General features: G+C 44.6%; 1 protein-coding gene across 1 annotated transcript; it reads left to right on the forward strand.

Annotated features, from left to right (window-relative positions):
* Window positions 1-70,300: 70,300 nt before the first annotated feature.
* On the forward strand, window positions 70,301-199,279 carry LOC146798806 (uncharacterized). Its single transcript, XM_085626116.1, has 10 exons — window positions 70,301-70,494; window positions 74,049-74,169; window positions 150,341-150,451; window positions 155,082-155,198; window positions 157,702-157,815; window positions 159,233-159,295; window positions 159,426-159,536; window positions 159,787-159,906; window positions 162,249-162,495; window positions 197,503-199,279. Exons 1-10 carry the CDS (start codon window positions 70,471-70,473, stop codon window positions 197,675-197,677), a joined length of 1,203 nt encoding a protein of 400 aa, XP_085482242.1. The 5' UTR covers window positions 70,301-70,470; the 3' UTR covers window positions 197,678-199,279.
* Window positions 199,280-288,358: the final 89,079 nt, after the last annotated feature.

Genomic DNA, 288,358 nt, shown 5'->3' on the forward strand with positions numbered 1-288,358 from the left:
TAGGCGCGCCTTCGGCGTGCCAGCGGCGCGCCAGCACAGCGTCCGGCATATATGGGGAGGTGGGAGGGAGGAGCAGCGAGTGGGCAGGGGGTGGGCCACAGGGGGTGCAGCGGCAACATAGCTCTAGTAATGTCCAATCTCTGCCAATGGCTCTGAGAATGGGGAGCCAAGACACACCACGTCTGTCCCTTCAGAGAAAATGGACCTATACAGATTAATACAGTGATATGCACAACCTACCATTTAAAAGTGCTTAATGTTCTGCATATGTGATTGGAAATTCCTTTTGATTATATGTGATATATAGAGCAGGTGAATTTACCTGTTTATATCTGTTGAAATACCTAATACCAGCTGCAGCTGCACTTATCTCAACCCTCGAGTAAAATATCAAATGCGTCAACCAAATGTAGTCACACCTCCAGTTAAAGTGAAACCTCTTTTGACAATTAAAGCAATGAGTATAGGTAACACACTCTCAAGTATTTCAATTTCTTTGTTGGACTTTGCTACAGGGAATTAAGTAAACCTTCGCAGGAAATATTTTGTATCTGTTAACAAATTTGAAATTGTCTAAGGGACCTCCTGTATTACCCTTAGGTTGGTAATACCTATCATATACATGTGGATGGCTCCACATTAGGGGCCGATCATGATGCGAAATGAGCAGAAGAAACACATCTGCTGCCAATACAGATGGTTCAGCACCAAATATCAACAATACTTATCATTTTTAGTTCAAAATAGTTCAGCACAAAAAACGTTTTAACTATAATGTTTCAAGCATTATGTTTGTCTGCACACACGTTATATGAAATTCAGAAACTGCAGTGAATATAATTCGAAGCAAGTTCTTTATTCATATCTTCTTCTAAAGTCTCCTTAAAAACAGTAGCCAACGCGTTTCATCCTCAGCGACTGCTGTGTTTAGAGACAGCTGGAAATTGAGGCTTTCCAGGCAGCACTGTAATAGATGCTGTGGTCATGTTAAAATTGATTTTTCAGAGTGGCTGGGGTGCAGATAAAGGATCATAGGTATATCCACACCTGTCTCCTATGGCAGCCATGTTTCAGTCAAGCAATGCTCCTCTTTGAACATCAATCATTTACTATCCATATCCGATGATGTTCTGGTTGTGTCTATAGATCATTCTCATTGTGATATTACCCCAATGCATGTTTACATTTTGAATGTTGAGGAACTTCGATTTTCGATCACGATCGAATCGACCCGCCATTTTGTGGCCCGCCGCCATTTTGTGTTGCCATCACTCAGGCAGCACGGCGAACAAAGTCTATTCTGCTTTTTCTGTAGCCTGGTGTCGAAATACGCCCTCGGCCTCTATTTGCAAAGCTGGTGTTAGAACTAGCCGAGTACACTAATCCCTGTCTGGCTTTTCTAATCCGCGTCTCAACTATCTGTTGGCTCACACTATTCTTTCCTGACCTTATCTTATCGACTGGCCTTCACTGTCTCCTGCTAGCATTCTCTCGTTTCACAACTGTCCTCCAACACACACAAACGTATCTCGCCACCTGCAAGTTAGTTATGAATCTGTTAATGTATTAGCTTGAGGGAGGGGTGACAAACACAGTTGGAGGAGAGGTCTCTTCGAGTCATCTGACACTTCTGTTTTCAAACCTTTCTTATTGGTTCTGTCTTGTTTTCCAACTTTCCTTATTGGCTCTTTCTTGTATGCTCTGGGAGTGCATTTTATTAATGATTGTGTCATTGTATGGTATTTAACCCGGTGCGCCACAGAGTGAAGTGGCAGTCTCCTGAGAACCTACTTTGTGTACTTCTAGGATAACCGTACTAGCTGCAGCTAAATAAATCTGATCTTCTAACGCCGACAGAGTGTCCCGTGTCTCTGTGTAGCGAAGCAGGTGAACTCCGGAGACTTTGGGCGTACCCTGCGCCGCCAGGCCCAAAAGGTTCTCGTTCTTCAACTGGCGCCCAACGTGGGGCGGCTTCAGTGGTACCGGTTCTGCTCGAAGGTCGTGAGGAACCCCGCAAGAAAATTCCGGAGGGTTCGCGAGCCACACTAAGCGACCCCTGTATGTCGAAAGTGATCCGAAGGTCTTTTGCAGCGCGGTTACTCCTTACTGACGGCTACTGACGATCGCTGCCCTGACTGCCGCCCTGCTTTGGCCCTTCCTTTGATGATGTATGGTAAGGCGAGACGATAGACGGGCCTCTGTTGGTGGAAGAAGACGTCCTTAGTTAAGTATTTTCGTGGGTCGCGCCCACACGTTTTGGTTCTTTGATTGATTTCTTTGGGTTCTTAGATTTATCTTTTGCAAAAGATAAAGCCGAGGGTAAGTGCATTTGTGCTGCATAAACTGAGTTTTACTCCCTTGAAGTATGTGAACAGTCCGGAGACATCTCGAGATGCCTGGTCTGACTAAGTTTGGAAGAATTTGTTGTCTTGGTTGTAATAGGGATTCCCGACTTGAGGACTCTTGTCCGATTCCTTCGGTTGGAACTCCCACATATGAGCTCTATTCAAAACATGGTACAGGCCCCATTGCCTTTAATGAGACATAGACCCGATACACGAAGAAAGATGGTGTTCTCAAATGGCCAGAAAACGGTAGTTTTGATCCTAATGTGCTAGATAATTTGGAAGCAGTTTTATTCAAAAGAAAAGCCTGGCCGGCAATGTTTGACTCTTTCCGCCTTTGGCGTAAGGAAGCCAAACAGAAAGAAATTAAACAAGCAAAACGAGATAAGAAAGCACAGGGTATGACAATTATACAGGCTGCCCAACAGTTCAAAAATGATGAAATTGATAATACGACTGAAATTTCAGAAAGACAACATCGTATGGCGATAGATAAATGCTATCCGGTGTTGCCTGTTTCTCCTTCTGATAATAAGAAAGATATAGAAGAAGATCCCCTAATGTCCCATTTATTAAGGTTGCCTCCGCCCTATGCGCAAAGTGCCAATGTACCTCAGCCGTTACAGCCTGTTCAGCCACCAGTGGCATTTCCGCCTGTTCCGGCTCTTCCGCATTTGCCTCCTCCAGTATTACCGCCCTTGCCGGTTTTACCGTTAGTCTCAACTTCTTTGCCCTCATCTCCTGATCTTAGATCTCCTTTGCCTTCTGCTCCTCCTGCAGTTATCCATTCTTCTCCTGTCAGTTCCCCTAATACTCTGTCTCCAATTCTTATGTCTAATTCTCCGTCTGTGCGTAAGCGTCTCACAGACTCTGTCACTAGTATTCTATCTCCTTTCTTTGGAGCTTTAAATGTGTCTCCGGCTTTTGTTCGAAGACAATCTCGTAGTCAGTTCCCAGATTTTGAGGAACGAGAGAAGTTAGACTCTCTGGCACGAAAATGGATCAAGAAGGGTCCACAATACAGTGTGCTTGATATTATGCCTACCTTTTTGCAATGGAATGCGCCTACGCAAAGATATGTTTTCAATGTAATGTGCGACACTCTCATTAAAGAACGGGAAGATGTGAGTTCGAGTCCGATCTCACAAGATCTGTTAAATATTCAGACTGATTTTGAAAAAGGACTTATTGTGGGTTCTAAGGTTGAGGAAGCTGTAAGGACGCTTATCTCTTATAGATCCTTATTGTTTTCTCAGATTTTCCTTGATTCCGGTCCGTCGGTTAGACTGACGTCGAAAAATTATCCTATGAGAGAGGTTCCTCCAGTATGGAAAGAAGAGGTTGCGGGAGTAGGTGGTAATGCACCTATTCCTGCTCATTTCCAACGTATATGGGTACATGTCCCTTGGAAGAGATCTGAAGTTTTGGCCCTTAAGCAGACTCTACCAGATCCTCGTAAGAACCCTGCAGGTTACTACAAAGAGCTATCACAGACAGTTGATGCTTGCATTATGAACCTAGCAGATATTGACATGCTAATGGGAAATGTAGTCCCACAGACAATATGGGCTAAGATTCGTAGAGAGGATCACGCACAGGAACCAGGTGCTACTTGGGATGCTATAACTAATACAGATAGAGACCAAGTGGGTGACGCAAAGACTGATGCTCTGATCTCGGAACTCCCTGGTAGAATCATTACGTTAATGAAAACTATGATGCCTGCACTGAGAGTTAACTGGGATAAACTAGCAGCATGCAAACAAAAGAAAGATGAAAGTGTCTCTGACTTCTTTACTCGTTTCGAGGAGACATTTATCGACCACAGTGGTCAAGATATGGCTACAGAGGGTGGACAGCGATTATTCGTGGACAAATTTGTATTCAATATGCTTCCCGAGCTGTCACACAAATTAAAAGATTCAGAAAGTTCATGGGCTGTTTCTTCTTCTGCTCAGATATTGGCTACTGCGCAATATTATGAGAATAGGGACAAAGAAGAAAAAGAAAAGCAAGAGAAAAAGACGAAAGATTTAAAAACGAAGGTTCTCTTGCAACAAGCCTATCCACCACGTTATGTTCAGCCTCAAATTCAGCAGCCCCCGCAGTTTCAGAGGTTGTATCAAAAACCTGAGCCATACAATCCGCGACCTTTGTTAGGTCCTAATCAATGTGCCTATTGTAGAGAGAAAGGTCATTTTAAGAATAGTGGTCCAGTTTTATTGCAGCGCATTGGAGCGTTATCTGCTCCACGAGGTCGTGCTAGCCTCCAGTCAGCAAACAGAGGTAGAGGTCGGGGTGTGTTGACTCAAGAACAGCGTGCCCTTCCTTCTCCCAATTCTGTGAACCACTTTGATCAGCAAACTGTGAGGTCTGCACAATATTACAATGAAGACCATTATGTCGAAGGTCAGAATGAGAGTCTTCATGCTAACTAGGACAGCCATGGACAAAGTAAGGGAGTTGTGCTAATCCCAGTAGATCAAAATGGACCTTATGTTAACGTCACTACAATGGGTGTTTCAGAGCCATTTCTTCTGGATACTGGAGCAATGAGAAGTTCTATCATTCATTCTAAACCCCCTGGGGCACCTTTGTCTGGCTTAACGAATGTTTCCGTAGGATTTTCTGGCGCCCCTGTTCGCAATCCAGTTTCTTGCCCTTTGCCTATTTCAGTTGGTCCTTATGATTTGGAAGCTCCACTACTGTTAACGAATGGTTGCGGTGAGAATCTGTTGGGTCTAGACCTGTTGAAAAGAATGCATGCTACAATATATTGTTCTCCTTCTGGGGTACATCTTACTCTAGGACAGAAATTGGTCTCCCCAATGTATTTGTCCAAAGATCAGTTTCCACCTGAATTACTTTCTCTTCCAGCAGCACTTTGGGCCACGGGTCCGAACGATGTGGGTTGTCTTGAGATTCCGCCTTATGTTGTCACTCTCAAGCCCAATGTTGAATTACCACGCATCCCACAATATAGAATTTCTGCAGAAGGTGAGAAAGCGCTTTTGGGAATCATTCATGACTTGATTCGGAAGGGTGTGGTTGAAGAAACAAGAGGTAATACATGCAATAGTCCTATTCTTACTGTTCTTAAACGCACTGATCCTTCTCAGCCTCCTGTGTACCGTTTTGTAATTGATCTGCGAGAAGTAAACAAAATTGTGATTCCACAATTTCCTGTTGTTCCAGATATCACTGCTTTGTTGACCATGATACCTTCCACAGCGACTTGGTTTTCTGTTATCGATCTAAAGAATGCCTTCTTTAGTATTCCCATTGCAGAAGAGAGTAGGGACATTTTTGGTTTCTCTCTTGGAGGCCGAAGCTTCCGGTTTAAGCGCACACCTCAGGGCTATTGTGAAAGTCCCTCTATTTACAGCCAAGCTTTAAAATGTCATCTTGATACTTTTCACTTGCCGTCTGGTGCTGCTCTTATCCAGTATATGGATGACTTATTAGTCGCCACTGATTCAGAAGATATCTGCAAAGATGTCACTGTTGCATTGTTACGCCACTTGTTTAAACTGAATCACAATGTTTCACCTTCCAAACTACAATATGTTTGTCGAGAGGTTACCTACTTGGGTCATCTCCTATCAAAGGAGGGACGACGATTGACACCAGAACGAATTCAGGCGATTACGCGAATGTCTGTACCATCCACACAAAGGGAAGTACGTGCCTTTCTGGGTATTACTTCTTATTGTAAACAGTGGATCCCTAACTTCTCTCTAATTGCCAAACCTTTGTTGGCACTCACTTTAAAAGATACGCCTCAGCCCCTTCCTTGGACTGATGAGTGCCAAAAGAGTTTCACTGACTTACGTACCGCTCTGTGTTCTGCTCCTGTACTAGGCACTCCAGATTACACTAAGCCTTTTACGCTTTATGTGCATGAGAGAGAAGGTTGTGCATTGTCAGTTTTAGCGCAGCACTTTGGAGACAAACAGCGGCCATGTGCCTATTTTTCGGCTATGTTAGATCCCGTAGCTAAAGCATTGCCCAGTTGTCTCAAAGCGATAGCAGCAGCAGCAATTTCTATCCGACAGTCTGCTGGAGTGGTGTTGGATAACACTCTCATTGTCATGGTGCCACATGCAGTGGATACTTTGCTAAACAGAACGAAAACACAGCATCTTACGAGCGCTCATCTAACTGGATACGAGCTGACGCTGTTGGCTAGTCACATACACATCAAACGATGTAATACCCTAAACCCAGCTACTTTGTTGCCCCTTCCAAGTGAGGAAAGTGTTGAGGACCAACATGATTGTTTCTTCCGTACTGAGGAAGAGACAAAAGGAAGAATTGACCTGAGAGACACACCGCTAGAGAATCCGGATGGAACTCTATGGGTAGATGGTTCTTGTTTTAAAATGCCTAATGGAGATACAGTTTCAGCCTATGCTGTAACTACTTTACATACGATTGTGGAAACTGCACGTATTAGACACAATTCAGCGCAAGCAGCAGAATTGGTAGCATTAACAAGAGCTTGTGTATTATAGAAAGGGAAAAGAGTGAACGTATACACTGACAGCCAATACGCTTTTGGTGTAGCGTTCAATTTTGGGCGTCTCTGGAAGGAAAGGGGTTTTCTCACTTCACATGGCACCAAAATACAACATGGTCAGTTAGTGACTGATCTCCTCGAATCACTTGCCTTACCCACCCAAATAGCGATAGTGAAATGTAGTGCACACAAAAAGATTACGGATGATGTTGGTCGAGGAAATGCATTTGCAGACGAAATAGCAAAGAAGACAGCGAGAGATTCCACGAGTCGAATGTATGTGGCAGGTCTAGCGAATTGGGTCAGAGAGAGAGGAATGTGTGAGAATACAGTGGAAAGTGTAAAAGTGATTCAGAAAGAGGCTTCAGAGAGGGAGATAAGCAAGTGGAAAGAAAGTACGGGAATGTTAGATGAGATGGGTTGTTGGGTGGAATTATCTGAACATCAACGTTGGCTGTTACCAGATGCCTATGTTCTCCCAGTGGTTACTATGGCACATGGTCCAGCCCACTTAAGTGCAAAGGCATTTGTAAACTTCTGGCTCCAGTGTGGCAGAATGAGAGTATCCCAAAATGCGCAGACAATGTAGTGAATCACTGTATTGTTTGTTTAATGTACAACCCGGAAAAGGGAACCCCAACTCCAGCAGGTCACTTTGCTCCTCCGACATATCCATTTGAGGTGTTGCAAATCGATTACATTCATATGGAGCGGTGCAACAACCTCAAATATGTTCTGGTGGTAGTATGCGCCTTTTCGAGATGGATAGAAGCATACCCTCTAAAGGATAACACAGCCCTATCTACAGCTAAAATCCTTCTAAAAGAATTCTTCCCCAGGTTTGGTTTGCCGCGCATTGTCTAGAGTGACAATGGGAGCGAATTTGTTGGCCAAGTAATGCAAAAAGTTTGTGCAGGTCTTGGTATCAAGCAAAAGTTCCACGCGGCAAATCATCCACAGTCAGCGGGTTTAGTAGAATGTTACAACGGAACCTTGAAGTTAAAGTTAGCAAAGGTTCAAGCAAGTACAGGACTCAATTGGCCTGATGCTTTGCCGTTAGCTCTGCTATCCACCAGAACTGCAGTACACTCTCGTTTGGGAGTTAGCCCATACGAAGTGGTGTTTGGCCGTCCGGCTAACGTATGGGGAATCCCTCGCCCTAAGAAATACTCAGACTTGCCATATCCAATGTTGATTGACTATCTGCATGACCTTACGACCAAATTGCGTGTTCTTCATCAACAGGTTCAGAGTGCTCTGCCAGAGGCTTCCACAGACCCAGGTCACTCCATCCGACCAGGTGACTGGGTATGCGTAAAGAATTTTCAGAGGTCCATCAATTTGGAACCCAGATGGCGGGAGCCTCGAATGGTCCTTCTTACAACAAGGACAGCAGTTAAAGTCGAAGGAAAGAAAAATTGGATTCACGGTGTGCATTGTAAGAAAGCGCCTTTGCCTTTGCTACACGATCAATGGGTACGCAGAGGTGTTGGTGACTGTGAAAGTGAAAGAGTTCCACGATTCGTACCCTTCAGCGATGCACACCTGAGTGGGACACTGTCTGAGAAAGAGGACGACGACATTTTACAGGAAGCAATTCCATCACATCATCGCTTGGATACGACTGAACCACGAACATTGTTCCAAGATCAGAATGTTCCGGGGAAGGAACGATATAATTTAAGACCCAGACCAAAGAACATTTAAGACTCTTTTTCTCCCTTGTGTAGTATTCTGTCCTGGTTGCAGGGTCACGGTAGGAGTCTAAGTCACGACCTGATTAGTGGCAATAGGCCTGCAGGATCTTCAGTGTCATAGGACGGTGGTACATCGTGACTTGTGTGATTGAGGAAGATTGCCGTGAGCATCCATTAGTAAGATGGAAACTACACTAGGTAATAAAGAAAGAAAAGATGAAATGAAGAAAGCATCCTGTAAAATAATGTACAGTCGTTTCAGCATAACTCTATGTGTTATTATATCATTATGTATTGTTTTGGCGTTTATTAGTTGGATAATTTATGCTTTGCAGCCAAAAGATGCCTCCCCTTCTTCCTCTTTGCCTTCTTCTACTATCTCTCCACACCTCTTTCATACTCTTCCTTCACATGAACTCGTCAGAAGAACCGAGTATTATAACAATTCCTTTATCCAGCTATTACATCAGCACCAATTAGTGGTTAATACAACTGATTGTTGGGTGTGTGGTCTTATGCCACATACCACAGAGAAAGGAATGCCATATCTAGTTCTCCCTTTTTCTTATGAGGGTTCTGCTTGGGCTTACTTCGTCATCTTCTCCAATGCTTATCAAAGCAAATTCAGACGATCTGTTAGTTCACATATTAATTATCCGGATTTTAGTCATAGTTCTTTGATTAAAGGTATGGTAGTTATGGCTAAAATCATGGAAAATAGTAAAATCTCCATTGACAAAAGAAAAGCATACACTAATTGGAACGTCACCCAATATATGTCTAGTCTTAGTAGTAAGGTTGGAAAAGGAAAGTCCTCGCCGATTTGGACTATACCACATCAGGGTAACTTCTGCTTACAGATAAATGATCGCCCTTCTGACACTACACAAAGGAATAACTGCTCCTACACGTACGTTTATTCCTCTCAGAACTCGCCTCCTCTAGTGCCGTCTCAAGGCACCTATTTCATCTGCTATAATAGAGCTTATACTTGGTTACCAACGGGTTTCTCTGGTACTTGTTATATAGCCTTTCTTCTTCCCCCTACTTACACCGCTTCCGCAAATTATCACCGAACCCGATACGGCAGAGGGATTATTGATTCAAAGGACACAGCAGGACAAGAGGGAGGAGATTTCCTTAAAGGTTTTCTTCCCTTCTGGGGTCCAATGGCTAACAGCAGAAATATAAGGCAATTGATCCGTGTCGTAGAGACTACAATAGACATCACTGTAGGAGCCTTAAGTAACATCACGGCAGAACTACAGGCAGATCGTCTTATGACATTACAAAATCGAGTTGCCTTAGACTTTGTTCTTGCCGATCGTGGTGGAGTATGCAAATTGATCGGGTCAAGTTGCTGTATTTTCATACCTAATGACGCTCCGACAGTATACCAAGCTATCTCCAAGTTGCACATAATCTCTGAGTCTATTCATCAGGACGAAGGAGATTGGTCTTTAACGGAATGGTTTTGGGGACTACTGTCCAAATGGGGTTGGAAAGCATTGAAGTTCCTTGGTATAATCTTGACCATTATTTTCTCCTGTTGCCTCTGTATGCACTGTGGTCACGCTATCTGTGATCTTTGTGCTACTATGTGCATCCCAAAACCCAAACCACAAGTAACAGAAAACATAAGAATGATGTTACAGCAACAGCTCGATGACCTCATGGATATTGACGTGGACTCAGATTAACATGGGTCTATCTTGCCTGAGTTCTGGCAAAAGGAGGGTCTGAGGAACTTCGATTTTCGATCACGATCGAATCGACCCGCCATTTTGTGGCCCGCCGCCATTTTGTGTTGCCATCACTCAGGCAGCACGGCGAACAAAGTCTATTCTGCTTTTTCTGTAGCCTGGTGTCGAAATACGCCCTCGGCCTCTATTTGCAAAGCTGGTGTTAGAACTAGCCGAGTACACTAATCCCTGTCTGGCTTTTCTAATCCGCGTCTCAACTATCTGTTGGCTCACACTATTCTTTCCTGACCTTATCTTATCGACTGGCCTTCACTGTCTCCTGCTAGCATTCTCTCGTTTCACAACTGTCCTCCAACACACACAAACGTATCTCGCCACCTGCAAGTTAGTTATGAATCTGATAATGTATTAGCTTGAGGGAGGGGTGACAAACACAGTTGGAGGAGAGGTCTCTTTGAGTCATCTGACACTTCTGTATTCAAACCTTTCTTATTGGTTCTGTCTTGTTTTCCAACTTTCCTTATTGGCTCTTTCTTGTATGCTCTGGGAGTGCATTTTATTAATGATTGTGTCATTGTATGGTATTTAACCTGGTGCGGCACAGAGTGAAGTGGCAGTCTCCTGAGAACCTACTTTGTGTACTTCTAGGATAACTGTACTAGCTGCAGCTAAATAAATCTGATCTTCTAACGCCGACAGATTGTCCCGTGTCTCTGTGTAGCGAAGCAGGTGAACTCCGGAGACTTTGGGCGTACCCTGCGCCGCCAGGCCCAAAAGGTTCTGGTTCTTCAATGTGATGTATGGACTGTCAAATTGTGTACCAAAATGTGATGCCTAGCAATTTGTTTCACAGTTTTCACTAACACTGTATGTTTTTGTGTAGGAGATTAAAGAAAGCCGTCCTGCTGACAAACTGCAGTTGTGGTCCTCACCTACAGATGTGCAAAAACCACTTACTTATCTGTTGACAATGGGGGGCTTTGAGGAGAGTGGCACAGTCGTCGCAGGTGTTTGGCTGGGATTCCTGCGTAGAGTGCGTTGCCATAGTCCAACCTGCTGCTGACGAGGGCCTGTGGCACCGTTCTTCTTGTCTCGGTGGGGATCCACTTGTAGATCCTGTGGAGCATGCGGAGGGTGTTGTAGCAGGATAGGAGACGGCGGTGACCTGTTTTGACATGGAGAGGGAGGAGTAGAGGATGATTCCTAGGTTGCGTGCGTGGTTGGTAGGTGTCGGTGCTGTTCCCAGCGTGGTCGGCCACCAGGAGTCGTCCCAGGCTGAGGGGGTGGATCCGAGGATGAGGACCTCCGTCTTGTCTGAGTTCAGCTTCAGTCGGCTGCATCTCATCCATTCGGCGACGGCCTTCATTCTCTCGTGGAGGTTGGTTTTGGCGGTGTGTGGGTCCTTGGTGAGGGAGAGGATGAGCTGGGTGTCGTCGGCGTAGGAGATGATGTTGAGGTCGTGCTGGCGGGTGACGTGAGCGAGGGGGGCCATGTAGACGTTGAACAGCATCGGGCTGAGGGATGAACCCTGGGGTACGCCGCAGATGATGTTGGTAGCTTTGGAGCGGAAGGGGAGGAGGCGGACGCTCTGGGATCTGCCGGAGAGGAAGGATGTGGTCCAGTCCAGGGCTTTCTCTTGGATTCCAGCTTCTTGGAGGCGTGTCTTTAGTGTGCGGTGGCAGACCGTGTCGAAGGCAGCTGACAGGTCCAGGAGGATGAGGACTGACGTTTCGCCGTTGTCTAGTTGGATCCTGATGTCGTCTGTGGCGGCGATGAGGGCTGTCTCTGTGCTGTGGTTTTTTCGGAATCCGGACTGGGATGGGTCTAGGATGTCGTTGTCCTCTAGGTAGCGGGTCAGTTGCGTCTTGATGATTTTCTCGATGACCTTCTCCGGGAGTGGGAGCAGGGAGATGGGCCAGAAATTCTTGAGGTCCTTGAGGTTCGCCTTGGGCTTCTTGAGAAGGGCGTTGATTTCAGCGTGCTTCCAGCTTTCCGGGAATGTAGCTGTCTCGAAGGAGATGTTGATTACTTTCCGTATTTGGGGTGCGATGGCTGCATCTGCTTTGTTGAATATGTGGTGTGGGCAGGGGTCTGACGGTGATCCCGAGTGGATGGAGTTCATGGTCTTACGTGTTTCGTAGTTGTTAATGTTGGTCCAGCAGGTCAGGCGGTTGATGCGGGTGGTGTTCGTAGGGGGGAGGAGTCTGACGATGTCGGGGTGGTCGTGGTGGTGTTGAAGCTGTCGTGGATGTCAGCGATCTTGCGGTGGAAGAAGGTGGCGAGCGAGTCGCACAGTTCTTGTGAGGGCGGGATGTCGTTGGCGTTGGCGCTGGGGTTGGAGAGTTCCTTCACGATGCTGAAGAGCGTCGTGTTCGTTGTTGTCCAGGCGGGCTTTGAAGGAGGATCTTTTGGCTAGTCTGATGAGATGGTAATGTCTGCGGGTGGCGTCCTTGTGGGCTGCGTGGCAGTCCGGTGTTCGTTCGTGGAGCCATTTCTTCTCCATTTTTCGGCATGCCCGTTTGGAAGTTTGGAGTTCTTCAGTGAACCAGGTGGCTTTCTTGCTGGTGCGGCTGTTGGGGGGTTTCTTGAGTGGGGCGAGGGTGTTGGCGCTGTCGTTGATCCACTGTCTGAGGTTGCGGGCGGTGGTGTCCGGGTTGGTGGGGTCGGTGGGTGGGTTCTGGGCAAGGGTGGCGGCTAGCTGGTCTTCGGTGATTTTGTTCCAGCAGCGGCGGGGCAGCTGTTGGGTGTGGTGGTGCGTGGTGGGCTTCTTGTAGGTGAAATAGATGCAGCGGTGATCCGTCCAGTGGAGTTCGGTGTTGCAGTCGAAGGAGACGTGGGTGCCTGTGGAGAAGATGGGGTTAAGCGCGTGGCCGGTGGCGTGGGTGGGAGTGGTGACGAGTTGTCTGAGGCCGAGGTTGGCAAGGTTGTCGATCAGGGTGGCAGAGTTGGCGTCGTTGTTGTTCTCGAGGTGGAAGTTAAGGTCCCCGAGGAGGATGTAGTCCGTGGAGGTGAGTGCGTGGGTGCTGACGAGGTCGGCGATGGAGTCGCTGAACTGTGGTCGGGGTCCTGGAGGTCTGTAGACTAGTGTTCCTCTGAGGGTGGTGTTGGGGTCAGTGTGGATCCGGAAGTGCAGGTGTTCGGCGGTGTTGAGGGAGTCGTCTGAGTCGGTGGAGACCTTGAGGCTGGACTTGTGGACGATGGCTATTCCTCCTCCAGTTCCGTTGATGTGGTCTCTGCGGGCGATCTTGTAGCCTTCCGGGACGGTTATGGCGATGTCGGGGGCCGAGGAGTCATTCCATCAGGTCTCGGTCAGGAAGGCAACGTCTGGGGTGGAGGTGTCGAGCAGGTCCCAGAGCTCGACGGCGTGTTTATGTGCGGAGTGGGTGTTGAGGAGTATGCAGCGAAGGTGGTTGGGTCCAGTCTTTGGTGGTTTGGTGGCTCTGTCGCAGATGAAACTGCATGTGCGGCAGGAGAAAGGTCCGTGGGTGCGTTTCGGGGCGGCCTGGAAGCAGTTGTGGTCTTGGCTGGTGTTGAGTGTGTGGAGAGTGCTGGCGTCGTATCGGAGTCTGGCATTGTGGCATTTGCGGGGGCCAGGGGTTCTGGCGCTGGGCGCGGTCCCAGCGCAGACGGGCGCAGACGGGCTTGCCTTAGGCGCGCCTTCGGCGTGCCAGCGGCGCGGCCGCACAGCATCCGGCATATATGGGGAGGTGGGAGGGAGGAGCAGCGAGTGGGCAGGGGGCGGGGCCGCAGGGGGCACAGCGGCAACATAGCTCTAGTAATTTCCGATCTCTGCCTATGTCTCTGAGAATGGAGAGCCAAGACACACCACGTCTGTCCCTTCAGAGAAAATGGACCTATACAGATTAATACAGTGATATGCACAACCTACCATTTAAAAGTGCTTAATGTTCTGCATATGTGATTGGAAATTCCTTTTGATTATATGTGATATATAGAGCAGGTGAATTTACCTGTTTATATCCGTTGAAATACCTAATACCAGCTGCAGATGCATTTATCTCAACCCAAGAGTAAAATATCAAATGCGTCAACCTCTATCACAAATGTAGTCACACCTCCAGTTAAAGTGAAACCTCTTTTGACTATAGAAGCAATGAGTATAGGTAACACACTCTCAAGTATTTCAATTTCTTTGTTGGACTTTGCTACAGGGATTTAAGTAAACCTTCGCAGGAAATATTTTGTATCTGTTAACAAATTTGAAATTGTCTAAGGGACCTCCTGTATTACCCTTAGGTTGGTAATACCTATCATATACATGTGGATGGCTCCACATTAGGGGCCAATCATGATGTCGGAATTTCCTCGTCCGAACCCTTCTGACCAACTCGGTCGGTTCATATTCCGACCGACCGATTACGATGTTCTTGGTCAGAATGTAAACCGCGCTGTCATTCTGAATCGAATCGGACAGGCTCTCAGAGTATCCACGTCGGTCGGAACCACATTGTACATCCCTATGGACAGTGTTTCTGTCCTTGGGATTGCAATGTCGTTTTCCAACAGCCTTTCTGTTCTGGGCTTTCCGACATGAAAAAGCTGTCGGAAAGTGACTTAGGGGCCCCTAGCAGGGCCCCCTTCATCCTGAGGCCTCCGGGTGGGGGTCAAGAGGGGAACCTAAGGGGCCCTCTTGTAAAACCCTGCACTGTGTGGCAGGCACAATGGGGTGATCATGACAGGGTGCAGGGTTTTCCGCACACACCCCATTTCCCCATAGAATCCTGTGATATGGCCGGTTGTCAGGTGGAACACGAGCTCCCATAGGAAACAATGGACATCCGACCGAACACTGCTCAGTCGCATCGTAACTGGGCGGGCGGAACGGCAGACCAAGAGTCGGTCAGTCCCGATTCTGAGACAATGTCAGGCGGAGACTTACTGCCTGACATCGTAACTGGCCCATAAGTATGTGGGTGTATTTCTATACCACCGTAACATCTATAAAAATCCTGAGATTCCTTTGGGAGTCATGCCACCTGCTGAGTGCCCAAAAAATATTCTGACTTTTGACCTCATTGACCGTGTTAGGGAAAACAGTATATCATGGCTAGATTCGTTAGCCCATGAGAAAAGAAGGTTGTATGACATCTACTGTAACGATGAGAAAAGGAAACTCAAAGGGGTGTATATTTTCTTGCTCTCACTTGTAGAATAGCAGGTACATTTGAACAAGACATTTCAAGTAGCTGACAGAGGAAACTCAGGCAGTGATCATGAATGGTATAACAGTTGTTTATTATTAATGTCTAACAGGAATATTAAGCGCTAGTCATAACAGAAACATGAAATTTACATTTACCATCAAATTTTGTAAACTTTGAGTTAGAAATTGTGTGCAACTGACCGTTCATAACTGACACTTTATTTAAGTTTGAAAATAAATGTAAACTAGGTAAATTGTTTAAACCAAAGGCATGTGGGTTCATTCTGTGCATTGTTCTACAAACTAGGTGAAGCTCATTGTTCTTTTAGACATCATAATACCTTCAGAACAAATCCCTTGGTATGTTGTCCATCTGGGCATATATTTATGGAGTGCCACTCTCCTCAAGGCCCCCCATTGTCAACAGATAGGTAAGTGGTTTTTGCACATCTGTAGGCGAGGACCACAACTGCAGTTTGTCAGCAGGACGGCTTTCTTTAATCTCCTACACAAAAACATACAGTGTTAGTGAAAACTGTGAAACAAATTGCTAGTCATCACATTTTGGTAAGACAATTTGACAGTCGATACATCACATTCAAAATGTAAACATGCATTGGGGTAATATCACAATGAGAATGATCTATAGACACAACCAGAACATCATCGGATATGGATAGTCAATGATTGATGTTCAAAGAGGAGCATTGCTTGACTGAAACATGGCTGCCATAGGAGACAGGTGTGGATATACCTATGATCCTTTATCTGCACCCCAGCCTCTGAAAAATCAATTTTAACATGACCACAGCATCTATTACAGTGCTGCCTGGAAAGCCTCAATTTCCAGCTGTCTCTAAACACAGCAGTCCATGAGGATGAAACGCGTTGGCTACTGTTTTAAGGAGACTTTAGAAGAAGATATGAATAAAGAACTTGCTTCGAATTATATTCACTGCAGTCTCTGAATTTCATATAACATGTGTGCAGACAAACATAATGCTTGAAACATTATAGTTAAAAAGGTTTTTGTGCTGAACTATTTTGAACTAAAAATGATACGTATTGTTGATATTTGGTGCTGAACCATCTGTATTGGCAGCAGATGTGTTTCTTCTGCTCATTTCGCATTACAAAAATATCTCCCTCTGCCTGACTTCAAATGCCAAATCCATGTTCTCCTGTTCCAACCTCTCTTTCCCTTCACTACCACTTTCATCCCTGAAACTAAATTCCTTCCTTCCCCTCCCAGTTAATCCTGATTATGGAATTTAATATGAGGAGACCTCATGGGACCCACCAATTTACTATTTTTTATCATAGTCCAGCGTCCATTCTCTCCCACTCTGATCTGCACCCCCCAGAATGCTGCTCAATTGACTCTACTGATCATCTTACTTTCGCTTTACAACTTTACCACTTTATCTCCGTGTTCCCACAACCACCCCATTTCCTTGTTCACTCACCAGGATACAGCTGCCTACTCTCCTTCCAAATAGGTATCTTATACAGAGGGAGCTTGGGCTTCTGAGCTGCTGAATATTTAAAGACTAGAACCAAGTGTGTGTGAGTCACTCAGCAGCTCAGCACACTAGATGCCACTCAGGTCCTCTGACCACCAGCCAGCTCACCAGATATTGGGATACAGCCCCATTTGGTAGCCAGTGGAGCAGGAAGGGAGATGGAGCAAAAATGTGATGGATGAAAATGTTTAAACCAGTCTGAGCAACTGCTAATTACTCTAGGCTGATTCATTATCGTTGTTCTTTCAGATTGTATTTACCATTACAGACATATGCAAATTATTACACCCCAAAAGGAACATTCGAGCCCAAACCGCCAGGCTACATCCATTCCAAATGAAAACATAAGCAGCTTTAGACATTTTTTGGTCACTGGGGTGTAGCTTTTATCCCTATGGCACTGAGAGTTTAAGGACGGGCAGCCAGCTCAGAGATCCCTTCATGGCATACAAACACCATGAAGGACAACCTACTTAGAATCACAAATGTGACTGAGTTGATCTAAAGCCCTACTAATTGGCCTGGGAGCATTTCAAACATAATTTTGTGGCTTGTCTGTGCCACATCACACAGGAACCAACCATTTGCAAGTCAGTCTTGGCCCAACCCCAAAAGGGTCATTTTAGAGCAAACTGCTAAACCATGTGCCACCTGAATAGTAACATAAGCAAAGGCTGGCACGTTTTGGCCTTATTGGACCTCCACAGTGAAATGCAACTGCACCACTAAGGCACGGTAATCTCTGAATCCATGTCTGGACAGATCCCCACCACTTATGAGCCTACACTTGCCTGGTACCAGGAACTTGAGCCCTTTAATTAAATCACCCAAAGTATGAAATCTGGGAGTGATCATGGACTCAAACCTATCCCCAACCCTTCAAATGAACCATGTCGAAAGAAGTTCCTTCTAAGCCCTGCAAAATCATCTATGCATCTTCTCTCATATAGTCTTCTCCTCACAAACTGCAAAACTGCAGTGTGTCAATTCGGCTATCCAAGAGATCGCTTTGTCTTCCAAAAGTTCTAAGTTGCCCACAGGACAACCCATTCCAAAGAACTATTGGTCATACAAGCTTAAATGATACTCAGAGAACAGAAGAGAAACATCTATTCTACAGTAACACCCTGTCAGATCAATTCCCCTTACACGAAGAACACACAGTGGCAGCTCCTCTATATGGGCGTTGGGGCGTTGCCCCCCTCCTGTTTTGCCCCATCAGTCCCTAAATTAAAAGCAGATAAATATTTTGCTTATTTTTTTCCAGCCATGGGCTCTGGGTATTGATTTTATTTTTATGAGCCGAGGGACAGGTTGCTTAGTTACTGCACCATGATGAGTGGGTGGGGCTTAAAAATAATTGACATGTGATGCACTGCTGGCTCACTTGGTTAACACTTACACTTCAAAGTGCTGATGTCAGGTTGGCCGGCTGCCTTTCTGTGACCAGCCCGACATGTGCACTACAGGCAATTCACCACTCGTGCATAGTGAGCCGGTGGGGGGGGGGGGGGGGGCAGAACACACCTGCTGCCCCCTCGACTCAGAATAAACACTGGGTTTGCCTGCCTGACCCAATCCTGGTGCTGCTGTCAGCAAGGGAGCAGCATCTGGATTGACCAGGACACACGGCTAGGCCCCTAGCTGAGTGGTTCTGCACATGAGGGAGGGGGGAAGGTACGTTCAGGTCAATGGAACACATGACCAATCACAGCATGGCTTTATTATGAAGCTATGCTGTGACTGTCCATTCTGTCACTTTGTCTCTTTCCCCCGCTTCATATGGAGCCCCACTAACGGCTAAGGGAGTGGTGGAGATGGTGGTTCCAACCAAACTCATTCTGACCAGCGAATTCACCAAAATGCAGCACTCTGAGACGACACGACGTACCAGTACCACTGTTTATAAAGCATATAAGAGGTCAATGAGTAAGACTAAATTCCAGCAAATTAGAATTATGTTTGAGTAACTATGGCATGCTGTTGTCAGTGTCAACTATGAGGCTGGCATACTGCGTGTTGCTGTTAGACTAACAGCTAACGACAGGAGATTGCCCTTTCCAGTTAAGCTCAACTTGTAAACATTCTAAATAACTTATGATGAAAGAATAAATCATAGTCCTAGTTGTTCTTCCGTACCTGATAAAGGATAAATGCATTGGAGAGATTCGATTTAAGGCATACTTGGCTGTTTATGAAACAATTTAATAAAAATGTTTTTGGCATTTTACTATTCTGAAGATTAAGTCAAAATTTCAGAAAACAAGTAATGGTATGGATGGTCACTCGCCTTGGTGATGTGAAACACAATAGCAGCCTATTTACTGTACCTTTCTTTAGTTGAAGAGAGACAGACTTCTAAATAAAATGTTGTCTCATAATAAGTTTGTTGTTTCTGTCGAAGTCTGTAGATGTCTGACATGATATATAGGGTTCAGCTGAGGCCCTTGAGAGAATGTAAAGCCAATGTCATAGTCACACAGGCAAGCGAGGTGCAGTGCTGTATATGCATTAAAACAATCAGCTGTGACTGAAGCCAACAACAAGTTAATAAATAAAATATCATTGATATCCTCCAGGCCCTTACATCAGTCCGTCTGATCAGAAAGTGCATGGCATTGTGGCAAGGCAATGGCAACATATTTGTTTGTGGTGAATGTATGTTAATTTGGAATGGACATGGTAAGATGTAGTGGATTTGGACTGTGTTTGTGTGAAGCTTTTCTTACAACTGTGTTACTGTGTCTACAAGTGACAAAGTGGCGGCGCAGCCAGGCCGGCCCTGCAAACTGCTGTCTCATGTCATGTGGAGTCAGAATCCGAGGTTTACTTAACAATGTGTAGCGGGACATAACCCAGTAGTAATATATAACTATTGTAGTTTCTTGAGGGAATGTATATTAATTGAGGTACATGGATAGTGTGGTAACGCATATTTGTATTGTGTGACATTCCTGAAGCTTTTTCAATGCTCGTGTTTTAAAAAATGAACACTTCTTACTGTGTCACACGATTTACAAAATGGCGACACATCCGGGCCGGCACTGCATGCCTCCGTCTCATGAGTCAGAAGCAGAGTTTAAGAACGTGGTAGTGGTACATGAGTAACCCAGCAACATATAACTATTGTAGTTTGTGGGAATTTGTGATAATTACGGTAGATGGGTATTGTGGTAATGCGGATTTGGGTTGTGTGACATTCCTGAAGCTTATCTGACGATCATGTCAAGTCAACACTTCTAAACTACTGCGCCACAGGAGGAACAAAATGACTGTGCAGCCGGGCTGGCCCTGCAAATTGCCGTCTCATGAGTCGGAAGCAGAAGTTAACAACTTGGTAGTGGTCCATAACACTAACTTCACAGTGGTTGTGTCGATGATGATGTCGCGGAAATCGCATTTTATTTGTAGGGGTGCATTATATTCACACAAGTAGATCACACCCGCAAATAATCCTTTGTAGTACTGACATAAAGTGTTCGGATTTTGAATTTTATTAACTCGAAACGTGTTTAGGCTACTTAAAAGTAACATGGAGAAATAACGTAGAAAGTGAATGTAACTAGCAGAAAACATTAACGTGAAGAGCTTGTGTTGTGATAATGACAATTATTACTAAAATTGTTTATTAATCGTGTCATTTTACATGTAGGTAATGTATTAATTGAATGTGCCTTATTTTCCTATGCAAATTTGTAAAGTGCTTATGCTGGTTTTTTATGTTAGCCGAATCCTGTAAGCCTGAAATGCATTTCCCTGGAAACTCTCACTTTAGAATAAAAAGGCTGGATTTCATGTGTGCTGTGAAATTTGTTCTTTCTCATGGTTTGTGTTCAGGTGAAAGAAGAGTCCTTGTTAGCTAGAACAATGTCTTTGTGTTACTAGTCAATCAAGGAGAGAAGAAGTTACATCGTAAACTTGAGTCGATAAAGGAAGGCTGTTGTGCTTCACACAGAAGGCCTGGGAACCAAGGGCACAATGTTACAAAACAAGAATACCGGTATCCCATGGAAAACTACCTTTGAGATCTACACTTAGAGCAGATGGCGTGGCCCGCAAAGACTCTTGAGAAAGATACCTGTAATAATGCGATGTTGAGAGTAGGGAAAGTGCACACTTCTTCTCTGTCTTCAGAGAGAGAGCATCTTAGAGCAAGCTCTGGCTCGGTAGCTTTATGCTACATGGCCCATTATTGTGGAGAGACTTCTTAGAAAGGCTCCATATGCTGACACCTTTAACTTTCTTTTCTGAGGATGCTTAAGTAGAGATGTCAGTTAGTTTTAGAGTAGGGATAGATTAATGCTTTTTACTCACCAACCCTCGACGCAGGGAAATTTGGACTCATGCCTTCTGATCCTCCGCATGTTGTTTCTTGAGCTAATTGTGTTGTTTATGCTACATTGCCTCAACTGGATGGGCAGATTTTCGTTTATACTGATTTCAGTGTATTTCTCTACGCTCACCTTGAGATGCCTTTACATTCAGTTGTTTTTGGCATTGTAATAAATTAAACTAACCTTACGGAATTGTCTGTGGTTATTAGGTGCCTGAAGGATTTCTTTATGATTTGATTGGTAATAATAACAAGTGTACTCCCCCCTACGCTTTCATGCTGCTAAAAATAACCATCGGATTGTGACTCTAGAATAGGTCCAGAACCTTACAGGCCCAGCCCTTTCAATGATGAACTTCAGTATAGACTGTGCGTTGTAACAACTCTCTATTGTAGAGATTGTGGAATTAAAAATTTTGCGATGTGTGTGCTTAACCAGATTATATGTGTGATCTTCTGACCAATCACTGAATCTTCTTGACGACACAGTGTTCAAATCATGTACAACTATTAGCTACTCCATCAGCAGTAGCACTAGTCAATGAGGTGCCGTCTCACCAAGAGGTTTACTTAGCTCAGACATGTCGAAACAATTTTATTTTCAAATGCCAAGGAGAGAGGATGTTTCTGTCCTGCTTTTATTTATTCTGAGCTTACTAACAGCACATTGTTTGTGTTTCTTTTCTGCACATAGGCAGGTGTTCTGTGTTACTGTTCTTAAAATAAATATGAAATTGCTAAAAGGCACCAGTCTTAATGACAACCATCCAGTACCCCTACAATCCACCGCACCACTGTTGTGGTTTGTATTCTGTTTCACATATTTTACCTACTTATAAGGTTAAAAGTTATTTAATCTTTTTTAAGAAAAGGAAAAGTATGTTAAGTTTTCCATATGCTAATACACAGCTGTTGTGCATAAAAGACAAGGTGCCTGGTCTTTCCTTCAGCAAGGTTGTTTACAGCCCTGTGTTTATGTCCTGACAAATGGTTTCAGCCTGAATAAAACTGCTAAAAGCAGGCACTTTCACCCCTTTCAAATGCAAGCCAAGTAATAAATACAAACCATTTGTCAGGACATAAACATGGGGCCTGGCAACAGATGATATGATTTGTGGCCTCAGACTGTAGTCTGTTGTGGTGTAAACATGGGGGAAGGAAATCTCAGCCTTGCCTTTGATGCACATTAGCCTGCTCTTGTGACCAGGGAGTAAGCAGATCTGTGCTGGGCAGCTTGAGCTACAGCACACAGTGATAGAAGACATTGTCTTTATAACTTGTAAGTTATACAAGTAATATATAAGATGCTGAAGTGGCTGCTTATTTGCAAAGCAATTATAGTGCCTTGTAAAAATAGAATTGTACTTCTTGTAGGACAGGAATGAACTACAGAGATTGCATTGGGTGTAATCTGTTACTGAAAGATGTAAAGCCTCAGGGTTTAGAAACTGCTGTAGCATGTGACACAATCACTGCCTGTGCTACAACAATTACCATTCTATTTTTAGAAGGCGTTCTATAATTTGTTTGAGCACTGCTGAAGGAATGCTAAACCTGGTCTCTCTGGGCCCCAAGAGATGGCTGTGCTTGTGCTGTACAATGTAGCTGGCTGAGACAACACAGGGAGTATGTGAAGAACTATGCAGTGCAAATGCAAATTTCCTATTTAACTTAACAGTACATATGCATCTTTCATTCTGGGCCTTAGAGTGCTGATGGAAAGTGTAGCACTTACCTTCAGTGCACTGGGGATGGGAGCCCTCGAAAGGGCTTGTAAATCACCAGCCAGCCACACACCATATAAGTCGAGATGGGGCTGGCCTTTGGGGCAACACAGTCTGTAGAAATAATTTGCTATCCATTTTTCCCCAGAGCCCCGCCTCCTCGTCCGCAAGATGGGCCCTGAACTCATCGTATCTCACCCAAGCCCCCCACCTTCTCCCTGAATATCACTTGCACCTTGCGCGCCACATCAAGGTATTTAAACAAGGTCATGCACCTCTCAGGATACTCCTCGCAATAAACACTTGCATAAATAAGAAGCGCTGCAGTCCAGTTTTCTATGTTAACTGGAACCCTGGGCTTATGAGATAAATTGTATTCTTCTTCTTTCGAACTTTCCTTAGCCTGCACCTTACTATGTAACAAATTAAATAACTCTATGTAGTCCCCTTTCCAAATGCGCTCCTTGGTACTCAACATCAAATGTGCTCGGAGGGGCTTCATTATGCCAATGTAAGGCAACCTCTTCTGCTTTACCTCTTTATTCTCCTTCTTATTCTCTTTCTTATCTGCCTCCTCAACTGCTACTTCCACCCCAGACTCCTGCGCCTCACTAGTGTTCCCACACACACACTTCTGTTTACCCTTGTCCATTTCCATACCCGGGCCATGATCCTGACCATACCTACCTTTCGAAAGTTGAAGCCCCACCTGCACCCCAACATCCACGCACCCTCCACAGTGCCTGCCACACCAGACTGGCATCAAGGTCGGGCCTGCACCAAAGCCGCCCTGCCTGACGCTGAGGTCTTCTTGTGAACTGACACTGGAGGAGTGTGGCTCAATGGTTAGAGCGGCAGACCCTGAAGCAGAGTTCTGGCCAGGGACCAGGGTTTGATTGCCGCCTCGGCGGGGCTCGGGCTCAATTTCCTTGGACCTGTCTATTCTCGCCTCGGTGCCTATTCTAATCACGGGCCCCACGCTGCAACTCTGGGCAATAGCTTGCTTAGCCTCTACACCGGCCCCAACAGCGCTAAGGATGCCTGGCTTCACCCTGGGGGTGCCCAGGAGTGGACACTTCACAGGGAAAGCCAGGAGGGGTTCCACAGCGGTATGAGTATCAGCGCCAGGAAACCGCAAAAAGGCGACACCGCAAGGTGTCCGTCTGTTGACAGTGCGCTCTATAAGTACTTTGACATTTACATTTACATTTACACTGCTCTCACTGGTTGATCACCAGCCAACAGCAAAACACCAAGACTCCCCTGCCGATTAGTAGAACCCCGTGCCTGTTGACCATCCTGTGCCAACCCCCACAACTAGCCTCACCCCCGTCACTTTCAGCATCTCCCCTTCCTCCAATTCATCATCACCATAGTCCAACTCCCACAGTCTCCTCACACCTTCCAGCCACATCCGCACTGGTACCAGACACCTCACCATCTCCAATAACCCCATCACCAAATTGCACATCAAATAAGTCCTACGAAGGATCAAACTCCTACCAGCTTGGTGTAAAACCCAGTCCACGCAGATAAAGGGTCCAACGTTGTCCCAGAGCTGGCCGTACAGATGCACGCTCTGTCTTCGGATCAGGGTTGCCAGGCCGCACTAGACCCTCTTGGTTGACTGGATCTCGACACTTCTGATGACCCTGCCTCAAAGCTCTTGCTGGCACTACCAAGACCCTACATTACTTAACTCCCTCTCCCCTGTTCTGGGGTCACTCAGAACACCATACCCACCTCTCAGGACCTCCATCCTGAAAAGCCTCCGGCACCAACCAGGCCAAAGAATGCACCACCAACGCCTGAGAGGATGGGTAGCCACCACTGGCCCTACATACCTATGTTCCCGCTGCACATCTACACTACCTGTGGGCCCGGCGTGGGCTAAACAAGGGCCTCTGTCATGCTGCTCTATAGTCCTGGCATACCAAAGAAAGCAGGACTGTCAGAGCCCCCGGCACCCAAACAACTGCCTGTTGCTCCAATCTCCCCCAGTAAGGCAATATCTCCTAACCAATCCCTGATACTCTCAGCCTCCCTAGCACAGAGCACCCTCTCCCCAACCCCTCCCTCCCTGTACCAAGCATCAGGACCTGCCTATGCAGACTAGCATGCCCGCGCTCTCTGGCTGCACCTGCTCTGCACCAGAATAGTCTGCATCCAAAGAGAGTCCTGCGCCTGCACCAAACAGAGTCACCGCCATAACGGCTGCAGCCAGGGTCGGGTCTAGGATTTTTGGAGCTCTGGGCAGAAAGGGAATGTCCGAGGCCCCTCTAAATTGCATAGACTTGACACATTCAGGGCTGTTTGCATCTGAATAGATGCCCCTGCTCCTGAAGCTGCAGCCCCTCCCTCTCAGCCACCTACAAGCACATCTTAACAGCTCATCAAGGGCTCAAGGTGTTAGGGTTGCTTATCACCAGAGAGGGTTAATACTGCCAGGGAGCTAAACAGCCGGGCAATAGTACTCCCGCCGTGCCTCTGCATGGGTGGGGGCTGGAGGCCTAATTGAAGGACAAAACTGAGGAATATGTCTTCTTGCAACTGGGAATGGAGGCCTTTCTCCTCTCGGGTTTCCCTTGCTACGCCATAGCAGTGAGGCCAGGGGAGGGGGCCTCTGAAGGTGGCACACGTGCAAAGTGACACCTTTCATGCTGTGGCCTGACTCTGTCGCATTGGTGGTGGCCCCAAGTTGGAGGGCTGACTACGGGGTCATGGCCATCTGCCCACACTGCCCATGCCTAGCGCTGACCATGACAGAAGCCTAAATCAATTGAATAGTATTGCGGAGATTACTAAGGATGATAGTGCAATCCATTCAGAGTTTGGTTATTTCCTGTCCTGGAATATTGCAGGATTAAAATCCAAGTTGAAAGATCCAAACTGGGTATCGTTTATTAATTCCTATGATATCTGCTTATTCCAGGAGACCTGGATACTTGAGGCCCAGTTTTTATTGGGTTTTCTGAATTTTAATGTTCTGGCTGTCAAGTGTAGAAAGGGGCGCCCCTCCGGTGGTCTTACCATTTGGATTAGGCAGGACCTTGGTATTGCTATTAAGGAGCTTCCTACTTCGCACCCAGATATCCAGCTACCTAGCCTCAAGTTCAGAGATGGAAAATCCCTGGATGTTTATAATGTCTATGCCAGAAGTACTGGCGGAAAGAAGTCTGACACTCTAGTCCGCCTGGATGAACTTACGCTTCTTTATTCCCAGCACTCCCATGTAATTTTAGGTGGAGATTTTAATACAACATTTGAACCCCTTTGTGGTGTTGATTGGAGTATCTCAGAGGTAGAGGATGGCTTATGGGGTGTTCCAAGTTTAGATCTTGAACCTGTTACCCGTTGGTCAGAATTGGCAATCCAGATTAATGCCCTTTGTTTGAACAAGGGGCTTCGTGCTACAAATGGCAGGACCGAACAAGATAAATCAGGGTCCATGACCTTTAAGAGTGGTTGCCGTACTAGTAGGATTGATTATATTCTGCTATCTCTAGATCTATGGGATACCCTGAGGGGCATGGTGGTTATCGATAGACTGGAGAGTGATCACAATCCTCTCTCTCTATCTACCCTGTTTTGGGCGACCCCCATTGCCCATAGTGATTCTTCTCCACAGCACCATCAAGATGTAGTCATTGCTAACGATCTGCGCCACGTTAAGTGGGCTAAGGTTGTTCAAAGTCAAGAATGTCTAACTCGTATTTTTAATAGTTTAGAGCTTGCCACTAAGGATTTAGGGGCTGCATATAACCAGTGTCTTCTGCTATCACATTGTATACCTGGAATGTCGATTCATGATTCTTTTTTCTTAGAACTTAAAGATATTTTTGTAAGGCCCTGCAAATTAACTAAGCCCAAGTATGATCCTTCACCACGATGGTATTCTACCGAATGTAGAGATGCTTGCGTGAATCTGGGCACCGCACTGAAATCTGGTGATAGTCTTAAAGTTCGCTCTGCAAGATATGCTTATAAGCAAGCTATCTTTAAATCTAAGAGAGCGTGGGATCTTCAAAGATGGCAGGAACTTAGTGAAGCAGGTGCCCAAAAGGATATGAGACGTTTTTGGTCTGTTTTTAGATGGGGGACTGGGGGTAACCCTGATAAACCCCAAAACTGGGTCTCGCAAGATGCTTGGGTCAAGCATTTTGAATCTCTATATGCTGCTGAAGAAGACATGTGTCCCCCTTCTAATCACCAACTTACCTTTTATAAGGAAGACGCTTTTACCCTGGGCGATGTTGTTATTGCCCTTAAGTCGCTGGTTCCTGGAAGGGCCCCCGGGATGGATGGAGTCCCTGCTGATATTTTTTTGTGTAACAGCGAATCTTGGGGAAACTATATTTTAATTTTAGCCAACCTTATTGCCAGAGGCGCCCCGATTCCCACTTCCTGGAAAGGAGCTGAAATCATTCCAGTGTTCAAGAAAGGGGATAAGTCCCTCCCTGCGAACTATCGTCCAATCAGCCTGATTGACACCACACAAAAGATTTTAGGCAGGCTGATCCTGAACAAAGTGTTGGATTGGGCTTTAGATAATGCAATCCTCTCTCATCTACAAGCTGGTTTTAGAGCCAGAATAAGCACCATTGATCAGGTGCTGCATTTTGCTATGCTCTACTGGAAGGTGGTTTATCTGGGGGGTGGCAGCCTATATGCTGCCTTCATTGATCTTAGGGCAGCCTTTGATCTTGTCCCTCGGGCATCCCTATGGGCTGTCTTAGACGAGATGGGGATGCCAGCTGTTTTAGTTTCCCTAATCGCTAGACTCCATGTAGATAATTTTGCACAAATTAGATGGGGTGGTGTTGGCCAAGTGACCAGGCAGTTTCCTATTCAAAAGGGGGTCAGGCAGGGCTGCGTTCTTGCCCCAACTTTATTTTCTTTGTATATTAATGATGTGGCCAAATTGTTAACAAATGCGAATGTTGATGCCCCCTCATTGGCAGGTGCAAAAATCCCTATTTTAATGTTCGCCGATGATTGTCTTATTATTTCTAAAACCCCGAGTGGCTTACAGAGGTCCTTAGGTATATTCGAGGACTTCTGCTCAGCCCGCGGACTTGAAATCAATGTTTTAAAATCTAAATTTATGTCTTTTAACCAGTCCAAATCTTTTAAAAGCAAAATAATCATGAATAACATGCCATTGGACCAGGTTCAAGATTTTACTTACCTAGGTATTTGCATTCAACATGATTTGGGGTGGAAAAAGCAAGTAGATTTGGCATCCCTCAAACACTCTCAACTCTCTGGTGCATTAAGCAAAGAACACACCAAATCTTTGACCAAACCCATTGACCCTGCACTTCGGGTGTATGATGGCAAAGTGGTTGGTGCCGCACTTTATGGAGTCGAGCTGTGGGGATTTGACAATGTGCACAAATTATCTAACTCTGAAAATAGATTTTTACGAAATCTTACTAAACTACCACAGAGTACTCCCCTTTGCCCGCTGTTTTATGACCTTGGCATGAGACCAATAGCATTAATTGCCTTTATTCGCCCTATATTATACTGGCGACGCTTATGGGTTACCCCTGAACTTAGGCTCTTTGCTCTTGGCCTCATGGATATTATTAAATTGGACACCTTTCGTAAGATCAAGTGGCTCCGCAGGATTCAAGAGTCGCTTCAGGATCTGGGCTTAAAAATCTTGTGGGAGGATCCTCTAAACGCAAGCTTCCCGTCTAAGCAAGTACTGAAGGCTTTGTACTGGGAAATGGTAGCTACCCGTGTTTTCAGATCTACAGCTCCGCTCTCACTATCTGGCATTTTTCTTGATTTCAAGGATACCATCTCCTTGGCACCTTTCTGGGATGACATTACTAATCCTCTGGACAGGAAGCTCTATTTTCAATTCAGAGTTGGCAGTCTCCCAGTAAGAGAGTTTTCATCTAGATGGGCCGTGATTAATGTGCTCAACTGTCCTGGCTGCACTGCACCTATTGAATCTGTTAATCATTTCCTGTTTCAATGTCCTTCCTATGTAATTCCCCGCCGGACCTGGCTAAAACCAATGTGTCGACAGTTGGGTACTAGAAACGCCAAGGTGGCAGTACGTATTATGCGCTCAGCTGAAATCCCACTTGTTTACATTTCTGTTGCTAAGTTCCTTGGCAGGGCATGGGTGATCAGGAGTAAAATGTTGCCTGGGTAAATCCTCCTAGCCCTTGAAATCTCAATCTTTTAATAAATACCCCTATTTATTGTCTTAAACTTTTTATAAACATGTTTTGTGTACCCTGTATATATATAAATTTTGTATGCTTTTATGACAATCGTCAAATAAAGCTTTCTTGACTTGACTTGACAGAAGCCCCAGGTAAGATCTGGACAGGGAGGCCCACCTGCCAGATACACGCGTCCACTGTCACCGCAGAACGTGAACTGACGTGTCTTGCTTGCCCCGTCCTAGAACCCACCCTGACCTCTATCCTTTAACCGAGGTGCTGCAAACACCTCTCCTCACTGCAATCCCATGGCCCTTCCCGCCCGCCCCAATCATAATGGGGTCCATGGCTCGTGACGGCCCAGCTGCCCTGCCCCCAGGGCCCTACCCAGCCTTTTCCCCTCCCTTACTCACCTTGCGGGCAGGAAAGGGACAGGCCATAACGGCCACTGCCACTCCACCCGCAGACCGACACTTTGGTCGCTCTGCAATGGGATCCTCCGCATTCTCCAGGGCCCTCGCTGGCAAAAGATCGACACTACTGGCCTCCTTTAGCACCTGCGAGGCCTTCACTACATTTTCAGGCAAAGACATCACTACTACACCAAAAGCACAGAACCTATGAAGATGCCTACCTATACTTTAAAAACCTTATCCATTGGAACTCGTCCCCTACTCCAACACAACACTACACCAAGTGAAAAAAGAACTGGGAAATCACTAGGGAACTCACTAAAGTCAGTCCCTGCCAGCCAGCGTGTACCCAAATCTGAAATGGGACACTGTCCCTAACCGACACTGCCTAACATGTCCAGGGAAAACCCTACCCCCATGACCCAAACCAATCCCAGAGCCCCCCGTCCCGGGAACCGACCACCCGCCCAAAAATTCCAGGAGGGTAGGGCATTCTGACCCAGTCCCGCAAAACAACATTACCCATGGCAGTGGACTATGACGCTTAAGTATTATCAGGACAACCAAGCATATCAAATGAGGCTCTCCATTAGAACCCTGACCTGCATCTATCTGTCATATAGCACTCTCTGTCATATAGCACTCGACATCTTAGCAATGTGACAACAAATTTATGCAACAGTTCACTTTCCACTGCTAAAGTGCGTTCACAGTAAGAACAAGCTCTTACTGTTCCGCTGTTAAAAAAGCCCACAGCAGACCCTCAACCATTAATTTCAGTCCTATATCATTGCTTCAATTTGTGAAAAAAAACACGTAGATAAAGAAATAAACACCCACCTTATTCGCTGTACCGAATCCCAGCATTTACTGCAATCTGTTCAATAAAGTTCTCAATCCTATTTTAGTACTGAGACTGTATTTCTTGCAGTTATGGAAGATCTTTGTCCCATTCTGGATCAAGACAACAGAACAGCACGCAATAGATGTGGGTACGGAATTTAATACTGTTTCTCACAATAACCTTGTATCATGTGTGAACTCTCTTGCAATCAAAAAAACTGCACTGCTCTTGGTGCTTAATATAGAAACATATACGTGCTGGAGCCCAAGGTATTTCTCAGGTCACTGCCACTTGTACCACCCACTGCTCCTGTCAGTTGGTAAATGTGAAGTTTGAAAAGTTTTGAAACATTTGTAAAAGTTAGTGCAAGTATTGCGGCCCGACTTGGGTGACTAAATCCACCAGGGACGAGGTCTAAGGGGCTAGAAAGAATAATAGGGAGTTACCTGGCCACCAGAGCATTTTAAGAGCGAGTTCCAACCTGCCATTGACTTCTATAGAGTGATCCTGAAGCTCAAGGATGCACGCTTAGTGGTGCTCAATAATGCTCCTGTTCCTCCGCCCCCGCACCCCCCCTGGCCCGCCCACGAGACAGCCATGGAGACTCAGCCAAATCCTGGAAGAGCTCTCGTAGTCTATCAGGCAAGGAAGAAAATAAGGGGAACAGGCTTTTCTATTGCAGGGCCTACCCTGCCTTACATCCTCCTGGTAAGGTCAATCTCATCAGTTACAGGACTCATTTTAAACTGAGCTGCCTCTCCGGGTCTTTTGTTTTCTTTCTCATCATTTAGCTCGGGTAGTGAGGTACCCATCTCTTCTATCCCTAACTTTACGAGGGCAACCCCTAGCTTACCCACAGAGGTCACCCAACACTTGAACAACCCCACCATGACCAGCAGGGTAAGGGGGCCTAACTTGCTTTTGGTTATGGGGTCTGCCTCCAATGCCACGTGCAGTGCTGCCATCTAGGCCTGCATCCAGCAGAGGCTTCTGACAGCAGACAGAATCCAAAATCACACCATAAGCTCTCCACTGACAGATGGCTGAGATGCTTCGTGGGCAACTGTGGGATCTTGGTGCCCCCCTTGCTGCTTAGAGTGGGGAGGCTACCACATCCTTTGGCAGACACCCTTTCTTCCACTTTCTCTCCTGTCAAGGCAAGAGAGACACCCTGTTTCTTGACAGCTGACTATTCAGGACATCCTTGTGGTCAGGTGAACCCTTACCAGGGCCATCTTCTTTTTTCCCTTTCTTTTGGGACACCAGTGTCCTTACTGTAGGGACTGGTTCCCTGGGATCTTTGGGTTGGGGGCACCCTGGGCAACCGCCCTTCCTGGGATCAGACGAACCTCTTTGAGGTCATTGCCTAGTATACAATCTAAGAGGAGGTCAGGACTGACCACCACCATATGCCAGCTAAGGATTCCCTCACATTCTAGGGGCGCTATGGCTACAGGCATAAATTTGACATCCTCACGGACTACCCTCCTTGTCTCTCCTGACACATACATGTGTGGGGACACCAACTTGTCAATCACTATTGTGTTACCAGCACCTGTGTCTCTCAGGCTAGTGGCAGGAATCCCATTCACCTAAATGGAGTAGAAGTGCTGAATTCCACCTTTAGAGATCACCAACTTACCGTCTGGGCCAGTTAAATGCTACGAAGGTCTCATCATCTGAGGATTCCTACTCAAAGGCTACACTGGACAGCCCAGTGCTAGTTGCCATTTTGGGACAGGCTGGGTCATCTCTGTAGAGCTCTAAACACAAGAAAAAAGGGGGGAAAGGGAGCGTTTAGGAAAAAATAAACGGCTCCACTACCAATGCTCCCAAGAGTCACTATGTATTACAAGGGGTAACAGTTCCCAAAAGAGTAGAGTCCGCAGCCAAACTTTGGTTGCGAATCAAGGCCGAGAAGACGAGAAAGTGAGAAAAGAAATGTCTCTAAGTGATCAGGTTGAGATCAGATGAAGCTGGGGGAACCTCCTTTAAGAAATAGTGCCCTCACACACTCTTGCGAGTGTCATGCTTCATCATCTGGCGTTGCTCCTCTTGGGGGTGGCGCTGCAGTCCTCCAGGGGCCCCGCGAGAGGGCTCTTTATCGGAGATCTTTTTAGGAGACACCGCAGTTGTGCATGTGGTTGTGTGGGCCTTAAAAAGTGTGAAAGTGATTTAAAATTACCTAACTGGTACCTAGAGAACACACATTATTCAAGGGTCCAGGAGGTAAAGAGTGGTGTGTGCATACCACGCTGGATATTCTCGGCATTGATTCACAACCAAAATTTGGCTGCGGACTCTACTCTTTTGGGAACTGTTACCCCTTGTGATACATAATCACCTCTGTAGTGACCTGACGGTGGACAGTCAAAACAGGCCCTGCTCTACAAAATCTTTACAACACCAACTGACTTCTGGTCCTGATGCTGAGGGATGAATGCTTAAAGATGCTCAATGATGCTCCTGATGATGTCAACAAGGTTAAGTCCGGTCCAGTCCTCAGTCCACAGGTGAGTAGGGCCACTCCATCCATGGATCTCTGGGTCCCACAAAGTCCTCTATGCAGGGTTCCAGGTGCTACTGATGCAGATCTTGCGCTTTTGCAACTCAGAGGACAAATCCAGTCATAACCAACCATCATGGGTCCAGCAGACACAGGTGCACCTTTTGGCTATTTCTGAATTGTTTTTTGGGGGGCCAGCATCTGGTAGCGGCAAAACATCTGCGGTGGCAACAAGAGATGCAACTTGGGCTCTTTCAGCTTAAGTATCCCCAGGGCCCATCTGGGAGGGCATCCAACTGACCCTTGGAGTCTCTGCTTTGGACATGCAGAACAGGGTCCAAAAGTTGCTAGCAAAAAGTGCAGCAGGTGCAGTCGCTCCAACGTTGCAGGCTCTCTTTGTCTGCCTCCAATGGGTGCCTAGTGGTCTTCTCGTCCTTGTTCCAAATCAAGCAAGTAAAGACGTTTTTGTGACAGGCGTGTCCATTATATCCCACTAAAGCACCCCGAGGGGACTGAAGGAAAAGTCCCAAATAGGGTCACTCAGGTCACTCACAACCACCTCTCAGCCTTCCATACCAAATGAAGAGTCGGTCCGACAGTAGAGAATACAAACCAATACTTGTTTATTCAGATACACTCAGAGTGGAGCCCAGTCTGCCCAGTCGCTTAGGAGTGCTGCAGAGAGACTAACATCAGCAAGCATAACGATACATTATATACACTTCGAAACCAATGAAGGCACGCCCCAAATGGAATTTTCCAAGGCAGATGCAGCTGGACAGTAAATTACAAAGGAGTAAGTTTTGATTCTGAGGCCGGGCACACATTATCTAGTCAAGGCTATTCTGCTTGCACCCACCACTAGACAAGTAGGAGAAGGCCTCTATCTAAAGGGGAAGGTATATGTTAATAAGAACAGTGGATTCATCAGTGTAACATAACTCAGCTTTGGAGAAACATAACTTAGAAGAAGCCGTTTCTCAGGAAATAGCAAAGGATTAGTTCCGATCATGATTCAAAATGGCGCCCATACACAAAAAATGGTACAGCGAATGCTAACTTAGAGAAAACAATGTAGGAGCATATTTTTTATATTCTTACAGGACAACGCGGTCACAGGTGAATGGGCAGGTACATTCCTCCCATCAGGTGACACAGTTGCAGTAATGTGTAGAATCTGGCTATCCCATATTGCAACTTGCATGCCGCAATCAACATGGCTGAAGTTTTCCTTGAGTGTAAGGACCTTGGTAGCCCACTCCTGGGGGTGTGGCTACCAAGAGCTGAACACCCACGGAACACTGGTTCTGGAACTGGGTTTCCCTTACCTGGCCCTGGCTATACCTTGTCTAGGAGAAACAAAAGGATTCCTGCGTGAGAGTGTTGTTGTAGCAGCCCTTCAAAGGCAGCATCAGCCTTTGATGCTTGCATTTTCGTCTAATCCCCTTCGCAACCCATCCTGTGGGAGGGGGTCACACCTACAGTGCAGAAACAGCTCTTGTTCCTGTCCTGGGAGTCGTTCACACATCTCCCCAGGTGGGCAGAAACTGTCTGAGTCCCAGTCCCTCCTCAAGGTCACTGGACCAGCTAGGTTCAGGAATGGCTACTTTCGCAAAAGTGGCCTGCTATAAATTGAGTTGCATTTAATGTCCCTCTTTAATTTGATACCATACATGACCTAGTTAGGTAGCACCCGTCAGGATTTACACACATTGGAATGCCAACCAGCAATTACCTTATAGGGCTACTTAACTATCCTCAGCAAACACCAACACTTTAGGGTTTAGCTGTACAGACAAATCAAAAATATATATGTCTTCACAATATACAGCACCTGGTCTTAAGGCTTCATAGGCCTGACTTAGGGGAGACTTTTATATAAGGTTAAGGGATTTGTGCACTTTGACATTAATAGTAATGGCAAAGTTGTGTCTGCAGTGCATGCACAGCCTCTTCAGTCTGCAATGGCAGCTGAAAGTTGGGTTTTCACTTTGTCACACAATGAATGGCATATCAAATGCTACAACTGTGTGGACAGCCACCATTACATTCCCCGGTTACCAAGGTACCATATACTAAAGACTTATAAGTAAGCCAGCACATACCAATTGGGGTCATCTAATTAAACATACCATTTTGAAAAGGAAAGAACACTGTCACTAAGTTCTGGACAGCAGGCCTCAGTGCACTCTCAAAGTCAAAAACCAGCAGTTAATAGTTCAAAAAGTTGGGGGACATTTGCATAAAGTCCAGTTTTCCTTACAGTGAGCTACAGGGAAATTACAAGCGCCAGAGAACGTTCCTGCATCTGCCTAGCTGATCAGACAAAATTGGACCTGCCTATGTCCTGCTGCTGGCCTCTGCTAGAGTGAGTCATGATTTCAAGAGGTGCACCCCAGGTCCTGGACCCTTGGCTGGCACTAGAGTGTACTCCTACTTGTCCAGCTGTGAGTTCCCTCAAAATGAATGGAGCATGATCCCAGCTCCTGAATGGTTGCTTCATTGAAACCAACATAACCTGATCCAACTTAGCGCAAGACCTTGCATCGCAGCACCTTGCAACTCCTGATTGGCAGCCTCATCGGAACCAACGCAGCACATCGCAACTTGATGTAGCCGTAGCAAGACCTCACATCTCAGCATGAGTAGAACCAGGTACACTTGCCAGCAGCCAAACTCAGTCAATTACCCGTCCCGCACTCCATTACGGTCAGTCTCAACTTGCGACTTTGTTCCGGTCAGGTGGAACCAAATAACCACAATTGGCCTGTTTGTGCTTTTTGGTGCTACTTTTACTTAAGACAGGGAAATTGCATATCTCCATTTCAACTGATTGGATTTTTGTCGGTCTTGTATCATGTTCTTTATTAAAATTTACTCTATTTTTGTTAGATTGGTGTGGAATGTTTCTTGTGTTGCGTTTTCACTTTATTACTATTTGTGCACTTCACAAATACTTAACACACTGCTTCTAGGTTAAGCATGACTACTTTGGTGCCAAGCTACCAGAGAGTTAAGCACAGGTTAAATTAGTGACATTTTGTGGTGGATCCTGACAGGGATCGTGTTTATTATTTGAGTGGGGTCTCCATCCACATCAACTAATAACTCCATTTCTTACAGCAACAGTTTTTGCTAGGAGTATGTCATCATTATTGGAACCAAATGAATACATTCTCAAATAAATGTAAATATTGACACATAATGCTTTATAATTTGTACATACAACAGCAACTCCTAATTAACACAGGACCAGTTAGAGAATGCATGGTTACCATCCTTGCTAAGTGCCATAGCAAGATGTCCAAACGTCTAAGATTGCCCCCTTCTTTATGGATGAATCCTTCTTTTGGAAATATTTGAAACTCCCACTGTTATCTTCAAAATCAAACCCAGAAAGTGGAGTAGGGATTTCTAACAGGAAATTGAGATGTTAATATTGACCTGCCAAAATAGTGTGGCCACAAAATATTGACTACCACAATGTTATTAAGGTAAGTACATATCTACTATTCTTAACTCCACATACATGTACTACACAGATGTGGAGTTATGCAGAGTAATCTCTACGTACCTACACTAACCGTTGCAAGATAGTCATAGCTAATATTTAGTCAACTAGATTTTGACAGGTCCATATTCTTATCCTTGATAGTCTTATATGCAACCTTGGACAGTTTACTTCTAATGGTCTTCTAAAAGTCTAGACTAACCATCTAGTCATCTTTCATGAAGATAGACATGCATATTCTGACTCCCTTCATGTTAAAATGCATTTATGTTTGTGTATTATTCTGGGTGACCCTTGTCCTGTGTGTATGTCTTAGTGCGGTGTGGAGAACAGTAATTCACAGCATTCTACGTGCTCTGTTTACCTACTGAGGTACAGGATTGGCAGATACTGGTGTGAGCCACACTGACATCTAGGCTTCTTGTAGGGTGTATGGCATATACTTAACATCTAAATAAAGAAATATTACATTTGTAATTACCCAAGGCTTTGACTTTATTACTGCATGCAGCACCGCTTCATCTTGTGATGAGTAGCTCTAAAGTGGTAGAATGATGGTCAGAAGTGAAGTCTAGTTTGAGTGTGGCGAAGCAGTACATTGAGGCCATCGGTACTGATAGCCTTTCAACAAAGGAAAGGATGGTGAAGACCAGGAAAACCAGAAGGCAGATGAGAAGGACCATAAGGATCAAGACCAAGAGGAGCATCAGGGCAGGGCTGCTAGGATGATTAGGAGCACCAGGACAAGGAGGAGGATGATGTGGACCAGGATCTCCAGGAGGAGCGGACCACCACAAAGAGCAAGACAGACATTATTAGGGAGGAGGATCAAGCGGACCATGAGGAAGAGGAAGAGGCTAACCAGAAGGGCCAGGAACAGGAAGTGGAGTACATAGATGAGGACCACAAGGATGAAATGTAGGGTACAGGGAGGGGGGATGACCAGGAGTATGATGGCTGTTACAAGAACTACTCACATGGCAAGGACCAGGAGGAAAGGTTCAGAGAACACAAAAGAACTGGGGGGAAGAAGAGAACCATGAGGAGAGGAAGAGAAGGGTCACCAGGATGACCAGGAGGATGAGCACCTAGACAGAGAGGACTGGAAGAGGAAAATTACCAGGGGGAGGAAGGGTATAAGGAACTGCAGGACCAAGAGGAAATGGAGCCACCCTAAACATAAGGACCAATGGAGAAAAGAAGATCCATGGCATCAAATACCTGATGAGAGCTCTACCTTTTCCATCCAACTTAAAATTCTGTTGCCATAAAATACTCGACAGTGAAACACAAAATTCCAACCAACCCCCTTCTGTGCATTGAGACATGCTATCCATCCACTCTTGCTCTTTGATACTGTGGTCTTCTAGCTTGTATGTTTCCTAAGCGCAACCTGGTACTTCCTTGTTCTCTGGAAGTGACAAAAAGATAGCATTATATGGAGGTGGTCAAACTCTCTGTCCTGCTGCAAGCTATTTGGGTCTCTCATCTACAGAAATTACTGTGCATAATAAGATTTTAGCAATAATTTAACGAATAAGCCATATACTTGCCGGTAATGGCTGCTACAAATCTGTTACACTTCATCAGAAGCTTCTGCAAAAGCCTGCAAATTAAATGAAAACCTGACTCTGACATGGACATCATGTGCAGCTGAATATTAATCTGTCAAATTATCTTCATGCCAATGACTGTATGCTTCACTGCATGCGCTATTGCTGTGGCAGGCACCTTCCACATACAAGGACCTGGATCTGTACTGATACCCGACAACATGGTGGTCCTCAGATCTTGTTTGGGCCTAGCGAGCTACTGTCCTTGCTACATTCCTGAAGTTGACACTGTTGGTGCACCCTTAGGTGGTTTCACAAAGAAAGGACGTCCTTTCAACTGGAAGCAGGGTTATCAATCTGCTTTTGACATCATACAACAGAAAATAACAAAAGCGAAGGACCTAGCTTATAATGATGCCTCTTAGCACACTGAGGTAATTGTGGATGCCAGCCTGTAAGCCATAGAGCCATACTGGCACATGGAGAACTTGACCATGAGGCACCATACCATACCATAGCTTATGCCAGCTGGGGACTCAGCAAGCTGAAGCAGGCCCATTCTCCTGCTGAGTCAGTCTCACTTTTTTCTGGGTCTGTGAGCACTTTCATTTGTTTCTTTAGAAAGGCATTTACGGTTGTCACCAATCGCCAAGCTATTTTTTTGCAGTCTGGCAAACTGAATACAAGAGCAAAGTCCACAATAGAGAGCTGGTACCTATGTTTGCAAAACTACAAGTTTGCAACTGTCACAGGCCTGGAAAAGACAAAAAACAAGATTTCATGCCCTGATTTTGTTGACATATATCAAATCTAGATCGTTTACAACTGAGGAATACTTGAGTAATGGGATTATAAAATTTAAACACTGTCTCCACCGAAAAAAAATCTTCCTTGTAGGCATTTTCAAAAGGCGTCAACTGCAACTTGTAAACACTTAACAATAGAGAGAACTGGAACATGCACAGAAATTACTAATGGACGGCACGTTTTTAGGCACATTTAGTATGAACTGGCTAAAAGCTATCATGGACTCATTCTCAGAGGTGGGCATCTCATTTTACCTCATGCGCTAGAGAGCCAAGTAATCGAGCTAGCACATGTATGTATGTATTAATGTGTGTGGCATTTCTATAGCGCAAACCCAGCCAAAAGGCACCAGACCTCTGTGCAGAGTCAAAGACAAGCACACAGTCAACAAGTGACAAGTGAGGTAGCTCTTGTGTAAGCACTGTGATGTAGTGTTCTTTAAAGAATGAATATTCAACTCTTTCCTAAACTGAAACAGCATTGGGGAAGTCCTGATGGATACGGAGATGCTGTTTCAGATCCTGGGTTACACCTCAAAAATCAGGGTTGGCCTTATTCAGTGTTCATATACCTAGGCACTATTAAACATAACAATACACATAAAAATGGTATTTAAACTGCCTACACTAAGGGGCCGATTACGATGTCAGGCAGAAGACACCGTCTCGTAAAAGGGGACGACTGACCTCCGGTCTGTGATCCCTACCGCCTTATTAGGATGCGACCGAACACTGTTCATTGTATTCGGCATTTCCCTATGGGAGCATGGGTTATGGCTGTAAAGTGTACGTACAGTACATGCTTTCATAGGGAAATGGGTGGTGGTGTTAATCCCAGCACCCCGTGGCAGTCACCTCAAGGTGCAGGGATTAACGGGGGGCCTCAACCAGAGGCCATGCACATAGGGGCCCCAGCTAGAGGCCCCCAAACACTCTTTCTGAAAGGCCGGCATGGCAACCCTGCCGGAAACCGTGCATCGTAATCCCAAGGGCGGAAAGACCACCCTTTGGGATTACGAGCCGTCCAGTTTCAATTCCAACAGCCGGCCGGAATTGAAACCGACTGAAGGTAGAAGGCTTTCTGACCCCCATTTTAATATGCCCCTAAATGTAAAAAATGGTATGGGACTATATACCTGAAATCATAATGGTAATGCATTCAATATGTTGTCCATAATCACACTGTATATTCATTTTTATTACATTTAGGCCACATCTGATTTACAAAACCTTATTCTTAAAATCTAACCTAAGCATCTCATTCCTTTTGAAGTGCCCTGCCTTTCCTCCAGAAAGTAGTTCGTCACAGCAGGCACAACTCCAAATCTGATAACCCCACAACGCAGGCCAAGAAAGTGACTAGAGGTTCACATCTGGATGTCAGCAACAGTGATAAGCGGACCTACTCTTTATTATTCTCTTATCAATGCCGTCTCCTTTCTGAGATGTGTCCAGGCCCCTTTCCAGTCACCCCTCTCTAAATCAAAGAGCACTCTTTGAAGTATACTGAAGAGCCAGGTTTTTCTTCTTCCCCTGTGTGTGCGTCCCACTCAACTTAGAAAAATGCAGCAATCCACAAATCTGTCTGGGTGGATTTCTTTTCCTCCACATGCTAATGCAGGCAGCACTGGATCTCCCAAAATGGAAACCAGCGTTCCCTGTATTATACCATTCACAGGCACACATACACCCAGCACATGCATACTAGTCACACGCATTGCATAGCGCTACATACTAACCTGATGTAGCATAGGGATGAGGTAAGCACACAGCTGCAAAACTTAACATGAGTAACCCTGTAGGTCTCACTCCAGTGACACAGGTAAAAAAGGCTTGTTCACTTCTATTGATTACTACACGGTATGCTGCCAGCACCATGCGCATTATACCCAAGTCCTGGCAAAGGTAGTAGCCTTTCATCACTATAATGGCAGTGCTTTGGGAGCCCCTTCGTTACAAGAAGACCACAATCTGTGAGTCAGGCCTATGCCATGGTGCACATACGTGATCTGTGTTCAGCCATGATGAACAATCAGCACCAGGGATCCAGACATCGTTGTAGTTGTGGCCCTCTGGTTAGGGGTGCACGTCCATTACCATGTGAGAGGTTTTTTCCTCCCAACACCCCTTATAAAAACAGGACAAAATCTGACAGTTTCAGTGATGTTCAATAAGGTGGAGCAACCTAAGTAGAAACAACATATACCGCCCACAGTTAATCCACCTTCAGCCTTTCTTTCAACTCTCTATGCTTCCTCAGATTGCATCCTACCTCAACATTCTGAAACCCTACATGAAAATAACCTGATTAATGACTAGGGACAATACTCTCTTCTACCTTTAAATCAGAATGATGCTCACCTTACACTCCATTCTGTGCATGCCTTAGTGACTATAAGTTTACCCTACCCTTCCACATGCCTGCTGACATACTAGCTCAAATATTTTCAGTAAAATAACAAATCCTCTCCTTACAAAGCATAAGCTTACCTTTGGAATAACCATTTCTGCAGCATCAATACCTGTCTAATCTATCTACTTTCCCATGTGCATAACTCACGTTTCATTCTGTTTAACCTCTCCTTATCTCACAATATTTAACCTTTTAAGTGCAGGCGTTGGCCACCGCCCGATGCCTACACTCCCACCCTAGTGCATCTGTCGCCATTGGCTGATGCTGGAGAGGGCTTTAAAGGATCCTCTGGTGCTTGAACTAGAGGGTTTGTTTTTAACAGTTTAGAGGTTGGGCTGCTGGAGAAGAGATTCCTCAGCAGCCAGTCTTTTTTTGGTGAAATGACGATCAGCATGCATGACACGCCGACGTCATTCCACTGAAAATGAAATGAGCTGATCAGCTCATTGGTACGCTGGGAATAGCTCAGCCCCTGAGCACTAATTTGTATGGGGGAGGTACCATTGGAAAGGGGAGAATCTCCTCTGCTTTGGGAGGGCGATCCCAAAGGAGGGATCCAATCACTAGACATTAGGGATGATGATTGCGGGGGGGTGCCCTCATGGACCTACGCTCTCCCCCTTTCCCTGGGCCCCATAAGTCTTTCTGCCCCCCTGTGGGGAGCATGGGTGTTTTCACTACCAATCTTTCCTATGGGGGCAGAAAGCCCTCTAGACACCTGGGTCCCTATTACACATAGGGTGCACTTTCACTGTTTGCACCACGCGCACCTGTTTTAAGGTGTGCTGGGCGCCAACATGGAAAGTGCCCCCAATTACATTAAAGAAGCTGCTACCAGGGCAGCCGCAAAGTTGTGCTGCCCTGGGGGCAGCGCATTCGTGAAAAACTGAGCGGCTTTGAAGCAGCCACTCCGTGTTTCACTGTGCAGTTGGGAACCTGCCTGTATTTTTAAGAGGAGATAAACTCCCTTACAGGAGGATGCTGTAAGGGTCCGCACTTGCCTGCAAGGGGATGTCTGGGGGTTCCATAGGACTCCCTTTCCCCCCTCTAGAGGGCTGTCATCAGGGGGCGCAGTCTCAGCGCGCCTCCTGGAAGCTTCTTTGCCTCTGCTATAATATGGTGCAGAAGCATCTGTGACCCTTTCTGTAATACCAAAGTGCCCTGGGGTATGGATAGCAGGCGTATATGCCTATTGTGCCCCCAGGGCACTTTCTATAATACGGCCCCAGGGTTTTTGTTTTTAGTACAGTGCGTTTTTTGGGGAGAGCACCCCCAGGGCATGGACCTGTGCTTCCCTACCCGGGCCCCATTAGTCATTCTGCCTTTCGGGGGTTGGATGGCAGAATTCACCACCAATGTACCCCCCGACTCCGGGGAAGGGCAGAAAGCCCACTAGCCATCAGGGCTTACTTTTCAGTATTGCTTTTTTTTGGGGGGGGGGGGTGGGGGGAGTTAGCTTCCCCAATGGTATGGGCCTGTGCTCCCCAAGCCCCAGGTCCCATTAGTCTTTCTGCCCCCACACTCAGGGGTGAATAGCGGTGTTCGTCGCGAAGCTGCCCCCTGGGGGTCAAAAAATGGTGTGTGAGTCGATCACCTTGGGGTTGGACCTGTCCTCCAGGTCTAAATCCCCAACAGCATTTATGCCCACCTGAGGCGCAGAGCCTCGTGCCTATGGCAAGCAAGAGGAAATGTTGATTTTTTTTGGTTGTAGCTTTGTCTTTGAATAAATCTAAATATCCTCCTACTTTCCATGGTGATTTGTTTCACCATTCTGGATCATGCTCTGTCACCCAGGGAAACCAAATAAGCCCAGCCATTTAGCAAACAAGACACCCTGGGACATCTAGGATGGTGTGTATTGCATGGATCCCACAATGCCTTGTAAAACCCAAACTTTGCCTAAAATCATTAATTTTCCTCTGTGAAGTAAAGTTCCAGAATCTGAGGGGAATCACAAATTTCCTACTAGTGTTCCCCCACTTATAGCAATAAAAACGGTACCCCATGTGTGGCTGACCCAACTACCTTCATCACTAAAGGCCCCAAAATGAAACTTGGAGAAATCAGCAATAGGGATAGTGGCGGTGTTTGGGCCCGGGCTGAAAGGTCACTCAGAAAATACTATCAGACCCAGACATTCTGAAAACTAGACCCCCGGGGGAAGGCCAGTTTGGTGTGCCCTGTGTGGTGGAATTTTTTAGATCCCTGCAGCTTCTGGTAGTTTACAAAACAGAAATGTTTGATTTTTGAGGTTTGCAGGACATTATGGGTACGAAACAAATTAGAGTCATGCAAGGAACACCACCCGGGACTCCCCTACATGTCTAGTTTTCAGAAATGTCTAGGTTTAGTGGGTTCCAATGGGTGGCCGCCGAACCTGGGCCCAAATATCGCCACTACCACCACTGCCAAATCAGGTCATTTCTTTAATATGTAATGTTGATGTCTACACATTCCAATTTGGGTCCTTTCTTGTCTCAGACGCTAGGACCACCACACATGTGAGGTCCACTTTTATCATGAGACTTGGGTGAACGCTAGGTGGTAGAAAATATGTTGTTCAGCGCAGATTCCAGATCTTTATATCACAGAAATATGAGGAAAACATGTGTTTTTAACCAAAGTTTGAAGTTTGCAAGGTCGTCTGAGTAAAAAAACCCGGTAATAGCCATGCGAGTCTTCCACCCTGGACTCCTCGGTGGGGGTCTAGTTTTCATAATTTGGTAGGTTTCCCTAGATTTTGGCTGAGCTGGGCCCAAAATTCACAGCTTCCCAAATTTAAAAAGGAAAGGGTTGGTTTTCAGTGGAAAAAGTTCATGTGTACATTTTGCGGTTTGGGCCCTTCCCTGTTGCGGGCACTAGGCCCACCCATGCAAAGAGTACCATTTTTATCTGTAGACCTGGAGAAACTTTAAGTGGTAGGAAAATTGTGGCTCCCCTCAGATTCCACAGATTCCAGAACTTTCCATCACAGAAATGTGAGGATAATGTGTTTAGTCACAGTTTGAAGTTTAAAAGGGCTTTTGGGTAAAAGAAACCTGGTGAGAGCAATGCAAGTCATAGCACGCTGGACTTCCGCGGGTGTCTAATTTTTAGAAATATACAGGCTTGGCAGGTTTCCCTGGTTGCTGGCTGAACTAGGGCCCAAATTCCACAGCCACTGACACTGCAAAAAAGGGTCAGTTTTTTGTTGTAAAAATTGTATCTGTCCACGTTGCTTTTTATTTGATCTGTCCACGCTGTGTTTTGGGCCTTTTCCTGTCGGGGGGTTGAGGTCCCACCTGAGGGACCATTTTCATCAGAAGACTTAGGGAAACCTTGGGTGGTAGGCAATTTGAGGCTCCATGCAGACTGCAGAACTTGCCCTCACGAAAATAGGAGAAAAATGTATGTTTTTAGCTGCAGTTTGTGGTTTGCAAATGTTTTAGGGTAAAAAAAAACTTGTTGGAACTGCTCAAATCACACCACCCTGGACACCTCCAAGTATTTAGTTGTCAGAAATATCTTGGTATGGTAGGTTTTCCCGGGTGGTGGCTGAGATAGCACCCAAAATCTGCAGCTAACCAAGTTGTAAAAAAGCACGGATTCTGCTGGGTAAAATATGCCTCCATATCGAGTTTTGAGGTGTATTGTGTTGCAAGCGTTAGGCCCAGCCACAAAAATGAGATACCATTTTTCTTTGGAGACGTGTGGAAATGCACGATAGTAGAACATTTGCAATTACCTCAGCGATACCTGTCAGGGAGACAGCGGGTGGCAGCAGCACGCGCTCTTGGGGGTCAGGATTGGTTTTACGACACTCCCCAATCCTTTGTTATGCAATGCATAGAGGTGGCATTAACCCGCAATTATTTTGCCTATAAGGATGACATGTTCCTACAGACATCCGGGACTTCTATGGGTGCTACCTTTGCACCTAGTCTGGCCTGCATTTACGTGGGACAGTTTGAAGAGCATCATCTATACCATCCATCTAACCCCTTCCAGGGGCATATCAGCCTCTGGAAGCGGTATATTGATGATGTTTTGTGCATATGGACTGGTACTCGGAGCCATCTGTGTGAGTTCTTGGAATGGCTTAATAACTGTGATGAGTGCCTTAAGTTCACATGGAGTATGAGCACCGAGAAAGTGACGTACTTGGACCTGGATATTATTGTGAGTGGTAATAAGTTAACCTCGACTGTTCATCAGAAACCCACCAATAAAAATTCTCTCTTGCATTATCAATCATTTCACCCCAGAGCATTGAGGGACAATCTCCCGGTAGGACAGTTTCTGCGTTACCGCAGAAACTGTTCTTCGACTGACGATTTTTTGCAACAGTCTGAGGGTCTCACGGAGAAATTGGTGCAAAGGGCTTACCCGAGAAAAATTGTCAACAGAGCTCGCAAGAGGGCTCAGAACACCCCACGTGAAGCCTTGTTGGAAAGGAGTTCAAGGGAAACAGCTGAGTGTCTACCTATAGTGCTTACCTTTGACCCCCTTGCGACGAAGATTCGCCAGGCCATTAGGAAGCATTGGTCGCTGCTATCTACTAGCGAGTACAAAATGCCTACACCTCGTTTTGCTTTTAAGAGAGCTCAGAACCTTAAAGACAGACTTGTCCATACAAGGCCTCAATCACAAGCGACAAATACATCCATTCCCCCTGGGCACTACCCATGTGGTGGTTGTTCTGTCTGTGAACTTACTGAGAAGACAACCAGTGTACAGTTGCAGAATGGACGAACTTGGTATCTAAACAAGTTCAGTAATTGCAACTCATCTAATATCATTTACAGGCTAACTTGCCCATGTGGGCTTCACTACATCGGCCTCACCACAAGAAAAATTAAAGTGAGGATACAAGAGCATCTTAGCACCATTAAGAATGGCAAATTGACTACGAAGTTGGTTCAGCATTACAAAGATCATCAGCACAACTGCAAAGCCGTGAAATGGGTGGTGTTGGAAAAAGTGATGGGTAATGTGAATCAGATTGAGAATATACTTGCATTGAAAGAGGCTCGTTGGATTTACTCAGAAAAGGTTGATCAGATTGGCCTTAATGATCAAATCGAATGGAATAAGATCTCCAGACAATGAGAGCGTTTGAAAAACAGTATTTGATGCCCTGACGTTTTGGGCACATATATTAAATGAGTCTAGTGCTTCGTTCCTCATATTATTCTGATTAACATGTTTCTGTTTGGCATGACAAATTTTGAGTGATTGCCTTAATCATGTATGGAACAATTGTGCTGTGCGTCTGCTTTTTGTATTCTCTCACTTGTTTATGGATTATTTTAAAATATCAAATATCCACCTTTGAATAAAATTATGATTGCAGTCACCCAGTGCTAGTAATGACAAACGCTAAATATATGCCAGTATAGTTCAGATATCAGCGATTCTGGCACTTACTCAGTCAAGCCTGGCCACTACAAGATGGCCGCCGTGTAGGTCTTTGAGGAAAGCGCCACTGTAGCGACCCGGAAGAGTAGTACTGATCCGGAAGTGCTCGAGACGCGTTGCCGGCTTAAATCTCGGCCGCGTACCCCGCCTAGTTGATCCTGGAACGAGTTACGGCGCCACCTAAGGAACCTTACGGTGAGACCGGTCGAGTCCGGAACAGCATTTGTTTTGCCATTGGTAAACAGTAAGCAAGAAAAACGTTGAAAATCCGGGGTTGTAACTTTATCCATTTTGAAACAGGGTGATAGAGAAACACCACGAATGGCTAGTAGACAGTAACTATATATCTTGGAGAACTAGGTTGTTTTTTAAAAAAAACTGATGTACGCTGGGTGCCTATAGACCCTCTGAATCATATTAGCACTCGTGGACATTGCCTTTACCCAATTTGAATGTGATGGTGGGGTTGTGAGAGGATAGCACTGGAGACATTATCCCCTCTTTGCTGATTATGAGTGCTAAGAGTTAGCTTTTATTAGGATCAAGGTGTGGGGACTTCTCAATGTTTATCAGAATTGTTTGTTCCTCATATTTGTCTCAACAGATGAAGGTTTAAGCAACACATAAACAACGGATGTGCTTTTTACTAGGACAAGGAGAGCAACCTACAGTGCTCCTCCAAACACAAACAACGTGAGAGCTGGTATATGGGCCCTTGGCTCTCACTAGGTAATTCACATTGATACTCCATATACTGTCCTTTTTGTAAGGATATCTGTCTCTAAGTTTTTATGTGGGGTGTAATTGGTTCCTTCATGTATTCGTCAACCTTACATGTGTTTTTATGCTCTCTGCATATGTGCAGCTACTTTTGTTTTCAAATAGATTAAATCCAGGGAAGCGATTGCAGTTCCTTGACGCCCTGATGAATTTGCCGCAAAGATAAGTAGGCAATGAAACATGTTGGCCATTCATAAATGTGGTTACATAACATGACCGTGGTTTTAACCTTGGGATGACTCACAGAGCGGAATAAAATATTTGGAATTATACACGTGGGTCATACCTAATCTTATCTGCAAGACCACACGGGTCTTCCTCTCCTTTTCCTCCTTTTGTTGGTTTTGGGCTGCCTAAATAAACCTCCCCGGGTTTTTTCACACATTATTTTTTCACATCATTATTTTCATGAGAAAGACATCGATGATGAGAAACTCGTGAGCACACTAGCGAGAACCTGCCAGCAGCTCCTCTGGTGTTGCGCACGTGAGATGCTTTCTCATTCTCCACACTTTTTCTTGTTTATGTTCTGGGTGGAATAATTTTCACATGTTCGGTTGCTTTTCTCAATGTTTGTATTTGGTAAATATTAAGTGTTGTGGCACAAGGGATGTTACTGATAGTTCATGACAAGAACTACTGTCGAGGGTATAACAGATGTTTATATTACCCTTCTAATAATCCCATTTAATCGAAAGAAGTGCTTTGATATTACCAGGTCTTGTATTTTGTACTAGGGAGACAGCGGGGCCCGTGATCGGACCGGTAGCTCCTCCTCTTGCACTTCCAGGGGATTACTTCTACTCCTTGCGCCTCCCGCTTCGCGGGAGATGCGGCGTTTGGTGGCGGAAGGACTACAGGCAGCCGGGGTCAGGACTCTAAGCCCCAGGAGACAGCGGGGCCCGTGATCGGACCGGTAGCCCCTCCCCTTGCATCTCCAGGGGATTACTTCTACTTCTAGCGCCTCCCGCTTCGCGGGAGACGCGCCGTTTGGTGGTGGCAGGACTACAGGCAGCCGGGGACAGGACTCTAAGCCCCAGGAGACAGCGGGACCCGTGATCGGACCGGTAGCCCATCCCCTTGCACTTCCAGGGGATTACTTCTACTCCTTGCGCCTCCCGCTTCGCGGGAGACGTGGCGTTTGGTGGTAGCAGGACTACAGGCAGCTGGGGGCAGGACTCTATGCCCCAGGAGACAGCGGGGCCCGTGATCGGACCGGTAGCCCCTCCCCTTGCACTTCCAGGGGATTACTTCTACTCCTTGCGCCTCCCGCTTCACGGGAGACGCGGCGTTTGGTGGCGGCAGGACTACAGGCAGCCGGGGTCAGGACTCTAAGCCCCAGGAGACAGCGGGGCCCGTGATCGGACCGGTAGCCCCTCCCCTTGCATCTCCAGGGGATTACTTCTACTCCTTGCGCCTCCCGCTTCGCGGGAGATGCGGCGTTTGGTGGCGGCAGGACTACAGGCAGCCGGGGTCAGGACTCTAAGCCCCAGGAGACAGCGGGGCCCGTGATCGGACCGGTAGCCCCTCCCCTTGCATCTCCAAGGGATTACTTCTACTTCTTGCGCCTCCCGCTTCGCGGGAGACGCGGCGTTTGGTGGCGGCAGGACTACAGGCAGCCGGGGGCAGGACTCTAAGCCCCAGGAGACAACGGGACCCGTGATCGGACCGGTAGCCCCTCCCCTTGCACTTCCAGGGGATTACTTCTACTCCTTGCGCCTCCCGCTTCGCGGGAGACGCGGCGTTTGGTGGCGGCAGGACTACAGGCAGCCGGGGGCAGAACTCTAAACCCCAGGAGACAGCGGGGCTCGTGATCGGACCGGTAGCCCCTCCACTTGCACTTCCAGGGGATTACTTCTACTCCTTGTGCCTCCCGCTTCACGGGAGACGCGGCGTTTGGTGGCGGCAGGACTACAGGCAGCCGGGGGCAGGACTCTAAGCCCCAGGAGACAGCGGGGCCCGTGATTGGACCAGTAGCCCCTCCCCTTGCACTTCTAGGGGATTACTTCTACTCCTTGGGCCTCCCGCTTCGCGGGAGAAGCGGCATTTGGTGGCGGCAGGACTACAGGCAGCCGGGGGCAGGTATCTAAGCCCCAGGAGACAGCGGGGCCCGTGATCGGACCGGTAGCCCCTCCCCTTGCACTTCCAGGGGATTACTTCTACTCCTTGCGCCTCCCGCTTCGCGGGAGACGCGGCGTTTGGTGGCAGCAGGACTACAGGCAGCCGGGGGCAGGACTCTAAGCCCCAGGAGACAGCGGGGCCCGTGATCGGACCAGTAGCCCCTCCCCTTGCACTTCCAGGGGTATTTAACCAACTACCGAATCCCGCGTCGCGGGACGCACGCGGGCGGACGCCGGGCGAAGCCCGGGCCAAGGGCGGGCCCGATCAAGCACGTCACAGCCAGGAGGAGCCAGGCCAGGGCCCCCCCTTAACGTTTTGTCCGCCATTAGCAATTGAGGGGATTGAAAAGAGAACCGCAACAAAGAATCCCTGATTGTGCTTAAAGGTACTTTTGTTTTGCAAATTTTGAAGGACCTTGGATTTGCTATACTGCCTCTCTGGTTGTATTGTTATGGGTAAAAGGAAAGCTATGGAGGGGGCAGGGGGCGGGGCTCAGGAACGAATATAATGCAGGGCCCTAGGAAAGCTAAAAAAGTAAAGAAAAGTAGTAAGAAGATGTCCAAAATTGATGCGATGGACCGTATAGAAACTCTGGTCGAGGATTGTGAAAATATTCTGTTGGGGGATTCAGCTGTAGATCTGGAAATAAATATACCACAGAAGGACGAACAGTGTAAATCCTCTAAGGTCGCTTGTATACATATACCGGAGATGTTTCGCAAACTTCCTGGTCCAAGTAGTACACAGAATATTCTTCCTCTGGAAATCATTTCACCCCCCCAGATACCAGCCCAGTGTCTGGTACAGCATAGGCCAAGCCACTTGGAACCTACTGTTATAGTGTGCTCCAATAGGTTTGCGGTTTTGGCAAATGAATCAGTTCCCCTAGACAATTCGACAACTTATGGCCCAGTGGAAGTTCTTAATGGTGCCCGAATAGAGGGTGGACTGGACAGAAATAGCGGGACTTCGGCTTTGATATCGACCATTTACTCATTATCAGTAGAAGTGAGGGACCTAAAAGCTTTAGTAAAAGATTTAAAAGCCTCCCTGGAAATATTAGCATTGCACCACACTTCACAAAATCCAGCCCCCCTCCAGTCCCCAAATCTAAATTTAAATTTGTTACCAAAAAACTCCAAACAAATTGGTAGGACATGTCCCGCATCTAATCAACCAGTGTGTATTATTCCAAATCATTAGGTAGGGTCGCCTAGCGAGTCTGTGGCGATAACACAGTGTAGGAAGCCAACTGGCGCTTTACCGGCCTTAGCTCTCCCTAGACCCCAGGCAAATACATATGATAGATTAGCGCCAGGAGTTCCGTCTGCTAGACGCTTTCCCTGCTCTATATCTCCAAAACGGACAGTTCTTATGGTCAATGTCCCCAAGGTGGTGGGTCGCGGACATGAGGATTCGTTAATCAACAAGGTCACACATTGGATTAGACATGTTAGGGGCTGCTACTCATTGATAAGAGAGGATATTGTGAAGGCTATTAGACATTCTTATCCAGCCCAACGATTAGACACTATCGAGCTCACCCTGATATCCCCTCATTTAGTAGAGGGACTTTTGGCTTTAGAGTATAGGTCCTGCCCTCCTGCTACCTCGGATATTCAATTCAGATGTCCTCCATTGGCAGGTATTGCAATTATGAGGGATGAAGTTATTGAGCCTCCTAGAGGGTTGCATCTTGATAATGATTGACTGACAGGAATTCCCCAATCATCAATCTCTTACATATGCGACCCTGTACCACCGTTTATGCATGGTGTCTCTATCACCACCACTGCTCCACAGTGCATAAATAACCAGGTTCTTGATTTCGGGCCGGTAACAATAAGCCCCAGTACCACAATTTCCTCTTTAGAATCTAATCGCGTCCATACCCAACTATCTGGTGAAAAGGGGCCCCTAAAAATGGATAGTGCAGGCTTGAAGATCCTCTCTTGGAATATAGCCGGCCTCTCTAGGAAACTTTCTTTCCCAGATTGGAACAGGTTTATCGAAGGCTACAACATCTGTATATTCCAAGAGACGTGGAGCAAGATTGCACATCATAAAGTAGGATTTGTGTCTTATTATGTCGCAGCGGTACCGGCGCAAACAGGGAAGGAGCGTCCATCGGCGGGGTTATTGGTATGGATTAGCATAACCCTGGATTGGTCAATTAAACAGATCCAATGTATCTCTCCTGATCTTTTAAGATTGACCATCCGGGAGAACCAAGGAGGTAGAACTCTGGACATTTTTTATGTCTATGTCCGGGGAACAAAGGGAGGAGTAGAATCACCCATAATTGCATCCTTGGAAGCTGAGCTCTCTAACTGCCCCTATGACTCGCACATCCTAGTAGCGGGAGACTTCAATTGTACTTTTGAGCCTCTTGCTGCCGAGGATGTGCTAGACATTGAACAGGACGATGTAAAGCGAGGAATTCCTCTGTTGAGTATCCCGCCGATAAAAAGATGGACCGAGCTGGCTGTCCAATTGAATTCTTTAGCCGTAGAATATGGGCTAAGGGCAACAAATGGCAGGTCACTATCTGAAGCAAAAGGGGCCCATACCTATAACAGGGTAGGTTGCTCCTCGCGAATCGATTACATTCTATTAAATTATAAATTGTGGCAGCACCTAATAGATATGGTGATAACATCAACAGTCGATAGTGATCATAATCCATTATCTTTAAATCTAAAATCTTCATGGTTGCCTAATCCTGGTTATCTTGTTTTAGAATATCCAATGCCAACAAGGGAAGTAATTCCCTCTAATTGCAATAGGTGTCTGAAATGGCACAGAGTTCTTCTGGATAAAAAGAAATTATGTGGCATTAAAGAAACTGTGGCAGAGGCTCTAGATGAATTAAGAGGGGCCTCCACGGATCCTGATGATACTGAGAAAATTCCTAAAATTTATGAAAAAACAATCATCACTCTTCGGAATTTCTTTTGTTCAACTACTAGAGCAGGTTACCGTCCAATGTGCGGGAAGCCTAATAGTAATAATACATGGTATACGAAAATTTGTAGATGAAAAAAAACGGCCCTGGTTTTGGCAGTTAGAAGTAAATCGCTCCCCACGATCCAGCAAGCAAGAAGGGACTATAAGGAGGCAGTGTCTAGTGCCAAAAAAGAGTGGGAAGAGCAGTACTGGCAAGATTTAAAAACAGCCAGTCTGGAGAAGGACGCTAGCCGGTTTTGGAACTTCATTAGAATTAAGACACGGCCCGATAGTGAATCAATCACGTGTAACATCTCAAGTTGTACCTGGTACGACCACTTTCTGAAACTTTATTCTGTCTCTGAGGATCTCTCATTGAAAGACACATTAATAGATCCCAGAATAGGCACGGGGATTTAAACAGCTATCCCTTTTCTGAACTGGAAGTGGAAACCGCCATTCGGCGTATAGTTCCAGCTAAGGCAGCAGGCAGCAGGGCCAGATGGCATTCCCGGAGATCTTCTTCGGGCAGATCGCGTTAAATGGGCGAAATTTATTACCATTCTTATTAATGCCATTGACACCGGCTCTCCGATACCAGATTCCTGGAAAGGAGCAGAGGTGGTCCCTATTTATAAAAAGGGCACTAGGGATGACCCTGCTAACTATCGCCCAATAAGCCTAATTGATTATGTGCAAAAGGTCATTGGGAGGGTGGTGTTGGAGAGAATCCTGGAATGGGCAGATGAAAATAGGATCCTCTCCGACTACCAAGCAGGCTGTAGGGCAGGTACAGGGACAATTGAGCAGGTGTTCAGGTTAATTCTCCTTTACTGGAAGGTGGTCAAGATAGGCAAAGGCAGTCTTTATCTCGCATTTATAGACCTGAAGACTGCCTTTGACCTAGTCCCTCGAGGGCGCCTGTGGAAGGTCCTAGCTGACCAGGGGGTTCCCAAGTATATTTTAAATCTCCTGGTGCGTCTCCACGAAGGAAATTATGCCCAGGTCAGATGGGGCTCCAAGGGGCAGAAGACGGATAGAATACTGGTGAACAGGGGTGTCCGCCAGGGCTGTGTTTTAGCTCCCACCCTATTCTCTTTGTATGTGAATGGGGTGGTGGAGCATCTGCAGCAAATACCATCTGACGCACCAGCCCTGGCGGACGGAAAAATTCCTACCCTCCTGTTCGCCGATGACACCCTCCTTATCTCCAAGACCCCGAGGGGCATGCACGGTTTGTTGGACAGTTTCCAGTCATTTTGTACTAATAGAGGATTGATCATTAATTCTGAGAAAACCAAGTACTTGGTGCTGAATCCGCCTAAGAACCTTAGAATTCCACCTGTTTTAAATTCTGTCCCGCTAGAGAGGGTCACCATGTTCAACTACCTGGGTATCCGTATTTCTGACTCCATGCTCTGGAGTACCCACATACAAAAAATGCTTTTGAACCACAAAAGGGTAGCGGGGGCAATACTTAAAGAGTATCGCACTTCAACAAGTAGGCCTATAGCTCCCGCAATTGATATATATAAGGCTAGAGGAGTGAGTTCAGCCCTTTATGGTGCTGAACTCTGTGGTTTTTCTAACCTAGATCAAATTGTGAGGTCAGAAAACAAATTCTTAAAAGATCTCATGATGCTGTCCCCGAGGACCCCCACTAGGCCCCTACTGCAAGATCTAGGGTGTCATTCATTTAGAGATCTGGCTAGACTCCGCCCCCTTTTGCTGTGGGCCCGCTTGTGGCGGACCCCAGAATTAGCAAAGTATGCAGCAGGGTTAAGTGAAATAATGAACATGGATGGTTGGTATAAAATCAAATGGCTTAAGGACCTAAAAATATTGCTGTACGTTCTTGGCCTTAAAGAGGCGTGGATAAATAGAACTTCTCCACCAAAGGCAGAACTCAAGAAAGTTTATTGGTCCTGGGTCCGCAATAAGGGTTTTCTAGATTGCAAACTAGGTAGGCTATCTGAGGAGTTTATGCAGCATAAATATACCACCTATTATGAACCATACCTAGATGTCATACAAAACCTTATGACAGAGCTCTGTATTTTGAGTTCAGGGTTGGTTCACTCCTCACCCGTGAAATGACCGCTCGATGGAAGGCTCCCCACCAGACACTAGCCTCCTGCCCGAATTGCGAAGCAAACCTTGAGACAATAGCTCATGTCATGTTCGTGTGCCCAGCCTATAAAGTGCCAAGGGAACGATGGCTTAAACCGCTCTGCAGGGAGTTGGGTACTCGCAGCCACCTCGTGGCGTTGCGCATCCTAAGATCTGATGCACGAGCCCTATACGAGTGCGGCTTGGCCAAATTCTTGAGCTGGGCATGGAAGATTAGACTGAGAACTCTGAAAGCTAATCCTTAAGAATTGTTGCCGCTAAGAGCTATTTGCACCTTGTGAATGTATTTTTTATATATTTTTATCTTGTAAATATTATTTTTAGTGCTATTGCCAATTATCTCTTCATAAGGATCCTCTGATGAATTATGTTACTCAGTCACTTAGGGTATTTTTATTATTTGATAAAATGTTTTGTACCTTGTATAATGTAGTTTTTTAACCTGTGTTTCACGGCTTTTAAGATATGTTTTTATCGAAATAAAGCTAACATGACTGACTATTGTATTTCTCTGTATTTAATTGTTCCAAGAACGCCTGTGTACAAGAAAGAAGATATTTTGCTAAATGCTCCCTGAATCAGATGCTAGTATGGGTACCCATAGATTCAGAGAAGCAAAAATAACTACTGCTCCAAAACTCAGTATCTGATATACATTTCAAAAATACCTAGGCTTTCTTCATAAAACGTTTTACCATATGAATTGCTCTATACTTGATACACAATGAAAAACCATTTCAAGGTGAAGCTCAGTTGTTGGCTCTGTGTACCTCGGATTTATGGAGTACCTTCAAACCATATATAGCCCCATCACTAGAAGGTCTAGTGGACGGAACGGTATATTGGTTTTTTAAATCGCCCATTGTGACAAGAAATTACTGATTAAAATATTGTCATAAGTAGCTGTTTTTTCCCTACTCATTTTAAATATATATATATTTTTTATTTCAGCAGTTAGCTTATTTGGAAAAGGCTATAGGGATCTACACACATGGTTTCTTGCTGAAGTCAGAATGTTATCTACTATTCAGAAATGTATGGCTTTCTGGGATGATCCATAGGTTTCACCCCTGTTTCTATTCATGCCAAAATTTTAAAGCAGACAAGTGGGAGATTTTTTTTTAAACTAGTCGGGAGAATGTATTTCCCCACTGACATATTGGACCAGAGGCAATCGGCCTGAAGCGGGTCTATTGCTATGTATGGTGACAGACAATCAGCATTTCATTTTTGGCAATTCTAATAGCATAGTGCAAGCATAAACACAGTTCCAAAGTCTGGCAAACAAAAAGAGAGTTCTAAGCTCTTTTTATTTGTGCTATGTAGAACTGACTAAAATAAAATGCAGAGACCTGTCACATGCACTAATCTCCCCCTCCAACAATTCAATCAATCAATCAGGGGAATTGTAAACACCCTAGTCACTTATGAGGGTCTCAGGACGCTGAAGGGGTGGGGTGGGGTGGGGGGGAGGGGGGGGGGGTTCTGTAGATCTCTTTAGCCGAAGAGCCAGGTCTTGAGAGTCTTCCTGAAAGTGTTCACGAAGGGGCGCTTCTGATGTCTGCCAGTAGCTCGTTCCAGGTCTTGGGTGCAATGTGAGAGAAGGATCTTCCGCCTGCTCTGGCCCTGTGGATGCGTGGGGTTTCAGCCAGTGCGAGGTTGGAAGATCGGAGGTTTCTTTTGGGTACGTGGAAGTTGATTCTGTTGTTGAGGTATTTGTGTCCGTTGTTGTGCAGGCATTTGTAGGCGTGAGTGAGGACTTTGAAGGTGACTCTTTTCACCACGGGGAGCCAGTGGAATCTAGGTAGGTGTTGGCTGATGTGTTTGTGCCACGGCATGCCGAGGACAAGTCTGGTGGCGGTGTTCTATATTGTCTGGAGTTTGCGGCGTAGGGACTTGTTGATGCCGGCGTAAAGTGTGTTTCCTTAGTCCAGTCTGCTGGTGATGAGTGCATGGGTGACTGTGTTCCTTGACTCCGGGGGATCCATTTGAAGGTCTTACGAAGGATGCAGAGGGTGTTGAAGCAGCTGGAGGTGACGGCGTTGATCTGTCGGTTCATGGTGAGTGATGCGTCGAGTACGATGCCGAGGGTTTTGGCGTGGTCTGAGGAGGTAGGTGGGCTTCCAAGGGCGGTCGACCACCGGTTGTTGTCCCATGCAGAGGGGGTGGTTCCAAGGACAAGGACTTCTGTCTTCTTGGCGTTGAGCTGCAGGCAGCTGTTGGTCATCCAGACAGTGACGTCTTGCATTCCTTTCTTGAAGTTGAGTTTGGCGGTGGTGGGGTCTCTGGTGAGGGAGAGGATGAGCTGGGTTTCGTCTGCGTAAGCTACGATGTTGACACCGTGATGTCGAACAATGGTTTCGCGGGGGGGCCATGTAGATGTTGTAGAGGGTCGGGCTCAGTGATGACCCCTGTGGGACTCCACAGGTGATTTTCGTGGGATCGGAGAGGAAAGGTGGCAGTCTGCTTCTTTTTGGGCTTCTTTCGGTGAGGAATGATCAGATCCAGTCCAGGGCTGTTCCTTGTATACCGGTGTCGTTTCAGTCTGGCGATTAGTGTGTGGTGAGAGATGGTGTGGAAGGCCACTGACATGTCGGGTTGGATGAGGGCTGCGGAGCGGCCACGGTCCTGGAGGGTGTGGATGTCGTCCGTGGCGGCGAGTAGGGAGGTCTCGGTGCTGTGGTTGCTTCGGAATCCGGATTGGGACGGGTCGAGGACGGCGTTCTCTTTGATGAATCAAGTCAGTTCCCTGTTGACTGTTTTCTCTGTAACTTTGGCTGCGAAAGGGAGGAGAGAGATGGGCCGGTAGTTCTTGAGGTCGGTGGGGTCAGATGTGGGCTTCTTGAGCAGGGGCCTGACTTCTGCGTGCTTCCATTCATCGGGGAAGGTGCCTGTTCTGAAGGTGGTGTTCATGGTGCGATGACGGCCGTGGCTCTGTGGTAGATGTGAGGAGGGCAGGGGTCGGTGGGGGCCCCCGAGTGGATGCCTTTGATGGTCAAAGCGGTGTCTTCGGTCGTGATCGGTGTCCAGTTGGAGATGGTGGGCTGGCTGGTGTCTTTGGGGGGCAGGGGGCCGGCTGTGAGGTCTGGTGGATGGTCGATTAAGTTGTCGTAGAGGGTTTTGATCTTGAGGTGGAAGTAGGTTCTACTTGTTGTCGCAGAGGTCTTGGGACGGGGTGATGTCTGTGGCTTCGCTGCATGGGTTGGTGAATTCCTGAATGATGACACTGAAGAGGTCTTTGGAGTTGGTGTGTTTGGCGAGGATTTTGTTGTGGATGAAGGTCCTCTTGGTGCTTCTGATTTTGTTGTGGTATTCCGTCATGGCGTACTTGTAGGTGGAGTAGTTGTCGGTTGTCTTGGTGTTTCTCCACTTCGTCTCCAAGCGTCTGTAGGTGCATTTGGCTTCTTGGAGATCGGCGGTGAACCAGGCGGCTTTCCTGGGGCGTTGTTTGTCAGGGTTGCGTAGCGGTGCGAGCTCGTCTGCGCAGTTGGAGATCCAAGTGTGGAGTTCTCTAGCTGCGATGCTTGCGTCGGATGCCCAGGTGTGGTTGTCTCGGGTGAGGGTGGAGTTAAGTTCCTCATCGGTAACCTTGCTCCTGTTTCTTCGTGGTGGGCGTGGAGCTGGTTTGGGTGCCTTGGGTTTGTCAATATGCAGTGGTGGTCGGTCCATGGCGGTTGTGTTGTGTGGCTGAAGTGAACGCTGTTTCCAGCAGCGAAGATGGGGTCGAGGGTGTGTCCTGCTCTGTAGGTTGGTGTGGTGACGAGTTGTTTAAGACCGATGTTGGTGAGGTTGTCACGAAGGATGGTAGAGTTGGGGTCATTGGGGTTGTTGAGGTGGAAGTTCAGGTCTCCTATGAGTATGTAGTTCATTGATGCGATGGCGTGGGGTGTGATGAAGTTGGTGATGGTGGTGGCGAAGGGTGTCCGGGGGCCGGGGGGTCTGTAGACGAGGATTCCTCGAAGTGTCTGGTCTGGATCAAAAAGTGCAGGTGTTCGGCGGAGGGAAGGTTTCGCTGGAGGTGGTGAGGCGGAGGGTGCTCTTGTGGGAGATGGCGAGGCCCCCACCCGGGTGGTTGGGCGGTCTTTCCTCTGGATCTTGTATCCGTCTGCGATGGCAGTGTTGATGTCGGGGGTGGAAGAGGCGTTGGCCCAGGTCTCCGTGAAGAAGGCAATGTCGGGTGAGAGAGAGTCGAGTAGGTTCCAGATTTCCATGGCGTGTTTGTGTACGGAGCGCACGTTGAGGAGGATGCATCTTAGGGTGTCGCCGGTGCTGGCGTCTGTAGTTTTGGAGGCCGGGTGGTGCTAAGGGTCTTGCGGCAATGGAGGCAGGAGAACTGGCAGTGGGTCGTGTTAGGCGAGGCCTCTTGGCAGTCTCTGAGTCTTGCGGGGTTGAGTGCGAGGAGGGCGCCGGAGTCGTAGCGATGGAAGGTCGTAGATCCAGGGTTCCTGGCGCTGGTCACGGTCGAGTCGCGGACGGGCGCAGCGGCGCCATTAAGTAGGGGAGGGGGAAGGGACGGTCAGCTGGGAGGCGGAAACGTGCATGGGCTGGTGGTGGGGCCGCAGGGGCAGCGGCGGCTGGAAGAGGGAAGCGGGATAAGGGGCACAGAATAACAAGTTACAAAGAGGACACAACCAGAACCAGGCAGGCACCAAAAAAATAATTACCACGGGGCCCGATAAACACAAAAGCAGCTACATTTTTTGAATGGTATGGAGAAGGAAACATGAAACTGGACGAGAAAGGCTGTGATTGTTACATAAAATTTTAATATTTTTAAGCGGTATACCACGGGCATATGGCTTTTGGATTTTATGGAGGAGGTGCTAATACGTAATGATCGCAGACCGCTGTTAAAAACAATTAACTAAAAACACACAACAGCAAATGCTTTGGCTTGTATAGAGAAGAGAAAAGACACACAATTGATGGACGGAATGCAGAACAAATCCAAACATTCACCCCCAGTCAAGAGATCTGGGTTAAATCCATCATTCTTTTGCTCACCATGCCACCCCAGTTTAGACCTGGCCATATGCAAATCAGTCTTGACCGTGTGCCTCATGGGAACAGTCCAGCCCGAACTGCCAAGCCAGGTCCTCCCTGGACCGGAAACAAGCATCCTAGGACCGGTTTTGGGGGTTCACCCCTCTTCAGCCAGGATAGCTTGAGTCCAGTGGCACAGTGAGCCCAGGACCCACGTCTGGGCATACCTGGTGCACTTAGGGCGAGAAAGCAAAAGACAGACAATTGATGGACGGAATGCAGAACACAACAAAACATTCACCCCCAGGTCAAGAGATCTGGGTTAAATCCATCATGCTTTTGCTCACCATGCCACCCCAGTTTAGACCTGGCCATATGCAAATCAGTCTTGACCCTGTGCCTCATGGGAACAGTCCAGTCCGAACTGCCAAGCCAGGTCCTCCCTGGACCGGAAACAAGCAACCTAGGTCCGGTTTTGGGGTTTCACCCCTCTTCAGCCAGGATAGCTTGATTCCAGTGGCACAGTGAGCCCAGGACCCAAGTCTGGGCATACCTAGTGCACTGAGGGTGAGAAAGCAAAAGACACACAATTGATGGACGAAATGCAGAACAAATCAAAGCATTCACCCCCTGTCAAGAGATCTGGGTTAAATCCATCATTCTTTTGCTCACCATGCCACCCCAGTGTAGACCTGGCCATATGCAAATCAGTCTTGACCCTGTGCCTCATGGGAACAGTCCAGTCCGAACTGCCAAGCCAGGTCCTCCCTGGACTGGAAACAAGCATCCTAGGACCAGTTTCGGGGTTTCACCCCTCTTCAGCCAGGATAACTTGATTCCAGTGGCACAGTATAGAGAAGGGCACATATGGAACTGCACAGGGAAAGAAAACTATTATTTATAGAGTTAGTGGTTTAAGTAACAGGAGGAGAAAAACACGCAGGGACTACAAACAGAACAAGGATGAGAAGGAAAGGAATGGAATTTGATGCATGCTGGAGTGGGTGGAATAAAATGTTAATGACACAATCACAGACTAATAGATGAAGACTGTCTGAAAATACCTTTAATAAAGTCTAACGGTCTTGCTAACACAGACCTAAAAAAAGCCATTGGCATGGTATTGTGCGCTAGCCTCATCTTTGAGAAAGAAGGTAAGAAAGACGGAAATAAAGCAAGGAAAAAAGCAAAAAATGAAGGAAGGCAAACAAAAAAAAGTAAGAAGGAAGATGAAAAAGCTTTGGCAAAGCCTTTTAGATTTGGCAATGCTTTTTTTTGTTCTTTTATGGTGTATGCAAAACCTTATTGTTCAGAAGTAAGCCAGGCCATGGTAAAAAAAAAAATAATTGGTTAAAGTCAAAAATATTTTTAGGTTTCACAAATAAAAGTATTTCCATAAAGTAAACATTTTTGTTTTGAAATATTTTAACAACCATCTCTACCTCTGAGAAAGAAAGCATACCTTAGCACGTAAAAGCAATAATTAAAACATTTGATCACACAATTTGGTCACGCAGGGAAGGTGGTACTGAACCCTTGTTTTCCAGTATGACACTGCAATTCAGCCACCAGATGGTGATCTTGGTCTGACATCAACTGTAAATGCTTCTTTGTCCTGAAGTACGAGATTAGAGGGTAGGTGACAGGCAAAACAAAATTATCTTTTTGGCACTTTTACTTTGTGTGAGCCTTGCTCAAGGACATATTAAAGCTTTAAAATAGATGCAATTCTGTTACCGTTTTCCTGCAATGGAGTAGTCTATAAAATTACTTTGATTTGATTTTAGACCAGCACGATGCACATTTCTGTTTGTTGCTACTGACGGACCCTGGGCGGCAGGAAGACTTGGGTTGCTTCCTGCCTGTCAAATGATTGGATGACACAGACAGGGATATTGCAACTGCAGGCAGCCTTGCATGGAATAGGGGTTTACAGACAAATTTATTTTCTGAGTGTTTTGTCGTCCTCAAAATAATTGTTTTGACATTTTTGGATTTTGCTGTCTTTGCAACTTTGGTGACAAAATGCAAACTTTTTAACTTGAACCTCCTTCCACGTCCCTGGCAGCACAAAGGAACGCCTGTTGAACATGTGCCTTCGCTCTACAGCCGTTGCGGTTGCACCTCGGATATGTCTTTCCGCTCAGGATGGCCACCACGATTCTCTGGCAGCAGAAGTTCCCGAGGCAGTGCACAATGGCCATGGCGAGGGGGAACTGCTGTTGGGCTCCACTCCAGCTGCTGCAGACTAACCCTGGGCGTAGTTCGTGTAGTAGCGCTACGCGTAGCTACGCAAAGTGCACTTTGCACTACGCGAGATACGCGTATCACTACGCGAACTGCGTAGTGCGCTGTTCGCGATGATTGCACAGTGCCGGATGCTTGTCCCCACTGTGCAATCAATGAAAATGGCATCTTGCACAGTGCGAGCTGTCGTTTTCTGCTGCTCGAGTATATTTTTATTCGAGCTGCAGCTTTCTCAGCGCGGACTGGTAGTTTCTCATCGCGAGCGGTCGCGAGCATACGCAACCACTCGCAATGAGAAACTTGACCTTCCCGCATTGAGAATCTCACCGAGAGGTTTATTTTCCACGCTCGCGATCGGCAACTTGATGTTGCTGATCGCGAACGAGGAAAAAGTCTCGCCGGGATGCAATTTTGCTCGCTCGCCGTCGCCAACTCGACGTTGAGGACCGCGAGCGAGGAAAAAATGCCAACTATGCTACGTGCTTTTGCACTGCACTACGTGCAATTTGCGTAGCGCGGAGTAGCACAAACTACGCGAGCGTAGCGTAGTTGTCTGCCCAGGGTTACTGCAGATCTCAAAAGCAAACCCATGTGACATTGTAAATAGCTGTAAATCAAAGCACTCCAAGGAAACCAAAGCAGCTGTTGTAATCTTTAAACCGTCTTTCCAACAGCATTATAAAGAAAATTTAAAATCATACAGCATACGCAGTGGGGGGGCTTACAGACATAGGAGGAACTATTGCTGCATTAAAAATGCCAGCAGCTACGGGTGAAGCTGAACACAGGCAAACAGTAACAGGAGCAGGAAACCAAGAAAAAATAGTCCCCCAAAGAACAGTTAAAGAACGAAAGCGTGATTATACAGTACTTGGTCCCTGCTCCATGGGAGGAACAAAGAGAAAAAGGAGGGAAAAAGAGGCAGGCCTGGCAACTAGCAAGCAAGGATGTTTAAAGCACACTGAAACAAACAAATGAAAAGCAGGAGGATGGCTTTAAGCCCACAAGAGAAGTTTCAACAGGCCTAATGCTAGACCTAAAAAAACAAGCATTAAAAATGCAACAGATCTCGGCTTTGTAAAAGTTAAAGCAATTCTGTTTGTAATTAGGTAGCTTTTTAGCTTTGGTTTTATTAGTCAGTCAGTCAGAAAACTTTATTTCGGCAAAATTGCCATAAAAGTGCAGACATCACATTTAAAAAGAAACAACATATATAACCAATAGTCTTAAAACCTCTCATAAAACAATAATTTAAATCGTTGTAAGTACATAAAAAGTAAATGATGTTTAGCACAGAGATACAGTAAAAAGATACATGGCTTGCAAAAAATAGGGAAAAGACGTTACAATACTAGGTGTTTTCTTGTTACCCACATTGAGAAAAGGTATTTTGCAGTTACTGTGACGAATAGGGGTGAGGTATCAGATTTCATTACCCTATGTAGGTCTCTATAATTTCTTGCACCAAGATTTTTGGCTAGTTGAATGATCCATTTTTTGCGTGGGTTAGTGTAAGCCTTGCAAAAAAATAATACATGGGCCTCTGTTTCTTCATTCAAACTACACCCTGGGCAAGAACGAATTATAGAGCCTTCCCATTTATTCGTCCTGGAAAACAAAGGGAGGGATCCATGCCTAAATTGGATGTAAAGTTTCTTGGCAAGCAATGGTTGGATCAAATCCAATACGGGCTCGAAGCTGTAACTTAATTTCATTTCGAGGAATACAGAGGTCATGTTAGTGCTAGGCTCTAGGCGTAGCATTTGCATCATTTTGTATTCCTCTATCGCTTTTGCCAACTGTTTTTTTTTGTAGGACAACACAAGTCTCCTCTGGATTAAGCCAAAGATCCTCCCTACCAATTGCTCCTAAAAACTTTTTAATGTATGCAAGCCACGAAATGGTGCCAGCCCCAGGTAGTGTCATGATTGATTTTAATTCCTCCCTAAAGTTGGTGAGTTCTGGTGTGCTCCACAAACGGCGCCAATACATGACCGGGCGGGAAGCAACCAGGTCCGCTATTGGGTGGATTCCAAGATCCATTCTAAGGGGTTGAAGGGGAGTACTCTTGGGTAGTGCTAAAAGTTGTCTCATAAAATGCTTTTCTGACCTTACTAAGGACTGGACTGCGCTATGGCCCCAAAGTTCAGCGCCATAGGTCGCCACTCCTCTTGCCTGGACCTTATAAACCTCTACAAGCGGGCCGATTAACTTTATCGGGCTGTCCCGGTACATCTTCAGGATTCCCCCAGAGACTTGGACCAGTTTCAGATTAGCCTTTAGAATCTGGGCTCCCCAATCCATTTTGTTACTTAATGTAAGCCCCAAATAATCAAAGACCGATACTCGTTCCAACGGTAGATCGTCAAGCTTTGGGATCGGGCAGTTTGTGGTATCCGCATGCAGAACCATGTATTTGGTCTTGTTGACATTGATGACCAGATTCCTGTTTCTGCAAAAGGTTGCAAAACCCTCCAATACTCTTTCCATTCCCATTGCAGTCTTGGACAGGAGCATAGTATCATCTGCGAACATTAGTGCGGGTATTTTTCTACCTGCTAGCCTAGGTGCATCAATATCTGTTAGGGCTAGCAGTTCTTCCACGAGGCCGTTTAAAAAAAGAGAGAAGAGGGTCGGAGCAAGCACACAGCCCTGCCTCACTCCTCTTTCGACGGGGAAGGGGGATGTTAGTTCACCATTTTAGCCATACCTTACCCTGGCAAAATTGTCTTTGTGGAGGATTTCCATAAGATGGCATAGGTATGGAGGGACACCCATTCCCTTTAAAAGGTCCCAAAGCTGTCGTCGGTCGACCATATCAAAGGCGGATTTAGGTCAACAAAAGATAGGTAAAGACTACCTCCTTCCAATTTAATGGATTTCCAATAGATCATCTGAAATCTAAAGAGTTGATCTATAGTTGACATTTTAGCTCTGAAGCCCGCCTGGAGTGGAGTCAGAATGTTAGTCTCTTCCATCCATGCTTGGAGCCTCCCCAATATGACGCGTGCAAAAATCTTCTGTGCCACGTCTGTTAAACTGATCGGCCTATAGTTAGCCGGATCCAGGGGCGAACCCTTTTTATGTATCGGAATAATCTCAGCCCCAGCCCATGTATGAGGCGGTGGCATTCCTAAAAAAATAGCATTAAAAAGATTCAGTAAATAGGGAACCCATACAACCTGTTCACTCTTGTACAAGTCACCCGGAATCCTGTCGAGGCCGGGGGCCTTATTAGGGAGGACTTTTTTCAGGGCCAGTTCAACCTCTCCTAGAGAGGATAAGACGTTATCACCCATGATCGAAAAAGGGGCTTGCCTGGGTCGGGATTCATAATGATCTGAGCCAATTATGTTACTGGCATAGAGGGCTTGGAAATGTCGGCGCCATATATCCTCCCCTAAATTAGGTTGGACTGCAGCTTGGGGGGCTGAGGAGCCGGTTTTAACCAGGTTCCAAAAAGCCCTGGAGTCCCTTTTTCTTAATGTAATAGAGATTTCCTCCCATCTATTGAGCTCCCATTCCTTTTTTGCGTCAGTGGTCACTTTCTTATAGTGGCCCCTCGCCTCCTTAATCAAATCCTTGTTGGTTTTATTAGTGTTTTTCAAACTTTTATGTACATAACATGCATATGTATGCATATATGTATATGTATGCATGCATTTATATTTGTATGTATATAGATATGCAGATGTATATATGTTCATATATGCATGAATGTATGTATATATATACATACATATATATAAATGCATATATATACACATATATATATATGCATATGTGTGCGGGTAGAGAGAGGTAGAGAGGTAGCGGTAGAGAGGTGTAGAGGGGTAGAGGTAGAGAGAGAGGCAGAGAGAGAGGTAGAGAGAGAGGTGTAGAGAGGTAGAGAGTAGGGAGTGAGTAGTAGAGATTGAGTAGTAGAGAGAGTAGTAGAGTAGGAGAGAGTAGTAGAGTGAGTACTAGAGAGTGAGTAGTAGAGAGTGAGTAGCAGAGAGTAGTAGAGAGCGTAGTAGAGAGTGTAGCAAATAGTGTAGCAAAGAGTAGCAGAGAGAGAGTAGTAGAGAGTGAGTAGTAGAGAGTGAGTAGTGGAGAGTAGTAGAGAGTGGGTAGAGACTAACAGAGACTAGTAGAGAGTGAGTAGTAGCAAATAGTAGCGAGTGAGTAGTAGAGTAGCAGAGAGTAGTAGAGTGAGATGTCGAGAGTGCGTAGTAGAGAGTAGTAGAGAGTAGTAGAGAGTAGTAGAGAGAGAAGAGTAGAGAGAGAGAGAGTAGTAGAGAGAGAGAGTAGTAGAGAGTGAGTAGTAGAGGAGTAGGAGAGAGTAGTAGAGAGTAGTAGAGAGTGAATAGTAGAGAGTAGTAGGGAGTAGTAGAGAGTAAAAGAGAGTATAGAGAGTGAGTAGTAGAGAGTAGTAGAGAGAGGGTAGTAGAGAGAGAGTAGTAGAGAGTAGTATAAAGTAGTAGAGGGTAGTAGAGTAGTAGAGAGTAAGTAGTAGAGAGTAGTTGAGTGAGTAGTAGAGAGTAGTATAGGGTAGTAGAGGGTAGTAGAGAGTGAGCAGTAGAGGGTAGTAGAGCGTGAGTGGTAGTGAGTAGTATAGAGTAGTAGAAAGTAGTAGAGGGAAGTAGAGAATAGTAGAGAGTGAGTAGTAGAGAGTGAGTAGTAGTGAGTAGTAGAGTAGTAGAGAGTGAGTAGTAGTGAGTAGTAGAGCGTAGTAGTGAGTAGAGAGTAGTAGAGTAGTAGAGAGAGAGTAGTACAGAGTAGGAGAGAGCGAGTAGTAGAGAGTGAGTAGTAGAGAGAGAGAGAGTAGTAGAGAGTGAGTAGTAGAGGAGTAGGAGAGAGTAGTAGAGAGTAGTAGAGTGAATAGTAGAGAGTAGTAGGGAGTAGTAGAGAGTAATAGAGAGTATAGCGAGTGAGTAGTAGAGAGTAGTAGAGAGAGGGTAGTAGAGAGAGAGTAGTAGAGAGTAGTAGAGAGTGAGTAGTAGAGAGTAGTATAGAGTAGTAGAGGGTAGTAGAGAGTATTATAAAGCAGTAGAGGGTAGTAGAGAGTAGTAGAGAGTGAGTAGTAGAGAGCAGTAGAGAGTGAGTAGTAGTGAGGAGTAGAGAGTTGTAGAGAGTCTTGCTGCAGATATCCCTCTGAAGCCACATGTTGTGTGTGCATACGGTACACGCTAATTCACGGCTTGGTATCACCGCGCCCCCAGAACCCTGCCCCCCCCAGCCGCAGCTGGGCCCATCCTCAACACTCACTGATTCAGCAGGTCCTTCAAAACTGACCTCAAATTTCTCCTCCTTCAAAGACACTTCCAAATCTAATTCACGCCTCTCTATTCCCTCAAGGAAGTTCTTTCACTATAGGAAATTCTGTACTCCATGCCTATAGAAGTGCCTTCCTAGTGTGTTATTGTGTTTTGAGTGACTGCCACTTATTGCAGTATTACACCTCTACTTATATCTTGTATGCTCATGTAACATGCACGTGTCACTTTTTCCTCTTGTAAAATATTGTTTGCTACCTCTTCTTGTATCTTGTCTGCTTTTGTTACTTGCACAATTGTCACCTTGGCCTCATGTAACGTAACGTTTGCTTCTGTTACATGCCCACATGTAATTTTCTCCTCATGTAAGGTTACTGGTCCTATTGTGAAGCGCTCTGACACCTTCGGGCAAAGTCTGCGCTACATAAAAACGCATAGAATAAAAATTTAAAAAAATAAGGTATTTGTCTCCGCCGTGCTCATGGGAGGTCTCCAGCAGGAACCAAGATGGTCGGGAAAGAGAGGATCCCGGTCCTAAGGTCCGCCCGCATAACTATTGGAAAATCTGACTCCTCGCAGAGGCATTTCATAGCGAGGCCTAATACACACCACAGGAAGGAATAAGAGTGCCCCACAGGAAGGACTATGCGGTCACCCCCTGACGGAAACCAGCAGGGAAGGCCAGGAAGGTTCTCCCTGCCGCCCCCGTGATCGGGCCAGGTGAAGTCGGGGATTGTGAGGGACTCTCTTTTCGACTCCTCTACTACAGAAATAGTTGCGCCCTCTTTCCAAGCACAACTACAAGCCCGAAATACCCTCTACGCTTCGCTCGCGCACGACCCTCACAGGCACAAACAAGAATATATAAAAGTGGTGGCATCAGCTTCGGGATTCCGTCCAAGAATAGCGCCGATGCCCCTATATCGGAGCCAGAATACCCGGGTCTTTCTTCTATGTCTTACAGAATCCATCCAGCAGGCACTCGCATCTGGCTCCCAGATGTGCTGCGATCTGGTGACATGTTTGCCCATAACAAAAGGATGGCTCTTACCTCGAATCGGAGCGGCGGCACAAGCCAGGCACAGCAGCAGCAGGGCTCTTCTAGCAGGCAGCATGGTGAAGCTTGGCATCTACAGCAGACAAACCCGGACTTCTCCAATCAGGCGCCTCGATCACAAGTCTAGTCGAGGCTCGCGGAACACCGTGCGCGCACCCCTGGGACAAAGCTGTGCATACAAAAGATCCCTGCAGCGCACTTTCCGACCTGCCAGCCCAAAAAGTTGGTGGTGTTCTGAAAACAAACCTGAGCCTAAACCCTCCCCTTCTGCACAAAAGAGAGATCGAATGGGCAGGGAAGGCAACTAATGTGCAGAGCACCAGGGTTCTCATGCAGCCAAAGAGGGAGAACTTGTGCAGTCTCGCCGCCCACTCTGCTCCGCCCTGCCCCCCCCCCCAGATGGCTGCCGTCCATCTGCATAAGCCCTTGTAGTAACCAGAGTCACAAGACCCTGCTCTGAGCGGGTGTGGCTGTAGCAGATGTCTGTTGAGAGAGTGGTGTCTGTGTGTCTAACTTAGAAACACGCGCTCCTGTTTAACCGCTGAAAGTGCTCTGCGAGGCTCAGTCATTACACAGTAGGCCAGACCTCCAAGGAGTGCCAAACCCCACCCTATGGTCTGGAATGAGAACTGTAAAAAGCACGGGCAATATTTTTAATAATAATAGCCCTAGATCTGAAACTACTAGCCACTATCTATTGATTTCTGGATGTTGGAGTCTTCGTTCACTTCAACGGAATCCATTTGATGTATGCCCCCGAAAACATTAATTAATAAACGTCCAGGACTGAAGTACGTATCGCTAATGACATGAATGAAGTCAGCTATTAATCTTATCCACGTAGTAGCAGACGATCGACTGTCACTACATGTTATCATTAACACTACTTCTTTGTCCAGTCCCCGGTTTTCACATGTGACAACAACCTAATAAGGGTTGGCTTGGGATTAAAAATCGGCCCGGGCATGCTAAAAAAAAGTGGCCCACATTTGCATTTTGCTTTCCGCAAAACACTGCTTCGGCGAAATGTTATTAAAAAACAAGCGCTCGGCATGCCTTGTCCTCCCATGAAGGATTGCTGCCTTTGAAAGTTTGAAAGCCTCCCCTGCTAAAAGGTTTCTTATCTTTATGGGGCCATGTGTTTGGTCCCATAAAGATAAGAAACCTTTTACGCCAGCAGGAAGTCAGACGAGCCAGTCCAACTGGGACGGCTCTAAAAGAGAAAAGTGTACGTCACTGGAAGCTCTTTTCCAATGGTTGGCCACCGTTTAGCATAAACGGTGACGCCAGCCAATGGAAAAGAGGGGCGGGGCTTAAACCCCGCTAGTGAAAGCTACCCAAAACATAAAATATCGCCAGCGAGACTGCGCATGTCTGCGCAGCCTACACTAGCCGAGACCTAAAAAGGGCTCAGAACTGGGGTGGAATAGCCTTAGAAGTTAAGGGGTTGATCTCCTTCACACCATTTCTTTACCACTCTTCTCCACTTATAAACTCACTCTAATACTTACACCTAACTTATATTAGAGTAATAGGTCTCCACTTGAAAATGTAGAAATGTTTTCATTTTCCTTACAGCACAAGACTAACTCAATAGCCAACAAATCTACACCAATAATTAATAACCACTGGATGAACCACTAACGTTGGGCTAAGTAGTAGCTTGCTGCTCACATAAAACACTTCAACTCCTCATCAGGGGTATTTAGCGCTATAGGGATGCAATTGCAATAAAATAAAACAAAGACAGAAAACAAGGAGATGCTCTAGAGAACGCTTAAAGTAGAAACACAGGGGCCCAAAAAAATCTTTCGAGTTCGCATTTCAACTAAGAATTATTCAGGTGCGCATTCAGCAGGGTGATATCGTGCAATTGACACAAGCAGTGAGTTACATTTCTCTTGGTCGGAAATGTGCCTTAATTCTGTTCAGATGTAAGAAAAGAGTGCATATCCATAGTCCATCCATTGCTCATCTACATTCACTCACGGAACCTGCTTATGTACATAATTTATCAGCGATCTCCGGCTGCTAAATCGCTGCACCACCCCTCCTCCCGTGCGCTCCCAGAGAATACCAGCCTCCAAGCATGCGCAGTAGGTCGGTGTCTCCTGTTCTGGGCATGAGCAGTCGGAGATTGGGCTTGTGTAAACAGCGCCGCGCCGCGTTGGCTAGGAGGAAGCTTCTTGTCCGAGCGGCTGTCTAGAATCATATCAGTCCCACTGGGTATTTGGCTGACCCTTGACCCCTCGTCCTCAGACAGAGTACTACAAACGAACAACGTGGAGAAGTACATTCAGTGTAAAGGAACAGAAATGTCTGGAAATAATTCAGGAGTGGTAAGTCAAGGGTTGTGGCTTTGCTTAAAAAAATTCAAAATTTGGTGTTTGGCAGACAGTTTTTGGGTTGAAGTAATGCCCACTGATGTCACCTCACATTCGTGTCGCTTTCGCTCAAAGCAAGGAGAGATATGGTAATGCAGCTTGCACCTTGCTGGACACTAGTGCTGATCTATTCTATTACTAATCCTCATCTCATGCCTGTTATCCTCTTGACTCAAAAATGCAGGTGAAGCCAGGCATGTAAGAGGATGAGCTCAAGAAGATGAATGGGGAATGAAAACTTTTTTTGGGTGGGTGATGTAGAATTAAAAAGAGAGTGATCCTGCTAAAGTTTGTTTGTCAGATTGGTGAATAGAAGCAAAAGGAGGGTGACACCTGCCAAATGTGCTTGCGTTGACAGGTATGTTTTCTGGTGAGTTAATCCAATTGCTTCCTTGGCAGCAACCCAAGAATATACATGCCCTAAAATGCTTTAGGTGGTTAAAATGCAAGGTTAGATAAATGGAAAAATTGTGTCCTCCAACGTGAAGTAACAGGGACTAATAAGAACAGCTTGTTTTTTCTACTGTCTTTTTTTCCATTGTGTTTCCTACCACATTGCATGTTTATAACCCAATAGATGACCGTATTGCTATTGCCCAATTTCAAATAACTTATGGCCTGACTTAGAGTTTGGCGGATGTGTTCTTGCGTCACACAAGTAACGAATATCCTGTCTGCTGTATTATAAGTAGCTTATGTCCTATTGCACTTGTAATAAGACAGACAGGATATCCGTCATGTTTGTGACAGAGTAACCCATTATCCAAGCTGTACATCAGGTCCTTAGTTTATTGAACTGAGAAGCATGTAAGGGTAGGCTAGCCACCTTTCTCAAAAAATGACCAGCGATTTGTTTACATTTTGCTTACTGGAAAGGTGAAGAGCTTGTAGGTAAAAAAAATATTTGTATAGAATTCATGGCATATTTTTTTGTAGCATAGCAATTAGCCCTATGTTTGCTTTAAAATCATTTTGAAATTACCTCTCAAATACTATTTTTGTTCTAAATATTTGATCAGTTTCTTATGAATAAATTGCAGGAGTCAAAAAAAGGAAAACAATGAATGTATAACATGCAGATATAAATCTAAGGACCAAATACAATAAAAAAATATCAAGCCTATCTAGTGATTTCAATGGAAAATAATTAAATGAACAGGCGGAAAAATTAACCTAATGATAATAGAAGACCAGTAACAGATAACATAGCATGTGTACAGAAAGGCTTACTGTATTTATAATCACAGAGATCGAGAGTTCATATATTGGCCTAGGTAAACATAAGAGCCAAATAACAATAGCAAAACAAATTTGTCATTAGCAAGGTGGAGATAGAGAACCTAACAAGTAATTCAGAAAAACAAATTGCCAACAGAAAGAAGTGATTCTTTTCATGCATTTGCTGAGTTAGATTTCTAGTTGAAAAGGGGGAAATAATGTATGTTATTGCCTTTCCCATATTTTATTACAGGTATGGACTTAAAAATACAGACCAGACCAATAAAATACCGACCAGGTGGCAACCCTTTCTAAGGCAAAGTTAGTTTTTCTGGGATTAAAATATGTGATCTCTAGATTTCTTCAACAAACATCTATCTCACTGACCTGTCCTGGGCATATCTACTGGTTAGCCCAGCGGCATCAGACTAGTCCATTAAAGTAATGCTGAATACCTCCCCATTATGAGCATGTCCTGAATAATATCACCCAAGCATAGTTTAAACCGCCTGCTAAAATATTTTTTTTTAATAATATGTATTTAACAGATTTATGCAGTGTGCACACGTTCATGTCTCCATTCAATCGTATTTGTTTCAAACCACAATAATCTTACACAACGATGCTTGTGACTGGAATAGACACAAAGGAGCACAGCTAGAGTATTTGTAGTTTGTCAGTGAAGACACTCCGTGATTCCTCAATGTGTTTTCCAAAAATGTATGTAAATGTTAATTCCTTCTTTTCTGATGCACTGACACTACCGAGGCACTCCCCCATTCACAGAAGTCAGGCACTTCCGGGTTACATTAACGTATGCACTATATTTGCGACTGGTCTGTCGGTATGCATTGTAAGTGTCCTAGCCCATCCAAGAAGTCTAATGAATGCTGAATGCATTAAGCCAGCATGACAAGTTGTCTCATAAATAAATGTGTCTGTTAAGCTCCTGTTGAGTAATATGTATCCTAAACTGCTTCCAAAAGTATGTACCCTTCTTTCCTTTTGCGCATAGAAGTCCCGAAACATACCAATTAGAAATATTATAATGAGATTTATAATTGTATGGAAGAATAACGATACCTTCATCAAGACAAAACTGCAAAACAAGAGGCTCCCTACTGATATTAAGTGATAATGGCAAAGAAAGAGAGAGAAACTATGCCTTGTACCTCATATGAAAAAACCACTTGTGATGTTTTAGGGAATTTAAAGTCCTCTGCTCCAAGATTCTTGTTCCTTCCGATACAACCCTTTTGCGGGTTTCGAGTGGACTGTTCTGAGCTTCCATTTGTTATTGCTGTGAGACCAGGTTCGGCCTTCTGGTCCCATGGGTTCTGGCTATCTTGGACTCTGCATTTTGGAATGGTTTAGTTAGACCAAGCCGCAGATGGTCGCGACTACAATTTATGCTCGATGTTAGTGACTTTATAGTTCATAGATGACTAGTTTACACGAACAACCTTCATTTCTTCCATTCTTACCTGTCCTTGCTTTCTTTGATTAACTTGACAAGCAGTTAGGGGTTCTGATACTCGACTGGGTGGTTGGTGCTTGTTGCCCTTCAGCTGGCAGCTGTAGGTCGAGCTCCACTTCTTACAACCGAAGCTTCGGGCCAGAGAGGATTGGCCTGGATACCTGTTTCTGGATCTCAGTGCCTCTCTTGTTTTGCAGGTATTTGTTCCCAGCTTCCAGTAGGTTTCCCCTTCTAAAGCATGTATTAGGTTCGTGCAGCTCTCTCTTTTTATGCCTTCTGTTCCTGGTCGAGATGGCAGCAGGCTGGTACATTTGCCAGTCTAGCTCTTAAATCATCACAGTCCTGTATCCCGTGCTAGCAGTCCCTAGAAAAGTCGCCCTGCTACTATGCATATTACAGCTCGGCATTGTATTGGAAGAAGGGGCGAGAGCTTCTTTAATAACAGGAAGGAATGAGCTAAAACATTTTGTCGGTTTTTTTTTTGGCAAGGGTTTTAAGGCGAGAATGTTTAGGGCTTAGAACTTAAAAGGCAATGTACCTGCCTCTCCAGGGTGTGTGAACACACCCTTACAGAGTGAGTAAGTGATGATCAGCACCAATAACTAATTATGCCATTTTCCTTCGCCAACATGGCAAATGTCTCTGTGATCTTTTTCTTGCCATTTAGAAAATATATTTCTCTTGATAATGGGCTTGCCTTTTCTGAGCTTAGGGCATATTCATGCTTGGCAGCGGGAAACTAGATAGCACATTCACAGTATATGCTTGAATGATTTTTGAGACCTTGTGAGACCAGACTTTTTTCTTCCAACAGGTTAAATTCCGTGATGTTGCTGCCTGTTTTTCTGAAGAGGAGTGGAAGCTTTTACCCCACTGGCAGAAGAATTTTTACAGAAATGTGATGAAGGAAATTCACCAAACCTTGGTCTATTTGGGTAAATATGCACTGTTTACATTTTTAAAAGCGAGAAATTGTCTCTACTTTTAATGTATATTTTGGGTTTGTTCTCCAAAATCTGTTAAGTTAAATAGAAATACCTACTTTGGTACTAGGTAGGGTAGTAGGCTGTCGTGGTGGGGTGCATAGCAGCCAAACAGCCCGATATCTTGTGTGATACCTTTAACCAGCCCTGGCATTGAAAAAAAAAAAAAATATATATATATATTTTTTTAAATATTTTTTTTTCTCTCAACCTTCGTGCATAAATGCCCTGTGATTCACCACACGTTTCCAAGGGCGAACAAAAGAACGGCACCACAAATCCTTTGCGACAAGGTATTTTCATTTTTCAATTGAATAAGCCACCATTCGTCCTGGGGCCATAACCAGCAAAGTGCAGAGGTGCATACAAACAAAGATGACCTACGCGTTTCGGCTTGAGCCTTCTACTGGGTCATAGAGTGAAGTATAGAGTGTCCGTTTAAAGGGAAATCACTACCCTTTCCCCTACCACCAATTAAAAACTTCCATATGTTTTAAAGGGGACACAACCATAGAACGTCTCACGTATTTCATTTTGATTACAGAAATACAATAATTTCAAAATGAGTTGGCAGCACTGCAAATAAACCTATGATATTAATTTCGACCTCATAAAGTACACAAAGTATCAGGGACATAAAGATAAAGATATCAAGTTAAGACTTCCAAAGATTCATCTGGCATTTGGAATGTGCGAAATGGTGCAAAAGCATGCAAAATTGTGTACATCAGTGTTTCCCAAACTGGGGTCCGAGGACCCCCAGGGGTCCGTGGCACATTCTCAGGGGGTCCGCAGGCAGCAATTTTAAAAGCACTGCAAAGTTCATTGTAAAATTAACAGTTTTCCAGCAACTATAAAAGTGTCAAGAAAATGCCAGTGATTAATGTACCTGCTGGAGAGAGATGAGAGTTTTATCCAGTGGCAGCTTTGACTTATCTAATGTGACACAGAGGGTTAATATACTGTTCTGCTTGGGTTTTAGGATCAGATAGAACCCGCTCATCAGAGCCTCACTAACCCAGCCAGAACGTTACCCCCTCCCTAGAACCTATTTATAATCCTGCAACCACATATATCTATCACCTAAGGACAGGGGATTCCTACTATGTATACCAAGATCTCACAATCGGCGGCCTCGCGATCCCATACGGATCCAGACCTCTCTGCCCATACGACAGTATCACAAGTGGCGGCCTCGCGGTCCCATATGAACCCAGACCTCTCTGCCCATACGACAGTATCACAAGTGGCGGCCTCGCGGTCCCATACGAACCCAGACCTCTCTACCCAGGCGGCAGTCTCAGCACAATCGGCGGCCTCGCGATCCCATACGGATCCAGACCTCTCTGCCCATACGACAGTATTACAGGTGGCGGCCTCGCGGTCCCATACAAACCCAGACCTCTCTGCCCATACGACAGTATCACAAGTGGCGGCCTCGCGGTCCCATACGAACCCAGACCTCTCTGCCCATACGACAGTATCAGCACAATCGGCGGCCTCGCGATCCCCTACGAATGCAGACCTCTCTGCCCATACGATAGTCTCACAAGTGGCGGCCTCGCGGTCCCATACGAACCCAGACCTCTCTGCCCATACGACAGTATCAGCACAATCGGCGGCCTCGCGATCCCCTACGAATCCAGACCTCTCTGCCCATACGACAGTATCATAAGTGGCGGCCTCGCGGTCCCATACGAACCCAGACCTCTCTGCCCATACAACAGTATCAGCACAATCGGCGGCCTCGCGATCCCCTACGAATCCAGGCCTCTCTGCCCATACGACAGTATCACAAGTGGCGGCCTCGCGGTCCCATACGAACCCAGACCTCTCTGCCCATACGACAGTATCAGCACAATCGGCGGCCTCGCGATCCCCTACGAATCCAGACCTCTCTGCCCATACGACAGTATCACAAGTGGCGGCCTCGCGGTCCCATACGAACCCAGACCTCTCTGCCCATACGACAGTATCAGCACAATCGGCGGCCTCGCGATCCCCTACGAATCCAGACCTCTCTACCTAGACGGCAGTCTCATACGACAGTTCATCCTATGATCACCATAACATACAAAAAGGGAATCAGTCTCACTATTCATCAGATCACACAAGGATTGCCAGTTCGGGCATAGCCTGTTCTCAGGTTCGAGGGGCTCCTCTTTCCTCTATTCAGCTACCACTTACCTGATCAGGGTTAACATCTGTTCATGTAGCCACAGCTGACTAGAAGAATAGGCTACCCTCTTATACAAGAACACGCATCACATGTCGGTTCACTACAAACTGGATACTTTATTATTCATTACATACACAATCACATAACATTACGATATAACACATAACCTGCAAAGAAAAGTGAAAGATTAAGTTGTACACTCTAATAAGAAAGGGTCGACATCACCTTAGTAGTATGTAGCCTGCACTCAGTGGTCATCTAGGTTCCCTTCTCGTCTGTGCCTCGGCTCGCCTGGAATCACCCTTCTCCGAGTCACTGGGACCTCTTCCTTATCGGCTACTCTCTCCTCTCTGGCTATTCTGTTAGGAAAGCATCTGTCTCTCAGTTCTTCTCCGCCTTCAAGATGGCGTCTGTCTTCCCTGGAATAAGTAGTAGCTTTACTGCTAACGGCTAGATGCCGCCTACAGACTGAACATGTAACTGCCTCAGACTTTCACTAATATAGAGGTGCATTTCCTCATGGAAAATTCCGGCCCGTAACCTGCCGCCCACCAAATTCTTGTACCTCCCCGTACCAAGGACACGTTCCCAGCCGGCCGGCCTGATGTAGTGTCTTCGGCATGAAGAAAAATACAATCCTTCGATAAGGGCCGGCCTGAACCGGTTCTCTCCAAGCGAATAACACCTCATAACTAAAACATTACTCTTGGCCTAGAAGCATCCCAAGCTGCCGAAGCAGAAAGAAAGATGGAGTCTCTCCCGTTTGAGGCCTACCAGGCCTGAATTCAGCACAGCTCCATGAAATACCCTCACTACAGGACAGGTTATCCCTAATACTAACGAATCTATCCCCTAGGCTATGTGTGCAAGCCCTGATCTATGGGGAAGAGCACAGAATCATGTCGAAGTGCCTAGTAAATAGGCTCCATTCACTACTCTAACCCTTAGGCTTGAATGGTAAGAGACTGAAGTCACATTCAATCACTTGTTAACACAAGAAGGCCAGGAAAATCGAGCAGAACATTTCACCCTTGACTTCAGTCTATTATACATTCATTAAACAGAACTAACATCTGTGGAAGAATAATACGAAACAAAACTAACTGATCTATGTCTAGTACCAGGTGTGCAGAATTGAAGTAGTGAAGGAATACACTGAATAAAGCAACAGATAGAAATCAAAATGGCGATAGTAATCAGAATACCTCCTAATATTTGACGTAATAAATGTAAATCAGGTAACCAATTAAAGAGCCAGTCAAACCAGCCCTGGTCAATGTGTTTTCTAACTTCTTCTGTCAAGTCATGTAGCTTATTAATGTGAGCTCGAATGGATTGTGTATGATCAGACAAGTTAAAACAACAAAGACCCTCAAAATCAGAACAATCGTGTCCATGTTTAAGCAAAAGATAATCAATGGCCGCTCGATTTTGCAAGATAGCCCTTCGTTCACCCTGGGCGTCTAATAGCATGTCCAACAGGACTGTAGAAGTATTATTAATGGATTTCACCATCCAGCAGGCCATTTTCTCAATAGATTTGGCATTATAAACTGCCAAAGCAGGAACACCAATAATTGAAATAGCCAGGCTAAGGTATTCGGACTTAGAATATAAATGCAAAGATGAGTCACAATCCTCCTGTAACCTCACTGTATCTCGAATCACACGAGAGTTGGCATTCGGATGTGAGGAAAACATCAATAAACTCAATCTAGTAATGGCACAAGGGCCTCCAGAAATATTTGCGGGGACATATGGCCAGGAAGTATTACCACATGAGAAAAGCCATCCGGCAGGTAGTAACATCGTGCGATAATGACTGGGGGCAACTACCATACTCTTGCAAGTCATGTTATTCTGAACAGAAGTACATATTTTCGGTGTCCTTTGAAGGCACAAAGTTCGTTCATGAGCGGAGAATGAGGTGGCACCTTTCAATTTTAAACGCATACATTCCGAAATTGCACTAGGATTACACGTAAGGAAAAAACACAAATCACCTTGTGTGATATTATAGGTAACTATTTGGGACTGGATGGGGGGTATCGGGTCTGACAGTTCAGTACACAAGGGGCAATACTCATGGGTAGCGAAATCACCCAGAAGAACATTGGGGCGAGCAGTTGATATATTGAAAATATGAGTCAAAGTCTCCAACGAAGCAGGGACAGCAACCAAACAAGTTGCCAAAATGTCATTCACTGATCTCATCGGTGTCAAGCAGAAATGAGGGGCGTTAGTCACCCGTTTCGCTAGTGGAGTCCAAAAGTTCGACGACGAATCCCACGCAGCGAAGGAACGCGACACTCGGGTTCTCAACTCATCCCGGGTTGATGGGATCCCTCCTCTCTCGTCGTACCAGCCCAAAAACAGTCCAACGCCGACACATCCTGCAGCAACAGTCCAAAGAATGATCTGAAAGAGAATCAAATACAGGCATTATTCATTCTCGTAAGTAACATTTGTCAGCCGGGACTGCTTCCCAGCTATCTTTCCCTGGTCTCATAACTAAAATGGTATTATCTTGACCGGTTGCAATGACCTCTGCTTGTTCAGGGGGATTCTTAGGCGACTGCACCCAAACTCTGGCCCCAGGATTATCTGTGGAGCCAAAACCTTTCTGGTCTCGTACAGTTAGCAACGTTGGGGCAGTGCCTTTTGCCATCTCACCACTGAAGACAGGCATTATTAGCAATTGAGCCACTCGGTCAGTTTTATGTATCAGTAAGTCAACCTCACTGCTATTCAGCAGGAGCACCTTAATCTCTCCCTGATAATCACTTTCAATGATTCCTCCAAGCACCTGAATGCCTTTTACAGCCAGCCCCGATCTAGGGGCAATTAATCCGAAATTTCCAGGTGGTATCTGAACACCAACACCTGTTTCAATGATGACTCGATCTTTACTTTTTATAATGGAGTCATCCATGGCATGCAAGTCTAAACCTGCCGACCCTGGGGTCGCTCTGCATGGAGCCAAAGCTCCGGGAGTAATCTCCCAGTACATCACAGTCTCTCTGATCTCATTGGGTTTAGCATCAACATTCGGAGGAAACAAACGCATAAGTGGGGATTCAGCATTTAGAAAAGGACGGTTATTCAAAATCAATAGCGCTTGAGGCAAAAAATCTCGCCAATTCTTATACTTGTCATCTGTTAATTTGTGCAGTTGGTCTTTTAGCAGGCCATTCAACCTCTCCACAAGACCCGAGGCCTGTGGATAATATGGTATATGAAACACCCATTCAATATTGTTTTCCACACAGAATTCCTGTACCAATCTTCCACGAAAATGGGATGCATTATCAGATTGAATTTGGAATGGCACACCATAATACATCATAATCAATTCCAATGTTTTAATAGTATCCAATTGGGTAGCTTGCTTACAGGGAAGGGCCACCAACAGGCCACTGTATGTATCAACAATGGTGCAAACATATTGACAATTCCTACTCATAGGAAGTGGACCAATGTAATCAATCTGCCAAATTTGAGCGGGCAATTTCCCGCGATGTAAATGACCTTTAACAATTTGGGGCACTTTGCGCTGCCTGATATGCTGACAAATGGGACAATGTAGAATAACATTTTTAATTAAATCTAGGGGAATATAAATTCCTCGATCAGCAGCCCACCTGCTAGTGGCTTTCTCTCCAAAGTGTCCTGCTTTCTGGTGGGCCCATTTCGCCAATCCCGCAATATCAGAATCTTGCGTGTCCACCACTGCCTCAGCAATTTTAGATTTCTCATCTGCAATGTTATGAAAGAATTTGTCAAGAGAGTCTATCGGGGTATGAGCATCCACATGGAAGATTGTAACAGTACTCTGTGGGAGCATTTCCCAAATCTCCTGCCATAATTCTTTTCCCCACAATTCTTTGGAATGGATTTTCCAACTATGGGAATGCCAAGTCGGTAACCAAACTGCCAGTCCATTGGCAGTAGACCAAGAGTCGGTAAAAATATGACATGTGCCAGGTAACTCTTGTTTCAGAACTTGATAAACAGCATAGAGTTCAGCAAATTGACTGCTCTTACCCTCACCAGTTGTACTCAGCAATTTTTGTGTGATCGGATTATAGGATACTGCCTTCCAATGCCGTTTCGTCCCTATGAACCTTGCTGAACCATCCGTAAACCAGACATGGTTTCTGTCCTCTGCGGACAAATCATCAAAAGGTTTACCCCACTTAACAGGAGATTCCTGTACTAAAGGTACGGAACATTCACTCTCAGTTTCAGTTGATGGCGCCCGTGCCACCTGCTCATGCAAAGATGCAACTCCTTTTTGTCCCACACGTGCCCTGTCTTGTATATACCATTTCCATTTAATCACACTCGCCTCTTGAGCGTGTCCAATTCGGTGAGTTTTCGGCGAACTCATAACCCACTGCATGATAGGAATTTCAGGTCGCAAAACTATATCATGTCCCAAAGTCAATTGCTCGGTATCCACCAGAGCCCAATAACATGCAAGTAGCTGTTTCTCAAAAGGTGTATAACGCTCACCAGCATCAGGTAACTTTTTGGTCCAGAAACCTAACGGTACTCTACTCTTGCCTTGTTTCTGCCACAAACTCCAATTCGCATAAAGGCCTTGTACAGACACATTCAAATCCACATCACCATCACATACAGGCCATAAATCCAGAGCATGCTGAATTGCTTCTTTTGCCAGACTGAACGCATCTTGCTGTGGTTTACCCCATTCAAATGCATTCTTTTTACGAGTGACCTGGTACAAAGGGGCCAATATTTGACTCAAATGAGGAATATGCTGGCGCCAAAATCCAAACAAACCAATGAAGCTTTGGGCTTCTTTCCTATTTCTCGGAACTGCAAAATCAATAATTTTCTGTTTAACCTGAGGGATCACTTCTCGGTGCCCTTCATGCCAATTAATACCCAAAAATTTCACAGCCTGGGACGGACCTTGTAATTTATCCGGGTTGATTTCCCAACCTTTCTCACGCAAGCACTCAATGACTCTATCCAATTGGGTCTGAACTTCCTCTTGTGATTCACCTTGGATCAGAATATCATCAATATAGTGACATATCTGAATTTGTGGATGAACTGGTACCTCAGCCAGATGCTCTGCCACCAGCCGGTGACATATCGTAGGACTATGCACATAGCCCTGAGGAAGACTTCTAAACGTCATCTGACGCCCGTTCCACGTAAAACTGAATTGTTCCTGACACTCAGGGGCAATCGGAATCGAAAAGAAAGCATTAGCAATATCAATGGACGCATACCATGTACCTGGATGTTTCTGGATTCTTTCAATTAGGGTAATAACATCCGGTACTGCAACAGTCAAAGAGGGTGTGTGTCTATTCAATTCTCGATAATCAACAGTCATGCGCCAAGAATTATCACTCTTACGTACAGGCCAAACAGGATTATTCCAAGCAGAAGTAACTGGGGTTATAACTCCTGCATCCACCAACTCCTGAATAGTGGTACTAATCTCTTCATGACCACCTGGAATACGATACTGCTTTTGACGAACCACTTTTGTCGCCTGAGGAACTTTTATGGGGGGCATTCTTAAACGACCAACCCGTACAGGCCTGGACGATATATAATGTTTAGTTCCAAATTGGTAACATCCATCATCTAAGTGCAAAGTCATTCCTTTCAAAATATCAATTCCAATTATGAATTCTAAGAGTGGCACCACTAATACAGAGTATTCTTTTCTAGGAATTCTACCTATTCTCATTTCAAGTAAGGTTTGAACTGCGGGAGTTTCCTTTCCACCTAATCCGGTAATTGTAAAAGGCTGACCTTTAAACTTCTTTGATTTTCCATGAATAAGAGTGGCCTCCGCTCCTGTATCTACCAATGCTCGGGCCCTTTGGATATTACGATGTCTCCAATAAATATCAATATCTACATAGGGTCTATTATCTCTGTGAGCCCATCTGTGTACTGGAGCTTGACCTATTTCCTAGTCCTTTTTATTGTGTTCTGTGTACCAGGATAAATCAGGATAAAGACTCTCACGGTTCCTAGGTATCGATACCTCCTGTTCATATCCATCTCCATTACGAAATGGATTACTGTTCCCTGCATTGTACTGCGGGTTTCGATCGGCCAATATGTGTCGATCCTCTCTCCTTCTCAACTCAGGGGATTGATCCCTATCATCTCTACGTCTGCTGTTAACATAATCATCTCTCCCCCTCTCTCTTTCCCCCTCTCTCTCCCTGTCTCTCTCACGACGGGGGGACAAATCACGCGCATAACGTCGATCATCACGACGATCAGAGCGCCCACGGCGGTCGTCATCACCGCTACCGTCAGAAAAACCACGATCATACTCAGTTGTCCGAACACGCCGGGCACCCTCCTTTCGATCCAAGCCACGTTTGCGAAACATTTCCCACAAACGAGAAGTAGTCTCACCATCAATGTCCTCCTTCCGCACACCATCGGCCATAAGACCAAAAAACATATCACGTCTAGTAAGTTTATTGTCACCAGGAGTACGAATGTCAGGCCGGGACTGCCGTTCAGGTTTAAACCACTCACCCAACTCACCGAGTTGGCGTACCGATTCCAGCACCACAGATAACATGTTACCAGTCTGATTAATCAATAAAGTCATCATGACCTGCTTATAAGCAACAGGGGAAGAACGAATAATACGATTCCGCACAGAAGATGTTAAGAAACCATCAAGCAACCGGTCAGCAGTATTCAGAAAAATTGCCGTTTTCATCACCTCCTCTTTGAGACGTTGCGCAGCATCGCGCAAAGTATACCACGGTTTGTCATTCAGAGGCCAGTCAGACTCAGTAGGATATTTTTGATTACAACCCTCAGTCGCCAATTGAAGCAAAGAAATTTGACCACCACCATTAAAGTTACGAAAATGATCCTGTACAGTAGAATCCGAACTCAAGGAACAAAACTTCAAACAATCGCCAGCATCCAGCATAATGCCAGCAGCGCCCAGTTCATAAAGGCGCACCATCCATGTGAGCAAGGGCTCACCAACTCGCTGTCGAAATCGCTGCAAAATATCACTAATTTCTTGTTGAGTAAAATCCTCCAAAGAGTCTAAAGCAATACCATTCGGAGCACCGGGAGCCTGCTGCACCTTCCGTCGAAAAACTGGATGCGCCGAGACCGCGGGATGAGCATCACAAGGAGCTCGACCAGTACACGTAGAGGAACAATCAGTGGAAGAAGCATCGACCCCGCTCGAAGGACGAGCGCAATCACGGGGTGCACCATCAGAGGCGCAAGAAGCAGATTTACAAGCACGGCCGGAGCGAGAGGACTCGCGCTTGGCAGACTCCTCACCCGAGGAAGGAGAATCACTCGAGTTCCAGATATTACCATCCCATTCATCAGGATTCCAATCCAGTCCGGCTTTCGCCACGACCAGACGCACCTTCCGCGTCGAAACCCGACCACGCCGATTCTTGTATTTATAACGAGCAATTCGCACAGCCGCCCTCTCGGCAATAGTTTGGTACGTCTCAAGTTTGTCAGCAAGCAACTTATTTTGACACCGCAACAAAGTATGAGCATTCTGAATCTCAACAAAGTTCGCTTCCACATCCTTATGCACATTCTGTAACTTCAACAACCTCTCATGAAGGATCCTGTACGCAGACAGAACAATCCAACCTCTGCGCCCCAAAACGGGAAGCTCATCACCCTTAGATACCGGCGCCTTCTGTAAACAAGTAATCACATTAGCTGGCTCCGCCAGCTCCAAAAAAGAATTCCAATTCTCACTCAAACCAGTAGAATCAGCCCACTCACGGGCTAAGGCTTCATAAGGCGTTGAATCCCAGCCTGGAATATCAACGGGCAACTTAAAAGTAGATTTCGACTTTCTAGAAAACATCTTTGAAAAGAAAGAAAAAGAGAAAAAGAAAAAGAAGAAAGAGAAAAGAAAACTACACGCAGGTATATACAAATAATATAGAAACAAAACCACGCACGCGCCGAAGACAAACACGATACAACCACAACGCACACAGGTTTCGTAAACGGTTCGTGACGCCAAATGTTCTGCTTGGGTTTTCGGATCAGATAGAACCCGCTCATCAGAGCCTCACTAACCCAGCCAGAACGTTACCCCCTCCCTAGAACCTATTTATAATCCTGCAACCACATATATCTATCACCTAAGGACAGGGGATTCCTACTATGTATACCAAGATCTCACAATCGGCGGCCTCGCGATCCCATACGGATCCAGACCTCTCTGCCCATACGACAGTATCACAAGTGGCGGCGTCGCGGTCCCATATGAACCCAGACCTCTCTGCCCATACGACAGTATCACAAGTGGCGGCCTCGCGGTCCCATACGAACCCAGACCTCTCTACCCAGGCGGCAGTCTCAGCACAATCGGCGGCCTCGCGATCCCATACGGATCCAGACCTCTCTGCCCATACGACAGTATTACAGGTGGCGGCCTCGCGGTCCCATACAAACCCAGACCTCTCTGCCCAAACGACAGTATCACAAGTGGCGGCCTCGCGGTCCCATACGAACCCAGACCTCTCTGCCCATACGACAGTATCAGCACAATCGGCGGCCTCGCGATCCCCTACGAATCCAGACCTCTCTGCCCATACGACAGTCTCACAAGTGGCGGCCTCGCGGTCCCATACGAACCCAGACCTCTCTGCCCATACGACAGTATCAGCACAATCGGCGGCCTCGCGATCCCCTACGAATCCAGACCTCTCTGCCCATACGACAGTATCATAAGTGGCGGCCTCGCGGTCCCATACGAACCCAGACCTCTCTGCCCATACGACAGTATCAGCACAATCGGCGGCCTCGCGATCCCCTACGAATCCAGACCTCTCTGCCCATACGACAGTATCACAAGTGGCGGCCTCGCGGTCCCATACGAACCCAGACCTCTCTGCCCATACGACAGTATCAGCACAATCGGCGGCCTCGCGATCCCCTACGAATCCAGACCTCTCTGCCCATACGACAGTATCACAAGTGGCGGCCTCGCGGTCCCATACGAACCCAGACCTCTCTGCCCATACGACAGTATCAGCACAATCGGCGGCCTCGCGATCCCCTACGAATCCAGACCTCTCTACCTAGACGGCAGTCTCATACGACAGTTCATCCTATGATCACCATAACATACAAAAAGGGAATCAGTCTCACTATTCATCAGATCACACAAGGATTGCCAGTTCGGGCATAGCCTGTTCTCAGGTTCGAGGGGCTCCTCTTTCCTCTATTCAGCTACCACTTACCTGATCAGGGTTAACATCTGTTCATGTAGCCACAGCTGACTAGAAGAATAGGCTACCCTCTTATACAAGAACACGCATCACATGTCGGTTCACTACAAACTGGATACTTTATTATTCATTACATACACAATCACATAACATTACGATATAACACATAACCTGCAAAGAAAAGTGAAAGATTAAGTTGTACACTCTAATAAGAAAGGGTCGACATCACCTTAGTAGTATGTAGCCTGCACTCAGTGGTCATCTAGGTTCCCTTCTCGTCTGTGCCTCGGCTCGCCTGGAATCACCCTTCTCCGAGTCACTGGGACCTCTTCCTTATCGGCTACTCTCTCCTCTCTGGCTATTCTGTTAGGAAAGCATCTGTCTCTCAGTTCTTCTCCGCCTTCAAGATGGCGTCTGTCTTCCCTGGAATAAGTAGTAGCTTTACTGCTAACGGCTAGATGCCGCCTACAGACTGAACATGTAACTGCCTCAGACTTTCACTAATATAGAGGTGCATTTCCTCATGGAAAATTCCGGCCCGTAACCTGCCGCCCACCAAATTCTTGTACCTCCCCGTACCAAGGACACGTTCCCAGCCGGCCGGCCTGATGTAGTGTCTTCGGCATGAAGAAAAATACAATCCTTCGATAAGGGCCGGCCTGAACCGGTTCTCTCCAAGCGAATAACACCTCATAACTAAAACATTACTCTTGGCCTAGAAGCATCCCAAGCTGCCGAAGCAGAAAGAAAGATGGAGTCTCTCCCGTTTGAGGCCTACCAGGCCTGAATTCAGCACAGCTCCATGAAATACCCTCACTACAGGACAGGTTATCCCTAATACTAACGAATCTATCCCCTAGGCTATGTGTGCAAGCCCTGATCTATGGGGAAGAGCACAGAATCATGTCGAAGTGCCTAGTAAATAGGCTCCATTCACTACTCTAACCCTTAGGCTTGAATGGTAAGAGACTGAAGTCACATTCAATCACTTGTTAACACAAGAAGGCCAGGAAAATCGAGCAGAACATATACCTACTGCAAAGAACGTGTACAATGCATTTTAAAAAACAGATTTTATGTGCATAGGTCAGTGGGTTACTGATTTTGTCAGAGAGATTATTTTGTTACTGTGCAGTTCATAAGTAACAATCGTAATCTAGCACAGTGACCTATAAACTGTCATCAAAGAGCTGCTTGCAAACTGCATGGTAAAAGTTAGTAACATATGTTTATTCCCAGTCTATCATTATCCTGATGCTGCTAAAAAGGTTTATTAGGGTGGAAATACATTTTTCTTGTTAAAGTCAATGCTAACCACTGTGTTATGTTCTGAATCCTGAGTTTGTGCTTCTCCAGACCAAGCACTCTTTAAAAATGCCTACCAGTATGAATGACATGTGAATCCTACACCTTGTAGTCCCCTTTGCCTTATGTAACATTTTCTATACACTGATTTACACGTATGATTCTTTATCTCTATATGTGTGTTATGTAAAGTGCTCTGACATCCTACAATGGTATGAGAGATGCTAATATAAATGAAATACATGTGACAGCGGGGATATGGAGAGATGAGAGGCACTATTGGAGGGTGATAATAAGAGAATCATTGAAGAACCCCAACAAAGATTGTCGTATCCTGGTGCATAGTAAGGTCTTTATTTACAATTCTTTAAAAGCTAATACAATTCATTATATAATGATAAATGTGTTGTAGACAGCACCATTGTTTCCTAAATTGTTTTGGGGGGAGAGCCTCCCAAAGCCCCCTTTGTAGTGGTGAGGCTCATTCACTGCACTTGGTGTGCACCATATAGGGACTGGTCTGAAAACATTTGCCAGGGCTGCTTTGGGTTCCCAGTCTGGCCCTGGCAGGAGCAGGAGCCTCGTACTGCAAAATAAAACCAACCATTCAAAAGTTAGTCACGGAGATGCAGCACCAACCGTCCCATTGAAAGTTTTAGTTTCTTTGCAAATTCTTTCAATATAAAATACGAAGGGGGATATTTACAACAGAATTGGCGGAGCGTGTCAGTCTCCTTGGCTTAACAACACACTCTGCCACTTCACAAATGCAGGTCTGCACCATATTTACAAGAATATGGTGCAGCCTTGCGTTTCCCCCTGCAATGGCACTACACTTAGCAGTGTAGAGCCAACGCAGGCACCCTTGCACCATAGTGCAAGAGTGTCTGCGTGCAGGGGAAGATTGTTTATGTGCAGGAAGTTCCCACTTCCTGCACATGAACAGTTTTGAAATGCCGTTTTGTCACCTCTATGTGTGCTGCCTAATGCAGCACACATGGAATTTACAAAACGTAATTTTTATTAAAGATTGTTTATGTACAGGAAGGGTCACCTTCCTGAACATAAACAATCCAAGGTGTTTTGCTTTTTCCGTGGGAAAAAGCAAAAACGAGGAGAAATAAGGCATTTCCCCTCATTCCGCTAAGTTAAGACCAGGTTTTTCATGGTCTTAATTTAGGTGCTGTCTCCATTTTAAGCTGCCCTTGTAAATATAGGGCAGCGTCAAAATCAATGGGTGTTGGGGTGCCCACTGCAACTCCCACTGCCCACCACTTTCACGTTAAGCATTTCGTGAAAGGGGGCCTTATTTACAAGGCAGCGTTAAGCCACAATAAGTGGCTTAACGCTGCCTTGTAAATAAGGCGAAGCCCCTATCGTCACAGGAACATCGCAAAAAGTGACATTCCCATGGCGATAGGGACTTGTAAATATGCCCCTAAAATCATTTGTAATTCGAGTATTTGTTTTGTGTGCACATGTACACAATTTTTTTCGAATTACTGTCTTAATGTTTGAAATTTAAATTCGACAAATTGCTTGGGGGTCCCCGGCTTCCATTGGTGACTCAATTGGGGTCCTCAGGAGTCAAAAGTTTGGGAACCACTGGTGTACATCATTCCTAGAGGACCAATCCAATAAGATATGACAGGCATAAGAAAATTAGACAAATAGCCCCTGAATTCGAGGGAAGTCATTATCGGATTAGGTGACCCATCAGAAAAACATGCTGATAATCTATGACTATTTTCCAAATAGATAGCCTTCGTAGTATGAAACTGTATCAAATAGTTAAATAGGCCAGAATTCAAACCTAAATATAAGACATGGGCTTGGGAACAAAAGGGGGGGAGACAGTACTGTAAACTGCACCAATATTCGATGTCCATCATTAAATGTTAAAGCATAAATCCTCAGATTTGTTCACAGACATGCCCATTCAAAAATGCTACAAATAAATATTGGAGATGTATTAAAGTATACTGTGCATATTTCCTGTAAAGTACAGAAAGTTCCTAGCTCATAATAATATTGTCCTTAGTCTGCATTTAAGCAGAGAAAGGCGTGCATAGTGCAAGTAACCTCCCATATAGAAGAAAAATGGCTCATGCTTATGTAAACCATCTTAAACAAAGTGCACTGTGCATATTTCTTGTAGCGTACAAAAAGGTCAGAGGAAAAATTTCCCACATTAGTATTTGCCAAAATTGGAATTATACGTTGCAAGTGCTAAGTAAAATCCTCATCCTAAATTGGAAAAAAGATGACTCATTGTGGTATTAATGTAAACATCTTGATAAAGGTGCATTGTTACCAAATCATGCTGTAAGCATCAACATTTGATAGATGCTATATCATCCTACTCTCCAAAGTTACCTATTCAATAATAAGGTGCCCAGTACAATTGAAATCTATTTAAGAGAAGGTGGCTTGTGCACATTTTGAAACACAGTAAAGATAAATATCATGTTGAAACATACATTCCATTAAAAGTCAGATCAAAAATACAAAAATACAATTAGGAGACCATATCCATGGAGAAAGAGTGAGGCTACGACTGCTCTGTAGGTTGACAATCACAAATTGCTGAATTTAAATATTGAATGAAGATGAGGATCACCCTCCTTCAAAGAGTCATTACAAAGGTCTAATAGAAAGATATAAAGCTCAGCGTCCATATTGATGCCCCATGGATTTTCTGTGTCCAGAGTTACTATCCATCTTGACTCTGCGCGCCTCACGGCCAGAGTAAAAGAAGTTGTTATCTAAAATGCCATCGTGTTCTTTCCAAATATGCTTGGCCATTACATACGTAAAGTCCTTGTTAATCACTGCCCGTAAATGCTGGAGGATGCGTAATTTTAATTTTAATTTGTTCACAGTACTCCCAACATAATGTTGACCGCATCCACACTCCAGCAGATATACCACATGTGTGGTTTCACATGTGATCCTCTCCTTGATCGGTTTCTTGAATCCTTGTATAGTCATTATATCCACCATGTTGCGGCCATTGTTACAGGCTTTACATTTGGGGCATTTGAAAACCCCTTAGGTGTTAGCCTAGTATTTTTTCTGGGCATTTCTGTTAGAGAAGTAACTCTGGGTCAGCAAGTCACTCAGCGACGGTACCTTTCTATAAGTAATATTTACATGTTCTGGAATAAAAGGTTTAAGATCTTGATCTTTCTTTCAAATATTCCAATGTTTAGATATTACGTGTTTGACTCTGATATTAGAACTGTTAAAATCTGTGACAAACCTCGTTATTTCAGCAATAGATTCAGTTGGTGTCGCAGTTTTTAAGGCAACAATAGATTGTCTCTCTCCAGTTTGGTGGCCCTAAAACGTGCATTTTCCAAGACAGTGACTGGGTATCTTCTTCTCAGACATCTATCGAACATCACGTCTACTTGTCTTGTGTACTCTTCTCCTCGGAGCAGTTCCTGCGAGCCCGCAGCAACTCTCCGTATGGAATGCTCCATTTTAGGGCTTTTGGGTGTGCGCTGTTTGCTGATAAAATACTATTGCATGATGTGGTCTTGCGGAAGAGGGCGGTGCACATTCTCTCATCCTCAATGTAGATCCGTATATCTAGATAATCGATTGAGTTCCCACTGTATGTACGGGTAAACTGTAGGTTGAGGGAGTTGTTGTTTAATGATGACAAAAAATCTTTCAGATCATCCTCCCCCTTCCCATATTAGGAAGAGGTCGTCGATATGACGGACCCATAGCACCACCCTCTCCAAATTGATGTTATTGTTTTCTGACCACAGGCATTCCGCCTCCATAAAGCCCATCGTTAAATTCACGTATGTTGGAGCGAATGATGTCCCCATGGCAGTTCCTTGACTCTGTCCACAGAACTTGCCATCGACGATACAAATATTGTTGGTAAGACAAAAGGACGTAATTTCAAGGAGCATTTTGGTGTGACTCACCAGGTTGAGGGACCCTGATCTCATGAAGTATTCACACTCTTTAAGCCATCTTCATGGATTATTGAGGTGTACAAGGAGACCACGTCAACCGTTGCCATGATGTAACCTGGTTTCCAAGGGGTACTATTGATCCGGTTGAAAAAGTCCGTAGAATCACGTATGTGAAATGGCAGGTCTGCTACATAGGGGAAGAGGAAGATATCTATAAATCTAGAGGTGTTCTCAAGGAGGGAACCACACAAACTGACAATGAGGTGACCAGGAGGATTTTCAAGATTCTTGTCTACCTTGGGCAGTACATAAAGGGTCGGCATGATGGGATGTTTGATCTGTAGATATTGTAATTTACCATCATCAATTAGGCCCTCTTCATGCCAGTAATGTAATTTTGCATGGTAAATGGGCATAATATCGTGGGTCGGATTGTTCTTTAGTCTCTAATATTTGGTCAAGTCCCCAACTGTTTTATGACCTCCTGATGATATTTGTTGTGGTCCATCACCACGATATTTCCGTCCTTGTCGGACTGCTTAATAATGATGTTCATGTCTTGCCGCAAGTCTGTGAGTGCCGGCCAATCCTCCTTGTTCATATTTGAGTTCCTATAATTTCTGTGTTGTTTTTCTTTAACATAGATATCCCTCAGGTCTTCTGCCACCAGCTCCTGAAAGATATCCACCTTGTTCCCAGGGGATAACTGAGGGCAAAATTTGAATTTCCCTTTACATCCACTACTCATAGACTTGTTAGTCTCAAGACCCATTACTGCACAAAGGTCCGAGGTGGTCGCCCCCTCAGGTACGGGTACCTGTGATTCCTCTTCACTTATTAGATCTTGTATTGTTCTCAGAGGTTCAATGTGTTCTCCCGTGAGATTTGTTAAAGGTGTTCTGTGTTCAGATCTTGAGGTGTGACTCGACCTATTAGCAAAAAACGTCCTCAATTTCAGCTTTCTGCAAAACTTATAAAGGTCCGCCCGAGCTGGTGCAAGGTCCATGCCTGAGTTAGGGCAAAACGTCAATCCCTTATTAAGCAGATTCATGTGTTTATCATTAAGATTCTTACTGGATAAGTTGATCACCAGATTATCTTCCTTCTTGGAGTTGGGATTAGTACTTATTTGTTCCTTTTCTTTCCTCTTCCTCTGCCTCTTCCTACTGCGCCTTGTTCTTTTTGTTCTTCCGTTCCGGGGGGCGGGTGGGGGAAACCCTCCTTTTCCCTTTCCCCTTGTTTTCATACGTAACAACCGCATTTCCCCCGGAAAATCCATTCTTGGTCTGCCGACCTGGGTTCCTTCGTCCCCTGAACTGGTGTCAGAGCAATTAACACTTGAAATCTTATGTTGTTCTTGAATCTGTTCCACGGTTTGTTTCTTAAAGTTTAAATTATAACGGCGTGCAAACGTGTAGACCCTGCCAGTGGCATAGTCAATTCTGCCTCTATTGAATTTTTTCACGTTCCTCAGCTGGATCTCTTTCTCATGTTTTTCTAATCTATTCTCAAGTTCTTCTAGTGACTTTTTCCCTTCCGCAGTGTCAAAAAATTTCTCCAGAGATTTTTCCAATGCTGCAATTTTCTCCATTGCCGCTTTTAATCTCCTCTCTGCGTGGATTACAAGGGTCTCCATCAATTTCATAGAGCATTCTATAGTGTTACTCTGCCATTTGAGAAGTAGATCTGAATCTAGGTCACTATACATGTATATGTGTGTGTGTTTATTGGTTTCATTATTTCGAGAGAACGTGTAACAATACAACAAATCATGGGGCGAGCTCTGGCTTACTGACCCAGCCGTATTCTTAGTGGGTATTGGCAGGGACAATCGGCCTGCCCTTGTCAAGCCTGCAGTGTTTTGTTTTTTGCAAACATATGGAATCGGCATTAAAAATAATACGTATTTGAACAACACGTTCTTCCAGCACAGTGGTGCGTTCTGAGATTTCTGCACAAGCCTTATTCACCTTACGCACTGAGCCACGTAATTTTTTGGTGGCTAAGTGGGCCCTCTTGTGCTCCTGACGTGCTTCTGCCTGAACCTGTTTCAGTGTAGCATAAATTAATTCCATCGATGGATGCGGAGCCTGTCCCCCCACAGCGCCGCTACTTTCTTAGATGGCTTCAGAAGCCTCTGTTTGGATTTTAAGTAGATCCTCCGTTCCTCCCTCAAAATGGAAAGCAGAATAGTCCCATTTCATCTGACTTAATTTGCTATTGTCTGAAGGAAGCCCCTGTCCTTATCAGACCCCCTTGAGCTCTTCTTCTTTTTTCTAATTGGGATGCGTTTTTGGATGTCAGGCTTCACAGGAGGGCTACCGCTATCTTCCTCAGTAAAGTCATCATCTGATCCATCTTTACCGCTAATGTTGGATAGCTCCAATTCATCAGTCAGCGAATAGAATTTTTCGCAGTCAGGTGTGCCTAAGGATCTGCCATCCACTTGGTTGAAAACTCCTTTTTGCTCTTCAAAAGTTGCTGTATGAGGAAGAACCATTAAACCTTGTAACATATCATTATCTGCCTTTTTTTTGAAAAATGCTCTCGTCTTGAAGCACCTGCTCAACTATGCCCTGTATTTCTGCATCGTTCTGAGAGGTAATAACAGGTCCAATATCTAACTTAACAGATTCCACTGTCCCTGAGGGATTCTCACTTGTACTATAAGTATTAGTGTTTGCCGCCCCTCCCCTCAAAGCCACTATTTTGGAGCAGTCACTGTTAGCTTTTGAGACGCCGCTGCTTTTACCTTTATTTGAGTTTTTGTCCCTTGATGTGCTTGGGGACCAGCGCCCCGCAAACATTCCGGATACTGTTGGCATTTTGGGTCTAGTAACCCTCTCAGTCCTTTGCTCTCCAGTTTCAATTCCCACCAAATTCATTTTGGAAGAACTATCCTTATTCAGGCAGGCCTGTAGATTGCCGCTTGACCCCAGGCTGCGATTTAGGCTTTTCACTTCAGTGGCAGCACGCCGATTCTGCGATATTCCTTTTGCTCCTCCGGTCGTGCTGAGATCTTTTCCGAGCAGTTTAGTTTTTGGCGGCATGACGGCTACAGCGGCAACAATGTTCCTCGCGGGAGAGGCAGATGTTCCTTTGGCCGACACAATGTATCAGCGTGCCCCTTGAAACCTCAGGAGCAACTCGCGTCTGACATCGGACGCCGTCAGCTGAAGGAGTTTTAGAGCCCACGCAGTCTGAATAGTGACCTCCGCTAGAAACCTCATCAGCTTTTCGTCCGAAGCGTCAGGGCTAATTAGGTACGTTTTCCAACCATTTCAGTCCAATATTATGCTTATCATGCTTTTCCTATTCAAATTAATTCAAAAGGCAACAATGGTAGGATAGGCGACTTCTGCAGCGTTTCACTCAGCCGCCATCTTGCCTCCCTCTTTTGGGTGCGTAATGTGAATAAGGCTTGTACAGAAATCTCAGAATGCACCACTGTGCTGGAAGATCGTGATGTTCAATTGGAGGCCAGTATGGAAACCTCGGATAAACTTTCCACTACCAATGTAAGCAGGATGACCGATGTCCTATGGAAACTAGAGGACTTCGAATATAGACAGCGTCAGAATAACCTCGACTCCTCGGGATTGCAGATAAAGCAGAGGGGGACGATATAAGTGGCTTTACTTTGAGGCTGCTTAAGGAGGCCTTCCCCGAGCTAGCTCATTGGAATTGGGAGGCGGAGGTTCAAAGAGTGCATCGGTTTCCTATAATGCTTAAGAAGAGGGCAGGTCAAGATGAGAAACCAAGAGCTATTTTCATATTTTTTTGCAATTTCCTCCTCCGACAATCTATATTTGAAAAGGCTAGACCTGATGCAAGGAGGGCAGCAGCGGGTCACTCTTTTTTTGCTTGGCCGGACTTTTGCCACGCCACGGTGGAGAGGAGATGGAGACTACGTCTATTAATTACACCATTTTAGAATCTAGGATACAAAGTCTTTTTAATGAACCCGGCTAGACTAAAAGTTATCTGCAAAGGCTCAATTAGAGTATTTTCTTCAGAGATTCAGGCTCAGGAGTATTTACAGGAGCTTACAAAGAATTGATTTATGCTTGAAAACTGCAAAACGTTTACAAATATAGCTGTTTTTCTCTTCATATTTTGGTTTTCTTCATAGGTGGTGGGAGGTGACTAGGGGTGCATCGTCATGCAGGAGGCATCACAAGGGTCTGTGGACCTTTTTTGCCTTGTTGAGGGGGAAGGGGAGGGGGGTGTGGGCGGGGTGGTAGAAACCGAAGAGAGGCAGGAAGTTAGGGAGGAATTTGTTGCACGAAGAGGGGCACTGGGTTTTCTTAGTTTGGTATATGTCTTTATGGTGTTGTATATGTGGGAACTACTGTTTATTCCGTAATGAGGAAAATTAGAATTGCATCTATCAATATCTGTGGGCTAAACGATCCCCAAAAAAGAAGGAGAATCAGCTTTGATAACCAATTTTTGAAGGCGGATATATTATGTCTACAGGAAACTCACATTGAAGGTTGTAGGAAGGGGGTTTTATAGATGGTTGGCTACCAACTCATTGCTAACACAGCACAAGATACCCGGACTAAAGGAGTGGCAATTCTGGCTAGAAATGGAATGGGTAGCTGTCCAGGTACACTTGAGATAAACTGGGAAGATGGACTATTGTGCAATTTAGCCTTGATAACAAAATGCTTACTCTCTGTCCAGTGTACGGCTCAGTGCTAGATGATCCTGCACTTTTTGATTGGCCGAAGGTGGAGCTCGTGGGGTGGCCTCTTCCTCTGATCCTATGCGGAGATTTGACTATTAATATGAGTTGTCAGGTCGCCACCCGCAGGGAAATGTATCATGGTCGTAAACCCAGAGTTTTTAAATCACTGGCACAACTTAAGACATTGCATGGGCTAGTAGATTTATGGGCGGTGAAAAAGGAGTTGGAACCTGGGTTTGCGTATTTTTCGGCACCTCACCAAACGCATGCAAGATTGGATTACTTTCTAGTGTCACATGAGCTTTTAAGTGACTGTACAACAAGTAAATTCCCCAAAGTTATGTCAGATCATAACCCCCTGTTGTTAGAATTTGATATCGGGACCCAACCCTTACAGACACGGTGGTGCTTTAACAGAGCTCTATTAACTGAAGAGGGGTATATACAGGAATTGGGGGAATGGATCCCTAGGCTTATTAAAGAGAATTTAGGAAGTACTAACTTAGACATAGTTTGGGATATATTAAAGGCAGGGGTCAGAGGCGAAACATCACAGTATGGCTGGCGGGTCAAAAAAAAAGACAAAATCCTCCTAGAGACTTTGTATGAGGTATTGGCTAAGGCAGAAGATGAGCTAATTGAGATTCTGACGGCAGGGGGCGATTCGGTGGTGGCTCAATCAAAGATTATTACGGCTAGATCTGCCATTACTGAGATTTCTTTTAATAAATCGGCTGGGAAATATTTGGCCTGGAGTAGTAGGGTTTATGAGAATAGTGAGAGAGTGGGTCATATGCTCAGGGAAATTAGAGATCCTGCTGTCGGTTTGGTTAACAAACCGGGAGCTATCCTTGGTGCAGTTCAAAATTGTTATAAAAAATTATATACGGAGAATACTCAGGCCAGGGATCAAGAAATTGAGGATTATATAAAGGGGTTAAGCCTGAGTCAGTTATCCAATGAGGAGAGAGACAGTCTTGATAAGCCAATAACATTAGATCAGGTAACTGAAGCTATAGATTCTATTCCATCAGGTAAAGCCACGGGCACTGATTTAATTCCTGGCGAATTTTATAAAAAGTTTAAGTCTCAACTATCGGCACTAATGCTGGAGGTATTTCGCATAGCATAATTAGATATGGTTTCTCCCGACTCCTGGAATAACGCTAATATCATAGTTTTTCTTTAAAAAGGAAAACCAGCTATGGAATTGGGATCATATCGTCCAATTGTGAACAGTGACGTTAAAATATTTTCAAACATTTTAGCAAAAAGATTAGCCACAGTTATTACAAAGTTAGTTTTCCCTTTCCAGTACGGGTTTGTACCAGGAAGGGGCACGACTGAGCATATCCGTCGTATAATTACGCTTTTTGACTATACAAAAGTGTCAGGAGACCTGATGGCTGCAATATTACTTGATGCGGAAAAAGCTTTCGACAGGGTCTCCGGGCCCTTTTTATGGTCTATCATGGAAAGGAAAGGTTTGGGAAAAGGTCTCATTGGAGCTATTAGGTTTATGTACCAGGCTCCCATGGCTAGGATAGCCTTGATGTCTGCTACATCTGATGTAATAAAGATCGCTCGGGGTACATGGCAAGGGTGCCCCTGTTCACCACTATTATTTGCATTATATATAGACCCTTTAATTTGTAAAATAGTTATGAACAATAAGACACAGGCCATTCATTGTATCGGTGGGGATACAAAGCTGTTAGCCTATGCTGATGATCTTGCTATAATCACAGTGTAACGACTGGTCAGGGACAGACGACACACTTCTTTTTGGCAAACCGGGTTTTCATGAAATATAGCTTTTCTTCTTTCTACTGGTCAGTCTTTCGTGGGCAAATATGGCCGGGTCCGTGGTGCGGGGTGACGGGGAGTCTTCCTCCAGGGGTGATTGGGATTCCTGGTGGTCGGGCGATCTGTTCGTGACGTCCGTGTTCTCCGGGAAGGTGGGAGGCCCCCAAAAGTAAGGAAAAAGACTCTGGTCAGTGGTGCGATTTCAGCACAAGAACGCCTGACCCTAGGACCGGGAGTGAGGAGACCCCTAGTAGTGCACAGTGTTCGTCCCCCCTCCCCTTTGCCCGTGTCCCAACAGTGCACCAAGTGACTTCCCCGGATAACGTGAGGAAAAACACAAATAGGTGTAGGGAGAACAAAATACTCATAACAAAACACGCTTCTCCGCGACCAAACTGTCAAGTCTGGTTGGAGAAGTGGCCAATTATTTGAAACATATGTTGGGGTTTGAGGTGGACCTTACACCGCACGTTATTGTGCTGGGAGTAAGCAAGCAAGTTATGACGGCCCCAAATCAGGCTATGCTCTTCGCGGCGATGGCGGTGTTGAGGCTATGTTTGGCTACTGTTTGGTTAGATAAAGAACCCTCCTCAGTATATTGCTGGTTGGGGAAACTGCTAGCCATTTATCGTTGGGAGAAAGCGATATATGCATGATCCGGCTTAAAATCCAAGAAAAGGGGGCTTGAAATTTGGGATCCAATAACTAATTGGGTTACTGAGTCCACAGTTTGATATTATTAATGCATGTCAGTTAGCTTGTAGCGGAAACCCTAAAGTAAGGAGGTTAACTGCTTAGTTCCTATCATGATTTGATTTTGATTGTAATTTATATTTTTTGGTTAGAGCACTTATAGGTGTAACTTAAAATTAGCTCTCTTTGGTTTCATTGAGAGGGTGGGGGGGTTGATCAAGGTGGGAGGGTGGGGTTGTTCAGTAGGAAGGGAGTGTTAAAAGACAAATAACAGACATCCTGCCCATATGTACTGACATTTTTATTGTTACATTTTTTTTACAAAAATTGACAGAATCAGCAACAGTTTGACTTCAATAACTTCCAAGCTGCTCAAGGTATATTTTCAGCGGAACAAACTGTCAACAATTGTTTCGGCTCATGTATGTAGATGCAGATGTGCCTTCATCGGGTTGAGGAACTATTGTAATTTGGATAGATGTGCCCTTAGTATGGAACTGATACCTAGGTGCAGTGTGGATGTAAAGATAAATGCACAATTGAAAAATAAATGAAGAATATAGTTAAAAAAAATAAAAATAATAGTACATATTTAAAATGCCATTGTCTAAAGCTAACGTGTATATTTTAAAAAACATTAAGAACTTGAGTAGTTAATGGCCTATCAGAAAAATACATTTGAAAGAATATAAAAGCAGGAATTGGCTACCAGTCTTGCCTTGAAGTGAACTACGTTTTAGGTAGATGTGCTCATATGAACAAGCAAAATGTTGTCACTCTCGGTGAAGGGAGTCAATAGCTGAAGTGGGCTGAACCATTGTCCCATAGTGTAGTATATTTTATGTTTACATAAATGTTCTTCTGCACCTTATAATGTTGGACTAAAATGCCATCCCTGATAACTCCTGAAAATAATTATTGTTGGAAATTCATAATTTAAAAAATTGTACTGAACTTGATTGAATATCAGAACAGAAGTTTGGTATTTGAATCAAATAAGGAGACATAGGATGAACAGCGTTGATATTTCCAATATATATTGGAAGACTCAATGTGGAAAAATGGTGGTAAATGTGTCCCAATGTAATCCTAATGGTACTGATCTAGTTGTGTGGGTGCCGAAATCAAAGAGGGACTTACTGTTTATGTAAAGGGCAAACCAATGTGTGTGTTTTAGGCCCAGTAGAAGGCGTCCTGCTGAAACGCGGCAGCAATTGCATTTTTGCCAGAAATTGTTTGTCATGATGAATTTAATCAAACAAATATGCTCTAAATCACCTTCTGCGGTTTGAGGAATATAAGTAATTTGGATGCCTGGAATGGGTTCCGCCGTAATTACTGTTGGAGATGACACTAACAGTGGAGGATATTATAGTTAGAGTTAGGTCAGCTGTTTGAAAGGAAAAGCGTTTTTGTGTTGCTAATAACTTTAGACTTAATTTGATGAATCTCTACGAAACTTTCCAAAAATGTGCTACTTTTTGACTAGTTGGTGCATGGAAAGTTTCAGTGTGATCTGTCAAGTGGGGGATGAGGAAAAAGGGGTTTCCAAAACACAAAATCCCCTTGCATTTTCCATAGACTTCTTTAAGAAGGGCTACAGCAATAACTGGCAAACAAAATTACACCAAATTTGGCTAAAAGCTAGCTCTTGGTCCGCAGATTGTGCTTTTTGTGATTTGGTGTGAATCTGTTTAGTAGTGTTTTAGAAATTAAGGGTAAAAAATATTTGTGTATCTCGACGGTTTTGTCCGCAAGCACCTTGAAAGACTCTCGCAGAAGTGTCCATTTGAAAATGAAGCGTTTCGGTTGGCTCAGGGAGTTTTTTTCCCTTTGGTCAGTTTGCTCCTGCAGTAGTCACACTCTGATTGCCCTCTGATTGGGTGCCATCAACATGAGAAAAATGTTGCTGGAACACATTACAGGACTAGTGGACTCAGTCCCCTGTCTTGAAGTTTAAAATAAAAGCAACATAAGGAGGCAGGGTAGGGATACCCTGCCATCTTAGGCCTCAGGGGGAGGACCCAGAGAGACCACCCCCTCACTGGTGCCAAAATACAAAATAAATCAGCAGTGTTTGACACGATCCCTCAGTGACTCCTGCAGGACCAAAAAAAAAAAAAAAAATGGCAACCAGGGCCATATTCTTCAAATATAGGCCCTGGGTAATCCACCCCTAGGGTCACATTATATAAGGGAAGGGGGCACCTGGCTCTCATCCCCTGGCCGTTTTCGTTCCTGGGGACCTAATCCCCGAGAACCAAAGTATTTGTTTTTGGGAGGGGCTCACAGCCCCCCTCCCAAGTCTGCTTTCAGCTGGGAGCCCCATCCCCTGGGGCCATATCTGATGAATTTGGGAAGGAGGGTTGCTGGACCCACCTCCCCAGTCATTATAGGCCCCGGAGAGCTAACTCCTGGGGCTGAAATATCCAAAAAGGGGAGGAGGCCACAGGCCCCCCCCCCTCCCAAAGCCTTGAAAAGGCCCTGGGGACCTCACCCACCAGGGCTGCTAACTTTAAAAAACGGGAGGGGAGCCGTACGGCTCCCCTCCCTGAGCCAATAATGGCCCCAGGGACACCATCCCCTAAGGTTGGCTCACTTGCTGTGTCCCGGGGAACCCACCCCCAGGACACAGAGGTTTTCCTGCTCGCACTACAGTGGGCAGGGAAACCTGTGTTCTCTCCTGCTTTAAAAATGTTCCTGCCAGCTTGGAGGTGACTTTTGACTAGTAAACAGATCAAGTAATTGCTCCTGGCCAGAGGTAGCAGTATAAATAGCACCCACCTACATTAAACACAGGCCTGTTGAATGGGGTCCCCAGGGTCAGAATAGGTTTGTGGAGGGGGGCCACGCACACTCCTCCCCTTTAAAGAAATAAAGGCCCTGGAGTATGGGGTCGCCAGGGTCTTATAAGGCTTGGAAATGGGGCACGCCATCCCCTTTCCCTAAAATAAAAAACAGCCCTGGGAGATGCGATCCCCAGGGCCTAATAAGGATCAGGGGCATATGGCTAAGTGCCCGCTCCACTTTAAAATAGTTAAGGTCTTTGGGAATGAGGTCCCCAGGGCCTAATAAGCCTCGGTAAAGGAAGCCAAATCCCACCAAATGGGAGTAAATACCAAGTCTGCTTTGAGTGGGCAGTGAGCTTTAAAAATGCTTGCACCATTTGGGAACAGACTTGAGATTCCTCTTCAATCCTGAGGCTCCCTGGGGACCAACTAGCCCACCAGGTACCTCCAGTATGCACCAGGGAGCTGCGTTGCAGAGAGGTGTTCAGAGGACACGCCCCTTTTTACAACACCCAGCAACCAGCAACGCAGCTCTGTGGCGCTTACTGGAAGCACCTGTTGGGCTAGTTGACCCCCAGGATTGAAGAGGAATTAATTCCCCAACTTAAAACTCGCCACAGGGTGTGTTTGTACACATGTCACCTCAGGCCCCGCCCCCTCCCTTCACCACTGTGCAAACACGCCCGTAGCGTGTTTTAAGTTGGGGGAATAACTCCCCTTGAATCCTGAGGGTCCCTGAGGTGCAACTAACCCACCAGGTACCGCCATCAAGCGCCACAGAGCTGCGTTGCTGAGAGGTGTAAAAAGGGGCATGGCCTCAGAACACCTCTCTGCAACGCAGCTCCGTGGCGCATACTGGAGGATCCTGGTGTGCTAGTTGGCCCCCAGGGACCCCCAGTATTGAAGGGGATTTAAATCCCCAATTTAAAACGCGCCACAGGGCGCGTTTGCAGAGTGGTTCCATGAGTGGCCAGGGCCTAGACACGATTGTGTATCTTTTTTTAAAAAAAAAAATTCGGAAGGGGGACTGTGTAGCCCCCCTTCTTTTTACTTGTTTTGGGCCCTGGGGACCCCAACCCCCAGGGCCTGACCCCAAATGTTAAAAAAAAATATATTATTATTGTGAAGGGGGCCGCGTGGGTCCCCCCTCCCGTGCTCATTTCCAGGCCCCGGGGACCCCATCCCCTCGGGCATGGGCATTTTTTTTATAGTGTTTTGGAGGGGGGTTGCATGGCCCCCCTCTCAAGGCATTTATGGCCCGGGGACCCCATCCCCCGGGGCCCTCCTTTGCCTTTTTTTTTAATAATTAATATTGGGGAGGGGGGCCGCATGGCCCCCCTCCCTGGCCACTTCGGGCCCCGGGGACCCCATCCCCCGGGGCCTGGCCACCTCATTGGGGACTGTGGGGGGAGCCCCAATGCCCCCATGGTCCCAGCCGGCTCCCCGCATCCTGCGGGAGCCGACATTGCTTTTCCACATGGGGATCTGCTAAGATGCAGCTCCCCGTGTGGAAAAGCAATTTGGTTTGAATTTTGAAAGAGAGAGCAGGTTTCCTGCTCTCTCTTTCAAAATTCAAACCATGTTTGCTATGGCAGGGCGGGAGCCACGAGGCTCCCGCCCTGCCATAGCAAACTACAGTGTCCCGGGGGTGGGCACCCCGAGACACTGCAGGAGCCGACTCTGGGGGGGTGGCGGACCCCAGGGCCGTCAAGGGCTCCAGGAGTGGGACCGCGCGGCCCCCTCCCAACATTTCCAAAGGCCCGGGGAGGTGGCGGTCCCCGGGGCTGGGAGGTCCGTCACGGAGCCCCCTAATTTGAATATGTAGAGCTCCGGGGAGATGGCGGTCCCCGGGGCGTGTGGGGGGGCTCAAGCTATTTCTTTTCTTTTTTTTAATTTAAATACACAAGCCCTGGGGGGTGGCGGTCCCCTAGGCTGCGGGGGGGGGGGGACATGAGCCCTCCGCAAATATTTTCACAAAGCCCCGGAGGTGGCGGTCCCCGGGGCTTGGGGGGGCATTTGAGACCCCCCGCCCATTCAGTTTTGAAGCCCCGGGGTGTGGTGGTCCCCGGGGCTGTGGGGGGCTGTGAGCCCCCCCTCCCACATATTTACATTAAGCCCCGGGGTGGTGGTCCCCGGGGTGGTGGTCCCCGGGGCTGGGGGCCCCTTTGGGCCCCCCAACCCAATACTATCATTGCCCCCGGGATTTGGCCCCCCCGGGGGCTAACTTGCAAGGAAGCGTGCTTCGTTTTTTTTTTTTATCGGCAGGATCCGCACATCCAACGTGGATTTTGCCGATTTTTCTAAAAAACCATTATTTTTTGGGGGCCTGGGGGTCCTTGTGGGACCCCCTAAGCAGGCCTAGGGCTTCAGGGTATTTCTACCCTGACCCCTTTTTGCGTTTTGTGCATTTTACTGTTTTCTTGTGCCTCGGTTCTACCAAGGCACAAGATGGCTGTCAACACTTCCTGATTTGGAGTGTTGATTGCCAATTAGCATACAGCTCGTGATTGGGAGGGTGCGCTCTGGGTGCGCATAGGGTGCGCAGATCCTCCGAGGCCATAGATATATCTATGATTTTACTTTTGATTTTCTCAGCAACTACTGAACGGATTTACACCATTTAACCAAAAGGCAAGAGTGTGAACCAAGGGCTTCCTCTTTACCAAATTTGGTATAATTCCGTCTGCAGTTCGGGCTGCAGATGCGACTAACAGTTCCCTTGGAAAATTGCATGGGGAAAACACGTTTTGGGACCCCCTTTTTTCTCGGCCCCCGCTTGACGAATAAACCCGAGACTATCAGGATAGGAGCGGACCGGAGCGCCCCACCAGGTTTGAAAATTTCGCGAAGATTCGTCAACCGGCACCAAAGTTATTCCAAATAGAATGTTGCGGATTTCCTATGGATAATAGGTCCTAACTATAATTACCTACTGGCGACCACCAGTAGGTTATATACTGCTGTAAAATATATATATATATTCACTGAAAAATAGTACGTTTAAAGTAACGTTATAGTACTTTAACCTTTGTTTTTCTCAGTGAAAAAAAATATATAAATAGGTCCTAACTATAACTATCTACTGGCGACAGCCAGAAGATAATATATATATCTATATATATATATATATATTCACTGAAAAAACCATAGGTTTCACACATGTTATAGTTAGCTGGACATTTCACTCGTAAAAAACCATTGAAATTCCCCCGTTATAGTTAGTTCAGCTAACTATAACTCGCTCGACCGCAATCCACTGCTGATGATGTCACATATTACATCACTGTATTCACTAAGATACTGTTAATAAGTCAGTTATACAATTAATTTTACAAAAAAAACATCCATTTAGACACTTATTTACCCATTTATTCTTCCATTAACCTTTAGATATACATATATAAAAAATATTTATTTTTCAGAAAGACACATATTCACTGGATGATGTCATCAGTGATGTTATCAGTGATGTCATTTGAGATGTCATCAGTGATGTCACTGACCATGTCATGAGTGATGTAATATGTGACGTCATCAGCAGTGGAATTTCAATGGTATTTTACGAGTGAAATGTCCAGCTAACTATAACATGTGTGAAACCTATGGTTTTTTCAGTGAATTTGCAAGGTTTTTTAAATGCTAATTCCTAACTATAACGTGTGTGAAACCTATGTTTTTTTTAGTGAATTTGTAAAGTTTTTTAAATGCTAATTTATGTATGTATTATTATATTTTTTATATATTTATTTTACAATAAACTACCTATGTATATAGTTATAGATTGACTGTATCCTTTAATATGGAATGGCTCAGCTCTTTTATTTTGAATTTGGATAAAGTTGAACAGCATAGTTAATATCTTCTATAAACTTATAAACAGTTTAAAATTTCTTTTTTTTTTAAGGGTTTTTCACGGTGCGCGCACGGCGCGCGCACCCCGCGATTTTTTGAAAAAAAATAAAATGTTTTTTTCACCCTTCGGGGTCCTTCAGGGACCCCCTGACAAAGGCTAGGGGGTCAGGAACTCTCTACCCTGCCCCCTTTTCACGTTCTCCACCTTTCTTTTTCACTGTCACTCACAAAATGGCGTCCGACACTTCCTGATTTCGACCGATTCGAATGTTGACTGACATCTAACCACCAATCAGAATTACGCTCGCGGACATTTGGTGCGCGCACCGTGCGCGCGCGCATATAGATACTTATGTACTTTTAACTGCAATTTTCTCAGGAACTACTGAACAGATTGACACCATATATGCAAAAGGCACATGCGGACTACCTCTTTGCCAAATTTCAAGTAATTCTGTTCAGCCGTTCGGGCTGTACCTTCGACTAAAGGTCCTATGGGAAAATGCATGGGGAAAACGCGTTTTGGGACCCCCCTTTTTTCTCAGCCCCCGCTTGACGAATCACCCCGAGACTTTCAGGGTAGGAGCTGAGCGGAGCGCCCCATTAGTTTTGAAAATTTCACGAAGATAAGTCAACCGGCGCCAAAGTTATTCAAAATAGAATTTTCAGATTTCCTATGGGAACTCGGTCCTAACTATAACTATCTACTGGCGACCGCCAGTAGATAATATATATGTATATATATATATTTATATATATACATATATATATTATATATATCAACCTCAGCGTTTTGAACTGAAAAAAACACAAATTCAGCAGTTATATTTAGCAGCGCTAACTATAACTTGCTCCCCCGCCATGCACTGCTTATGACCTCCCATATGGCATCACTCTGGACACGTTCTATGACATCATTTATTACATCCCTAATGACATCTCAAATGACATAATCCAATGAGTGTGATAGTTTGTTTTATATAGTTTACATAGTGGCGGGTAAGTACCATATTACTAATCTACCAAATTTTGTGCAGCCTGGATCCAGCTAATGGGTGTAAGTGTTTAGAAAACACATCTGCTCCTAATGCACTATAGATCTCTAGAGGTATTGAATACGTTACACATCTGCTCCTAATGCACTATAATGTCTGGAGGTATTGAACACTTTACAAATCTTTGTATTGAAGACTAACTCTTGTGCACGTGACGGTTGACTTGTGTTCATTGTGTTCCACACAAGTTATATGTTTCTGCAACAAAAGGTTTTCAACAGGAGTAAGACTCATAGTAGATACTAACTTTTGTAAGCAGCCGTGAGTTTTTTGACAGAATTGTGTCAGCATAACAATTTTTTCAAAATGTAGAAGACTGTGTGCACCAGGTACTAACATATATACATGTGCTTGTTTTGCTTGAGAAGATGGGTTATCTAAAGTTTTCACAATAGTTTAAAGGGTGCCTGTAGTAGGATGTTTAGCACTTTCAGATCTTAGTTATTTTCAGCAAATAGTCTCTATTTTGACAACTGTTGCAAATAGCATACACTGTTCATAATAGATACTTTTTAACACTCTGTGGTGTGTTTCTTATGAAAGTGTCACTGCTTGCAAATAGTGCGGTATAAGTTAAACTCTCTTAATAGAGTAAGCTCTGTTTACAGTACTTAATTCTCTACTGATATAAACTTCATTTCTCGATGTAGGTTAGGTGAGTTTCAGGTATTTGATACAGTTAAAAGCTGTCTGTAGTAGGTCATTTGTTTTGAAACTGACATTCACTATTTTTAGGAACTTGGCTTTCTTTAAACAGTTGTATGCAGATTGGACACCATACTCAATGAGGGTTTCCTATATATCTGTGGTTGATTGTTGATGTGAACTATGCTAGCTGTAAAGTGTATGGTATAGGGCCAATGTTGCACATAATGCATGCTTTCTACACCTAAGGGAGTTGTATCTGTGATGGCAGTAATGATAGCTGATAATCGCCTGAGCTGTTTTACACTTACTGGCAGTCCTCTAATTCCATAGTAATTTATGGACCAATATGTGGAAAAGCGAAGCTTGGATGATGTTATCAGTGATGTCATCAATGATGTAATTTGAGATTTCATCAGTGATGTCATTAGTGGGGTCATATGTGATGGCATAAGCAGTGCATGGTGGGGACCCAAGTTATAGGTAGCACTGCTAACTAATACTGCTGAATTTTAGTGGGATTTATTTGGTTGAAAACCCTAATGTTGTCACTGAGAAATTCACCTTACGTTAACTTTACTTTAAACTTTGTTTTTTCAGTGAATTTCTTAGGTTTGTAAAAAAATAAAAAACGGAGTGAATTTGTAGGGTTTTAAAAATATATATATTTTTTTGAGTATATATATGGTAGAACAACCGAATAACATATACTGTGCCTGGACATTATCTTGAAAGTCATAGTGGGGTGTGTGGATGGACTGACCCTACTTTGAGACCTCTCTCTCAAATGATGGGTGTCCGTAGTAATGAGTGGGGGGGGACTGACCTTTCCTTTCAGACCGCTCTCTCTCAGATGACAAGTGTGTATAGTAGAGTGTATGGGGAGTGAATGTCCCCCTCCTTTCAGACCTTTGTCTCAGGTGACTGATGTGTATAGCACGGTGTATGAATGGACTGGCTTCTACTTCCCGACCTCTCTCTCAGATGATGGGTGTGTGTAGTAGTGAGTAGAGAGAGAGGGCGGGACTAGCCTCTCCTTTCAGACCTCTTTTTCAGATGACGGGTGGGCATAGTAGGGTGTGTGGGTGGACTGGCCTCTCCTTTGAGACTTCTCTCTCAGATGTGAGGTGTATGTAGAAGGGTGTAGGGCGAGACTGACCTTTCCTTTGAGACTTCTCTCTTAGATGACTGGTGTGCATAGAAAAGTGTGTGGATGGACTGCTCTCACCTTTGTGATGACAGTTGTGCATAGTAGGGTGTGTGGATAGACTGGCCTCTTCTTTCAGACCTCTCTCCCAGATGATGAAGGGTGTGCGTAGTAGTGTGTATGGATGGACTGGCCCCTCCTTTGTGATGATGGGTGTGTGTAGTAGAGCAGTGTTTCCCAAACTGGGGTCTGAGGACCCCCAGGGGTCCGTGGCACATTCTCAGGGGGTCCGCAGGCAGCAATTTTAAAAGCACTGCAAAGTTCATTGTAAAATTAACAGTTTTCCAGCAACTATAAAAGTGTCAAGAAAATGCCAGTGATTAATGTACCTGCTGGAGAGAGATGAGAGTTTTGTCCAGTGGCAGCTTTGACTTATCTAATGTGACACAGAGGGTTAATATACCTACTGCAAAGAACGTGTACAATGCATTTTAAAAAACAGATTTTATGTGCATAGGTCAGTGGGTTACTGATTTTGTCAGAGAGATTATTTTGTTACTGTGCAGTTCATAAGTAACAATCGTAATCTAGCACAGTGACCTATAAACTGTCATCAAAGAGCTGCTTGCAAACTGCATGGTAAAAGTTAGTAACATATGTTTATTCCCAGTCTATCATTATCCTGATGCTGCTAAAAAGGTTTATTAGGGTGGAAATACATTTTTCTTGTTAAAGTCAATGCTAACCACTGTGTTATGTTCTGAATCCTGAGTTTGTGCTTCTCCAGACCAAGCACTCTTTAAAAATGCCTACCAGTATGAATGACATGTGAATCCTACACCTTGTAGTCCCCTTTGCCTTATGTAACATTTTCTATACACTGATTTACACGTATGATTCTTTATCTCTATATGTGTGTTATGTAAAGTGCTCTGACATCCTACAATGGTATGAGAGATGCTAATATAAATGAAATACATGTGACAGCGGGGATATGGAGAGATGAGAGGCACTATTGGAGGGTGATAATAAGAGAATCATTGAAGAACCCCAACAAAGATTGTCGTATCCTGGTGCATAGTAAGGTCTTTATTTACAATTCTTTAACAGCTAATACAATTCATTATATAATGATAAATGTGTTGTAGACAGCACCATTGTTTCCTAAATTGTTTTGGGGGGAGAGCCTCCCAAAGCCCCCTTTGTAGTGGTGAGGCTCATTCACTGCACTTGGTGTGCACCATATAGGGACTGGTCTGAAAACATTTGCCAGGGCTGCTTTGGGTTCCCAGTCTGGCCCTGGCAGGAGCAGGAGCCTCGTACTGCAAAATAAAACCAACCATTCAAAAGTTAGTCACGGAGATGCAGCACCAACCGTCCCATTGAAAGTTTCAGTTTCTTTGCAAATTCTTTCAATATAAAATACGAAGGGGGATATTTACAACAGAATTGGCGGAGCGTGTCAGTCTCCTTGGCTTAACAACACACTCTGCCACTTCAGAAATGCAGGTCTGCACCATATTTACAAGAATATGGTGCAGCCTTGCGTTTCCCCCTGCAATGGCACTACACTTAGCAGTGTAGAGCCAACGCAGGCACCCTTGCACCATAGTGCAAGAGTGTCTGCGTGCAGGGGAAGATTGTTTATGTGCAGGAAGTTCCCACTTCCTGCACATGAACAGTTTTGAAATGCCGTTTTGTCACCTCTATGTGTGCTGCCTAATGCAGCACACATGGAATTTACAAAACGTAATTTTTATTAAAGATTGTTTATGTACAGGAAGGGTCACCTTCCTGAACATAAACAATCCAAGGTGTTTTGCTTTTTCCGTGGGAAAAAGCAAAAACGAGGAGAAATAAGGCATTTCCCCTCATTCCGCTAAGTTAAGACCAGGTTTTTCATGGTCTTAATTTAGGTGCTGTCTCCATTTTAAGCTGCCCTTGTAAATATAGGGCAGCGTCAAAATCAATGGGTGTTGGGGTGCCCACTGCAACTCCCACTGCCCACCACTTTCACGTTAAGCATTTCGTGAAAGGGGGCCTTATTTACAAGGCAGCGTTAAGCCACAATAAGTGGCTTAACGCTGCCTTGTAAATAAGGCGAAGCCCCTATCGTCACAGGAACATCGCAAAAAGTGACATTCCCATGGCGATAGGGACTTGTAAATATGCCCCTAAAATCATTTGTAATTCGAGTATTTGTTTTGTGTGCACACATGTGTTTATTTTTTTCGAATTACTGTCTTAATGTTTGAAATTTAAATTCGACAAATTGCTTGGGGGTCCCCGGCTTCCATTGGTGACTCAATTGGGGTCCTCAGGAGTCAAAAGTTTGGGAACCACTGTAGTAGAGTGTGTTGATGAAATAGACTGTCCTTTGAGAACTCTCTTTCAGGTGGCAGGTGTGCATAGTAGGGCGTGTGGAGAGAGACTGGTCTCTCTGCTGAAACCTCGCTCTAGGATGACAGGTGTGCATAATATGCTGCATCCAGGGAGTGTCCTCCCCGCTAACACCCCTCTCTTTGATGATGGATGTGCATAGTAGGCTGTGGGAATAGCCTTAACTCTACTGACGACTCTTCCCATGCTGATTGGCATAAATAGTAGACTCTGATAAAGACCATCTCCAGTTGGACTCCTTCCTACAATAACAAGTGTGCATACAACAGAGTATTTAAAGATTCACCTACTCCTTCCTATTTTTCACAATCCTGCGAGAGTCTCGCAAGATCGTAACAGGGCGATGCAGCGCGCGCAATGTAAATTGTTTTATTTATTTACTTAACTCCGTTCCACAGTATGCCGGAGTTTACTAGCCCCCACCCTGCCCCTCACCAGCCCTGCCTCACCGCCCCGCAGCACTCCCTCTGCGAGTCGCCACTGACTCTATGCCTCTCCACTGTACTCCACTCCACTGTATGCTATTACACTCAGCCCAACTCCACTTATGCCACTACACTACGCTCTTGTACTGTACACAACTCCAGTCTACACCACTCCATGGAAACGCCTCTCCACTGGGTGCTACTCCACTATATGCTACCCGCTTTACGCCATTCCACAGTGCGCCACTTCACTCTGCGCTTGAATGAGGGGCAAGAAGGCGCCCATGTGAGCGGTCATATTTTGGCTCACTCCTCTTTCGTTCCAGGCCGAGGCATGAGGTCTGCGATGTGCGGCAGAGCTCGGTGGGACTCATCGATATATGCAGGTGCTGTAGTTAGTGTCCAGATGCATTGCCACAAGCAAGGATGCAAATATGATGCTTTTTGTAGGCTTTATGGGCAATTACGGCAGCAGTAGTCTGAGAGGTTCGGCATGCCGTAAGGACACTGTAGTATGCTGGGCCCAGTATGCACCCAAGTTCATTGAGGTCCGGGTGGCTTGCGTTGCGAGTGTCCCTGGCAAAAGTTATGCTGCCGAAACGTGTTTGGATGACTCGGGACCGACTGGCAAAGAATCTGATGGCTGCACAGCGCCCCTTAGGTCTGCCCTGCTCCAAGCAGGATAGGAGTGATGGTGGGAACAGAGTGGGAAAGAATCCTGGGCTCAAAAATATCAAGAATATGGATTCTCAACCCGCGGCTGAGTTGAACAACACTGGCAATTGTGAACTGACCCACGGATCACAACCTTGCATCACAGAGTTATTTTCCTCTGCAATGCATGTAATGCACAGCCCCTGGCCAAGCAGGTAGACTTTTATTAAGCAGTTGACAATATTAGTGCGGCTCGCACTGGAGGCCTCATCGCGGAATCAGAACTAGGGCTGGAGCCAGCTGGTGAATCAGGAACTACTACCCTGGGAGAAGGGGGAGGCAGTGCTCAACAAAGCATGACCCTCTTGCAATCCGGCCGCATGGCAGCAAAGCTCAATCCCCATGTCATTGGTGGGTCTCGGCATGATTTGATAATGGAAGGATTCTCTTGTGACGAAAGAATAGTTGAATGGGGACTGCCTCTGAACCATCTACGTTATGGTATCCAAATGAAGGGAATCACAACTGGGGTTTAGGTTTCCCAGGGCATTTCATATACTCTGCTCCCACTTAGTGGGTTGAACAGTGACGCTCTAGGCATATACCTAGATGTTCATGTCATGCACAATAACTGGACTGGCCTAAATTTCACAGGGAACACCGAAAATCTTGTTATTCAGTCTTCTGGGGGGGACGAACCTCCTCTCCCTAACCTGATGGGGTCAAATTGTGCAAAAGAGGCTAAAGAAGGCCCCGTAGCAGCCAAATCTCACAATAAATTTTTCAAGACTTTGGCACTGGGAGATAAGTAATTTTCGCTCACTGATAGTTTCAACATCTCCAGCCCAGGGTAGTCAGAAGACAGAAGCTGTTCGTCAGTCTCTAGTACTACTTTAAGCAGGTCTCCAGACAGGCCAGGTATTATGATTAGATGAGCGAAGCAATTTAGAAAGTCCAAAGATCAAACCCAAAGTCAAAAGTGCCCAAAGGTGGTAACTAAGAAACTGTCATTAAAATGGGATTACTCCACAAGAAAGCATGTGTATATGGAGCTGCAGGATCAAAGTCAGGGCCAAAGTCAGACTTCTTTGGGAATGGAGATCTCTTAGCTATCTCTGACACTGCAGAGGAGCCATCTTTGACGCTAACATACAGCTCCATTAAACATCACAAGGAGGAGATTCGCTCTGATGGCCGCAAGGCTATGGTGGCCACAAAGATGCTGCAGGATGTGATAAGGAAAATCACTAAAGTTTGTGTTGCGATCAGAGAGAGTATAACCTCTGTAGAAAACAGAGCTGCAACATTGGGAACCGATATGGGGATGATGAAGGCCCAATCAGATGCTTAAGGGTCTCAAATTGCAGATATACAATGGAAACTTGAAAAATTCGAGGATAGGCAGAGACACAATAACCTGCGATTTCTTGGATTAGAGAAAGGAGATGAAGGCACCGATGTTAGGGGGTTCATGGTAAACCTGCTCAAAGGGGCTTTTCCTGAGTTGGCTGCCTGGAACTGGGAATAAGAAATTCAGGGAGCACATCGATTTCCCTTAATGATAAAGAAGGCGAGAGCAATCATTGTACACTTTGGGTATTTTCTGCTCCAGCAAGTTGTCTTCGAGAAAACCCAGCCTGACGCAAAGAGAAACTTTGATGAACACTCTGTTTTTTGAAAGGCCAGGCTTATGTCACGTAACAGTCCAAAGGCGATGGAGTGTCAGACAGCTTATTAAGCCATGTCAGAGAATAGGCACGAAAGCATATTTGGTGAACCCCACCCACCTTAAAATTGTCTTTAAAAATAAAACCTGTGTTTTTATTTTGGAGATTAAGGCCAAGGAATGCATGAGTGAACTGTCAGGCGGGTTCTGCCTGAACTATAATGTCTCAGCAATGATAACTCTTTTTTTGTATAGCTTAATTCTGCACACATTAATTCTTTTTGATTTATGTTTTTCTGTCTATTTCGGTCTAGAAATAGCATCAGGGACAGAGACATATTCAGCTATTTGTGATGCTTTGGGGTTACAAGCAATAATCTATTTTTCCTTATGTCTCACACTCTTTTATGGTCTATTGAAGAAGTGCTGGTATTAGAGTTGTGGAGCTGGGGAGGAATTTGAGCATGGGAGATATAATTCAGGCCAGTGGTGTTCTGATTGCTTCGCGTAATATGTTTAAGGCAGGGTGCAGGTGAGGGTGGAGAGTGGGGTGGTGCTAGCCAGGATCGAAAGAGGGGTCACTGGGGGGGTGCTGGGGTGGTGAGGTGCACTACACAAGATGAGGAAGAAAAACTAAGCGATCCTAATTGGCATTTCTCCAGTTGGCAGCCCAGTCTGGATGGAGGGTTAAGTAATTTTGCAGAAGTCACTAGATAACTCAGACTACCTTTATTACCTATGTAACTAAGATACTTATTGCATCTGTGAACATCTGTGGCTTGAATGATAATGTCGGTGCTCGAGGAAAAGGGTGCTTGAATCTTTGGGTTTTGTGCCAGGAGCATGCATGACACAGAGCACGAATACTCAAGGGGTGGCCATCTTAGTCCGCCAAAATATGTGTAGCTCTAAACGATCCTCATATGACAAGTATGGCAGATGGATGATCTCTGAATGTCAGTTTGCTGGAAGTACAATCACACTTTGCTCTGTGTATGGTTCGAACACAGATGATCCTGCATTATTTGATTCTTTGAATAACGAATTGGCCTTATGGCCGATATCAAATATAATGTGTGGGGATCTGAACCTTAACTTCCCCGTGGGTCTACTTGATTGAGCAGTTAACTGTTATTCAGGCCAAAAGCCTAGCGTCTTTTGGGCACTACAGCATCTTAGAGGCATAAAAATAATGGGCTGGACCCCGGATACAATTTTTGTTTGGTCCCCCATAGAAAAGACATCTATGTGGACTATTTCTTGGTATCCCGCAGTTTGGCTCAGGGAATATTAATTGAGAAACACCCAACAGTCATGTCTGATCACAATCCTTTGGCCACTGAAATACTGAATATTAGCAGTGTAGTGGCCATTCGAAAAAGGTCTACTCCATGACCAGAGATGTATTACCTGTATGAATAACTGGATCCCGGAGTTTATAGATTGCAATCGTAGCAGTGCCCCTTCCCCCCCGGAATAGTTTGGGATGTCTTTAAGGCAGGAGTCAGGGGAGAGGCGCACAGTTTTAGTTTGAACTGCCCGAAGACACAAACTCAGATATTGAAAAGATTGTATAGGGAGTTAGCGGATGCTGAGGTTCAACTCATTGCTGCTGCCTCAGGTGATGATCTAGTAGTAGTCCAACGTAATTTCACCCAAGCTAAATCGCCCATCAACAGCATCTCTGCAAATAAAGTGGCAGAAAAGTATCTGTCTTTCAAAAAGGAGTGATATTAATAAAGCGAGCGTGTAGGTCATCTGCTTGCTGTGCCCAGCAGGCAGAGAGTAACATATGGGGAAATCACTGATATCAAGGATACAGGGGGGCACTGTGTTACTGACCCTTGGGGAATCTGTGAAGTGTTTCAAGACTTCCACAACGTATTGTATGGTGTGAAGGGGGCAAAGTATGATAAAGAGATTGAGTAATATCTCAGATATTTTTCAGATTTAGGTGCCGATTTGGTCAAGTTATTTCTTAAGGTGCAAAAGGGACAACAGATACCTGAATCTTGGGCTGTGACCAATATAGTGGTGTTCACCAAAAAAGGGAAGTCCCCGCAGGACCTGGGGTCTTATAGGCTCATTAAATTAATTAACGGTGATAGGAAGCTATATTCTAAAGTCCCAGCAACACGGCTGTGTCAAGTTATTGCCAAGTTGGCAACATGACTTTCTCCCAGGTAGGGGAACTACGCAGTTTGATGCTGCAGCAATTTCAGATGAACCTATGGCTCTGGCCCTGTGAGATGCAGAGAAAGCATTTGACAGGGTTGCATGGGACTATCTTTGGGCAGGTATGAAATGATTTTGAATGGGCGAGGTTATATTAGGGCAATTCAATCTGCCTATCATAACCCTGCCTCTCGACTTCAAATAATGGGGGGGCAGTCTTACCCCATCAGAATTATGAGAGGCCCCTGCTCCCCTTTATTGTTTGCCCTTTATATAGAACCCTTGATCAGGAGTTTGGAGTCTAACGCTCTCATCAAGCCTATGCGATTTCATGGCAAGGGCACCTAAGATCCTGGCGTATGCCAATGATTTTGCAGTTGTGACATCCGATCCAACGGCATCAATGCAGGAGGTGGAAAAAGAAGCCTTAGAATTTGGGAAACTCTCTGCCTATTTCCTAAACCAGTGTGTTGTATTACTTCAGGGCGATCCCACTTGAGTTTGAAAATCGATGGTTTAAAATGATGGAAGATATGGTTAGCAGCTTTATGCTTAAGCCAGAAGGGCTCCTAAATTCCTGATGCTAACTAGGGAAAGAGGTGGTTGGGCCGTTCCCAATTTTAAACTTTATCAGTGGGCCGCAGCTCCACAATATATATTAGACCTCTTCTTTGTGGGTGTGAAGGAAACACCTATGTTGGAGAGAATATTCCTAACATTTATGATTTACTTATTGGGGAGGACGGTAAAAACATGTTTTTTAAGATAATTAAATCAAGCTATTTTAATAAAGTTAAGATTAAGACCCTTAGCGTGGGTTTTAAGATCTGGGCAATCATGAAGAAAATAATTGGACTAGGGAAACTCAACTATTATACCCCAATATATGGGGAATTAATTGTCTTCCCTCATTGTTCCAGGACCCGTGCTGTCTTAGATGGGAGGCCCCAGGGCTTAGGAGACTAGGGGATTTTTACACAAGAGACATAATTGCATCATTTGTAGATTTGCGGCAGGATTATGGACTGGTTAAGAGGGAATTCTTTAAATATATTCAGATCTGTGACTTTATTTTAAAAAAGAGAAGGGAGCTGATCGGATTTGTTAAGTTAACCTTGATGAAGATCATGGGGAATAAGTCCAGATGTACTATTAGCCAAATGTATGAATATTTGAGTGGCGGCATGCCTGATGATTTGGAAAAACACATCAGCAAATGGCACAGGAAACTAGATACTACTGAGTGTTGTTTTTATGAGTCTTTGGAGTTAAGTTGTTCTCTTTGGTTGACCGCAGGATTGCAGGCGCAACATTTTAAAACACTTTTTGACTTATGCTACACGCTGACCAAAATTGCTAAATGGAGAGGTAATGCTATTGTCTGCTGCCCCACTGTCAAAGCCAAGAGGTAGAGCTGGGCATATGTTCAGCTCTTATCCGGCAATTATGGAAATGGCACTGTCCCTGGACATTACTTTGACCCACCAATTAATATTACTGGGTACACACAATGACATTGTCATGAGGTGAGGTCAGTTTTGTCTTTTTATGGCTAAGGCCAATTTCCGTATCCGCATAGCTTCAGCATGGCGTGATCTACATCCCCCGACAGTTCATCAATGGTTAGCCCATTTGCTGTCAATTTAAAATCTAGAACATAATTTATATATCTGAAAAGTTAGGACAGCTACCAAAAAGAGATAACAGATAATGGCCACTCTTCATATGTGGGCTGGGACACATTTATCTAATGAGGGAATGAATAGACTTTTTTCGTACCATTCCTTTCTATATAAGCTGTTTTATACGATTTCATATGAATTCTCTATCTTTTGTTTTTTTTCTCTTTCATAGGAAGCATTATCTGCATGTTGACTTTGTCCCCTGAGTCTCTCTTTGCCTGTGAGGCTGAATGAAGTATATGGCATTATGGGATACTAGAACAGACTAGTCGACATGAATATGCTTTGTTATGTTTTGCACTATTTTTTGACCGTAGCACTTCTTTCACTTAATCCTCCGAGCCATTTCCTTGTGATTACTGCATCTGATCAGATGTATATTCCATCATGTAATTATATACATTTTTATTGTAACTTACTGCTTTTGTGGATCTTTGAAATGAAAATTGCAGATGTGTTACACTTCTGTTCTCTCCTTTAGTAGAATTAATGGAAAAATATTTAATAAAAATATTACAATAAAATAATATAAATAAATGTTGCTACCTATTACCACTTTATTAAAATGTTAATAGGTAGGGACCTACTGCTTACCTATATCTAAGGCCTTAACACTGAACACAGCCAAAGTGTAGTAAAAGTAACATGGCCACATTTTCATTCCCTAAAAATAGCCATTACCCAATTAGATGCTGACTTATCACTGCCATGTACCACGGTACACTGCAAGGTAATCACGGTATACTATGGCCTAAAATATAACTAAGGCCTAGCTGTATTATTAGATTGCAGTACCTGTGTGTCACGCATGGGCAGCGCAATACTTAAGATTTACAAAGCAGTGCAAGCCCACCATGCGTGGCCCTGCATTGATTGGTAAATCTGGAGAAATGCAAGGCAGCGCAATTCGCTGTTTTGCGTTACTCTTCACACCATAATGTACATTGCTGCAAAATTTCACATACATCCATACGCCATGCCACTGTATACCACTCCACTATATGCTACTCCGCTGTAGGCCACTCCACTCTATGCCTCTCCACTGTACGTGACTCTACTCTATGCCACTCCACTCTACACTCTTACATTGTACACATCTCCACTGTACGCCAGTACACTGTACACTCTTACACTGTACACACCTCCGCTCTATGCCATTCCAGTCAATGTCACTCCAATATACACCACTCCACTGTATGCCACTCCACTGGATGCTACTCCACTATACACTATTCCGCTCTACACCATTCCACTGTCTGCCACTTCACTCTATGCTATTCCACTGTATGCCACTCCACTCTACAACTCTCTACAGTACTGTATGCCGCTACACTGTACACTATTCCACTCTATGCAATTCCAGTGAGAGGACATGGTACAGCGTCCAGAGCTGCTGCCTCGGGAGCTGGGGATCCAGGTTCGAGGCTCAGCATCAGCTCAACATCCTGTGATTCTGGTAAAATCACGTAATCTCCCGTACCCATGGACAATGCCTGGATACCCTTATGGGTGATGAAGCTGTCTATATAAATCTACAAACTTAAACTTAACTTAGTGTATAGCACTCCACCCTATGCCACTTCATTCTATGCTATTCCATTGGACGCCACTCCAATGTACGTCACTCCACTGCATACTATTACACTCTACCCAACTCCACTGTATGCCACTCCAGTCTACACCACTGCACTGTACGCCACTACACTGTATGCTACTCCACTATACATTATTGCACTCTACGCTGCGCGGCTGTACAACACTACACTCAAGGCTGTTACACTGTACACAACTCCACTCTATGCCAGTCCATTCTACCTTATTACACTGTACACTACTCCACTCTATGCCACTTCAGTATACTCCACTCCACTGTATGCCAGTCTGCTATACGCTACTCCAGTATATGCTATTGCACTCTGTGCCATTCCCCTGTACGCCACTCCACTCTAAGATATTTCACTGTATGCCACTCCGCTATATGCTACTCCACTCTACACCACTCTATGCCACTCCATTCTACGCTTGTGCATTGGATGCCACTCCACGCTATGCCACTCGACTAAATGCTATTCCACTGTAACCCACGCCAAGGTACACCATTCCAGTCTACAACACTCCACTGTATGCCACTCCACTCCACGCTATTCCACTCAACGCTATTCTACTGTACCCCACTCCACTGTAATCCACTCTATGCTATTCCACTCAACGCTAGTCTACTGTACCCCACTCCACTGTACTCCACTCTACGCTATTCCACAGTACGCCACTCCACTCTATGCTATTACAATGTATGCAACTTCAATCTTTGCCACTCTGTTGTATGGTATTCTACTCTACCCCACTACACTATATGCTATTCACTCTACCCCACCCTACAGTACACCACTCCAGTCTACACCACTTCACTGTATGCCACTGCCCTGTATGCTACTACACTGTACGCTATTACACTCTACTCCACTCCATTGTACGCCACTCCAGTCTATGCTACTCCACAGTACGTCACTCTACTATATGCTGTTTCACTTTGCACAACTCCGCTCTATGCTATTCTATTTTATGCCACTCCATTGTTCATTACTCCCACCTATGCCACTCCACTGTATTCTCCTCCACTCTATATAACCCCACTCTTCAAAACGCTATACCACTCTACTAGACTGTATGTGAGTTATAGTTAGTGTTATCTGGTTATAGAGGTGAAAACAGTGTGTAACGAGGTGCGCTAATAATTTGAAGGTGGTGGATACATTGTAAATGAAAGTTATTACTATAACTTTGGAATTTATAAAGTTTTTGTAGTTTAAGCTTGGTTTGTATAGGGAAAAAAACATTTTCCTATCTTCAGATAGGCTATATATAACCTTTGTTTTTTCACAAGGATTTTTTTATTTTTCACTCATAACGTTGGCACTATTTGGCGAATCATTGGAAAAAAAAAAAATCGTCCACCTCAGTTCCTCCATGGAAAGTTTCATGCCGATCTGTGGAGCAGGGGCCAAGAAAAAGAGTGGTCCCAATTGTTGATACATCATGTTATTTACCATAGGAAATTTTGCTCTCTAACACAGAAAAATGGTTGCATGCACTTGCACCAAATTTGGCAGAAAGTTAGAACTTGAGTCAGAAAGCGTGTTTTTTGTGACTTGATGTAAATAAATTCAGCCGTTTTCAAGAAATTATCTCTTAAAGAGGTGTTCTGGTTGAGCTTGAAAATGTTAAAAGAGATATATCTGGATGGTAGGTCCTGCGTCAGTGCTATGCTACTGAATGTTATAAAACAGGGCCTTCTGATTTGCTGTTTCTCTCATTGGCCTATTTTGGTACCGCAGGATATGATTGGCTGGCTGGTACTGAGAAGAAAATGATGCAGTGGCCATTGGAAAATAGAATATAAGGGGGCCATGGTAGAGAAACCATGACTGCCAGGCACTTTTGTTGAGTGGCGAGTGCCCAGAGGGATTTCCTTCCGCCTCGAGCCAAAATTAAAAAAATGATTTCTCGCCTTATGTATTGTTCAATCAATCAATCATATCACTTGTATAGCGCGCTACTCACCCGGAAGGGTCTCAAGGCGCTTGGGGGAAGGGGGCCGCTACTGCTTGAACAGCCAGGTCTTGAGTTGTCTCCTGAAGGCGAGGTGGTCCTGGGTCAGCCGAAGGTGGATGGGGAGGGAGTTCCATGTCTTGGCCGCCAGGTAGGAGAAGGATCTGCCTCTGGCGGTGGCTCTTCGGATGAGTGGTACGGCGGCGAGGGCGAGGCTAGCGGATAGTAGCTGGCGGGTGGGCGTGTGGAAGGTCAGGCGGTCGTTGAGGTACTTGGGGCCCAGGTTGTGGAGAGACTTGTGTGCGTGGGTGAGGAGCCTGAACGTGATCCTCTTGTTGACGGGGAGCCAGTGCAGGTTCCTCAGGTGGCCGGAGATGTGGCTGCGTCGAGGGATGTCTAGGATGAGTCGGGCGGAGGCGTTCTGGATGCGTTGTAGTCTTTTCTGTAGCTTGGCTGTGGTTCCGGCGTAGAGTGTGTATCCGTAGTCCAGCCGGCTGGTGACGAGGGCCTGGGTGACCGTCTTCCTGGTTTCGATCGTGATCCATCGGAAGATCTTGCGGAGCATGCGGAGGGTGTGAAAGCATGAAGAGGAGACGGCGTTGACTTGTCTGGTCATGGAGTGGGAGGAGTCCAGGATGAAGCCCAGGTTGTGTGCGTGGTCTGTCGGCTTGGGGGCGGTGCCGAGGGCAGGGGGCCACCAGGAGTCGTCCCAGGCGGAGGGTGATGGTCCAAGGATGAGGACTTCCGTCTTGTCTGAGTTCAGTTTCAAGCGGCTGTTCTTCATCCACTCGGCGACGTCTTTCATCCCTTCGTGGAGGCTGGTTCTGGCGGTGTCCGGGTCTCTGGTGAGGGAGAGGATCAGCTGGGTGTCGTCGGCGTAGGAGATGATGTTGAGGTTGTGTTGGCGTGCGATGGCTGCGAGGGGTCTCATGTAGACGTTGAAGAGGGTGGGGCTGAGTGATGATCCTTGCGGGACGCCGCAGATGACTTCGGTGGCCTCGGAACGAAACGGGGGGAGGCGGACTCTCTGTGTTCTTCCAGCTAGGAACGAGATGATCCACTTCAGTGCCTTCTCTTGGATGCCGGTGTTGCTGAGGCGTTGGACTAGGGTGCGGTGGCAGACAGTGTCGAACGCGGCGGAGAGGTCCAGGAGGATGAGTGCCGCTGTTTCCCCGTTGTCGAGAAGGGCTCGGATGTCGTCGGTGGCTGCGATGAGGGCGGTCTCGGTGCTGTGGTTGGCTCTGAAACCGGACTGCGAGGGGTCGAGGGATCCATTCGTCTCGAGGAAGGCGGCAAGCTGTCTGTTGGCCATCTTCTCGATGACTTTGGCAGGAAAAGGGATGAGCGAGATGGGGCGGAAGTTCTTGAGGTCGATGGGGTCCGCTGTTGGTTTCTTCAGTAGGGCGCTGAGCTCGGCATGCTTCCAGCTCTCCGGGAAGGTGGCGGTGTCGAAGGAGGTGTTGATGACGTCTCGGAGTTGGGGTGCGATGGTGGAGTCGGCCTTGTTGAAGATGTGGTCGGGGCAGGGGTCAGTCGGAGATCCGGAGTGGATGGTGTCCATCGTGCGGGCTGTGTCTTCGGTGGTCACTGCGGTCCAGGTGCGGAGGGTGGCAGTGGGGTGCGTTGGTTCGACGGTAGGGTGCGAGGATGGTGTGTCGAAGCTGTTGTGGATGTCGGCAATCTTGCGGTGGAAGAACGAGGCGAGGGAGTCGCAGAGATCTTGTGAAGGGGTGATGTCGTTGTTGCCGGTGCTGGGGTTGGAGAACTCCTTGACGATGCTGAAGAGTTCCTTGCTGTCGTGGGCGTTGTTGTCCAGTCGATCCTTCAGTGATTTCTTCTTGGTGGTGCGGATGAGCTGGTGGTGCTTGCGGGTCACGTGTTTGAGGGCGGTCATGTTGTCAGTGGTCCGGTCGAGGAGCCAGGCTTTCTCGAGGGTGCGACAGGTCTTCTTGGAGTCCTTGAGTTCTTCGGTGAACCAGGGTGCCTTCTTGCTTCTGGGTTTGCTGGGGGGGTTCTTCAGTGGTGCGAGGTCGTCGGCGCAGGCGGTCAGCCATTGCGTGAAGTTGCGGGCTGCTTCGTTGGGGTTCGGTGTGCTGGCAGGTGGGTTCTGGCTGAGGGAGGCGGTGAGCTGGTCGGCGGTGATCTTGCTCCAGCTCCTTTGAGGAACCTGTTGCGGGTGGTGGTGGGTGGTGGTTTTTCTGAAGCTGAAGTGGACGCAGCTGTGGTCGGTCCAGTGAAGTTCGGTGGAGTGGCTGAAGGCGATGTGCTTGCTGGATGAGAAGACGGGGTCAAGCGTGTGGCCGGCGTAGTGGGTGGGGGTGTTGACCACTTGCTTGAGTCCGAGGTTGGCGAGGTTGTCAGCAGGGTGACAGTGTTGCGGTCCTTGTTGTTCTCCAGGTGGAAGTTGAGGTCCCCTAGGAGGATGTAGTCGGCGGAGCGGAGGGCGTGTGGGCTGATGAAGTCCGTGATGTCTTTGCTGAATTGTGTGCGTGGTCCTGGGGGTCTGTAGATGAGGGTTCCTCTGAGGGTTGTCTTTGGGTCGGTGAGGATCTGGAAGTGGAGGTGTTCGGCGGCAGTGTGGGTGTCGTCGGCGTCGGTCGTGATGCGGATGGTGTTCTTGTGGACGATGGCGATGCCTCCTCCGGTCTGGTTGACGCGGTCCTTCCTGATGATCTTGTATCCATCTGGGATGGCGATGGCGATGTCGGGGGCTGAGGAGGCGTTCATCCATGTTTCAGTGAGGAAGGCGTCGTCTGGTGATGTTGTGTCGAGGAGGTTCCAGAGTTCGACGGCGTGTCTGTGGACGGAGCGGGTGTTGAGCAGGATGCATTTGAGGTCACTGCTGGGATTTGGCTTGTTGGGCGCGGTACATGTTCGGGGGCAGGTAAACTTGCAGGTTGTGCAGGTGAAGGGTCCGTGGAAGCATTTCGGGGCGGCCCGGCAGCAGGCGGGGTTCTGGCCGGCATTGAGTGCGTTGAGGGCGGCGGCGTCGTAGGTCTGTCGGGTCATCTTGCGTCGGTGGGGACCAGGGGTTCTGGCGCTGGGCGCGGTCCAGGCGCGGACGGGCGCAGACGGGCTTACCTTTGGCGCGCCATCGGCGCACAATCGGCGCTCCCGCTGCGCGTGACCGCTGCGCGTACGCACGGTCGCCATTTATGGCGAAGTGGGAGGGAGGGAGGAGCAGCTGGGAGGCGGGAGCGGGGAGGGCACAAAACAAAAGGGGGCGTGGCCGCTTGGACGGCGGCGGGAAGCGGGGAGCGGGGCGGGCACAGGGGGACACAACAGCAAAGAAGCCTGGCAGTGGCACAATACAGAAAGGAAATAAAAGCAGTTAAAGGAGGAAATAAACAATGTTACACAGGGAATTCACACAAATAGTACAACACACGCTCGAGAAATGCTGCGGAGGGTCTGGGAGCAGAGAGGCAGTCCCAACGAGGCTGCGGGCAGCAGAGGGCGAGGGGCACACACACAGCTGGTGGCCGTGCGGCGCGGGGGTGTCTCCCGCTTACATGCAGCGCTATCCTCCTGTGAGGTACTGTGGTCCTTCGCCATTTAAGCTTCACCCCATGGTACCAGGGTATCGTGCAAGCTTCACAGAGGAAGCTGCATAGTACCATGGGGTTCAAGATTGTGTGGTGAATATCGGGGAAGTACCCCAAAACAATTTTAAAAAGAAAAGGAAGAAGCAGTGGGTTAGGCGCTTGCAGGGGATTTTGGTGGAAGGCCATGCTACAGGCCAAGCCCTGTGGTCAACCTCCTGCTAGACATGGCTGAAGGCCATGCACAGCAGGAGGTTGGGCGCCCACGGCACATTGGACACAGCCAACCCTCCTCAGTACACGCGGCCTTAGAAATGGGCTTCTGCGGCATGGCTAGACGTCCATGACCTGCTGCCAAACCCCAGGGCAGGGTTGGGGTCGCAGGGCCTGGTCATAGACCTTGTGCTTTGGTGGCTTGTGCACCCATGAAGGGTTGGTAACCAACACAGGTGTTGGCTGAATATGATTTTAAAAAACTCTGAATTTCACTGAAAAAACAAAGGTTAAAGTAAAATTGTAGTTAGCTATAGTAATAAGCTCTTAGCTTACATTTAAAAAAATTTAACTGAGAAGAAAACAAAAGTTATAATAATCCTATAGTTTGGTGTTGAACTGATATAAAACTAATGTTTAAAAAACAAAAAAAAAAGAATTTCAAAATTTTACTGAGCTAATTGTGCCTTTGCCATGCACTGCTTATGACCTCACATATTACGTCACTTATGACATGTTAAATGACATCACTGATGATGTTTCAAATGACATCATTGATAATATTATCCAGCCATTGTGACAGCTCTCTATAGAGTTTATGAATTTAACGTAAACCTTAACACTACCCCTAAGGCCAATTTATTGTTCATCCTAATAGGATTACCCTCTTAAAGACTTCACATCACAGTTTTAAGTAACAAGGTCCAAAGGTATGCATTTGCCTTTGAAAAGACACCTTTTGCCAGGCCCTGTGGACAACCCTCCTTAGTTTGGTGAAATACACTACTCACGTTCCCGACATGGTCACATTTGCCTATATCCTTAGAACCATGCTAACAACGCCATTGTGGATAAACCACCTGTAAGTAGGACAGTCTATGTTTTACATAATTCAGCATTCTTTAGTGCCTTGAAATCTTGAGCGAAGTTCTGGAAATAAACATCCACACCTTAGAAACATCATGGCAACATAGAATTTATCTACAGCACTGTTTATGGCTGTTTAACATGGGCACATTCCCAGATATCTAGTTGTGGGTAACCCGTTGTCAACAGAAGCTTTGGCCTTTCTCACAGATGTTTTGGAACAGGCTTTGGCTTCAAGCCACACTTTCTTAGAAACATACCTCTGCAATCCACACCAGTTGCACACAGCCTTTACCTTGTTTAAGATGGAGTAATACTTGCACCCCAGACTTTAGTGACTTGTAAACAGTGCACCATATACCTTTCAACATGCACAATCACACTTGTCTCCAGGGCTTATTCTGTTCCAGTGCTATGGAAACACACCTGTAGACTCAATAACTCTATGATGTATATGACTATGGTGTTATCAGTTATGTAATCAGTGATGTCATCAAGGGTGTCTTTTGAGATGTCATCAGTAATATCTTTAATGATGTAATTTATGTCATGAGGTATGTAAAATGTGAGGGTATAAGCTGTGCTTGAGAGGGCAAGTTAAGTCACTCAGTAAACTATAACTAGTGAATTTCAGTGGGTCTTTGTATTTTAAATACTAGTTTTATATCAGTTCAAAACCCTAACTGTAACATCACTTTAACCTTTATTTTTGTTTTGAATTTCAGTTTTTTTAACATAAGCTATTATTACCATACCTAACTATATATATATTCACTGAAAAAACCATAGGTTTCATGCACGTTATAGTTAGGAATTGGCATTTAAAAAACCTTTGAAATTCACTGAAAAAACCAAAGGTTTCAGGGGCGTTATAGTTAGGAATTGGCATTTAAAAAACCTTAGAAATTCACTGAAAAAAACATAGGTTTCAGGGGCGTTATAGTTAGCTGGACATTTCCCTCGTACAAAACCCTAGAAATTCCCCCGTTATAGTTAGTTCAGCTAACTATAACTCGCGCCCCCGCAATGCACTGCTGATGACGTCACATATTATATCACTCATGACATGGTCAGTAACTATAACGCCCCTGAAACCTTTGGTTTTTTCAGTGAATTTCAAAGGTTTTTTAAATGCCAATTCCTAACTATAACGTGCATGAAACCTATGGTTTTTTCAGTGAATTTCAAAGGTTTTTTAAATGCTAATTCCTATCTATAACTTATCTCTAAAGATATCATGTTTAATGATTTTCATTGGATTTCTATATTTTTCAAATTCAGTGTGTCAATTTCATTAATTAAGTTTTTTTGAAATTCATTTTTAACACTATTATTTTAACCTATTTTTTCATTTAAATATTTTCAAAATTAAAAAATATTATTTGTTTTTATTGTGTTTTTCAAACATATTCTTTTATATTTTTAAAAATATTTTTTAACTATATGTTCAAAACTTTATTTTATATATTTTTTTCATGTTTTTTGGATCCGCGCACCCTATGTGCACCGTTCTCGATCCCTACGCGATAGCATCCGCGCATGGTATGCGTTGGGCACGTGTTTAGTGCGCGATCGCAATGCGACCGGTACACGACTCCCAGCCTATACGCGACACGTTCGATGTACGTAACGCGACGTTTCCGCGCTTCTGCGATGCGTCATCTGCGTCTATGACGCGGTAGGTGCGCGGACCCCGCGAAATATTTAACATTAAAAAAAACGTATATATGTATTTCATGGGAATATTAATTGAAGACAAACTCTAAACTAGTCTTGAAAGTAATATATTTTTACATTTAATCCTATATTTCTTTTTAATTCAATTTCGCGGATGTGCGCTGGGTGCATGATGCGTAAGCACAGGGTCGGCGGATCCCATGTGACCTGCAAAAATAGAGATTTGATTGGTTCATTACACTTCCTGTTCTAACTATTGAAAGACTCCACCCAATTCAATCATTCTTCTTTGACCTTCTTTGGAGGAGCATCTCTTTGCAGAGAAGAAGATTTTTTTAGACTAAGTTTACACTTCGCTCTAACTTTTTTCAACCAAAAATGGCTTCAGGGCAGCAGGCATCACCTGCATCTCCTCATACATCTGAGAATGAATTTTTGGAGGAGACACCACGCACACCACGTTTTTCATCTGTGGTGTGGAAATTTTTTACTTTTCCCGAGGGGCAAACGAAGACCAATGCCACCTTGGTCACGTGCAAGATTTGCAAAAGAGTGCTGTCTCGAGGGGATTTTACCAAGAAATACTCTTGCGGACGGCTAGTATGACGAAGCACCTGAGGACCATTCGTCCTAACAATCTTGCACGAGAAGAATGCCAACGGATGAGAGACACTCCTGCTCCTGCGCCTTCCACCTCATCGCAGCCGAGCACTTCAAGAGTGTATCCATCAGCCCAAAATTTGGACATCCGTCCTCAATTTCAGTTTAAGTGCAATGCGACTTGGTGCTACGGTGAACAGTCGATCGATCTGATCTGCCGCTGGCAAGAAAGTCACAATTGCTAGTTTTTTTTTCTTTTTTTGTTCTCTGAAGTTCATTGTTCATTGTTTGGTTCCTCCTGGTTTTTTTCTTTTTTTTTTGCAGAAAAAAAACCAAAATTTAAAAACTGTTCAGAAACCCCCCCAAAAAATATAAAAGAAGAAAGAAGAAAACAAAAAGTTCTTCTAAGAACTAACTTTCCTGGTTTAAAAAAAGAGCTAAATTTCTTTGTTAGTGTGTGAAAGTTTAGATGAATGTATGTGTAGTACGTAATTGACTGAATGAATGCATTAGTAGCGTATGGTGAATGTATAAGTGCAAAACTATGAGGAAGTGCTGCAGCATCACACAGTAACCTCTTTATCTGCAGTGTGCTGTAGTACTTCCGAAGCACAGGGATGCAACGTATGTACATAAATATGTTGCAAATCTATGCTTCTCTGTGCATGGCTGCTTAAACTGCAGCCATGTGGTGACACAGTCACCCTTGCACCATAGTGCAGGGATATCTGTGTCATGTGCTGTTTGTTTTTCTGCAGGAAGACACACCTTCTTGCACAAAAACAATCAAAAAACACATTTTTCTCCTTCAATGTATGCTGAACATTTTAGTATGCATTGAAGATGTAAAAATGTGGAGAAATGAAAACAATTCTCCTTGTTGTGCTTTCCTACACCAATTTTAGAATGGTGCAGCATTCACACACATATCGAGATTTATGATTTATGATAAATCTAGAGATGTGTCTTGTTCTATGAGTTTTCAGTGCAATCATGCACAACAACACTTGTAGAACACCCTTTCAACGCAAAGTGGTGTGTATGATGACGTTGTATTTACATGGAGTAGAAAATGTGCACAGAGTGCCTTTTCCTCTCTTTGTAAATATGAAAGACTGTCTTGCGCAATAACTATGTTACAAAAATTGACATATTTGTGTTTTTAAAATTGCTTGCGAATGATAGAAGGTAAGCACCGAGTTTTGTCTGCAAAGATGCTCAAAGAAGAATGATTGAAATGATTGCGGTCCTTCAATAGGTACAATGGGAAATATTATGAACCCCTCAAATCTCTTTTTTTGCAGGTCACATGATATCTGATTATGGTCAGATTTTAAAACTACATAGGTATAAACAGAGTGTTTTTAGAAACGTGTTTCAACTTTGTAGCTTCTTGCAGACCTCCTCAGTCTGCATATTGAGACTTAGTTAAACTTACCTTCACAGTAATAGGAATAAAAAATGGTATACATTTTTTCCAGATTTTCATTGCAATCTGAATTGATATAAATTGCTTATTTTAAAATTTGGATCTGTGAAAGAAAAGAAAAAAAATTATAACATGTAATAATACATTTTATACAACACAGCTTAATTTCCACAAAGTAATTTGTTTGCCTTTTTTGCTGTTCTCAGTATATATTGGTACTGAATGGGTCACTAGAGGAGTGCAAGGTGAGTGACAGGGTGTTTGCTGGAAGTGTATGGATACTGACTAGGGAATTGAAGGTGTGAAAGACAAGTATGTAGGTGGTTAGAAGACTGCATGCATAGTGGATAGGGGTTTGAAGCAGTCCATGTGCCAAGACCTGTGTCGCTGAATGAGTACTTTGGTACTGACTGAATGATTACAGTACTGCAAAGAGAGTGCATAGGTGAATTTATAAGTGTTTGGGTTTTAGCACAGTGAATGGATTAGTACATGGTGCTGAATGGGTCACTAGAGGAGTACAAAAGGAGTGACAGGTTGTTTGCTGGAAGTGAATGAATACTGACTGGGGAATTGAAGGTGTGAAAAACAAGTATGTAGGTCGTTAGAGGACTGCATCCATAGTGGATAGGCGTTTGAAGCAGTCCATGTGCTAAGGCCTGGCTCAGTGCATGAATACTTGGGCACTGACTCAATGATTACAGTACTGCAAGGAGAGTGCCTTGGTGAATTTATAAGTGTTTGGGTTTTAGCACAGTGAATGGATTAGTACATGGTGCTGAATGGGTCACTAGAGGAGTACAAAAGGAGTGACAGGGTGTTTGCTGGAAGTGAATGAATACCGACCGGGGAATTGAAGGTGTGAAAAACAACTGTGTAGGTGGTTAGAGGACAGCATGCACAGTCAATAGGCGTTTGAAGCAGTCGATGCGCTAAGGCCTGTGTCGCTGCATGAGTACTTGGATACTGACTGAATGATTACAGTATAGCAAGGAGAATGCCTGGGTGAATTTATAAGTGGTTGGCTTTTGGCACAGTGAATGGATTAGTACTTGGTACTGAATGGGTCACTAGAGGAGTGCAAAGGGAGTGACAGGATGTTTGCTGGACTGTATGGATACTGACTAGGGAATTGAAGGTGTGAAAGACAAGTGTGTAAGTGGTTAGAGGACTGCATGCATAGTGGATAGGGGTTTGAAGCAGTCCATGTGCTAAGACCTGGGTCGCTGAATGAGTACTTGGGTACTGACTGAATGATTACAGTACTGCAAGGAGAGTGCGTGGGTGAATTTATAAGTGTTTGGGTTTGGCACAGTGAATGGATTAGTACATAGTACTGAATAGGTCACTAGAGAAGTGCAAGGGGAGTGACACAGTGTTTGCTGTAGTGTATATATACTGACTGGGGAATTGAAGGTGTGAAAGACAATTGTGTTGGTTGTTACAGGCCTCCATGCATAGTGGAAACACGTTTGAATCAAACTATGTGCAAAGGCCTGTCTCACTCCATTAGTACTTGGGTACTGACTGAATGATTATACTATTGCAAGAAGAGTGCCTGGGTGAATTTATAAGTGTTTCAGTTTTGGCGCACTGAATGCATAACTACATGGTGCTGAATGGGTCACTGGAACAGTGCAAGGGGAGTGACAGAATGTTTGCTGGAAGTACATGGACACTGACTGGGGATTTGAAGCTGTTAAAGACAAGTGTATAGTATGTTAGAAGACTGCATGCATACTGCACAGACATTTGAAGCAGTCTATGTGGTAATGCATAGATCACATCATGAGTACTTGGAAACTGACTAAATCATCAGACTACTGCTAGGACAGTGCCTGGGTAAAACTTTTAAATTTTCAGTTCTGGCACAGTGAAAAGAATAGTACATGGTACTGAATCAGTCACTGGATGAGTGCAAGATGACTGACAAGATGTTTCTTGAAATATATAGATACTGACTAGTTAATTAAAGAAGTGAAAGACAAGTGTGTAGGTGACTAGAAGCCTGTATGCATACTGTATAGGATTCAAACCAGTCCATGTTGAAAGGCCTGGCTCACACCATGAGTACTTAGACATTGACTGAATGATTAAAGTACTGCAAACAGAGTGCCTAGGAGAATTTATAAGTGTTTGGGTTTTTGCGCAGTGAATGGATTAGTACATGGTGCTGAATGGGTCACTAGAGGAGTACATGGGGAGTGACAGGGTTACTTGAAGTGTATGGATACTGACTGTGGAATTAAAGGTATGAACGAGAACTATGTAGATGGTTAGAGAACTGCATGCATAGTAGATAAGCTTTTGAATCAATGCATGTGCAAAGGCCTGCCTCACTCCATTGCTACTTGAATATTAACTGAATGTTTACAGTATTGCAAGGACAGTTCCCCGGTGAATACATAAGGAATGACTACCTTTTAATTCTACCTAAACTTGACAACAGGACATTTTTTAATCAGTTATGCATATTCAAAGAAATGAACTACTCAAATGCTTCTCTCACAGTGGTTACACAAATGCACACAGACTCACAGTGTGATTCTAGACAACAACCACTATCTCTAGGAGTTTACCAAAACTCATTCACTACTGTGGAAGTGGTAAGGGAACTGCACACAATCTACATATTTCAGGACTGCACTTTTGTGTCAAAGCCTGACTCATTTAATCAAAGCATAAGCAAAAACTGCCTTCTAATGCTACTAAAACTTGACAACAAGACAGGTTTTAAAACAGTTATCTGTCAGTAAATACACAATGTTACCAAATGCTTCTCTCACAGTGGTTCCCAAATGCACACAGACTCACAGTGTGATTCTAGACAACAACCACTATCCCTAGAAGTTTACCAAAACTCATTCACTACTGTGGAAGTTGTAAGTGAACTGCACACAATCTACATATTTCAGGACTGCACTTTTGTGTCAAAGTCTGACTCATTTAATCAACGCATAAGCAAAGACTGGCTTCTAATGCTACTAAAACTTGACAACATGACAGGTTTTAAAAGAGTTATCTGTCAGAAAATACATGATGTTACCAAATGCTTCTCTCACAGTGGTTCCCAAATGCACACAGACTCACAGTGTGATTCTAGACAAGCACCACTATCCCTAGGAGTTTACCAAAACTCATTCACTACAGTGGAAGTGGTAAGGGAACTGCACACAATCTACATATTTCAGGACTGCACTTTTGTGTCAAAGCCTGACTCATTTAATCAAAGCATAAGCAAAAACTGCCTTCTAATGCTACTGAAACTTGACAACAAGACAGGTTTTAAAACAGTTATCTGTCAGCAAATACTCGATGTTACCAAATGCTTCTCTCACAGTGGTTCCCAAATGCACACAGACTCACAGTGTGATTCTAGACAAGCAACACTATCCCTAGCAGCTTACCAAAACTCATTCACTACTGTGGAAGGGGTAAGGGAACTGCACACAATCTACATTCAAGACTGCACTTTTGTGTCAAAGCCTAACTCATTTAATCAACGCATAAGCAAAGACTGGCTTCTAATGCTACTAAAACTTGACAACATGACAGGTTTTGAAAGAGTTATCTGTCAGAAAATACATGATGTTGCCAAATGCTTCTCTCACAGTGGTTCCCAAATGCACACAGACTCACAGTGTGATTCTAGACAAGCAACACTATCTCTAGCAGCTTACCAAAACTCATTCACTATTGTGGAAGGGGTAAGGGAACTGCACACAATCTACATATTTCAGGACTGCACTTTTGTGTCAAAGCCTAACTCATTTAATCAACGCATAAGCAAAGACTGGCTTCTAATGCTACTAAAACTTGACAACATGACAGGTTTTAAAAGAGTTATCTGTCAGAAAATACATTATGTTACCAAATGCTTCTCTCACAGTAGTTCCCAAAAGCACACACACTCACAGTGTAATTCTAGACAAGACCCACTATCCCTAGGAGTTTACCAAAACTCATTCACTACAGTGGAAGAGGTAAGGGGAATGCACACAAACGACATATTTCAGAACTGCACTTTAGAGTCAAAGCCTGAGTCATTTAATCAAAGCATAGGCAAAAACTGCCTTCTGATGCTACTAAAACTTGACAACAAGACAGGTTTTAAAACAGTTATCTGTCAGCAAATACACAATGTTACCAAATGCTTCTCTCACAGTGGTTCCCAAATGCACACAGACTCACTGTGCTATTCTAAACAAACACCACTATCCTTTGCACTATACTAAAACACATTTCTTCATCTAGAAGGAGTACTACATTTTAGTGTAGAAACATAACTCATTTCACAAATTCGTAAACAATGACTGGTTTCTAATTCTACCAAAATATAAAAACAGCACAGTTATCTGTCTGCAAACACATGAAAAACACAAATGCTTATCACAGAATTGTTTCTACATGCACACACACTGTCAATAAGATTGTAGACAAAAAAACTACTCCCTACACTTTAGCAGGAGAAATACATTAGTCTGATTAAAATCAAAATAGTCTACATACATCCCCTCACAATTAAATAGCTCACCTTTCAAGTTCTTTTGTAGATTAAGAAGTATATCAGTCACACACCAGATATCAGTCACACACCAGATTTTCTTATACAGAATCTCTGCACTGTGCACCTCTCAGCAAAACCAAAGAATGGCAAAGTTTCCCTCTCATTTTCCACACATATACATGTAAACATGAAATCACATTCCTTCCCACATAAATTCAAAAGCAAACACACATTTCTATTGGTTAAACATTTCAACCCTTTCCAAATGGCATAAATTTGAACCCTTCCCCCAATCTGCCTTCTGCCCGTTACCATAGAAACAGGTAATGGAACACTGTACTGAGCACACAGGTCACAAGTTCAGCACACAATGTTGCTAATCAAGACAGCAAGTGTGCTTGACTTTTCAACATATCAGCTTATCATATATAATGTTCCTTGCAATCAGTTTTTGTTAACCAATAAGAATCATGCGTTTAAAAAACAGAAATATACACCCTACCTTTCAGTGTAGAAGGTTGTCAAACAACCAATGATTTCTTGCCTTTTTTCAAAACTGCATCTTAACCACCATTTTAGAAAATCTTACTTTCCAAACTGCCATTTCATTTACAGAGACCATCTGAGTGCATCCAAACCTCCTGTCAAGATGCTTAGAGTCTGGATTGTGGGACACAGCTATATTTTCTGGAGCCAAAGGTATGCAGAAAACAAAGGCATTCACAAAGACCTAGGTTTGCCAAATGTAGACATTAAATGGAATGGACAGAGAGGGTTAAAGTGGCACCAATTGATGCCATTGGTGAAATCCTTCATGCATATCCAACACCCTGACCTCATAATAGTGCACTGTGGTGGCAATGACCTAGGCACTTTGACTGGGGTAGGTCTGGAAATGCCCTTTGCAGAACTGATTTCACTTTTCCCCAAAACTGCCTTTGTGTATTCTAACATATGCCAAAGGCAGAAATGGAACTGGTCCGATCATTTTTGTCCACAAATTGATAAAGCTAGGAAACGTGAATAAATCCGTTTCTGCTTTTCTCCGAGACTATAGAATGGGGTCCAGTTACAATACCAATCGGCGCTTTCATATGCAAGAGATGTATAGGAGAGATGGAGTACACTTTACTGATGAAGGAAACAGAGTCTTCCTCAACAACTTTAGACTCTGTACAGGTACTTACTTTAAGTACCAAAAACTCTCAATGAACACAACGGCTCTTTTTAGAGCCATTCAAGAACAAAACACTTAAGCTTGATGTTTATCTCCCAAAAATGTCAATTTTTTTCCCTTAGATCCGTGCACCCAATGCGAGAGAATCCATGCACCCAACGCGATAGAATGCGCGCAACCTGCGCGCATTTCGCCGTTTTTTTTTTTTAAAGGGGGCCCCAGGGGGTCCTTCTGGGACCCCCTAAGCAGATCTAGAGAGTCAGAGTATTTCCACTCTGCCCCCTTTATATGTTTTACACACTTATTCCCCTTGCTTCTTCAGCCTCGCTTCTACCGAGGCAGAAAATGGCCACCAACAGTTCCTGTTTTCGAATGTAGACAGACACTCGACAGCCAATTGGCATTCAGCGTGTGATCGTCAGGGTGCGCGCTCGGTTCGGGGAGGGTGCGCTTACGGTGCGGGTAGGGTGCGCGGATCCTCCCCGGCCATAGATATCACTAACTTTTTTACCCTAATTTTCTCAGGAACTACTGAACAGATTCACACCGTTTATGCAAAAGGCACGAGTCTGAACTGAGGACTACCTCTTTGCCAAATTTGGTGTCATTCCGTTCAGCAGTACGGGCTGTAGCTGCGACAACATATCCTATGGGAAAAGGCATGGGGAAAAGGCGTTTTGGGACCCCCCTTTTTTCTCGGCCCCCGCTTGACGATTCACCACGAACACTTTCAGGGTAGGAGCGGAGTGGAGCTGGCCAAAAGTTTGGAAAATTTCGCGAGGATTCATCAACCGGCACCAGACTTATTGGGAATAAAATGTTGCGGATTTCCTATGGAAAATAGGTCCTAACTATAACTATCTACTGGCGACCGCCAGAAGATAATATATATATATATATATATATATATATATTCACTTAAAAAACCATAGGTTTCACACATGTTACAGTTAGCTGGACATTTCACTCGTGAAAAACCATTGAAATTCCCCCGTTATAGTTAGTGCAGGCAACTATAACTCACGCGACCGCAATCCTCTGCTGATGACGTCAGATATTACATCACTGTATTTAGACACTTATTTACCCATGTCTTCTTCCATTAATTTTTAGCTATACAAATATTACAAATATTTTTTTTTCAGAAAGACACATATGTCATCAGTGATGTAATATCTGACGTCATCAGCAGAGGATTGCGGTCGCGTGAGTTATAGTTGCCTGCACTAACTATAACGGGGGAATTTCAATGGTTTTTCACGAGTGAAATGTCCAGCTAACTATAACATGTGTGAAACCTATGGTTTTTTAAGTGAATTTGCAAGGTTTTTTAAATGCTAATTCCTAACTATAACGTGTGTGAAACCTATGGTTTTTTCAGTGAATTTGTACGTTTTTTTAAATGCTAAGTTATGTATTTTTTTTTTAAGGTTTTTCACCTTGCGCGTACCGTACGCGCACGGTGCGCTTTGCGGAATTTTTCCGTTTCTACCGTACGCGCACGCTACGCACACTCCGCGATTTTTCGAAACAAAATTAAAAGAAATTTTGGCCCTTGGGGGTCCTTCTGGGACCCCCTGACAAAGGCTAGGGGGTCAGGAATTGTCCACCCTGCCCCCTTTTCACGTTCTCCACCTTTGTTTTTCACCCCCTCAGACTGCGAGAGACAAAATGGCGGCCGACACTTCCTGGTTTCGACCGATTCGAATGTTTACTAAGATCTAACAACCAATCTGAGTCGCGCTCGCGCACGGCAGCGTGCGCGTACGGTAAGTTTTACCGTACGCACACGGTGCACGCTTATAGATATATATATGCTTTTAAATGCTATTTTCTCAGGAAATACTGAACAGATTTACACCAGACCTGCAAAAGGCACATCCCTGACCTGAGGACTACCTCTCTGCCAAATTTCAAGTAATTCTGTGCAGCCGTTCGGGCTGTAGCTTGGACTAAAGGTCCTATGGAAAAATGCATGGGGAAACGCGTTTTGGGCCCCCTCTTTTTCTCAGCCCCCGCTTGACGAATCCCCCCGAGACTTTCAGGGAAGGAGCGGAGCGGAGCGCCCCACCTATTTTGAAAATTTCGCGAGGATTCGTCAATCGGCGCTAAAGTTATTCCAAATAGAATGTTGCGGATTTCCTATGGAAACACGATCCTAACTATAACTATCTACTGGCGACCGCCAGTAGATAATATATATATATATATATATATATATATATATATATATATATATATATATATATATATATATATATATATATATTTCACTGAAAAAACCATAGGTTTCACACACGTTATAGTTACGAATTAGCATTTAAAAAACCTTGCAAATTCACTTAAAAAACCATAGGTTTCCCACATGCTATAGTTAGCTGGACATTTCACTCGTAAAAAACCAATGAAATTCCCCCGTTATAGTTACTGCAGGCAACTATAACTCACGCGACCGCAATCCTCTGCTGATGACGTCAGATATTTTTAAATGCTAATTCGTAACTATAACGTGTGTGAAACCTATGGTTTTTTCAGTGAATTTGTACGGTTTTTTAAATGCTAAGTTATGTATTTATTTTATTTTTTTTCAGGTTTTACACCGTGCGCGCACCGTGCGACTACACATCCCATAATGCATCCTGGGCAACTGCACTTAGCAAAGACCATGGGAGGGGCTGTGTAGAAATAAATGATGCCTAGAATTTAAATAATGTGAGTCCGCGATGCCATTCTTCTTCAAGCAGCCCCATGATTAAGAGGCGTGACAGCCTCGAAACGCGTCGGGGGAATTCATGAGTAATTGCTGGAGGACGAGGAGAGCAGCAACATTAGGCCGGATGGTGCGGGCGACGTCGAGTGACCCTTCGAATGCTTTAGGGCACTTTGTTTATTAATTGTTTGCAGGGCGGTCCGGTCCTGGAAGGGGCACCATCTCGAGCTTGTCTGAGAGGCTGTGGGGTGAAACTGTGTTGCTCCGTTTCAGCACGTCGTTCCATTTGCAGCAAAGTGCCCTCCTGTTGTCTTCCACATCCTACCAAGGACAAATATAAGCTTTATTCACGAATGGACATCGCACCTACTTAAGGGATTAATGACTATACTCGCATTGGCGACTACACATCCCATAATGCATCCTGGGCAACTGCACTTAGCAAAGACCATGGGAGGGGCTGTGTAGAAATAAATGATGCCTAGAATTTAAATAATGTGAGTCCGCGATGCCATTCTTCTTCAAGCAGCCCCATGATTAAGAGGCGTGACAGCCTCGAAACGCGTCGGGGGAATTCATGAGTAATTGCTGGAGGACGAGGAGAGCAGCAACATTAGGCCGGATGGTGCGGGCGACGTCGAGTGACCCTTCGAATGCTTTAGGGCACTTTGTTTATTAATTGTTTGCAGGGCGGTCCGGTCCTGGAAGGGGCACCATCTCGAGCTTGTCTGAGAGGCTGTGGGGTGAAACTGTGTTGCTCCGTTTCAGCACGTCGTTCCATTTGCAGCAAAGTGCCCTCCTGTTGTCTTCCACATCCTACCAAGGACAAATATAAGCTTTATTCACGAATGGACATCGCACCTACTTAAGGGATTAATGACTATACTCGCATTGGCGACTACACATCCCATAATGCATCCTGGGCAACTGCACTTAGCAAAGACCATGGGAGGGGCTGTGTAGAAATAAATGATGCCTAGAATTTAAATAATGTGAGTCCGCGATGCCATTCTTCTTCAAGCAGCCCCATGATTAAGAGGCGTGACAGCCTCGAAACGCGTCGGGGAATTCATGAGTAATTGCTGGAGGACGAGGAGAGCAGCAACATTAGGCCGGATGGTGCGGGCGACGTCGAGTGACCCTTCGAATGCTTTAGGGCACTTTGTTCATTAATTGTTTGCAGGGCGGTCCGGTCCTGGAAGGGGCACCATCTCGAGCTTGTCTGAGAGGCTGTGGGGTGAAACTGTGTTGCTCCGTTTCAGCACGTCGTTCCATTTGCAGCAAAGTGCCCTCCTGTTGTCTTCCACATCCTACCAAGGACAAATATAAGCTTTATTCACGAATGGACATCGCACCTACTTAAGGGATTAATGACTATACTCGCATTGGCGACTACACATCCCATAATGCATCCTGGGCAACTGCACTTAGCAAAGACCATGGGAGGGGCTGTGTAGAAATAAATGATGCCTAGAATTTAAATAATGTGAGTCCGCGATGCCATTCTCCTTCAAGCAGCCCCATGATTAAGAGGCGTGACAGCCTCGAAACGCGTCGGGGGAATTCATGAGTAATTGCTGGAGGACGAGGAGAGCAGCAACATTAGGCCGGAGGGTGCGGGCGACGTCGAGTGACCCTTCGAATGCTTTAGGGCACTTTGTTTATTAATTGTTTGCAGGGCGGTCCGGTCCTGGAAGGGGCACCATCTCGAGCTTGTCTGAGAGGCTGTGGGGTGAAACTGTGTTGCTCCGTTTCAGCACGTCGTTCCATTTGCAGCAAAGTGCCCTCCTGTTGTCTTCCACATCCTACCAAGGACAAATATAAGCTTTATTCACGAATGGACATCGCACCTACTTAAGGGATTAATGACTATACTCGCATTGGCGACTACACATCCCATAATGCATCCTGGGCAACTGCACTTAGCAAAGACCATGGGAGGGGCTGGGTAGAAATTAATGATGCCTAGAATTTAATTAATGTGAGCCCGCGATGCCATTCTTCTTCAAGCAGCCCCATGATTAAGAGGCGTGACAGCCTCGAAACGCGTCGGGGGAATTCATGAGTAATTGCTGGAGGACGAGGAGAGCAGCAACATTAGGCCGGAGGGTGCGGGCGACGTCGAGTGACCCTTCGAATGCTTTAGGGCACTTTGTTTATTAATTGTTTGCAGGGCGGTCCGGTCCTGGAAGGGGCACCATCTCGAGCTTGTCTGAGAGGCTGTGGGGTGAAACTGTGTTGCTCCGTTTCAGCACGTCGTTCCATTTGCAGCAAAGTGCCCTCCTGTTGTCTTCCACATCCTACCAAGGACAAATATAAGCTTTATTCACGAATGGACATCGCACCTACTTAAGGGATTAATGACTATACTCGCATTGGCGACTACACATCCCATAATGCATCCTGGGCAACTGCACTTAGCAAAGACCTTGGGAGGGGCTGTGTAGAAATAAATGATGCCTAGAATTTAAATAATGTGAGTCCGCGATGCCATTCTTCTTCAAGCAGCCCCATGATTAGGAGGCGTGACAGCCTCGAAACGCGTCGGGGGAATTCATGAGTAATTGCTGGAGGACGAGGAGAGCAGCAACATTAGGCCGGATGGTGCGGGCGACGTCGAGTGACCCTTCGAATGCTTTAGGGCACTTTGTTCATTAATTGTTTGCAGGGCGGTCCGGTCCTGGAAGGGGCACCATCTCGAGCTTGTCTGAGAGGCTGTGGGGTGAAACTGTGTTGCTCCGTTTCAGCACGTCGTTCCATTTGCAGCAAAATGCCCTCCTGTTGTCTTCCACATCCTACCAAGGACAAATATAAGCTTTATTCACGAATGGACATCGCACCTACTTAAGGGATTAATGACTATACTCGCATTGGCGACTACACATCCCATAATGCATCCTGGGCAACTGCACTTAGCAAAGACCATGGGAGGGGCTGTGTAGAAATAAATGATGCCTAGAATTTAAATAATGTGAGTCCGCGATGCCATTCTCCTTCAAGCAGCCCCATGATTAAGAGGCGTGACAGCCTCGAAAAGCGTCGGGGGAATTCATGAGTAATTGCTGGAGGACGAGGAGAGCAGCAACATTAGGCCGGAGGGTGCGGGCGACGTCGAGTGACCCTTCGAATGCTTTAGGGCACTTTGTTTATTAATTGTTTGCAGGGCGGTCCGGTCCTGGAAGGGGCACCATCTCGAGCTTGTCTGAGAGGCTGTGGGGTGAAACTGTGTTGCTCCGTTTCAGCACGTCGTTCCATTTGCAGCAAAGTGCCCTCCTGTTGTCTTCCACATCCTACCAAGGACAAATATAAGCTTTATTCACGAATGGACATCGCACCTACTTAAGGGATTAATGACTATACTCGCATTGGCGACTACACATCCCATAATGCATCCTGGGCAACTGCACTTAGCAAAGACCATGGGAGGGGCTGTGTAAAAATAAATGATGCCTAGAATTTAATTAATGTGAGTCCGCGATGCCATTCTTCTTCAAGCAGCCCCATGATTAAGAGGCGTGACAGCCTCGAAACGCGTCGGGGGAATTCATGAGTAATTGCTGGAGGACGAGGAGAGCAGCAACATTAGGCCGGATGGTGCGGGCGACGTCGAGTGACCCTTCGAATGCTTTAGGGCACTTTGTTTATTAATTGTTTGCAGGGCGGTCCGGTCCTGGAAGGGGCACCATCTCGAGCTTGTCTGAGAGGCTGTGGGGTGATACTGTGTTGCTCCGTTTCAGCACGTCGTTCCATTTGCAGCAAAGTGCCCTCCTGTTGTCTTCCACATCCTACCAAGGACAAATATAAGCTTTATTCACGAATGGACATCGCACCTACTTAAGGGATTAATGACTATACTCGCATTGGCGACTACACATCCCATAATGCATCCTGGGCAACTGCACTTAGCAAAGACCATGGGAGGGGCTGTGTAGAAATAAATGATGCCTAGAATTTAAATAATGTGAGTCCGCGATGCCATTCTTCTTCAAGCAGCCCCATGATTAAGAGGCGTGACAGCCTCGAAACGCGTCGGGGGAATTCATGAGTAATTGCTGGAGGACGAGGAGAGCAGCAACATTAGGCCGGATGGTGCGGGCGACGTCGAGTGACCCTTCGAATGCTTTAGGGCACTTTGTTTATTAATTGTTTGCAGGGCGGTCCGGTCCTGGAAGGGGCACCATCTCGAGCTTGTCTGAGAGGCTGTGGGGTGAAACTGTGTTGCTCCGTTTCAGCACGTCGTTCCATTTGCAGCAAAGTGCCCTCCTGTTGTCTTCCACATCCTACCAAGGACAAATATAAGCTTTATTCACGAATGGACATCGCACCTACTTAAGGGATTAATGACTATACTCGCATTGGCGACTACACATCCCATAATGCATCCTGGGCAACTGCACTTAGCAAAGACCATGGGAGGGGCTGTGTAGAAATAAATGATGCCTAGAATTTAAATAATGTGAGTCCGCGATGCCATTCTTCTTCAAGCAGCCCCATGATTAAGAGGCGTGACAGCCTCGAAACGCATCGGGGGAATTCATGAGTAATTGCTGGAGGACGAGGAGAGCAGCAACATTAGGCCGGATGGTGCGGGCGATGTCGAGTAACCCTTCGAATGCTTTAGGGCACTTTGTTTATTAATTGTTTGCAGGGCGGTCCGGTCCTGGAAGGGGCACCATCTCGAGCTTGTCTGAGAGGCTGTGGGGTGAAACTGTGTTGCTCCGTTTCAGCACGTCGTTCCATTTGCAGCAAAGTGCCCTCCTGTTGTCTTCCACATCCTACCAAGGACAAATATAAGCTTTATTCACGAATGGACATCGCACCTACTTAAGGGATTAATGACTATACTCGCATTGGCGACTACACATCCCATAATGCATCCTGGGCAACTGCACTTAGCAAAGACCATGGGAGGGGCTGTGTAGAAATAAATGATGCCTAGAATTTAAATAATGTGAGTCCGCGATGCCATTCTTCTTCAAGCAGCCCCATGATTAAGAGGCGTGACAGCCTCGAAACGCGTCGGGGGAATTCATGAGTAATTGCTGGAGGACGAGGAGAGCAGCAACATTAGGCCGGATGGTGCGGGCGACGTCGAGTGACCCTTCGAATGCTTTAGGGCACTTTGTTTATTAATTGTTTGCAGGGCGGTCCGGTCCTGGAAGGGGCACCATCTCGAGCTTGTCTGAGAGGCTGTGGGGTGAAACTGTGTTGCTCCGTTTCAGCACGTCGTTCCATTTGCAGCAAAGTGCCCTCCTGTTGTCTTCCACATCCTACCAAGGACAAATATAAGCTTTATTCACGAATGGACATCGCACCTACTTAAGGGATTAATGACTATACTCGCATTGGCGACTACACATCCCATAATGCATCCTGGGCAACTGCACTTAGCAAAGACCATGGGAGGGGCTGTGTAGAAATAAATGATGCCTAGAATTTAAATAATGTGAGTCCGCGATGCCATTCTTCTTCAAGCAGCCCCATGATTAAGAGGCGTGACAGCCTCGAAACGCGTCGGGGGAATTCATGAGTAATTGCTGGAGGACGAGGAGAGCAGCAACATTAGGCCGGATGGTGCGGGCGACGTCGAGTGACCCTGCGAATGCTTTAGGGCACTTTGTTTATTAATTGTTTGCAGGGCGGTCCGGTCCTGGAAGGGGCACCATCTCGAGCTTGTCTGAGAGGCTGTGGGGTGAAACTGTGTTGCTCCGTTTCAGCACGTCGTTCCATTTGCAGCAAAGTGCCCTCCTGTTGTCTTCCACATCCTACCAAGGACAAATATAAGCTTTATTCACGAATGGACATCGCACCTACTTAAGGGATTAATGACTATACTCGCATTGGCGACTACACATCCCATAATGCATCCTGGGCAACTGCACTTAGCAAAGACCATGGGAGGGGCTGTGTAGAAATAAATGATGCCTAGAATTTAAATAATGTGAGTCCGCGATGCCATTCTTCTTCAAGCAGCCCCATGATTAAGAGGCGTGACAGCCTCGAAACGCGTCGGGGGAATTCATGAGTAATTGCTGGAGGACGAGGAGAGCAGCAACATTAGGCCGGATGGTGCGGGCGACGTCGAGTGACCCTTCGAATGCTTTAGGGCACTTTGTTTATTAATTGTTTGAAGGGCGGTCCGGTCCTGGAAGGGGCACCATCTCGAGCTTGTCTGAGAGGCTGTGGGGTGAAACTGTGTTGCTCCGTTTCAGCACGTCATTCCATTTGCAGCAAAGTGCCCTCCTGTTGTCTTCCACATCCTACCAAGGACAAATATAAGCTTTATTCACGAATGGACATCACACCTACTTAAGGGATTAATGACTATACTCGCATTGGCGACTACACATCCCATAATGCATCCTGGGCAACTGCACTTAGCAAAGACCATGGGAGGGGCTGTGTAGAAATAAATGATGCCTAGAATTTAAATAATGTGAGTCCGCGATGCCATTCTTCTTCAAGCAGCCCCATGATTAAGAGGCGTGACAGCCTCGAAACGCATCGGGGGAATTCATGAGTAATTGCTGGAGGACGAGGAGAGCAGCAACATTAGGCCGGATGGTGCGGGCGATGTCGAGTAACCCTTCGAATGCTTTAGGGCACTTTGTTTATTAATTGTTTGCAGGGCGGTCCGGTCCTGGAAGGGGCACCATCTCGAGCTTGTCTGAGAGGCTGTGGGGTGAAACTGTGTTGCTCCGTTTCAGCACGTCGTTCCATTTGCAGCAAAGTGCCCTCCTGTTGTCTTCCACATCCTACCAAGGACAAATATAAGCTTTATTCACGAATGGACATCGCACCTACTTAAGGGATTAATGACTATACTCGCATTGGCGACTACACATCCCATAATGCATCCTGGGCAACTGCACTTAGCAAAGACCATGGGAGGGGCTGTGTAGAAATAAATGATGCCTAGAATTTAAATAATGTGAGTCCGCGATGCCATTCTTCTTCAAGCAGCCCCATGATTAAGAGGCGTGACAGCCTCGAAACGCGTCGGGGGAATTCATGAGTAATTGCTGGAGGACGAGGAGAGCAGCAACATTAGGCCGGATGGTGCGGGCGACGTCGAGTGACCCTTCGAATGCTTTAGGGCACTTTGTTTATTAATTGTTTGCAGGGCGGTCCGGTCCTGGAAGGGGCACCATCTCGAGCTTGTCTGAGAGGCTGTGGGGTGAAACTGTGTTGCTCCGTTTCAGCACGTCGTTCCATTTGCAGCAAAGTGCCCTCCTGTTGTCTTCCACATCCTACCAAGGACAAATATAAGCTTTATTCACGAATGGACATCGCACCTACTTAAGGGATTAATGACTATACTCGCATTGGCGACTACACATCCCATAATGCATCCTGGGCAACTGCACTTAGCAAAGACCATGGGAGGGGCTGTGTAGAAATAAATGATGCCTAGAATTTAAATAATGTGAGTCCGCGATGCCATTCTTCTTCAAGCAGCCCCATGATTAAGAGGCGTGACAGCCTCGAAACGCGTCGGGGGAATTCATGAGTAATTGCTGGAGGACGAGGAGAGCAGCAACATTAGGCCGGATGGTGCGGGCGACGTCGAGTGACCCTTCGAATGCTTTAGGGCACTTTGTTTATTAATTGTTTGCAGGGCGGTCCGGTCCTGGAAGGGGCACCATCTCGAGCTTGTCTGAGAGGCTGTGGGGTGAAACTGTGTTGCTCCGTTTCAGCACGTCGTTCCATTTGCAGCAAAGTGCCCTCCTGTTGTCTTCCACATCCTACCAAGGACAAATATAAGCTTTATTCACGAATGGACATCGCACCTACTTAAGGGATTAATGACTATACTCGCATTGGCGACTACACATCCCATAATGCATCCTGGGCAACTGCACTTAGCAAAGACCATGGGAGGGGCTGTGTAGAAATAAATGATGCCTAGAATTTAAATAATGTGAGTCCGCGATGCCATTCTTCTTCAAGCAGCCCCATGATTAAGAGGCGTGACAGCCTCGAAACGCGTCGGGGGAATTCATGAGTAATTGCTGGAGGACGAGGAGAGCAGCAACATTAGGCCGGATGGTGCGGGCGACGTCGAGTGACCCTTCGAATGCTTTAGGGCACTTTGTTTATTAATTGTTTGAAGGGCGGTCCGGTCCTGGAAGGGGCACCATCTCGAGCTTGTCTGAGAGGCTGTGGGGTGAAACTGTGTTGCTCCGTTTCAGCACGTCGTTCCATTTGCAGCAAAGTGCCCTCCTGTTGTCTTCCACATCCTACCAAGGACAAATATAAGCTTTATTCACGAATGGACATCGCACCTACTTAAGGGATTAATGACTATACTCGCATTGGCGACTACACATCCCATAATGCATCCTGGGCAACTGCACTTAGCAAAGACCATGGGAGGGGCTGTGTAGAAATAAATGATGCCTAGAATTTAAATAATGTGAGTCCGCGATGCCATTCTTCTTCAAGCAGCCCCATGATTAAGAGGCGTGACAGCCTCGAAACGCGTCGGGGGAATTCATGAGTAATTGCTGGAGGACGAGGAGAGCAGCAACATTAGGCCGGATGGTGCGGGCGACGTCGAGTGACCCTTCGAATGCTTTAGGGCACTTTGTTTATTAATTGTTTGCAGGGCGGTCCGGTCCTGGAAGGGGCACCATCTCGAGCTTGTCTGAGAGGCTGTGGGGTGAAACTGTGTTGCTCCGTTTCAGCACGTCGTTCCATTTGCAGCAAAGTGCCCTCCTGTTGTCTTCCACATCCTACCAAGAACAAATATAAGCTTTATTCACGAATGGATATCGCACCTACTTAAGGGATTAATGACTATACTCGCATTGGCGACTACACATCCCATAATGCATCCTGGGCAACTGCACTTAGCAAAGACCATGGGAGGGGCTGTGTAGAAATAAATGATGCCTAGAATTTAAATAATGTGAGTCCGCGATGCCATTCTTCTTCAAGCAGCCCCATGATTAAGAGGCGTGACAGCCTCGAAACGCGTCGGGGGAATTCATGAGTAATTGCTGGAGGACGAGGAGAGCAGCAACATTAGGCCGGATGGTGCGGGCGACGTCGAGTGACCCTTCGAATGCTTTAGGGCACTTTGTTTATTAATTGTTTGCAGGGCGGTCCGGTCCTGGAAGGGGCACCATCTCGAGCTTGTCTGAGAGGCTGTGGGGTGATACTGTGTTGCTCCGTTTCAGCACGTCGTTCCATTTGCAGCAAAGTGCCCTCCTGTTGTCTTCCACATCCTACCAAGGACAAATATAAGCTTTATTCACGAATGGACATCGCACCTACTTAAGGGATTAATGACTATACTCGCATTGGCGACTACACATCCCATAATGCATTCTGGGCAACTGCACTTAGCAAAGACCATGGGAGGGGCTGTGTAGAAATAAATGATGCCTAGAATTTAAATAATGTGAGTCCACGATGCCATTCTTCTTCAAGCAGCCCCATGATTAAGAGGCGTGACAGCCTCGAAACGCGTCGGGGGAATTCATGAGTAATTGCTGGAGGACGAGGAGAGCAGCAACATTAGGCCGGATGGTGCGGGCGACGTCGAGTGACCCTTCGAATGCTTTAGGGCACTTTGTTTATTAATTGTTTGCAGGGCGGTCCGGTCCTGGAAGGGCACCATCTCGAGCTTGTCTGAGAGGCTGTGGGGTGAAACTGTGTTGCTCCGTTTCAGCACGTCGTTCCATTTGCAGCAAAGTGCCCTCCTGTTGTCTTCCACATCCTACCAAGGACAAATATAAGCTTTATTCACGAATGGACATCGCACCTACTTAAGGGATTAATGACTATACTCGCATTGGCGACTACACATCCCATAATGCATCCTGGGCAACTGCACTTAGCAAAGACCATGGGAGGGGCTGTGTTGAAATAAATGATGCCTAGAATTTAAATAATGTGAGTCCGCGATGCCATTCTTCTTCAAGCAGCCCCATGATTAAGAGGCGTGACAGCCTCGAAACGCGTCGGGGGAATTCATGAGTAATTGCTGGAGGACGAGGAGAGCAGCAACATTAGGCCGGATGGTGCGGGCGACGTCGAGTGACCCTTCAAATGCTTTAGGGCACTTTGTTTATTAATATATATATATATATATATATATATATATATATATATTCACTGAAAAAACCATAGGTTTCACACACGTTATAGTTACGAATTAGCATTTAAAAAACCTTGCAAATTCACTTAAAAAACCATAGGTTTCACACATGTTATAGTTAGCTGGACATTTCACTCGTAAAAAACCAATGAAATTCCCCCGTTATAGTTACTGCAGGCAACTATAACTCACGCGACTGCAATCCTCTGCTGATGACGTCAGATATTACATCACTGTATTTAGACACTTATTTACCCATGTCTTCTTCCATTAATCTTTAGCTATACATATATTACAAATATTGTTTTTTCAGAAAGACACATATGTCATCAGTGATGTAATATCTGACGTCATCAGCAGAGGATTGCGGTCGCGTGAGTTATAGTTGCCTGCAGTAACTATAACGGGGGAATTTCATTGGTTTTTTACGAGTGAAATGTCCAGCTAACTATAACATGTGTGAAACCTATGGTTTTTTTAAGTGAATTTGCAAGGTTTTTTAAATGCTAATTCGTAACTATAACGTGTGTGAAACCTATGGTTTTTTTCAGTGAATTTGTACGGTTTTTTAAATGCTAAGTTATGTATTTATTTTTTTCAGGTTTTACACCGTGCGCGCACCGTGCGCGCTCTGTGGGCACTCGGTGCGCTTCGCGCACCGAGCGCCCACGGTTCGCAGTGCGCTCAGGGTGCACGCACCTCGCGATTTAAAATTTTTTTTTTCTCCCTTGGGGGTCCTTCCGTGTCCCCCTGACCAAGGCTAGGGGGTCAGGAACTGTCCACTCTGCCCCCTTTTCACGTTCTCCACCTTTGTTTTTCACCCCCTCAGACTGCGAGAGACAAAATGGCGGCTGACACTTCCTGGTTTCGACCGATTCGAATGTTTACCGACATCTAACAACCAATCAGAATTGCGCTCGCGCACGGCAGGATGCGCGCACTGTGCGCGCACGGTGCGCGCGTATAGATATTGATATGCTTTTAAATGCTATTTTCTCAGGAAATACTGAACAGATTTACACCAGACCTGCAAAAGGCACTTCCTTGACCTTATGGCTACCTCTCTGCCAAATTTCAAGTAATTCTGTTCAGCCGTTCGGGCTGTAGCTGTGTCTAAAGGTCCTATGGAAAAATGCATGGGGAAAACGCGTTTTGGGACCCCCCTTTTTTTTCGGCCCCCACTTGACGAATCACCCCGAGACTTTCAGGGTAGGAGCTGAGCGGAGCGCCCCATTAGTTTTGAAAATTTCGCGAGGATTCGTCAACCGGCGCCAAATTGTGAACATGCAATAAATAAATAATTATAAATATGAAATATAATAAATATGTCAACAACAGGGAAATATGAATACATTCACAAAAAATTATTCTCTATTATTCATAAAAAATATTGTTAAAAAAATGAAGTTGTTTAAAACATAATTTTAAGTTTTGCTGTGCAAAGCATTCAAAACATCATTGCATAATGCAGCTAGTCCATCATATTTGAAACTTTGTACTTTATTGTTTGATCTTTGGTTTGTTACTGAAAAGTGCATCCTGCCCAAGGCCTTCACCTAATACAAAGAAAAATGCCGGTCCTTAAATAATCCAACCTCAAAGAATTGGGTTTGACCTATTGTGACCTTTAATAATAAAAAAGAACATCTCCTAATGTGTATAAAAAAAAATCTTTAAAAAAAACAAAAAAAACGTGGATTCCTTGTCCCCCACCTGTCAGGTTTATTTGTTGACTTTGTCTTTATGTGACTCATGATATTTAGTTGTTACTCGCCGCCGGTTTGCCTGATTTGTCCCTTGTCCAGTTTTGGGCTCATCTCCCCTCCCCCTCCACCTTTGTGTTCTCTTCTGACCTGTTCTTACGTTTCTTCTTTCCCTGGTAGCCGATGCAAGGTTTTGTTTTTGTGCCCTGGTAATTGATGTAGTTCCGTACTACTGTTTGCTTACTATGACTTTGCAATGTTCCCCCTAAGTTCTATCTCCTCTATGCTCCACAGGACTGTTTCTATGTATACCTTCGCTTTGTCTTTGTTTCTGACCTGATGTAATTGAAGTAATTTTGTCCTCATGTAACGTGCTCTGATACCTCCGGGTAGAGCCAGCCAGGGCGATCCCAAAGCTCAAATAGTGGAAGTATGCACAGGGTTAGAAATGTTACTTGCTCCCCCAAGCGCTAAGTGAGTGTCAAAATTGCAGTCAAATGAAAGCCTCTAAAAATGTATTATTACAAATACATTTCCATGCATGTATGAGACCGTGCAACATGGCCAATGCCCGGTGGAGCTGCCTAGACAGCTATAGAGGAGATCGGCTCTGGTTTACCCCCTCGGCCGTCACCTACCCAGCCGGACATTAGACACAGTATCTGCGATCTCCTGCCCTCCTTATTCCTGTGGTTGTCTCCCATCCCAGTGGCTCTCCCCTTGCTGGTCTGCCTGACCCGAGCTGCATTCCTTATCCCTTTTTCTTTCCTCCCTTACCTTCTATGCCCCTAGGATATGTGTCTGTTATCTAATACCCTATTTACTCATGTGACCGTGTAACATTGTTTTTCTATGTATTGGTGCTATTCTATGCTCTAGTAACATCTGTGTAACATGCCCTTATAACTGATGTAATTTGTGACTTGTTTCTCACTTATCCTCATAACCGTCTGTTCATACCGCGGTACCCGAGCAACCTTGGCCGATGCCCGGTGGAGCTGTCCTATGCAGCTATAGAGGAGTTGGCTCTGGTTCACCCCTCGGCCGTCACCTACCCAGCCAGACATCGGACATTGTTTTCCTTGTCTCCCCGTTGTTTTTCTTTTCCCTCCCTTGCCTTCTCCCTCCGTGACTCTGTCTGCCTCCCCCTTTCCAGCCTGACTTTTCGGTGCCCTCTGAAGTATTTTCCTCCTTGCCAGTTTCTTTCTTATGCTATGCTATGCTGTTGTTACTCATGTAACTACGTTATACTGTTTCCCTTTCTATGTTTTGCGACGCCCCAGCAACTGATGTAACTATGTAACAATGTTCTGAAACCAATGTCCTACCTCATGTAAAGCGCTCTGATACCTCCGGGTCTAGCCAGCGCTATATAAAACTTTTCAAATAAAAAAAAAGGCCCGATTGTAATTTCTCTTGGCAACTGATTTTTCTTTCTATCTCTTTCACGCTATCTGTGTGTATATGTCACTCTATTTACATCATCTTCGACTTTTTCAAATTCTCAGTTTAGAGCTCATTCTGTCTTTTTTGTTTCTCTCTCACTCTACGAATTTATCCTCTTTCTTATTGTTTTTCAATCAATTTCTTTTTGCCTCGATGTGATCCATCTCTCTATTTCTCTGTTTCTCTCCATCAGCTGTTTAGTTCCAGTTCTAAAAGACAATAACTTTTACACATCTTTAATAACAGGCTATCACATTGTCAATCCAAGCACTTTACTACGGATTTACAAGGTGAAAGAAGAATACACCCAAGATACACTGGATTTGGAGAGAACCAACATGCATTATCCTATTGAATGTAAGTAGGACAAAGTAAAACCTTTCTCTGAGAGGTAATTGCTAACAGAACAGACTTTGGACCTTATTTATATATTGGCGGAGTGGGTACTCCATCGCAACAGCATCGGAGAGCCCTCCATGCCAAAATAGTGTTCAGCCTGCCAAATTTCATTGTGAGTTGGACCTTATGTTTTTCCACGGCAAAGACTGCACCATCTCCACTGAGGCCAAATGTCTCCAACGGCCCTGGGGAGTATGGACTGACGAAGAAATGGCTACACGTCTGCCCACCCAATTTAGATCAGTGGACATGTAGTAATTTTTTACTGTTCCTTGAACAATGAAAACCATTGTAATGCTCCCCTCACCTTGGGGGACAGGAAATCCTGTTTCAGGACTTTCTTTTTGAAAAGGAAAAAAAGAAAACAGTTTGCTGTAGGGCTGTTTTCTTCCGACCCAGTCCCGTAGCAAACAGTAAAATGCAATGACAAGACCTGCCATGATGGCGGTTCCTGTTGTTATGCTATGTGAATTTGTAGATCACGGCTCATCACCCATGAGAGTATCCAGGCGCTTAGTAGGGCAGTCCTGAGGGGGAGGAGGGGATCATGCCTGTTTTGTCTGGAGGAGCCATGTTGCAAGGTTGCTTCGTAAGTCCACGTGGGAGGGGGGAGGTTCTGAGATGTATCAGGACTTCGTTCGAGTACTTGGCTGCTAGGTATGAGAAGGAGCATCCTCGTCTTCTGGTCTTCTTGATGCGAGGAAGGTGTGCTCTTGTCTGGGATGCAAATCAAAGGTGTCTGGTGGGTTGGTAGAAATTGAGGCGGTGGTTGAGGTGAGCTGAATCGGGGTTGTGGAGATCTTTGTGGGTGTCGTGAGTAGTTTGAACTTACATCTTTATGGACTGAGAGCCAGTAGAGATTGTTGAGGTGTGAAGAGATGTGGTTATTTTTTGCGATGTTCAGGATCTGTCTGGCAGCCACGCTCTGAAATTTTCATAGGACGTGGGCTGGGATTCCGATGTAGTAGGCGTTTCTTTAATCAAGTCTACTCATGATAACAGCCTAGGTGACTGTTCGTCTGGTGTTCAGTGGGATCCACTTGAAAATCTTGCTTAGCATTCTCAGGATGTGGAAGCATGATGAGGAGACGGCATTGATCTGGATGCCCATGGTGAGGTTGGTGTCCAGGATGATCCCGAGGTTCTTAGAATGGTCCACTGGGATGGGTGGCGTGGCAAAGTTTAGAGGGCCACCAAGAGGCTTCCCTGGGGGAGTGGTTGTTGCAGAAGTTCGGACTTCGGTTTTGTTTGTGTTGAGCTGGAGGCAGTCGTTTTTCATCCATGTAGTGACGTTGCTAATGCAGTTGGCGAAGTTTGATTTGGCAGTGCTGCTTGAGCCGGTTAAGAGAAAGGATGAGCTGTGTGTCTTTGGCATAGGATACTACGTTGATGCCGTGGGCTCTGATGATGTCTGCGAGGGGCGTCATGTAGACATTGATGAGTGTTGGGCTGAGTGACGATCCTTGAGGGAATCTGCAGATACGTTTCTTGGGTTCTGAGGTGTAGGGGGGAAGTATAACTTGTTGAGTTCTGTCCGTGAGGAAGGAGGATATCCACTTGAGGGCCGGTCCTCTGATACACAAGTGTAGAAGCTTTCTAATGAGTGACTTGTGAGAGACTGTATCAAAAGCTGCATAGAGGATGAGGAGGATGAGTGGGACCATTTCTCCTCGGTTGAGGATGCTTCTGTTGTCATTTGTTGCCGCAATGAGGGCTGTCTCTCTGCTGTCGTTGGTGTGAAAGCAGGATTGAGAGCTGTATAGGAGATAATGGAGTTCTAGGTGATCTGCGAGGTGTGTATTGATGACTTTCTCCATGACTTTAGCTGGAGAAGGTAGAAGTGAGATGGGTCTGTAGCTGTTGAGGGTGTTGGGGTCTGCTGTTGGTTTCTTCAATAGGGCGTGACTTCTCAATTTTTCCAGCAAGATGGGAAGGTGGCAGTTGTTATGGAGGCATTGACACTGTTGATCACGGGGGAGATGGTGGTTTTTCCAGGGTTGTATATTAAGTGGAGGCATGGGTCTGAGTGGGCTCCTGAGTGGATAGAATTCATCAGGGCAGTGGTTTCTTCATTCGAGAGGGGCTTCCTTTGCTTAGCTGCTGTTTGCAATGAAGGAAGTGTCCGGTTGGTGGGGAGTTGGTATTGGTAAGCTGTGGGTAGAATGTGGTGTAGATCTTGGTCATTTTCTGTTTGAAGAAGTTTGAGTGGTTGTTCCAGAGTGCTTGTGATGGGATGTTGTCTTTGTTGGCAGCTGCAAAATTGTTGAACTATTTGGTGATGGTGAAGAGTTTTTTGCCGTTGTTTGAGCTAGCTTTGAGTCTTAGAGTTAGGGCCTTTTTCTTTGCATCTCGTAGTTGTTGGTGGTAGAGGTTGAGGGCGGCTTTGTAAGTGAATCTCGTAGTGGTGTATTTGTGAGTCTCAAGTTTTCTTTCTAGTTTTTTGCAGTCGTGCTTGGACTCCCTGAGGTTTTTTGTGTAGCAGCTGGGTCGTTTGTTGTTTTTGTAGGTTGGAGCAGTTGGTGCAGTTGACGTGCCATTTTTTGAAGCGCTCGGTGTTGGCATCGGAGTCCCCGTTGGGCGTTTCTGGAGGGTCATGGTCCAGTTTTCTTCTGATATTTTGCCCCAGTGTCTTGATGGTGCTTTGGGTATTTCTGATGGGGTGGCTTGATGAGCGGTTGTCTTGAAATGTATGATGTAGTGGTCAGACCATGTGAGAGGAGTCAAGTTAGTTGTGGTGATCGTGTTGGAGGAGAAAATCAGGGTCGAGGGTGTGTCCTGCTGCGTGGGTCGGAGCTTGGACAAGCTGGGGGAGTCTGAGGTTGCTGAGGCTGTTGAGGGGGGCAGTTGAGGTAGGATCTGTGGTGTCTTCCAGATGAAAATTGAGGTCCCCGATGAGGATGTAGTTGGTTGATCTGATGGAGAGGGGAGGGATGAAGTCTGCGATGTGGTTGCCAAATTCTGCTCTGGGGCCCAGGGGATGGTAGGCGAGGGTTCGGTTAGGGGTGGCATTGTAGTATGTTTGTATTTTGAAGTCGAGGTGTTTCATGAGGTTGTTGTCCGAGACCGTGGGGGTGGTACAGTCAATTGCGTTTTTGTAGATGAATGCAAGTCCTCCACCTTGTTTGTGGGTTTGGACGTGGTGTATGATTTTGTGGGCAGGCGGGATGGCTGTAGCAATGTCCGGGTTGGAGGCTGGGTTGAGCCATGTGTCGGTCAGGAAGAGAAGGTCAGGTGTGTTGCTGTTGAAGAGGTCCCAGATTTCGGTGGAGTGTTTCCAGAGAGACGGGAAGTTGAGGAGCATGGTGGACAGTTGGTGTAGGGTGGTGGTTTTGGCGTGCATTGGTTGTTTGGAGGTGGTGGTGTTGGAGTCTGAGGTGTCGCAGGTGAAATCACAATGGGTGAAGGAGAAAGGCCTTACCGTGGTGCTGGGGGAAGCGCAGCAGCAGCATGTTTGCCGGTGTGTGTTGAGTTCGCGAAGGAGTAGTGGTTGTGTTCATTGGCTCCATGGCGGCTGTGGTTGTGGTGTTGCATTGGATGGTCGTGGGGCCAGGATTCCTGTCGCTGGGCACAGTCCAGTAGTGGATGGACGCAGACGCGCTTGCCTTTGGTGCACTTTCGGTGCACCCGCAGCATGGTTGCAGAGCAGCCTGCATTAAGTAGGTACTGGGGAGGGTGAAGCGTCTGTTGACAGGAAGAACGGTGAGCGGGAGAAATCCAGGTGGGAAAACCTGTGCGGCAGCCGTGTCACCTGGTCAAAAGGCGGCACTGGATTAGGCTTGAATGAGCAGGAACTGAAGGTCACTGCCAATACCTTTATAAATGACCACCTGCATGGTGTTCATTAATAAATTAGCTGAGCAGCATAAGGACGGAGTAATTCACTCCACCCCCATGGCGCCCGCCTACATATAAATCAGGCCTTTGGTTATTTTCTAATGTAATGAGCTGCCCATATAGTAGGCATCCTGACTTGGATTCATCTTAAATTGAAATCATCTGCCACGGATGCTACCTCTAATGCTATCTGATACCCTGACCCTAACCCTAAGGCAAACATTACCATTTGCCAGACCGTAAGTGTAAACCTATTCCTTTCTCTAACCCTGAGCACAAACCCACATTTTCCTCCGTTAATGCGAAAATCTAACCGTATAATATTTCTAGGTCTAATTCAGACCCTTACCCTAAACCTGACCATACTTTTAACTCCTTCTTCTTACCCTTATTGTAGACCCCCTAGACTAACATCAACCATCAATCTTATCTTTACTCTTTACTTAACCAACCTTAAAACAAACACTTAACTTAACCATGCCAATGCACTGGTGTCTATGTAAGTGTTATAAAGATATAGTGCATTCAGTTTATTGGTTAGTGTTGATGTGGTAGGGTCTATGTAATGGTATGTTGATGTAGCAGAGTTTACATATTGTGGCTGTACTTTCTTTATCACAATGAAATTAATGTGAGTTCTGCTTAATTCTGCTGCTCTAGTATGGTGGTCCTCACCTTCAGTCATGTTTAAGTTTACATAGTCAAAACAAAATCAGGAGCCATTGTGTATAACCACATTTGTTTGTTTTTGTAGCATTTTATCCTGCAGTCTCTCCAGACATATTATTCAGAGTCACGCATGAAGAAGAGTCATATTACAGCAACCAGCAAAGCTCAGAGGAAATAGAACTTAGTGGGCGGATGAGTTCATGTGAGTTTGATGCTCTTTCAATACACAGAATTGTAAATGGTGAACATGTGAGAAAGCCTTCTTGCTATTCAGTACACCCATCTGTACTGCTCTCATTTCTTCTTAACACAGTAGTCTTAGCAAGTAGGGTAGAGAGATGAAACTGCACAAACTATTGCATATGTGGTTCTGGTCAGTGATCTTTTTCCAGATATCAGACCTTATGTAGAGCTTTGTGGTGCAGAAGCACCACAGTTAATCCACAGTACTTGCGCAAGCCAATGTTGCAGTTCCGCAGCTTCATTTAGAGTCAGGGTAGGGCCAGGTGTACACCAGCGGAACCTCTGCTGGCTCTGCTACTGTAGACCTTTGACCTGGTGCTTGTCCACCAAGCAGCCATTATGTTACAGTGACAGCCCTTGTGCCCTATTGAGGACCTCACCATCATCACTCAGTTTTCCTGCTCTTGCTTGCTATGAAAGGCAGGGAAAATTTAAAATTGTTACTCATGTGAAAGGAGTAAACGCCCTTTGTGCCAGTGACATTTATTTTTTCTATTCACAGAAAACTAAATATCCACTCCCTTAGTCACATTTCATGTAATAATGCTGGCTTCTCACAATTATTTGTGTGTACATTGTTAAACACATTTTCCTGATGTTGCTTCAGCAAAAGAAAACTCAGAGCTCTTGTCATGGACGTCCGCCAGGAAAGAGCATTAAGATGGATAGATTATTCTTTTACTGAGTGAGAAGTATAAAAGGGCATGAGGTCACACACAACCTATGGTGGTGCTCCTCAGAAGACTTTGAGGGATCCTCCACTGAAGAAAGGAGGTAGGCCCCTGAAACAACTGAGTAGGACTACATAGGTTTACTTTGCAACTTGTTCAGACCACAGGAACAGTCTTTGACAGGATACCCTCTGATAGAGTTGTGTGCTAGGAAGGCCATCTTTAAGAGTAGCCACTTAACTCCAATGGCACCAGTAATAGCAGTTACTGGCCCCTTCAGATTTAGGGGATATATACTTTCACCCATAGTTTTGTCTGTGGAACCTACAAGTGGAAGTGTGGGCCAGAATGAGGAACAACCAAGGGAAATGGACCTGAATAATCAATTCCTGTGGAAATTCCTTATTTCTTAGTTAATCATCAGTGTCCACTTTGTAATTGCTTGATTGTTGCCCCATCGCTGGACTTACTTTCAGGGTCCCTCTGGTCTCTCCTTTGCCTCCAGTTTATGTAATGGTTATTTGACTGCTCTTCATTTGTGGCTCAATTTATGGTGTCTGGTCAACCCTCCTATTCAACAACACAAAACCTTCCTAGAATATTATGGCTATTGCCAACATTTTCGACCCACCTCAGTAATGTCATGCTCTTGTAAATGCCTCTACGAAGGCCGTTCTTCGGAGCTAAGTGGAAATAACACCAAACTCATTTGAAGGGTGCATCTTTATTAAACGCAGGTAGATCCACCCTACTCTTTAGCAAGCGAATGGCAGCACCTTATAAAGAAAAATAATTTCATGTTGAGAACCATTATAACCATGACTCCATAACAGAGCAAGTGCCTTCAATTGTATTTCCACTGTCATAAATTGAAACAAAATCATCAAGCCCTTAACTCGCTCAGGACTAATAAACATGCGTGGTAAGTGTCAACTTGCACCTAAGTTAATGAGAGCTCCATGAAGGTCTCCAAATGAACCCTAAATCCAGGCTGAAAATGGTGCAAAATATTGTGGTTTGACTGGTATGTGTGGTGAGAAAGATAGAACTTGTGTCAAGTACTAGAATATTACTTCCTTGGTAACCCATTTCAGGGGAAGTTCATTTTGAGAACGCCTGTCTGGCCTTTAAATTTGCACCTGAAATTATCCCCTCTTGAGTCATGTACAAGACCAGACAGACCACAAAGGTGTGGTGCCAGAATATCATTGTCATATATCATTTGACATAAATATTGTGTTCTAAATATGTTTGTGCTAATAATGGAAAATATAAACCCAATGGCACAGTGTTTTTGTAAATAATATTTATTTTTATAATACTATACATCTAACAATGATAATCTGACAAACAACCACCCTCAAGTGTTCTGGGCATCAGTCCTTGACTGACCCTTGCTTCAGATTCATCCTGAAGGAAGGTGATGTATTCTCAGTCCAGGTTTACAAAACATGAACGCATGCCTCAGTTGGTAATGTGGAACATGTTTTTGGTCCTGATGTTCAGACATAAACCTAAAGCATTTCTGTTCTTCTAATGCGGGTATGGAATGACATTAGTGCCTAGAGATGTTCTCTGGGTTAAATTGAGCTATTTAAGGAGGGTTAGTCAAACATTGAAGTTTACGGTACCTCAAAGATGCTCAGTGGCAGTAACCAGTGCAAGTGTTATAGTTTTGTCTAAAATTGATTAGAAAAATTCTGCGACTATTGAATGGTTTTACTGTAATTTTGTTCCTAGTATAAGTCACCTCTACCTACACTATACACATAGTTTTTATTTCTTTTTCAGTCAAACCAGTTGTTCATGGGGATTTCGGTGATTCCTTCTACTCCCGTGACTTTTCTGAAATGTCCAGGGACTTAAACCAGCTTTGTCATGAACCTTCATCTGATGCATGTGCAGGTATCACTCTTGGTTCATTTTCATCTGATAACCAAACTCGCATTGAAACTCATACAAAAGTCTTATAATGTGGTTTTGAGTCAGGGTCCAATGGAAAATCCCTAAATATCTGGAGTAAGTGCTAAATCTTGAGGAGTCTCAACTTGAGGAATTTCCTCCAAGATATGCATAGTATGGTGGAGGAAACTTCTCCAGTGAAATCTCCTCCGTGTATAACTTTTGATTCAGAAATCACAGTATTTTCCATTACCACTCAACTCCGAATTTCTTTTATGGTATTTACATAAGCATCGAAGAAGAATACAGATTGTTATAGGTATCTCTCCACCTAAAATAACTTAACTGACAACTGAAATCTCCCTGAGAGTAGAACACAATATTTATAGCCATTATTTACTCAACTCAACCAGGTTGTATGGAAGAATGTTGAGGATAGAAATAGTGTCCTAAAAACAATATTGTGTGCAGAATATTGAGTAACATTATATATTGTGAAGTTAAGTATTTCAAGATAAGTATAGATGTACTGTCCTCGACTCATCATCCATGTACTTATATTTAGTCATTGAACATATGTATGGCGTTAAAAGTAATATATACCTATAGATCCCTATATAGATGTTTGCGTTCAGGATATTTTAGTTATCGATGTTTTAGCCACAATATTTTTGTAGGGCAATGTTTTGTCCACAATATTGTGGGACTGTACCCTCCATATATGGATGCAAAAACAAAGCCGCTCCAAAATCTTTGCTTTCAATAAGTTAAAACTACACTATACCTCTAAAATATATTTTTATACATTTTGTTTAATTTCTGATGAAGATTGTTGCCAATGTGACTGTTAATCAAAATGTCATACAGCAGTTTGTGTCCCTCTCTTTGTTTTTACTGCCTTCCAAAATATGAGTCTTTGCAGCTGGTGTGCCTCTTTCTATAATGGCTTCCTTAAAGGTTCTTGAAAGGGGTCACTAAAACATGTCCTTTAGTTGTCTCCCTTATTCATGGGGTCAGACAACGAATATTCCCCCTGCAGTTTCTTCAAATAAACCACTCAGGGGAGTGGCTAGGTCTCTTGGCATGGAGAGTTGGGCTTCTGTAATGTGATCTGAACTGGCCTGCAAGAGAAGTTCATTGTTCTATGCACTACACATAAGGAGAGAGTTTTGAACAATGGGCCAGCTTAATTGCCACCTGTTACGTACCAAGTGGGGACCTGCGATCAGCCAGAATGTTGATTCCTTGCCAACTAAAGTTCCAACAAAAAATATGCGGGGCACATTTATAGGATTATGGGCATATGCTCTTGAACGCTCTCAGTGCATATGTGATCGCTACAAAACATTTCCTACTCTCCCTGAAACATTATTCAAACAAACGCCCTTCCACCATGATATTTTTATTAATTTCTTTTTAGGCTGGGAGAACACACAGAGACACATTCCACATCGAGAAATGGCAATGGACGACACCAAGCAAGGTAATAACATAGCATATTGAATTCACTGAAAAAAGTAGACCTCTGTTGTCTTATGGGCACAGAATGGCTATTTCCAATGTTGTTGTGAACTTCATACCCCAGAATTTTTCAGCTATGTATCATTCAGCAGGATTCCCGTCTTTTCATTCGGACCTTTGTTTGAGAAATGAAGCAAAGTTACCTATAAGTTTGATGGGCCACCCTGATGAAGGAGGAGAAAGTAGCCCTTTCCAGAGCACTGGTAAGCAAGAAATGTGTTTTGAATGTTAGGTTCTTGGATTGGTCAAACAGTAATAAGTTATCTGTAAATTGCACAATATTGTCTCATTGTCTCTCCTCCATAGTTTTTAACATTTGGCCAAAATGATCCGTTCTCAGCGTAGACAAGTTATATCAGTCTTGTTGTAGTTGGAAGTTTCTTGTGCTGATTGAACATGCCATCTTTTGATTATAATATTCTAATATTTAACTTGGCTTTTAATTTCCATCAGCAGAGCAAGTGCCCATCCCTGACATACTTGTAGTAAAGGTTAAAGAAGAGGAAGAGGGTGATGGTGATGGTGTAGGCCACCAGGACTGTGACTCTCAAGATAGCATCCCTACTCCAACAGGTAAAGAATGGTTCTCATCATTTTAAAATCGAATGAATAGGATAGTTTGAGGACCCCATGATTTACACCTAGGCACGTATTGTGGGTCAAATTTGTAGGCCCACTCGATAACCTAATTCGCATCCCATCTTGGTGTAGCCTGGGTATCTATTTTCAGATTCATTGGGAAGATTCCTAGGAACCTAGGGTTCCAGATGTGGTGAAAAATCATTTTATTCGGAAACAAGATTGACTTGATGCCTTCATAACATGACGTAATGATTGTGGTCACCCTTTAATTTCTCCACACCACAACTGGTTAATATTTTATCACGCTCGTTCTATCAACGCCGTTAACCAGCCTGAACATTAGCATAGTCTGCCTCTGAACAATGATCAACTTTTATGACAATAACAGCCTATTGTAATATAACTAGAAGTTTCGAAAAAAACATATGGCTGCTTAAGTCACTGCTCATTACACTACAGCCAATGCAGCTAAAGAGTATTGTTATAAAAAGTTTAAAACAACCCCCCTGTTGGAGAATATCTATGCCACTAAATTAGTCTTGCCTTACTCTCCAGCAAACTCTCAAATTTGGATGATTCATTATGTGTCTGTATAATGAAGACATTTCTTATGTAATACACCGATATTAAGCCTGGGCAGAGCTCGCGGAGTGACAAAAAAACTCAGTCGCTCTACGTGGAGTTCCACGAGCGGCAGAGTGCGTTATGGTCATGCTGTTTGCATGGTTTTTGAGCGCCGGGTGTTTGTCCCGCGCTGTAAAATCATTGCAAACAGTACCATGCGCAGCGCAAGGGGGCTCAGCTCCCTTTCTGCTGTTCCAGTAGATGTTCTACTCGAGCGGCAGCTTTCTCAATGCGAACGGAAGGTTTATCAACGAGAGTGATCGCAACCCCTCACATTGAGAAATCCGACCACCCGCATTGAGAAATCTCTACAGGAGGTTCATTTTCCTCACTCGCCAACTTGATGTTGACCAGCGTTAGCAAGGAAAAAAACTCCACAAACGGAGCAGAGTTCACCACCCAGGGTTAACCAATATTCTGGTTTCTTTTTCATTATATTATCTTTGCTTTGAAATATGATGGATGGAAGTTGTGTGAAAATAAGCTTTAAAAGATGCACTGTTTAATTATTTTGTGAGTAGCATTTACACCAATTTAAACTTGACCTGGCTAGTAGATGCTACCCGTGGCTTGCTTTATGATACTTATGGTACTGCATTTGCCTGATAGAGGGTTTTAGGGTTCCTGAAGAAAGCAGCAACAGGAAATGAAGGTAAACAAGCATAGAGGTGTTTAGGAACATCCATGGATAGCAGATGCTGCCACGCCTTGCCCTTTGGTAGCCCTGACACTGACCTGTCCATCACAGGTCTTGAGAGCCCTGAAGTCAGAGGCAGGAAGGGAAGTACACAGTGATTCTAATGGTGAAGTTTGCTTTCGACACTTTGCATTTTTTATCACTAAAATGGCCCCACAACAAATTGGAGGCGTCTAAGAGTGCGATGCCACTTTCGCTATCGATGGCATTTTGCTGAATCGCGTCTTTGTAAGCAGGGGTCTTTGAGCCCTGTAATTGCCACTCCTTGCCATTTGCCTCTCCAAAGTAAATAAGAGACTGTTAAGGGGATGAGAGTGGACAAAGGAAAAACCTAAAATGTCAAAGGATGTGAGATATTCTGCTGACCTTGGCGTTTTGGCAAATTAACTTCTAATTAGTCCGCCACCAATTCACAATGCCCTTGTCTTATTCTTTGCCCAGCTCAGGAATCCTTCTCTGTATGATCTGTGGTTTGGCAGTGTAGAATGAGATGCTGGCCTCTACACAATAATCTATGGGGACAGGGCCTAGCCCTGAGAACCATATAGCCATGTGTGCATGCACCACTGAGTTATATATATATTTGTGGGTAAACAGCATCTAGTGTATTCTACAAATTGGTGGAGCCACACAAGTTAGAAATTATGGAAGACTACTGTGTAAACAATACTGTATATCACACTGTTACTGTGAACATAGTCAGACTGTGTCTATACAGGTGACAACGTATCAAACAGCAAACTAGAAATATATTTTGTTTTGAGTACTCACTGCAATCCTATTTTGTAGGCCAGCTGCTGCATGCTTCCATACTGCAGGCCCTTTTAAACCCCCCCTATGCAAGCACATGACAAAAATTAATACAGGCAAACTTCAAAGAGATATGTAGCGAAATATTGTGCTATGGTCTTCACAAAGAGACTGAATGGGGAGATCCATTTGATACATGAGGCCCAATGCCTCAACTTTTACAGCAACGACTTCTGATATGTTAAAGTTCTCTGTGTTACAGAAATTGACGTCATTGGAAAAGAATTTGCGGACTACGAAACCCTGGATGAATTTGTCTCCTCCCTTGGAAAACAACAAAAAGTTGTTTTCCTAAAGAAAGACTGCCGAACTGTTGAAACATTTAACAAAAGAGTTGCTGTTGATCAGAGGAAATACAACATGAAATTCAAATATGCATATATTAAATATGTTTGCAAGCATTTCGGAGATTACAAATCAAAAAGTACAGGAATTCGTCCAAACCAAAGGTATGCTTACGTTCTGACGTTCTTACGTTCTGTAAACTGTGAAATGTCTGGGGGCGTTCCTTTCAGGCCCCTGCTGCAATGGATAAATGTACTGTTCCCATGCGCCTCTCAATATTTTGATATATTTATTTATCTACTTTATTTTATGGGGGGTGGGGGGGAGTGTCAAGTGCCGTGAACCATATAGCAGTTCCCTCAGAGCACTTTCTGGAATATGTAAATAGAATATAGGAATATAGTCATGGATCGATAGTTGACAATCAACAAGAAATGGTCTATGATCCATTGATGGAGACTTCATTCACATATGATGGTAGAAAGGTTGTGAAGCATTGAAGCAGAGTCAACAAGTAAATTGCTTGCTCAGGGAGGTGAGGCAATAGCCCTTTTTAGGGATCTAACAGGTCAGTCCTTGGACACAGAAGAAAACATAAGAGGGTAGCACAATGCAGTGTTCTAACTAAACATCTGCTTGATAAGGTGTGTTTTTAACGGCCTCTTCAACTAGAGAAAGTCAGTTTCCACCTGAGAGACAGTGATAGAGAGCTTCACAGAGATTGTTCTTTCCTTGGAGTGTCCTTCCTTAATACTTCTTGGAAGCATCAGTCGTGTGGTCTATATGTTGTGATTAGCAAACCTTATTCTTCTAGTTGAGAGGCAGGGACGAACAGCTTAGTGAGGTAGTCTGGATATCAGCTGTGTGGGGCTTGGTAGAGCAGACATAGATATTAGATTTGTTTTCTTTCCTTTAGTAGAAGCCAGTAGAGGATCAATCAGTGAAATGGGATTGCCTTCTTTCAGGCCAAACAGTAGATGAACAACATGATTCTGGCTTCTTTAGAGTGTGGAAAGTGATTTGTGTGGGGATGCCAGGATAGAGATTTTTCCAATAACTGTTGTGGGAGTTGATGCACAGTTTAATGCGTTTTTTTAGAGAGATGAAGGAGTAGTTAAATAGCTTTTAGGCTCTGATTAAGAGTGAGTTGGTGTTTTCTGACCACAGCATAAACACTCAGGGGTTGCATTTACGATTTGAGTGGTATTTACTGCATCCAGAAATTACGGGGAGCTGTGGCATAGCTAGACCTAGTGCTGCCAGTGGCGGTCCCTGCCTGCATGTACCACGCCCACATGTAGGGTTGGGGGGGGGGGGGGGGCGGTCTGGCAAAAGTCATACCATGTGGAATTTGGTGCGGCAAACATAAGAATCCACATTATTCCACACAAACATGAGATAGGTACTATTATCCTATCTGATAAATAAGTTACCCCACGGTACTATCAAATGGTAAGCGAGCTGACTTTTTAAGCTGGTCGTTAGACAGATCTCAGTGGGTTTGCGCTACGAAAAAGGCAAGGGGACTGGCTTCACAGGCCCCATGAGCAGGATTTGATTTTAGTTTTCATACCACTAAGGTATAACCACATTTTCTGTATCCTCTGGTGGACATGTGATTGTGGTGTGTCAAGTTTGGAAGTTTAAGACACTCAACTTTCAGCTTAAGATTAAACTTTGTCCCAGCTTTATACGTAAGGTATTTAGTCTCAATGCCATTGAGAATGTTGGTGAGAGAACACATATGGACACTGATTAGTGCTGGAGCCAATGCAGAACATTGCAACATGCATGTGACATTGAAGAGGAATGGGCCTGAGGTTACACAATGGCTGATCAGTGGCTCTCTGTGGTTATGCCAGACACTACCTCATCCTCACTTTTGTTTGTTGGGTCACAGAAAGAGGCTTTCCTCCATACTAATGACGTTCTTCGCTGTCACAGGACCCATATGGCCACTATCATCAATCTTGGGCCAAAAGGCAAGAAAGGGAGTAGGAAGACCACAGATATTTGTCCCTAGGTTCTCCACCACTTTATTGGCAGGCCCTCCTCCATTCTTATACATCACTGGTCTCAGTTGCGGCATGTTGGGATCCAGGAATGCAATGTATATAGGGCATCAGTAATGTATCTGGTTTGGAGCTTTAATGTAAAGCAGTTCTCATCCCCCAATAGGATGTTGTTTCTGTTCGTTTTATGATGAAACTTAGCACTTTTGCTGCCATCCTATACTCATTCCTTGTGTTTATGGAGCTTGCACTGTTCATCGTCAGCCATGTTTTATGTGCTCTGTGTGTAAAGGAAGCTCATACTGCTGCAGCCTTGGGGTACCTGTTGCTCGTGTGAGGAAAATCTACACTTTGGCTGCTCATGCTGTCACTGTTCCATGTGAGTCTGTGGGTGTTTGGACAAAATAACAGCTTTGAAATATCGGAACTCATAAATATCAGAAAAAAATATCATGATACAAAAATATAATAGTGTAGAATATCTTTCTCAAGAATATTGTTTTTAAGAATATTGTTTTTAATATGCTTTTCAGTAATATAGCTGTAAAAAAGATTGTTTTGTTAATTATTTCAATGTGTTTTAGTTACTATATTAATTTTAGTTGTTGGTATTATTGGTATAATTGTATAAAATGTAGTTTGAAATTTTAAGTGATTTTTTCAAATGTTATTAGTAGTGAGCTGTTGGGTTTGCAGAGGGACATTGTGGGAAGTTATTCAGATTAGAAATGTTTCATCTATTGTGAATGTATTTGTCACCGTTAATTTATTAATTGATCATTAAATATGCAATTTTGTGTTTTATATTATAATTTGAATTTAAAATGTACTTTTTTATTTTTAACTCAATTTTATTATTTGTTATAGTAAGTTAAATTTTAGTAGTGGGTTATTGGATTTGTGAGGGTACAGGGTGGGAAGTTCATTAAGTTATACCTATTATCAATTATTGTTAATATGTTTTTAATTGTTAATTATTTAATTGATTGTTTATTGTGTATATTATTTAATACTGATTTATTTAAGTTATAATTTAGTTGTGGGTTGCTGGGTTTGTAGGGGAATAGGGTTGGAAATGTAATTAAATTAAATGCATTTTAACTTAATGCTATTTGTGAAGCAATTATTTTTATTTGATTATTAATAATTGTATATTCCTTAATTTATTAATTATTGTGCAATTGTTGTAATGTTGTATTTATTTTAATATGTATTTTACTTTGTATATGCTGTATTGTAGGTTATAAAGAAAATAAAAATATATCATATTTTTTATATTAATTTATATTTATATGTAATTTATTAATTAAAATTAATTATGTGTAATTTAGTTGTTGTAGTACTTTATTCTATTACAAAACGGTTATATACCGGAGGGTCAAAGGGAACATTTTTTGAGACCACACAAGATTATATCCCCAAATAAAGTATTACAAACACTCGGAACCCTGGGGTCTAAAATGACAAAAAGAAGGAAGTAAAGGTGGTGTGTGAATAAGAAACAAAAGCCCAATGCACATAGTGAAAGGGCAATCCCTTTAGGAACGTAATCCCTCACTCACCCTAGGTGACATGCTTCATCATATGGGATTCTCCTCCCAGAGAAAAATCCTAGTTTCTCTGGGGGCTACAACCCCCTCTATGAGAGGGAGGAGCTCAGGGATGTTTTGATAATGCACTAAAGGGTGGACTAAATCCACATATGAAGAGCTGGGTGTGAGTGGGGGGTGCAGTGCTAATGAAAAAATAGTGCAATAGAAGTGTGTTAAAACTAGTCACGGGACGGCAAGGAAGAATCTCTTAAAGACCAACCGTACCGATGCTAGATTAAAAAGATGTGAGAACCACTAGTTCAATATAACCAATGGTGCAATGTATAAAACAATGGTCGACATGTTTCAGCCAAGGCGCCTAACTAGGCTCGGCTTTCATCAGGACCTGGTTAGCTACTGCAAAAAGGAAAGGATTGTAACAGAACTACTCCACAAAGGATACCGTGACCACCCTAAAGTGCTTAGCATTTGTGACCAACTTTCCTTACACTGATTCTCTTTTGTTTAGGTGATGTTTGAATTACAAGGAGACGTACACCCGACAAGCAACTTTGGGGTGGTCACGGTATCCTTTGTGGAGTAGTTCTGTTACAATCCTTTCCTTTTTGCAGTAGCTAACCAGGTCCTGATGAAAGCCGAGCCTAGTTAGGCGCCTTGGCTGAAACATGTCGACCATTGTTTTATACATTGCACCATTGGTTATATTGAACTAGTGGTTCTCACATCTTTTTAATCTAGCATCGGTACGGTTGGTCTTTAAGAGATTCTTCCTTGCCGTCCCGTGACTAGTTTTAACACACTTCTATTGCACTATTTTTTCATTAGCACTGCACCCCCCACTCACACCCAGCTCTTCATATGTGGATTTAGTCCACCCTTTAGTGCATTATCAAAACATCCCTGAGCTCCTCCCTCTCATAGAGGGGGTTGTAGCCCCCAGAGAAACTAGGATTTTTCTCTGGGAGGAGAATCCCATATGATGAAGCATGTCACCTAGGGTGAGTGAGGGATTACGTTCCTAAAGGGATTGCCCTTTCACTATGTGCATTGGGCTTTTGTTTCTTATTCACACACCACCTTTACTTCCTTCTTTTTGTCATTTTAGACCCCAGGGTTCCGAGTGTTTGTAGTACTTTATTCGACATATAAAAAATATCATAAAAGTGCAGTGCAATGTGTGATAAAAACAGTTTAAAAACATACTACAACAAGTGGCTTCAATCCGTGCATGGTTAAAAAGAATAAAAAAAATAAAATAAAAAAAAAACAGCATATATATACACGTATCAATTTCACATATCCCCTATAGTTGATAATATGAACAATAATGGCCAACAGGGTCAGGGGAGTGGGTGGTTTGCTTGTAGATGGTGCGCCTTAAGTAACCTGCGTCTTAATCTCCAGGCCCAGCCCAGGTATTTGGCAGTCCCACAGATTACACTAGGGACAGTTGTGTCGTAGGTCAAGATACGCAATGCCACCCTAGCGGACCTTACACCCAGATTTTTGCAAACAGGTTTAAGCCACCTTAGTCTTGGTTGCCTGTACGCCTGGCAGGCAAACATGAAGTGGCCAATAGACTCTGTGGGCGAGGCACACCCTGGGCAGCCTTTTGAGTGCGTAATGACCTTGCTCCAGCGGGTTTGAAAATCATAGAGTGGGAGCGTGCCATATCTCAATTTGAGATATAGAGATCTGTCTTCAGGTGATTCAATGAGGTCCATAAAGGACTCCAGGCTGGGAGCTGGTTTTGTATCCAAGAAGTTTACAGTAAGCACACCCTCCTGATTTCTTAGGGTATCGGCCGTAACCCAATCCCAATAGATTTTTTTTATCGTAAGTTTGGGAGGGGGAACCTGGCTCGCCCAAGCTTCTTCCAGACCAATCTTCTGCAGATGTTTTTTCAAATTTGATACCCATGGAATCTTGTGATCTGCTCCCAGATTTAATAACTCGTCCAGGGCAGAGGCAAAGTGGTGGAGTTCAGGGGATCTTCTAATCCTTGCCCAGTATAGTATAGGGCGCAACCTTGCCACATTACTGATGTTTTGTCTGCCAAGGTCACTACGGAGTGGAACTAGCGGGGTGGACAGGGGAAGCGAGACTAAGTCCCTAAAGAACTTGTTCTCGGATCTAAGTAACTCTGACAGATTTTCGAAACCCCACAATTCCGCCCCATAGAGCGCTGCTGACAGTGCCTTCCCCTCATAGACTTTAACAGCCGCCGCTATCGGCCTGCTATATGAGAGCCTCAGATGTCTCGATATTGCCCCTGCAGCTCTTTTGTGGGCAAGGAGCATTTTTGAGAGATGGGGAGCCCATTTAAGCTTGTTATTTACCCTCACTCCGAGATAATCAAAAGCATCCACTAGCTCAAGTGATGTACCATTGAGCTTGATGTTATTCTTAAAGTTTTTAGAGGGAGATAGCGCCATCAGCTTAGTTTTCAGCGTGTTTATTTGCAGCCCCCTGGTGTCACAAAACTCTGAGAAGCGGGACAACAGTCTTTGTAAGCCCATAGGGCTTTTCGAGATCAAGAGAGTGTCGTCAGCAAAGAGTAGGGTAGATATTTTTTCCCCGCACAGGGTTGGGGCATTGACCCTGTCGTCTCTCAAATAGTCTGCCACACCATTTATATAGAGAGAAAACAGGGTCGGGGCCATGACACAGCCCTGGCGCACTCCTTTCTCGACGGAAATCCTCTCTGTGAGCTGTCCCTGTTGTCCCCACCTAACTTTAGCAAAATTGCCTACGTGGAGACGTTTCAGGAGGTCCAGAGTTAGGGGAGGGATGCCCAGGTCGTGCAGTACCTGCCACAGCTGTGAACGTGGCACCAGGTCAAAGGCTGTTTTTAAATCAATAAATGCCAAATAAAGGCTGCCTTTTTCGATGACCACGGATTTCCAGTATATAATACAAAATCTAAAGACCTGGTCGATGGTACCTACTCCCTCCCTAAAACCTGCTTGTAGATGACTCAGGATGCCCTCCTCATCTATCCACTCCTTAATCCTGGTCAAGAGGACTCTGCCAACCACTTTTTGAATTACATCGATTAAGCTAATCGGTCTGTAGTTGGCAGGGTCCCCTCTATCCCCTTTCTTATAAATAGCCACCACCTCCGCCCCCTTCCAGGAGTCCGGAATTGGGCAGCCTAGAGCTAGATTTTTTAGGATCCGAAGGATGAATTCTGCCCAGAGATCTTTTTCATGGAGCAGTAGATCACCTGGGAGACCATCGGGGCCAGCTGCCTTTCCCGGGGCAATTGTATTAATTGCAGAAAGGACCTCATTTAGGCCAAAGTCGGGCTCTAGCTCCAGATGTTCCGGATACTCCAATGCCGGCAACTGCTCCTCATGGCCCACTCTTTCCCTGGATGAATAAAGGTTTGAGAAATGTGAATGCCATTGGGACCCCGTTATATGATTCGGTATTGGATCTGCCCCGCCCCTGGTACTGATGTTTATAAGATTCCAGAAGGAGGATGAGTCTTTTAGTAGGGCTGCGACCTTTAAATCCTGCCAGTGGGATTCGTCCCACAGACGCTTTGCCTTTCTTATGGTGGTATAATACATTTTCCGGGCATTGGTGATGGCTAACTGATCCTTGGATTTAATGGCTCTAGATAGAGTCTGTCTCATAGCCCTACAATCTTGTGAGAACCAGGGGTTTTCTGTTTTTGGGGGGTGCCGCTTTTGATCCCCCTTTTCCTGAGTCACAAAGAAATTCCCAACCCGTGCTACCGTCCGATGATAGACTTCTAAGATGTGTAATTTGTTAATATTTATTTAAGAAATATTCAATTGTGTTTCTGAATTGATATTTGTTACTTAAGATATATTTATTTTTCATGCTTTAATTGAAATTCATAAGGTGATTTCATTATTTTTTGTACTTAATAAAGTTAATATTATTTTTGGTAATTTTATCTTTTCTTTCTTTTTTTATTGGTTCTATTTTAGCATTTTTAATAAATATTTATATTTATTTCTGTGTACTGTAATTTTAAATGTGCTTTACATTTTTAATAAAACATAGACGCACCACAAAATATAACTGCCCATCAGACCATGCTGAAAGCATCTTTAACACTGCCCTCCCACTCATGTACACTTCATGTCCTTCCCCTCCTTCACCATGCCCCTCCGACCTGGGAATCCAAGCTGGCCTTGTTTCTCGGTCGAAATGCCAGTTTTGCCCCTCTTCATTGTCCATCTCTAACATCTCACATTGCCCAAATCTTTGTCCATTTCTGTGGGCACCTCCTGCCCTCATATTATCTTTTCTCCGCCAGCATGCACCAGTCTGTCTTTTCTCCAGCCCCCCAGTCCAGGAGCGTCCAAAACACCCCACGTGCATACAGTATTATTTCTTGCTACCATCAGTCTCAATGAAACCCACATTATCTGGTACACTGTGGTCCTTTATGTATCTATTATATTAAGTAATGTCCTTTTGGATTATTTTCTCTGTGAGTCCCCAAGGTCTGCCTCAAAACATCATGCCAGTAGGTCTATATTACAGAGCACTCCCAAAGAATATGGAAAAAGGACCCTACCACTCCACACCACCGCAGACACCACAACAGATAACCCAGCAGACACCGCTTGTCTGTATCTCAAACCATTTTACTTAGGGAAGTCCTGGAGTAATATGCTCTATACAGTACCCTGAGTTGCACCATGCAGAACCCCACTCCATATTGCCACCTCTCTCAGGCTCTGCAGTGCCTCTTCCCATTCTTCTTCTTCGAGTCTGCCAAAATTTGGCTCCCACACTTCCCTCAGCTTCTGTATTTGCTCTGGCAAACTATTTACTATTTGTTTGTAGAAGGAGGTAGCTCCTTTCTCTAAGGGTTCCTAAAGCACTCCTACCGCCAATGGGGAGGCATCTGGTACTTCTGTTCTTGGAAAATTATGTAAGAAAAGGACATGCCTAACCTGTAGGTAGTCGACAGTTTCAGCCTTGCCAAATTGTAGTCTTTCTGCAGTTTTTCTAGCAGCATGATTGTAGCCCTCTTCCACAGGTCTCCCAATTTTAAGATGCTAGTCAGGTCCCAACGAGTTCAAGATGCACCTGTGAGGCTACCTACAGCCTTAAGATTCTGACTATCACACGGGGGCGTCTCCACAGTGAGTTTGCCTTTTGCATCCCAAATAAACTGTGGCCTCCCACCATTCTGATATGTGGGGTAAGATCACTGAGGCGGGTACTCCCATACAGTGCAGCAGAAGAGCCTCTTACCCCTAGTTTATACTTGTCCATTTTCACTGCCTGCTCCAACTGGTCTGCAAAGGCCCAATAGTTTATGACATGCAGTTGTGCTGCCCAGTAGTAGCACATTCAGATACCTGGCCGAGCTATCTATTCCCCCCCTCTTCAATATACTCCTCGTGTCAGTTTTTTACTTGCGATTCTGGAGGGACCCCTGTCCCATAATAGCAGCTGAATCTCTCACCTCTACCACCCTAGAGAAGTGTACTGGGACTCTTCATGGTGTGTTTTGGAGTGCTTATAAGAACCACAGAAGACCCATCATTTTAAAAACTGCTGCTCTTCCCATTAGCGACAATGGAAGTCCTCTCCAATGTAGGATATCATGCCGGAATCGATTCAAAGTTGTATACAGGTTTTAGGCCATAAACTCGTTTGAATCTTTAGTAATGTTGACACCCAAAAATTAAAACCCGTCTGTGTCTTCACTGGCATGTTGCAATCTCAGGGCAGACGTGGAACAACTCCCATTAGGGGTTATACTAGTGATTTGTCCCCATTTATATAGTATCCAGCGTACTTCCCAAAGTTGCGAATGATCTTCAACAGCATATCTATGGTAAGTTCATGGTCTGTCACTTAGAGCACTCTATCGTCCACATAAAAAGATATAGGTCCTCTCAGCCTTCCTCCCAGTATATTCCTTTCACTCGATAGCCTTGCCTGATCCACATTGCCAGGAGTTAAAGGGCCAGTGCAAATACCATTGGCAACAGTGGGTAGTCCTGCCTGGTGCCTTCCTTTAGCTAAAACCTTCCAGAGTATGTTCCATTTAACAGGCCATAACCCATTCCTCCTCTGTCAATGGGTCTAGTAGGCTACAGTTCCATCGCTCCATTGCCTTGTGCGTGGTGTCAGCAATGTCTGTCTGTAGTGCTGCATATAGTCTGGACACTAACTTTTTAGCAGTAGGGGTTGTGATCAGCAACTGCAAAGCAGTCAAGTGGGGTGGCTCTGCAGGATGTGTCGGATATAATTTCTGCAATGCTCTCTGCAGTCTATAGTATGTGAATTGAAATAATAACGTTGGGTTGCTAATGTATGTCAACTCCTCATGTGATTTGAAGGATCCATTTTCATACAGGTCTCCCATGGTAACCAGGCCTATCTGCTTGAGCAAAGCCATACCCACCTTCTCCCGAGTAACTGAAAGCTCGGGGTGATGCTGTAGCTGCAGCGCCGGAGCATACAATGGCAGTTTATACACTTTCCCACCCATAGTTTGCCAGGCTTTATTTGTCGTGTCGCTAGTATTTATGTTCCGATTATGCAGTGGAGGTCTTTTATGTGTTATAATAGCACTCAGTGGGATAGGGTGTGCGTCTCCCTCTTCAATTGCAGCGTGTGTAAGGAATGGAACCGGATGGTACCAAAAATGCGCATATTGCGCTTGTGCGCATAAATAGTAGAGTAAGAAATCTGGAACCCTAAACCCACCCTGCATGTATGGTAGTGTGAGGGAACGCAATTCTATCCTAGCTTGCTTACCCGCCCATATAAGGCGGAGGATCATGGCTGAGATCCTACGAAAAACCTCGGACGGGGGCTGAATTGGAATATTGTTAAAAAGGTACAACAGCTTTGGAAGAATAACCATTTTTACTATGGCTATGCGATCGGCCAGTGATAATGGCAGCTGGATCCAGCGCCCTATTTTACCTTCCAGCACCTCGAGCGCCCGTCCATAGTTCGTGCGAATCACCACTTCGGGGTCTCGGTGATACCAGACGCCCAGGTACCTTACAGGTTCCGACTGCCATTCCAGTGGGAAGTCCACTAAACAGGGGTCAGTGGCATCTGTCAAGGGTATGATCACCGATTTAGACCAGTTAATAGTAAGACCGGAATGTTGACCGAATTTTATATATTCCCTCAATAACGGATTCAAGTTTGACTCAGGATCGCGCACGTAGAGTGTCATATCGTCGGCATATAGCGAGATGTGCAATGGTCTTTGCGGGAACTGGAGCTCCGAGTAGTGGTGTTTCTGTCTAATTTTGCAGGCCAAGGGTTCCAGCGCAATTGCGAATAATAATGGAGACAGCGGGCATCCCTGCCTTGTACCTCTCGCAATTTTGATCGGGTCGGATATGTATCTATTAACCTTTATTCGCGCCGTCGGCTCTGTGTAAAGGAGAGTCACCCATTGCAGGAATAACGGGGGAAAGCCCATACGTTGCAAGATGGTATATAAGTAAGGCCACTCGATCGAATCAAATGCTATGGCAGCATCCAGCAACACCGTCGCCGCCGCCGCCGCCGCCTTGGTATGAGGAATCAAGTAATGTGATAATGCGAAAAGTGTCCTAGTATTATGGGTTGTGGATCTGGAGGAAATAAACCCCGATTGATCCGGCAATATCAATTTGGGCATCAGAGGCTGCAGCCGAGTGGCGAGAAGCTTAGCCAGTATCTTGGTGTCCACATTAATTAGGGACAACGGTCGGTATGAATCGCATTGTTCAGGGTCTTTATTCAGTTTTAACAATGCAATCAGCATGGCCTCACGCAATGTTGGCGGCAGTCGTTGTTTTTCATGGGCATCCCCATACATTGCAACTAAGTGCGGTGCCAGCTGGTCTACAAATGCCTTGTAGAATTCACAGGTGAACCCATCTGGGCCCGGAGCTTTCCCATTCGGCAGGGATTTGATCACCTCCGTTACCTCCTCCACCGTGGCTGGAAGTGATAAATATTCTCTCTGTCTGTCCGACATCCACGCTATTGCAACGTCCTCTAGGTAATCCATTATCACTTTAGGTGGTGCTGTGTGTCGTGAAGCATACAATGTTTCGTATGTGCACATGAACTCCCTCAATATGCCCTGCATGTCGTGCTTTAGAGTCCCCGTGGCATCTTTTACCGCATGTACAGTGTGCGTCCTAGAACCTGAGCAGATTTTAGCTGCCAAGCTCCTACCCGGCCTACCGCCTTCGCCATATTGTCGCGCCGTTGTGCGCTTGGTTACATATTTAAGCTCATCTTCAGCATAGGATTGATACTCGGACAATACTTCCCTAATGGTACTCAGAATTTTTGTGTCGTGCGTTCTTTCATATTCAGTCTCTAGGGCGCGTATCTTATCCTCACGCTTAGTCAGTTGCTGCCTAATATCTTTAAGGATACCTGCAGTAGTACCCAGGCACACCCCCCGGATAGTAGCCTTGAAAGCCTCCCACAGGAGCCCTGGATCATCCACCTTGGATGCATTGAAGTCGAAATATTCCTTAATGGCCTGTTGTATTGTATCTGTGTAGACAGAATCCAACAGCGCCCTGGCATTGAACCGCCAGCTATATGATGGTGGCGCGTAATGTGGTATGTTCAACGACAGAAGCACAGGATTATGGTCTGATAGTGTCCTGGGGAGATGGGCAATGGAACTCGTCCACAGCAGCACCTCATCCGAACCCACCCAATAATCCAGGCGTGACCAGCTACCATGTGCAGCCGAGACGTGTGTGGCTTCCCTAGTTTCAGTGTGCCGGACTCTCCAAATATCCGCCAAATGTCTGTCAGCCATGACATCCCTTAGTTTACTTAACGCCCTTTTGTGTGGTTCAGCTGATCCCTCTGATCTGTCGAGCTTATCATTGAGTGCGATATTAAAATCACCCCCCCAGAGCAGCGGAGTATCGGGGAATTCACTAAGTGTACGCCATATTTTATGATAAAAGTCAGGATCATCTACATTCAGACCGTACGTGTTCAGCAGTGCTAGTCTCTGACCCCGTACCATACACTTTATAAGAACAGATCTCCCAGCGTCGTCCGTAATAGTGTCTTCCACACTAAACTGTACACCCTTTCTAATCAGGATCATGACTCCTCTGGAATAGGAAGAAGATGAGGAGCTTTTTATGGCCTCCGCCCATCTTTTCCCTCTATGAACAGGTGAGGCTGGTGTAAGATGCGTTTCCTGCAATAGGGCAATGTCAATGTGATGTCTGTCTAAATATGCAAATATCTGCCTGATTTTTCTAGGGTTGTTAAGCCCTCTGATATTCCAGGTCAGAAAGTTCAAGTGGGTAGCACGCGATTTCACCTCAGCCATCGGACATAAGACATACTCCAAGTTTTGGATGGATATTCACTTACACCATAGCAACCATAAATAATCAGAAGCATAGAATTGTACAATCGTATGCAATACTGGACTTCAGCCATGTTTCTCATGCACCATAACCTGCATAACATTCCCCAACATTTGTGCACCCACCCCCCCGCCCACTTCAGCAACCCAACCATGCCAAATCCATACCCCACCCTTATAGAACAACATAATGTAACTGAAAGTGGGGAGCACCCGCTTCGGGGATCCACCGAAAGCTCACAACTCCATCCATTTAAAATGGATGTGATCAGGCAACCGTGATCTATGCGAGGTATCCCAAACCCAACCCTCCATGTCTACCTGATATGCTATGAACATAATAGATCTCAACGGGCCCCTGCCTGGATTCGACTGCCATTGTCTCCTCGCACAGGGCCAGCCGGTACATCCCGCTAATCTAAGGTAATGTCTCGCCATCGATCCACACTACCCTGGCAGCAAGGTCCGCCCTTCAACCATCATTCGCGATCCAAATCTGGTCTCCAAACCAGACAACCCGGCAATCGGTAGTGTGGTACAGATCCATGGTCGCCCCCATTTCCGAAGCGCCCATCCTCCGAACACAATTTACATGACAACTATACCCAGCCCACCAGTCGCAGTTCGGTGAGTCCAAATCAGGAGGGCCCGACAAAGCCTCAGTCACATCCTCCATATGCACCATTGTCACTTTACGCTGCCCAAACCCAACCCCTGTTGGGGCACAATAGATCCCAGCAGAACAGTCTTCCACAATAGAACATGTATAGAGCTTACCAGTACAGTTCAACCTGAGCGCAATAACCATATCAGCCTAGATCAGTGTTCATATCGGACTCCCGCTGCTGCTCCATCTGTCGCCGCTCCTTGCGTTTTGTGCCAAGTTTCTTGATGAATTCCTGCGCCTCCTTTGGCGTTTGGAGGATTGTCTGTCGGCCGTCATGTGACACTCGGAGCCTCGCCGGGTAGAGCATGGCATATTCAATGTGAAAATCACTGAGTCTCTTCTTCGCTGGGTTGAATTCCTTGCGCGGCAATTGAACTGCCATAGTGAAGTCTGGGAAGAACTCCAGCGCGTTACCCTGGTAGGTGATTTGTCTTTTCTCACGAGCCAGTCTTAAAATAGTATCACGATCTTGATAGTTCAGAACGCGGACAACAATCAATCGGGGAGTTGCGCCTGGCTTCGGACGCCGGGCAAGAGTCCTGTGCGCGCGTTCCACCACAAACATAGCAGAGAGATTTTCCATTCCGAACACGTTTCCAACCAGCTCCTCGATATACGTTTCCATGCAGCCTGTATTTGTGGATTCTGGAATTCCCGCGATTCGAATGTTATTGCGCCTCGATCGTGCTTCTAAATCTTCCGCCTTGTTTCTTATAACGGCGAGCAGCTTCTCCATCTCGGCGCATTTCTGCGCTGTGCCATGCGCCTCGTCCTCCACGCCGAAATACGGGATTCCGCCTCCTCCAGGCGCTCTCCATGGCCGTCCAGCTTGGCTGACATGTTGTCCACCCGTAGGGTTATTGTGTCTAATTTGCCATTAATGTCCTGCAAGCTGCGCTGTATGGCCTGCAAAACTCCCTCCATGCCGGCAGACGCCTCTATGGTGGGCACAGGCTCCGCCACCGGGGGTGTCGCCGTTTCCTTCGCGGTCTTTTTAGTATCAAACTGCAATTTAGACTGCATCTTATCCGGCTTCCCCATCTCTTTACCGCGTAGGTACAACCCCCAGCAGTAGTTTATGGGCCCCAGGCAGCAAACCAGACGCAAATTATCAGGACCACACAGCGTCGTTAAGGGCACCACCGAGCACAGCGCCGTAATGAATCAGCCCCCACAGCTTCAGCCCAGCACATTCAAAAGAGGGTCGTCAGTCGCCAGGGTGATCGACATATATCAAGGCAACGCAGGAGCGGCAGCGATAGTCTTCAGCAGTATGACTGTATCTCCTCCAGCAGGCGGGCCACATGCGCGCACTCCACGCATTCGGGACAGTCTCTCAGTAGCCACTGCACGATAGACACCCCATCCTCCACTTGTGGCTAGTAGCTCGCAGGTCGTGACAGTGAGCAGGGCACATGCGCATGGTAGCCCCCTCGCACATGCCCATAGTAAAACTTACACCACGCCGTCCACAGAGGTCACACCCTCAAGCAGCCAGTGTTATCAGATGGCGTGGTTGCCACCAGCGGGATACACCTCGCAGCGCCCAGTCGCCAATTACCTTCGGCCAGCCAACGCAGCAGGAATATCCATCGTCAAAAGATAGCCCGCAAGCAGCACACGGAGATCCTCCCACGCCTCAGCTTACATGCGCGGGCTTACCCGCATACTTCATCTGCAGCATAACAGCCAAGCCAGACAGTGTGCAGTTCAGGTCCGGGCTACTGCGATCTCGGAAGCTGTGTCCTCCATGTACAGCCGTCCGCTCCGCTGGTATCATGATCCGCCATTTTGGACTGCGGCGTAGGATAAAATCCTCCAGGCGTCCCGTGTGCCCCACAGCGGATCACTCGTAGCCATCAGCCCCGTCACTCCAGCCGTGCCCCCACCGCAACACTGCCATCCAAGTGTTGAATCTCGACCCGGCAGAGCCAAGATAGTCCGATCTGTTCCTCGGCCGTTACATTCCGGCGAGACCGCAGCCACAGGGTGCCGCCATTTTGTTCGCGCTTTGCGCCGGAGACCTCGCTACACCTTCGGGCGCCGATTAGCGGCTCAGGAGCGCTTTTTGTCACGTCACTTGGCACTCCTTACAGAGCCCAGACCTTCCGATGTCAGGGGATGTTGATTGTAGGGAGATACGAACTCGCCATGATCCATACAATGCCGCTTTCTGTGCCTGATCGGCGGAGCTGTCTCAAGAGGCTGCCATTCCGCTGTGGGCTCTCTAGCGCCCCCGCAGCTCCCTTATTGTTACCGTTATATCATCTATAGTTAGACGGGGCAATGAGATATCTAGCAGTAAGTCCTCAGTCTCTGCAACTGTTTTGACGGTATTAGAAGTATATACTTGCGAGTAGTAGTTGGCGAATTCATTTGCTCTATAACCATTTTCTTTGTGGACCAGTCTCCCAGCACCTTTGATCTTGAGAACCCTGTTATCTATGTGATCGATATGGTCCGTCCAGGCGAGCAACATACCTGCCTTATTGCCGACTTCATAACAACAGCACTGAGTAGCTCGAAACATCGCCTTGGCATCCTCCTCCACTAAATCTCTATATTCTGTCTCTTTAAGTCGAGTCTGTTCTTAGTCTGACACTCCTGAGGTGCATGATCAGAAATGCCCCATGTCAGGTGTCTGGGCCCTCAGGAGATAGTTAAAGTGGAACTGACAGTGCAGAATGGCTGTTGCCTTAAACTGTGTAAGATTCTTGTCAGAGGCCTCGCCAGTGCCAAGAAGAGTTTGTCATTTATACCCCTTCATTGCCTCATGTAAAGTTTGTCACTCACTTAACCCTTGCTTGCTGCCTTTCTCACACTCTGGACTTCTCAACGTCGATCCCTCAGCCATGTTCCTTCCGGCCACTGAGTTTACCTGCCCCACAGACTCTGCATCTGCTCTTATGTCTCTGCATTCTTTCCTGGGGCTGTCGGCATCATGTGAACCTTGTACAGATGACGAGTTCAGACATATGCATTTCTTAGGGGCCAGCTGGACCTCAACCCTCCAGCCTCACCCATGCCTCCGCAAGCATTCCAAAGTGCTAGGTTTTCCTTCCACGATCACTTGGAGCTTTGCGGGGTGTAGCATCATGTATTTCAAGTCTCTTGCTCTCAGTTCCTTTTTACCCTCTCAAAGCTTTTACGTTGCTGTTGTACTTTTTAGGTGAAGTCTGGAAACATGCGGATTATAGCATTTTCATATTTTAAGTCACAACAGCACCAGGCAGCCTATAGTACTGCATCCCAATCTAAGTGAATAAAGATTCGTGCAATTATGGTTATGGGGGCGTTGCAACAGTGCCCAGTGAGCCCTCCTACCAAGAAGAACTTCGACAATCCCTTTGGCTATAGCACTTGTGGTATGAGTTCTTCTATAAACAGTTCAACGCTTGGGCCCCCGCCGTCTCTGGGACCCCCCTTCTTCCCTTCTTGTATATTATTCTGTCGGGAAAGTCTTTAATAATCCTCTAGTTTCGCCAGGATAGGCTCATTATCCCGCAGTATGTGTTGAACTTGGTCCCGAAAGGCATCTGTGTCAGACTGCAGGGCTTGCACTGTGGTTTCAGCCGCTGTGACTCTCTTGCTAAATGTTCATAGGTCTGCCCATAGGAATGTTATTTCTGTTGTCACAGTGTCCAATTTAGTTTCTAGCATGTCCTGGACTGCTGTCATGATCGCTCTCATTTGAGTCAGGGTTCTCCCACATTCGCGTCTACCTCTGCCGCCCGCACCGTGTACCTATCCAGCTTCGTTTGTTGGGTAAGTTTACTACATTTACCACCCTCCATGTACATCCACCAGAGGTGGACAGGGGCCAGCCCCTGGTGCTGTTGCAAGCGATCGGCCCATGTGTGTTTAAGTCCCAGGGGAGGAGCAACTCTCTGACTCCTGCCTGAGAGAATCAGCAAAGTGAAACCTCACTCTCTCTGTGGCCTGTTGGGTTTCACAACCTCCACCTGGCAAATTCTTCACCCACCTGTGCTCGAGACCAGTATCCCTGTGTAACTGTTGGCCTCCCTCACAATGAATTCACAAGGGATGCATCACACTCCGCCACCTCTACGGGACTTTATTTAATAATGGTCAGCAGCACATTCTCCCCTCCACGGACTGCTAAGATCTGCCGCACTTCACAAACTTACACTGGGTCATGCCGGCAGAGGGAGGGGGCCTGACCTGACCAGCGACCCTTTCGTGCAGCCCATGGGCGCATCACCCCCTTCGCAGATGATTCGATTTGAACGCCCAGCTATCTATTGACTGGCTCCTCCATCATCACAGCTGTGCAACAGCCTTTTCAACAGCCCTCCTTTCCCATATCGGTCATCATGCACTAAATGCTGTAAGGACCGCAGCAGGATTTCTCTGTCTTGGCTCCTCCTTCTACGCCCTTCTGTGTGAAGTCCTGCAGGCCCCATCTGTATCAACTCCACCTTCTCTCTGCTTCTGCGGCTCTGATGCAGGGAGCAGCTTTGTACCTGACACTCTCGAGACCCACCGAAGGTCCATCAGGCAACCCCGGCGTCCAGTGCCAGGCAACACCTCCAATCTTCAGCTTTAGCTATGCCTTGCTACTTTCAGGCCTCTTTGCGGGACCCAGCCCAGCTGGATGGAAACTCGTTTGTTTCAGCCGCTCTGCTGCCAGCGCTGTGTGTCTGATCGCTCACATGATGAAAGCGGTCAGGAAGTGCAGGATTTATGGATAGATGACAGGGGTTATGAGGTAACGGTCTTGGTGGCGCGTTAATTTGTGGCCATCTTTCTCTGCAGGTTGCAGCGCCCCTATATACTGTAATTTAATAACGTTTTATAGTGAGGATTCAAAAAGTTTGACTAAATTAATACAATATGTCTTTATGTACATAATCCTTTTTACGTTAAACACTATTCCTGCTGTTTGTTAGACTGGAGGGTTAAGAATAAATCTATTCCCTCCCCCAAAGTCCAGCACTTTCCTTACTGTTGCTTATACTGTATTCGAAATAGTAAATATAACCCCTCTAAAGTCCAATACTTTCCCTACTGTTACTTTGACTAGAGTAGAAGAAATAAATCTAATCCCTCTGAAGTCCAACACTTTCCATACTGTTGCTTAAACTGAAGTGAGAAAAGTAAATTTAACCCCTCTAAAGTCCAACACTTTCCCTACTATTGTTTAGACTGGAGTGGGAAATGTAAATCTAGTCCCTCAAATGTCCAACACTTTCCCTATTGTTGCTCTCGTTAGAGGTGGAATAATAAATGTAACCCTTCCAAAGTCCAACACTTTCATTACTGTTGCTTAGACTGGAGTGGGAATTGTAAATGTAATCTTCTGAGACTATAGTACTTTTCCTAATGTTTGTTAAATAGATTTTAAGGTATTATTTGTTTATTGTTAATATTTTAAATTATCTGTTTTTATTGGTTTAAAAAAAGTTTTTATAGTGTTTTTAGCAAATGTGTTTTTTGGGGTTTTTACTTTAATATTTTATTTATTTTCTGAATTAATATATTTTTGTTTTTTAAATGTATGTGTTATTTATTTTATAAAATACATGTTATACATATACACGTATATGCTTTTTGTAGTAGTAAATTTAAAATAAAAGAATAATAGAATGTAAAACAATCATTTTTATTAATATTTTACACCATATATGAATATGGGTGTTTATATATATATATATATATATATATATATATATTCACTTAAAAAACCATAGGTTTCACACATGTTATAGTTAGCTGGACATTTCCCTCGTAAAAAACCAATGAAGTTCCCCCGTTATAGTTAGTGCAGGCAACTATAACTCACGCGACCGCAATCCTCTGCTGATGACGTCAGATATTACATCACTGATTACATATGTGTCTTTCTGAAAAATAAATATCTGTAATATATGTATAGCTAAAGATTAATGGAAGAAGACATGGGTAAATAGGTGTCTAAATACAGTGATGTAATATCTGACGTCATCAGCAGAGGATTGCGGTCGCGTGGGTTATAGTTGCCTGCACTAACTATAACGGGGGAATTTCATTATTTTTTACGAGGGAAATGTCCAGCTAACTATAACATGTGTGAAACCTGTGGTTTTTTAAGTGAATTTGCAAGGTTTTTTAAATGCTAATTCCTAACTATAACGTGTGTGAAACCTATGGTTTTTTAAGTGAATTTGTAAGTTTTTTTAAATGCTAAGTTATGTATTTATTAATATTTTTATTTTTCAGGTTCTTCACCGTGCGCGCACCGTGCGCGCGCTGTGGGCGCTCGGTGCGCTTCGCGCACCGAGCACCCACGATGCTTTGTGCGTACCGTGCACGCACAGTGCGCGCACCCCACGCTTTTTAAAAAAAAAAAAAAATGTTTTTTTCAACCTTGGGGGTCCTTCAGTGACCCCCTGACAAAGGCTAGGGGGTCAGGAACTGTCCTCCCTGCCCCCTTTTCACATTCTCCACCTTTGTTTTTCACTGCCTCAGACTGCGAGATACAAAATGGCGGCCGACACTTCCTGATTTCGACCGACTGAAATGTTTACTGTCATGTAACCACCAATCAGAATCACGCTCGCGCACGTCAGCGTGCGCGTACGGTATGCTTACCGTACGCGCACAGTGCGCGCCTATAGATATATATGTACTTTTAACTGAAATTTTCTCAGGAACTACTGAACAGATTGACTCCAGATATTCAAAAGGCACATCCCTGACCTGAGGACTTTCTCTTTGCCAAATTTCAAATAATTCTGTTCAGCCGTTCGGGCTGTACCTTGGACTAAAGGTCCCTATGGAAAAATGCATGGGGAAAATGCGTTATGGGACCCCCCTTTTTTCTCGGCCCCCGCTTGACTAATCACCCCGAGACTTTCAGGGTAGGAGCGGAGCGGAGCGCCCCACCTATTTTGAAAAATTTGCGAGGATTCGTCATCCGACGCCAAAGTTATTCAAAATAGAATGTTCAGATTTCCTATGGAAACACGGTCCTAACTATAACTATCTACTGGCGACCGCCAGTAGATAATATATATATATATATATATATATATATATATATATATATATATATAGTATTAAATAGAGGAATTTGTTTAATTTACATTATATTAATTTGATATTTTATAATATTCAACATTTACTACTTTAAACTGTATATATACTACAAAATCGATATTGTTGTATGTTCTTGGACGATATTAGTGCCCACTATATTTTTCCCCCATTATTTTTGTACTCGCCATTATAAGTATAGGAACACATTATAGTGGTAAACAATATTTTTAACACAATATTTTTGTTAACAGTATTGTTCACCACAATATTGTGTTATTGATTCAATCTGAGAGGGAAGCAAGAACTGCTGTACCAAAGCTGTTTCTGGTATGTGTTCTAAGGAACTTGACAACATTCTTTTGACTTTGAATTGACTCTACTTCTTCTTCAGTCAGAGAGCAACGGACCCTCTCTGAAAGACGAATGAGGTCTGGGAGTAAGAGGGGAACTGAACTGACCAAAATGAATCAAAAACACTCCCCAATGACGTATATTTCTTTTGCAAGGGATAGAATCTGGTATGGGTATCAATATGTGCAAAACATCAAATATTTATAACATTACAACAACATATTTGATTTTATGAAGTCATATTTAATATTTTCATTAACTTATTTTTTCCTTTTTTACCAATGCATTAAATGCCATTTTTTTAATAGATAAAAAACGTTTTTTTGCTTTTTTATAATAATGTATGTACATGTAGACAATTAATCATGCAAAGTTAAATACAATATTGTTGACCCCCAATTAAATAACAAATCTTCTTTTCAACTCATACAATCGTTCACACTCATGCAAGACACTTATACACATCTGGATTGAAAGGGAAACACAAGATGTAAACCATTTCCACCAAGATGAAAAAAACAATAAGGTCCGGACACACGAGGTTGACGCGTGTTTCGGTGAACCAAAACGTAAACCACCTTCTTTAGGACCTTGTCCAAACCGGTCAGTGTCACACAGGCAAATAAACAGGGGGAACCTGAGGAACAATAAATAATGGAGTTTGTTAACCCATACACTATTATAGAGACTACATGTTTGATCATACCACTGCGTTGCACAACAGTGTCAACACTACAGAGCTAGACAGTCGAAAACCCCTTCACCGTGGTCGTGCTGGTTATAGCGTGTGGACTTCCTTCTCATAGGTGCAAGTTACGATGTCTTCTTGGAACCTCTCCTACTTACTGTGAGGGGTTCCAAGTAGTGAGAATAAGATATATAGTGCTGTGAAAGTTAAAGGCAAGCAATCAGTATAGTAGATTATAGGTACCCACATGCAAAACCTACAGAGTTCCCATAGTGCGATATCACATCTTAATTCATAGGGTAAACTGGGGCTTGACTTACAAGTTGCCAGTATTGTAAATTCCAAGTCCAAGACTGGAACAACAGAGTATGTATAGAGGGTGGATGTCACTATACTTTATTTTCTATAATGAATAGAAGATGTCACGTTACTATTGATGAACCTACGAGGTCACTTATATACTGAATGCTAACATGTTTGTGAAACCTTACCCCATGATAAAATGTACGTGTGGCCTTCAACGTATCTTGTATAGGTCATTGCAGGACCATAGCAGAGATAAAATCACAAATAATCTAAAGAAAAGATATTATATAAAAGATGAGAACAAATCCTTATCCTACGATGACTTTCAGTTTCATGAGGTCGTTATGTTCTTGTACTCACATAATTGCGTATATTGCTGAGTCTTATATCTTCTATATGTTATGTGGTCTCTGAATGAGAGACGTAGTCAGCCACCATAAGAGATAATAACCCCACAGTGTGGTCCAAGATACCCAATTGATGTGGCGTGTTATGGCGATTCCTAAAGACAATACCGATGTCAATTAAAATAGTGATTATCAGTGAATATTTGCCCTTGTAGATGTTAGCAGGACCACAACAAATAATGAGTGGACTGTGAGTTTGAAGGTGGCAGCGACTACGCGACGGGCCCCCAAACCCAAAAAGTATGTTTTACACAAGTCATCTACCAGAGGTGCCCTTGTGCGTACGGCATGTTGGTAATTGACGCAAACTCACAGACGGCACACTGACCTGCCTGTTTCTAACTTCCGGGAGCGTAAACTGACTGCCAAGATGTACTGAAGGAGCATATCCTCCCGTAATGTCTGCTAGTTTTAACACCAAACATTACTTAGGTCAGCCCCATATCTGCTGAATTGAGAACCATACTAGTTTAGGGGGCAAATGTTCCTTACTAAGTCCCTGGCCGAAGACTCACTGGATATAACGATTGAGTCAATCAAACTGCTCCGCGTCCCTCCATAGTTGCAGATCTCAGCGGTTGTGGAGTCGATCTTTAAATAGTGTACTGCGCATGCGCAGAACGTCCTGCATATTATTACTTGTGTGTGTGGGAGTCACGTGCGGCAAAGTCACGGCGATTTCAACATTAGTATATGCGCCATCTTGGTATGGTGTATAACCGTGGGGGTGGGAAGGATTTCTTAACAGGAGGCAGTGCCTGATGGAAAATATCAGTTTATTAAGAGTCTCAGTACTACCACGTTTGTAATGCTGGCGGGGAAAGTATTTCGATTTTGAAGGCACGCCAAGCATTAACATATGATGTGTTAGATACAAATAATTGTGTGGCGCACTCTGTCAGTCTGCACAAAACATACATGCTGTAGTAATTTTTGATAATCCATATTCCATATTCCTATATGTTAAGCCGAATTACATGTTTGTTCCTGAATGCGGTTTTAAGTGAGCTATGGCTGTCAACTACAATCCAAGGTAGTGGAATTGGCCACCACAGTTGCCAAATATCTACTAGACGCTTATCGAGTAGAAAAGGAAACTAACCTCAGGGGAATAGAGAGGCAGTCACGATGCAAGTGCAAGCGGTGGATACAGCTGAAACAATCAGAGTAAGTAGAACATGATATTCCAATGTACTGCTATCCTAATTGCTATGTAGAGCCTGTTTGTGCCAGTTGCTAGCACTAGGTGAAATGAACCTCTGCCAGAATGTCATATTGGAGGTAATGGCAGAAATGAATGGCGTGTATTAACAGTTGACCATGATCCAGCAAAGGATAAGAAACTGAAACTCAAACCGCCTGTCCATTCTAGAGTATTTATGCAGGACATGGCCTTGCTGTATTAATCATTCCTAGAAAGGACATATAGGGGAACATTTATGAAAATATTACGGCATTTACTTTCCAGAGTGTATGCACAGAACATTACCTACTCATGATAGAAGAACATTAGCGGGAGGATAGAACCTGTGCAAACCCCACTTGGGTGTACAAACTATGCACAACGGTCAGTAATGTTCCAAATTATCTCCTCAATTAAATCCTCCTTTACACTGGTGAGGGTAAAGATCCAGAAGGTTTCCCTCCTTTTCTGGATTATTTCGGTAGATAGTCCTGGCTTTGGTTTGACCTTTTCGAGGATGCACCACCGGAGATCATTTTCTACTTGTGCAACAGTTGGAGCTGAAAGTTTATTTGTACGGATGGCCGATTTGTGCTCACTGTATCTGGTGCAAAACTCACGACCCGTTTTCCCTATGTAGGCCAACTCGCATGGACATAGGATGATATATATAACGTTGTGACTCCTGCAATTGCTGAGCTCTTTAAGATTGATGTTTTTCCCTTTGTAGGAGAGGGTGTTGTGAGTATAACTGTGTCACATGCATGGCAACAACCACATCTGTGGTTTCCTAGGATAAGGGGGAGGCCCGTAAGCGTGGTCTGCTGGTATGTGTTGCGGGCTTCTTGTCTTGTGTGTACAAGCATGTCACAGAGATTTTTGTTTCTCCTATAGGCTACAAAAGGTAATCTCAAGTCCTCATCTCCATGTGCATTGAGAATTTTCCAGTTTTTGGTTATGATGTTTCTGATTTTGTAATTTAGCTGCGAATGATTAACAATGCATACTATTTGGTCTTTTGGAGTATGGATATTATCCTGCAGTAGGGCATCTCGGTTGTAATATTTAACCCCATTAAAGGCCGTCGAGACCAGGTGGCAGGGTTAACATCGAGCAAGGAGACGTTGTTTGAGTGCCTCACCATAAGTCATGAAATCACTCATGTTCATGCAGTTGCGACGAACACGCAAGAATTTCCCAAAGGGGATAGAGCCCTTTTGGCACGACGGGTGAAAACTTTGGTGCTGCAAGATGGTATTCTAAAGAAGCTTACTTGTAGGCCTTCATCTGAGCTTCGAATTAATATATCCAAGAACTCCACTAGTCTTGGACTACAGTTGGCTGAGAACTTCAAATTGCAATCGCTGGCATTGAGCCAAGCAATATATTCCTGTAAGGTGTCATCTCCTTTCCAAATAAAAAAGATATCATCAATGAAGCGCTTCCAGGAACACACATTTTCAAAAAAAGGAGCTGCTTCATTGAAGATGTTCTTAAGTTCCCACTCGCCCATATAGATATTCGTGATGCTGGGCGCACATGAAGCGCCCATGCTGGTGCCCTTTATCTGCTGGTATACCAAGCCATTGAAGTAAAAAAAGTTATTCAGTAAGACTATTTCTAAACATCCTATTATGAAGGCATCCGGTCTTTCACCAGGGGTTCTACTTAGGAGGGTGGCCACCGCTCGTAACGCTTGACATTGAGGAATGTTGGTATACAGAGCCTCAATGTCAAGAGTTACCAAGATGTCATTGAGGTGGTCAAACGGCATGCCTTCAATTTTCCCAATGATGTCGCCTGTGTTTCGAATGTAGGAAGCATAGTTCCTGGTGAGGGGACATAGGAAAGCGTCAACATACTTGGAAAGGGGTCCCGTGCTTGATCCTATGGTTGAAAAAATAATGGGACGCAAGGGGGGGTCAGATGTATTCTTATGAGTCTAAGGGACTCAGTAGAGAGCTGGTACTACTGGGTTGGATTTATTCAGAAACAGGCATTCTTGTTGACAGATGACACCCTGTTCTAGCGCCCTTTTAGTCATTTCCTGGATGCGGGTGTTCAATCTACCCAGTTCTTTTGGGTGGGATTTTTTGTAGTGCTTTTGTACTGATAGCATAGTAAGGATTTTGTCGTAATCAGTTTTGTTCATGTACAATTCCGCCACCTTTTTCACAAGGTTTGATGACAATAGTTTTGTTGCTTTTGATGTTATTGAGGCCTTGATGGTCTTGAAGGGACAGATTATGTTGTCTATGCAGGGGATAATTAGTCACGCGTTGTATCTCTTTCAATGCGTTTTTCTCAAATATGTCTACCTCTGAACCCACCATGTCTAAGGTGGGAGTAAAGGTAGATGGTGGATACTTCTTCAGCCAAAGACGTTTCACAGCCATTTTTCCTTTGGGGCTCATTAAAGGTGTAGCTGGGGCCATAAACAATCATTTTTAGGAGTGAGGGAAGGACTGAGTTTCCGACAGTGAAGTCTCAGCTGCCTCCACCACAGGGATACCGTGTTCACAACGTCGGAAGGCCTTAATATTTAATATAGTGCGTCCATTGCCTTGTTTCCTATTAGCAACCACTTTGTAAACCATGGCAGTCACACACAAGAAAAAGAAACAATGACTACCACTCACTAGAAGAAAACTCCAAGTTATTCATTAATTGTATCGATTTTCTGCAACAAAACATTGGTGGATTGTTCTTGAAAATCAATAAACTCACTCAATCAGAAGCGCTGCGATTTGTCTTGTAAGAGTCATTGTTTTTAGTGGTTTATTAAACAACCCATCAGTGATTGTTTCTGAAAATCATACTCCTTAAAAGCACAAACAAAATGCTGGTAGGCTGCTATGACATTTTCACTGAAAGTGTTCCTGATGTGTTATGGCCTACCGCCACTGGCTAAATCACCCACTTAATTTGCTAAAATATTCTTCACTTGTGACTCCACTTCCTCGACCCCCTCTTTCTTTCATTCTAAACATGCACACTCAGCTTTCTATACCAACGTCAAGTTGCTGAGCGCGAGCGAGACAAATCCACCTCCCAGCGATTTCTCAATCGCGGCCGCTCGCTTTGAGAAACAGGCATGACCAAGTGCACTCCGCTTACGGAACTCCGGGTAGCGGCGGAATTTTTTGGTCACTTCGTGGAGTTCCACGTAGCCGAACTCCGCGTACTCCGCCCAGGCTTACTTATAACATGGGACATGGAGATTTGGCGTATTTTCCTTCTCTCCTACCCTCAGTTTGTGAAATGCAAAACTTCTGGATTCAGGCTTGACTAAGGAGGCACAGGCTTCATAGATCACCTTTATTGAGAAAAAATTCTTAAGTAAGTACTTAGGGGGTGATTAGGATTGCGGAAGGACCGCCACCGCAGGCCTGGCGCTGGCAACCGCCGGCCCTGCGGTGGCGGTCCTTCCGCCGTCAAACTGAATTTTCCCACCGCCAGATTATGATGGCGGTGGGAACATGACAGCGTCCACAGCGGATGCAAAGACTGTCCGCCGCCGGCAATTATACCGATTGCCTGTCAGACGGTGAGGGGGGCCCAAAATGGTGGCGTGCCTAGCAGGCACCGTCCACCAGATTAGGATGCATGCTAAAATCAGCCTTTCCATGGCGGCTATGCTGCCATGGAAAGGCATACAGAGATTTGCATCGGGACCCGTTGCGGTCCCCCAGGGAGGGTTGTGGGGGGGTGCACATGGGGGGTACCTATGGTACCCCCCCTACATTGCCATGCCCAAGGTGGCAGGCACCGCGCAGTGCCTGCCACGTTGTGCATGGCAATGCACGATGGGCCTCTTTGGCATTGCGGCGGGTGCTTCTTACAGCAGCACCCGCCACAATGTCGAGGATACAGACTGTGACCGCCACGGTGGTGGTCGCATTCTAATTTGCAGGGCGGGACCGCTGCACTGGTGGACGGTCCCAACACCGCTAGGGTGGCGGTCGGACTAAAGTTCGCCCGCCATCCTAATAGGGCCCTTAGTGTGGAATATCTTAAAATATCCTACCTTTGTGCAGAACCTCATGGCCATGCTGACATATCCGGGCATACATCAGAACCTTTTAACTAAATCACGATACCTGTGAACAGAGCTGCATGCACTTTACATCACTTGCTTTGAAGAGACCATATTACACCAGCATGTAGTACACTGGCTTCAGATTTCTGGACTCATTGAACATAAAGCACTGTGTATGGTACACAGCCAATAGAAAGATAGGTCCAGTTTTTCTCCAGGAAAAATGTAATCTTTTCCAACCCACTCATTTCGAGGAGCAAGGCTTGACAAAGGAACTAGCATAAAGCATTTAACAGTACCAAACAATGAAATAGGAAAGCCACGCAACAGGAAAGAAATACACCAATTTATAAAAATAAAGATATTTTAATGATTTTTTAGATTCTAAGATGAGCAAAATCCACTGGAGGGTTCCAGAGATACAGATTTTTAGAGAAAACCTAATTTTGAATACAACCACAAACAAGCATTGGTAACCATAAACTTTGTAAACTTTTGAAAAGTTTGTAAAAGTTAGTTTGGCTACTCTGGCCTGGCTTGGGCACCCAAATCCAAAGGGTTGAGGGTCCAATGGGTTAGATTTTGACAGTTACCTGGCCACCAGATCTTTTTCCTGTTCAGTTCCAAACTTTACAGCATGACCACCTTAGACTTCAATGCAGTAGTCCTGACGCTGCAGAAGAGGAAGATGCTCAAGGAAGTTCCAGGTGCTGTGCGGTCGACGGGGGTGCCTTTGCATTTATTCCTTGGTCTTCAGGTTAGGTGGGGTGATTTTGGCCACAGAGGTCGAGGTCCCTTGAAGTCCTATTAGAGACCGTAAAAGGCCAGCAGCGGCTGGGCTAAGGGCCTCTGTCCATAGCAGTCCCAACAGTATACTTTTGTGGGGGCTGGTGTCCCTCTTTGGCGACCAATCTGAACTCGGATGGCACTCCGTGGTCTGGCTGACTTGGTTGCAACTTTTGGCTGTTAAAGATCGTCTCTTGGGATGCCCAGCAGCAGCTAGTAGCGAATCTTCCATAGTGGCTACCAGCTTGCCGACGTGGGCTACTTCAGTTGTTCTGACCATGGTGCAGATTCCAGGTGGTCAGTCCACTGTTCTTTTGAGTCACTCCTTTGGTCTGAAGCTAGGGCATGACTTTTCACCGAGCCAGGAGCCACAGGCATAGTCTTCTCTTAGTTAGCCTAGGGTGCAGGTGCAGTCCAACAGATGGGGCAGCCTCTCTTTGGGCAGCAGGGCTGTCCTTCTTTGTTTCTTGTTCCAGTTCCAACGTGATATAAAGGTCAAGGAGGCAGGGGTGCTATATTTATTCCCAGAAAGCGCCCTTGGGGGATGATGTGGTCACTAGCCAATGGGCTACCTGGTCCCCTCCCTCTTGGTGACGACTTTCCGGCTATGTGTGGCATCTAGCAATCCCATAGTGCACTATTCAGTCCCCTTTCAAGATGTCGGGACACTTCCTCGAGTGACAGGAGCTTGGTAGCCCACCCTAGAGGTGTGGCTACTTGTGGCCTAGATGGCCGCTAGCCCAGGGCCAAAAACTCATGTGACCCCCCTTGCAAAACCAGGTCGTTTTCGGATACATAGGGGGCATCTGCGGTTTTGGTCCCGGGGACGGCAGCCATCTAGGGAAAACAACCAAACCCACACATTTCTGAAAACTAGAGACCCGGGGGAGTCCAGGGAGGTATGGCTTGCATGGATCACCCAACGCTTCCCTACCCAGAATCCCCTGCAAACCTCAAATCTTGATGAAACAAATCAAATTGTTCTCAAATTTCTGTGTGAGAAAGCTGTAGGATCACGGGGCTGACACAAATTTCCTACCACCCAGCGTTTCCCCAGGCCTCCTGATATAAACGGTACCTCACTCGCGTTGGTGGGTCAATTACCCGCGACAGGCAAATGCCCAAAACGTATTGAGGAGACATCAAAGTTACCTATCACAAAACAATCTGGTTTTGCAAGGGGGGGTCACCTGGGTTTTTGGCCCCGGGCTCGGCGGCCATCGTGGGAAACTTCCAAACCCACACATTTCTGAAATCTAGACACCTGGGGGAGTCCAGCGAGGTATGGCTTGCGTGGATCCCCCAACTGTTTCCTACCCAGAATTCCCTGCAAACCTCAAATGTAGCTGAAAAAAACACATGTTCCACATAGCTCTGTGTAGAATCACTGTGCCGGTACAAATGTCCTACCCCACAGCTTTCCCCTCAGTCTCCCTCGTAAAATTATACCTCACTTGTGTGGGTGGGGCAAGGGCCTGTGACTGAAAAGAGCCAAAAACATAGGGATTAAGGGTATAGCACCAAGAATTCTAATTGCTACATTTTGTTTAAAAATACGTTTTTAGTCAATACTGCATTGGACACCCACACAAGTGTGGTATCAGTTTACTCGGGAGACTGAGGGAAACACTGTGGGGTAGGACATTTGTGTCAGCATGGTGATTCCGCACAAAAATATGAGGAAAATGTGTTTTTTTCAGCTAAATTTGAGGTTTGCAGGGGAATCTTGGTAGGAAAACATTGGGGGGTCCACGCAAGCCATACCTCGCTGGATTCCCCCGGGTGTCTAGTTTTCAGAAATGTGAGGGTTTGATAGTTTCCCAAGATGGCCGCCAAAACCCAGGTGACCCACCTTGCAAAACCAGGTTGTTTTGTGATAGGTAATTTTGATGTCTCCTTAATACATTTTGGGCCCTTGCCTGTCACGACTGAGACCTTTTTTTACAAAGTTTGATGTTTGCAAGGGATTCTGGGTAACAGAAACTGGTGAGAGCCAGACAAGTCAGCCCATCCTGTATTCCCATGGGTGTCTAGTTTTAAAAATGTATAGGTTTGCTAGGTTTCCCTAGGTGCCAGTAGAGCTAGGGTTCAAAATCTACAGCTAGGCACTTGGCAAAAAAAGGGTCAGTTTTCACTGTGAAAATGTGGTGTATCCACGTTGCGTTTTGGGCTGTTTTTTGTTGTGGGCACTACACCTACCCACACAAGTGAGGTACCATTTTTATCAGGAGACTTAGGGGAACACAGAATTGTAGAGCAACTGTTATTACCTATTGACTTTCAATGCATTTCTGCCTTCCAAATGTAAGACACTGTGTAAGAAAGAAGTCACTTTGAAAAATGTCCTATAATTCACATGCTGGTATGGGTACCCACAATTTCGGAGATGTGCAAATAGCTACTGTTTCTAAACTCTATATTTTGTTCCCATTTCAGAAATACATAGGTGTCTTTCATACCGATTTTTCCCTGTTTATATTTTCCCAAATTAATTGCTATTTACCCGCACACAATAAAAACCATTGCAAGACGCTGCTCAGTTATTGGCTCTGGGTTCCTTGGGTTCTTGGTGAACCTACAAGTCCTACATATCCCCCCAAACAGAAGGGTCCAGCGGATGCAACGGTATATTGCTTTCCAAAATCTGTCATACTTAGAAGAAGTTACAGGTGAAAACGTTGTCACAAACAGCTGTTATTTTTAACTCGTTTTCAATTTTTCCTATTTTCAACTGTTAGTTTCTATAAGAAAACCTTGAAAGATCTACACAAATTACCTCTTGCTGAATTCAGAATTTTGTATACTGTTCAGAAATGTATAGCGTTCCAGTATCCATCATTGCTTTCATACCCATTTTTACCATTAACTGGAAGGAGGTTGAAAGCACAAAAAAATTGCAAAAATAGGCTATATCCCAGTAAAATGCAAAAACTGTGTGAAACTTTTTGGTTTTCTGACATAAGTGCGCCTGTCCCTGAAAGCTGGAAAGATGGTGATTTCAGCACCACAAACCCTTTGTTGATACCCTTTGCAAGGAAAAAAACAGATGCTTTCATCTGTAGCCCTTTTTTCCCATCCACCCCCCCAAAAAATAAATTGCTTTATTTTGGCTAATTTGGGGTCCCCTCCAGGGGTATCCACAAACCCTGGGTACCTTTAATATCCCCATGATGTTGGAAGAAAAGGACGTAAATTTGGCATGGATACCATATGTGGTCAAAAAGTTACAGTGGCCCAAGCGCGAAAGGCCCCAAATAGCCAAAAAAAGGCTTAGCACAGGGGGGTGAAGAAACGCCTAGCAGCGGAGGGGTTAAGAGATTCTCAATGCTAACCTATGAAAGGAGTAGGCCTCACAGTAGTTAAAAACGAATTTGGGCATTTGTCACTACTAGGATTTGCAAAATCTTACCAGTACATGTCTTATGGCTTTTGCTTACAAAGCACCACGCCCTATGGGCAACCTAGGACCTACCTGAGGGGTGAAATGTGTAATAAAAGGGGAAATTAAGGCTTGGCAAGTCGTTTTAAATGCCAAGTCGAAGTGGCAGTAAACTGTACACACAGGCCCTGTAATGGCAGGCTTGAGACAGGTTTGCATGGCTACTTGTGTGGGTGGCGCAATCAGTGCTGCAGGCCCACTAGTAGCATTTCATTTACAGGCCCTGGGTTTGTGATTATACCACTTCACAAGGGACTTACAAGTAAACTAAATATGCCAATTGTGTATACACCAATGTTACCATGTTTAGGGGAGAAGCTCATGCACTTTAGCACTGGTCTGCAGTGGTAAAGTGCTCAGAGACCTAAAGTCAACAAAAAAAATCAGCAAAAAGAGAATCAATCAATCAATCATAACATTTGTAAAGGGCACTACTCACCCGTGAGGGTCTCAAGGCGCTGGGGGGTGGGGAGTGCTGCTACTGTTCAAAAAGCCAGGTCTTGAGGAGTTTTCTGAAGGTCAGCAGGTCTTGGGTCTGCCGCAGGTAGGTGGGGAGGGTGTTCCAGGTCTTGGTGGCGAGGTGGGAGAACGATCTGCCGCCGGAGGTCGCTCTTCGGATGCGGGGGACTGTGGCGAGGGCAAGGTCGGCGGAGTGGAGCTGGCGGTTGGGGGTGTAGAAGCTGAGTCGTCTGTTGAGGTAAGCTGGTCCAGTGTTGTGGAGTGCCTTGTGTGCGTGAGTGAGGAGTTTGAAGGTTATCCTCTTGTTGACGGGGAGCCAGTGCAAGTTTCTCAGGTGGGGTGTGATGTGGCTGCGGCGAGGGATGTTGAGGATCAGGCGTGCAGAGGTATTCTGGATGCATTGCAGCCGTCTCAAGAGTTTGGCCGAGGCTCCTGCTTAGAGGGGGTTTCCATAGTCCAGTCTGCTGCTGATGAGGGCCTGGGTGACCGTTCTTTTCGTTTCAGTGGGGTTCCACTTGTATATCCTGCGAAGCATGCGGAGGGTGTTGAAGCAGGAGGATGAGACGGCGTTGACCTGTTTAGTCATGGAGAGGGTGGCGTCGAGGATGACCCCTAGGTTGTGTGCATGGTCGGTGGGTGTTGGGGCTGCTCCCAGTGCGGTCGGCCACCAGGAGTCGTCCTAAGCCGAGGGATTGGAACCGAGGATGAGGACCGCCGTCTTGTCCGAGTTTAGCTTCAGTTGGCTGTTCCTCATCCATTCGGCGACGGCCTTCATTCCTTCGTGGAGGTTGGTTTTGGCGGTGTGGGGGTCATTGGTGAGGGAGAGGATTAGCTGGGTGTCGTCGGCATAGGAGATGATGTTGTGGTCGTGCAGTCGGGTGACGTGGGTGAGTGGTGCCATGTAGATGTTGAACAGCGTTGGGCTGAGGTATGAGCCCTGGGGTACGCCGCAGATGATCTCGGTGGCTTTGGAGCGGAAGGGGGGAAGGCGGACGCTCGGTGTTCTGCTGGCGAGGAAGGAGGTGGTCCAGTCCAGGGCCTTCTCTTGGATCCCGGCGTCGTGGAGGCGTGTTTGTAGTGCGCGGTGGCAGACCATGTCGAAGGCGGCTGACAGGTCCAGAAGGATGAGGGCTGCTGTTTCTCCGTTGTCTAGCAGGGTCCTGATGTCATTGGTGGTGGCGATGAGGGCAGTTTCGGTGCTGTGGTTGCTGCGGAATCCGGATTTGGAGGGGTCCAGGATGCTGTTCTCCTCGAGGTAGCGGGTAAGTTGTTTGTTGACGATCTTCTCGATGACCTTCGCCGGGAACGGGAAAAGGGAGAGGGGCCGGAAATTCTTGAGATCCTTGGGGTCCGCCTTGGGTTTCTTGAGAAAGCAAGCAGGCAACAGGTTTGGGGGAAGATCACCCTAAAGATGACAGATCTAACAGTTCATTATCTTGTTTGTTAATAAAGCTTGCCCTTAAACATATTGGCAGAAAACTAAAAAACATATTGCTAAGGATTTTAGACCAAACATTGAAAAAATTAAGCTGAATGGGCGTGTGCTAGCAAAAGGGTATGTGTCAATAGGTTTTAATCGATGTACTATAGCAGAATGTATGACGTTACAATGCATATGTTTACAACGCATGCCTTTACAACGCAGTTTTTACATCGCAACATCCTTTACAACGCATACATTTACATCGCATGCCATCACAACAAACTTTTTCAAACTACATTTCCAACGCATTCCATTACATCGCATTATACCTTGAAAACGCATACCATTACAACGCATACCATTACATTGTATTTAAGGTAAGTGTAGGGGTAAAAATTACTATTCTAACTCCAGTGGGAGCAACAGTAGGGTAGGAGTTGGATAGTGTAGGGGTAAAAATTACTATTCCAACTCCACGGGGGTGCAAAAGTAAGGTAAGTGTTGGATAGTGTAGGGGTAAAAATTACTATTCTTACTCCAGGGGGTGCAACAGTAGGGTAAGTATTGAATAGTGTAGGGGTACTATGCGTTGTAATGGTATGCGTTGTAATGACATGCAATGTAATGCCTGTGTTGTAGTGACATGCGTTGTAGTGTCATGCGTTGTAGTGACATGCAATGTAAAGGCTGCATTGTAGTGACATGCATTGTAAAGGATGTTGCGATGTAATGACTGCGTTGCAAATGTAGTGCGATGTAATGTCTGCGTTGTAAAGGTTGTTTCCCACTATAGCAATTCAATCTTTATTTTTAAAGACTGTTGTACACTTAAACTTGGTTAAAATTGTATAAGAGATTAACTATTATACAAAAGACTTGAAGTATATGAATAACCTTCAAAGATATTGTAGTATTCTGATTACTGTCAGGATTTATTTATTTAAAAGATTTACAGTATACACCTGCTTACTCTTAATGGAAAGTCTAGGTTTAGTTCCTTGCCACAGTTTTTATAAGTGAGTTTTTCATTTTACCAGAGGCCTGTCCATGTTTGATTCGAATATTGGATATTCTGTTTCATTGATTGTGTATCTCCACAAAGCTCAGTTTCTCAAGTTCTTTACATATCTTAACTATTTTTAGAAAGTATGTTATTTAATTGGCTAAAAGTGCAATGGATTTTATTGTAACATTGCAGAATTGTGAAACTGTTTTAGCATGTGCTAATTTTTAAAGACTGAATCATTGAATTCATTAATGTTTTATTTTAAATGTTGTATGGACATTGATTTTGTCTAATAAACGTTTGTCCGATGATGAGGAAAATAAATTATGTATTAGCAAACAAAGGAGGTGATCTTGTGATACAGTTTACATATGATTTAAAGTAAGCAGCATGTGCAGTAGGAAAATATGCAGATGCAAACTATACATATTTAATTTGTTGTTTCAGAACTTTTAAAATTGGCTGCAATGCCAAGATATACGCTAGTGTTGACAGAGTAAAAGATGTTTTCGTGATCAAGCAAGCAGTACTGGAACATAAGCATCACGGCTCAATGAACTTTCCTGACAAAACTCGTGAAGCAGGCTCCATCCGAAAAAGAAGAAACAACCCTATTAGATGAACTTGGTTTCTCATTCTTAAACAGCAAAGAGAAAATTAACAGACTTACTCAGAATCAGTCGACAGCAAATATGTCACAGGTATCAGCTACCTGCTGAAGTGCCCTAAAGAAATGAGATGAAGTGGAGAAACTGCTAAATATTAGTTAAGATGGAAATAGGACTAATATTTCAACAAATAAACATTAGAGATTAAAGGTGTTGCACAATATAATGAAACAATGGACACCTGAGGTTTGACAGAGGTGGAAAGTGCCACATAAACCATCCAAAATGGCATTAGTTGGTGCAATGCTGGATTATGAGCGTGTTCGACAATGCATATTAAGCCTTTAGTGTGTTGAAATGTAAAAATGCCAAAAATATGCATTTCTTTTTTTAAAGTGACTCCTGGTGGGTCACCAGTGTCAATTCAGTGGTGTGTTGATCAATTTGTATTTTCTAATAATTTTAGCTAAACACGGTGGTGGTTTGTGGGAAGCCAGCTATTTGGACATAAGATATATCCATCAATCTAAAACGTATACTCTATAAAAGGAAAATCATTTACTTCATAGGAGTTTTTTTAAACATATTTATGCATCCATAATTTTCAAACACAGATTTTGGCTTGGAGTTGCTATTTAGGACAGGAAACATTACAAGAGGCGGTGTCGGAATCTTGTTGAAACTCCACGTCCTTCTCAGTGTGTATATGTCGGAAAAAATGACTCCAAATTTTGGAGACTATACTCTCATGGGAGATTAGTGCTGGCGGAATAATGAGTGGGCGGGGTTCCTCCGCAAACTCCCACTGTGACTGTGACGTCGGACGGCCTGGGGCCATCCGACGCATGCAAGGGGTTAAATGTGAGTCTAAGGTTACTTTGGTGTTGTGTTGCTGCAACAACTGAAAAAGCAGGGTAAAAGAGTTCTGTACCCTGTTTGGCAAACTAATTAAGTAAAGTCTATGAGCTGTATTATATGATATGCCTGTAGACAAATGGGCAGGTGAAGGTACTTCTAGCCACTCAGATTTTACTACTTTTATTTATTGACAGTTGAACAGATGAAAGTGTGAAGCAAGGCCAAAGGTCAGAAGAGGGACAAAGGCAGAGTGAGTCCCCTGTAGCCCAGTCATCTCCAGTGACAAATTAGGAGTGAGTCTGAATACACAATTAAACTTCAGATAATGTTGTTCACTCTAATCTGCACCTGTGGTGGCAAATAGCACATATCTGGTGATGCTGGATACAGACAATGTTGTAGTTCATGTTAACTTATTTTATTCACAGTTTGTTGAGTTACATTTTGTCAAAAATGTTTGTGCTTGTGAGTCTTTTTGACTCATTGAGTTCTAATGACTGTCTAATACACAATTTACTGATATTTGATGTACTGTTCCGTATAATTGGAATTAATGTATAAGTGGCCTTTGTGTGTGAATGGACATATGGGATGGATTTATCAAAGTGTACTTGTTGTAATAAACTTTAAGAGGCTAATATCTATTTTTGTTTAAAAAATATTCAGGAGGGGCTAGAAGGCATATTTCTGATCATGTTGTATTGTCATTATTTTGTGCTTTATATAGAAAGCAATAAAAAAAAGTCTATGGAAATGTCTATTGGTCTGCAGATGATTGCGGACATTCTTTTTTGGTATTAACAAAGTGAAATGGACAGCATTAGTGTGGAAATCTATGAGTCCTTTTCTAACTAGAAGCAGGCAAGATGATTGAGCAGAGTATTCTCACATCTATTGTCACCAGCAGGTCAAACACACTAGAATTCTGGTAAGGCCAACGCAACCTTATGTCCTTTTGATTTCCATAAATAAAATACCATTAAATTGGGTGGTAGTAACGCCTCATATCTTTCCCACTTTAAGACAGCAACTTTATAAAGTGATACAAACAAATAAGAAAATATTATCTTTACTATTTGCACTGAACAGTAGACATCCTACCAATAGCAGATTAATAAGGGTAACGTTCCCACAGTTGAATGGTGATAGACTGCAGGAATTTGGACTTGGCTTCATCATCAATGGCACAGGGATGAGGGAGGCATCTTCAACAGTGCAAAGCCCATCCTAGAAGAAGGTGGTACAATTAAGTCACTAGTTAGATTTCCAAATGTGATGCTCTCTTAGAATATATTGCGTTTCCTTATATGGCTGGATGTTCTAGATGTGATTAGTCACAATCTGGAGTTTGAGAATCTATGACTTTAGGTGACTTGGTTTCCTAGTTTCCTTAACCTCTCTCCTTAAATGTTATTATGGTATTTTTAAAGCTTAATGATTAAATCAAATACTTGTACAGTAAAAAGGGTGGTGGCCTACCCTTACACTGAGGTCAGTCCTGATGGGCAAGGTTATAGAGAGAGAGGAACATTTTATTAGGTGTTAGATTTGCTTTTGAATGTACACGAGCCGAAAAGCAACACGTTTATACAAGTTTATGCGACATGTACTTATCCCAGCACAGGATCTTTCTGTGATTAATGCAGTTAAGCAGATTTCTAACTTGTTGGGTATTTTCATTTCGGATATGGGTTCAATCACAGATGATTTAAGTGACTATGGGCCAAATACGCGACCCTTTCATGTAGCGCCTCGCAATTTGCGACAAATTCCGAGTCGCAAATTGTCAGGCACTAATTGAAATGCACAACAGTGTATTTACACTGTTTTGTGATTCCCAATGGGGTCACAAATTGCGACGCTCGTTAATATTAATGTACAAAAATAACAATTGGTTCTGTTGGGTATAGAATATTTCTTAAACCATTAAACCATCATTGGTTTATTCACAGGAAAAGACAATGAATCAAAATTAACACACATTGAGACCATAAAGGGTATTCAAAATTTTTTATATAAATTGCGTCATTTATGAATACCCACATTCATTGGCTGTCAAGACATAAGAGTGAATTATAATTGTGACAAGGTGACATGTGGTGCTCAGTGCTGTGGTGAAAGTGCGTAATATACACAGTGACTTGTGAGAATCTTGATGATTACAGAAGGCCAGAAAAACAAATATTCGAAACAGTCTGCAGACTGATTGAGTAAGTCTTTATGCAGAGTCTTTCAACTGGTCCACGGGATTAATGTCGACGTTTCAACCCAAGGTAGGCATTACTGACTAGTCAATGCGGGTCTTCATCAGGACAGGGACAGTAGGGTGACAGCCTATGAGATAGTAAGGATTATGGTCAAGTGTGTTTGGAATATGGGATGCTTAGGCAGATCAAAGCATGCAAGGTGATGACTCACCTAAGAGAGCTTAATGTAGCTCATGGAGTAGCAAGATGCTCGTACAGGAGCAACAGTATCCCGTGCAGCGTGGATGCTTCCTCAATGGAGATTTCTAGTTAGGAGAATGAAACTATATAAGGGAATGGCCCATCGGTGGCTATGTGATTAACAAGCAATTCCATGAACGCTAAAGAGAACTCACCCGGTAATGGGATGGGATTGGTCTCTTCCCAGGTTGGTCTTGCAAATCCCAGAATAGATAAAGGGTTTAGATGGGGCTCAGGCAAAAGTCCTGTCTCCTCAGATCAAATTAATCACTCTGAGGTTCTGTATAAACAAGAGGGGGAAAAAAGAAGGGAATTAACCTCTTCCGTGCCGATCGCATTTTTATTGGATGCCTGCAAAGTAGCGGGTCCACACTATTTAACCGCTCACCTTAGAAATGGGCCCAGAAATCCAGTTGCTATAGGTAAGGGGGGGGCAGGCAGGCGTCCTGTCTCCTCAAATCCTATCTACGAGTGTACCGATACGCTAATGAACTGGTTGGGGCTCGTGTACGTGGCGTGGGCGACCGCGTCATGCGCTTGTTAGCAACCGCGTCATGCGCTTGTTGCTAGGAAACACCCTCCGTGTATTACGCGGCTCCGTTCTAAATAAAAAGCAATTAATGCCTCAGCCTGGGAAATATAATCATTAGATCGATCTCATCGTGCAGAGCGGGATAGGAAAACCGTCTCAGAATATGATGCGATTAGTTTGTGTGGCTGTAAAGTGGTGGCGTGTTCACAGTGCGCAAGACATGAGCAAGGGCGACAAACGCTCGTTGCTAAGTAACGCAGTAAGAGGCTCGCTCATTGGTGACGTGACTCGGCAACTGAGGTAAACAGAAGAATTCTGTAACAATCTCGTCATGCAAGACAGAGATACTAATTAGAATTGAAATGGGTGCATATAAATGCCACCGGTAATTGTATATCACTAGCGTTTAAAGTGCAATCCAGAGTATGAGCAATATCAGGTTCACAACTTAAACGATAATGGTACATCTATGGTCAGATTAAACTCTTCTTCATGTATTATTGCAATAAACATATAACCTTTACATCAAGTTTTTTGTTATATACACAAATATATAAAAATTAAAAACATTTGCAATAGTGTGAAATGCAAACATGTGTTGGATAAAAGGATTAAGTTCTCAAATTTCCTCAGTTATTACAATATTAAAGAGAACTTGAAACTTTGTGTGCAAGATATATACAGTGTGTTAGAAACTGAATACATTTATAAGCAGAGCGGGATTGGCTAAGTAGCTAGAGTTGTCCCATCTGTCTTCCAGTCTCCTCAATTTCGTTCAACCCGGTCTGCACCGAGCTGAGCGAATGAATCCATCTACATTCCTTGTAGTTTAGGGCTACAGAGATTGCGCCTCCTCTTACATTGGGACTGACCTTTTCTAAGATCCACCATTTTATACTCTCTGGGGAATGATTGTGTGTCATAAAGTGTTCAACCATGGGTGCACCTTGTACTTTGCATCTTATTCTGCTCATATGTTGAAGAATTCTGGCCTTAGCTTTCTGGATAGTTTGTCCTACATATATCAGGCCGCATGGGCAAAGGATGGCGTATATAACATGGGAGCTATTGCAATTGGTCAAGTGGGGTAATTTATATGTTCTGTTGTCATATGTAAACGTCGTCCCTTCTTGACATTGGTCACATGCTTTGCATTGTCCACATTTATGGTGTCCGCTCAAAGGTGGAAGTCCAAAATAGCTTCTTAGGTCCGGTTGCTTCGGTGGTTCAAGAAATGCTCTGACGACAGTGTTCTTGATATTTTTGCCCCTCTTAAAAGCGAAGATGGGGTCCTGCTGGGTCATCAGCTCACTCGCTACCAGGTTCCAGTATTTCTTTACGTTTTTTTTTATTTCATTGCTCTTGGTGTTAAATGTCGTAACACAGACGATATTGTCTGACTTGGTGTCTTTTGCCTTGACCTACAAGAGTTGGTCACGTGGACAATACCATGCGCGTTTTTTTGCTCGTTTAAGTAGTCCAGTCGGGTAACCTCTTTCCTTCAGGCGACTTGTGAGGATATCTGATTCTTTAAAGAAATCCGCTCTTCTGGTGCAGTTTCTTCTCAGTCTGAGGTATTGTCCGTAAGGCAAATTATGCCTCAGATTGCGAGGGTGGTGTGAGTTATACCTCAGCAGTGTGTTTCTTTCCATGGGTTTTCGGTAGAGGTCACAGTACAGAAGCCCTTCTTTTACTCGAAACGTGAGGTCCAAGAAATCTATTGACTCGCTGTTACTTGTCATTGTAAATTGAATGTCACTTGACCTGGCATTAAGCCAGCCATGGAATTCATTCAGCTCCTTATTGTCACCAGACCACACCATTATGACGTCGTCAATGTAACGTTTCCATACCGCAATCAGAGTCAATAGATCTCTTGGACCTCACGTTTCGAGTAGAAGAAGGGCTTCTGTACTGTGACCTCTACCGAAAACCCATGGAAAGAAACACACTGCTGAGGTATAACTCACACCATCCTCGCAATCTGAGGGATAATTTGCCTTACGGACAATACCTCAGACTGAGAAGAAACTGCACCAGAAGAGCGGATTTCTTGAAAGAATCAGATATCCTCACAAGTCGCCTGAAGGAAAGAGGTTACCCGACTGGACTACTTAAACGAGCAAAAAAACGCGCATGGTATTGTCCACGTGACCAACTCTTGGAGGTCAAGGCAAAAGACACCAAGTCAGACAATATCGTCTGTGTTACGACATTTAACACCAAGAGCAATGACATAAAAAAAAGCGTAAAGAAATACTGGAACCTGGTAGCGAGTGAGCTGATGACCCAGCAGGACCCCATCTTCGCTTTTAAGAGGGGCAAAAATATCAAGAACACTGTCGTCAGAGCATTTCTTGAACCACCGAAGCAACCGGACCTAAGAAACTATTTTGGACTTCCACCTTTGAGCGGACACCATAAATGTGGACAATGCAAAGCATGTGACCAATGTCAAGAAGGGACGACGTTTACATATGACAACAGAACGTATAAATTACCCCACTTCACCAATTGCAATAGCTCCCATGTTATATACGCCATCCTTTGCCCATGCGGCCTGATATATGTAGGACAAACTATCCAGAAAGCTAAGGCCAGAATTCTTCAACATATGAGCAGAATAAGATGCAAAGTACAAGGTGCACCCATGGTTGAACACTTTATGACACACAATCATTCCCCAGAGAGTATAAAATGGTGGATCTTAGAAAAGGTCAGTCCCAATGTAAGAGGAGGCGCAATCTCTGTAGCCCTAAACTACAAGGAATGTAGATGGATTCATTCGCTCAGCTCGGTGCAGACCGGGTTGAACGAAATTGAGGAGACTGGAAGACAGATGGGACAACTCTAGCTACTTAGCCAATCCCGCTCTGCTTATAAATGTATTCAGTTTCTAACACACTGTATATATCTTGCACACAAAGTTTCAAGTTCTCTTTAATATTGTAATAACTGAGGAAATTTGAGAACTTAATCCTTTTATCCAACACATGTTTGCATTTCACACTATTGCAAATGTTTTTAATTTTTATATATTTGTGTATATAACAAAAAACTTGATGTAAAGGTTATATGTTTATTGCAATAATACATGAAGAAGAGTGTAATCTGACCATAGATGTACCATTATCGTTTAAGTTGTGAACCTGATATTGCTCATACTCTGGATTGCACTTTAAACGCTAGTGATATACAATTACCGGTTGCATTTATATGCACCCATTTCAATTCTAATTTGTATCTCTGTCTTGCATGACGAGATTGTTACAGAATTCTTCTGTTTACCTCAGTTGCCGAGTCACGTCACCAATGAGCGAGCCTCTTACTGCGTTACTTAGCAACGAGCGTTTGTCGCCCTTGCTCATGTCTTGCGCACTGTGAACACGCCACCACTTTACAGCCACACAAACTAATCGCATCATATTCTGAGACGGTTTTCCTATCCCGCTCTGCACGATGAGATCGATCTAATGATTATATTTCCCAGGCTGAGGCATTAATTACTTTTTATTTAGAACGGAGTCGCGTAATACACGGAGGGCGTTTCCTAGCAACAAGCGCATGACGCGGTTGCCAACAAGCGCATGACGCGGTCGCCCACGCCACGTACACGCGCCCCAACCAGTTCATTAGCGTATCGGTACACTCGTAGATAGGATTTGAGGAGACAGGACGCCTGCCTGCCCCCCCCTTACCTGAAGCAACTGGATTTCTGGGCCCATTTCTAAGGTGAGCGGTTAAATAGTGTGGACCCGCTACTTTGCAGGCATCCAATTAAAATGCGATCGGCACGGAAGAGTTTTATTCCCTTCTTTTTTCCCCCTCTTGTTTATACAGAACCTCAGAGGGATTAATTTGATCTGAGGAGACAGGACTTTTGCCTGAGCCCCATCTAAACCCTTTATCTATTCTGGAATTTGCAAGACCAACCTGGGAAGAGACTAATCACATCCCATTACCGAGTGAGTTCTCTTTAGCGTTTATGGAATTGCTTGTTAATCACATAGCCACCAATGGGCCATTCCCTTATATAGTTTCATTCTCCTTAATAGAAATCTCCATTGAGGAAGCATCCACGCTGCACGGGATACTGTTGCTCCTGTACGAGCATCTTGCTACTCCATGAGCTATATTGAGCTCTCTTAGGTGAGTCATCACCTTGCATGCTTTGATCTGCCTAAGCATCCCATATTCCAAACACACTTGACCATAATCCTTACTATCTCATAGGCTGTCACCCTACTGTCCCTGTCCTGATGAAGACCCGCATTGACTAGTCAGTAATGCCTACCTTGGGTTGAAACGTCGACATTAATCCCGTGGACCAGTTGAAAGACTCTGCATAAAGACTTACTCAATCAGTCTGCAGACTTTCGAAAATTTGTTTTTCTGGCCTTCTGTAATCATCAAGATTCTCACAAGTCACTGTGTATATTACGCACTTTCACCACAGCACTGAGCACCACATGTCACCTTGTCACAATTATAATTCACTCTTATGTCTTGACAGCCAATGAATGTGGGTATTCATAAATGAAGCAATTTATATAAAAAAATTTGAATACCCTTTATGGTCTCAATGTGTGTTAATTTTGATTAATTGTCTTTTCCTGTGATTAAACCAATGATGGTTTAATGGTTTAAGAAATATTCTATACCCGACAGAACCAATTGTTATTTTTGTATACGACTGCCCAGGTTCTGAGGGATACTGGGTTACCCCATTGTTATCACAATCGTTAATATTAATGAGCATGTCGCAATTTGTGAGCCCATTGTGAATGCCAGCCCTCCCAGGGATGGTAGCCTCCTGGGATCAGCAGACCACCTTGTCTGGGACTGCTTTTTAATAAAGCAGCTTTTTAAAAAAAATTTATGCAGCCCATTTTCTTTAAAGGATAACAGGATACATTTTTTTTTTTTAAACGAAACGTTTTGTTTCATTTTTTATGGGCAAAAATTATTTTGCAAGCATTTGCAAAGGGGAAGGGGTCACCTTCCCATTTGCAAATGCATCACCATCTACTTGAAGTAGTCGCGGTCGCAAAACATTAGTACGATGTTTTGAGACTCGCTATTTGGAAGGGAACTCCCCTTCCAAATAGCGAGTTGCAAAACCTATTTAGCATGTCGCAAAAAAATTGAGACTCGATAAATAGGCTATGTACATGACCCAATATGTTTTTGCATGCACAAACGGGTTCGCAAACCCGTTTACGCATGCAAAAACGGGTCGCACATCTGGCCCTATATTTTGAAGTAATATATGGATGTTTGTGGCCTCCTACTTAAAGTCTTAAAACCAAAAGAGGCATGCAGTTAGTTACAATTTAGGACCTTGAATGGGAGAGTTGATGCTTAATGCTTTGCACAGTTTCTAACATGGACTGACTGGTAATCTTAAGGAGTACTCCAATCCGCACGTGTGTCCGTCAGCGTTTAACTTAGGCACCATCTTGAAACACTTATGCGTTAACACATATTGAACCAGGGTATTTTTGGTACATACCCGAGTACCTAGTGTGAAGGACGGCTGAAGAATGGACATTTTATTGTGAGACAACGTGGCTTAGACTATATGTTACAAGATGGCCACGGAGTACGCACCGATATACTGTTTGGTGCTATATGCACGTAAGTAGCAGGTGATTGGTTACCAGGATAGTAATGTGGTCAGAGTCAGGAGGTATGCATAGGTGTTTCAAGGTGATGCCTAAGTAAAATGCTGATGGATACACATGTGGACTGGAGTACTCCCCTTCACTATATAACGATAATTAGATTTTGAATAACTAATGACTTGTTGGATTGATATGCGAGGCTTAGCTAGTGTTTCAACGATTGTGATGTGATGGCAAAACGTGGGTGGCGATGTTACGTCGTATTGTGCTCTATTTTGTGTTTGCATTAACATGCAAGACTAAGTTTATGCTTAAACGATGTTGATATGTATGTTGGGGTGATTTTGCTCTAACACGCGAAGCGTTCTTGTGAATGTGTCCCTTATTATTGTTGTGATTGAGTGGAATGGTCCTTATACTGTGATTGTCTGCTGATGCACATATAGGTGATATTATTATCTCATATAAATCACAGTCTCATATTTGGGTAATTCATAGACAAGATGTATTGGTTTCGCAATACAGAATAGGTAAGATGTGGGAGTTTGGACACTCGATTATGGTCACACTTTAATTTAAAGGGGTACTTCATACTCTATTTTAAATTTTTGGTGTTGCAGTATTGAATTTTACCTGTATGCGTGCTTGTTGACTACGACATCTGTGCTAATATTGACTATTACGAGAATTCCTAGGTAAGCTTAAGGAGTGGCTTGTATACTGGCAATGGGTGAAAAAGACATAAATGGCAGATCATCTTTTTTGTGGATCTCCAATACTGTGTTATTCCCAAAAAAATTTCCAAGGATGAACTGTAATTTTGAGTAATTTTGTTATTGGTTGCACCATGGTGATTTGACTATATCAGAGGTCTTCAACCTCTTCTGGAACAAGAGCTACTTATGTTCAACAAAAGATTTCCTGAGCTACTAATTTTAGTGTTGCAATAGTGAACACACCATACAAGATTACATACGTCGCCACACTATGCTAGATTACCAGCAATGATTACCTCAGTGCATAAGGCAGTAGCAATGTGAAAAACAGATTTTGCCAATCTGGAATCTGGAATGCCTACAGTCGTAGTTGCGTTTTAACTCCAGCTAAGAAAAGTCAAATTTCTCAGAAAACGAGAATAGACGCACTGCCGTCCCGGAGCTGACTACGAGCGGACTGGGCTGGCGTAGTAAATGGTCCCAAGGAGCGGGAGGGAAACAGCGTTCTCCAAGAGCGGCTGCAGGATACCGGCATCCAAAGCTTCCGTGTAGATGACAGGGCTCGTCTTCACAGGATCTCGAAGACGAGATATTTGACTTTTCTTATCTGGAGTTAAAACGAGACCTTAGGAGAGTGGTCGATGTGGTTAGCCCACGCCATATCTGGACCCTCCTTATTTCCTGTGTGAGATACGTTTTTCCAGATCCGCCTTTATTCAGACCTCTTTGCCCTGGACTATCTTCACTTCGAGACATCATTTATCTGTGTGCGATCGGCATTGTGTTCTGCCTTTTTTCTTTAGAGAATCCTCTGAGAACTGGTTTGCGACTGGATCCTCACCTTTACGGAGCTGCTGTTTATGAGAATTGTACATTTGGCACCCAGGCAGATTCTGTTAAACAACCCCCCCACCTGGTCCTCCCTACCCATGTTCTCTTTCCAAATTTTTAAGTCTTCAGTGCCCAGAGGAAGGTGATGGCTACTTGTTAGCTCAGCACCGAAACGCACGTCGGCACCGTGCAAGCCAGAAACCTTTGAGCGACAAACTCCTGACAGCACCAATTAGGTGCACTATTGCCCTTTATCTTCTGTGGGTTTCTGCCTTCTGTATATATTGCATGTATATAATCTGTTTTATGTGACTTTTGTGAGAATGCGGATTGTATGAATGGTAAGACTGGTGGAAGTATATGTTTATGTCTTTGTTCTTTAGGTTTATCTTATTGTTTAGAGCTCTTTCGTGGGGTAGAGACAATTTATCTGTTAATTTAAATATCTTTATCAGTTCAGGCATATTTGTCTTGTTTGTTTATTGCAAATTTTCTTGTGCATATTGTCTTCTTGTTTGCTCCGTGATTTATTACTTGAAGCCCAAATAAATGTATTAACATAATTTCTAAATAAAAACCTGCGTGTATTGTATCCCCGCTTGTTTTTAATTTTGCTATGTATTTGGTTCTCCTCTGAACCTAGTGAATTGCCCATCTTTATCCATTTGAGACGTTACTACGCTCCTTGAGTATCCTGTCGCAGGTGACACCCTCCTCCCTTGCCTTCGGGGGTGGACCATTCATTACTTAGAAACATACCTGGCGAGTTTCTGTGTTTTTCAATTGAGTATGCGTATATTCACTTAAAAACACAGTTAAAGTAAAGTTGTGATTATGAATTAAAATCGAAGAAAACTAGCATTCACAAGTTATATTTACCTCTGCAATCCACTCACAAAATAGGCCATGCAAACCATAAATTGCACACAAAATCGCAGTGCTCTTGACCTCACCCTCCATATGACAAATGCAATTACAAATATCTTACAAGTGGGATCACATTACCCAAATACAACTTAAAAGCGATGACTATGAATGTAGTATTATTAAGTGGTTCATATATGTGTTGTTATTTAATGATGTGTTTGTAGGTGTTTTTTACTTTTTGATATAAATAATGTGGGGTGATAATTATTGCATTTGGTCTGCAAGCATGGCTGTTGTGTGTTATGGATTATGGAGCTACCCATAACGTGCAAACCTCAATATTCTTTCAGTTTTAATTCATGCCTATAACTGTGCTTTAAATCACTGTGTTCTTAAAAGTAACTAGCTGAGTGTTTGTTGAATAAGTGTTACTGTAAAGCGAACCATAACATCACATTAAGCTTGGTTTATGACAGTGTTTTTTTTTAATGCTATACTACATCCAACCTCAAAGAAAGAGAACGCTCAACTACTGCTCAACGCCTCGATCAGGCGCTGCTGTAAGACTCAGAGTTAAACTGCGTAGGCAGAACTTGAAATGTAGTGGTTGGCACTGAGGTAACGGTCACAGACTGCAACACAGACAAACTAGATAAAATAACTTTTACATCTGATAAAGGATTTCTAACTGCTGTTATCAATCTAATTGTTGAAAAACGTCTGATAACTGCTGATGTAAGATTTGATTCACTGATCGTACCTCAGTCATATCTTTTTGTAGGGCATCAACAACTAGCCCTATTTCACTCAAGGATGCATGACACCCAGGCTGTGTGTCAATGTGGGCTTCGCAAACTGTCATAAGTCTGGACTTCAATGCGGCTCCGTCTCACCCACCTTGTTGTTCAAGGGGGCTAAAAGCCACTTCTGAGAAGAAAGAAGGGAAATGGAATTGGGATCTGGTATGGATCGTCTTACGTGTTTGGATCCTATAGAGAATAAACAAGCATACTCCAAAACTGAGACAATATACTGTGTATGTGTTACATAGAGACTTCAGAAGCCAAGCGAAGATAAGTACAGTGTTTATTTTGTGAAGTACAAGGTAATAAATTAGGAGCCTCCACACACCCTGTCCGATGGCAGACAACATCACAGGCCATAAAGCAGTAACTTAAAAGGAAACATAGCAACCTGAATGCATGTACTGTTCACAAGTGTTCTCACTCTGCCAAGCAGGAGCTTGCTCTCTCATAACAAGTTCTTAAAGGTACCTCACACTCCATACATTACTGCAATGTCTTATGGTACAACAGTATGATTTACACTTTAGAGTTGGGTAACACTCAGCAGCTATGTGTGCTTGAATCAATGATTCACCTGCAACATATACTGTGGAATATGTGTCAGTCTACTCCCCTGAGTGTAATGATATATGCATACAGAAGCTAATCCTTCAACTACCTTGAATATTGTTGAATCCAGTTGATAATATGTTCAGAAAGCCAAATCAAAGTCTTAAGACGGAATGAGAGAATGTCACTCCGCAGAAGGGTACATAATTAAGTTCAGTTCAGTCAATCACAAAACAATACTGGCTTTAAAAACGTTTTCCAAGTCCATACAAACACTGTTGGCAGTACTCCACCAAAAATATTTTCAAAGATCGACATAGCCTAATTTAATCTTCCAAGTGAGCAAGATGGAAGCAGACAAAAATGTGCTCATTCGGAAACAATGTTCTTCCTTCTAAGCACCTTGATATTCCGGAGTTGAAAGAGGGCTGTCACATTCTACTTCGCATTGTGGCTTTTATCTTAAAAGTATAGAGCATTACTTAAATCTGCATTCAGTATTAATTACGTTAAATCAGTATTTAAGATATAGGGCCCGATTCACATAGGTAAACTGAGACGAAAGTCTAACTTTATGACTCGGTATTCACAAAGGGCATTTATGAGTAGTAAAGTGAGACTTTTGTCTCAGTTTAACTTAAATTTTGGTCTCAGTTATACTTAAGACCAAAACATAAGTTAAACTGAGACAAAAGTCTAACTTTACTTCTCATAAAGGCCCTGTGTGAATACCGAAAGTCATAAAGTTAGACTTTCATCTCAGTTTACCTATGTGAATTGGGCCCATAATGTTCTTAATAACTAAAATGAAAGAGTCCATAAGTGTACCTAATGCCTATATCCATTTAGCTTGAGTGGCTCCATATCTACTCTGACCATAAGTAATGCATACTGTCTTGATGTTTCTAACTGCTGCTCCCTACCTGTTGCGGGAGGCCCACCACAACTGTACATGGCTTCTGTCAAGTCGCAGCTGGGTTTGGCCAATGGTCAGCCTGTGCTGCCAAAATCTGCAGCAGGCAAATCCCTGCTGTACATAGCCTTTAACTAGGGGTTGGAAGGGTGGTCCGCTGGGCCTGGCATTCGTGGACCCCTGTTTGGGTTATTAAAACCACAGAAATGTGTGGTCTCTTGCTAGACCTCCCAAAGGGTTTGTGGACTGGTAGGAAATCCATCAAAGTTCCATGAGCTAGTGTGCATCTCATACCCTGAAACTGGGTTTCAAAGGTTGTACGACGGTACAACGCAGGTAAATACATTGTATGAATTTTTCACACATTTTTTACCACGCATATGCTTTTACAACGTATGCCATTACCACGCATTGTTTTTATATATAATAACAATGTATTTGTGGAGGGAGACCCCCACTCCCCCCAACTTACCTTAAGTGCTTGGTAAAAGCATGCGTTATAAAGGTATGCACGTGGTAAAAATATGCGTGCAAAAAAATGTGTGGTTAAGGCAAAACGAGGTAAAAACCTCGTTGTAAACTCTGTTTTCTGTTTTCAAACTCAAGGAGTGGTTCTTCAAAGACTCATGAGCCCTTGCAGGGGTTGGCAAACCAAGTGGCAAGGTTCATGGACGTAGGAGTAGAGCTAGCTCCGCTGATCATGTCTTAGGGTCAATGAACCATGTGACAAGTGTACATGTCTGTATTTTAGCTTAATGTGGGTCTCTTTAGGGCTCCCATTGAGTTAGGCAGTCAACTGATATTCACCTGCTCTGTTCTGGTTCCTTTAGGTTTATTTTCAGGACGTGAGGCCTGAGCCCTGCATCCCTCAATGGCAGCCACTACAGAGTTTTCTGGGTTGAAGCCAGCCAATCAGAAGCTTTGAGTCTGCAGGCCCAGCTTTAGGTTTGCAGAACCAAAATGGATGATGCAAAAAAACTTCGAATCAGACTTTTTTTATTTTTCAAGTTTAATCTGCTCATTAATTCCTCGAAAATTAGTGAATGGGTGTATGCCAATCCAAGCAAAGCCACAGCATTGAAAATAAAGTACTACTGTCATGCCAAGTTTGGTGTACTTCCGTGCAGCCATTTTTTGGGGGGGAATCCTATTACAATAAGAAAAACCACTTTTCGACCATCCCTGTTTGACGGATATGCGCAAATCGGAGGAGTTTTCTCTGGGAAAGGTTTGTGGCCATTCCGCAAATGGTGCCAAAGATATTCATAAAATAAAAATGTCCTTTCAGTGCCAACTCTGACCTAAACATAACCATAACTATCGCCCACTGTGTAATGTATAAACATATGTTAAGATTAGAGCTCCCGGTTTTATGGTATTTTTTTTTCTTGACATTTTTGTCAACTTTATCTGTATTTATCCATACTCATGATGGGTTTTGTGAAAGCTGAAACTGGTATATTTCCACATTTATTTAACCAATAAATATACAGTTATGCTTGAATGCCTGCCAGGTTTCAGTGATATGAACACCCGCAGAAGATAAATCAATGCACTTATATGAAAATATGCACATTTCAGTATCAGCCTTGTGCATATCTACTGCTGTTTAAGCCTCTTTACTAAAATTATGTTATTTTTAAACCCCCTTACCTATCAATCCACACAGTTATTGGCCTAGCAGTCATGGCAAAGTGTATTTAGAATCACTCAAAAAGCACCCAATTTCCGTTTTTATCCACATTTAAAAATAAATACAGACAAGAAAATTATTTTCTGTCTGTATTTATGCGTAAAAATCAGTATAAAGGGAAAACAGGGAGCCTCAATTAAGATCAAGATTTTGATATCGCCCTCGGGCTTCTCTTTTATGTTTTATTTCCAGTGAACTAAGTATGTTCAATATCAAGAGAAATGTATCTTGAATGTTTGTTTCGATTAGAAATTCTTCAAATGTTCTTATCCCGGCAACAACAAAATGCAGTACGTATTGAAAACTATTTTGAAATTGGAGGAAGACGATGCAAAGCAGCTGATTTTGCTCACCTTTGAGAAGCACAGCCGCACAGGCCTTAATAGCAAAAGTCAGCTTTTTATATGAACACACATATTTGATTAGAAAATGTCAGGGGCATAGCTTTGGGGGTGTTAAGCCCCCCAGTAAATATATTTTCTGGGAAAACTTTCAGTCGGGTCTGGTGAGGTGTCTGTCGGATTTCATCAGGAAACGCAGATAAAATCGCACACACTCTCTCCCTCTCTGTTCTAAATGTCAACAAAAATGTTGTGTATTTTACAAAATATTGGGGCATATTCACAAGGAACTATCGCCGACTTAACAGCACTTTATCACAGCCAAAGTTGCGATAAACTTATCGCCCCAATCACAAGCTGGTGTTAACAGTCCACAGCATCAGTTTACCCGCGATAGCAGCTGCAAAAAACATCGCCACGGATGACCCCCACAACTATCGCTAATGAGATGCAGAGTAGGCGTTCCCGTGCCAAAAGCCACGACAACACAACTCCACAACATTCACAACGAACAGCCAGAACTGCGATAAGAACACAAAACAGGCGATAAGGTGCGTTAGCAGGAAAATAACACCTGCTCTGACCTGATGCTGAGTCGGACCGCAGCCTGCACCACAAAAGGGAGCCCAGCCCACAGCCACATCGGAAGGGCAGCAGATGCCATAGAGCCACAGGTCATGCAGCCCGAAAGGGCCACAACAACCACCGCCACCACCCCAGGACCGCATACAGCACCCGGAATACCCCCCCTCCCGGATCACCACCCTGGCAGCGCTGACAAAGACAGCGGACCCCCCAGGAAACACACCAGCCTCACAGACCCAACACCTGACAATGTCATTGCCCAATACAGGCTCAAAAGGAGAACCCGCGCACGTATCATGACCAACAACGCCCAACAGGCCGACTGCACCAACACAGCGGACAACCAACATCCCATCCCACACAAAGCTGCTGGCTGTGCTGCACCTGCTGGCCCCTGGTACCTCCAACCAACACCTGCCACAGTCGGAGGAGTCACACAGCCAGCCACATCCAAGTCACTCACACCTGTCCTGGACATCACCACAGCCTGGTACCCCAAGCCCAATACGTCAAACATAATGCGTAAGATCCGCTGGAGACCAAGCAAGGACCATACGCCATATCTGGATGCACGCACTTGTTGGGGGCAATCCACAGCACACATGTCATACCTGTGCCCCCTGCCAACACAGCACACAATCACCACAACAGAAAGTACACGTCTCACATCAATGTGCAGGCAACAACCGAACACCGTGGAACCTCCATCAACCTCGCCTCCAAATACCCAGCCACTGTGCACGATTCCTCCATCCTCCAACAGTCCATCAGCAACCAGCGTCCCCAGGATGGCACCAAGGGAAATGGACAGCCCCATGGAAAGTTCCAAATGAACACCCCACTGACCTCAACTCCACAACCATGCAACTCACAACTCTGGCAATGCACACGTCACAAAAACAAAACCAACATGCAAAACAACATGCCCACACACCAGACATGACAGGACAACTCACAATGGAAACCTGGGCAAGCCGTGAACATGAGCCATCAACGGCATGGCACCTCTGCCACACAATAGCCGATTGTGGGGAGAGGTGGCAACCAGGCATGTGTGAAGAATGCATGAGAACCATGATTGGGAAAGTACACAATGCCAAGAGTGGCGGAGATGTGCTGGACAGACCGCAGTATGCAGAACACACCCATATCCATGGCGACATAGACCTCTGGTGTATGGAGTGTAGTGGACAGTGGACGCAACCGTGTCACCCCGGCCAGTGGGTGATGTTGCCGAAATGTTGCCTGTTACGTCCCCCCTGTAAAAGTGAGCGGAGTGGGATGGCCCGGCGTACACCAGGCCAGCGTAGGGGTGTGAATAAAAAGCGCATAGCCCTGGGCATAGTCCTTTTCCAGAAAGCCCAACGTCTCTGCCAGGGTGGCACCGCTCACCATGCCATGTGCCCGACGCCGTCCTTGTGAGCGGAGTTGCCTGCGATCCTGTGTGCATGCCGTACCCCGGACCGCTGGACCCCAAACCCGTCAGGCCCGCCCCTGCACCGCCAGGCCACACTGATCACCTGCCGACACCGGCGTGTGTCACGGAGGGCCCACCACATGCAGGCGCAAGCTCCAAGCCTGAGGCCCGCGACATTGACAGCCTCCTCAGACCATCACTGGCTCCACGACAGAGGCCCGCTGTAGTGCTTTCTCGTTGACGTGCTCTACTGCCGCCTCCGGCCTACACCACGGTCAAGTAGGTCACCCATTTGGAACTGAGTCTTGATTACACCATGGCAGTGAACATTATTTAATGCAGAGTTCATGTCACTATACTCCCTTCGATGTGGTGCCACCAAGTCTGTGCATAGAATTACAACCACACGTGTCTGTTGGCCTTCGCGGACTATTGCCCTCGGCCTACGCTGCGCACGAGTAGGTCACAGAACTGGAACTGAACATCGATTGTTCAACGGCATATTACAAAACCACACACGCAAGGAGAGGTGTGAAAGGATGACGCGTTGCAGCCCGGAGGGAATAGGATCATCATCACGGAGGAGATCGAACACTACCGACAACTGCCCTGTTGCCACTAACTCTGTGCATCGATTGCCAACGACAGCTGGCTGTGGGCCCTTGCTGACCGCTGCCCCCGGCCTACACCGCGGTCAAATAGGTCACACACCCCTTCGAATTCAGCCTCAATTTATTTATGTAAGACTTCATGTCATTGTACAGGCCTCATCGCAGACTGCATCCCCTTTCAGCCCCGGTGCCAAGATGTCTATTCCCCGAGACCCATGGTCACTTTCTGGTTGGACTTTGGGGGCAACTGAGTACATGGACCTGGGTTTGTCGTCTCCATCATGGCGGTTATACTGACTTTGTGGCGAAAACGAGACCGTGGCATTCCAGCCCACCATTTGCTGCTCCCGGATAACATACCTTTCGCCTCATGCCTTGGAGGACACCTTCCACTGTCCTCCGCAACAGTCCCCAACATACACCTCGGACATTGATGAGGACCCGCTCAGGTCGATTGGCCCATCTGACTGCACCGCAAGTCACCTTCCCGTGACAGGGTGCCTGTGCCGGCTGCTGTGCATCCGGGGCCACTAACTCTGTGCAGCTGACATCAGGGACCCTGTCTGATTGAATATTGGATGACCTCTGTGACGGTGGTCCTGGGGTCTTCGATGCCATTTGCATGTGGCCCTGCACTCTCCGCTGCCTCCGGCCTCAACTGCAGACCACCAGGGCTCACTCATCAAATCGAGTCCTGAGCGTCCCGGATGTAGCATTACCGCATGAGGCACACGCCACCTCCGTCAGGACAACCTCCAACTGCCATCTGTCGAAACGGTGGTCTTGACAAACCTACGGAGTTGAAAAACACCTGTTGTGGATGCCATCATCAGACTGATACCCTGCTTAGCACTCCAGGTGCCACTGACTCAGTGCCCCACAAGCCATCGTCCGTTACTGATTGTGTTTTGTGCAGTGGAGAGACTGCGCAGTAATCGCATCTCAAGCAGTGTGGGAGACCTGGGACGTTGTTGAGGAAGCTGATGCAGGTCTCACACACCACACTGCATCTGCATCAGGAATATCTCGAAGGGACACAATCCGAGACTTTTTGTTCACATGAGCACGCTCATCTCTACTGCCCCAACCACAGTGCACCGCAACTCATGGACACTTCTGTTTGCATGTTGTGTGTTCTCTGGACTTTCTCCATCTCTCTCCATGTTGCTCAGCAGTTGACTCTTATGCAGGTGTTTTCAGTTCCCATTGCACTGGTGTCCACTGTTCAAGTGGTTGCCAGCACCAAGCACTCCGTGCGGGCTGGTTAACACTCACCCCACACACATCCAGCACAGGCGTCACTGTGCATGTGGCCCTGCCAATAAAGGGGCCAGGCGTACATGCCCGTAGACAGTTCAACATGATATATGCGTGTGTCCCTGTGGTCTTGTGGTATGAATGAGGGCCCTGGGCCCTACGACATTACATTGTGCTGTTTACAGCCGATGCAGACATGTCACCGTAAGCAGCGGGTTGGAGCTTGGCCATGTAGTTTTGTCGTCACCCACTCAATTCATAAGGGGAGTGGGCTGGACCGTCGTAGACAGAGCCGACGTGGGTGTGCGACTGCTATTTGCGTGCCCCTGGGCGTGGTTCTGTACTGTGAATGTGCATCTGCATGTGTCTCTATGGCTGTGTGGGTCTCCTTTGTGGGGTGTGGGTGGTCCCTGAAGTGTAATGGACACCAACGAATGTGATCTAGTTCGCCTTCCATGGGTTCAGACCCCAACCACACCTGTTCGGCCACCTTCTTTTGGCGTGCTGACACATGGCAACGGGGTGCCATGTGTGGGTGGTGAATTGTCATGAGCCAGCTGTGCTTGCATGTGCTTCCTGCTGTGTGGTCTGTTGTAGGCTCTGTGTCCTCCTCTGAGTGGCTTGTCTGCCCGGGTCCTGGTGGTGGGTTGCGTGGGATGTCCATGGGCTGTTGTAGGGTGTCGGTGTCGAAGGTGTGGTGGTCCTCTCCGGCATCACAGATGTGTTGTCTTGTGTGCTCTGCTGGAGGTGTTGTGTGCCCCTCTGCAATGTGAAGGGAAGATGCATGTTGACATTGTGTTGACATGTATGTTTGTGCATTGTTCTGGTCTTCTTGCAGACTGTATGACAATGTACATTGTGACCGTTCGTGAGGTGCTGAATCCTGCTGCGGGACAGTGTACATTTGGACTACATGACGGATGTGGGGTCGTACGCGTACATTTCCATTTCACAGTTTCCTGCTCTGTCAGATGTAGTAGGCATGTTTCTGTGCATGTGCGGAGCCAGTTGTGTCCTCTGTTGGTCGGCTAGGGCGCATTGTACCACGTTGTCGTCAATGAGGGTGTGCTGTTCTTGCTATGTGTGTGTATTGCAGTGTGCCAAGGGGATGAGGGACATGATCCTGGGTGATTATGGGTGTGCAGTGTGCTACGCCTCGTTGCACATGTTTGCCATAGTGCCCATCTCCACCCGTCCCCCCAGTCCCTGTTCATTACTCACCCTGTTGATGTTGTCCGGTCCTCTCGAGCTGTGTCCATACTCCCTACTCCTTGCACCGTCTCCACACTGATGATTGTGGCCTCGGTTTCCTCTAGCTCCTCCTGTGTTGCTGGACTGCCAACTCCTGTCGCCGTTGCTGCCTTCCTGTTGGCAGCGGGTTTGTGCCTGGTTTCGGTTGTCACGTCATGCCAGCACCTCTTGGCCTCCTGGATTGGCCTCCTCGGCACTCCAACTGCATTCCAGGTGGTCTGCTTGTGGGTCAGTTGCTGGTAGTGTTCTGTCACCTCTGTGACGCTGGTCTTGTTTTCCTGCGGTCTGCTCCCCTTCTCCCTCTCCCTCTTCTCCTTCCCCGATCCCATTGTTCCTTGCTGGTCGTCTGTGGGGGTTGTGGGATTCGCGTTGGCCTCTGCACTGGGTCAGTTTGCATCCATCTTGCTACGTGCTTTGGCTTGTTTCTGGTGTATTGTTTCTGTGTTTTTTGTGGTACATTTGCCCGCCAGACACGTGGTATTTGCAGGCCTGTGGCTGGTTTTCGTGACTTTTTGTACTGCGTTGGCCTCGTCGCATGTTTTTTTGCGTTCGTGTTTTGCATTTTTGTGGCGTGGCGTTGGATTTTGCACGGCCAGTTGACTCGTTATCTGGTGACTATTGCATGCTACCGCCGCGTTGTGAATACTTGGTTGGCACGGCATATTTTTTCCCACGTTGGGCTGCGATGTTGGAAGTTGCGTTAGGCTACTCTTGCGGTAGTTATCACACGTTCATGTGAATATACCCCATTGTGTTTTCTCTCCCTTCCTACCTGTATTAATCTGCATTTATATCTCTTTCCACTGCTCCTTTAGCCCCTCTCATGCACCCCGCTTGTTGTATTATGTATTTTAATATTATGTGCCAGTGTGATTGTTGAAAAATCTGAACCCCCCCCACACACACACACTACCACAAACTTCCTGAGCAAGCTACGCCCCTGGAAAATGTATTCATTTGGTTCAGCAAGTTGCACAATTGTAGTTTCAGTTCTTCTGTCTATATTTGTGAATAGCATGTGAGTGGTACATCCTGCCTAACAAAGTACAATGTGGTTGGTATTTATAAAACCAGATTATACAAAGCTAACTCTAGGCTAAATTGGAAATCTCACTTGTCATTGCGGCTACATCTAGCTAATATGTACTTGGCTAAATTGATTTACTGTATATATTCAGCAGCCTTGATTTTCTACTGTCATCAAACATCTTTATCAAATTAAGTAAAACAGCACTGCCCTCTTACGTTCTGAATTATTATATCCTTTTTCCTATTTTTCGCCAGACATTGACACTAGAATGGCAGCCCCCGGGGAAAGGAAGACGCAATCTAGTCTTTCCCCGGTGGTATTTGTGCATTGGGGACAGTACATGGTTGGGGATAGGCCTTTATGGGGGGAAGTGGCAGGTCAATTAAGCACATATAAGGGCCATATGAGGCATTAACGGCCTCTTTCGGTCCCTGTGCATCACCAGGGTGGAGTCAGCGTAGAGTAGGTTTTCTTGTCCACCCACCCACCCTACTTGGGAGAGGGTCAAGGGAGTGTGGAGATTGGGGGGGTGCAAAGTGTGTCGTATGCCAAGGGTAGGACGGGTTACCAGGCTAGCCAGTGGGGAGGAACTCTTGGGGGCTGAAAAGTCACATGCAGGCTCTTACACACCTTGGGGGGGGAGAACAGCTGGGTCGGTACCTTGTTGGGAAAGAATCGAATGAGAAAGGACAGTTGGGGTTTGAATGTTGCTCTGAGAGGTGATTGGACGGGTGATGTTGGGGGATCGTGCTTTTTAAGTTATAAGTTTATGCAACCATGTCCTAATAAACTTGCCCTTTTACACTACCCAGGGGTCATGGAATGCTTATTGCTGCACGATTGACATGTTGTAGACATCTCCTGCACAAGTAAACAGAATGTCTCGGGCGATATTCTAAAACCCGGGACATGTATCGGGTCTAGAGATCATCAGTTCAACAAGTACTTACTTGCACCCACTGGGGTGAACCACTCAAGAACTTCATGTTAGAGATCATCAGTTCAACAAGTACTTACTTGCACCCACTGGGGTGAACCACTCAAGAACTCCATGTACCAGCTTCCCCAGGGGCGACCCGGAGGAGGGGCTAGCGGAGTGCGGTCCATTGCGATTGTTTCTACAAATATGGCTCCCTCGAGCTTTGAGCTGACGAGCTCCTGGACGGCGCACCTGCGTGCCTGTGCGGGCAACGAAGCCTTTGACGGTTGTTTAGCGGCCCTCTTTTCCACCCCTAACTATTTTCTCTACTGAGGAGGGAAGTTATCCCGAAACCCGAGCCATGTCTCGGGCGATATTCTAAAACCCGGGACATGTATCGGGTCTAGAGATCATCAGTTCAACAAGTACTTACTTGCACCCACTGGGGTGAACCACTCAAGAACTTCATGTTAGAGATCATCAGTTCAACAAGTACTTACTTGCACCCACTGGGGTGAACCACTCAAGAACTCCATGTACCAGCTTCCCCAGGGGCGACCCGGAGGAGGGGCTAGCGGAGTGCGGTCCATTGCGATTGTTTCTACAAATATGGCTCCCTCGAGCTTTGAGCTGACGAGCTCCTGGACGGCGCACCTGCGTGCCTGTGCGGGCAACGAAGCCTTTGACGGTTGTTTGGCGGCCCTCTTTTCCACCCCTAACTATTTTCTCTACTGAGGAGGGAAGTTATCCCGAAACCCGAGCCATGTCTCGGGCGATATTCTAAAACCCGGGACATGTATCAGGTCTAGAGATCATCAGTTCAACAAGTACTTACTTGCACCCACTGGGGTGAACCACTCAAGAACTTCATGTTAGAGATCATCAGTTCAACAAGTACTTACTTGCACCCACTGGGGTGAACCACTCAAGAACTCCATGTACCAGCTTCCCCAGGGGCGACCCGGAGGAGGGGCTAGCGGAGTGCGGTCCATTGCGATTGTTTCAGTAAACAGAATGTATGCACATTTCTAATCTTCTGCACCATTTTTCTAATCCTTGGCTTGGGTAATGAATTAACAAGTACATTACGCACACTGAATAAATGGAAAATGCACCTATTATATAATATATTTCACTTTATATTTTTCTACATTATTATTTTTGATATGCATGTCAGTGCCTCTTACACAAACTTGGAAAATACTGCACGTTGTTGCGTTGTGGAACATTCTGTGCAATCTTCACCAGGTCCGGTGTAGCTGTGTTGATCAGATTAGTGTGGCAGTTGTATAGCCACAAGGTGTGATTACCAAAAACATCCTAACTTTTCAGCAACAAATTCTTTGCATGATTCCTTTGCCACCCGAACAGTGTGTTGCGAATGGCACAGATCTCCGAAATAGCACAGCAACCGCGAACAGGAAATGTAGGAGTTACAACTTCATACTGTTTTCAGATAAAGTGTTTTTACTTTTATCTATTGATTTAATTTTAGCTGTGTGTCACTTTTAAGGTGCAGTTAAAGTTTAAAGTAATAACCCTGGTGGACCTCTGTTTTATTGTAATTGTATTGATGAAGTTATACTATTTATAGTTCCAACCATCAGGCACATCCCATGACCTAGGCTTGGACTGCTTGATTAAGCTTCTATGAAAAGTAAGGGACCCGTTGAAGCTTTCTAGTGCACACCCAGCAAGTACCCAGAACCCTGGTCAGTAGAAAACATATAAAGTAAAGCATGCATGTTCATGGATCTGGATTTTGGCACTAAGGTTTGTGTATATATATGTATATATATATACGTCATGTGAACAAGGCTCTAGGGGAGCCGAAACGTTATGGCGACAAACTTGCGGATAAGCTAATACATTTTCGCACGAAGAAAACGGTCCGTGTCTGTGTTTTCTGGATCAGAGGCTACGAGGAGGCAGCCGCGCCTGGGGAGCAACATTGACTGATATATATATATATATATATATATATATATATATATATAGAGAGAGAGAGAGAGAGAGATATTACCTACTGGCTGTCGCCAGTAGGTAGTTATAGTTAGGACCTATTTTCCATAGGAAATCCGCAACATTCTATTTGGAATATCTGGGCGGAGCCTAACCACACATCTCATCGTGAGATCTGATTGGCTGTCAGCACTTCATCCAAGAAGTGTTGGCAGCCATCTTGGGACCAATATACATGATAGCACCTCATTAAAAAGCATTGCAGTTAATAGAAGGTTTTAAGACTTTAGTTACATTATAAATCATTTGTTGATGGTACCATACTCATTTTAAGAATTGTGGTGTGTTCTAAGGTGATTTTACCATGTGAAAAAGCCTTCTACTGTGATATCATGAATCATGTTTGAGAGAAAGCTATTTTCTCATGCTTTTCCCACAGAGGTTTGGAAGGTGATCTATAAGCTAAACTGAGAGCATATTTTCTGTAAATTCACATTATCTTTCTCAGTCATGTGAGAATGAAGTCTGACATTCTCAGTAAAACATGTACATCCAACAAGGGCAGAGACTGTCAGTTGATTCCTTTGTGTTCTACTGCAGCTTCCCAGAGTGTTTTAAAGAACAACTAGAGCGCTAACAGTCCTACTTATGACAAACGTATGGCACACCTGAAGCCATCTTGGTTGGAATAAAGTGGTAACTCTTAAAACATTTAATTTAAAAAGGAACAAAATCAGGGGGTTCATTTTGCCATAGAAAGTATGATTAGTGCTGCAGAAAGAAAAATAGGGCACATTTTGAGTGACTTCTCAAATCCTCTTCTATTTCAGTAAAAAATTCTGACATGCAGACTGAAACATGCACTTTCAATACCAGCAGCAGACTTCCCTGGTGAGCAGTAGCTTTGCTACAGTGATCTAATAAGCAACTAGAGTGCTAACATTCTGAATGTATGGCAAATGTGTGACACATCTGAATGCCTTCTTGATGGAATCAAAGTAAAAAACTGAAAGTATTTCCTACTGAGGAGACTGTAGTAAATGAGGAAATTAGGAAACATCATAACAAATAAGTCTCCCAAAATGGCCACCAGAGACAAAAGAGCCCAAATGTAGCCCAAATATCACCCAGATGTAGCCCAAGTATAGCCCAAAGACAGAATGTCCCAGAGTGTTCTAACGAACAACTAGAGCGCTAACAGTCTTACTTATGACAAAAGTATGGCACACCTGAAGCCATCTTGATTGGAATAAAGTGGTAACACTTAAAACATTTAATTTACAAAGGAACAAAATGAGGGGGTTCATTTTGCCATAGAAATTATGATAAGTGCTGCAGAAAGAAAAATTAGGGCACATTTTGACTTCTCAAATCCTCTTCTATTTCATAAAAAGATTCTGACATGCAGACTGAAACATGCACTTTGAATACCAGCAGCAGACTTCCCTGGTGAGCAGTATCTTTACTACAGTGATCTAATGAGCAACTAGAGTGCTAACATTCAGAATTTATGGCAAATGTGTGACACATCTGAATGCCTTCTTTATGGAACCAAAGTAAAAAACTGAAAGTATTTCCTACTGAGAAGACCGCAGGAAATTAGGAAACTTCATAACAAATAAATCTCCCAAGATGGCCACCAGAGACATAAGAGCCCAAATGTAGCCCAAATATCACCCAGATGTAGCCCAAGTATAGCCCAATGACATCCACAGGAAATGTCAGAAAATGTTAAAATGTATGTGAGATACAGAGACGATGTTTTCATTCTATGTCAAGACACTGAGAAAACTGCCACAAAATTTGTTAATGACATCAACAAGAATAATTTGAACCTCAAATTTACTGGTACCACTAGTAGAGAGGTTATTCAATTCTAAGACATAGAATTGTATATAGAGAATGGGGTTATAGAGACCAGGACATTTAGAAAAACTACATCTGGTAATTCCATCCTACATGCGACTAGCTTTCACCCTAATAAACTAATAGACAGCATTCCATATGGAGAATGCTTAAGGATGAAGCGCAATTGTAGTACAGTCACCAGTTATAACGAAGCAAAAGATGGTCTCTTCCGAAGACTAACAGGCAGAGGCTATAACAAACAAATTTTGAACAGGGCAGAAAATAAACGTGCAGGGATCAAAAGAGTAGATCTGTTACACACTGAGACCAGCACGCAACATTTGACTGTAAGCAATGAGATGAACACACCGCCAAGACTAATCACAGGATGCAACCTCTACCACAATAATTTACGCAAAATATTAAGGAGGCACTGGCCGCTGGTACGCAATGACCCGGTAATAGGGGAGACATGTAAGAAACCTCCTCAAATCACATACAGACGTGCTAAATCTATGCGTCAGGAATTAGTATGCAACTCACCCATGTTGAATGTAAGAACCGAGTGGCTTAAACCACAAAAGGGATTTTTTAAATGTTCCAAATGCAAGGCATGTAAATATGGCACAAATGTCCGTAGTCTGACATTGCCATTCAGAAATACCCCTTTTGAAATCCGCAGCAACTATTCTTGCAAAACGGATTTTGCGGTTTATGTTTTGAGTTGCACTTGCAACAAATTGGACGTAGGTAGTACCATTCACCAGGTACATGTAAGGATCTTGCAACACCTTCGTGCCATAAACAATGATGATCCTACGTACCCGGTTGCGAGACATACAAACACCGTCCATAGTGGTAGAAGTGAAGATCTTTCTTATTTTGTAATAGACAGTGTCCCCAAAAACAACAGGGGAGGAAATAGGCAACTGTTTTTGCGAAAACTAGAATCGAGATACATAATTCTGCTGGACAGTAAAATTCCAAACGGAATGAATGCTGATGAAGCCTTAAACGTACATCTGCATTGAGTAGTTAATAATAAAAATAAAATTTGTTTTCTCTGACCTTCTTTCACCCTTTCCAGATAGAACAGGTAATGTTCATTATGTAATTAAATATATACATATATTTTTTGTTTTATTGTACAAAATATTTTTTTCTTTCACCTTCTAATTTTTACTTTAATCCAATTTTCAACCGATACAATCAGATGACCAGTTCTAACAATTAAGAGCAGACAGATATCAATACCCACTGGGGTAGTACTGTAACAATTCGGCAAACACAGCTTAGTCGGTCACTTGATATATTAGAGTTATCGGTTTTGAATCAAATATGCTTTTCAAGATTGCAGTATATGTACCAAGATGTATTTAACATATTATTTTTCCTGTTACAAGTTTGATACTGTGATACGTTTATTTACTTATTCATCTATATGTGCTTAAGCAACAGGATTTTGTTTATATCTATGAGGAGCAATTATTTGTCATGGCAACAATGTAAACAATTGATTAAGGTGCATTTAAATCAAGCAATATGGCAATGTACCTGTAGTAGTGACCAAGGCGGCAAGACCGCCGAAACGCGTCTCTAGCCATTTTTTGAGGAATAAAGGATTTTCTTTGACGAAAACCCCACGGAGTCAGTGCCTGTTTCAAGCATCTCTGAACTGGATTGTGAAATATATATATATATATATATAACCTACTGGCAGTCACCAGTAGGTAGTTATAGTTAGGACCTATTTTCCATAGGAAATCCGCAACATTCTATTTGGAATAACGTTGGCGTCGATTGATGAATCTTCGCGAAATTTTCCAAACTTTTGGCCAGCTCCGGTCCGCTCCTATCCTGAAAATTTCACGGTGATTCGTCAAGCGGGGCCGAGAAAAAAGGGGGGTCCTAAAACGCGTTTTCCCCATGCATTTTCCCATAGGACCTGTTGACACAGCTACGGCCCGAAGTGCTGAACGGAATTACACCAAATTTGGCAAAAAGGTAGTCCTCAGTTCAGACTCGTGCCTTTTGCTTAAATGGTGGAAATTCGTTCAGTAGTTCCTGAGAAATTCAAAAGTAAAATCACATATATATCTGGGCGGAGCCTAACCACACATCTCATCGTGAGATCTGATTGGCTGTCAGCACTTCATCCAAGAAGTGTTGGCAGCCATCTTGGGACCAATATACATGATAGCACCTCATTAAAAAGCATTGCAGTTAATAGAAGGTTTTAAGACTTTAGTTACATTATAAATCATTTGTTGATGGCACCATACTCATTTTAGGAATTGTGGTGTGTTCTAAGGTGATTTTACCATGTGAAAAAGCCTTCTGCTGTGATATCATGAATCATGTTTGAGAGAAAGCAATTTTCTCATGCTTTTCCCACAGAGGTTTGGAAGGTGATCTATAAGCTAAAATGAGAGCATATTTTCTGTAAATTCACATTATCTTTCCCAATCATGTGAGAATGAAGTCTGACATTCTCCGAAAAACATGTACATCCAACAAGGGCAGAGACTGTCAGTTGATTCCTTTGTGTTCTACTGCAGCTTCCCAGAGTGTTCTAAAGAACAACTAGAGCGCTAATAGTCCTACTTATGACAAACGTATGGCACACCTGAAGCCATCTTGGTTGGAATAAAGTGGTAACTCTTAAAACATTTAATTTAAAAAGGAACAAAATGAGGGGGTTCATTTTGCCATAGAAAGTATGATTAGTGCTGCAGAAAGAAAAATTAGGGCACATTTTGAGTGACTTCTCAAATCCTCTTCTATTTCAGTAAAACATTCTGACATGCAGACTGAAACATGCACTTTCAATACCAGCAGCAGACTTCCCTGGTGAGCAGTAGCTTTACTACAGTGTCCTAATAAGCAACTAGAGTGCTAACATTCTGAATGTATGGCAAATGTGTGACACATCTGAATGCCTTCTTGATGGAATCAAAGTAAAAAACTGAAAGTATTTCCTACTGAGGAGACTGTAGTAAATGAGGAAATTAGGAAACATCATAACAAATAAGTCTCCCAAAATGGCCACCAGAGACAAAAGAGCCCAAATGTAGCCCAAATATCACCCAGATGTAGCCCAAGTATAGCCCAAAGACAGAATGTCCCAGAGTGTTCTAACGAACAACTAGAGCGCTAACAGTCTTACTTATGACAAAAGTATGGCACACCTGAAGCCATCTTGATTGGAATAAAGTGGTAACACTTAAAACATTTAATTTACAAAGGAACAAAATGAGGGGGTTCATTTTGCCATAGAAATTATGATAAGTGCTGCAGAAAGAAAAATTAGGGCACATTTTGACTTCTCAAATCCTCTTCTATTTCATAAAAAGATTCTGACATGCAGACTGAAACATGCACTTTGAATACCAGCAGCAGACTTCCCTGGTGAGCAGTATCTTTACTACAGTGATCTAATGAGCAACTAGAGTGCTAACATTCAGAATTTATGGCAAATGTGTGACACATCTGAATGCCTTCTTGATGGAACCAAAGTAAAAAACTGAAAGTATTTCCTACTGAGAAGACCGCAGGAAATTAGGAAACTTCATAACAAATAAATCTCCCAAGATGGCCACCAGAGACAAAAGAGCCCAAATGTAGCCCAAATATAACCCAGATGTAGCCCAAGTATAGCCCAATGACATCCACAGGAAATGTCAGAAAATGTTAAAATGTATGTGAGATACATAGACGATGTTTTCATTCTATGTCAAGACTCTGAGAAAACTGCCACAAAATTTGTTAATGACATCAACAAGAATAATTTGAACCTCAAATTTACTGGTACCACTAGTAGAGAGGTTATTCAATTCTAAGACATAGAATTGTATATAGAGAATGGGGTTATAGAGACCAGGACATTTAGAAAAACTACATCTGGTAATTCCATCCTACATGCGACTAGCTTTCACCCTAATAAACTAATAGACAGCATTCCATATGGAGAATGCTTAAGGATGAAGCGCAATTGTAGTACAGTCACCAGTTATAACGAAGCAAAAGATGGTCTCTTCCGAAGACTAACAGGCAGAGGCTATAACAAACAAATTTTGAACAGGGCAGAAAATAAATGTGCAGGGATCAAAAGAGTAGATCTGTTACACACTGAGACCAGCACGCAACATTTGACTGTAAGCAATGAGATGAACACACCGCCAAGACTAATCACAGGATGCAACCTCTACCACAATAATTTACGCAAAATATTAAGGAGGCACTGGCCGCTGGTACGCAATGACCCGGTAATAGGGGAGACATGTAAGAAACCTCCTCAAATCACATACAGACGTGCTAAATCTATGCGTCAGGAATTAGTATGCAACTCACCCATGTTGAATGTAAGAACCGAGTGGCTTAAACCACAAAAGGGATTTTTTAAATGTTCCAAATGCAAGGCATGTAAATATGGCACAAATGTCCGTAGTCTGACATTGCCATTCAGAAATACCCCTTTTGAAATCCGCAGCAACTATTCTTGCAAAACGGATTTTGCGGTTTATGTTTTGAGTTGCACTTGCAACAAATTGGACGTAGGTAGTACCATTCACCAGGTACATGTAAGGATCTTGCAACACCTTCGTGCCATAAACAATGATGATCCTACGTACCCGGTTGCGAGACATACAAACACCGTCCATAGTGGTAGAAGTGAAGATCTTTCTTATTTTGTAATAGACAGTGTCCCCAAAAACAACAGGGGAGGAAATAGGCAACTGTTTTTGCGAAAACTAGAATCGAGATACATAATTCTGCTGGACAGTAAAATTCCAAACGGAATGAATGCTGATGAAGCCTTAAACGTACATCTGCATTGAGTAGTTAATAATAAAACTAAAATTTGTTTTCTCTGACCTTCTTTCACCCTTTCCAGATAGAACAGGTAATGTTCATTATGTAATTAACTATATACATATATTTTTTATTTTATTGTACAAAATATTTTTTAGTTTCACCTTCTAATTTTTACTTTAATCCAATTTTCAACCGATACAATCAGATGACCAGTTCTAACAATTAAGAGCAGACAGATATCAATACCCACTGGGGTAGTACTGTAACAGTTCTGCAAACACAGCTTAGTCGGTCACTTGATATATTAGAGTTATCGGTTTTGAATCAAATATGCTTTTCAAGATTGCAGTATATGTACCAAGATGTATTTAACATATTATTTTTCCTGTTACAAGTTTGATACTGTGATATGTTTATTTACTTATTCATCTATATGTGCTTAAGCAACAGGATTTTGTTTATATCTATGAGGAGCAATTATTTGTCATGGCAACAATGTAAACAATTGATTAAGGTGCATTTAAATCAAGCAATATGGCAACGTACCTGTAGTAGTGACCAAGGCGGCAAGACCGCCGAAACGCGTCTCTAGCCATTTTTTGAGGAATAAAGGATTTTCTTTGACGAAAACCCCACAGAGTCAGTGCCTGTTTCAAGCATCTCTGAACTGGATTGTGAAATATATATATATATTACCTACTGGCAGTCGGAAGTAGGTAGTTATAGTTAGGACCTATTTTCCATAGGAAATCCGCAACATTCTATTTGGAATAACGTTGGCGTCGATTGATGAATCTTCGTGAAATTTTCCAAATTTTTGGCCAGCTCCGGTCCGCTCCTATCCTGAAAATTTCACGGTGATTCGTCAAGCGGGGCCGAGAAAAAAGGGGGGTCCCAAAACGCGTTTTCCCCATGCATTTTCCCATAGGACCTGTTGACGCAGCTACAGCCCGAAGTGCTGAACGGAATTACACCAAATTTGGCAAAGAGGTAGTCCTCAGTTCAGACTCGTGCCTTTTGCTTAAATGGTGGAAATTCGTTCAGTAGTTCCTGAGAAAATCAAAAGTAAAATCACATATATATCTGGGCGGAGCCTAACCACACATCTCCTCATCGTGAGATCTGATTGGCTGTCAGCACTTCATCCAAGAAGTGTTGGCAGCCATCTTGGGACCAATATACATGATAGCACCTCATTAAAAAGCATTGCAGTTAATAGAAGGTTTTAAGACTTTAGTTACATTATAAATCATTTGTTGATGGTACCATACTCATTTTAAGAATTGTGGTGTGTTCTAAGGTGATTTTACCATGTGAAAAAGCCTTCTGCTGTGATATCATGAATCATGTTTGAGAGAAAGCTATTTTCTCATGCTTTTCCCACAGAGGTTTGGAAGGTGATCTATAAGCTAAACTGAGAGCATATTTTCTGTAAATTCACATTATCTTTCTCAGTCATGTGAGAATGAAGTCTGACATTCTCAGTAAAACATGTACATCCAACAAGGGCAGAGACTGTCAGTTGATTCCTTTGTGTTCTACTGCAGCTTCCCAGAGTGTTTTAAAGAACAACTAGAGCGCTAACAGTCCTACTTATGACAAACGTATGGCACACCTGAAGCCATCTTGGTTGGAATAAAGTGGTAACTCTTAAAACATTTAATTTAAAAAGGAACAAAATCAGGGGGTTCATTTTGCCATAGAAAGTATGATTAGTGCTGCAGAAAGAAAAATAGGGCACATTTTGAGTGACTTCTCAAATCCTCTTCTATTTCAGTAAAAAATTCTGACATGCAGACTGAAACATGCACTTTCAATACCAGCAGCAGACTTCCCTGGTGAGCAGTAGCTTTGCTACAGTGATCTAATAAGCAACTAGAGTGCTAACATTCTGAATGTATGGCAAATGTGTGACACATCTGAATGCCTTCTTGATGGAATCAAAGTAAAAAACTGAAAGTATTTCCTACTGAGGAGACTGTAGTAAATGAGGAAATTAGGAAACATCATAACAAATAAGTCTCCCAAAATGGCCACCAGAGACAAAAGAGCCCAAATGTAGCCCAAATATCACCCAGATGTAGCCCAAGTATAGCCCAAAGACAGAATGTCCCAGAGTGTTCTAACGAACAACTAGAGCGCTAACAGTCTTAATTATGACAAAAGTATGGCACACCTGAAGCCATCTTGATTGGAATAAAGTGGTAACACTTAAAACATTTAATTTACAAAGGAACAAAATGAGGGGGTTCATTTTGCCATAGAAATTATGATAAGTGCTGCAGAAAGAAAAATTAGGGCACATTTTGACTTCTCAAATCCTCTTCTATTTCATAAAAAGATTCTGACATGCAGACTGAAACATGCACTTTGAATACCAGCAGCAGACTTCCCTGGTGAGCAGTATCTTTACTACAGTGATCTAATGAGCAACTAGAGTGCTAACATTCAGAATTTATGGCAGATGTGTGACACATCTGAATGCCTTCTTGATGGAACCAAAGTAAAAAACTGAAAGTATTTCCTACTGAGAAGACCGCAGGAAATTAGGAAACTTCATAACAAATAAATCTCCCAAGATGGCCACCAGAGACAAAAGAGCCCAAATGTAGCCCAAATATAACCCAGATGTAGCCCAAGTATAGCCCAATGACATCCACAGGAAATGTCAGAAAATGTTAAAATGTATGTGAGATACATAGACGATGTTTTCATTCTATGTCAAGACACTGAGAAAACTGCCACAAAATTTGTTAATGACATCAACAAGAATAATTTGAACCTCAAATTTACTGGTACCACTAGTAGAGAGGTTATTCAATTCTAAGACATAGAATTGTATATAGAGAATGGGGTTATAGAGACCAGGACATTTAGAAAAACTACATCTGGTAATTCCATCCTACATGCGACTAGCTTTCACCCTAATAAACTAATAGACAGCATTCCATATGGAGAATGCTTAAGGATGAAGCGCAATTGTAGTACAGTCACCAGTTATAACGAAGCAAAAGATGGTCTCTTCCGAAGACTAACAGGCAGAGGCTATAACAAACAAATTTTGAACAGGGCAGAAAATAAATGTGCAGGGATCAAAAGAGTAGATCTGTTACACACTGAGACCAGCACGCAACATTTGACTGTAAGCAATGAGATGAACACACCGCCAAGACTAATCACAGGATGCAACCTCTACCACAATAATTTACGCAAAATATTAAGGAGGCACTGGCCGCTGGTACGCAATGACCCGGTAATAGGGGAGACATGTAAGAAACCTCCTCAAATCACATACAGACGTGCTAAATCTATGCGTCAGGAATTAGTATGCAACTCACCCATGTTGAATGTAAGAACCGAGTGGCTTAAACCACAAAAGGGATTTTTTAAATGTTCCAAATGCAAGGCATGTAAATATGGCACAAATGTCCGTAGTCTGACATTGCCATTCAGAAATACCCCTTTTGAAATCCGCAGCAACTATTCTTGCAAAACGGATTTTGCGGTTTATGTTTTGAGTTGCACTTGCAACAAATTGGACGTAGGTAGTACCATTCACCAGGTACATGTAAGGATCTTGCAACACCTTCGTGCCATAAACAATGATGATCCTACGTACCCGGTTGCGAGACATACAAACACCGTCCATAGTGGTAGAAGTGAAGATCTTTCTTATTTTGTAATAGACAGTGTCCCCAAAAACAACAGGGGAGGAAATAGGCAACTGTTTTTGCGAAAACTAGAATCGAGATACATAATTCTGCTGGACAGTAAAATTCCAAACGGAATGAATGCTGATGAAGCCTTAAACGTACATCTGCATTGAGTAGTTAATAATAAAACTAAAATTTGTTTTCTCTGACCTTCTTTCACCCTTTCCAGATAGAACAGGTAATGTTCATTATGTAATTAACTATATACATATATTTTTTATTTTATTGTACAAAATATTTTTTACTTTCACCTTCTAATTTTTACTTTAATCCAATTTTCAACCGATACAATCAGATGACCAGTTCTAACAATTAAGAGCAGACAGATATCAATACCCACTGGGGTAGTACTGTAACAGTTCTGCAAACACAGCTTAGTCGGTCACTTGATATATTAGAGTTATCGGTTTTGAATCAAATATGCTTTTCAAGATTGCAGTATATGTACCAAGATGTATTTAACATATTATTTTTCCTGTTACAAGTTTGATACTGTGATATGTTTATTTACTTATTCATCTATATGTGCTTAAGCAACAGGATTTTGTTTATATCTATGAGGAGCAATTATTTGTCATGGCAACAATGTAAACAATTGATTAAGGTGCATTTAAATCAAGCAATATGGCAACGTACCTGTAGTAGTGACCAAGGCGGCAAGACCGCCGAAACGCGTCTCTAGCCATTTTTTGAGGAATAAAGGATTTTCTTTGACGAAAACCCCACAGAGTCAGTGCCTGTTTCAAGCATCTCTGAACTGGATTGTGAAATATATATATATATTACCTACTGGCAGTCGGAAGTAGGTAGTTATAGTTAGGACCTATTTTCCATAGGAAATCCGCACCATTCTATTTGGAATAACGTTGGCGTCGATTGATGAATCTTCGTGAAATTTTCCAAATTTTTGGCCAGCTCCGGTCCGCTCCTATCCTGAAAATTTCACGGTGATTCGTCAAGCGGGGCCGAGAAAAAAGGGGGGTCCCAAAACGCGTTTTCCCCATGCATTTTCCCATAGGACCTGTTGACGCAGCTACAGCCCGAAGTGCTGAACGGAATTACACCAAATTTGGCAAAGAGGTAGTCCTCAGTTCAGACTCGTGCCTTTTGCTTAAATGGTGGAAATTCGTTCAGTAGTTCCTGAGAAAATCAAAAGTAAAATCACATATATATCTGGGCGGAGCCTAACCACACATCTCCTCATCGTGAGATCTGATTGGCTGTCAGCACTTCATCCAAGAAGTGTTGGCAGCCATCTTGGGACCAATATACATGATAGCACCTCATTAAAAAGCATTGCAGTTAATAGAAGGTTTTAAGACTTTAGTTACATTATAAATCATTTGTTGATGGTACCATACTCATTTTAAGAATTGTGGTGTGTTCTAAGGTGATTTTACCATGTGAAAAAGCCTTCTGCTGTGATATCATGAATCATGTTTGAGAGAAAGCTATTTTCTCATGCTTTTCCCACAGAGGTTTGGAAGGTGATCTATAAGCTAAACTGAGAGCATATTTTCTGTAAATTCACATTATCTTTCTCAGTCATGTGAGAATGAAGTCTGACATTCTCAGTAAAACATGTACATCCAACAAGGGCAGAGACTGTCAGTTGATTCCTTTGTGTTCTACTGCAGCTTCCCAGAGTGTTTTAAAGAACAACTAGAGCGCTAACAGTCCTACTTATGACAAACGTATGGCACACCTGAAGCCATCTTGGTTGGAATAAAGTGGTAACTCTTAAAACATTTAATTTAAAAAGGAACAAAATCAGGGGGTTCATTTTGCCATAGAAAGTATGATTAGTGCTGCAGAAAGAAAAATAGGGCACATTTTGAGTGACTTCTCAAATCCTCTTCTATTTCAGTAAAAAATTCTGACATGCAGACTGAAACATGCACTTTCAATACCAGCAGCAGACTTCCCTGGTGAGCAGTAGCTTTGCTACAGTGATCTAATAAGCAACTAGAGTGCTAACATTCTGAATGTATGGCAAATGTGTGACACATCTGAATGCCTTCTTGATGGAATCAAAGTAAAAAACTGAAAGTATTTCCTACTGAGGAGACTGTAGTAAATGAGGAAATTAGGAAACATCATAACAAATAAGTCTCCCAAAATGGCCACCAGAGACAAAAGAGCCCAAATGTAGCCCAAATATCACCCAGATGTAGCCCAAGTATAGCCCAAAGACAGAATGTCCCAGAGTGTTCTAACGAACAACTAGAGCGCTAACAGTCTTAATTATGACAAAAGTATGGCACACCTGAAGCCATCTTGATTGGAATAAAGTGGTAACACTTAAAACATTTAATTTACAAAGGAACAAAATGAGGGGGTTCATTTTGCCATAGAAATTATGATAAGTGCTGCAGAAAGAAAAATTAGGGCACATTTTGACTTCTCAAATCCTCTTCTATTGCATTAAAAGATTCTGACATGCAGACTGAAACATGCACTTTGAATACCAGCAGCAGACTTCCCTGGTGAGCAGTATCTTTACTACAGTGATCTAATGAGCAACTAGAGTGCTAACATTCAGAATTTATGGCAGATGTGTGACACATCTGAATGCCTTCTTTATGGAACCAAAGTAAAAAACTGAAAGTATTTCCTACTGAGAAGACCGCAGGAAATTAGGAAACTTCATAACAAATAAATCTCCCAAGATGGCCACCAGAGACAAAAGAGCCCAAATGTAGCCCAAATATAACCCAGATGTAGCCCAAGTATAGCCCAATGACATCCACAGGAAATGTCAGAAAATGTTAAAATGTATGTGAGATACATAGACGATGTTTTCATTCTATGTCAAGACACTGAGAAAACTGCCACAAAATTTGTTAATGACATCAACAAGAATAATTTGAACCTCAAATTTACTGGTACCACTAGTAGAGAGGTTATTCAATTCTTAGACATAGAATTGTATATAGAGAATGGAGTTATAGAGACCAGGACATTTAGAAAAACTACATCTGGTAATTCCATCCTACATGCGACTAGCTTTCACCCTAATAAACTAATAGACAGCATTCCATATGGAGAATGCTTAAGGATGAAGCGCAATTGTAGTACAGTCACCAGTTATACGAAGCAAAAGATGGTCTCTTCCGAAGACTAACAGGGAGAGGCTATAACAAACAAATTTTGAACAGGGCAGAAAATAAATGTGCAGGGATCAAAAGAGTAGATCTGTTACACACTGAGACCAGCACGCAACATTTGACTGTAAGCAATGAGATGAACACACCGCCAAGACTAATCACAGGATACAACCTCTACCACAATAATTTACGCAAAATATTAAGGAGGCACTGGCCGCTGGTACGCAATGACCCGGTAATAGGGGAGACATGTAAGAAACCTCCTCAAATCACATACAGACGTGCTAAATCTATGCGTCAGGAATTAGTATGTAACTCACCCATGTTGAATGTAAGAACCGAGTGGCTTAAACGACAAAAGGGAGTTTTTTAAATGTTCCAAATGCAAGGCATGTAAATATGGCACAAATGTCCGTAGTCTGACATTGCGATTCAGAAATACCCCTTTTGAAATCCGCAGCAACTATTCTTGCAAAACGGATTTTGCGGTTTATGTTTTGCGTTGCACTTGCAACAAATTGTACGTAGGTAGTACCATTCACCAGGTACATGTAAGGACCTTGCAATACCTTCGTGCCATAAACAATGATGATCCTACGTACCCGGTTGCGAGACATACAAACACCGTCCATAGTGGTAGAAGTGAAGATCTTTCTTATTTTGTAATAGACAGTGTCCCCAAAAACAACAGGGGAGGAAATAGGCAACTGTCTTTGCGAAAACTAGAATCGAGATACATAATTCTGCTGGACAGTAAAATTCCAAATGGAATGAATGCTGATGAAGCCTTAAACTTACATCTGCATTGAGTAGTTAATAATAAAAATAAAATTTGTTTTCTCTGACCTTCTTTCACCCTTTCCAGATAGAACAGGTAATGTTCATTATGTAATTAAATATATACATATATTTTTTATTTTATTGTACAAAATATTTTTTTCTTTCACCTTCTAATTTTTACTTTAATCCAATTTTCAACCGATACAATCAGATGACCAGTTCTAACAATTAAGAGCAGACAGATATCAATACCCACTGGGGTAGTACTGTAACAATTCGGCAAACACAGCTTAGTCGGTCACTTGATATATTAGAGTTATCGGTTTTGAATCAAATATGCTTTTCAAGATTGCAGTATATGTACCAAGATGTATTTAACATATTATTTTTCCTGTTACAAGTTTGATACTGTGATATGTTTATTTACTTATTCATCTATATGTGCTTAAGCAACAGGATTTTGTTTATATCTATGAGGAGCAATTATTTGTCATGGCAACAATGTAAACAATTGATTAAGGTGCATTTAAATCAAGCAATATGGCAACGTACCTGTAGTAGTGACCAAGGCGGCAAGACCGCCGAAACGCGTCTCTAGCCATTTTTTGAGGAATAAAGGATTTTCTTTGACGAAAACCCCACGGAGTCAGTGCCTGTTTCAAGCATCTCTGAACTGGATTGTGAAATATATATATATATATATATATATATATATATATATATATATATATATATATATATATATATATTACCTACTGGCAGTCGGAAGTAGGTAGTTATAGTTAGGACCTATTTTCCATAGGAAATCCGCAACATTCTATTTGGAATAACGTTGGCGTCGATTGATGAATCTTCGTGAAATTTTCCAAATTTTAGGCCAGCTCCTATCCTGAAAATTTCACGGTGATTCGTCAAGCGGGGCCGAGAAAAAAGGGGGGTCCCAAAACGCGTTTTCCCCATGCATTTTCCCATAGGACCTGTTGACGCAGCTACAGCCCGAAGTGCTGAACGGAATTACACCAAATTTGGCAAAGAGGTAGTCCTCAGTTCAGACTCGTGCCTTTTGCTTAAATGGTGGAAATTCGTTCAGTAGTTCCTGAGAAAATCAAAAGTAAAATCACATATATATCTGGGCGGAGCCTAACCACACATCTCCTCATCGTGAGATCTGATTGGCTGTCAGCACTTCATCCAAGAAGTGTTGGCAGCCATCTTGGGACCAATATACATGATAGCACCTTATTAAAAAGCATTGCAGTTAATAGAAGGTTTTAAGACTTTAGTTACATTATAAATCATTTGTTGATGGTACCATACTCATTTTAGGAATTGTGGTGTGTTCTAAGGTGATTTTACCATGTGAAAAAGCCTTCTGCTGTGATATCATGAATCATGTTTGAGAGAAAGCTATTTTCTCATGCTTTTCCCACAGAGGTTTGGAAGGTGATCTATAAGCTAAACTGAGAGCATATTTTCTGTAAATTCACATTATCTTTCCCAATCATGTGAGAATGAAGTCTGACATTCTCAGTAAAACATGTACATCCAACAAGGGCAGAGACTGTCAGTTGATTCCTTTGTGTCCTACTGCAGCTTCCCAGAGTGTTCTAAAGAACAACTAGAGCGCTAACAGTCCTACTTATGACAAACGTATGGCACACCTGAAGCCATCTTGGTTGGAATAAAGTGGTAACTCTTAAAACATTTAATTTAAAAAGGGACAAAATCAGGGGGTTCATTTTGCCATAGAAAGTATGATTAGTGCTGCAGAAAGAAAAATTAGGGCACATTTTGAGTGACTTCTCAAATCCTCTTCTATTTCAGTAAAAAATTCTGACATGCAGACTGAAACATGCACTTTCAATACCAGCAGCAGACTTCCCTGGTGAGCAGTAGCTTTGCTACAGTGATCTAATAAGCAACTAGAGTGCTAACATTCTGAATGTATGGCAAATGTGTGACACATCTGAATGCCTTCTTGATGGAATCAAAGTAAAAAACTGAAAGTATTTCCTACTGAGGAGACTGTAGTAAATGAGGAAATTAGGAAACATCATAACAAATAAGTCTCCCAAAATGGCCACCAGAGACAAAAGAGCCCAAATGTAGCCCAAATATCACCCAGATGTAGCCCAAGTATAGCCCAAAGACAGAATGTCCCAGAGTGTTCTAACGAACAACTAGAGCGCTAACAGTCTTACTTATGACAAAAGTATGGCACACCTGAAGCCATCTTGATTGGAATAAAGTGGTAACACTTAAAACATTTAATTTACAAAGGAACAAAATGAGGGGGTTCATTTTGCCATAGAAATTATGATAAGTGCTGCAGAAAGAAAAATTAGGGCACATTTTGACTTCTCAAATCCTCTTCTATTTCATAAAAAGATTCTGACATGCAGACTGAAACATGCACTTTGAATACCAGCAGCAGACTTCCCTGGTGAGCAGTATCTTTACTACAGTGATCTAATGAGCAACTAGAGTGCTAACATTCAGAATTTATGGCAAATGTGTGACACATCTGAATGCCTTCTTGATGGAACCAAAGTAAAAAACTGAAAGTATTTCCTACTGAGAAGACCGCAGGAAATTAGGAAACTTCATAACAAATAAATCTCCCAAGATGGCCACCAGAGACAAAAGAGCCCAAATGTAGCCCAAATATAACCCAGATGTAGCCCAAGTATAGCCCAATGACATCCACAGGAAATGTCAGAAAATGTTAAAATGTATGTGAGATACATAGACGATGTTTTCATTCTATGTCAAGACTCTGAGAAAACTGCCACAAAATTTGTTAATGACATCAACAAGAATAATTTGAACCTCAAATTTACTGGTACCACTAGTAGAGAGGTTATTCAATTCTAAGACATAGAATTGTATATAGAGAATGGGGTTATAGAGACCAGGACATTTAGAAAAACTACATCTGGTAATTCCATCCTACATGCGACTAGCTTTCACCCTAATAAACTAATAGACAGCATTCCATATGGAGAATGCTTAAGGATGAAGCGCAATTGTAGTACAGTCACCAGTTATAACGAAGCAAAAGATGGTCTCTTCCGAAGACTAACAGGCAGAGGCTATAACAAACAAATTTTGAACAGGGCAGAAAATAAATGTGCAGGGATCAAAAGAGTAGATCTGTTACACACTGAGACCAGCACGCAACATTTGACTGTAAGCAATGAGATGAACACACCGCCAAGACTAATCACAGGATGCAACCTCTACCACAATAATTTACGCAAAATATTAAGGAGGCACTGGCCGCTGGTACGCAATGACCCGGTAATAGGGGAGACATGTAAGAAACCTCCTCAAATCACATACAGACGTGCTAAATCTATGCGTCAGGAATTAGTATGCAACTCACCCATGTTGAATGTAAGAACCGAGTGGCTTAAACCACAAAAGGGATTTTTTAAATGTTCCAAATGCAAGGCATGTAAATATGGCACAAATGTCCGTAGTCTGACATTGCCATTCAGAAATACCCCTTTTGAAATCCGCAGCAACTATTCTTGCAAAACGGATTTTGCGGTTTATGTTTTGAGTTGCACTTGCAACAAATTGGACGTAGGTAGTACCATTCACCAGGTACATGTAAGGATCTTGCAACACCTTCGTGCCATAAACAATGATGATCCTACGTACCCGGTTGCGAGACATACAAACACCGTCCATAGTGGTAGAAGTGAAGATCTTTCTTATTTTGTAATAGACAGTGTCCCCAAAAACAACAGGGGAGGAAATAGGCAACTGTTTTTGCGAAAACTAGAATCGAGATACATAATTCTGCTGGACAGTAAAATTCCAAACGGAATGAATGCTGATGAAGCCTTAAACGTACATCTGCATTGAGTAGTTAATAATAAAACTAAAATTTGTTTTCTCTGACCTTCTTTCACCCTTTCCAGATAGAACAGGTAATGTTCATTATGTAATTAACTATATACATATATTTTTTATTTTATTGTACAAAATATTTTTTACTTTCACCTTCTAATTTTTACTTTAATCCAATTTTCAACCGATACAATCAGATGACCAGTTCTAACAATTAAGAGCAGACAGATATCAATACCCACTGGGGTAGTACTGTAACAGTTCTGCAAACACAGCTTAGTCGGTCACTTGATATATTAGAGTTATCGGTTTTGAATCAAATATGCTTTTCAAGATTGCAGTATATGTACCAAGATGTATTTAACATATTATTTTTCCTGTTACAAGTTTGATACTGTGATATGTTTATTTACTTATTCATCTATATGTGCTTAAGCAACAGGATTTTGTTTATATCTATGAGGAGCAATTATTTGTCATGGCAACAATGTAAACAATTGATTAAGGTGCATTTAAATCAAGCAATATGGCAACGTACCTGTAGTAGTGACCAAGGCGGCAAGACCGCCGAAACGCGTCTCTAGCCATTTTTTGAGGAATAAAGGATTTTCTTTGACGAAAACCCCACAGAGTCAGTGCCTGTTTCAAGCATCTCTGAACTGGATTGTGAAATATATATATATATTACCTACTGGCAGTCGGAAGTAGGTAGTTATAGTTAGGACCTATTTTCCATAGGAAATCCGCACCATTCTATTTGGAATAACGTTGGCGTCGATTGATGAATCTTCGTGAAATTTTCCAAATTTTTGGCCAGCTCCGGTCCGCTCCTATCCTGAAAATTTCACGGTGATTCGTCAAGCGGGGCCGAGAAAAAAGGGGGGTCCCAAAACGCGTTTTCCCCATGCATTTTCCCATAGGACCTGTTGACGCAGCTACAGCCCGAAGTGCTGAACGGAATTACACCAAATTTGGCAAAGAGGTAGTCCTCAGTTCAGACTCGTGCCTTTTGCTTAAATGGTGGAAATTCGTTCAGTAGTTCCTGAGAAAATCAAAAGTAAAATCACATATATATCTGGGCGGAGCCTAACCACACATCTCCTCATCGTGAGATCTGATTGGCTGTCAGCACTTCATCCAAGAAGTGTTGGCAGCCATCTTGGGACCAATATACATGATAGCACCTCATTAAAAAGCATTGCAGTTAATAGAAGGTTTTAAGACTTTAGTTACATTATAAATCATTTGTTGATGGTACCATACTCATTTTAAGAATTGTGGTGTGTTCTAAGGTGATTTTACCATGTGAAAAAGCCTTCTGCTGTGATATCATGAATCATGTTTGAGAGAAAGCTATTTTCTCATGCTTTTCCCACAGAGGTTTGGAAGGTGATCTATAAGCTAAACTGAGAGCATATTTTCTGTAAATTCACATTATCTTTCTCAGTCATGTGAGAATGAAGTCTGACATTCTCAGTAAAACATGTACATCCAACAAGGGCAGAGACTGTCAGTTGATTCCTTTGTGTTCTACTGCAGCTTCCCAGAGTGTTTTAAAGAACAACTAGAGCGCTAACAGTCCTACTTATGACAAACGTATGGCACACCTGAAGCCATCTTGGTTGGAATAAAGTGGTAACTCTTAAAACATTTAATTTAAAAAGGAACAAAATCAGGGGGTTCATTTTGCCATAGAAAGTATGATTAGTGCTGCAGAAAGAAAAATAGGGCACATTTTGAGTGACTTCTCAAATCCTCTTCTATTTCAGTAAAAAATTCTGACATGCAGACTGAAACATGCACTTTCAATACCAGCAGCAGACTTCCCTGGTGAGCAGTAGCTTTGCTACAGTGATCTAATAAGCAACTAGAGTGCTAACATTCTGAATGTATGGCAAATGTGTGACACATCTGAATGCCTTCTTGATGGAATCAAAGTAAAAAACTGAAAGTATTTCCTACTGAGGAGACTGTAGTAAATGAGGAAATTAGGAAACATCATAACAAATAAGTCTCCCAAAATGGCCACCAGAGACAAAAGAGCCCAAATGTAGCCCAAATATCACCCAGATGTAGCCCAAGTATAGCCCAAAGACAGAATGTCCCAGAGTGTTCTAACGAACAACTAGAGCGCTAACAGTCTTAATTATGACAAAAGTATGGCACACCTGAAGCCATCTTGATTGGAATAAAGTGGTAACACTTAAAACATTTAATTTACAAAGGAACAAAATGAGGGGGTTCATTTTGCCATAGAAATTATGATAAGTGCTGCAGAAAGAAAAATTAGGGCACATTTTGACTTCTCAAATCCTCTTCTATTGCATTAAAAGATTCTGACATGCAGACTGAAACATGCACTTTGAATACCAGCAGCAGACTTCCCTGGTGAGCAGTATCTTTACTACAGTGATCTAATGAGCAACTAGAGTGCTAACATTCAGAATTTATGGCAGATGTGTGACACATCTGAATGCCTTCTTTATGGAACCAAAGTAAAAAACTGAAAGTATTTCCTACTGAGAAGACCGCAGGAAATTAGGAAACTTCATAACAAATAAATCTCCCAAGATGGCCACCAGAGACAAAAGAGCCCAAATGTAGCCCAAATATAACCCAGATGTAGCCCAAGTATAGCCCAATGACATCCACAGGAAATGTCAGAAAATGTTAAAATGTATGTGAGATACATAGACGATGTTTTCATTCTATGTCAAGACACTGAGAAAACTGCCACAAAATTTGTTAATGACATCAACAAGAATAATTTGAACCTCAAATTTACTGGTACCACTAGTAGAGAGGTTATTCAATTCTTAGACATAGAATTGTATATAGAGAATGGAGTTATAGAGACCAGGACATTTAGAAAAACTACATCTGGTAATTCCATCCTACATGCGACTAGCTTTCACCCTAATAAACTAATAGACAGCATTCCATATGGAGAATGCTTAAGGATGAAGCGCAATTGTAGTACAGTCACCAGTTATACGAAGCAAAAGATGGTCTCTTCCGAAGACTAACAGGGAGAGGCTATAACAAACAAATTTTGAACAGGGCAGAAAATAAATGTGCAGGGATCAAAAGAGTAGATCTGTTACACACTGAGACCAGCACGCAACATTTGACTGTAAGCAATGAGATGAACACACCGCCAAGACTAATCACAGGATACAACCTCTACCACAATAATTTACGCAAAATATTAAGGAGGCACTGGCCGCTGGTACGCAATGACCCGGTAATAGGGGAGACATGTAAGAAACCTCCTCAAATCACATACAGACGTGCTAAATCTATGCGTCAGGAATTAGTATGTAACTCACCCATGTTGAATGTAAGAACCGAGTGGCTTAAACGACAAAAGGGAGTTTTTTAAATGTTCCAAATGCAAGGCATGTAAATATGGCACAAATGTCCGTAGTCTGACATTGCGATTCAGAAATACCCCTTTTGAAATCCGCAGCAACTATTCTTGCAAAACGGATTTTGCGGTTTATGTTTTGCGTTGCACTTGCAACAAATTGTACGTAGGTAGTACCATTCACCAGGTACATGTAAGGACCTTGCAATACCTTCGTGCCATAAACAATGATGATCCTACGTACCCGGTTGCGAGACATACAAACACCGTCCATAGTGGTAGAAGTGAAGATCTTTCTTATTTTGTAATAGACAGTGTCCCCAAAAACAACAGGGGAGGAAATAGGCAACTGTCTTTGCGAAAACTAGAATCGAGATACATAATTCTGCTGGACAGTAAAATTCCAAATGGAATGAATGCTGATGAAGCCTTAAACTTACATCTGCATTGAGTAGTTAATAATAAAAATAAAATTTGTTTTCTCTGACCTTCTTTCACCCTTTCCAGATAGAACAGGTAATGTTCATTATGTAATTAAATATATACATATATTTTTTATTTTATTGTACAAAATATTTTTTTCTTTCACCTTCTAATTTTTACTTTAATCCAATTTTCAACCGATACAATCAGATGACCAGTTCTAACAATTAAGAGCAGACAGATATCAATACCCACTGGGGTAGTACTGTAACAATTCGGCAAACACAGCTTAGTCGGTCACTTGATATATTAGAGTTATCGGTTTTGAATCAAATATGCTTTTCAAGATTGCAGTATATGTACCAAGATGTATTTAACATATTATTTTTCCTGTTACAAGTTTGATACTGTGATATGTTTATTTACTTATTCATCTATATGTGCTTAAGCAACAGGATTTTGTTTATATCTATGAGGAGCAATTATTTGTCATGGCAACAATGTAAACAATTGATTAAGGTGCATTTAAATCAAGCAATATGGCAACGTACCTGTAGTAGTGACCAAGGCGGCAAGACCGCCGAAACGCGTCTCTAGCCATTTTTTGAGGAATAAAGGATTTTCTTTGACGAAAACCCCACGGAGTCAGTGCCTGTTTCAAGCATCTCTGAACTGGATTGTGAAATATATATATATATATATATATATATATATATATATATATATATATATATATATATATATATATATTACCTACTGGCAGTCGGAAGTAGGTAGTTATAGTTAGGACCTATTTTCCATAGGAAATCCGCAACATTCTATTTGGAATAACGTTGGCGTCGATTGATGAATCTTCGTGAAATTTTCCAAATTTTAGGCCAGCTCCGGTCCGCTCCTATCCTGAAAATTTCACGGTGATTCGTCAAGCGGGGCCGAGAAAAAAGGGGGGTCCCAAAACGCGTTTTCCCCATGCATTTTCCCATAGGACCTGTTGACGCAGCTACAGCCCGAAGTGCTGAACGGAATTACACCAAATTTGGCAAAGAGGTAGTCCTCAGTTCAGACTCGTGCCTTTTGCTTAAATGGTGGAAATTCGTTCAGTAGTTCCTGAGAAAATCAAAAGTAAAATCACATATATATCTGGGCGGAGCCTAACCACACATCTCCTCATCGTGAGGTCTGATTGGCTGTCAGCACTTCATCCAAGAAGTGTTGGCAGCCATCTTGGGACCAATATACATGATAGCACCTTATTAAAAAGCATTGCAGTTAATAGAAGGTTTTAAGACTTTAGTTACATTATAAATCATTTGTTGATGGTACCATACTCATTTTAGGAATTGTGGTGTGTTCTAAGGTGATTTTACCATGTGAAAAAGCCTTCTGCTGTGATATCATGAATCATGTTTGAGAGAAAGCTATTTTCTCATGCTTTTCCCACAGAGGTTTGGAAGGTGATCTATAAGCTAAACTGAGAGCATATTTTCTGTAAATTCACATTATCTTTCCCAATCATGTGAGAATGAAGTCTGACATTCTCAGTAAAACATGTACATCCAACAAGGGCAGAGACTGTCAGTTGATTCCTTTGTGTCCTACTGCAGCTTCCCAGAGTGTTCTAAAGAACAACTAGAGCGCTAACAGTCCTACTTATGACAAACGTATGGCACACCTGAAGCCATCTTGGTTGGAATAAAGTGGTAACTCTTAAAACATTTAATTTAAAAAGGGACAAAATCAGGGGGTTCATTTTGCCATAGAAAGTATGATTAGTGCTGCAGAAAGAAAAATTAGGGCACATTTTGAGTGACTTCTCAAATCCTCTTCTATTTCAGTAAAAAATTCTGACATGCAGACTGAAACATGCACTTTCAATACCAGCAGCAGACTTCCCTGGTGAGCAGTAGCTTTGCTACAGTGATCTAATAAGCAACTAGAGTGCTAACATTCTGAATGTATGGCAAATGTGTGACACATCTGAATGCCTTCTTGATGGAATCAAAGTAAAAAACTGAAAGTATTTCCTACTGAGGAGACTGTAGTAAATGAGGAAATTAGGAAACATCATAACAAATAAGTCTCCCAAAATGGCCACCAGAGACAAAAGAGCCCAAATGTAGCCCAAATATCACCCAGATGTAGCCCAAGTATAGCCCAAAGACAGAATGTCCCAGAGTGTTCTAACGAACAACTAGAGCGCTAACAGTCTTACTTATGACAAAAGTATGGCACACCTGAAGCCATCTTGATTGGAATAAAGTGGTAACACTTAAAACATTTAATTTACAAAGGAACAAAATGAGGGGGTTCATTTTGCCATAGAAATTATGATAAGTGCTGCAGAAAGAAAAATTAGGGCACATTTTGACTTCTCAAATCCTCTTCTATTTCATAAAAAGATTCTGACATGCAGACTGAAACATGCACTTTGAATACCAGCAGCAGACTTCCCTGGTGAGCAGTAGCTTTACTACAGTGATCTAATGAGCAACTAGAGTGCTAACATTCAGAATTTATGGCAGATGTGTGACACATCTGAATGCCTTCTTTATGGAACCAAAGTAAAAAACTGAAAGTATTTCCTACTGAGAAGACCGCAGGAAATTAGGAAACTTCATAACAAATAAATCTCCCAAGATGGCCACCAGAGACAAAAGAGCCCAAATGTAGCCCAAATATAACCCAGATGTAGCCCAAGTATAGCCCAATGACATCCACAGGAAATGTCAGAAAATGTTAAAATGTATGTGAGATACATAGACGATGTTTTCATTCTATGTCAAGACACTGAGAAAACTGCCACAAAATTTGTTAATGACATCAACAAGAATAATTTGAACCTCAAATTTACTGGTACCACTAGTAGAGAGGTTATTCAATTCTTAGACATAGAATTGTATATAGAGAATGGAGTTATAGAGACCAGGACATTTAGAAAAACTACATCTGGTAATTCCATCCTACATGCGACTAGCTTTCACCCTAATAAACTAATAGACAGCATTCCATATGGAGAATGCTTAAGGATGAAGCGCAATTGTAGTACAGTCACCAGTTATACGAAGCAAAAGATGGTCTCTTCCGAAGACTAACAGGGAGAGGCTATAACAAACAAATTTTGAACAGGGCAGAAAATAAATGTGCAGGGATCAAAAGAGTAGATCTGTTACACACTGAGACCAGCACGCAACATTTGACTGTAAGCAATGAGATGAACACACCGCCAAGACTAATCACAGGATACAACCTCTACCACAATAATTTACGCAAAATATTAAGGAGGCACTGGCCGCTGGTACGCAATGACCCGGTAATAGGGGAGACATGTAAGAAACCTCCTCAAATCACATACAGACGTGCTAAATCTATGCGTCAGGAATTAGTATGTAACTCACCCATGTTGAATGTAAGAACCGAGTGGCTTAAACGACAAAAGGGATTTTTTAAATGTTCCAAATGCAAGGCATGTAAATATGGCACAAATGTCCGTAGTCTGACATTGCGATTCAGAAATACCCCTTTTGAAATCCGCAGCAACTATTCTTGCAAAACGGATTTTGCGGTTTATGTTTTGCGTTGCACTTGCAACAAATTGTACGTAGGTAGTACCATTCACCAGGTACATGTAAGGACCTTGCAATACCTTCGTGCCATAAACAATGATGATCCTACGTACCCGGTTGCGAGACATACAAACACCGTCCATAGTGGTAGAAGTGAAGATCTTTCTTATTTTGTAATAGACAGTGTCCCCAAAAACAACAGGGGAGGAAATAGGCAACTGTCTTTGCGAAAACTAGAATCGAGATACATAATTCTGCTGGACAGTAAAATTCCAAATGGAATGAATGCTGATGAAGCCTTAAACTTACATCTGCATTGAGTAGTTAATAATAAAAATAAAATTTGTTTCCTCTGACCTTCTTTCACCCTTTCCAGATAGAACAGGTAATGTTCATTATGTAATTAAATATATACATATATTTTTTATTTTATTGTACAAAATATTTTTTTCTTTCACCTTCTAATTTTTACTTTAATCCAATTTTCAACCGATACAATCAGATGACCAGTTCTAACAATTAAGAGCAGACAGATATCAATACCCACTGGGGTAGTACTGTAACAATTCGGCAAACACAGCTTAGTCGGTCACTTGATATATTAGAGTTATCGGTTTTGAATCAAATATGCTTTTCAAGATTGCAGTATATGTACCAAGATGTATTTAACATATTATTTTTCCTGTTACAAGTTTGATACTGTGATATGTTTATTTACTTATTCATCTATATGTGCTTAAGCAACAGGATTTTGTTTATATCTATGAGGAGCAATTATTTGTCATGGCAACAATGTAAACAATTGATTAAGGTGCATTTAAATCAAGCAATATGGCAACGTACCTGTAGTAGTGACCAAGGCGGCAAGACCGCCGAAACGCGTCTCTAGCCATTTTTTGAGGAATAAAGGATTTTCTTTGACGAAAACCCCACGGAGTCAGTGCCTGTTTCAAGCATCTCTGAACTGGATTGTGAAATATATATATATATATATATATATATATATATATATATATATATATATATATATATATATATATATATATATATATATATATATATATATATATTACCTACTGGCAGTCGGAAGTAGGTAGTTATAGTTAGGACCTATTTTCCATAGGAAATCCGCAACATTCTATTTGGAATAACGTTGGCGTCGATTGATGAATCTTCGTGAAATTTTCCAAATTTTAGGCCAGCTCCGGTCCGCTCCTATCCTGAAAATTTCACGGTGATTCGTCAAGCGGGGCCGAGAAAAAAGGGGGGTCCCAAAACGCGTTTTCCCCATGCATTTTCCCATAGGACCTGTTGACGCAGCTACAGCCCGAAGTGCTGAACGGAATTACACCAAATTTGGCAAAGAGGTAGTCCTCAGTTCAGACTCGTGCCTTTTGCTTAAATGGTGGAAATTCGTTCAGTAGTTCCTGAGAAAATCAAAAGTAAAATCACATATATATCTGGGCGGAGCCTAACCACACATCTCCTCATCGTGAGATCTGATTGGCTGTCAGCACTTCATCCAAGAAGTGTTGGCAGCCATCTTGGGACCAATATACATGATAGCACCTTATTAAAAAGCATTGCAGTTAATAGAAGGTTTTAAGACTTTAGTTACATTATAAATCATTTGTTGATGGTACCATACTCATTTTAGGAATTGTGGTGTGTTCTAAGGTGATTTTACCATGTGAAAAAGCCTTCTGCTGTGATATCATGAATCATGTTTGAGAGAAAGCTATTTTCTCATGCTTTTCCCACAGAGGTTTGGAAGGTGATCTATAAGCTAAACTGAGAGCATATTTTCTGTAAATTCACATTATCTTTCCCAATCATGTGAGAATGAAGTCTGACATTCTCAGTAAAACATGTACATCCAACAAGGGCAGAGACTGTCAGTTGATTCCTTTGTGTCCTACTGCAGCTTCCCAGAGTGTTCTAAAGAACAACTAGAGCGCTAACAGTCCTACTTATGACAAACGTATGGCACACCTGAAGCCATCTTGGTTGGAATAAAGTGGTAACTCTTAAAACATTTAATTTAAAAAGGGACAAAATCAGGGGGTTCATTTTGCCATAGAAAGTATGATTAGTGCTGCAGAAAGAAAAATTAGGGCACATTTTGAGTGACTTCTCAAATCCTCTTCTATTTCAGTAAAAAATTCTGACATGCAGACTGAAACATGCACTTTCAATACCAGCAGCAGACTTCCCTGGTGAGCAGTAGCTTTGCTACAGTGATCTAATAAGCAACTAGAGTGCTAACATTCTGAATGTATGGCAAATGTGTGACACATCTGAATGCCTTCTTGATGGAATCAAAGTAAAAAACTGAAAGTATTTCCTACTGAGGAGACTGTAGTAAATGAGGAAATTAGGAAACATCATAACAAATAAGTCTCCCAAAATGGCCACCAGAGACAAAAGAGCCCAAATGTAGCCCAAATATCACCCAGATGTAGCCCAAGTATAGCCCAAAGACAGAATGTCCCAGAGTGTTCTAACGAACAACTAGAGCGCTAACAGTCTTACTTATGACAAAAGTATGGCACACCTGAAGCCATCTTGATTGGAATAAAGTGGTAACACTTAAAACATTTAATTTACAAAGGAACAAAATGAGGGGGTTCATTTTGCCATAGAAATTATGATAAGTGCTGCAGAAAGAAAAATTAGGGCACATTTTGACTTCTCAAATCCTCTTCTATTTCATAAAAAGATTCTGACATGCAGACTGAAACATGCACTTTGAATACCAGCAGCAGACTTCCCTGGTGAGCAGTAGCTTTACTACAGTGATCTAATGAGCAACTAGAGTGCTAACATTCAGAATTTATGGCAAATGTGTGACACATCTGAATGCCTTCTTGATGGAACCAAAGTAAAAAACTGAAAGTATTTCCTACTGAGAAGACCGCAGGAAATTAGGAAACTTCATAACAAATAAATCTCCCAAGATGGCCACCAGAGACAAAAGAGCCCAAATGTAGCCCAAATATAACCCAGATGTAGCCCAAGTATAGCCCAATGACATCCACAGGAAATGTCAGAAAATGTTAAAATGTATGTGAGATACATAGACGATGTTTTCATTCTATGTCAAGACACTGAGAAAACTGCCACAAAATTTGTTAATGACATCAACAAGAATAATTTGAACCTCAAATTTACTGGTACCACTAGTAGAGAGGTTATTCAATTCTAAGACATAGAATTGTATATAGAGAATGGGGTTATAGAGACCAGGACATTTAGAAAAACTACATCTGGTAATTCCATCCTACATGCGACTAGCTTTCACCCTAATAAACTAATAGACAGCATTCCATATGGAGAATGCTTAAGGATGAAGCGCAATTGTAGTACAGTCACCAGTTATAACGAAGCAAAAGATGGTCTCTTCCGAAGACTAACAGGCAGAGGCTATAACAAACAAATTTTGAACAGGGCAGAAAATAAATGTGCAGGGATCAAAAGAGTAGATCTGTTACACACTGAGACCAGCACGCAACATTTGACTGTAAGCAATGAGATGAACACACCGCCAAGACTAATCACAGGATGCAACCTCTACCACAATAATTTACGCAAAATATTAAGGAGGCACTGGCCGCTGGTACGCAATGACCCGGTAATAGGGGAGACATGTAAGAAACCTCCTCAAATCACATACAGACGTGCTAAATCTATGCGTCAGGAATTAGTATGCAACTCACCCATGTTGAATGTAAGAACCGAGTGGCTTAAACCACAAAAGGGATTTTTTAAATGTTCCAAATGCAAGGCATGTAAATATGGCACAAATGTCCGTAGTCTGACATTGCCATTCAGAAATACCCCTTTTGAAATCCGCAGCAACTATTCTTGCAAAACGGATTTTGCGGTTTATGTTTTGAGTTGCACTTGCAACAAATTGGACGTAGGTAGTACCATTCACCAGGTACATGTAAGGATCTTGCAACACCTTCGTGCCATAAACAATGATGATCCTACGTACCCGGTTGCGAGACATACAAACACCGTCCATAGTGGTAGAAGTGAAGATCTTTCTTATTTTGTAATAGACAGTGTCCCCAAAAACAACAGGGGAGGAAATAGGCAACTGTTTTTGCGAAAACTAGAATCGAGATACATAATTCTGCTGGACAGTAAAATTCCAAACGGAATGAATGCTGATGAAGCCTTAAACGTACATCTGCATTGAGTAGTTAATAATAAAACTAAAATTTGTTTTCTCTGACCTTCTTTCACCCTTTCCAGATAGAACAGGTAATGTTCATTATGTAATTAACTATATACATATATTTTTTATTTTATTGTACAAAATATTTTTTTCTTTCACCTTCTAATTTTTACTTTAATCCAATTTTCAACCGATACAATCAGATGACCAGTTCTAACAATTAAGAGCAGACAGATATCAATACCCACTGGGGTAGTACTGTAACAGTTCTGCAAACACAGCTTAGTCGGTCACTTGATATATTAGAGTTATCGGTTTTGAATCAAATATGCTTTTCAAGATTGCAGTATATGTACCAAGATGTATTTAACATATTTTTCCTGTTACAAGTTTGATACTGTGATATGTTTATTTACTTATTCATCTATATGTGCTTAAGCAACAGGATTTTGTTTATATCTATGAGGAGCAATTATTTGTCATGGCAACAATGTAAACAATTGATTAAGGTGCATTTAAATCAAGCAATATGGCAACGTACCTGTAGTAGTGACCAAGGCGGCAAGACCGCCGAAACGCGTCTCTAGCCATTTTTTGAGGAATAAAGGATTTTCTTTGACGAAAACCCCACGGAGTCAGTGCCTGTTTCAAGCATCTCTGAACTGGATTGTGAAATATATATATATATATAACCTACTGGCAGTCACCAGTAGGTAGTTATAGTTAGGACCTATTTTCCATAGGAAATCCGCAACATTCTATTTGGAATAACGTTGGCGTCGATTGATGAATCTTCGCGAAATTTTCCAAACTTTTGGCCAGCTCCGGTCCGCTCCTATCCTGAAAATTTCACGGTGATTCGTCAAGCGGGGCCGAGAAAAAAGGGGGGTCCTAAAACGCGTTTTCCCCATGCATTTTCCCATAGGACCTGTTGACGCAGCTACGGCCCGAAGTGCTGAACGGAATTACACCAAATTTGGCAAAGAGGTAGTCCTCAGTTCAGACTCGTGCCTTTTGCTTAAATGGTGGAAATTCGTTCAGTAGTTCCTGAGAAATTCAAAAGTAAAATCACATATATATCTGGGTGGAGCCTAACCACACATCTCATCGTGAGATCTGATTGGCTGTCAGCACTTCATCCAAGAAGTGTTGGCAGCCATCTTGGGACCAATATACATGATAGCACCTCATTAAAAAGCATTGCAGTTAATAGAAGGTTTTAAAACTTTAGTTACATTATAAATCATTTGTTGATGGTACCATACTCATTTTAGGAATTGTGGTGTGTTCTAAGGTGATTTTACCATGTGAAAAAGCCTTCTGCTGTGATATCATGAATCATGTTTGAGAGAAAGCTATTTTCTCATGCTTTTCCCACAGAGGTTTGGAAGGTGATCTATAAGCTAAAATGAGAGCATATTTTCTGTAAATTCACATTATCTTTCCCAATCATGTGAGAATGAAGTCTGACATTCTCAGAAAAACATGTACATCCAACAAGGGCAGAGACTGTCAGTTGATTCCTTTGTGTTCTACTGCAGCTTCCCAGAGTGTTCTGAAGAACAACTAGAGCGCTAACAGTCCTACTTATGACAAACGTATGGCACACCTGAAGCCATCTTGGTTGGAATAAAGTGGTAACTCTTAAAACATTTAATTTAAAAAGGAACAAAATGAGGGGGTTCATTTTGCCATAGAAAGTATGATTAGTGCTGCAGAAAGAAAAATTAGGGCACATTTTGAGTGACTTCTCAAATTCTCTTCTATTTCAGTAAAACATTCTGACATGCAGACTGAAACATGCACTTTCAATACCAGCAGCAGACTTCCCTGGTGAGCAGTAGCTTTACTACAGTGTCCTAATAAGCAACTAGAGTGCTAACATTCTGAATGTATGGCAAATGTGTGACACATCTGAATGCCTTCTTGATGGAATCAAAGTAAAAAACTGAAAGTATTTCCTACTGAGGAGACTGTAGTAAATGAGGAAATTAGGAAACATCATAACAAATAAGTCTCCCAAAATGGCCACCAGAGACAAAAGAGCCCAAATGTAGCCCAAATATCACCCAGATGTAGCCCAAGAAGAGCCCAAAGACAGAATGTCCCAGAGTGTTCTAACGAACAACTAGAGCGCTAACAGTCTTACTTATGACAAAAGTATGGCACACCTGAAGCCATCTTGATTGGAATAAAGTGGTAACACTTAAAACATTTAATTTACAAAGGAACAAAATGAGGGGGTTCATTTTGCCATAGAAATTATGATAAGTGCTGCAGAAAGAAAAATTAGGGCACATTTTGACTTCTCAAATCCTCTTCTATTTCATAAAAAAATTCTGACATGCAGACTGAAACATGCACTTTGAATACCAGCAGCAGACTTCCCTGGTGAGCAGTAGCTTTACTACAGTGATCTAATGAGCAACTAGAGTGCTAACATTCAGAATTTATGGCAAATGTGTGACACATCTGAATGCCTTCTTTATGGAACCAAAGTAAAAAACTGAAAGTATTTCCTACTGAGAAGACTGCAGGAAATTAGGAAACTTCATAACAAATAAATCTCCCAAGATGGCCACCAGAGACAAAAGAGCTCAAATGTAGCCCAAATATCACCCAGATGTAGCCCAAGTATAGCCCAATGACAGAATGTCCCAGAGTGTTCTAACAAACAACTAGAGCGCTAACAGTCTTACTTATGACAAAAGTATGGCACACCTGAAGCCATCTTGATTGGAATAAAGTGGTAGCACTTAAAACATTTAATTTACAAAGGAACAAAATGAGGGGGTTCATTTTGCCATAGAAATTATGATAAGTGCTGCAGAAAGAAAAATTAGGGCACATTTTGACTTCTCAAATCCTCTTCTATTTCATAAAAAAATTCTGACATGGAGACTGAAACATGCACTTTGAATACCAGCAGCAGACTTCCCTGGTGAGCAGTAGCTTTACTACGGTGATCTAATGAGCAACTAGAGTGCTAACATTCAGAATTTATGGCAAATGTGTGACACATCTGAATGCCTTCTTTATGGAACCAAATTAAAAAACTGAAAGTATTTTCTACTGAGAAGTCCGCAGGAAATTAGGAAACTTCATAACAAATAAATCTCCCAAGATGGCCACCAGAGACAAAAGAGCCCAAATGTAGCCCAAATATCACCCAGATGTAGCCCAAGTATAGCCCAATGACAGAATGTCCCAGAGTGTTCTAACGAACAACTAGAGCGCTAACAGTCTTACTTATGACAAAAGTATGGCACACCTGAAGCCATCTTAATTGGAATAAAGTGGTAACACTTAAAACATTTAATTTACAAAGGAACAAAATGAGGGGGTTCATTTTGCCATAGAAATTATGATTAGCTCTGCAGAAAGAAAAATAAGGGCACATTTTGACTTCTCAAATCCTCTTTTATTTCATAAAACAATTCTGACATACAGACTGAAACATGCACTTTGAATACCAGCAGCAGACTTCCCTGGTGAGCAGTAGTTTTACTACAGTGATCTAATGAGCAACTAGAGTGCTAACATTCAGAATTTATGGCAAATGTGTGACACATCTGAATGCCTTCTTGATGGAACCAAAGTAAAAAACTGAAAGTATTTCCTACTGAGGAGACCGCAGGAAAATAGGAAACTTCATAACAAATAAATCTCCCAAGATGGCCACCAGAGACAAAAGAGCCCAAATGTAGCCCAAATATCACTCAGATGTAGCCCAAGTATAGCCCAATGACAGAATGTCCAAGAGTGTTCTTAAGAACAACTAGAGCGCTTACTGTCTTACTTATGACAAAAGTATGGCACACCTGAAGCCATCTTGATTGGAATAAACTGGTAACAATTAAAACATTTAATTTAAAAAGGAACAAAATGAGGGGGTTCATTTTGCCATAGAAAGTATGATTAGTGCTGCAGAAAGAAAAATTAGGGCACATTTTGAGTGACTTCTCAAATCCTCTTCTATTTCATTAAAAAATTCTGATATGCAGACTGAAACATGCACTTTTAATACCAGCAGCAGACTTCCGTGGTGAGCAGTAGCTTTACTACAGTGATCTAATGAGCAACTAGAGTGCTAACATTCAGAATTTATGGCAAATGTGTGACATATCTGAATACCTTCTTGATGGAATCAAAGTAAAAAACTGAAAGCATTTCCTACTGAGGAGACTGCAGTAAATGAGGAAATTGGGAAACTTCATAACAAATAAATCTCCCAAGATGGCCACCAGAGAAAAAAGAGCCCAAATGCAGCACAAATATCACCCAGATGTAGCCCACATGTAGCCCAATGACAGAAGTGTGCAAAACACTTATTTTTTGTGTATTTGCAGTTTTATATAGTGCAGACTTCTCAGGTATTGGAGTACATTGGTTACATCACACAAGATCAAATTCATTTTGGTTGTAGACATGGGGAGATTAAGTGATTTGACCAGAATCACAGAATGTTGTGCTGAAGCAGAAACTCCAACCTGGTTCCTCAGTTGCAAAGTCTGCAGCTCTGGAAGTATCACCATATCCTCTCCCCTAGGTACAACATTTAATCAAGTGGTCAACTGGATAAAAAAACATAAAGATTACAAATAATTTAAAAGTTCTTTGTCGCTATTTGAAAACTTAGAAAATATGTCCTCATTTTAGTTTTTTAGAGCACTAACTATAATTTTGATGCAAATAAGACCCTCTCATATATGTAATTTCTAAAGGAAATATTGTAGGTATTACAGTTTTTATTACATCAAGATGACGTCAGGCGTTCCATACTTTTGTAATAAATATAGAATGTTAGAAATCTAGTTGTTCATTGGGATACTGTTGAGAGGCAGAGGCCAGGGGCACGGACTCTGAAAATTGAAGGCAGGTAGGAGAGTGCAGATGCAACAATTTTACCACACTGGGCAGGCAGGAAGGGCAGTGGCAGCACAACAGACTCTGGAGGGCAGTGGAAAGGGGGGCAGGGGCAACAAACCAACAATACAGGACTGGCAAGAGAGGCTGTGGCAATATAATAGACCATTGTGGGCAGAAGGAAGAGGCAGTGGTAGTACAACCATACATGCCAACAGACCCGTTTCAGCCAGGAAACGTCCAATGTATTTAAGCTCAAATGGGCTTTATTTGATCTACAATCTCCTCTTTTTCAATGTAACTCAAAGGGGAAAATCAATACCCCAGTTTTTTTTTTCAAAATCTCCCTCTTACCAAGTTCAAAATGTTCGCAAGTATGGTACATTGGATCATGGTAGGCAGGAGGAATTGGGGTAGGGACATGGACTCGGATAACAGAGGACAGGAGGGACATGGAGAGGTGCACCAAACTGACCCTACAGGGCAGGCATCAGGGTTTGCAGCAGCACAATACACCACACAGCGCATGCGGGACGGGAGTGCAGCACAACAATCCATAGAAAGCAATAGGGAGGGGACAGGACCATGCACATGGACAACAGAGAACAGAAGGGAAAGAGGCAATGGTAGCTAGCTGACCATAATGGACAGACAGGAGAGAAAGCTGCAGCATAACAGACCATAAAGGGCAGGAGGGATGGATCGGGGGCATTACAATGGAACAGACAAGCCAGGAGGGAGGGAATAGGGGTCTGCACATGGAAACAGAAGGCTGGGGGCAAGGGGGCAGGGCAGGAGCAGCAAGATGACCATGGAGGTCAGGCAGGTTGGGCACTAGAAACAAGACACACCATGGAGAGCAACAATGAGACTATGATGGCATACACACAGACCATGGAGGGAAGGTGGGAGGGGGTCAGGGGCAGCTAGCTGACCACACAGGGAAGGTGGGAGGGGCCATGGCAGCACAGAAGACCATGTATGGCAAGCGGGAGGGTTAGTGGCAGCACAATGGCTCTGATGGGCAAGAAGGAGGGTGCAGGGGCATGCACAAAGGACCATGGAGGATAGAAGGGAGGGTCAGGACCTGGGCACAGACAAGAGAGTTCAGGGGAAGGGGCCTCACAACAGACCGCGCGGGGCAGGCAGGAGGAGCAGTTGCAGCACAACAGACCAGGGAGGGCAGAAGGGTGTGGCAGTAAAATGGACGATGGAGGACAGGAGGAAAGGGATAGGGGCATGGCATGTGGACAGGCAGGGTGGAGGTGGCAGGGACAGGTTACAGTCATCTGACAATGCTAGGCAGGTGGGAGGGGAGTGCAGCTCAACAGAACACTCAGAGTAGATAGGAGTGGCAGGTCCATGGAACATGGTGGGCAAAAAGGATGGAGCAGGGGCATGCGCAAAGACATCGGAGGGCAGGGGGAAGGAGAATAAGGGCAGCAAGCTAAGCACAGAGGTTAAGCAGGAGGTCAATGATGGGCCATAGAATTGGGCAATGGAGGGCAGGAGGAGTGGACTGGTACATCATGCTAAATGGAGGGCAGTGGCAGCACATCAGACCAGGCATGGCAGGAGGGAGAAGGCTAGTCCATTGATTCAGACAACAGAGGATACGGAGGAGGTGGATGGGGCAGCAAGCTAACTGTTCAGAGAAGGTGGGTATTAGGAACTTTATTGTTTTTAAAATGTGTGTCTGTGAGAACTACTTAAAATATGAACAAGTATGCAGCATAATCTCACTTTTATTCAGGAAGAAGAGGACGTTTGTGACTGTGACTCCGGGCTCACTTGGCAGAAACACCCCCTGACCCTCCAACCCCATCGCAAAATGTAATGCCCGTGAAAGGGGCGGGTGGACGCAGTGTTATATAGAATTTAGTCCTGAGAGCACGATAGAAAATGAAAACTAGATATAGTATATGGTATAAACTATGCACCAAAAAGTGTGATATAAGATGAATCAGGGCATGAAATATAATATGCAATACATTGTGCGCAATGACAGATTCATTGGAGAGCGCGAGATAGCACAGGCACTAGCGTGTGCTATGCGATATGCGCCTTGGAGTGTAATATGCACAGGGCAGTGTTGTGTAACCTAACTAGTCTCTAAAGTTGTAATATAAAATATGTGCTGGGGAGTGTAACGTTGCATATGCACTGTGACAAAGATATGGATCCCAGATTGTAATATGTATGGCATAGCACTGTGCGTTATAACATAGACATCGAGGAAGGGACGTTAGATGGGGCAATATAACCCGTGCGAAGGCAAGTGTGGCATGACATATTCACGGGGTGGTGTTACAGTGCACATGGGCTAGAGAGTGTCATAGCATACGCACTAGGTGGTGGAATACAACACAGAGGTGTGAGGCACTCGGCGGGCACTGGTGGGTGTAACACAGCATTGGTCTCAGCAAGGAGCACGCGTGACTCTCAAGTGAGGTTCGTCTCCTTTCCAGAGAGTAAAATAAAAAGTATTACACATCCGGGGGTGGATGTGTGTTTTATTAACCGTGAGGGGGGTTTCTTGCATAGTTTGGTCGAATTTTGGTCAGATCCCCTTTGAATGGCTTGGTGTGCGTGTATATTAAATGTGCCCGTCAATAGCTACCCATGTTTGTATAAATAAACGACAAGGGTGTCCCCACCGGCGGGGGTGCCGGGATTAGGCACGGTAGGGCAACAGACACGTCAGAGCTTCACTAGCGGTGTAAATACATTCCATGTGGATTCATTCTATGCATAGTCGCCTTTTAATGAATATCACGCAAATCGTCATGGTGATAGGTACATACGGTTTGTCCAGCATGTCCTAGGTGTTTCTATAAATATATATTTTTTTTAAATAATAAAAAACAAAGGCCGGCCCCGGGGGATTGGGTCCACGGGGGCCATAAGTGGCCTGAGGAGGGGGGCAATGCAGCCCCCTCCTAAAGAATAAAAAAAAAAAGGCCATGACCCGGGGGTTGGGGTCCCCGGGGCCGATTAAGGCCTTGGGAGGGCCAAATTAAATTTTTTCAACAAAAAGTTAGGGTGCAAGCCCTGGGGGATGGGGTCCCCAGGGCCAGTAAATTAGAAAAAGAAGGGGGGGCCACACAGCCCTCCTTCTTAAAAAAATAAAATAAATAAAAGACCGGCATCACGCTGGAGGCCACGCCCCCTCCTTGCAGCACTCTGCAAACGCGCCCCCTGGCCAGTTGTAAGTTGGGGAATTAATTCCCCTTCAATACTGAGGGTCCCTGAGGGCCAACTAGCCCAACAGATATCTCCAGTGTGCGCCAAGGAGCTGCGTTGCAGACAGGTGTTCTGAGGCCACGCCCCTTTTTACACCTCTATGCAACGCAGCTCTGTGGCGCTTACTGGAGGTACCTAGTGTTTGACCCTAGGGACCCTTAGGATTCAAGAGGACTTAATCTCTCAACTTAGAACGGCCACAGGGCACGTTTACACAGTGGTGAAGGGAGGGGACGGGGCCTGAGGTGACGTGTGCAAACACGCCCTGTGGCGCGTTTTAAGTTGGGGAAATAATTCCCTTTCAATCCTGAGGGACCCTGGGGGCCAACTAGCCCACCAGGTGCTTCCAGTAAGTGCCACTGCTCTGCGTTGCAGAGAGGTGGTGCAGGCCGTGCCCCTTTTTACACCTCTCTCCAATGGCGCTTACTGGACGTACCTAGTGGGCTATTTTGCCCCTAGGGATCCTAAGGATTAAAGGGGACTTAATCTCCCAACTTAAAAAACGGCCACAGGGCATGTTTACACAGTGGGGAAGGAAGGGGACGGGGCCTGAGGTGACGTCTGCAAACACGCCCTATGGCGCGTTTTAAGTTGAGGAAATAATTCCCCTTCAATCCTGAGGGCCCCTGGGGGCTAACTAGCCCACCAGGTGCTTCCAGTAAGCGCCACTGAGCTGCGTTGCAGAGAGGTGGTCCAGGCCGTGCCACTTTTTACACCTCTCTGCAACGCAGCTCTGTGGCGCATACTGGAGGTACCTAGTGGGCTAGTTGGACCCTGGGGACCCTCAGGAATCAAATTAACTTAATCTCCCAACTAAAAACGGCCACAGGGCGTGTTTACACAGTGGATTATCAGTGAATTTCTAAGGTTTTTTAAATGCTAATTCCTAACTATAACGTGCCTGAAACCTATGGTTTTTTTCAGTGAATTTCAAAGGATTTTTAAATGCTAATTTCTAACTATGCCTACAGAGATAGGACATGTGAAGAAAGAAGAAAAACGCACAGAAAGAAAAAAAAATGCAGAAAGAAGCAACAGAAGTCCTCAAAGACGAAGAAAAGTGCAGGAAGAAGGATAACGTGCAGAAAGAACAAACAGAGGAGCAGAAAGAAGCCTTGTTGCAAAATCATCCTGTACCCTCAACTTTTTCAGACGGATACTGGTGGTAACTGAGTCTGACTAACCAGTCCTAGAGCCAGTGCTATGTTAAAAGACACTAAGAATACAGTGAAAACACCTACATACACTAGGGAACACTATGCGTTGGGGTCCCGCTGTGATCAGCATGACCTCCTCTGTAAGCCCCTAGTATATAATAGGGCAGGGGATTAAAACTACCTCTTAAAACGCGCCACAGGGCGTGTTTGCACACGTCACCTCAGGCCCCGTCCACTCACTTCCCCACTGTGTAAACACGCCCTGTGGCCTTTTAAGTTGGGAGATTAAGTCCCCTTGAATCCTGAGGGTCCCTAGGGTCCAACTAGACCACTAGGCACCTCCAGTAAGCGCCACAGAGCTGCGTTGCAGAGAGGTGTAAAAAGGGGCACGGCCTAGACCACCTCTCTGCAACGCACCGCAGTGGCGCTTGCTGGAAGCACCTGGTGGGATAGTTGGCCCCCAGGGGCCCTCAGGATTGAAGGAGAATTATTTGCCCAACTTAAAACACGCCACAGGGCTTGTTTGCACACGTTAACTCAGGCCCCGTCCCCTCCCTTCACCACTGTGTAGACATGCCCTGTGGCCGTTTTTAGTTGGGAGATTAAGTTCATTTGAATCCTGAGGGTCCCTAGGGTCCAACTAGCCCACTAGGTACCTCCAGTAAGCGCCACAGAGCTGCGTTGCAGAGAGGTGTAAAAAGTGGCACGGCCGGGACCACCTCTCTGCAACGCAGCTCAGTGGCGCTTACTGGAAGCACCTGGTGGGCTAGTTAGCCCCCAGGGGCCCTCAGGATTGAAGGGGAATTATTTCCTCAACTTAAAACGCGCCATAGGGCGTGTTTGCAGACGTCACCTCAGGCCCCGTCCCCTTCCTTCCCCACTGTGTAAACATGCCCTGTGGCCGTTTTTTAAGTTGGGAGATTAAGTCCCCTTTAATCCTTAGGATCCCTAGGGGCAAAATAGCCCACTAGGTACGTCCAGTAAGCGCCATTGCAGAGAGGTGTAAAAAGGGGCGTGGCCTCAGAACACCTGTCTGCAACGCAGAGCAGTGGCGCTTACTGGAAGCACCTGGTGGGCTAGGTGGCCCCCAGGGTCCCTCAGGATTGAAAGGGAATTATTTCCCCAACTTAAAATGTGCCACAGGGCGTGTTTGCACACGTCACCTCAGGCCACGTCCCCTCCCTTCACCACTGTGTAAACGCGCCCTGTGGCCGTTCTAAATTGAGAGATTAAGTCCCCTTAAATCCTAAGTACCTCCAGTAAGCGCCACAGAGCTGCGTTACATAGAGGTGTAAAAAGGGGCGAGGCGTCAGAACACCTGTCTGCAACGCAGCTCCCTGGCGCGTACTGGAGATACCTGTTGGACTAGTTGGCCCTCAGGGACCCTCAGTATTGAAGGGGAATTAATTCCCCAACTTACAACTGGCCAGGGGGCGCGTTTGCAGAGTGCTGCAAGGAGGGGGCGTGGCCTCCAGCGTGATGCCGGTCTTTTATTTATTTTATTTTTTTAAGAAGGAGGGCTGTATGGCCCCCCTTCTTTTTCTAATTTACTGGCCCTGGGGATCCCATCCCCCAGGGCCTGAACCCTATTTTTTTTTTTTTAATTTATATTCTTTAGGGGGGGGCTGCGTTGCCCCCCTCCTCAGGCCACTTATGGCTCCGGGGACCCCATCCCCCGGGGCCGGCCTTTGTTTTTTATTATTTTAAAAATATATATATTTATAGAAACACCTAGGACATGCTGGACAAACCGTATGTACCTACCACCATGACGATTTGCGTGATATTCATTAAACGGCGACTATGCATAGAATGAATCCACATGGAATGTATTTACACCGCTAGTGAAGCTCTGACGTGTCTGACGCCCTACCGTGCCTAATCCCGGCGCCCCCGCCAGTTGGTACTCTCCATGTAGACGCCCTTGTCGTTTATTTATACAAACATGGGTAGCTATTGAGGGGCACATTTAATATACACGCACACCAAGCCATTCAAAGTGGATTTGACAAAAATTCGACCAAACTATGCAAGAAACCCCCCTCACGGTTAATAAAAAACACATCCACCGCCGGATGTGTAATACTTTTTATTTTACTCTCTGGAAAGGAGACGATCCTCACTTGAGAGTCACAGCGTGCTCCTGGCTGAGCCCAATGCTGTGTTACACCCACCAGTGCCCGCCGATTGCCTCACACCTCTGTGTTGCATTCCACCAGCTAGTGTGTATGCTATGACACTCTCTGCCCATGTGCACTGTAACACCACCCCGTGAATATGTCATGCCACACTTGCCTTCGCACGGGTTATATTGCCCCATCTAACGTACCTTCCTCGATGTGTATGTTATAACGCACAGCGCTATGCCATACATATTACAATCTGGGATCCATATCTTTGTCACAGTGCATATGCAAAGGTTACACTCCCCAGCACATATTTTATATTACAACTTTAGAGACTAGTTAAGTTACACAACACTGCCCTGTGCATATTACACTCCAAGGCGCATATCGCATAGCACACGCTAGTGCCTGTGCTATCTCGCGCTCTCCAATGAATCTGTCATTGCGCACAATGTATTGCATATTATATTTCACGCCCCGGTTCATCTTATATCACACTTTTTGATGCATAGTTTATACCATATACTACATCTAGTTTTCATTTTCAATCGTGCTCTCAGGACTATGTTCTATATAACACTGCGTCCACCTACTCTTTTCACGGGCATTACATTTTGCGATGGGGGTGGAGGGTCAGGGGGTGTTTTCTGCCAAGTGAGCCCGGAGTCACAGTCACAAATGTCCTCTTCTTCCTGAATAAAAGTGAGATTATTCTGCATACTTGTTCATATTTTAAGTAGTTCGCACAGACAAACATTTTAAAAACAATAAAGTTCCTAATACCCACCTTCTCTGAACAGTTAGCTTGCTGCCCCATCCACCTCCTCCCTATCCTCTGTTGTCTGAATCCATAAACTAGCCTCCTCCCTCCTGCCATGCATGGTCTGATGTGCTGCCACTGCCCTCCATTTAGCATGATGTACCAGTCCACTCCTGCCCTCCATTGCCCAATTCTATGGCCCATCATTGACCTCCTACTTAGCCTCTGTGCTTAGCTTGCTGCCCCTATTCTCCTTCCCCCTGCCCTCCAATGTCTTTGTGCATGCCCCTGCTCCATCCTTTTTGCCCACTATGTTCCATGGACCTGCCACTCCTATCTACTCTGAGTGTTCTGTTGAGCTGCCACTCCCCTCCCACCTGCCTAGCATTGTCAGATGACTGTAACTTGTCCCTGCCACCTCCACCCTGCCTGTCCACATGCCATGCCCCTATCCCCTTCCTCCTGTCCTCCATGGTCCATTTTACTGCCACACCCTTCTGCCCTCCCTGATCTGTTGTGCTGCAACTGCTCCTCCTGCCTGCCCTGCGCGGTCTGTTGTGATGCCCCTTCCCCTGAACTCTCTTGTCTGTGCCCAGGTCTTGACCCTCCCTTCTATCCTCCATGGTCCTTTGTGCATGCCCCTGCACCCTCCTTCTTGCCCATCATAGCCATTGTGCTGCCACTAACCCTCCCGCTTGCCATGCATGGTCTTCTGTGCTGCCATGGCCCCTCCCACCTTCCCTGTGTGGTCAGCTAGCTGCTCCTGACCCCCTCCCACCTTCCCTCCATGGTCTGTGTGTATGCCACCATAGTCTCATTGTTGCTCTTCATGGTGTGTCTTGTTTCTAGTGCCCATCCTGCCTGACCTCCATGGTCATCTTGCTGCTCCTGCCCTGCCACCTTGCCCCCAGCCCTCTGTTTCCATGTGCAGACCCCCTATTCCCTCCCTCCTGGCTTGTCTGTTCCATTGTAATGCCCCTGATCCGTCCCTCCTGCCCTTTATGGTCTGTTATGCTGCAGCTTTCTCTCCTGTCTGTCCATTATGGTCAGCTAGCTAGCATTGCCTCTTTCCCATCTGTTCTCTGTTGTCCATGTGCATGGTCCTGTCCCCTCCCTATTGCTTTCTATGGATTGTTGTGCTGCACTCCCGTCCCGCATGCCCTGTGTGGTGTATTGTGCTGCTGCAAACCCTGATGCCTGCCCTGTAGGGTCAGTTTGGTGCACCTCTCCATGTCCCTCCTGTCCTCTGTTATCCCTACCCCAATTCCTCCTGCCTACCATGATTCAATGTACCATACTTGCACCCTTGAGTACCTATTTGGTACCCGCAAATTGCGCATGCAATTCCCATTGATTCCCATGGGCCTCTAGGTCCATAGGAATGAATGGGAAGCCATTCCTTAAATGCGATTCGCAATTAAGAAATGTGTAGGAATCACAATTTATTTTGCGGTTCCTACATGCATTGGGAATTGCGATTCTTAAATTGCGATTTCTTAAAAATCGCAATTTAGGAATCGTAATTCCTAAGTTTGATGCATGTGGCCCATAGATTTTTGCCAGTGTCATCTGCAACACAGTGGTTGACTTTCTCAGTGGCAGAGGTTTTTTCCAGTACTTCTTATGCATTAGTGTCTTTGTGCAATGTTCAGTATGTGACGCTTGAGCTTCAGTGCTATGAAAGCTAGCAATCAATGCTGGCAAAGACTCTTCAAACTGGTGATGCATACTGCGTAAATTGTGGTATTGTAATGATGTTTGCATTTGTATAGCATTTAAAACACCTGGCAAGGCACCGAAGAGAAATAGTGGGCGTGTTATGCACTTTTTGGATTGCCTGTTTGGAAGATTGTTGAACTACAGTGTAGCCGATGGCAGAAGTGTTTTAGTGCTTAGATGAGCAGTGGAGTGAAGGGGTGAGGGATAGAATGCATTAGTTTTGTATTCAATTTGTTTTGTCTTTGGAAAGGTGTGGGTTGTGAAAGTGCTTTGTGTGTGGGAGTGTTTTGGTGTCATGCATGATAAGTAGTAGAATGGTTTTCTCATGTCATTGTGATCATGTAGTGGTGCTTTTGCTTGGAGCGGAATGAAATAGCATGAAAGATAGCTGCGTATATGTGTCTGTGTTCACCATTCTTGAGCATGAATAGGGTCTGGTTCTTAGGTGATTAATCTCCAGGATGAAATGATGCCTATACATTCTTTGTGGGTAACAGAATGTGGTGGTTGATTGTTGTGATTGTTCAGTATGTGTTTGGGAAGAGACATGTCTTTACTCCCTTACAGAATTCCAAGTGATATTTCTTATGATTATCAGGAGGAAATTCTATTATTTTGCTGCTCCTACAGAGAGGTTTCCTTGATGCATTTATTCTTGTGGGGGTGGATGCAAGGCAGGAATGGGGCATTCCTATCAAAAGACCAGGTTCCAGCCTGAAAACGAACCTGGTTGGACTCTTACTGTTGTTTATGCGGCCATTCCAGGGAGACAGTATTATATTTTGGGCATCTGCCCCGCCGTCAGCCAGCTGAGACGGAAACTGCTAGGGCCAGCCCTCCGGGCCCTCCAGATACGATCCTGTTGTCCCGCTGTGCTGACACTTTGGAACAGTAAGTCACCCCAGGTCTCTTGCAGGGCAACAGAGTTCCTACTACAAGCTAACAGACTGCTACAAGCACAGCAGTGGCACAGTGCGGGGACCGGGAGTAGCAGCTCAGCACATGGCGTGCAATCCATGCTCCCCTCCATACAGTTTTTTGCTTAGAAACAATAGCACTGCATCCTAGTAATAATGGAGATTCTCTGCCCCTTTAGAGTTTTGGCTGGTTTTAAGTGAATGTACTTTTTTTTTTAAGGCTCTTTTTTATTAACATTGCGCTCAATGTACGATACATTTAGGAATTGGTGAAATACAGAGAGTCCGGCCACTTGAACTTGGAACACGACATCATTACAAACAAATATCTTAAGAATATGCTGAACAACTTTTTCGGTTGTACCCACCCTGCTCCTCCCTAGTTGAGACTATCAATGGTGCTAGTGTTCAGATATCTCCCTAAGTGGACCCTTTGTGGATTGAGGACCATATGGGTGTGCCGTAGGTGTAGTTGGACACTAATGATTCTCTGCCCCCCCTATAAGCCTCTATAATCTTCCCAATTTCCCCAAATTTTCCACCATTTCTTTGGGAAGCCCCTGCTCAGGTATATTGTTTTTTCCGCTAATCTACACCAATCTAAATCGAATTTCCATTCCGCTACCTGTGGGGGAGAGGCCACACCCCAGCATTTTGTTTTGCCACTATTGCCGCCAGGGTCAGCCAGGTTCTGGCGTATCTAGGCCAGGTTCCCTCACCTGAGATATTTAGAAGAAACCACCTGGGTCAATTAGGACCTCATTTCCCACAACTTTGGCCATGATCCTCCCTTTTTCTTGCCAGTAGCCTGGTATGATTGGGCAATCTCACAATATATGATAGACGGTCCCCTTTCTGTCGCAGCCTCTCTGGTACTGCCCTGTCTCCGTCCGACTCATGCGGTATAGCCTCTTTTTAGAGTAGTATGACCGGTGTAGGAATTTCAGTTGGACCGACCTGAATCTGGATCTTATTGCCACCTTCCTCCGGATCTGTATCACTTTAACCCACTCGTCATTATCTAGGGTTTTTAGATCACCCTCCCATTGCGTCCTCAGTGCTCCGAGCACGTCTGGAGAGTTGTTTATTAGTTTTTTGTTTATTAATGATATCGCTTTGGTGGTCAGGGAGTCAGTTAGTAGGCAATCCTCCATGGGAGATGCCTTTTCCATAGCCTCTCCCTCTGTAATATGTTTCCTAAGGGCATGGCCCAGCTGTACGTATTACAACCACTCCCCCTTTTCCATTTCGTAGTCCTGTTGTAATGTGTTAAGCGTTCCCTAGCGACTCCAATCCCAGAAGTTTCCATTTACCAAAGTGAGTTGCCCTTCCCATCCCAGGTATTAATTTGGCGTGTTTGACACTTTGACTACCGTACTTGTGTGTCTGGAGCCCTTTAAGTCACTGTGTGTCATACAACAGGGGAAGATACCCTCTTTCTCCCATGGCTACCCTATCTACTCTACACGCAGGGTCCGTCCCCGAACAGCCACTCATTTATGGTAACCAATTGTGAGGCCCAATAGTAACTTTTGACATCTGGGATGGCTAAGCCTCCTTCATACAACCCAGATTAATGAGCATAGTTCAGTCTCCAGCCTTTGACAGAATCCCTGGGGGATCTCATATGGTGTGTTTTGCAGAAAATATATGAAGTGGGGGAGTGTAATCATTTTGATTAGGGCTGCTCGACCCATTAATGTGAGTGGGAGTGTTCGCCAAAGTGTTGCATCTTTTGTCAATCTCTCTAGTTGCGAAACCAAATTTCTGTGGTAGACGTCTTGTGGGTCTTTGGTCATATGTATTCCTAGGTACCTAAAACCTTTTAGCTCAACCAGGAGCCCACCTGTCAACGGCAACAGCAGAGATTTATCTCAGTTGATTCTGTATCCCGAGTAATCTCCAAAGATACGGAAAATCTAGAGTATCCTATCTACCGATTGCCTTGGCTTGAGGACGTATAGAGGGAAATGCATTCCTCCCACTCCTTGCTCGCTGGGAAACCCCAAATCAAGGGGTTCTGCCTTATCTAGGCTGCCAGTGGCTCCAAAGCTAAGGTAAACAACATGGGCAAAAGGAGGCAAACCTGTCTCGTCCCCTTCCGCATAGGAAACTCTCTGGACACTGTGCCGTTGACACGTACTTGTCACAGCTGCGCCCAAACCAGCGAGGTATCACCGGTGGAGGCGAAGGCAGAGTCAGCGTCGGCTTAAAACGCGAAGCATCGGGGATACAGACGCTTTGCGTTCTAGTTGTTGCTTCTTCGTTGGGCACTTCCGGGTCGTCAGAGTCTCTTCCGGGTCTCGATCGTCAGCGTGTAGCGTCGCGTCTGGAGCATTCCGGTTTCTCCTTCGGAGCCACGGAGGTCCTGCAGCGGTTCCCGCATTCCGGGTTACGTGAAGGCAGCTTTAGGATCTTCTGCGGTCCTTCTTTGTTTCCTAGGCATTCAAAAATCAACCTCTGAGTTTGGCGGTAACGCGCTAGCGCTCTTGGGGCGCCCCCCCCCCCTTTACTCAGCTTGCTTCCTTCGCCTATTCTAATGAGGGCTCGTTCCCTAGTAGGCTACGGGCATCTGCATTTTCCTTATATTTTCTGGACAAATGTTTTGTATATGATTTTGGGCAACTATTGTGTGGCATGAACAAGTGTTTTGCATATATTTTGACAACTAAGCAGTTGAATTGATTTGATATATATATATTTTCCCCATAACGGATACCACGGCTCCTGAGGCAAGGAGTACATAGTGGCGCAGCATCGAGCACAATATTTATAGAGGTGGGCAGACGCCTCTATGTCTTTGGGGATTCGTCACAGACCTGACACAGTTGATTAGGTGGCAACCTGCTGAATTTTTAATACTCGTTTGGAAGATTGTGCTGTTAACAATCTATTACCAAATACCTCTACATAACCATCAAGTATAATCCTGTTCCTCACCAGTTCTGGAGGGAAGGGGGTAAGATATGCTGCTACTGACCCACCCAAGTACACCACTAGACAACATTTATACTAGGTATTAACTTTACTTTTTGTATCTAGGAATTTCGCTTCTGTTGTACCTTTACATGCACTGTGGAGACAAGCGGAAGAGGGGAGATTTCCAGGTAGAACATTTTTGCAGACTATTAGATATATATATGTTTTCTTGTAGTTTGTTCAGCTGTTGATTTAGCCTTCTGTTCACAGGAATTCTTCTGGATCCCGGTGGAGCTGCTGTGGTGTTGGACGTGCGCTGGACCTGCCCTGTCTCATCTTCTCCTTCCCTTGTCTCCCCTCTTCTCCTTATCCCCTTATCCACTGGCACCGCTTTGACCTTGTTGGGCGGACTAGTAGTGAAGGGAAGTTGGGATTTGTTCATCTGACTCTCACCTCCTGCCCCCGTGGAGACCACAGGTGAGCCTGACAGAACGCGAAGCCCACGTGGAATGTTTGCCTGGGCAGGATGGAGGAGAACAAGATCACGCTAGCAGATTTAGCACACATGTTAGGGAATTTACAGAAAGAAACGCAAGCCCATTCAATACGAGTTGACACATTACAGAGAAGTGATGCAGCGCAGAAACCTGGGAAGCAGGGATCAGGACAAAACCCCGTACCAAAGATCCTCCCTTTGTCACAGACCAGATATCATAACAACACATTCACACATCTGTCATTGGTGGGGCCTATAACACCAACATTCACACATCTCGTCTACACTGGTCTGCACATACAGGAGGGATGAGCGGTTCGAGCGCTGACATGAAAGGAATACCTTATAACCTATAGGAAAAACTATTATATTACATAATTATACATCAAATCTTTACACCTACAGATCTCTGTTCTCCAACTTCTAGATACTCCTTCCACGTAATCGATGGATCATTTAGTTGGATCGGTAAGGTGATTTAGGCCAGCTAAAACACTTACAAGATTTGATCTATTCACCCTCAATGAACGACAAACGCAGTGACTTGTTAATCAATATAAATGTATCTAATTATTGCAAGAATTTAATTTCATCTAGTAAATTTGATAAACCTTACATAAATCACAGAACACCATATTTACCTAATCTGGCTATTGGCTTTCCTCTAAGTCATCAAATTTGGTCATCAATCAAATCGGAATTCGAAAGTTCTTCATGCAGCACGCTACAGTCCCAAAGATTGGGTCAAGGACCAGAGACGTGCAAGCATCGATCAGTGCCCATAAATTTTATGAAGTCCTCAGTTCATCAAGAAATTGGGAAGTGGGGTGTTGGGGACTGTTCGTTTGTTTTGCAAGGCAATGTGAAGTTTTCTGCTGACTTGTCCGGGTTGTGCTCTCCGGGATGTGGGTATCATGCACGGGAGTGGGATGGGGGGTAGGGGATTGGGAATCCTCTCGTGGAATGTGAATGGATTGGGGGACAGGATCAAGCGCGGGGTAGTGTTTGAGGTTTTTTTTTTTTTTTTTTTTTTTTTTTTTAAGTTTTGAAAAACCTTTATTGAGACATTACGATACACAGCAAAGAGCCAACAACCCATCGGGCCGGCCGCGAAAAACACATTTGGATGAATATCTGATCACACAGCCCTATGCCGTCAACCCGGAGGTACGGCGGCGTTACGGAGTGCTCGGGTGTCGTGAGGTAAGGAAGAGCGTTGTTTGTCTCAGACTTAGCAAACAATCACGGCATAAGGCAGATTGCCAGGAGGTATACAGTGCAGGAACTTACCAACTCCCCCCCCCCCCCCCGAACCGTCGATCAGCACTGCGTTTTCATGTGTGCCCTTGGCTAGCCAGCGCTCTCTATCCCCTCTCCAGCTCCCTAAGTTGCGATGAGACGGGTCTAAACGTCTCCAGGGTCATCCTGCACACTGGAGGGAGGCTCGCAGATTCCTCCCCTAAAATCATTCCACTTGGACCACACCTCGACCCACTTGCGCGGGCACCCCCTAGCCACATACACTGTCTTTTCCTGCAGCATGCACCAGTCCATGTCGCTGGCCCAATCGGAAAGTTTCGGTGGAACAGCACTACCCCAGAGCCTGGCAATGTTCCGTTTTGCTATTATTTGCCCAAGTGTAACCCAGATCCTCCCTTTTGGCGACAGGTCAGTTGGTTCCCATATGTTGAGGAGGCACCTCTTGGCCTCCGGGCGTATCCCCACCTCCCACACCTCTTCCATCTCCCGCACCACCCTCCTCCAGTACCTCTGAATCTTGGGGCAGTCCCACAGCACGTGGAAAAAGGTTCCAACACCCCCGCACCCCCTCCTACATAGCGTTGTGTCAGCCCTGCCCATCATATGTAATCTAGTGCAAGATATATAAACTCTGTGCAGGACCTTCAATTGGATGAGCCGCAATCTGGCCGATATCGCGACCTCACGCGGAGAGGCCAAAGCGTGCGTCCACTCCTCGTCATCTATTTCCAGCCCTTCGGCGATCCACTTGTCTCTGAGGGGGAGGAGCAGGTCTGGGGGGTTGTTAATAAGCTTTTTATAGGTGAGGGATATGGCATGTTCCGCGAGGAGCCCGTCAAGTAATCTATCCTCGAGCGGGGAGGCTGGCGGCAGCTTGACCTCCGGTGGGATATTTGCCTGCAAGGAGTGGCGCACCTGCAAGTATCTATAATGTTCGGCATCTGCCAATTCGTAGGCTTCCTGCATTTGGGCGAATGAGCGGACCCCGGCGGGTCCCCACATATCTTTGATTTGAGAGATGCCGATAAGGTCCCACTCACGGAATCCTTTGGTGCGCCGCAGGTTACCCAACGCTTCCGAGGCCCATAGTGGCGTGGCCATCGTGAGGACTCCGGACCATCCGAGCTTTTTCTGTGCGATGTGCCACAGCTGTACCGAGTGCAGCGTCGGGCCGGTGAGTGTGCGCGCCCCCCGCCTAGAGTAGAGCGCTATTTCGTAATTGCCTCCGGGCAGCAGCCATCTATCCATCCCGTAAGCCGGGTCATTCCCGTCCCCGTAAGTCCCTTGGTTGATTGCGGATAGGTGGGCCGCCCAGTAGTACTTGCGAATATCGGGAAGAGCGATGCCGCCATCGTACCACCCCAGCGTTAGTTTGGCCAGTGAGATTCGTGGCTGCCCAGCCCAGAGGAGTTCGCGGAGCGCCGCTTCGATTGCCAGAAAGTAGCTGTTTGGGACCAGGTGCGGGTAATTTTGAAGGGCATATAGAAACCGCGGGAGCGAGAGCATCTTACATAGGGCTGCCCTGCCCAGCAATGACAAGGGCAGATGCTGCCAGGATTTCGCCTCCCGTTGAAGCCGAAGGAGCGGCGGCTTGAGGTTGTGTTCATAGAGCAGAGCTTTATCAAGGGTAATATAGACTCCGAGATATTTGAACCCGTCCTCTGCCACCCGAATAGGGCAAGAGGCAGGGAGCCTGGGAGGGTCCCCACGGAGGACGTATAAATGCGATTTGGCCCAGTTGACTCGGAAGCCAGAATTGCGGCCGAAACTGTCCAATATATTCAGCGCCGCGATCAATGACCCGCGCGGCTTCGAGAGGTAAAGAAGTATGTCGTCGGCATATAAAGATATCTTATCCTCCCATCCCTCCGTCCATGTTATGCCCTGCACGGTGGCCACCTGTCTTATCCAGGCCGCGAGCGGTTCAAGGGAGAGGGCGAATAGGAGGGGGGACAGGGGACAGCCCTGTCGAGTTCCTCTGGCCAGCGTGAATACTTCAGACACCTTGTTATTTACAAGCACCTGCGCCAGGGGTTCCGCGTAGAGTAGACGCACCCAAGCGATAAACTGAGGTCCAAAGCCCAACTTGCGGAGGACTGCGAACATGTAGGGCCACTCTAGGGTGTCGAAGGCCATGGTGGCATCCAACGAGACTACCACCGCGTCCTCTTGCAGACTGTGGCACTGCCCCAGCACCCCATGCAATCTTCTGATATTGAGGGCCGTGTTGCGGTGGGGCATGAATCCCGATTGGTCAGGGTGTATTAGCGACGAGAGCACCGGCTTGAGCCGGTTGGCCAGCGTTTTGGCAAGTATTTTAGGTTCCGCGTTTAGAAGCGAGATGGGTCTGTATGATGCGCAAGCGTCTTTAGGTTTACCTTCTTTCGGAATCGCGACTATGGTCGCCAACCGCTGGTCCCGGGGCAGCCGCCCTTGTGTTTTACAGCTATCGAACATGAGTTTGAGGTACCTACTGGTGACGTCTGGCTGGAGTTTGTAGAGCTCTATGGGTATGCCGTTCGGTCCGAGCGCTTTACCAGGACGGAGGTCACCGAGCGCCTGCTGGAGCTCAGTCTCGGTGAGCGGGCTGTCCAGAGCCTCCCGATCCGTGTCCGAGAGAGTAGGCAGTCGTATGTCCGCAAGGAGGTCCATGGAGTCCTCCTCCGGCCTGTCCGACTCTCGCCTGTACACCTGCCGGTAATAGTCGGCGAACTGTTGTACTATTTCCCGGGGTTCCGTGAGCACTCTCCCCGAGTCAGTGCGGAGCTCCGGCACCACCCTGCTGGCCTGCTGTTTCCGCTCAAGCCAGGCAATAAGTTTCCCGGCTTTATCGCCCTGGTCATATATCCTGCCGATCCTATGACGAGCCACCGTCTGGGCCTCCTGAGAGACCAGCTCTCTGTACTCCGCCGCCTTTAGCTGCATCGCGTGCCTGAGTTCCCGGTCGCCGCTGGTCGGTGCCTCCCTTTCAAGTTCCCCGAGTTGCTCCTCTAGCGCTACGGTCTGCCGGCTACGTTCCCGTCGACGAGCCGCGATAGCCGACAGAGCCTCGCCTCGCACCACAGTCTTAAACGCCTCCCACAGGGTGGCAGGGGAGGCGACCGACCCATCATTCTCCATAAAGTAGCGCGAGATTGAGGTGGATATGTGTTTACTAGTGACCTCGTGTTTTAGGTGCCAGGGATTAATGGGCGCAGTGCAGCCCTCCCGTCTATTCCCGAATATAAGCTGTGCAAGGAGCGGTGAATGATCGGAGATACCCCGGGGTAGGAGTTCGGCCTCTGATATCGCCATGTCGTGTTGGAGCAGGGCGAGGATGTAGTCCAGCCGCGAGAAGGAGTGGTGTGCGCCGGAGAAGAAACTGAAGCTACTGTCAGTGGGGTGGAGTAGGCGCCAGACGTCCGTCAGCCCGAAGGACTCGAGGAAGTCCGGCAGCCACCGTTGCCCCTGGGGCAGGTCTCTGGGTGGTGATCTGTCTTGTGTTCCCGATGCCACAGCATTCAAGTCCCCTCCCAGAACGAGCCGACCATCGGGTAGCGACAGTAGGAGTGAGCCCAGGTCTTCGAAGGCCCGGGCCTGTAGGCCTGGGGGGATATAGACTGAGAGGAGATTGAGCGCCTGGCCCTCCCATCGCCCCGACACAGCCGCGAAGCGGCCCTGCGGGTCGGTCTTGATGGTGTCTACATGGAGGGGCAGGGAGCGGCGCAGGAGAATACCTACTCCTCTCGATCCAGTGGTGAAACCGGAGTGCACTATTAGAGTGTACCCATATCTATTTAGAGCGTGACAGACATTCCCCAACAGGTGGGTTTCCTGCAGAAGCACCACGTCTGGCTGGTGCCGTTTGAGGAACTGCAATACTATAGTACGCTTGAGTCTGTCCCCTAGACCGTTGACGTTCCAGCTGAGAATCTTGAGGCTTTTTTCCCACCGTCTAGCCATGGCCGTGTCGTAAGAGGGTGTCCTGTCCCACCACCCGGGCTACAGTCGTGTGATAGCAATGTGCGTGACCGTAATGGATCCCCAACTCCCACCCCTCCCTGAGTTCCACCCCCCCATAATAAATCAGACATATAACAACAACCCCAACAAGTCTGACGTTGAACCCCCTCCCTCCCGGGGCTGGCCTTGACCTCCCAGCCCCCCCACTCGAGAACAACTCCCCCCACCCTGCCCCCTGCTCCGTGGGTCTAGAACTGCCCACCACCCCAATTAGCAGAGCGCCTGTCGCCCCACCCCCCCCCGGTGAACCCACCGAGAAACTCAACTTGGGAAGTTCGTGGGCTAGTCCCCTGTGGTCGCCCTTCCGCAGTGTCCCAGTTCGTGCAGCCCCCTTGTTACGGAGTCACCCATAGAGGGAAGCCACCCATGCAGGCAGTGAGGCGGCCCGGGCGCCCAGAGTTATTAACAAGTCTCAAAATAAAGGCACGTGAGGTATACATACTGTCTGGTATCTTCAGCGCTATTACTCAAGGCCTCGGCGCGGCGTCCCTTCTCTGGACGAGCCCCAGCGGGGACTGTTGGACCTGGAACGCCAGGACCGCTGACTCGGCGCACCACCCTCGGGCCGGCCTGACGCCGACTCCGTGACGGGCTGGCCCGCCTCTTGCCGCTGTAATTCGCCCCTACGGGAGTCCTGCGTCGCCTCTCCCCCATCCAGCCACTCCTGCACCGCTTCCGGCGTGGTGAAAAAGAGGGATCTCCCACCGGTGATGACCTTCAGTTTGGCGGGGAAAAACATCATATATTTGATCCCACGCTCGCGGAGCGCCACCTTAACCCCTTGGAAGGAGCGTCTTTCCCGCTGGACCTGGAGCGTGAAGTCGGGAAAGAATCGGACTGTGGCCCCCTCATATCGCAGGTCACCGTGCTGTCTTGCCGCCTGAAGTATTGCGTCTCGGTCTCGGAAATTCAGGATTTTTGCAATGATCGTCCGTGGCATGGCTCCCGGCTTGGGTCGTGGGATAGGGGCCCTGTGCGCCCGCTCAATGGTGAAGAGTTTCGAGAGACGCTTGGGTTTAAGGTGCCGTAGGATCAGATCCTCCAGGAATAGCTCCACACTGTCTCCTTCAAGGCCTTCCGCAACACCCACGACGCGGATATTACTTCTCCGAGCCCTCCCCTCCTGATCATCGAGCCGCAGGGCCATAAGGCGGTGTTGGTGTATTAGTTCATTCACCCGTCCCTCAAGTCGCTTCTCCGAGTCCTGTAGGGCCTTGATATCGACTTCATTAGCCTTGGAGCGGTCAGTAGTTTTCCCGAGGTCAGCTCGGAGCAGGGCCACCTCAATAGTGATCTTATCCATCTTGGTTTCCAAGTTCGTGCCCAAGGTCTGAATAGCCGCCATGATGGACTTCAGGGAAGGGTCCGCGGGGTCCGCGTCTTCCTTCGGGGCCCTCTCCGCCTGAGGTGGCGCCTTGGCTACTGTGTATTGGTCTAGCTTGTTGGCCTGAGTTGCGGCTCCGCTCTTGGGTCGCATGGCGGTCCGGGCACCCTGCGGGCCGCAGGCGGCACCGCCCTCCGCAGCACCGAGGCGTCCCGCGGTCCGATCAGCGCTCACAGTCACAGCCCCTGGGCCCCGCTTTCGCCCCGGGACCAAGAGAGGAAGGAGACCTCCGCCGCCACCAGAGAGGCCCAGGATCCGCCACAGTACCCCGTCTCGCCCCGGGTCAGCCAGGCGGTGTGCAGTTCCAGTCGCGGCTGCGGCCTTACCGGGTGTGTGGGCCGGGCGCTCCCAGGCAGCAGACAACCTACTGCTCGGCAAATTAGCGTCTCCTCCTCTGCCCGGGGATCACTCCTCCGCAGCCCCAATCACGGGCGTTCTCCTCCTCCAGGTCATCCAGGGGTACCCTCCACAGCGCCCAGGCGTCCCCGGCTCCGGGTTGAGGTCGACGGACGGAGGCTGGAGCTCAAAGTAGTCTGCCAGGGAGCGACAGGGGGAAGAGGGTCCCCGTCGCCACCAGTCGGGTCCGGGGAAGGGTAGAGCGTTCCGTCCCTTCTCCCAGCCAGGTGGTGCGCAATCCAAGGCGCGCTCCGAAGTCTCACCGGAGGGCAGGGCAGGGCGTCCCTCGGCTATAGGCCTTCCTCCGCTCCCTTGCGGTCGATAAATGGCGCCCTCCACACGGCCCGGGATGAAGTCCGTCGCGGCCCCAGTCGCGATCCACACCTGCTCCGGTGCATCCGATGTTTCCCGGCTCTGATCCGCGACGTCAGCCGCTTGTCCCCAAACCGCGTTGCTTTGTGCGCGTCAGCGCGTAGGCCCTCGCCGGGCCTCACGTATCTTCAGGAGCCGCAGCAGAGTTCCGGAGCCAGGGCGTCCGGCCGCCGTCGACCTCCGCAGCCACCCTCCTTGGTCGTGTGGGCGTCGCCTGGGGCCACCGAGCCGCCCCTCCGGGCACTTGGTCAGGGGGAGCCGGGGGGGTTCCAGTGGCGCTCCCCACGGCGCGGATTAGGTCCGGATTTCAATGGGACATCTACGGTCCCGGCGGAGCTCCGGGATCAGGCGGCCATTCACATCGGCGCCTAGCCACGCCCCCCGTGTTGCAGTTTTTGAAACGGATTTCGCCCGACATTGTTTTCCTGCAGGAGACACATCTGATTGGGAACTCCTTCCATGCCCTAAATAGGAGGGGCTATCGCCTTGCCGCTCACTCTGGTTTCACTTCTGGCTCCAGGGGAGTGGGTATTTTGGTTCGGACCTCTCTCCCATTGGAGGTGGACGAGGTGCTTCACGATGATAGGGGGCGCTATGTGGCACTGGTGGGGAGATGGGAGGGTAGGACTGTTTCGCTCGTTGCTGTTTATGTGCCTCCGGGGTTACAGACGGCTACATTTGCTGATTTGGGACGTCTGGTCCTGGGACTCCCTGGGGGGGTTCTGGTGTTGGGGGGTGACTTTAACGCTGTTGTATCCGGGTTGGAGGACCGTCGCCCCCCCAGGGATCTCCCTAGGGCCCAGGCCTGGTTGGGTGGCTTTCTGGACACTTTGGGACTTGTAGATTGCTGGAGGTTGATGCACCCGGGACAGGCGCAATACACCTTTCACTCGGGGGCCCATGGAAGTCTCTCGAGACTTGATTATATGCTTATGCCGGCGGTCCAGGCTGGGATGATTGGGGAGGTGCGTCATTTGGCCCGAGGTATTTCTGACCATTCCCCTATATGGTTGCAACTGAAGGTTGTCCCAGGGGCAGAGGGGAGAGTAGCGCCCATTAACCCCTGGTATTTACGTAACCCTAAGATCCGCGCGGAACTGGTCAAGTCCACCGATCACTACTTCAATGATAATGTGGGGTCGGTGTCGTCGGCTGTCTCCCTATGGGAGGGTTACAAGGTGGTGATCAGGGGGCCGGCCTTGTCACTTATCTCCCATGCTAAGAGGTGCGGGAGAGCAGAGGTGGTTCGCCTGGAAACTGAAATAGCTGAAATGGAGGAGGACTTGGAGCGGGGTGTTACTGATGAGAAATTGCACGTTCTCGGCCTCAAACAATCAGATTATAGAGCGCTAGTCACGGATGCCGCTAAAGAGATGAGTAGAGAGCAGCAAGGACGATTGTATGATGTGGGGGATAAGGCCGGAAAGTTGATTGCTTGGTTGGATAAGAAGGAGAGAGCGAGCAGGGTGGTGCCCGTCGTGGAGAGAATGGATGGAGTGCGTGTGACTGACCCTGTGGAGATTGTTGACTGCTTCGCGGATTATTTCCGCGGGGTATACTCTCCGGTTTCTGTGCGTTCGGAGGAGGATTCTCAGCTGTTGCTTAGAGACATTGCATTGCCAACCCTATCGGAGGCTGATGCAATATTGATGGAGGCGAAGTTGTCGTCAGATGAGATCGCTTTGGCCACTCGCTCGATCGCGTCTGGTAAGGCTGTGGGTCCTAATGGTCTTCCCATTGAACTATATAAGTTGCGTCCCGATAAGATGGCGCCGTATCTTCGGGACATGTTTTCCGCGGCACGTGCGACAGGCTTCCTCCCCCCTGACCAACGTCTCGCCACCATAGTTGTGATACATAAAGAGGGGAAGCCGCGAGATCGCTGCGCCTCCTATAGGCCCATTTCGCTGTTGAATGCAGAACCCAAAATTCTTGCCAGGGTATTGGCTAATCGGCTGGCCCGGGTCGTGGGCGACTTGATTCATCAGGATCAGTCCGGTTTTATACCCCATCGGAATACCGCTCTGAATTTGAGGCGGTTGCACGGCGTGCTTGCTAGAGCGGAGTATATACGTGAGCCGGCCATCCTGGCATCTTTAGACGCTACTATGGCGTTTGACACTTTGGAGTGGCCGTATATTTGGGCCGTGTTGGCGAAATTCGGGTTCGGCCCTGAGTTTATTGGTTGGGTAAAATTACTATATGCTGACCCACTGGCTCAGGTTGTGGTGAATGGTAGGGTGTCGGCTCCCCTCGCACTGGGGAGAGGTACGCGGCAGGGTTGTCCGTTATCACCCCTTCTCTTTGCACTTTCTTTGGAGCCTCTCGCCGCCTGGTTGCGTTGGGAGCCGTCGCTGCGGGGCATTAGATGGACGCCGGAGTTTGAGGACCGTGTCTCCCTTTACGCGGATGATATCCTTCTGTATCTTACCTCTCCCCGACAGTCACTAATTGTATTGGTGGACGTATTGAATTCCTTTGGTCGCAACTCTGGCCTGGTTATCAATTGGGCCAAGTCATGTGTTTACGTCCTCGCGGGTGAGGCCCCCCTTCTGCCGCGGGATTGCCCTACCGCAACACTGGGGTTCAAATATTTGGGAATCTTTATCTCTCTGGATCCCGCGGTCCGCTATGAGCGGAACCTTCTCCCTCCCCTCCAGCGATTGAAGGCCGACGTCGCGAGGTGGCGACGACTTCCGCTCTTGCCGCTCGGACGGGCGGCATTGTTTAAAATGATGTCGCTACCTCGCTTCTTGTACGCTTTGCAAAATACTCTCGACGTCGTGCCAGCCCGTTATTTCCGTGAGGTGGAGGGTCTTCAGCGTCAACTGTTTTGGGACGGGCGGCCGCGGATCGCTCTCGCCAAGTTGACACTCCCTTGGTATGATGGGGGGGTCGCCCTTCCCGATATTAAAAGATACTATTGGGCGTCTCAATTGGCGGCGGTGAACCACGGGATATACGGTCCCGCCTTGAATCCGACCTTCGAGATGGATAAATTACTACTCCCGGGTGGGGATTATAATAGGGCACTGTATTCGGTGACCCCGGATGCACGGTTGACAGGACCCACGCAGGTTGCGGTGCGTGTGTGGCATGCGGCGAGTGCTGCGATGGGGTGGAGGGGTCGCTTGACTCGGGCGACGCCGTTGTATGCCTCCGAGCGGCTGGGTTGTTTGTGGAAAACGAAAGGCTTTGAGAAATGGGATATGATTGGTATATGTAAGGTGGGTGACCTTTGGGCGAAGGGGTCTTTTAAAACGTTTGAAATGCTTAAAACTGAATACAAATTAAATGATAGAGAGTACTTCCGGTATGCACAAGTATACCATGCGCTGTGTTCGGTCTTTCCGGACGTTGCTGCTATCCCCGAATATTCCCCGCTGGAAGATAGAGAGTTAGATGGCTATGTGCCCGACAGCACTATTTCTCTGATCTACAAAAAACTTATTAGTGATCGCGCGGACTTGCTCATCTGTCTGCGGGAGGCATGGACGGGCAACGGCTTGGAACTGGACGATGAGGACTGGGTAACGGCGGTGGCCTCCCCGAAAGAGGTGGCGATCCCAGCCCGCTTACGATTCGTACAGCTGAAGATCCTCCACAGAGTGTATGTCACATGGCCCGGTTTGCTACGTATGGGTTACTCGATGGATGGAATGTGTAAGCGTGGATGTGGCCTGTCGGGTACCTATCTTCATATCCTATGGGAATGTTTGGAGGTTGTGCGATTTTAGAACGGTATTCACGCTGTAATGGAGGAGGTCACGCACGTTGCTCTGTTGCCAGAGGCTAGGAGGTGTTTGTTGAATGTCTGGGAACCGAATGACTATAATGTGGCACAGACGCAGTGGGTGACTTTGGGGTACATGGTGGCTAAGCGTAACATTGCACAGCTGTGGGGTTCCCCGAGGCCGCCCACGGTCGCGGTATGGAAGGAGAATATGGACTGGTGTATGTTTAGGGAAAAGACGGTGTATGTGGCGAGAGGCAAGCCTGGGAAATGGACTAAGGTTTGGGGTCCATGGAATTTATATCGTGGACATATCTGCACCCCGCCTCTGCCGTTAGAGGTCTATATTGCTTTGTCCCCCTAGCCACACATTCTGCGGGATTGTGTGAGGTGTGTTCCATGCTTTGTCTCCCCGTTGCCCCCCGCTACCACTTCCTGTCAAGAATTGCTTTAGACACTGTCCGTTGTCCCCTGTCCTGGGTAGCGCACGTTATTATTTCGGACTCTCATTGCCTTGAGTGTGTTTTGTATTTAACAAAAAATGAAACTGGGTTTTTTTTTTATTGCTCTCGGCCTATAGCCACGGCCTGTTGCATGTGCTCTCGGACTGCCGGGAGCTTCGCCTCGGGTTCATTTGAATGTGTGGCGTTGCATTGCGGGCCTTCGGGCTCTGTAGCGGCCGGCCTTGGTGGTTGTAGGCCCTTGTATGTATTTTATTGTATAATAAAGGTTTCTTTAAAAAAAAAAAAAAAAAAATTGGGCAGTATTCAGTCAGTCAAAGATTCAGGAACACAGCAGTCTTGTCGCGTAGCGTCACCGTCGTCTTCGTCAGCAAATTGAAAGCACGCAAAAAAGAATCTATCTCCTCTCTATTCTATTGTTATTTTTATAATAAAGTAGAGTCAAGATGATACATTTTACAGAATTTGGGCTCTTTCCATTGGTTGGGTGAGATTGTCCGGTGAGGTTTCGCACAGTTCAAGAGGTTATGTCACTGTTCATGATGGTTCCGTTTTTTTGTAAATGTTCTTTGTTATAATACTTGGCGGGCATCCCACTGTGGCCTTGCTTGGGTATAGTGTGTCTAGGGTCATGTCGAGGCTACAGGAGCATGCAATAGCGCAGGCGCACTTCTCCCGAAACCTCGTGGAATGGTGGCAATCACGTCGAGTTACTTTGGCGGCCATCTTTACTCTAGGCCCAAAGGACAACTTAAGCGAAACAAACACAAAAGAGTAATTAATACATAGAAATGATGAATACAATGTTGACCCCTTACTAATCCCTCTATGTGCTTGTAATTATCTAGCAGATAGCGACATTTAAAGCGTTCATATTCACCCATTGATGTCATCTGGTGCGACATTACGAAAACGTCACAAAAGCAACATATATCATGCAATTTTTCTATCTTCTACTGTTAGTATGTGTACATATTTAATTACAAAGGTTATTTAGCCATGTAAATAGCAAATCTCACGTGTATTTTGTGTATTAATAATGTTGATTAGAAAAACACACAAATACGTTTAATGATATTATGATTAATAGATTATTCTAATTAGTATATTCATGCAGAATAGGGGGGGTATACAAAATGTTGTACTACTCGCTCCATCAATCCCCCTTTGGTGATTTTATCACCACACCATTACATTTTTGTAGCAATTTTCATGGAGTTGAAAAGTTCTTGCTTTTATTTACATCTCAGTCTCCCCAGTGTCTTCTCTTCTGGCTGTCTTATGCATATTTTCTTTTACTTCTTCTAATTCTATTTCTTCAAATTCCCTCTCTTGTTTCTTATCCTTACTCCTTAAATTTTCTCTTTTTAACCTTTTCTGGATTTTCTTTTTTTTTGCTACACAGACATCCTAATCTTAAAATTAATACTACAAAAATCACACAAGTTAATGGAAATAAGATTTTACCTATAATGGTACTACCGAGGTTCGCTAAGAAATTTTTAATTGAAGAAATCTTCTTCCCAATCTTTTCCCAAACATTTTCAACCTCCAGTGGTGTAATTTCATCGTGCAGATCAGTTATATTTTTAATATAGATTTTCAGATCTTTACTTTCGTCTGGAATGTAAGTACAACAATGTTGAACTTTCAGCATTCCACAGACTCCACCCTCTTTTGCCAATAATATATCAAGGGCAAGTCGATTTTGCATTACCATGGCACGCATGGCAACCATTTCAGTATTTACCAATAAAAATCCTCCAGCGGTGCTTGTTGACAAGCGATCCACTACTGTTGACAGTCTTCTAATTTTGTTTGCATTCAGAGATATTCCCACTGCTGGTATCAATGCTCCAAAGATGTCACCAACAATTTCGGACCAAGATTCTCTCTTACTACGTGATAAATAACTACCTAACTTATGTACACCATCTTCTCCTCTTTCCATGTGAAAAATCTTTGGGAAAACCAGGCATACATAACATGTGCCATACCAATGGTCTGGCAAACGATAATATGCCTTGTTCCCACAGATAAAATATAATCCAGGAAAAACTGGATCTCTTCCTCCTTTAAATCCCCACCCACCCATGATTCGGTATGTATCATGGCACTCACTGTTACCTAACAAGTAATTATCATATGCAGTTTGATTCCTTCTAATACACAATTTTCCTTTCTGAGGCCAATCTAAAGCCATAGTTGGTTTAGGTTCTCCCTTCAGGTGTTTTTCCATTTCAACGTCCCAAACCGTCTTTTCTAATTTTCCCTCAGATGCTTTCCTTTGCATTTTCAATCTCCTCTCTTCAACCATATCCAAAAACGTCTTTTCTTCTTTCTTTAAACTACAAGTCAAATTATTTCTAAAAATAGATTCTAATGTTAGTTCTTTAGTCTCTAAGAAAAATTCACCTAATACTTTTTAAGGTTTTCCCTTATTTAGATTGTTAATTGCTGGTACTTGTGAAAATATGTTATGTACATCTGAGAAATAATATTCTAACTTTCCTGTCTGGTAAAATAAACTAGCTATTACACTACATGTTATTCCATAAGTTACGGGAAGGTGGTGATAAGTCACTCCCTCCGATACAGATGAAGGTAACTGCATACAAAGTAGCAGTCCCTTACGTTCATTGTCTTTACATATTCATACAGTAATTTTGAAAAAACATTGTTAGAAAAATCAGTTATGGGCCTGTCTTAATGCAAATAATTTCTATCTATTTTAGTCGGAACTACCTTTTGAATCTTTTCTATATTAGTTTTATTCTTACTATGTCCTTCTACTGTATCTATGGTAACCTTAAATGAGATCATCAGAGCTAGTATACTCCACAGAAGCATTAGTAATCCTGTACAACAACAACACATCTTACACCATCGCTTAAAAAATATACATCTATCTTTTCTACTATCTGTGTTTGCCATTTTTGTAAAAATGGACAGTGTCTTTTGACTTAGCCTCTCCAACTTCACAACTAGTTTGTCTAAACCCAAGGTTCTAAGTACCTACTTGGTTCTACCCATTTTGTCTTTTCTCGTTTTCTATTGTCTTTCCATTAGCAGCATTCTTGTCTTATTCAGTTTGGCATGGGGAACAACCTTTACAACGCAACTTTTACAACGCACTACCATTACAACGCATTTTTTACAACGCATAATCCATTACAACGCATGACATTACAACGCATGACACTACAACGCATTTTTAAAAACTACCTTTACAACGCATTCCATTACAACGCATACTACCATTACAACGCATACCATTACAACACATAATATTACACTATACTATCCAACACTTACCCTACTGATGCACCCCCTGGAGTTAGAATAGTAATTTTTACCCTTATACTCTCCAACACTTACCCTACTGTTGCACCCCCTGGAGTTAGAATAGTAATTTTTACCCCTATACTATCCAACACTTACCCTACTGATGCACCCCCTGGAGTTAGAATAGTAATTTTTACCCCTATACTATCCAACACTTACCCTACTGATGCACCCCCTGGAGTTAGAATAGTAATTTTTACCCCTATACTATCCAACACTTACCCTACTGATGCACCCCCTGGAGTTAGAATAGTAATTTTTACCCCTATACTATCCAACACTTACCCTACTGTTGCACCCCCTGGAGTTAGAATAGTAATTTTTACCCCTATACTATCCAACACTTACCCTACTGTTGCACCCCCTGGAGTTAGAATAGTAATTTTTACCCCTATACTATCTAATACTTACCTTAAATGTAATTTAATATTATGCGTTGTAATGGTATGCATTGTAAAGGTAGTATGCGTTGTAATGGTAATGCGTTGTAAAGGTATTTTTTAAAAATGCGTTGTAGTGTCATGCGTTGTAATGTCATGCGTTGTAATGGATTATGCGTTGTAAAAAATGCGTTGTAAGTGCATGCGTTGTAAAAGTGTGCGTTGTAACGTCATACATCCGTTTGGCATTTCATCGTCTTTCACCTTTCCTTCGTGATCTGAATACAGAATTTCCTGAACATCCGCTTCTTCTCTAATGTCGGACAAGATGACTCTCAGGATTTCCGATTCTTCGTCTTCTTCAACCACTTCCGGTACAGTCACCTCTGGGTTTTCTTGACTATCCGCCTCTTCTTTTATTTCAGGCAGGGCCACATACGTCCATTCCGGTGACTTATACTTCTGGTTGGGTTTCCTCGTTCTTTTACTTTCCTCTATTACAATTATTTCTTCGTCTTTTGTTTTCCCTTGACTAGTCACTTCATTCACCTGTTCAGCTCTTGGTGAATTTACTCGTGTTAGTCGATATCTCAGTCTTTTTATTTTGTTTGGCCAAACTTCATCTCTTGCTGATCTTTTCAGTTTCTTTCCTTTATCATTGTTTTCAGTTCTCCATGCTCTTTTCCTTAGGACTCGACCTTCTGGTACTTCGTCTTCACTTTCTTCCGGTTCTGTTTCAACTATCTTTTGACTTTCAACAGCTTTTCTTTCCACCACTTCTTTTGTTTTCCCTACTTCTGTCCCTCCTCGAATCTCCGGCACGAAATCTTCCTGCTGACTACCTGTCCCTTCTTCTAACTGGATGTTGGAGTTCCCTACGCCTCCTCGGGGGTCTTCCACAAGAATCTCTCCCTCTCTCTCTGTACCTGGCACCTGTCCATCTATTTTGTTATTTCAGGTGGAATTTCTCTCAATTTTTCATCTGGAACCTCCTTATCGACAATTTCTTTAATTGTCCTTTCGCTGTCTTTTCCCTTTCTCAAACGTGAAGTTACTTGTTCAGTCTCGGAGTCTGAGCTGGTATCAGAAATCTGTAACCCTTTTCTCAATGATGTACTCCTTGGGACAACAGTTAGATCTGACTCTGAATTCCCCCTTTCAGGGTTTTCCCTTGTTCTTGTTTCTTCATCATCCGATTCAGAACTTGATTCTGATTCATCAAAATATTCCCTCTCGGTATTATCCACTGGATTTGGAATCCTCAATGTATGACTCACATGAATCTAGTTCTTAATTCCAGCACACTTTACAGCTGTTGTTGTAGTCAAGATCACTTGTCGTGGTTTTCCCCACCTTGGAACCAAGCAGTTCTTTCTTCTTTGTACTTTGATTCTTACCCAGTCCCCTGGGCTCAGATCATGAGCTTGCTTCTTTTCAAGGGTGGTGGCATCCGCTCCAACCTGATGAAACACAGAATGGACTGCGTCAGCCAGGCTTTTACAGTAATCCAACACCATGTCATCAGTTATAGGCAAAAACTTGTTGATTGGTATGAACACATGACGCATTGCTCTACCCATGATAATTTCATGGCGACTCAACCCTGTAGTTCTGTCTGGAATTGATCTAATAGTCATGAGTACTAGAGGCAAGACATCCGGCCATTTCATACCCGTGGCTAAACACATTTTCCCTATTCTGTTTTTGATAGTGCCATTCATTTGTTCTACCACACCAGAAGCCTCTGGGCGATAGGCACAATGTAGTTTTTGTTGTACATTCAATGCTTCACAAATCAATTTTATTAATTTCATTATGAAAATGTTTTCCTCGGTCTGACTCAATTGTTACTGGGAACCCAAACCTAGGAATAAATTCCCTCAGAAGCAATCTTGCCACTGTCATTCCATCATTTCTTCTTGTTGGGTATGCTTCTACCCATCTAGAAAACAAGCAGACCATCACTAAAACATACCTCAACACTGCAGGGAGGCATCTCAATGAAATCTACCTGCATTCTGGTGAAGGGCCCTCCTTCTCGACCTATTGGTCCTAGACTCACTACTGTTTTCCTTCCTGGGTTATATTGTTGACATATAAGGCATCTCTGACACAGACTTTCGGCTACAAGTCTGAACTTTGCATTGTACCAGGTCTGTTTAAAAGACCTTATCATCGCATCTCTCCCCGTGTGTCCCTGTCCATGATACATCCGTGCCATGGCAGACACCATGCTATCAGGCATAACTGGTCTTCCATCCCGATAGACCCACACATGATCCTTTTCTCTTGG

The sequence above is a fragment of the Triturus cristatus genome, chromosome 9 (assembly GCF_964204655.1).
Source record: "Triturus cristatus chromosome 9, aTriCri1.1, whole genome shotgun sequence".
In the NCBI taxonomy this organism is placed as follows: Eukaryota; Metazoa; Chordata; class Amphibia; order Caudata; family Salamandridae; genus Triturus; species Triturus cristatus.

What these genes read in the sequence shown, in the direction of transcription:
- LOC146798806 (XM_085626116.1), top strand. Translation starts at nt 70,471, where the DNA reads ATGTCTGGAAATAATTCAGGAGTG. An exon ending in CATGCATTATCCTATTGAAT is followed by an intron (nt 150,452 to 155,081) that starts GTAAGTAGGACA and finishes TTGTTTTTGTAG; the next exon opens with CATTTTATCCTGCAGTCTCT. An exon ending in TTCATCTGATGCATGTGCAG is followed by an intron (nt 157,816 to 159,232) that starts GTATCACTCTTG and finishes ATTTCTTTTTAG; the next exon opens with GCTGGGAGAACACACAGAGA.